Genomic DNA, 288358 nt, shown 5'->3' with positions numbered 1-288358 from the left:
TATTCCCTGGTCTAGATTCTGGGATCAGGGATTGGGTGGGTGGGCTTGGGACTCTGTCACCCCTAGCCGGCCTGAGAAACCAGGTGGCAGGATTCTCATCATGGCCGTTCTGGATGAGGTCAGAGGAGGTTGGGATATTGGATTGGAAAGAGATCCTAAGGCACGTGTAGTTAAGTTCTTGCTTCTGTCTGTGTGTTCTCAGGTCCAGGAGTCCCAGGCAACCATGGCTCCTACCACATTGGCCAGCAGCAGCTCTGATACAGTCTCTGCTGGTTGCAGCACCTCCAGAAGTCAGGACATCATTGAGCCCATGGACACAGAAACCCAGGAGGACAGGAGAGCATCTTCCGATCAGAACATTGGAGGCAAGAAGAATACAGAGGTGGATAGGAAGATGCAGGTGGATGGGAAGATGCAGGGAGACGGAACACAAACCACCCAGAGGACACAGGCAGATAGGAAGACACAGGTGGATGTTGTGACACAAGAAAGTGAGAGGTCAGAGTCAGGCAGGAATTCCCAGGAGGACGTGATGGCACGAGGAGAGGTGGGGACCCAGGCAGATGAGAGGACACAGGCAGACAGAAGGGTGCAGGAAGACAAGGGGGCATGGTCAGAGGGGAGCATTCCCACAGCCATGAAATGTTGGTCAGAGAAGGCGCCCATGACCGGTATCAGCCCACAGTCCAGGGCCCCCAAACGCCCACCTTCAGAGGATCCTAGGTCCCCTCAGATTATTGAATGCTTTGAACAGACCCCAGAAGAGTTCTCCGTCCCAGACAAACCTGATTTTATGCTCAGATCTGACGAGGCAGCAGGAACAGCCTCCGGGAACCGTGAGGAAACTGTGCCAGGTCCCCTGGTGGGGGGCCTCACGCGCAAGGCACAGCTGCCTCCTGAGGGCAGTTTGGAGCAGGTGGGAGGAGAGAGATGTCGAGGGCCAGAGCAGTCGGGTCCAGTTAAGGACAAGCCCGAGGAGGGCCTGTCCCAGGGCCCCAAGCAGGAACAGCCAGGAGAAGTGCCGCCTGTGGATCTGGGTGGCTGTCCTCCAGCGGGCCTGAGCCCCCAGGTGCCCACTCTGCCCTCTCTTCCTGGGGCTGGCCTGACTGATAACTCACAGCAGCGGCTGCCCAGCACCCCGGCTTCTCAGCACATGAGCACAGCTGCCTTCCTACCCTCTGGGGACCAGGCCTCGCTGAGTTCTGCCCCCCCACTGCACCTGGGGCCGGGCACCCCCAGCCGGAGTCACCCGCCAGGAACCAGGGCAGCAGACGCTGAGGGGGCCTGCGCCAAGGTGCCCGGTGTGGAAGGGAGGACTTCAGGCTCCCGGACTTGTGACCCTGGCCTCATAGACTCCCTGAAGAGCTACTTGCTCCTGCTGCTGAAGCTGTCCAGCTCAGAGACGAGTGGCAGGGGCCCCGGGGCCCAGGGGGAAGCTGCCGCTGGGGATCAGGCACCCTCACCCTATCTGGCCCCCACCGTGGAAGTGGCCGGTCTGAGTCCCCGGACGTCACGGCGCATCCTGGAGCATGTGGAGAACAACCATTTGGTGCAGAGCGCGCAGACCCTGCTGCTGAGCCCCTGTACCTCCCGCCGCCTCACCGGCCTCCTGGACCGCGAGGTGCAGGTTGGCCGTCAGGCCCTGGCTGCTGCCCGGTGCCCTGGCCCCAGCCCCCTCTCTATCCCTGCCATCGTGGTAGGTGAGGAGGAAGGCCCTGGGCTGACCTCAGGAGGATCCAGTGAGGGTGAGGGAGAGGTTTCCCTTGAGGGGCCTGGCCTCCTGCCGACCTCCCAGGAGAGCGGCATGGGTGGGGCGCTGGTGGGGGTGGGTGGGCAGGCAGCCCCTGGACAGGGACTGCTGTCAGCAGAGAGTGGAGCCCAGGAACCCTTCCGAGAGGAGGAGATCCCCGGGGAAGCTCTGACAGATCTCCCCGCAGCTACGCCCGAGGAACTGGCTCTGGGGGCCCGGAGGAAGAGGTTTCTCCCTAAGGTCAGAGCAGCAGGAGATGGGGAGCCAACCAAGCCCGAAGAAAGGGAGAGCCCCTCGGGTTCCCCCCGGGGGCCCCGGAAGGGTCTTGCACCTGGGCCCCCGGGGAGTCCAGGGCGGGAGAAACGCTCCCCTACTCAGGGCAGAAAGGCAGGCATGCTGGAGGTGCCGCGGGCAGAGGAGGGGCCGGCAGCAGGAACCCTGGGCTCCAGCCCGAGAGCCAGCGACCTGGAAGCAGAGCTGGCCCTGGAGGAAGGCAAGCAGGGCACTCCGGCCAAGCCAAGGAGAGCCAAAGACCTGCTAAAAGGTGAGCAACAGGTACGGCTTCACAGGAGCGGGCTGCCCGCAACAGGGCCCTGCTGGGGTAACCCTGCCTGCTAGAGGTTTAGCGTACCTCTGTAAAGGGTATTCTTACGTAATAATCCCACAGGCTTTGGAATCAGAAAGGCCACTTGGAGTTGGAAATAGTACCAACTTTGTAACATTGTGAGGGTTACATGGGATAGAATAAATCAAGTACTCAGCACAGGGCCTGGCTTCAGTAGTATCCTAGCTCTATCATCATCATCACCACCATAATCGCCTCTTTGCAGACTTGTCCCTCGAGTACAGAGTGGTATGGACAGGATTCAAACGCAGGGTCCTAGGTTTAGGAGCCTAGGCTGCAAACTGAAGTTCCTCTCTTGACTGCTGTCTGCGGCCTCAGCTGTGAGGCTCTCCCTGGCCTGGAGTGGAGGTGCCATACTATGTTCTTTCTAGCTAAGATGTGTGCTTTGAAGTCAGGGCAAAAGCCTCAGAGACACAGGTGGGACCCAAGTGAGGGCTGTGTGGAGGCTTAATCCCATTTTCTCTCAGCCTGTGCCACCAAGGACACCCTGGGAAGCAGGGGTAGGGCCAGAGAGGGCACACGATGGAGGGGAAGTGGTTTGTTCCTCTCAACTGTGCCCCTGCTTCCAGCCCCACAGGTGATCCGGAAGATTCGGGTGGAGCAGTTTCCTGATGCCTCGGGCAGCCTGAAGCTCTGGTGCCAGTTTTTCAACATTCTTGGTGACTCAGTCTTGACATGGGCCAAGGATCAGCGCCCAGTGGGCGAGGTGGGCAGGAGGTAAGCCAGCTGGGTACCACCTCCACCTGACCTGGCTCCCTAATAAATTACAGCAGCAATACTGTGGGGGGCATTGTCCCAGCACTTTGGATCTACGTCCTCATTTAATCCTCACAAGATCCCTATGAGGGAGATTCTAGTATTCCCATAGTGAAGAGGAGAACATTGGGGCTCAGAGGTATTAAGTCACTTGCCCAAAGTCACACAGCTAGTGCAGTCCTGACCTGTGTGATGCAGGCCCAGCTCTTCCCAGAGCTCTCAGAGACAGGGCTCACAGCATTCTCTGAGAGCGGGGTCTGCGAAGCCTCAGGACCGCAGGCTGGCCCTGGGCTGTGCCATGGTGATGGCCTCACGGAGAGGGTCTCCTCTCTGCAGTGCAGGGGATGAAGGGCCAGCGGCCCTGGCCATCGTGCAGGCGTCCCCCGTAGACTGTGGTATGTATCGATGCACCATCCACAATGAGCACGGCTCGGCCTCCACTGACTTCTGCCTCAGCCCCGAGGGTGAGTGTGAGCTCTGCCCCCCCTCCCTGGGGTCTCTGCCTGGCCCCCACTGGGTGGGGGGGGGGCGGCGGGGAACAGTCCTCTTTGCAGAGGTGGAGCTCTCTCTGGGCAGACCTGCCTGAGGATAGCGGCTTTCTCTTCTCTTTCTCCACACAGTGCTGTCAGGATTCATCTCCAGAGAAGAAGGTCAAGGTAGTGCCCCTCAGGGGGAGGAATGGGTGGGCCTGTGTCCCTACCCTGCTATCTGCAGGGGCTTCTTTAAAGACTTGGAATCTGTTCTAAATGCCATGTTTATCTCCACATACAGCTACCCTTTGCCTCCTAGTTTAGGATATGGTTTGTGGAGGAGGATGGGGGGGGACAGCTGTTTCAGAAGATGAGGGGGGAGGAAGTGGCTAAGGGGACGTCCTACAAGGAGTTCATTCAGCCTGTGCCCTTTGCCCATGTCAGAGCCCTTGATCAAGAGCAGGACTGGCCACCAGGGTACTTCTCACCCTGCCAGCTCCCTCCCCGGAGTTTCTCACAGTGGTCTGTGGACTCCTGCATTCGATTCACACAGGGAGCTTGCTGAAAATGCAGTTACTTGAGCCCTACTGCAGATACTCTTAATCACAATCTCTGGGGTAGGACCTAACACAATTGCATGTCAGTAGATGCCCTGGTGATTGTGATACACCCCAAAGTTTGATAAGCATTTTAAAGGCTCAAATATTAGGGGAAGAGATGTATTGCTCCTGCAAAAGACACACTAAGGATTAGGACCGTGAAGGTGGCTGGTGATGGAAAGGTTTCTAGAGCTTCATTTGCCAACTAATACATTAATTCCTTCCTTCGTTCACTTATTTACTCATTCATTCAACTAGTGCCTTTTGTTCAGTTATCAAGTCAAATTTAATCAATATTAAATATAACCTCACCTAAAAACTAAAAAAGCCTAAAAACTTAGTAATAATACTTTATTATCATCAAATATCCAATCAGAGTTTCCCAACTTTCTCATAAGTGTTGATTTATTTGAATTAGGAACCACTCAGTGCTTTTGGCTAATATAATCCCTTAAATCTATCAAATGTATAATAGTTCCTCCTCCCTCATTTGTTTTCCCCCCTTGCCATTTATTTGTTGAAGAATTTCTTACATTTTGGATTTTGTTGATTATATCACCATTTAACATGTTGCTTCATTGATGTGCTTCCTCTAAACTGGTAATTAGCTTGAGATGCTTGCTCCAATTCAGGTGCAAATTTTGGGTTGTGTGAACATTTCACAGGTGTGCTGTGTATTTCCTTTTGCATCCTATCTGGAGGCATGTGATGTCTGATTGTTTTAGTAATGTTAAGAGTGATCACTGGGTTCGTTCAGGTGTTTTCTGCTTGATCTATCCCTTTTAAACTTTAAAAAACGGTATCTGATACAACCCCTGTCATCATCTAGGGGTTTTAGCAGTCACTGATTATCACCTAAGTCCTTTATTTCATTAAGGTTTGCAACATGGAGTATTTTAATTCTGTCATTTCTTCTTTATTCATTAGCTGAAATTTTTTGGAAAAGAAGAAATGGTTATTTGGTAATCCTGATACATATAGGTCCAACAGAAAATGAAGGAAAAAATACTTTCTTTTCCTCCTTGCTCTTATTAGATTTCAGAATAATGAGTTGGTGCCCTAACATCCTCCAAAGGTCATGAATGAGGGGTTTTTTTTCCAGAGGGAAGGTTTTTTTTAACTTATAATTATGAAAGTATGGATTTTTAACACATTTGAATGTTCAATACTTTGCAGTTATTTTGCTGTTGTTGTTGTTGGTAAGATTGTCTCATTTTTTGCCAGTAGAAGCCTCTTCAGGTTGGCTCTTGTGTCTTTCTGACAAGTTGCCAATTGTTTATGATACCTTACTTGCTTTATGGTCCAGAGATGTTTCAGGTCAGTCTAGGACACTTCCTGCCCTAGACCTGGAATCAACCATTTCTTTAGGGAGTTCTGGTTCCTTTTAGTGGAAAATGGTATTTAGTGATCCCAATTTGAGCTACTGCTACTGGATTTGTCTCACAAACTTTTTGTTTCAAACATGTTGGTTGAGATGGAGTCATTTATTCATTTGATCAAAACACTGAATTCTAAAACAAAGTAATTCTGATACTCTGTATTGATTGCTGCTTCCTCAGAAAACCCTGGCCTTCCACAGACACTGGCTGAGCCCTTGCTCTGTGCACACATGAGCACTGTTGAATGATGGCGGTTTTACCAGATACAGTGTCTGCCCTCAGGAGGTCATAGTCCATAGGCCCCCCCCCCCCAGTGCACACCCAAAGAGCAGTCATGGACAGAGTGGTGGGGTGCTATGGGTCCCACAGCAGTCAGTGGGGAGCTTCTAGTTTTCCACATTTCTCCTGTTCCCCTTCAGTTGGAGAAGAGATTGAGATGACCCCCATGGTGTTTGCTAAGGGTCTGGCTGACTCTGGCTGCTGGGGGGACAAGCTCTTTGGGCGCCTGGTGAGCGAGGAGCTACGAGGGAGTGGACACGGGTGTGGCCTTCGGAAGGCCTCCCAGGCCAAGGTCATCTACGGGCTGGAACCCATCTTCGAGTCAGGCCTCACGTGCATCATCAAGGTGTCCAGCCTGCTTGTGTTTGGGCCCAGCAGTGAGACTTCTCTCCTGGGCAGAAACTATGACGTCACCATCCAGGTACTGTCCCATCCCCCTGCCCCATCCTTCCACTCTCTCATCCCTCCCCTTCCCAGCCTGGGTCCTATTGGGAAGCCCAGTATGGAGGAGGAAGCCACCTTAGTCTCAACTTTACCTCGACGAGAGCCTGAGATGTAGTCCAGGCTACATCTTTGGGGCCATAGTTTTCAAACTGTATTTTTCAGCAGAAAACTTTTTTCACTGCCCTCAAAGATATCTTTCACAGAAGCCTTATTTGGGAGTTAAAAGGGGAGTGACTGTGGGCGGGGTCGGTACCTTGCTCTCCCGAAGTGTGGCCCCTGGGGCATTGCCATCTATCACTAGGGCTCCAGGAAACACACTTTGGAAACCACTTTGAAAACAAGTCCAAAGCCTCTTGTTTTACAAATGAGAAAAATGAGGTGCAGAGTAGGGAGGAGGGTAGGAATGAACCCTACCTCCCCCAGGGCTGGAATCCTCCCTGCAGCCTCTAGCAGATGGCCTTCCCACTAAGAGCCAGGCACATAGAGAACCGGGATGCTTCCTTGCTGATCAGAGTTGGTTCCCTTCAATCCACAGGGGTGCAAGATCCAGAACATGAGTCGAGAGTACTGCAAAATCTTTGCGGCTGAAGCCCGGGCTGCACCTGGCTTTGGGGACGTGCCTGAGTAAGTGCACAGGGAGGGGGCCGTGCAGTGTGCAGACCTGTTGACTTGAGCTTCTGCAGAGAACCATGATTTCACAGCCTCCTGGGGGCCTTCTGAGTAATGGCCATGTGCAAATGGGCCCCCAGCTAACCCCATGCTCAGTTCAATGGTTCCACAAAATCTAGAAATAAAGACCTCAAGATTCACTGCCCACTTTAGAAGAGCTTCTGCTCTGGTCTTCAGTCTCCTCCCACCCACCCTAATTCCCCACTCCTTTGCCCAGTTTTTGCTGATTGCAGAGTTTGGGCACAGCAGGTTCTGGGCCTCTCTGAAGGTGATGGGGTAGGCTAAAGCTTCCAGGCAAACTGGTCAGGATTCTAATGTGGTAGGTGGGCAGGGTCAGTGTGGATTTTTGTAGGAGTCAGCTACACATGGAAATTGTTTTCATTTTGAGACTTGGAACTTCAACTCTTGAGTATTAGGGTCTAGCTGGCATTGAGCACAGTCTGGTTGAATCCTCTCAGGGGTATTCCTTTCTGTTTGGCACATACAGGTCTTAGTCCCTCACTCAAGCACAGAGGCCTCCTGGGGATATAGCAGGGTTCAGTTCTAATCCCACTGACCTCAGAGAATGGAGGAGGCCTCCATTTCCTTTCCTGAACTCAGGGTGGAACCCCCCTTCCTTGCTGTCCTTCAGGCTCAGAGCTGAGAGTTCTGTTCTTGGAAAGGCCTTCCTTTTGGATCCAAGAGTGTAGAATTGAGGTGGAGGGAGGAGCTCTCTGGGGCCATACTTCCTGCTCACCGCAGGGTGACACTGTGTTTAGGATCATCCCACTGTATCTGATCTACCGGCCTGCAAACAATATCCCATATGCTACCCTGGAGGAGGACCTGGGCAAGCCCATGGAGTCTTACTGTTCCCGGGAATGGGGCTTTGCTGCGGCTCCAGCAGCATCTAGCAGCTCTGAGGCCGTGCAGAAATGCCAGACCTTCCAGCACTGGCTGTATCTGTGGACAAATGGCAGCTTCCTTGTCACCGATTTGGCAGGTATGAGGGTGTGAGGTGTGCATGTACATGTGCAGGAGAGCATGCGGAGGGGCAGGGTCACAGTTCTCGTTTACTAGTGTGCAGCGCACTTTTGCACGTATTCTCCTTTGCTTTCACAGTAACCTTGTAAAGTGCATTGGACGGGAACCACTTTGTATGCAACGCTAATACATATCAGGGCCTCATGGAGCCTAGTCTATAACTGCAGTTGTATTTAAAGGAGTACACTCCAGGCTTCACTTAAAATTAAAAAGGAATTTACTTCAAAGACCGTTACATGGGATCTAATTCAAACCCCACAACCGCGTTTCCAAAATCTCCCTTTCCTTCTTCCCTGCAGCTCTGCTCTGAACTTTCTTACTCTCCAACTTCCTAAACTCTCTCTTCCATCCCCGCACACATAGCTTTGCAGTCTCCTCCTTCCCCGCTCCCCCCTCTGTCTTTGGTAGCTTTTTATTATGTAAACAAACTTAGTCTCTCTTGCTTCTTTTTAGTTTATTTCTATTTCTCCCATTACTCAGATTCTCCCCAACAAAGGAAGGCCAGCAAGCATGAATTCTCCTTCCTTCTTTGACCACTCCTTTCCAGGCCTACTCTCTGTAACCAGACAGGGCAGGGGAGAGGAAAAGATAAAATTCTCTCTACAGTGAGAGGACTGGAATGCTGGGAATATCACACACTATTACATTTTATCCCTGATGTAAATAAGTGAGAAAACCAAGGGCCAGAGATAGAAAACTGGCTTAAATGTGCTTTGCACTGGGGTTAAAGAATAAATATTAATAAAATAAATATTGTATATACAATTCTATATATTGAAGGGAGGGGGGCTAGTAATACATTAAACCATTATCATTCACTCTATTTGTTAACTCATAAATTTTTCTTTCCTTCCTTCCTTCCTTCCTTCCTTCCTTCCTTCCTTCCTTCCTTCTTCCAACATTACTAAATATTGGGAAGATAAAAAGGTGAATTAGGAATAGCCATTGTCCTCAAGAAGCTATGATAAGTATACCAATTTCTACAATGAGATGATAACATAATATAGTAGAAAGACTTGAGAGTCAAAGAAATTCAAGCCTAGGTCTCATCATTTTCTAGCTGGGTCTCTGTTTTACAGAGAAGAAAACAAGCTCAGACATGTTAGGTCATTTAATCTCTCTGAGCTTCCGTTTCCTTTCCCTCTCTAAGAATAATCATATCTTCCCTGCCTATCTCTCAGACTTGTTAAGAAGATTAAATGAGACTGTATTTGTGAAAGCCCTCTGCAAACCAAAATTCTGTGCAAGTGTAAGGGATCATCATTATTATAATGCAAAATGGAATGTGATAAATGCTGAAAGAGAAATGACAAAGAAATTAATATTTATTGCATAACTACTGTGTTTCAGACACTAAGTTATAGTCCTACACATACTGTGATCTTCTCAATTCCCCTTCAAGATGGGCAGCATTATCCCTACTTTTACTGTCGAGGATTAGAGAGAGTAAGTGACTGGCCAAGCACACACAGCTCCAAAGTGACAGAGCTGAAATGTAAATCCAGGTGTGCCTGGTTCTCAAGCCCACATTTGTGCCACTCTATCATCCACGGGTACTCAGGCCTGTTAGTGAGAGGTGGGTTCCTGGAGGAAGGCAACCGGACAGTGTACAAACAGGGAAGGAGAGTCACAGGCCTGACGCATGAATGCTAAGATGCTGGGGTGGCCTGGCCAGGGTGGGAAATGTCTCCTTTGTCACCACTTGCCTGGATCTGTTCTTCAAGGCTGTCTTAACCTAGGAGCCCATCTGAGCTTCTTGAAGTGCTTGCTTCCTGCCTTTATGAGTAGGTGGAAGCCAGTCTTATCCAGTGTTAACGTTTCTGCTGGCCCAGCCCAGAAATACCTTCACATTTCCACCTTCTCCCTCTTGCCCAGATGGGCTAATCTGTTATGAGGAAGGAGAAAATTTTAGCTCAAAGCCAGAGGCCAGCTCAGTTTGTGACCTAATCTCATCCAGTAGAGGCAGGATTGCACAGCTGGAAGACTTTTGGATCTAGGAGTAAGAAAGACTGAACTTTGATTCACGGTGGTCATTGCACACAGACAGTGTTCAATTATTAAATGAATGAATAAATGTGACTTTGCTGCAGTCACTTAACTTTGAGCCTATCTCCTCACCTGTGAAAATGGGAATATTATTACTACTAATAATACAAAGATACCCACACTGCCCATGAGACAGGCCAGGGTGATGCCCAATGAGAGGGTACCTGAAGATGTGCCCTGCAATCTGGCAAGTTCCCATCTAAAGCGATATCCATCTTGGAGACATGGGGGCCCTAGAACCAGTCCAGGATGCCATCAACTCCCCACTCTCTCTCTTTTCAGGGGTTAACTGGAAAATGACTGATGTGCAGATTGCTACCAAACTGCGAGGGTGAGTGCTTCTTGGGGACAGAATGCCCTCTGAGAGTCTGCTCAGGGTGTAAAATGTCAAAGTTCTTCTGGTTCTCCATCCCTGAGGTGCTAGACCTGTGACCAAAGAGTCCCACTTGCACCCGTGGCCATGTAGTAATGTCTCAGGGGCCACTGATCCCCACCTGCTGTGCCCCTGACCCCAGATCTGGACCAGTAGCTCTTGATGCCCATGCACAGGACTACCTACAGTCCTGGGCTCTCAGTGTACCTGCTCCTCTTCCTTCTCACTTGTGAAAGCTCATCAGGGTGCAGATAAGCAGGGCCCTGTGAGTAGAGTGGTGAGCTGGAGTCTGCTCTAATTTATGTTAATAAGGCAGATCATCCTCACACCGAGTGATGTCCCACCTGATGAATTCCACAGGCCAGGGTGTAATGAGACCTCAGTTTAGAACTGAGGTTTTGGATGCTGCCATCTGAGGTGACCCCAGGTGGACTCCCCAGCACCCCGAGGTAAGGTAGGGTGTACCTTGGGCACGACACCCTGGCTGTGGCCACCCCACAGTCTGTCCCCCAAGGACTCTCTCTCTGGGTGGGACTCCTACTCAGCGCTTACTATTTGGCTGCAGATACCAAGGCCTCAAGGAGAGCTGTTTCCCTGCCCTGCTGGACCAGTTTGCCTCTTCCCACCAGTGCAACACCTTCTGTGAGATGCTGGGGCTAAAACCTCTCAAGGGCCCTGAGGCTGCCCACCCCCAAGCCAAGGCCAAAGGCTCCAAGAGTCCATCTGCCGGCAGGAGGGGCCCCCAGCTGAGTCCTCAGCCCCAGAGGAAAGGCCCCCCCAGTCCCCAGGGCACCCGGAAGAGTGCCCCAAGCTCCAAGGCCACCCCTCAGGCCTCAGAGGCAGTCGCCACCCAGTTACTGGGACAGCATCCCATCCAAGATGGAGGCTCCAAGGCCCAGGGCATGCGGTAGCCCCCACAGGAGGCTGGGGGCCTCCACCCAGCAGCAGACCAACAAGGAAGCAGCTCGAACCAATGGAGACGTTCCCAGTACAGGACTAACTGGAGCAGGTGCACTGAGGAGGCACCACTCGGGGCCTCTGCCCGCAGCCTCTCCTCACTCAGCTCCTCATCAGATGCTTGGTGCATGACACCCTGCCCGGTGGCCTCTCCTGGTGCCCTCTCCTGGTGCCATCGTCACCGCGGCTCCCAGGCCCTACCTCCCAGGGCCTGGCAGCCTAGCCCTCCTTGAAGTTTACACTGGCCACTGCTGGAGGCTCCCTGAGTCCTCTGCATGAGTTCTGCAACCAACCCCTTGCCCCAGGCCCTGCCGTGAATGTTGTACTCTGGGGGCACGCAGGCCAGCACCTACCCTTTTCCCTTCACTTGGCCCTGATCCCTCCCTGTCCTCAGGGCTCCAGACTTCCTCTGCAGTGTCTGGCCTGGTGTCTCTCAGGGTGTCTTTTCCTTCAAGTAATTTTGCCTCATTCATCCCAGCTTATCTTGCAACTAAGCTGTCCCTGAGCCCGAATGGGGCTCAGGGCCCTTCCAGAGACTGTCATATCCTTGTGCAGTGATCTTTGGTGATGTGTGTTCATGCTCTTCCTTCCCCCATCACTCAGGCACTCAGTCACCTGCTTCCCATGCTCCCTTGCACCCTGTCCCCCATCCCTGGCTTTGAGCCCAATTGCAGCCTGTTGCCTGCCTTTCACTGAGTTCTGTTTGTTCCCCTGCCCGAGGGCTTCCCTAGCCTGACCCTCACCCTACCCACCATACCTAGGTGAGGAGCAGACCCTCTGGCCACTCAGCCCACCCCAGGACACTCCTCCCCTACTTCTCCCAGGCCCTCTGCCCGTGAGGTGAGAGCTGGCATGAGGGTTGCATCAGCAGCTGTGGCCAGAGGGAAGGTGTTGACTTTGTGGGACCTTGTGCTCCGTACTGAAAGGAGGTGGGGTCACAGTGAATTTCACATCCCCTCTTGACCAGGGATAGAGGGCTGGGACTCTTCTCCAGAGGGTATGCACCTGGGAGGTGTAGGAAGAATGCAATCCACCCATGTGCAGGGTGGAGGAGTGTCTCTGTGCCTGGGAATTAGGACCCCTGCCCCTAACCATTAGCTCTTGACCCTGGAACTCCAGCTCTGGGCCTCAATATAGGTTCCCAAGGAATTGCTGTGCTCGGCCCAGCACCCTGGGCCCTTCCTGAGAACCTTTCCTTGAGGCCTGGGATGGGGTGGGTCTGGAGCTAGCCTGCTCCCCTTGGAATGCAATAAAGGCAGCAACTGTGTATCTTGCTCGCCCTTATCTGGTGTGGTTGTAGGTATATGGGGTCAGGGTCCCATCTCCCCAGGCAGTTCTCTGAAGGCGTCCTACAGTCCCTGGACCCACTGGAAAAATGAATCCATGTTTTGGATCCTGAGGCATTCAGCCTCAGCCTTCCGTGGCCACAGCTAGACAGTCTGTGCTTCTTGTACTAATGGAATGATGGCTTGTGCCCCTTACGAGGGCTCTTAGGCCTTTGGAATTGCTCATTCATTTGGAAGAGGAATGCAAAGGAAGGAACCCAGGAAGGAAGAGCAGAGCTGGGGCTCTGGGGAAACGCCCAGTGTCTTTGGCTGCCTCCACTGGGACAAGACCAGCCCGGGGGACGACCAGCTCCTGCCTCTCAGCTACTCACTGACTGTTTCCTGCCTCCCAAGCTGCAGAGGCTTCTCATTCCCAGCCCCACCCCATCACCCAGGCCTTTCCTTGCCTGATCTTTACCCTCCTCCATTTGACATTTCTGACATCTCTACCTCCTCTTGTGCTCAGGTGACTCTGCCCACTTTTTCCTCTTGCTCCCAACTCTCCCAGCCTGCATATCCAGATTGCCTTGGTGAACTGAGAGCTGGAATATTGTTGATTTATTTATTCATTCATCCATTCATTCGGCAGACATACTGAGCAGACTTACTTTATGCCAGACCCTGAGCTGACCACTGTTGGGAGGCAAAGATGCATGAGGTGGTCTCAAAAGAGGCACTTTCCATTAGGTTTCTTGGGTTTTGAGCAACAGAAATGGACTTGGACCTTCATGGGAAGGGTGTTGGGGGTAGTTCACAGAACCAAAGGAATAGCTGAACAGTTGGCCTTTAGAAGGGCAGGAGCCAGGGTAGCTCCAGAGCTTGCCTCCCAGGAGCTGCTGCCGTTGGCTCCAGTGGGTCTCCCTCCACTCAAGGTTCAAATTCCTGTCCTGGAGCTCAGGGCATCGTGGACTGGGAGAGAGGTAGTTTTCCAAAGGATGGGGATTCTTACCAGAAGAATGGTGGAGGGTGGAAGGGTAGAAAGGGCTTGGCAGGCAACCACAGAAGATACCCTGACACATACACACACACACACGTTTCTTCCCATCTGATGCACTACAACTCTCTCACAACCAAAAGCAAATCGCTTTCTGCTTGAGGAGACCATTCAAGGTCATAGTCAATGACTAAGTCCAGGGATAATGACCAAGGCTACCATTTTCCAAAGTCCAGTGTCACTAATGATACTCTTCCCTCTTTTATCACAACCTCCTTTTGAAATTCTGCAACCTGTGGAAATTATATAACCCAACAAGAAGGGAAGTATGAGTAAAGGCTATGGTCCATTTCTATAACTGGTCATGAGAACTAGTATTTATGACTAGGGATTTTTTTGCCCTTTGGAGTGACCCAAATCTTCAGTTCCAAAGTCCAGTTCCTAAACAGTCCTGCCTGTGTGGCAGGCATTAGCCACTGGACATGGCAGTACCAGGAAGCACTTTAGGAAACCCCCACGTCCATCTGTACCCTGCCCCCTTTTAAGTAGCCGCAATCATATTTTCCCTTGATAGAGTTAATCATCCTAGCTACTCCTACGTGTCACTATATTTACTCGTATCCTAGATATACTCCTATCCTAGCTATGTGTGGCTCAGAGATACAAGCAACCTGAGATGGCCAGGTGCCTAGGCTTCTAATTCACTTGAATCATTACTATGAATTTTTGAAGATATGTTTTCTTGGGAACTAAAACCTCTACACCAGTCTGGTCCTAAACCTCAGATATGAGAAACGCATTGAGATGTAGTGATAACATGCCCCTCTTCACCCTGCTTCCTAGCCTGTAGGAGAAATAGCACCATGAATTGGTCGCCGGTTTGGAGCTTATGCTACATCTTGCAGGCCTTACCCAACCTTGCAAGGTATTGTTTTCAGCTGGTGCCGTAGCTGAGTTTTCAACAAACCATTTCACCATATTATCAAGCTAGCTGCTTCTAGACTGTGGGGATCCTGACAAGATGAGCAAAGGCCATAGGCATCAACCCATTACTTTGCTATAAAGTATATTCCCTGGTTGAATGCAATATGTGGGGATACCAAAATGCTGTTTACAACAGTTGATAATTCCATGGATTTTGATGGGAGAGGCATGATGGGTAAGGAAAGCAAATCCAAATCCAGAAGAAGGGCCCATAATGGTCAAGGTAAGTTCCTGCCCTGGTAAAGCCGTAGCATAAGTGTAGATTGAGGCGAGTTCAGCCGTAGGGCAGGAGGAGGCGTTATGGGAGAGTGAGTGACGCCCACACACAGCTTGCCTGTGCCTCCAGAACCCTATCCTGGAGCATTCACCTAATGCTGGTGGCCATGCCTGATTTGGGCTGGGTGGATCCGACAAGCCCTGTCCATAAGGGCCAGCATGGCCGCCTGGTAGGCTGTAGCCAAGCAGTTAGACTCCCCAGAGCCCAGCGTAAAGTCAGAGGGCTGTGTGTCAAAAGGATAATAGTTACTTGTTGGCCAGCGTATCACTTGATTCTAAACTCTGGGTTCTCCTGCCATATTTTTAAAATCAAGACTTGTCACAATCTCCATGTGGCTCCCCAGTATGCCACAGACAGATCCCTCAAGCACCACTGGCTCTGCCAGGTCATGTGGCCTGGTGGCAGAATCATTTGTGCTAAAGGCTTTTCCTGCTGGAGAGCCTTCACTTGCTCTGCGCCCTGCCCAAAGCTGGCAGTCTTCTGGGTCAATCAGTAAATGGGTTGGAGCAAGGTGCCCCAAACTGACAATTTTGCCTGGAATTGGGCCTTAGTGGTAAGGAATTCAAAATGTAGGAATTTGTCCTACGTTAATGGAGGATCTATTCTGACCTCAATAGACCCCTTGATCCCCAGGAACTTTATCAAAGGAACAGACATTTGCATTTTCACATGCTTTATCTCCCACCTCTTGACTCACATATATATGTCTTACCAAAGCATCTAGGGAAACTGTTGATCTCCAGACCCTATCAGCATGATGCCATCAGCGTGCTGGAACATTGCATTGCTGAGGTCAAGGTCCCTGTGAGGCAGTCTGTGGCACAGAGCTGGACAGCTAAGATAATATATATCATTCAGCAGGACAGCAGTGGAGTACTGCTGCCCTGCCAGCTGAAGATGAATTGCTTCTGATGTTCTTTGCTCATCAAAATCGAGGAAAAGAATGAATTCACTAGATCAAAGGGTTCATACCAAATGCCAAGAGCTGGATGAATTTGCTTTAGCAAGAAGACCATTTCTGGAACAGCACCTGCAATTGGAGTCATCATGTTTTAAAGTTTACAACAATCCAAAGACCTCCTGGTGTTTTGCACTGGCCAGGCTGAGCTGTGGTAAGAATCACTATGACTTCACTCTCAAATCTGATAGTAACACTAATTTCTACCATTCCCTCACAAATGCGGAATCACTTTTGATTTACCATTTCGGTCGGGAGGGGGAATTCTGATGGCTTGTGCTTCTCCTATCCTATTATAGTCATTCTTACCCCACTAATCAGAGCCATTGTGGGGGTTATGCGTGTTTCAGAATATATCCATTTCAACTGTACACTCAAAATAACCTTTCATTGGCTTTGAGATTCCACTGGGTCTACTATGGCGCAAAATTTAGTCTATTAAACATCTCTATGGATTGGCAGACCACATGCTCTTCTATTGTACCCAGAAATTGGACTTGGCTTGGAGCCAGTGTCCTACAAAACCCCTCTCCCCAAGTCTGAGTACTTTCCTTTCCTTTCGGTTCCCAGATAAGTGAACACAGATCCCTTTGGGGAAGGCTGCAAGGAAGGTTAACAATATGCATCTAAGTGTTAAAATAAGGTTTTTCTTCAAAGATATTTGACTTCCTCTCCATTGAAAGTCTGGAAATTAAGTGGGAGATTTTGACTCTACCTTGGCAGCTGAGACAGACCTCTTTGCCCAATCAGAAACCTTTGGTTACAGTAGTAACTAGCTGGTATCTTAGGCACTGTCTGGTCTTTTTCATTCCTGGGGCCCAATGATTAATTAACCACAGCTAGGGGTCTGGTTTCCATGCCCATGTCCATTATGATGACTCCTCTACTCTGTTCCTTCTGTCTATCTCTGCTGCTGAGATCAGGAAGTTCATTTCATAGGAGCTCTTCCAACCAGAATTCCAGGCCTAGAGAGGAAAGCGAGCAGAGCCTCGCCAATTTCTCACGGCAGGGAGTGAGACCATCTTCTGGGTCATGTCAGAGGACAGAGGGCAGATGGGCTGGATGCATGTCAGGGACCCAATAAAGCATTCTTGTTTCCTGAAATCTGTGAGTTCCTGCCTTTCTTGGAATTTTGGTCTTTTCTTATAATTTAGCATGGGTCAGTATTTAGTCCAGATTTGTATTATCCACCCCCATCTATAGCCCCCCTCCCCCTGCCCAAATGGTAAGAACTGTATCTGGCTGTATGAGCTTCTATAGAATCTCTGGTGAGTGAGAACATATCAATAAACAAAACCTGAATCAAAATTCTGTTCTGCTATCTTGGTCAAACAGCCTTAAAAAGTTTCCATAAATTTCCCCTATATTTTTTGGCAATGTATATTAGCTAGCTCATACAGTTTCTTCTGGGAGTAACTCTTTTTTTTCCTGATTTGATTCTGCCTCTCATCCCCTGGGTTATGTTGACTGTGGATTCTGGTTACTGGCAGACCAACAGTGTTGTGTGGGACAGGGTCTGGGTCTCAGTTTTGTACCTTGATGTTGTCAGTACCCCTGAGCTGATCACACTCAGGGAGCGTTTCATTCATTAAACTTACAAGGAAATGGAATTTTCACACTAAAAACCCACCTTGCTAATTTTTTATGAGACATGTAACCATCCAGAAGACTGGACACTTTACCTGACAAGGGAATTCTTCCCTTCTTCTGAAAGGAGAACTTCAAGGGAAGCCAAATTATCAGAAGGTTGTTTGAGCTGAGAACAGTCAGACAGACCTCAGTTCAAATCCACCTCTACTATCCATGTGAGCTTGGGCTTGTTGCTTAAGCCCTTGGAACCGAGATGCACGTGAGTGATTGGAGCTATGATTGGAGCTAGCTCTAGGTAGGAGTGTTAAGAAAATTCAGCTGACTAAATTTAAAGATCTAATTGGCCTTATTCATGAATTGGGCAGCATCGCATCTGGCAAGTATCAATAGAAAGGAGCTCTGAGGAGGTGTACAAAGTGGAAGGTTTTTAAAGGCAGAAAGAGGGTGGGACCATAAAGTCATAAAGGAAAGAAAGGATTATTTCAGGCAAGGTCACCTTCCCTTGGGGGAAAAGGAGAAATCTATCATGCAGATGAGATGACCTCACTGTGCTCATCAGGTAATTCCAGATTGATTGGTTAAAGGTTGCATTCCTGGGAGTGGCTGAAACTGTAGTAGAGTCTTGGTTTGCTGTCCTAGGGACAAGTGACTCCATTTTGTGCCTGTGTTCCTTTTTTTAATAGAGGCATCCCCTACTGACACCCAGAGGTCCTGGAATCCATGAGGCACTGTCCTCAGACCTCAGAACTGATGTGGTTCAGAGATGGCTCTTTCCTATTATTTCCAAAGGGCAGCGAGAGATAGCAGCTACCGTCTACTCAGCCTCAGGGGATACATCACGCATGAAGATGAAGGACCTTCATGCGTGATGTATGAAGTAAATCACTTGAACGAGAATCCCCATCTCAGGCTAAGGAATCTGCTTAAGATGCATCAGGTGTCCTACTGTGTAGACTGTGTCACTGGCAGAGAAATTTCATTAGGGCTCTTGTTTTCTAACAGGGCAAAATGTATATTCTTGGAGCAGTTGGAGTCAAATTATTCAGATTATGTGGCTGAGTGCCCATTAAATCAACCCCTGTAGAATTTGTGCTGGGTCTTACTCAGGAAGTTGCTCAGAGACACAGTATCCCTGGTTTCATGGAGTCTGACTGGAGAATACAGTTCACAGCCATTAGGTCTAAGTGTGGGCCCAGAATCCATCCTGCCTGCCAGGCTGCAGGTGAGATAGAAACATGGTGTGGACACCTCAAACGCCAGCTCAGATCTCCCAAATAAAAACGCGTGGCTCAGTGGCCTGGGGTTCTACCCCAGGCTGTTCAACTTCTCAATAGTCGCTCCATTTATGGTGCCGGGTCCTCCATCACACACCTCGGTGGAGGACAGGTCGGGGGGGAAATGGTGACCAGAATCTACCTCATGGGGTTATCATGAAGGTTATCTGAGATAGTGCAGGGAAAGCTCTTAGCCACCTCCTGGCACATGCCAACCCGTCAGCTGGTGCCATTGTCACCATCTCCGGGCCCACTCACATGCTGCTCTTCTCCTCCAAGCTGGGAGACCCTGGTGTTTCTCCCTTCCTTCAAGGTGGGGTGGTTAACAACATCTCCACCCCACCCCTGAAAACCGTCTTTCCAGCTCTCGTCCCATGGGAAACAGTCAGTACTGCCTCCTGACCCACAAGCTGGTCAGTGATTAGCCCCTGGGCTGGGTCAGGCTCTCCACGAACCCCAACAGGCATGGAAGTGAAGGGACTGGGACACAGCCTTTGGAAGAGGGAACCTTGCTCCTAAGGCACAGTGGCATGGAAAGCAGTGTCTCACAGTGAGGCATGATATAGGCTTGGCAGGCCCATGCAGGAAGGAGAGTTGGTGCCAGTCAGAGAGGCGACCGTGCCTTGCATCCTGTGGCACGATGTTACTGGTGGAATCCCACCTGGGTGGAGGGAAGCAAGCTGCACCTGGAAAGTCTCAGTGTCTAGATGTGACACTCAGAGGTGTTCATTTTTGTTCTTCCTGACCATTGTATTTAACTTGTGATGCCCATTTGTCAGCACCTCCCCTATGACACTACTGGTCTGTGGTAGATTCATTTGACCGGCTCCTCCCAGGAGGCCTACAGCCCTCCTCACGGAAACTTTTATAAAAATAGCTGGCTTTGCTCTAAGTGGATGCCACATCAGACCACTGCCCTGACAGAGGGAAAAAATGGAACAATCAAGGAACTATCTTTGCCTATATAATTAACCAGCTTATCGACTGTGACTCCGTGTCAGGCTCTGGGCCAACAAGGCAATGGAGATCCAAATTAATAGCTCCCACAGCCCCTGCCAATGGCTGGCAGGAAATACTGTGCCTCCCAGAGGAGGATATAGCCTTTGGTATAAAACCCACAAAAGCCACGGATATCATCCTTGAATCACGTCATTCACAGGATGACGTGAATTAATAAGACCTACCTTTGTGGAACATCTTAACCTGCTTCAAACTGAAAAAGGAAGCATCTCAACCTCTCATTATATAAAAAGCTAATATGAGATGGAAAGGCAGGAGGGATAGAAGGTAAAACGAAAACAGAGACAAGGGAAATACATTTCACATTGTAGCAGCCAGTTAAATATTTGGAAAGAGTGATCTCTTAGCTGTTTGGGGAAAATCCCCCTGCCTGGTGGCCATGGGCCCTCATGGGCATGGGACCAGGCGTCTTACTTTACCAGCCCTTCACTGTTGCTGAGATAGATGAACCCCCACACCCATTCTTTCATCTTGTACTGGATAATGGCCGTTTGTGCCCATCTGTTCCCAACGAATAGAAAGGGTCAAGGGGTGGACTCTAGCAGGAGACGCTGGGATAGTCACGGCAAGTAAGCTGGGGCAGGGGAGTTTGGCCTTTTGGGTGTTTGGAGTATTTCCTTCCTCTGTGAACACCTGGACTTGCTGTATAGGTGCTAGAAGAGCACTGTGCTCTCAGTCTCGTGAGGGTCCCTTCTTACGGAAAGTGTGTAAGAGTTACAAGCAGAGGGCATACACGTCTAAGATATTTCTTCAGTTTTTTTTTTTTTTAATAAATTTATTTATTTATTTATTTTTGGCTGTGTTGGGTCTTCGTTGCTGTGCGCGGGCTTTCTCTAGTTGCGGCAAGCGGGGCCTACTCTTCGTTGCGGTGCACGGGCTTCTCATTGCAGTGGCTTCTCTTGTTGCGGAGCACGGGCTCTAGAGCACAGGCTCAGTAGTTGTGGCTCGCGGGCTTAGCTGCTCCACGGCATGTGGGATCTTCCCGGACCAGGGCTCAAACCTGTATTCCCTGCATTGGCAGGCGGATTCTTAACCACTGCGCCACCAGAGAAGTCCCCTTTCTTCAGTTTTTGTATTTTGCTCTGTGTCATCAGAATTTGTACACGCTTTCTAGTTTAGCATATTTCTACTAGGACTATAGGAATCCCATCTTTCAATGCCCCAAATGAGAAAGGGACCATTGTATTGAATGTCCTTTCTGCTAACCGCCCAGGTGTAAGAGAGAGAGAAGCAGGTTTAGGAAAGAGGAATGACAAGCTCATGCTCATGGAACTTGACCAGGGAGGAGCCTCTCTTTTTAGTCACTGCTTGGACACATGAAGAGATGTGATGAAAAAGACCTTATCTATGAAGAGCCAAGAGGTGAGAGCAGGCAAAACTGTGAGAAGAAAATAAGGGGACTGTTGAACGTCCCTTCTGACTAGGTCTGCCTCTTACAGTTCTGAGTGTTTCACTCACCCCTTGTAAAAATATCCTCTTCATTATATCAGAGTTTGGCAAGGAGAAAGGACTCTCTACCACTCAGACCAAGAATTCCCCTGAAACAGGAGTGACCCCAGAGAACTGAAGCCAGAAACAGGTAAGGGGTTGCCTCTGAGGAATGGGACAGGGATGGGAGAGGTGGAACAGCCTTCTCATTATAAATCCTTCTAAGTGCTTCTGTTTTGTTTTGATTGGAAGGGGGGAAAGATACACAATACACACACACACACACACACACACACACACACACACACACACACATTGCTATATATATATAGCAATGCGCAGGCCTTTCTGTTTGTTTGTTTGCAGTTTCACATATTTATTTTTGGCAGGAAGGAAATCATTGCAAACCTCTTGACTGACAATGTTCGCCCCCTGGAAACGTGCACATTCCACATATAGTATTTTCCCAGTGTTGCTGGATTGTTTATCACATTCAAATGTCCAACAGAAAACCATGACTACCCAGACACCGGCATCTCCACCACTTGGTGGGTGGTGGTGTTAGTCTACAGAGAAACTCCCTGAAGAATGGAACAGGAACAGACACCATCAAATTTACAGTAAAATAGCAACAGAGGCAGCCACTTGATTTTGCACAGGTAAAGGCAAGCACTTCAAACCATCCACTCTTCTCGAACCCTGGCATGCCAACTGTCCATCACAGCACCTTTATTTATTTATTTATTTATTTATTTATTGGCTGTGTTGGGTCTTCGTTTCTGTGCAAGGGCTTTCTCTAGTTGTGGCAAGTGGAGGCCACTCTTCATCGCGGTGCGTGGGCCTCTCACTATCATGGCCTCTGTTGTTGCGGAGCACAGGCTCCAAACGCGCAGGCTCCAAACGCGCAGGCTCAGTAGTTATGGCTCACGGGCCTAGTTGCTCCGTGGCATGTGGGATCTTCCCAAACCAGGGCTCGAACCCACGTCCCCTGCATTAGCAGGCAGATTCTCAACCACTGCGCCACCAGGGAAGCCCATCACAGCACCTTTAAAAGCAGAGGCACAAACGTCACAAGTGTTTGACCATAGGGCTGTGTGGTTCTGGATTTCTTGACAAGGCCATCTTTAATATATAGCGTTGTAAAATGTTGCCAAGTTATAGATTTACAGATTTCCTTTTTATACAACAAGTTCAAATGCTGCAACTGTGACAAGTCTGTGTCATTAGATATATATATATTCCTTGCCTCGCCCTGCTCTGGACCCAGCACCCCAGCCCTGGCTCAGTTCCAGGCCTCACTGTACCACCCCAGTGAGATCATCTCCTCAGGAAACAGGCCACAGGGAGTCAAGTGACACGCTGAGATCACACAGCTGGATGGGGCACAGCCAGGACCCCTGAGGTCCTCCAGCTCTTGTTCTTTCCCTGGGGTCTCATCCCAACCCACCCAGCCTCCCAACCGCCCAGCCTGTGGCTCTCAGCCAAATTTTACCTGAAAAGAACACTTGGTTTCTGGGGGCCAGGATCACTGTTGACTGCCCTTCCACGAGCAGGGGAGCAACACAGGGTCTCATGGCCTGGAGGAGGAGAGCAGTGTGTCAAGACAGCCCTGCGATAGGACCTGTGACAGCGATGACACCTGCCAGCCTGATGGTGCCAGCCTCTCTGCCAAACACCTCACCTGCATTCGCTCGTTTAATCCCCATCAGTATTTATTTATGAGGTAGGTACTATTACCCACCGTTTTACAGATGAGGAAACCAGTTAACTTTCAGAGCCAGGACTGAATCTAGACCTTTGGGCTCTAAGCTCCGGGTTCATTTCAAGACACACAGCCTATTAAATCCTTGTTTGAGACATCAGGGCACATGAAGATGTCAAGGCTCTAAGGTGCAGTGTAGGGAATGTTTTGGAACAAGTTTGGCTGCTCCTGGATGTGTTGTGCCTCCTGGCTTCTCTCTGGGCACCAAGAGAAACCAAGAGAGGAGGGGGAGGAGAGAGGAGAGGACTGATGAGGAAGGGGGAAGGGGAGGGGAGAGGCAGCAGGAAAGGGGGGAAGGAGGGGAGGAAGAGGTTAGAAGTGGGCAGAGGCAGAGAAGCAGGTACAGTCCCGTCTGCCCTTCACTGGGGCTTGATGAGGCCCCCTGCCAGGGCAGCTGCAAGCCCATCCCTGTGGAGGCTGCCCATGGTGGCAGGTGTTCTGCTCAGGATAAACCAGATGATGCCACAAACGTTTAGTTTATAATCAAGGCAGCACACAAGCCTCCAACAGAGTGAGTGGGGCACAGTGTGGATCTCCACCCAAAAGAGCAAATTGCAAAAAAGCTGGTGTAGTATAAGCCTCTTTTGTAAAATGAATAACCTAAAAGAGTATTCACTTATGAAAAATGTCTGGAGAAAAATTCCACAAGCTCAGTGGTGGTCATATCTGGAAGGCTCAGATTAGAGGGATTTTTAACTTCCTGTGTTTTGTATATTTCTATAATGTTTAAATGTTTGCTGATGCATGTGTAATACTTTGGTAATCAGAATGACAAAAAAATGTTTCTAAAGAGAAGGGGTACCCCCCACCCTTCATCCATCATGGTCCCCAAACTTCCAAAACAACCAGCATGTGCTGATAACTCCGCTTCTGTGTTACCAAGAAGTGTTTATGCATCATAAAGGATTTTGTCCTGAGTGTGTATGATTAATTATTAAGGAGATGTTGTCAATCCTGTCAGATAAGTTTAATGTTTAGTTTGAGGATTGAAATGTTAAAGGTTTTGTCCATTGACTTTGCACGCTGTTGCTTAGGTGTCAGTTAAAAAGCAATGGAACCAAAGGGCAAGCTGTGATTTGGTTTTGTTTTCAAGACAACTTAGACCTGAAACACTTTTTACTATTTATGACACTACACTGCTTTCCTCATCTTCAAGCTCAGGAAAATAGGTTGCTGTTATAATTACTGATCCAGTGAGAAAACGGAGACTGTGTAAGATGCAAAATGAACGATAAAACACATGATCCAAAAAACTGAGTAGCACTGATGGCAGGTGGAAAAGGAGGCCCCAGGAGGGGATATGGGGAGAGTGAGAGTAATAAAGCTGAGCTTCCTGGAAGAGGTGGGCCTGTTTGGGAGCAGGAAAGAGTGGAGAGGAAGGCGTCATTGAGGAGGAAGGCAGATTCAGTTATGAGGCAGGAGCTCCGCAGGCCAGGCCTAGAGTGGGGCCCACTTGCCCCGTTTCCTCTTTTCCCTGAGAGAGGCTGGGGTCCCTGCCCCGGCCGTGGTCCTGGGCTCTGGAGACCGTGCTGGACAGAGCCAGGTGGGAGGCCCAGCCAACTCCAACTCTGGACTCTGCCCAGGAATTTCCACTGAGATGAGAAGACAGGCCAAAGCGAAAGCAGGTCGGATCCAGCCCGTCCCCGTGGAAACGCGCGCTTCCGTCTGTCCCCGAGAGGGACTTGTTGACCACAAATATGTGAGTAGGAAGGGGAGCCTGCCCCTCTCCGTGCAGCTGTGTGTCTGCGTTTGCGTGTGTGCATGGGTGGCTGGGCTTTCCCAGGCTCTGCCTGTGTGTGTACTTCCCTACATGGGCCTGCTCATGTGTGCCCTTGCGTGTGTGCTCCTGGGTATGTGAGCTTAGCCAGGCTGGCGCTTGGACAGGGTAGGGTGCTACCCAAGGGGAAGAAAAAGAGAGGGGACAGGAGTGAAGAGAGATGGCGTCTTCGTTAGGGCTCTTATTTACAGATGAGTTTAGGCCTATGAACTGAGCTTCAGCAAAGAAAAAAAAAAAGAAAGAAAGAAAGAAAAAGAAAAAAAAAGGACTATATTGACTCCTGTAATTGAAAAGTCCAGGGATAGGACTGGTTTCAGGTATAGTTGTATCCAGGGACTGGAATGTTGTCTTCAGGATATTGTCTCTCCATCTTTCAGAGATGGGAGAGTGTAATACAATGAAAATATCACTTAATGGCAATGGTTTTAACCTGTTGCGGTGAGTGATGAAAGCTAAGACCTGTCTTCAGAAAAATGCCTTTCAGATACATACACATGCTATACATAATTCCTTCCTTTCCTTCTCTATGAAGTGGGCAGACCTTGCCCTGTTTCTGCCTGACCTCCCAGATTTACAAGGACTTGCCTCTCACAGGTTCAGGAGTGCAGGAAGGGGGGGCCTTCCTCTGTCACTGGGGCCCCTGGCACAATGAGGGTTGAGCTCTGGGATGGGAGAGGCTATGCCAAGCCACTGCTCCCCGCTCCCTGCCTCCTCCCTTCCATCCTCTGCCCTTCGCCCAGCCCCTCCTCTGGGTCCTGCCTGGCCTCCCCTTTCAGCTTTGGGCCCTGACTTTGTCTTTCAGCTGCAAGTTCTGGCGCATGGAGGACGACACACCGAGATTAAGAGAGTCCAGCTCTCTCACATCAGCGGCCGGTGGTTTGGAGAACATGGGGGCTGAGCTGTTGGAAAGCCTGGTCTGTCCCCTCCCCCACGCTGGTTTGGCCCCTCCTGGTGGGAGGGGCCTTTGTTCATCATCTTCCTCCCACCCCCACCTCCTCCTCACCTCTTTGCTTGAACACTTAGGACACCCCCAGTGTGTTGACCCCCTCCACACAGAGCAGCCCCGTTAATCACTCATTAAACATCTGTGCACACCTATCATGTGCCAGTATAGCCTGCCCTCATCAGAAAGGTCAGGGAAGGGCTCATCCAGGAAGTAACATTTCAGCTGTGATCTAAATGATAAGGAGGAAGGGACTTCCCTGGCCATCCAGTGGTTAAGACTCTGTGCTTCCACTGAGGGGAGGGCGCGGGTTCGATCCTTGGTTGGGGAACTAGGATCCCACATGCCTCGCCGCACAGCCAAACAAAAAGAAATTTAAGGATAAGTAGGAGAACCTTCATGATGGGGGAGGATGGGGACTCTCTGGGGAGCTGGCAAGCTCATCCTTGCTCTGGAATGGCCAGGTTGAGGCCCTCCACCCAGAACTTTGGAGCCCAGAACTAGGGACCCACTTCCCTCCCAAACTCCCCTGAAGCACAAGTATCCCTCCTTCGTGCAGACCATGAGTTCCCTGAGGGCAGGATGTGTCTAGCACAGAGCCTAGCACACAGTAGGTGCTCAAATTTTGGAATTTAAGTTCCCTCTGGTTACTTCCTGTGCCCAGTACCCACCCCAGCCCACTCCCGAGGCGACTGTGGGCACACTGGTGGCAGCCTGGGTCTCTCCTCACTCCAGGCCCCCAGCTGTAGTTCTCACGTGAGGCGGGAGGCACCTCCGGTCCATCTCTGGTGGCTTTAGGAGGAAGGCCGGGACCCTGGCACAGTGACTCAAGCCCTGCAGAAGTCAGGGACAGCGGGAGCAAGGCTGGCCCGGAGCCCTCCTCAGGATGGTAGGTCGTCTCCGGGAAGGATGTGGGCTGGCCTGGGGAGGAGGCCCCTGTGGGGAGGAGGGATGGGGAGCCTGGCCTCCTGACAGGGAAGGGGCTCCCTGGACCTTTGCTGAAGAAAGGAGTAAACGTGTTTTAGCCAACAAATGAGTTCTGCTGACCTCTGCCTCAGAGGTGAGCCAGGCCAGAGGTTCCCAATCTGCTTTGAAGCAGCCAGAATGAAAATCCCATGGGGGACACCAATTTATACTGAGGGGCCTGCTCTGGTTGAAGTTGGATGGGGGCCCTGAACCAGCCTGGTCCCCTCTTTACTCCCCATCTGCCTTCTACCCCATTCGGTCTCTGGGGCACCTCAGGGAACCTTGAAGCTTAGTTTGAAAACCCCTAGACTGGGCCAGGCCCCTCCTTTCACATGGGGAGGCTGAAGTCCAGAGAGGGAGAGAGATGGACCCAGGTCACACAGGCAGCGAATCGAGCCTAGAGCTTGGCCTCCTGACACCCAGGCCTACTGGGGGGGTCCTGACTGGCCAGAGCCTGAGCTAATGAGAGCGTGTTGCCAAAAACTTGGCTTCTGTGCACCAGTGCCAAATCGAATCTCGGAGACAGAGTTTTGGGTGAAGTAGAAAAGCATAGCTTTATTGCTTTGCCAGACAAAGGGAGACACAGCCGGCTCCTGCCCTCGAAAACTGTGTGTCCCCACCCAGGAGGATTTGGTGAGGAGTTTTATAGCCATGGTTCAAGGGTGGGGTTGCTGACAAGACTAGGGTGTGTGCAGGGCCTGCACCCCTTTAATTTTGTTTCAGGTAATCTTCTTGATGAGCTTCTCTGGTTCCTTTAATCTGGCCTCAGGTGGTCTTTTCTGGAATGAAGAATGCTGACATTTCCCATGTGCTGGGTTTTAGTTCTGTGAAGAGCTCAGATATATTGTTATGTGTTTCCCTTGAAGGGGACCCAGGGCCCTGCCCCAAGGCTGCACTATTGTTTCCTGGCTGCTCCTCCCTTGTCTCTGCATCCCTTCCCTTCCCTGATTAACAACTGTTTGAATCTGCCCTTTGGGACTCAGGGAAGGTCATGGAGGCTGGAGTCTGTTGCCTACAAACAAGAAACGGGGGGACATAGGCTTCTGTGCCCAGAAGCCCCATAGGGTCCTGCTCGGTCTCAAGCATTCAGCCGGGTGGGGTTGTGGATTCCATCTGTCTGCCTTGGGACGAGATTGAGGGAAAATGCCTCACTTAGGAGGTGGCCGGTGGGGACAGAGAGAGGGGAGAGAGTTTCCTTTAAAAAGTGACTGGTGGCTGAATGAGTGTGAGTGAGCATCTCCTACGTGCTCAGCCAGGGGAACCTCAGAGGTATTCAGGTACCAGCCTTTCCTCCAGGGACAGACAAGTGACCAGACAAGAATTGGCATTTGCACCGGGTCCGGAAGGCAGTGGGACTGTGTGACGGCTGCCAGTGGACTGTTCACACTTCCTCTCTCTGGGAGGTGCTGTTGACTCAGAGGATAATGTCCCACAGGAGTAAATGCAGAGCTGGGGGCCTCCCCACTTTGCTCCTCAGACAGTTGGAAATGGGACAGGGCAGGGGAGGCAGCCATCGTGGTTTGTGCATTTCTGTATGTTGGTAAGGTTCTTCCTTATTGTCTCAGTTCATTCCTTCCCATACCCGGGAGGCAGGATTATCACTTGGGTAGTGGTGCTGCTTCAGGCTGAGACACAGCTGGTACAGACAGAGGCCAGAAGGAGTGGACGGCCTGAGCCATTCCTTAGTTTGCTCTGGGCTAGGGTTGCCCTGTAACCCTGTGGGATGTCAAGGCCAGTGCCTGGCTCGCCCCATGTTGCCATTTTACTGGGGACGTACCTGAGTGGCTTCTACCTGGAGGTGTTGAGAATCCCCACAGGGGTGGGAGTCTGGGGGCGCCACTCATAGACCCTGCCGGTCTTCTCCCCAGGAGGAGCCTGCAGCCAGCCCTGAGGGTGAGACGCTTCTGCAGAGGGCACGCACAGCTGTTTCGATGGATCTGCACAGGCCTGCTATGCACCGGTGAGCTTGGGGCCCAGCCCCACCAGGGAGACAGTCACTCCTGCTTAGCCCCATGGTTCCCACCACCCAGGTTTCAGCCACCTCCACCCCAGCTATCCATGTCTCAGGGCAGGGTCATTCACTTACCCAATAACTCAACAAAGGTTTGTTGAGCACCAACTCAGGGCCAGCTCTTGTTCCAGAAGCTGGGGAATGAGAATTGAACCAGACCAGATCTTGTGCCCAAGGTACTCTCTGATCAGTAAGGGAGAGGGGAACAAATATTTCCACATAATGCCGAGAGCCATCTGGGAACACCAAGGAAGGATGTGGGGGTGATCAGGGAGGACTTCCAGGAGGAGGTAACATTCCAGTCTCACAGATTCAACAGGAGTTAACCAGGTAAAAGGGGAAGGACAATAGGAGTGAGAAGGCAGAGGAACACATGAGCAAAGGTGAAAACCTGCAGTATGTGGGCAGACAGCTGATAAACATTCAGGTGTGGCTGGAGGGTAAAGTTCTAGACCAGGAGTGCCAGAGGATGAGGCTGGAGGGATGAGAAGGGGCCAGGTATTGGGAGGGAGTTGGAGAAACTTGGATTTTACCTCCAAGGCCAGAGAGAGCCATTGAAGGATTTAAACCGGGAAGTGTCAAGTTTGGATTCACATTGTGGAAACCCAGAAGAGGCAGGCGGGAAAGACGGGAGAAGGAGATGTTGAGGACCACATTCCATATGGGAGAAGATGAAGTGCTGGAGGATGGAAGGGGTTGGATTTGAGAAATCTTCGAGAAGCCACACCAGCCAGACTTGGGAGCTGATCACCTGTGCAGGATGAAGGAGGCCCTGGAATCCAGGATGCCTCAGGGTTCTCCTTGGACCACGGGGGTGGGTGATGCTGCCCGCCAGAGCCAGGGGACAGGAGTGGAGGAGGGGGTCTCAGCAGGGAGGGGGATGGCGAGTTGTTTCGGACAGTGTGTTGGAGGTAACCGCTGCCAGGCCCTCCAGGAGGAGAAGAGGTTTCCCAGGGGTGCTTGGAGAATGAATTGAGAGGTGGTTCACGGATGGAAACCTGGGGACCAGCCACACGGAAGGAGTTAGAGAGGAAGAGGAGTCCTGAGACAGCCTGAGAAGGCGTGCAGGTGGGGGCAGCAGCAGGACACCAGGAGCAGAGTCAGTGCAGAAGCCCAGGGAGCAAAGGGTTTCAAGAAGGAGGGGAAGATCACCAGCATCTCTGCGGTAAGCGGACCAGCGGGCCAAGGATGGAGCAGTGTCCGTGGGATTTAGGGGCAAGGAAGTCATGGTGACTTAGGGTGGACTTGCAAAAGCTGGATGGAGAACAGGAAGAGAGGCAGTGTAGACAGTAAGTCTAGACAGCTCTTGCAAGAAATTTTTTAATGAGAATTGGGCGGGAATATTAAAGGAAGGGTGTGGCAGTGTCAAGGAAGGGGGTGTGTTTGTGAAGGGAGACACTTTGACTGTGTTTATGAGCTGAGGCAGGGAGTTTGTAGAAAGAAGGGGAAGAGCGAGGAGGTGGAGATGACCGGTGGAGCAAGGTCCCCTGGGCACGGGGAAGGAGGGGTCCAGGGCCCAGGCGGAGAGGCGGGTCCTCACAGCTGGAGGCTCGATTTGGCTTGGCAGGTGGAAGATCGACAGGGGAGGTGGGTGTGGATGCAGAGGCCTTCATGGGGACTACACAGGGGAGAGGACATGGAGGCATGACAGCAGGGGCCCCAGTCTTCATGATGAAATCAAAAGCAGGATGCCCTGCTGCCATGGGGCCGGTTCATGGCCCTGGCAGCTTCCTCCTCGAGATGTCGGACACCGCGAAGTCTTCCTTTGACAGGAGCTGAGCAGGGCCGTCTTGGTTCCCCTTGTGTCCACCTTCACTCAGACTCAGATTTGTTTCTCTTGAAGAAATGATTGAATTCCTTCTAGCAGATAATGGAAATGACCTACCATATCCTATTTCCACTTTTGTCTTTGCTGTCAGGATCTCAGTCTCAATCATTAAATCCTCCCTTACTTTCTCCACGTTTGGGATTTTGATTTCCTCCAGCTCTTTGATATCTTTATTGTATCACGTCTTCTATGGCAAGGCTCTTCACGTACTTCCTGAAGTAGGTGTGGTAGAGAAATGAAGCTCATGTTCTCAGCACTTAGTCTGAGCCGTAGCAATGGCTTCCTCGCCTTAGGTGGGCTTTCTCCATGGATGCAAAGATAACACTGGAGGCTGACTGACATGGAGGCCCTCAGCGTCCCCAGTCTCAGAAGAGTGTACCTCTTGCCCATATTTCCAGCCAAGTCCCTGGAGGCCTTTGATGGGCCTAGCTCGGGTCATGTGCCCATCCCTGGGCCCAGGGGATGCTGTGGTCTCCCACCCCTGAAGTGGGTCAGACACTGCGGGACCACATGGGCTAAGAGTAGGGAGGGGTGCCCAAAAGGAACAGAAAATCCTATCACCGGAGAGGTGAATGGATCCTAGAAGGATGAAAATACTTCCTAATACATGATTCTCCCATGTCCTGCCTGGAGGACTTGTCCACACAGCGCCCCCTCTCCTGCACGATGTGCCAGTTCCTGCTGGCCACAGATAGACCCAGGTTGGAATTCCAGTCCAATTTCCTCCCTGTGTGAGTCAGTTCACTTCTCATTTCTAAATGGGGATCACCACAGTACCGACCCGTGAAATGGGTGTGAGGAGTAATTCTGGCAGTGCTATAAATAGTGCTGACCTTGGCGCCTGTCCCCCACCAGCTCCCCCTCCTCTGACTTCCCACAGCCCTATGCCTGCATCCCTGGCGCTGCCCTGCAGAGCCTCACCTGTGTGCTTCTAACTAACCCCCATACAGGTGTCCCAGCCCACAAACTTCTGTGTGAGAGAAAAGTAACTTTATTTTCCATAACTCGACTTATGGAAAATAAAGTTTCTATTTCAGTTTCATTGTTCCAAGTGAGGGATAGGAACTGAACGTCTGTCAGTTTGGAATATCCCTTCACCTCTTTCCTCAGGAGTCCCTGGGGGTGATTATCCACGATCAGTTCTCAAGTGTCTGCGAACCTGTCCACTTCCCCAACTGGTCCTGGGTTCTCTGCCGCTGCAAGTAGCCATGGAGACACCCCCATCTCCATCGTGGGCCTGTTCTGGTCTCCTTTCTCTCTGAGCCACTCATAGAGATCATTTCCTCTGCTTCGGTGCCTGCTGAGGTGTGCGGAACCTCAGAAGCCTTCTGTGACTCTGCCTGCCCATGCATTCCATGCGCATTCCTCTCCGTGACATTTTGCTGCCTCCCTGGGGCAGGACGCCTTTGCTTGCAATGCCACAAACATGCCTGGGCTTTTGCCACCTCCCCTGGCTCAGAGTCCTTTTCTCTGGGACCCACGGGTATCCTCTAACTAGTTTGGCAGCAGAGGGGGAGGGGGAGGGATTACACTTACTCAAAATGTTCCATCCCACATTTTTTATCCAATGGAAAGGTTATAAGTCCTTTCCGTTCTTCAAGGGCTCTGGCTCTTGAAATTCATAAGCCAGGGAGAGATAGTTCCCCTCTGCTATCTGCTATCATATTCCTCTCTTGAGGTATAGCACAGACTGGCCTAGCTGCTCAAATAGGGAGAAGGGCAAAGGGGGAAAAGGAAATTCCAGGAAGAAAAATGGTCACTGATGAATATTCAGAACGGGATCCTGACACACACAAGTGAATGCCTTCCTGGAGCAACTGACTTATCCATCTCTGTCCTCCTCGGAACCTAGTGTGGCTCTGGAACATAGCAGGCGCTCCGTTGATGCTCAGAGATTCATGCTGTCTTGCCTCCTCCTTAAACATCTCCCTCAGCACTTTATAGTTTGCAAAGCCCTTTTACACACATTCTGTCAATTAACTTCATAATGACCCTCTGACAATGGTGCTCATTTCCAGACGAAGAAACTAAGGCTCAGAGAGCTCTGGCTGGAGTAAGGTGGAGCTGGAGGATAGGGCTGCGGGGTCCTGCAGACGCCAGTGTCATTATGGATGACCCCGTCTCTGTTTCATCCTCCACCTACTCCCAGCATTTGCTGCCTTCCTGCTGATTGCCTGCCTCCTGGATTTCCAGAGGGCCCTGGCATTGTTTGTCCTCACCTGTGTGGACCTTGTCTTCCTGGCCCACAACCTGCTGAAGAGGCCGCTGGGGCCAAAGCTGCTGAGGTGTGTCAAGCCTCTGGGGCATCCCCGCCTGAACCTCTGGTTTAAGAAGTAAGTGAGGCCCCAGGGGAGTATGGGGGTGGGCAGGCACATTGGCAGAGGGCCTCTGAGTCAGCTGCGGGGTCACAGCCAGGGCTGGGTGGGGAGGTCCTTTGTCCTTGTCGCACCAGAGGGCTCCTGAGCCATGGGGAGCACATGTTACTTGCCTGCCTCCTGGGAGCCCTGGAGCAGGTGTTGCTGGGTGGCTTCAGAGGCATCTTTGTGCCATCTTTGTGGCATTTCGCCAGTTCCCACCTGATTCTCTGCTCCAATTAAAACAGGTGACTATGATACCTGAGGACAGGAATCAACAGTTTCCTAAATTCAGATATCGCAGCCCATTCAAGCAGGGAGGGCCCATATCAGTGCCTCCTATCAGATCACCTGGAGCATGCGTGAGACATACAGCTGCAGGGGACCACCCCTGGAGTCTGATTCAGCAGTCTGAATTGAGGTCCAGGAATCAATATTTTTTTTAACTTTTTATTTTATATTGGAGTATAGTTGATTAACAATGTTATGATAGTTTCAGGTGTACAGCAAAGTGATTCAGTTAAACATATACATGTATCTATTCTTATTGAAATTCTTTTCCCTTTAGTTAATATTTTTAGTTAGCCACCAGGGGATTCTGATGTAGCCAGCCATGTTCCTGAACACAGTTTGGGATCCCCTGGTTTTTAAACTGGGTTCCTTAGAGCTCTGGAAACCTTGGAGGTACCGTAGGGCAGGTGAGGGAGATCGGAGAGGGGAACATCAGACACCCTGCCTCCCGATCTCCATTTCAACCAGACAGCTCTATTTTATCTGTTTTATAAACAGGTTTGCAAAAAAAAGAAAGAAAAAATTTAGCTGGGAAAAAATGTTTCTATGGCTTAAAAAAGGTACTCTTTTTTTTTGTTGATGAAGAAACTGGTGCCCAAAGATAACCAATGACTAAGCCAGGCAGGTGTAGGGCATAATGGTGTTTCCCAAAGTAAGACCCCCATACCACAGCAAAATGCTTTGAGCCAGCCTATAAACAAATTCTTAGTTTTTTTTATAAATAGATTTGTTTTTACATTTGCCTTCTCTTTATTAAATAGATTTATAAAAGGATTTATTTTTACAGTCATCTTCTGTTTATGACAAATCACTGATACTGGTTTTCCATTTGAGGTATTGTTATAAAGTTTGCTTTAAAAAAATACATGCAGGTAGGGAGTTCCCTGGTGGTCTAGTGGTTAGGATTTGGTGCTTTCACCGCCATGGCCCCAGGTTCAGTCCCCAGTTGGGGAACTGAGATCCCGCAAGCCGCGTGGCATGGCCAAGGAAAAAAAGAAAAATACATGCAGATAAACTAGACTGTATAAAAACTAAAATTTTTTGATTCAGAGGACACCATCAACAAAGTGAAAAGACAACCCACAGAATGGGAGAAAATATTTGCAAATTATATACCAAAAAAAAAAAAAATCACAGCAAGATACCACTTCCCATCTACTAGGATGGCTATAACAAAAAAGATAAATGATAGCAAGAGTTGGCAAAGATGTGAAAAAATCTGAAACACTCATACACTCCTGAAAGAAATGTAAGATGATGCAGCTGCAATAGAAAACAATGTCAGTTCCTCAAAATGTTATACGTGGAGTTACCATACCCAGCATTTCCACTCCTAGGTATATACCTAAGAGAAATGAAGACATATATCCAAAAACTTATATGCAAATGTTCATAGCATCATTATTCATAATAGCCAAAGTGGAAACAACCCAAATGCCCATCAACCATTAAATGGCTGAATAAATTGTGTCTATACATATAATGGAATATTATTTGGCCATAAAAAGAAGGTAGTACTGATTAATGCTACAATAATGACAAAGCTTGAAAACATGCTAAGTAAAAGATGCCAGTCACAAAGAACCATATACTGTATGATTCCATTTATATGAAATGTCCAGAATAGGAAAATCTATAGAGACAGAGAGTAGAGTAGTGATTTTTAAAAAATATTTATTTATTTATTTGGTTGTGCCGGGTTTTAGTTGCGGAAGGTGGGCTCCTTAGTTGCGGCTCATGGGCTCCTTAGTTGTGGCATACGAACTCTTAGTTGCTCATGCATGTGGGGTCTAGTTCCCTGACCAGGGATTGAACCCGGGCCCCCTGCATTGGGAGCTTGGAGTCTTAACCACTGCACCACCAGGGAAGTGCTGATTAGTGACTGACTAGGGCTGGAGGGGGATGGGAAGATGGGGGTGGTGGGTAGAGGTGTGGGGTTTCTCTTTGGGCTGATGAAAATGTTCTAAAGTTGATTGCAGTGACGGTTGTACAACCCTGTAAATATACTAAAAACCATTGAACCATACTCTTTTTTAAAAAAATTAATTGATTTTCATTTTTGGCTGCGTTGGATCTTTGTTGCTGCACCTAGGCTTTCTCTAGTTGCAGCGAGCAGGGGCTACTCTTCATTGCGGTGTGCAGGCTTCTCATTGCGGTGGCTTCTCTTGTTGCAGAGCATGGGATCTAGGCACATGGGCTTCAGTAGTTGTGGCACGCGGGCTTCAGTAGTTGTGGCTCATGGGCTCTAGAGCGCAGGCTCAGTAGCTGTGGCACACAGGCTTAGTTGCTCCACGGCCTCTGGGATCTTCCCAGACCAGGGCTCGAACCCGTGTCCCCTGCATTGGCAGGTGGATTCTTAACCACTGCGCCACCAGGGAAGCTCTGAACCACAGTCTTTAAATGGGAAAACTGTATAGTATGCGAATTTTGTCTCAATAAACTGTTTTTAAAATACATGCATTTGATTTCGGCTTCCAAAATCAGGTCAAGATGGAGTAACAGAGACCAGCTTTATCCTCTCACTTGAAGCAACTAAAAAACCAGAACAAATAGTATATGGCTCTTAAGAAATTGGGCATCAGGCAACAAAGGACAGTGATCCTTGAGAAATAGGAAACAAATGAGATGAGCTCTATGATTGCCCCAACTTACTGCATTGAGGGGGTTTCCAGGCCACAGTGCAGGAAAGGGGCATTAAGGTGGGGCCAGTAGATTAGATTTCCTGAGTTGAAGAGACAGAGCTTGGACTTCAGGAAAGCCAAGGTGGCTAGAGTTCACAATGCAGAGTACCAGAGGAGAGAGATCTGCTCCCGGGATCTGCAGAGGGTTCTCCTCCAGTATTCAACTGAGTTCTGATCAGTGAATACGTATGAGGAAACTATGCAAGGCCTAGAAAAGAACCACTGAAAAGGATTAGAGAACAGTGCCCAGAGATCACACAGGGTCAGGAATAGTGTTTGCTCTCAATAGTCAGAGTGGAAAACCTCATGATTCACCGGATATTGTTTAGAGTACTAAGAAAGATCTTGGGTCAGTAATAGGGAAAAATTAACCATAGAATAAACCCTGCTCAGGCTCTACCTAACAAATTTTAAGAAAACTTGAAGGAGTCAAACAGAGCATCAGTTAACCATGGCACATTAAGTAGGCAAACAGACAAGTAATTGAAATCTCCAAAGGCGAAGGAGGGAAGAAAAAATACTTGAAGAAATTATATCCAAGAAATTCCAAATCTGATGAAAATTATAAACCCAAACATCCAAGAAACTCTACAAACCTACATCACAAGAAACATGAAGAAAACCACACCAAAGCACATCATAATCAGAGAAGGCATTTGACAAACAGGTGAATGTATAAGCCAACTGTGGTATATCCACACAATGGACTACTACTCAGCAATAAAAAGAAATGAATGCATGCAAAAACACGGATGAATCTCAAAATAAAATAATTACACTAAGTGAAAGAAGTCAGACAAAAAAATATGTACTGTATGATTCCATTTCTATGAAATCCTAGAAATTGCAAACTCATCTAGTGACAGAAAACAGATCATTTGCTGCCTGGGGATGAGGGAAGGAATTACAAAGGAATATGAAGAAGCTTTTGAGGGTGATGGATATAATACGCTCACTGCGATACTAGTGATGGTTTCATGGTGTATACATATGTTGAAACTATCAAATTATACACTTTCAACATGTTCTATTTATTATGTCAATCATACCTCTAATACCAGGCGGGGAAGGGTGGAGGGAAGGGATAGTTAGGGAGTTTGGGATTGACATGTACACACTGCTATATTTAAAAAGGATAACCAACAAGGGCCTACTGCATAGCACAGGGAACTCTGCTCAATGTTATGTGGCAGCCTGGATGGAAGGGGAGTCTGGGGGAGAATGGATACATGTATATGTATGGCTAAGTCGCTCTGCTGTGCACGTGAAACTATCACAACATGGTTAATCGGCTATACGCCGATATAAAATAAAAAGTTTAAAAAAATCATATCTCTAATAAAGCTATTAAAAACAACCCCTTTCCAAAAAAAATAAAACCCCAAACATGCATTTCAGTTTTTATAAAATGAGTTAACTTCAAGGAAAATAGTACAGGTGGCACAGAGACAGGGCAGAAATCGTGCCAATGGAACTGGGATGATAGGAGCTTGGGAAACACACCAGAAATAAACAGTCAACTCTGGGGTTAGCCGCTGGATTTCAGGTCATGGGTCCTCCTCTTACCGGCTGGTGACCGTGTACAGAACTAGTTAAGCGAATAGATTTGCCGCCAGAGTGCCTGAGCTAAGATCTCAGCTTTGCTACTTTCTAGATGGGCAGCTGTGGGCAAGTCATTTAACTTCCTGGGCCTCCGTTTCTTCATCTCTAAGATGAGGACAGTTACTGGAGGTCTCTCAGCACCCAGCATAGTTCCTGGCACATAATAGGTGCTCAGTGAAGCTTAGCTGTGGTTATAGTACCCAGTGAGTTGAAGACTGGGTCGGGGCTAGACCTTGAACAGCCAGTACCCAGACCTGGGCTCTTGAACATTTCAGGCTGCCTCCTGGACAAGCAAATCCCAGCCCCAGGGAGGGAGGTGTTGCTGTAAAAGTTGCATCCAGCCCTAGGTCTCAGGTGCTCAACTCTGCATTCCAGACTGACACTACTGCTTCTGGGCTTTGGGGGAGCAGAGCCCATGGTCCATGGTGCTGAGTTCTAGCCCACACAGGCCCCATCTCACCCTGGCAAGGTCAGAGGCTGGGCTGAGCTGAGCATCATTGCAGCTTCGAGAATTCCTGCCTCTTGACGGAGCCATGTCCTTGGCACCATGCTAAGCTGAGTACACACATCCTCTGATTTAGTCCTCTCGGCAACCTTGAGAAATGGGGTGTCTGTGGCTTCGTTTACCCAATGAGGAAACTAGACTCAGAGAGGCTATGTGGTCTGTCTGAGGTTACACAGCGCTCTCTCTCTCTCCCCCCACCAGCCCCGAGTACCCTTTCTCTGGGGCCCTGGGTGCTCTGGTGTGGGGGTGAGGAGATGCTGACAGGGATGACTTTCTGGCCCTCTCCTGCAGGCAGCCCTTTCTAGCCCTTGCTGCTTTCCTGGGCCTGATCCTACGGCTAGTTCTGGACACCTCTCAGCGGCCTGAGCAGCTGGTGTCCTTTGGAGGAATCTGCATGTTCGTCAGCCTCCTCTTTGCCTTCTCAAAGCATCACCGCACAGTGAGTGCTTAGCGATCAGGTCCAGAGTGGGCTGCAGCCCCTTCTCTCTCTGATATCAGGTCACCCCCCTCCACTTCACAGTGTGGTTAACACCTTCCCCCAGACTCCAGCCAAGCCTCCCAGAGATCCTGATGCACACCTGGGTGTAGGGATCACTGCTAAGGAGTCATTAAATGCTGAGAGGTAGCAGCAGCCCTTAGGAGTCCAGTTCCCTTCTGCTGGGGGTCGGGGAGAGTGCATTGAGGGAGAGAGAGTGGGGTCAGGGTGGCTGGGAGCCCTGACTATGTAGGAGCGATGGGGGAGGATCCAGACAGACAAAAGTTACATGGGAGCCGGACACTGACGCCACAACTCCAGCTCCACCTACCCCGTGATGACCCAGGACCAAATGCCATGGCACACTCCAGGCTGGTCCTTGGTTAGATCTTGCCCTACCCCTGCCTACTGCCCAGGTCCATTGCTGCCAAGTGTGGCCTATTCTGAACTCCATGGGGAATTTGACCATTGGCAACTGGCCCAGAGCTCTGGCTGGGTCCAGCCCTCATCCTACAGACTGGCCAAATCTCCCATAGCCCCTCAGCAGTGCTGTGCCCTCTGCCCTCACCCAACTGTTCCCTGTGGATCTCCCGAGGAGCTGAGCTCACCAAGACCTTTCTATCGGGTGGCAGGTATCCTGGCAGGCTGTGTCCTGGGGTCTTGGACTACAGTTTGCACTTGGACTCTTCGTCATCGGAACAGAACCAGGATTTATTGCATTTCAGTGGCTGGGCGACCGGATCCAGGTGTGTACATGGGGTGCAGTTGCCCAGGGCGTGTTGGGTTGCCAGGGAATGGAGGAGAAGCCTCTCTGCTGGAGGGAGGTGGGCTGTGAGGCCATAGGGAGGGGCTGTGACCAGGACGGTGGGTGTGTACGGGGCCCCCAGACCAGCTGGGCAGCTGGGGGCTGAGCATTGCAGCTGCTACTTCTCTCAGCCTGGTACCACTGCCCAGACAGAGCAGTCCTTTCAGAGGCTGGGTCTGATGTGGAAGAGAATCTCAAAAACAGGTGGGTTCCTTGTGGGAAGGCCCACAAGGCATGTGGCCCTCAGTGGTCATAACAAAGGGAACTTACAATAGTCAAAAGTGCTTTAAAAATTGCAAATGATTTACTTTGTATGTGTATATGTGTGTTTAAAAATAATGTTCATTTTGTTGAAGTTATACTTTTTTAATTCCATTTTTTTTATTGTGATGAGTAACACATAACACAAAATTTTACCATTTTAACCTTTTTTTTTCCATTTTAACCATTTTGAGTGTCATTAAGTTCCTTCACATCATGGGCAATTATGATTACTTTTTTCTTTATAAGTATGTTTCATATTTACTTATCTTTTATTTATTTATTATTTAGGCTGTGCAGGGTCTTAGTTGCAGCATGCAAGCATCTTTAGTTATGGCATGCAGACTTCTAGTGCAGCATGCAGACTCTTAGTTGCGGCATGCAAACTCTTAGTGCGCCATGTGGGATCTAGTTTCCCGACCAGGGATCGAACCCGGGTCCCCTGCATTGGGGAGCACGAATCTTACCCACTGGACCACCAGGGAAGTCCCATGATTTACTTTTTAAAATATAAATTATCAAGGACACAAGGTGATCCTATACTCACCCCTCTCTCGCCATCTCGAATTTCCATTTCAATTCATGTAGAGAGAATTTCCTTCGTCTACAGGGAGAAGGAGGGGTGGGGGCAGGGAGATCCCACATATCTGGGCTCTGCGCACACCTGCTGGCCACGCCAAGGGTATCTGCGTGGGTGTCATGCAGGAGAAAAGACAGTTGCTGCTCTGGGCACACCCCTCATTTTATAGATGAGAGCACTGAGGCCTGGACAACTGAAGTGACTTGGCCCTGCAGTCACAGTGCTTGTTCTGGTCCTAAATACAGGTCTCTTGTAGAAGCATAGCCAGATTGCAACAACCAAGGCCAGGAGCCCGGGGATGGCGACAGGGCGGGGCTGTGCCATCGGTGGGGAGGGCAGTGGGCAGACACAGCGGGCACCACCTTTGACAGCTTTCTCCAGGCAGCTCACTGTTTGCTTCCTCCTTTGTCTCTTCCTTATCGTTCTTGTCCTAACAACTCTCATCTCTGAGTATTTCTTTACAATTTATTTAAAACGTGTCTCTTCTGGAGGACGTGCTTGGAAGGAGCAGGCGTCCGTGAGTGTGGCTTTAATGACACACGTGGTGCCCCGGCCCCTGTAAAGCCCACGACCTGGGCGGACTAGTCCTGCAGCCTCCATGTCCCTCTCTCCCCCTGGGCTGCAGGGAAGGCCCGCGGAACAGGCAAGGCTCCTCCAGTTCACCGCAACCTGGTTCCCTGGGTCCTGTTTCCTCCTTCCTCCCTTTTGGCCTCACTCTGGGTTTTTGTTTTGCTTTCTCCTTTCAGATCTTCCTGAGCTACAGGTCCAGCTTCTTGTCTGGGGAGGCTCTGGTCAAGGATGTCTTTGCATTTCAGGTCAGCTTGACTTTTGGCCCTTAAAGCCTTTAACAGCCTCTGCCCTCCCCCTCCAGCCCAGGCGGAGGGGGAGGGCTCCTGCAGGCAGAGCCCGGCTACTGGAAGCTAATGAGGCTTAAGCCTCGGGGTCCTGAGAGGGGCCCCGGCAATGCAATCACCTGGGGGTATGTTTTCAGTATATTTTGTAAAACTTGCAAAAGTAAGATATATCTGTATTCTTTTCCAAAAAAAAAATGAATCCCCAAATCATAGAATGCTGGGAGGCTGAGGACAAGAAGAGAGGGTGAGGACATGGGGATAGCACCTGCTATAACCTTAGCCCCTGACATGCTGCAGGGACCTAGAACTGTAAAGGACAGTTTCCAGGAACCCTTACGCTCCAAAGATCCTCTCAGGGTTCTCCTCCTTCAAGGCCCCTCACAGGTTACCTCTGCCAGGAAGCCCGCCCTTATTAGTCCAGCTGCAAGTTCTAAGTCGCTCCTCTGGACTCTCCTAGACCTACAGTCCCTCCCTCCTTCCTACCCTCTTTCCTTCCCTCCTTCCAACAAAAATGTATTGTGTGCCTTCTGCAGTGCAAAATATTATAGGGGAAATTGAGATAAAGACTGAAAGACTTTATTGTGTACTGGTAGAGCCCTAACTGTAATTTAAAACAAGGCAGGCTGTGCTGAGTAGGCGATGGTGTGACTGCTTCACTGTTCCGGGGTGGAACTGTGGTTATATTTCTTCTTCCCCAACTGACCACCCAAGCACCCAAGTGCCTCCTTTAGTAAGATCTGGAGTGTAGCTCCTCTGCCTGCCTCACACCCAAATTGTCTCGGGACCCTGTGGCTGCTCCAGGCTTAAGTTCTACTTCCAAATGCCAGGTGGAGAGAGAGGGAGACGTGGGCCCCACTTACCCATTAGCTCGCCCCAGTTTCTGCCCTGTTGCCATAGCAGCACAGATGGGAGTTGGTGCTGCCCACTCCGGCACATCCTGGACCACAGTAACCATGGGGCTGCCGTGCAGGATCCCATGCGTAGGTTCCAGAGATTTCTGCTTTTCGCCATTACTCAGCCATTGTTCCCAGAGCCTCCCCACCCTGCTTGGGGGTGTTGGGGCCCAGAGGCTTCCAGCCCAAGCCATGGGTTTGGCATGGACTTCTGGGTGTCAAGCCAGTTCATGAATCCAGACACCTCCAGCCCACCCCCAACCCTGAATCATGGTGAGGTCCTCTGGGAGCTTTGGTCTCTGTTTGCGCCAGCAACTCTCTGGGAAACATCCACTCCATCCAAGGGGTTCCAATAATGTCAGCCCTAGGAGGAAAGGGGGAGGGACCAGGTTCCTGTCCTCTCGGGACAAATTTGTCCATCATGTTTTTCTGAGACCACTTCAGTGTAGGGAGAGGATCACTTCTGTGTAGGCCTCTGTCAGCCCCTCCAAAGGGTCCCTAACACCATTCTTGTAGGGCAGAGGTGGGGAGGGGCTGCTTCCTTTACATTTGCGTTTCCAAGTAGGGGCCACCAAGGTTTCAGGGAAAAGCAGTGAAGTCCTGGTCCAGGGTGACTGCTTATGTCCACCAGACAGAGAAATAGCGGCGGTGGCTTCTCGCACTTTACAAGGTGAACATACAACACTCTGTGATTCGACCTCCCCAGGCAGCCAGGTTCAAGTGTAACTGGCACAAAGGAAAGTGCCTGGGGAGTCCATTTAGGGAGACATTTTAAAAAATAAGGACAGTGAGGATGCCCCCTTAAGGAGGTGGCATTTGAATTGGAGCCTTAGGACAGGAAAAAACTGGAGGCACAGAGATAGTCAGGAAGAAGAAATGCCCGGGCAAAGGCGTGGAGGTGAGAAAGTGCTGGGCTGTCTAAGGTACAGGGCGTAGTTCAGTTCGACGGGCATGTAAGCTATTTGAAGGAAAGGATGGATTGGAGGATAAACTGCAAGTGTGGTGGGGCTGTCTCTTGAAGAGTCTTAAATGCCAGACTGAGGCACCTGGATTTGGTCCCCAGGAAATGAGGAACTATTGAAGATTTTTGAGCAGGGAGGGACTTGATTGGAACTTTGGGACAGTTGTGATTTCAATAGTAGGTAGGAAGGGTTGTAGCTAGGATGCTTGGAATAGGGGACCAGTGAGGAGGCTGCCTCACACCCAAGTGATGACACAGGGGCCACCAGACTGCCACAGTCCAGAAGACAGGTCACCATGAGGAACGAAGTGGGGGGTGTGCAGCTGAGAGACCAGCTCTATGAAGCTCGTCACTTAGCTCCACACGTTGCAGCTGTTACTTTTAGCTGTTTGAGGACAAAGCCTGGGTCTTACTCATCCTGGTGTCGGTTAACTGACCCTGAGCCCTGCAAAGCCCTGCCCAGTGCCTGGTACACTGCTTTTTGCTGAATGAATGAGATGGATAAATGATGGTTCTTCTGTGCAAGTGGGAAGTCCCTCTGCCTGCTGGGAACGTCTGGCTCTTTGAGCCCCTGGCTGTGGGTTGGGCTCCCACACAGCCAGCCTCCCCCTGGCTGGGCCACCATTCCCATGACTGTGTGGTCCTGAGCAGCTTGTCCTTTGGCCCAAAACCACGGGTGAGCTCTTCTTTCTCCAAACCTCCCCAGCAGAGGCCAGAGCTTCCCAACCCTCTAGAGCCAAAAGCTACACACAGGCTTTGCAGCAAGATCCAGGGCCCTAGACAATTTTGTCCCCCCTCTGACCTGAGATTCTGGTGGAACAGAGAAGAAAAGCTTAGGGAGAAGGAAGTCATAGTAACAGCTACTAGTTATGGAGCAAGGACTATGTGCTAGGCACTCACTTCACCTTTACAACCCTCTGGGGAAAATAATATCATTATCCCCTTTTTGCAGGTGAGGATACTGAGGCTCAGAGTGGCTGTTGCTTGTGCAAGCTCATAAAGCTAGAGAGGATTGGAATCAAGATTGGAATAAGCCCAATGCTCTTGCTTATTCACTTCTGTGCCTTGATATCAGAGCCCTTTCCTAGGTAGACAGTGGTAACGAAGGGGCCTCAGACCTTGGCTCTTTGTTTTTCCCTTGGTTTAGAAGAAAACAGTATTTCTTAGGTTCATATGGCTGAAAGGGACAGAAACCCCTTTGAAACTTGCTTTAAAGGGAGGAGAGAGGGAGGACTGTTTCTTGGCTCACAAACTGGAAGGCAAGGTAGAGCTGGTGCCAGCTGGAACCAGGGCCCCAGAGCTGCCAGGCTCATGGCCCTCAGCCTTGAATCTCTGCTCATCCCAGGGTGCTAGCTTCATTCTTTCATACCAGATCTTCTCCTGGCCCCCAGCAGCACCAGACACTCATCCTTACGTGCTTGTCACCCAGCACAGGGGAAATTCTTCTCTGCCTGCTCAAGTTAAAAAATCCCAGGGTGGGTTTTGGATTGGTCTGCCTTGGGTCATGTGACCATTCTTGGCCCAATCACTAAGGCCAGGGCAGGGGATACTGAAGTTGGAGGGACCGGAGTCTCATGTTCCCATCCAAAGCCAGGGAGTCAGTTGCTCTGATTGAGTGGAAGCCACCCTCTGAAACTCGTCATTTGAAGGATTATTGCCTAGGACAGGCAGGTACTATTAACCTCCCATTATAGAAAACAAGGCAGACAGCTCCCTATAGGACCTGGATTAGCTCTGTTTTCAGGGTGCCCTTCTGTTCTAAGTGAGCATCTGTGGTCTAGTATAGGAGCTGAGCGCACGTGGCAGATAGCATACCTGCCTGGGAGAAACAGCAATGGCATGGACCCTTTGATCTGGAGTCCCTCCCAGCTGTAACGTGGGGCCACATTTGGGAGTCTAGGCTATACTTCCTGATCGGGGTGCTTAGCTCCTGAGTTCATCAGTTGTAAACGACAGAAACACAACTCAAATTGATTTAAACCAAAAGATTAAACAGAAAACAAACAAACATAAAGATTAATTCTGATAACTGAGAAATCCAGAGGCTTCAGGTCCTGCTGGATCCAGGTATGCAACATCACCTGGGATTTGCCTTGCTTATATCCTGGTTCTATGTTCTTAGTCTTGGCTTTAGTCTTAGTCTTAGTCTTGGATAGGCTCTCTTGAGGTTGTGACAAAGAGGTACCAGGCTTACATCCAACCAACTTAGCAACGCTAGCAGAGAGAGAGAGCCTGTTTTCCACTAGCTCCAGCAGGAAATCCAAGAGTAGACTCCTTTTAGCCTGGCTTGGGATATATGCCATCCTTGAACTGTAGCCAGGGAAGATACCTCACGCTGATGGGCCAAACCTGGAGCCTCTGGGCTGAGAGTAGAGGAGGAGTGGTTTCCTAAAGGAAAGTCAAACTTTTTTACCAAAAGAAGTGAGGGAAGGGGCATCCAAACAGCTGCTGTCCACCAGAGCCACCACTCAACTTCTCTCCCAGTTCAGCAAAGAAAGTATCACCTGGCTTGCTGCTCTGTCCATCCCCTCGCCAGTGTCAGTTGTGTGTCTCTCCTCCCTTTCTAGAAGAATATGTACACACCTGCTACTTGCATCTCTCCCTGAATCACACTTCAGAACCATGGATTCATAGACCGTTGGGTTAGGAGGGAGCTCATTGATCTTTGGGCCTCCTGTTTATATTACAGATGGTCAAACCATGCCCCAGAGAGGAGCAGTGACCTGGGCATAACTGCGCAGTGAGTTAAGGTAGAGGCAGGGCTAGAACCAGGTTGTTGGCCTTCAATTAAGTGATGTTTTCTTCCTCATATTCTAAGTAGAAGTCAATGACATCAGGTCTCCCTTCCAAATACAAAAAGCAGCCCTAATAACAACAATGATAAATTTAAAACCAATTAATAGTTGCTAAAGACTTTGAGATTGGATGTTCAGTCAAGAGAATAAAAACAAGAGAGGTGAGTTTATCATTAACCAGGCTTAGCATTTCCTAGTCAGACACCAACTATTCCCTGGCCCCTGGGAGGCCCTGTCCTCTGCACAAACTCCTGGCCAGTGTATTATTAGCCAGTGGTCTCCTTAGCAAAGGCATGCTGGAATGAGGGAGGACTTAAGACAAATGCTCCATGACCACAGAACTCCCTTTCTCAACAAGATTTACTAATCACAAAGTTTCATTCACACCCTGCCCCCCTGCCTATCCCTCCCTCTCTCTCTCCCTCTCTCTCTCTCTCTCTCTCTCTCTCACACACACACACACACACACACACACACTTGCTGAGCTTGGGGCTTATCTTCAAGCTGGGGGCGGCTTTGTTAGTGCTGAGTCGAACGGAAGACTCAAGAGTTTTCTTTCCGTCCTTTCCATGAATCATGTGGCCCTAGTCCAAGGCCTTTGGCCCATGTCAGCCTGGGGAAATCTCTGAGCTCACTCACATTTTCAGAATCCAAGCTGCTTCCTGCTGGGCCACGGTCCAGCTCATTGCTCCTCCAGGAAGACGAATCTGCCTGGGACTCCTTCAGCCCTCCATCTCCTCTGGCACGGTCGACGTGGCAGCCGCCTCCTGGCTGTATGGTCTCGATTAGTCATTCCACCTTGGCTCCATCTCCCTTCTAGTAACTTTCCACCCACGCGATTGCCTCCCCCCAGACTCCCGCACCTTCCTGGGTATGGCTGACCTGGGAGCAGATGCTCACTCGTTCCTTCACTATCACTCCAGCCTCTGGAACACGCACCCACTCACGAAGCTCAACGATGCTGATGAAATGTTCTCCCCGAGGAACCCCTAGGGAGAAAGTGTTTTCATCTCCCAAGGGTTTCGGGGTGCCTGCCTGATGCAGCCTCTGCAGTCCCCAGCGGTCATCAGCGCCAAATTTGGCCAGAAAAAACACACCAAGTAAGATAAGGACTGACAGGTGCCATTGGATTTAGTCATTAAGGGGTCACTGGTAACCGTAGTGAGCGCGATTTCCAGAGGAGGGAATGGAAAGGAAGTGGAGACGGGGTGGGTGCTGAAAGGAGGGGGATGGGACGATGGAACTGGAGAGATCTTATGAGAATGTGGCATCTGCAGAGGCCTCTGAAGGAGACTTTGGCAGGCAGAGATAGATAGGCATGGGGGCAGACTGGTGAGGTCATTCTGGGTGAAGGGAATGACATGAGCAGGAAACCAGGAGGCATGCGCAGCTTATCTGGCCTTGGAGTAGGTCCCTTCCGCCCTTCTGCAATGTTGGTGGTGGAGTGGACATTGCAGCAGTGTCCTCCGAGGAATTTTCCAGCTTTGGGTTTTTTTGGTTTACCGTGGCCTGGGGCTGGTGACAGGGCTTAGGCCTTGCAGACTGGGGGTTTGGGAGCTGTTGGGACAGCCTCAGGAGGGCGTCAGCAGCCCTGGCTCAACTCCCTCCATAGAGAGGAAGCGGCAGGGCCAGGCCCTGAGTGGGTTTAGCCCTGCCTCCAGAGCCTGTTTCCAGGGAAGAAGATGGAGTCTGCTCTGAGAGTCTGGTCTAGACTCTACAGCAGTGGTTCTTAGAGTGTGGTGTCCACACCAGCAGCACCGGCAGCATCTGGAAAGGCCAAACTCTCAGGTGCGCCCCAGATCTACTGAATCTGAAACTCTGGGGGTGGGGCTCAGAATGCGCGTTTCTGACAAATTCTCAGGTGATGCTGCTGGTCCAGGGACCACCCTTTGGGAACCACTGGCTTAGAGGCGCTGTACTTTCCTTTCCCCTTGAGTAAGGGTGAGCACTGGTACTAGCAGGACGGGCCTGCTCTGAGTTTCCACAAAGTGGTGGTCAGGACTTACTCAAGGCTGCTACACCCTGGGCTGAGGCTCTCCCTGGGAGGGGATGCCTCTTCTGAAGACAAAGAAATGAGGTTCCAGGACTGGCGCTAGGGCAAACCTCCTCAGGGTCATGGCAGGTCCTTGGCAACCTGCTTAGTGGCCAAGGAGGTACTCTGTCTCTTTGCAGGTGTGTAACCTTGGGCAGGTAACCAACATCTCACAGCCTCAGTGTCCCCACCGTGAAGTGCATTTACATCGACCTCAGCTGCTTTGAGGATCCCTGAGTCACCACACGTTGCGTACCTGGCTCCTAGCAGGACTGCGTAGTGCACGAGTGGTAGGACTTAATGGCACTTTCCTCCCCCTTCCCACAGCGGTGCTGTCCAGCTGCCTGCCCTGTCTTCCGCCATCTCACATGCTACAGGGCCCGAGGGTATTTCCTGGACTGGCAGATCATATTGGCCTCAGGGCCCTTATTTAGTATTAAATGTCCCAGCTTCTCTTCCCCCAAAGATCCCCATCTCCCAGCTAGAAAATGTCTCTTGGTTGCTGCCAGGAGAAAGTCCCAATTCTGCAGTCGGGTTCCGCTGCCCCGGGCCCTCTCCTTCCTGGCCTGAGCCATCTGTGCTAACCTGCAAGGCTGCCGAGTGGTCCCTCGCGTGATAAATTGAACAGGCAGTCTAGACAGTACGTGATCCTCTCTGCATTTTTCTCCCAGGGAGAGCAGGATGCTGTCACCACCCTTGTGTTGGGGGGGTGTGTCCGGCCCCGGGCAGCCATGGGGAGTCACAGGGCAGGAAAAGCATTACTCCACCCAGTTCCCTGTCAGGTGACACTCCCATGCAGTGAAGCTGGTGACAGGGATGTCAAGTGGAGCAGATCCAGACAGAACCCGAGGCATTCATCTGGGAAGGGAAAGGGAAAACAACCTCAGCAGGGCTTGTTTCTCTTCTCCAGGGGAGCTGCCTGGGGCAGAGTCTCTGTTCTCATCAGGGACCACTCTGTAGTCCCGATTCATTTTGAACCAGAGCTTGAACTTGATTGCTCTACACTCTCCCTTCTGAACAATGAAAACAACTCTTCCTCCACCCCTCACCCCTCTCCGCAGCCCCTCTTCCTTCCAGCACAGCTAAGCTTCTCCTGTTGTCTCTACTTCCTCATGTCCCACTCCCTCCTTGGTTCGCTGATACCCGGCCTCTGTGCCCATCCCTCCTGACACTGCTCTCACCTAGGTCACCAGGGAGCCCTGAATCGCTAGGTGCCAAGCATCCATCTCAGTCCTTACTGAGTTCTCTGATGCCTCTGGCACAGCTGACGGACCATCCCTTCTAGAAAAGCTGCCCTCAATTTCCATCGCACTCCTTCCTGGAAGTCCTTCAACCACTCTGTTTCTTCTTTGTCTCCACCACGCACTCCTCCTTCTTCTCTCACCCTTCAGGGATGCTGACCCCAGGGCCCTGTCCTCAGCCACTGCTCTTCTCTTCCAGGGCAATTTCCTCAGTGAACTGCATCTGCCCTGTGGCTTCAACCTGCACTCAACCGAGCCCTGGCCCAGACCTCTCCTCGGAGCTGCTGGCCCCTCTGCCCCTCTGCCCAGTCCACAGTCCACCTGGATGTTCCACAGGCACCTCAAACCCAGCAAGTCCAAAACTGAGCTGACGAGGTTCCCCCAAAACTCTCCTGTGCCCGTGCTCACCTCCCTTGAGAAGTGTCCGCCTCTTATAGAAAATTATAGGAGCAGGTGAGAAATTAGAAATGGAGAAAGAAGAAAACAAAGTTTCCACAGTCCCAGCACACAGAAACGACTACTTTGACTATTTGGGTGTATGCCTCCCAGCCTTCCTTCTATGCTTTTTTTTTTTTTTTTTTTAAATATTTATTTATTTTTGGCTGCATTGGGTCTTCGTTGCTGCTCGCGGGCTTTCTCTAGTTGCGGGGAGCAGGGGCTACTCTTCGTTGCGGTGCACAGGCTTCTCATTGTGGTGGCTTCTCTTGTTGCGGAGCACGGGCTCTAGGGCGTGCGGGCTTCAGTAGTTGTGGCACACGGGCTTAGTTGCTCCGCGGCATGTGGGATCTTTCCTGACCAGGGCTCAAACCTGTGTCCCCTGCACTGGCAGGCGGATTCTTAACCACTGCACCACCAGGGAAGTCCCCTTCTATGCTTTTAATATTCCATTTTCCCCACTTAACATTCTAGCATAAGAATGCTCCCATGTTATTACTAATTCTGCATAACTTATTATTTTAAAGCTATTTGGAACAGATAGCACATTCCAACTGTACAAAAGGGGATTTGGTAGAAAGTAAATCTCCCTCCCACCCGTGACCCACAAGTCATCCAGTTCCTTCCCCAAGGCAGCTGCCATTCCTGGTCATTTGCATATCTGTCTAAGGATATCTGTGCCCACACAAGAGCACCTGCAATGCCACCTGCACCTTTTTTACTCATAAAGTAGCACACCATGCACCCTGTTCTACACCTTCTCTTTTTTCATTTATTTTTTAAATTTTTAAATAAATTTATCTATCTATCTATCTATTTATTTATTTGGCTGAGTTGGGTCTTCGTTGCTGCGCACGGGCTTTCTCTAGTTGCGACGAGAGGGGGCTACTCTTCGTTGCGGTGCGCGGGCTTCTCATTGCGGTGGCTTCTCTTGTTGTGGAGCGTGGGCTCTAGGTGTGCAGGTTTCAGTAGTAGTGGCGCACGGGCTTAGTTGCTCCGCAGCATGTGGGATTTTCCTGGACCAGGGCTCAAACCCGTGTCCCCTGCATCGGCAGGCGGATTCTTAACCACTGTGCCACCAGGGAAGCCCTCTTTTTTCATAACAATCTATCTTGAAAATCATCCCCAAACTGCTCATAGCGAGCTTCCTCACTTGTTTCCTGACTTTGAGCGCACCACTGCACAGCCACACCATAGGTTATCAAACTAGTCCTCCACTGGGGGACATTGAAGTTGTTGCCAGTCCTTGTTATTATAAGTCAGACTGTAACAAGGAAGTACTGGGCGGTGGAGGGGGAGGCCCTGGGGAGAAGGAAATGGACATGAGGAAGCTTTGAAGGAGAAATTGAAGAGGCTTGGAGTAAGTGAAAAGCAGTCATAAGCCTGGTAATAGGAAACAGGGTGACAGGAGGAAATGCAGGTGGCTGGTCCACAATGAGTATCATTCGGAGCTCACTGGCACCTAGTGGAAGTAGCACACTAGAAAGATGAGGGCCTCTGATTCAGGCCCGAAGCACAGGAGGGAGGTTAAGGCCAGCGTCATGGGCCAAGGATTGAGCTCAGAGTGGAGGACGGACCCTGTGCTAGGAAGGTGCTGGGCCCTGAGTCAGCTCCCAAAACCCTCACAACAACCTGAGAGGTAGTCACTTCCTCCCCATTTTACAGACAAAGAAGCAGGTGATAAAAAGTGGTGGACTCAAGTCCTGCTTCTCTACCACAGCCCAAGGGATGGCTGGGTGGATGGTTAATGTTTAGAGGGGAACAGAGAGGACAGCTGCCTCCAGAGAGGCCCCATATGTGATTTCATGCACTGAATTCAGAGCTTCTCCCTGACCCCATCGGGTCTCTGAGTGGCAAGCCCTTGGATGAACTGGCTGTCTGGGGTCTCCGAGGCCCTGCGTGGTACCCTGCCACCTATCTGCCTCTAACCCCAGGGTCTGTGCTCTTTGCTGGCAAGTTTTGCCCATCATTGTTTTCTTCAGCTGCGCCATGTCAGTCCTCTCCTACATGAGCCTCAGGCAGTGGGTGATCCTGAAGGTGAGTTCTCAAGGTCCCAGCCTGGGCCCTCCCAGAATCACAGGCTGACAGGAACCGTACTCTCCCAGAATGCCTTGCTCCCAAGCCCACACCCTCCCCACACCCCCTGCTCTGAGGGGCTGGACCTTTCGGCATCCCCTGCTCCCCAGCCTCCTCTCAGAGTCTACTACCAACCAAACATCTTTTCACAGAGTCTCTTGTCATGCTACTAAGGAGAAATGGCACCAAAATCCAGTGGGGTCTTTGGGGGAGGGAAGTTTACAGAACTGGGGCTGCACTGAGGAGAAGTGTTAGGGGAAAAAATAATTTATACCAAAAAGATCTTGAGAACAGTGGGCCACGTGGGCCAGACTTAGCTGATATAAATGTCAAATCCTGTGCTTATGTTCATAAAATCTGCTGCACAAAACCAGGATGCAGGAGACAGCACTGGACAAGAGATTCTGAGGTTTTTAGCTGATTGAGCTCAGAATAAACCAGTATCATCAGGCAGCTGCCAGAGATGCAGCCTGTGGTTATGTTAGAGTGCACAGTGCATGGCGTAAGGAGACAATTATCCCCAAATCTGGAGAATGTGTTCAACCAAGGGCTATGACAAACTGAACCATCAGTGGGTTCAGTTTGAAGGAACTGAGACCATACCTTCCATAGAATGGCTGAAGGAAGTAGGGAATGAAGGGCCGAAAAAGAGAAGGCCAGGGTGAAGAAGGTTATGGGTAGGATTCTAAACACTTATAGAAGATTAGGAAAAAGGCAGCCTGAGAGGTACCTGCAGTGGAGAGAAATTCCAGGGAAGCAGATTTCATGTTGATTAAAAGAAAGAACTTCTTAATACAGTTTCCCAAAGCCTTTCCACAAAACTCTAGTTTCACAGCAAGTTAATAAATGCTACTAGGTAAGGGATCTGATGGTCAAATTATTTATTTATTTTATTTTTGGCCATGCCATATGGCCCAACCAGGTATCAAACCCGCCCCCCTGCAGTGGAAGTGAAGAGTCTTAACCACCTGGACCACTAGGGAAGTCCCTTGGTCAAATAATTTATGAAGCTAAGCTAGACACCAGGGTAAACAAATTTAAACAAGTTTTGTGCAGGACTTCTCAGAAGCCTTTAATAAACTAGTAAGTATTGGTCATCTCCAAGGTGTGCGTGTACAGCAATTCTCAAATATATTTGACCAGGGAATCCTTTTTTCATGGGTGGTAAACCCCCATCAATGGAGGTGTGGAAGGAGAAGATGAATGGACCTTTGGGGTAATGTAGGTGAGGGAGTTCTACCTGGGTTGGGAGTTGGAAGGAAGACTTTTAAGGTACTTCCACCCCTGACTCTCTCTGTCCCTGGGGCTTGCTGATACCAATCCGCAAAGAGCACCCTGCTTCCTTCTAGATGTCCTGGCTGGTGCAGGCCACCATGGGCCCCATGGCCACGGAGACCCTGAGTGTGGCTTGAAACATCTTTGTGAGCCAGGTCAGTATTGCAGCCTCCTGCCCTCAAGGAGGGCGGGTGCCCTGGGTCCCTAGAGCTCTGATTCAGTCAGCAGAAGAGCCAATCAAACCTTCTCCCGGGGTCACCAAAGGCTGCTGCCCTAGGGATGCTCCATTTGGGGATACACTCCTTGCCTGGGTCATGCCAAGGAGGATAGTATCTCCCTGGCACCTCCTACCACCCTAGGCCTAGGCTGTCTTCATCAGCTTAGAGACTCACAAGTCCTACAGATGGAGTCCAATGTTCTCCTTTTATACATGCAGAAACTGAGGCTCGGGGCTGGGAATGCCTTGCCAAGATCCCACAACATAAACCAGGACTTAGAATTCCAAGTCTTCTTCTTCCTGGCCAGGGGTTTTCTTTCCACGACATCAGTTTGTCTTTTTTTCCCCTCCCTCTTCTGAAAATGTGTTTTCCAATATAAGTGTGATTCTGAAGGGACTATCAGTCCTGAGTCCCTTTCAGAAGGCCCGACCATCCTAGGGGTGAGACTCTGGTGACTGTTCCAGAATCCTGGCCCATCTGCCCAACATGTAAGTCACCAAAAAGACATACTTGCCAAGTATGCCATATTTCACTGGACAGTTTTTAGGAAACTTTGGAGAATATTTGCATCATTTTGCTATGATGCAAGTGTGTTTAAAACCAATTAAGACAGATGTGCTTTCAGATAAATAGTCCAAAAATCCCTTAGTTGTTCAAATGAGGCAAAAGAGAAAAAAATATTTCAGTATCAGCATTTATTTTATATAAAATGCTGCAAATGTAATCAATGGTTTTTGCTGAGAAAATACAAATCTTAGGTGAATGTGACACGATAACCGGAAAGAGCTCCAAAGACGAATTAACTTTTGGGGGGACGGGGAGCCTTCAAGGATTAGTGGCATCATTTCAAGCTCAGTGTTGGCAGGCCTGGGCCCTATTCTCTTCTCTGGCCACAGTCTGTCCCAGGGGATTGCCCCAGCCCCATGGGCCTTAAATACTTCCTCTCCCCTAAACTCCAGTCTGATATATATCCAACTGCCCCCTTGACCCTCCACTTGGATATCCTTAGATAATTTACTAGGCAAGTCCAAACAAGCAGAAACCTTGATTCCCTCCCTCAACACACCTGCACATCTCCAAGACTTTCCCTTCTCAGTAAATGGCAACGTCTTCGATGAGGTTGTTAGACAAAAATTGAGGAGTCATCCTTCCTTCCTTTGCTTCCCTTGCTCCCAGCTGCATCCAGTCCATCAGCAAGTCCTGGCAGCTCTGCCCCACATCACATCCCAGACCTGCCCTACTGCCCTTTTTCTTTTTTTTGCTATGAGCCACACTTGTCTCTCACCTGGACACCACAATCACCTCCTCTCTGTTCTCCCTGCCACCATTGCTGCCCCTGCCCATCCTTCACACACAGGCTGGAGTAGCCCTTTATTTATTTATTTATTTTTAATTATTTAATTATTTATTTTTTTTTGGCCACGTGGCATGTGGGATCTTTTTTTTTTTAAATTTATTTATTTTTGGCTGCATTGGGTCTTCATTGCTGTGTGCGACTTTCTCTAGTTGTGGTGAGCGGGGGCTACTCTTCGGTGCAGTGTGTGGGCTTCTCATTGCAGTAGCTTCTCTTGTTGCAGAGCATGGGCTCTAGGCATGTGGGCTTCAGTAGTTGTGGCACGCAGGCTCAGTAGTTGTGGCTCGTGGGTTCTAGAGCACAGGCTCAGTAGTTGTGGTGCATGGGCTTAGTTGCTCCGTGGCATGTGGGATCTTCCCGGACCAGGGATTGAACCCGTGTCCCCTGCATTGGCAGGCGGATTCTTATCCACTGCGCCACCAGAGAAGCCCAGCATGTGAGATCTTAATTCCCCAGCTAGGGATCGAACCTGCACCCCTGCATTGGAAGCGCAGAGTCTTAACCACTGGACAGACAGGGAAGTCCCCTGGAGTGGCCCTTTAAAAACCCAAGTCAGATCATGCCTCTGCCTGCTGAGGTCCACTGCTTACCCTGCCTTGTCCATCTGCCCTCCACCTCCCCCATCTCTATCCCTATTCCATAGCACAGTCTGGAACATAGTATGTACTATAATTATTTATTGAATGAATAAACAAATGGCTCCAGGCTTCCCCACGTGCCCTGAACTAAACACGCCATCGAATGCCCAGTCCTTTCTTTCTGGCAACTCCCATGGCTTCATTAAACGTCCAGGCTTGGAGTTACATCTGCTTCTGGTCCTTTGCATGAACAGAGGTAATTCTTTGAACCTCTCTGCCCTTCTGCTCTCCTGGAACATGGAGACGACGACCACTTCTTTCCTAGAAGGTTGTAAGTGATGAGTGTGAGGGGCTTAGCTGGGTGCCTGGATGTGGGAGGCACTTGACACAGGGGAGCATTATCAGGCCCAAAGGAAGGGCTGGGGGTCCTTCCACAGAGCTGGGCTGATGCTGAGGTTCAGAGAGGCTCAGCCAAGTACAGACTCTGGTCCTCACCCCACCCTGCTGTCTCTTCCCCTGGGGTCCCCAGTCCTCACCGTGACCTGCTCACTCCCAGGTGGAGGGGGTACGCCCCAAGTGCCCGTGCTAGCCTGACCAGCTCTGCTTGTTTGACATCTTTCCCGTTTGCAGACAGAGGCTCCTCTACTGATCCGGCTCTACTTGGCAGACATGACACTCTCTGAAATCCACGTTGCCATGACCAGAGGCTATGCCACCATTGCCGGCAGCCTGCTGGACACCTACATCTCCTTTGGGGTATGTAGAACCCTCCTTCTGCTTGCTGAAAACCAAGAACCTGAAACCCACCTTTGTGGGAGCCCCACACAGCTCCTGGCCAGAGCGACCTGGGGTCTTCTCTCGTGGGCTATGTCCTAAACCAGGGCTGCTGTGATGGTGGGAGAAGCTTCACCTGAGTAAGGCAGGCCAGGTGGGCTGGACAATTTGGGCTTCTCACGTGGCCAGTGGGAGCAAAGGTTTCCAGTGTTCTGCTTACTGAGGCAAAGTGCTAAGTGTTTTAATATCCCCATTTCAAGGATGAGGAAATTGAGACTCAGAGAGTAAGTGAGATGCCCAAAGCCAGGATTTGAGCCCAGACCTGTCTGACTCCAAAACTCAGACACACAGTCCCCCACCTAGGCCATCCCTGGAGCTTTGTCCTACTCTTCCTGCACCCCGTCCTCTCATCTCCTCTCCTTTACACCCTCTCTGGGCACAAGTCCTTCCTCTACTCCTAAATTATTACTTGTGCAGCTTTCTGAGCACAGTACATTTCTAAATCAAATTCCAGTGGTATGAATCGGGCCCTTAAACCAATCACAACACTAGTGCATGGCAAGCAGAGATGAATCTTCAATGTGTCGCCTACAAAGTGCCTGGTAATAATGCATTACATTTGTGTAAAACACTGTACTTGTTTGTGTTTTCACATGCAAGTCTTTCAAGATCTTACTTTTTTCCCCTTAAATATTGAAGAAATTCTTGCTTCTTACAGAAGTGAATAAAGTAAAAAAAAAACTTCATTCCCACTTCCCATGGATAGCTGCTCTTACTAGATGAGAACAGCGGTGCTCAAAGTGTCCTCAGTGGGCCAGCAGAAACAGCTTCACCTGGGAACTTGTTAGAAATACAAATTCTTGGGCCCCTCTGTAGACCTGCTGAATCAGGAATGCTGGGGATGGGGCCCAGTGTCCTGTATTGTAACAAGCCTTCCAGGTGATTCTGATACTCGCTCAATTTGGGAACCACTGACTTAAAATATGTCATTCCAGATATTTCTGTGTAAAAAGTCATTCAAGTACATATAACTGAACATACATATACTTGCTTTTTTTTTTTTTGTTTTAACTAAAGATGAGGTAATTCTATTCACACTTTTCTGCAACTTGCCTTTTTCTTATAAAATTCTGAGTGTGACATGAAATCCAAAAGTGTAAAGGAAAAAGTTGACAGAGCTAACTAATAAAAATGAAAAACCTCTGAAAGGTAAAAATATCACAATTTTAAAAAGTTTAATGATGATCAGGAAAGAAAAGTTCATAAATTATAAATAGATATTCAAGCTCACTGATAAATTAAAACAATAATAACTTATGTTTCTTCTCAAGGATATGCAAAATTTTACATGCCTCTAAACGGGAAGGCTGCGGGGTATTCATATACTCTTTTTTTTTTTTTTTTTTTTTTTTTATTCACACACACACACACACTGTATTTTATTTTTACAAGACATAAATAGACTGACACCAAGCATTGTACATGGATGACCACAACAAAAGCAACAATGATTGCAATTACCAAACATGAAACACACTCATACTATGTCATAATATTGACATTCAGTCCAGTAATCCTCCACTGTAACAGCTCCTTTACTTTGCAGTGAAAATTGATTTGTATATTCTTTGCCTCTGAGTCCTTGTGGGATTTTTTTTTTTTTTTAAATTCAGACAGAAAGTCACAAAAATTATACTCATCCTCATCAGTTCACTCAGTCCCATGTAATTAATTTTTTTTTCATCTTGATCTTTTGTTAGCACTTTTATGAGTTCATCAGTTTTTCATTAGAGTTCTGAAAATGCTTATTCATTCAGTTCAGCAGTACAGTCAGTTACCAGAAACCTGTACTTGTCAGAGTCTTTTCCATGAATTTCTTGAAGATGAAACCCTTTTATAGGAACATATTTGCAAAATCATCAGAGTACACCCAGAACTGTCTGTAAATGACAAAAGACTTAAAATGACCACGGTTAAAGATTTGATGAAAGTTCATAATAATGCAGTTGACAAGAAAATTAGTTATTTCTGAGATATACATTTTAAAGTAATAACTAGGATTATTACTTATAACATTATACCAGAACATATAAGATTTTTAGAAATTTCATGTAATGTCTGAAACATTTATATTAACATATTTCCATACATATTTCCATACAAATACAAATATAAGATTTTTAGAAATTTCATGTAATGTCTGAAACATTTATATTAACATATTTCCATACATATTTCCATACAAATACAAATATAAGATTTTTAGAAATTTCATGTAATGTCTGAACATTTATATTAACATATTTCCATACAAATAACCCAATGAAAGTTTAGTATTAGTTGTTTTGTTTGTTTTTTTATACTGCAGGTTCTTATTAGGCATCAGTTTCATACACATCAGTGTATACATGTCAATCCCAATTGCCCAATCCATCACACCACCATCCCCACCTCACCGCAGTTTTCCCCCCTTGGTGTCCATATGACCATTCTCTACATTTGTGTCTCAACTTCTGCCCTGCAAACTGGCTCATCTGTACCATTTTTCTAGGTTCCGCATACATGCATTAATATACGATATTTGTTTTTCTCTTTCTGACTTACTTCACTCTGTATGACAGTCTCTAGATCCATCCATGTCTCAACAAATGACTCAATTTCGTTCCTTTTTATGGCTGAGTAATATTCCATTGTATATATGTACCACAACTTCTTTATCCATTCATCTGTTGATGGGCATTTAGGTTGCTTCCATGACCTGGCTATTGTAAATAGTGCTGCAATGAACATTCGGGTGCATGTGTCTTTTTGAATTACGGTTTTCTCTGGGTATATGCCCAGTAGTGGGATTGCTGGGTCATATGGTAATTCTATTTTTAGTTTTTTAACGAACCTCCATACTGTTCTCCATAGTGGCTGTATCAATTTACATTCCCACCAACAGTGCAAGAGGGTTCCCTTTTCTCCACACCCTCTCCAGCATTTGTTGTTTGTAGATTTTCTGATGATGCCCATTCTAACAGGAGTGAGGTGATACCTCATTGTAGTTTTGATTTGCATTTCTCTAATAATTAGTGATGTTGAGCATCTTTTCATGTGCTTCGTGGCCATCTGTATGTCTTCTTTGGAGAAATGTCTATTTAGGTCTTCTGCCCATTTTTGGATTGGGGTGTTTGTTTCTTTGATATTGAGCTGAATGAGCTGTTTATATATTTTGGAGATTAATCCTTTGTCCGTTGATTCATTTGCAAATATTTTCTCCCATTCTGAGGGTTGTCTTTTCGTCTTGTTTATGGTTTCCTTTGCTGTGCAAAAGCTTTGAAGTTTCATTAGGTCCCATTTGTTTATTTTTGTTTTTATTTCCATTACTCTAGGAGGTGGATCAAAAAAGATCTTGCTGTGATTTATTCATATACTCTTTTTTTTTTTTTTTGGCTGCGTTGGGTCTTTGTTACTGTGCGCAGCCTTTTCTCTGGTTGTGGCGAGTGGGGGCTACTCTTCATTGCAGTGCACTGGCTCTCATTGCAGTGGCTTCTCTTGTTTCAGAGCACGGGCTCTAGGCACGCGGGCTTCAGTAGTTGCGGCCCTCGGGATCAGTAGTTGTGGCTCGTGGGCTCTAGAGCGCAGGCTCAGTAGTTGTGACGCATGGGCTTAGTTGCTCCATGGCATGTGGGATCTTCCCAGACCAGGGCTCGAACCCGTGTCCCCTGCATTGGCAGGCAGATTCTTAACCACTGCGCCACCAAGGAAGCCCCATATACTCTTTATGGGACTGTAATTTGCTCTAACCTTTTTGGAAAACACCTATCAGTCAATTTAAAAATACTCCTCTTTGATCCAGTTAGGAATATTATGATACAGAAATATTTTCACAAGTGGTCAAAAGATGCAAAATTCCAACATTATTTGTAATAGCAAAAAACCCAAGAAACATAAATGTAGAGCAGTAAGGGAATGAGCTGCGTAAGTTCATCCGTGCAATGCACGGTCACTCAGCCCCTAGGGTGAGGTGGGCCTCCGTGCGCTGGTTTGGAGAAGAGCAGCCTGCCTCTCCCAGTGCCCGGGCTCTCCTGATGCTGTGTGTGAATGGGTCGGGGGATGAAAGAATGACCAGCACTGGTCTCAGATTCCACCTGTCTTTCTCATCTCTGTCCTTGAGGATGGCCAAGGGGATGAGGTAACCTGCCCCTCAGTCCCTCCTTCCCTCAGGACACCTGGGCCACACCAGGAGGCTCAGCTCCGCATACCCACAGAGCTGTCTGGGCAGGATAGCTGCTGCCTCGTGACTTTTCAAGAAGGCCCCTTGCACTCTGAGGCTTTGTCTTCTCTGCCCGGCACCCTCCACCTAGAATTTTAGAGGTCATCTGGTTTGCACCTTTTCTCACCAAAGCCTAGGAAGGGCCCATCAGAGCTGATGCATGCCATCCCCCTCCCCCATACCTCACCACCAATTGATTTTGGAAGGAATTTGATATTTCAAAAATGAAAACTTGAAACTTTGTTCCTGAAACTTTTTTCATGGTGGCGTATTGGGAGAGGGGTTGCCCTGCTATCTTTGGGACTTAGAGCCTTTGAATGTCTTAACCTTGCTTTGGGTCCCACAAGCCAGTTAAAAAAATGGTATTCTTTCTATCACATAAGCGTCGTTGCCATTACTTAAGACTAAAGTACTGGAAGAACTCTCCCTTTTCCACAATCGCCTTACAGCTCAGCCTCCTTTCCTTCCCTGTCTCAGGCCAGAGTCCAGGCCCAGCCCCAGGCAGGCGGGCCTTCCCACTGAAGGGGCCTGGTGCCCACTTCCCTTTAGCTCTACAGAATGTGCCGAGGCCACCAGGATCAGCCAAGTGGCCGCGGGTCTCCATCCACAGCCTCTGGTACGGAAGCCCCAGGCTACCACCGTAGCTGGCCTGGTGAAAGGCACCTAGTCCACCTTCCTTCCCTCCTCCCCTCCCGCCTCTGGATCTGCCCCCAGCCTGGTCACAGAGAAGCTCTCTTCTGCCCCCGCCTGGCTCTTGGCCGCCACTACAGCAGCCCCCAGGCTTCCTCACACAGCCCTGCCTTCCCACCCTCTCCCCTCTCTGCTTTCATGCCCTCTTCCAGGCAGTTCCTCACTGTATCTTGGGCTCTGCCCTTAGCCCCTGAATTCCAAAGAGAATCCCCCCTTTCTCTCTCCTCCCTTCTCTTTGATGCTCAGCTTCTGGCTGCCTCTTCCCTGCACCCCTCCTATTGCTAAAATCTGGATATTTCTAGACCTGTGCTGTCCAGCACAGCAGCCACTAGTCACACATGGCTATTAAGCCCTTGAAATGTGGTCGGTCTGAAATGAGATCTGCTGTGACACTTAGTATGGAAAAATGAATTAATATATTTTATTGATGTTTTACATTGATTGCAGGGGTAGAAAGATAATATGTTAGGTATATTGGGTTAAATTAAATACATTAATGAAATTAATTTCATCTGTTTCTTTTTACTTTTTTTAATTGGCTGCTAGAAAACTTAAATCACAGTTGTGCTATATTTGTATCAGACAACACTGGTCTAGACTTTCTCCCTGGTCTGAGGTTCCAAGTGTCACTTGACTGAATCCTTTCACTGTGACCTCCACATACATGTCCCTTTTCAGTGTGTTTCCCAAAAGCTCTAAGGTAGGCACGAGCTCTCTCTGCTAAAACCCCAGAAGCTGGCTTCCCTACCCACCCCTTTGGTTCAGGATCATTGTGAGAAGAGATCCAGATGTGTGCCTCGGGCTGTGAACACAGGATGGGTTGAGGGGATGGCCACTGATGTTTCTCAATCAACTGCGCAAGAGTGGGAGCCCCTGGGACAGGGTCTGGGAGGCCCAAGCAGGGCCAAGTAAGAGTCAACCACATGCTTAGTTTCTACATCTGTAAAATGGGTGGAATTACTGCCCACCTCACAGCAGTCTAAGAATTAAATGCCATAATAAACAGAAAACACCTGGCAAGGGACTTCCCTGGTGGTACAGTTGTTACGACTTTGCCTTCCAATGCAGGGGGTGCGAGTTCGATCCCTGGTCCGGGAGATAGGATCCCACATGCCTCACGACCAAAAAACCAAAACATAAAACAGAAGCAATATTGTAACAAATTCAATAAAGACTTTAAAAATGGTCCACATCAAAAAAAATCTTAAAAACAAAAAACAAAAAAACACCTGACATGGTGTTGAAAAAGTGGTCGTTCTTTCTCTGACATATTAGAGTCAGAAGTCCAGCCTTCTAAAACTGGCCCATTTTATGCTTTGCAGTGTCCGGATTTATTTCCTTTCTCAGTAAAGACCTTTTTGAAAGTTCAAATGGATGGCTCCTATCCTCTATCCCTCTTCGCATAGGACACCTTTGGGTAGAGGAAGGAGGGCCTTGGGCAGGAGTGGGCCCTGTCATGCTGGGACAGAAGGCATTCCTGACCTGGTGTCTGGAGGCAGCGCTGGGGAATGTCATGGCCCTGAGGCATAACTGGCAGCAGGGAGGCCGCGTGTGGGCTGACCCAGTGCCCCCGGGAGCCCTGCCAGTGCAGGACTCAGCCCTTTCCAAGATGAGCAGGAAATGACTGCCTGGGGCATTTGAGGCAGTGGCCACGACTGGCCCATTCAAAGGGCAGTGTCCAGGAATGTGCAGGGTGTGCTCCCCACTGAGACTCGAGTTGACAAACCAGATGTAGCCTCCAAGCTGGAGGAAGGGGGAGGGTCCTGGCTGGTGGAGGGAAAAATCCCAACATTCCAGATGTGGTATTGTGCCCGCTGGAGCTGGGCGGCCGAGGAGGAGGCCAGCAAAGTCCCAAAGCTTGGCCTGGAAAGTCCAGAGAGGACACCTGCCTGAGGCTGGCTATTTCCATGAGGAGCCAGACCTGCACACCCAGTGCCTGTGATGGGGGCGCGTGGGAGGTGGGTGCTGGAGCTGGTACACATCTTAAGGGGTTCCTGCTTTCCACTGAAAGGAAACAAAGGGGCTTTAAAAGAAGAAGGAGGAGGATATTACAAGGGTTTCAGAGCCTCAGAGGGTCTCTGAGGCCTGGTTCCTCATCAGTAGTTCCTGGTACTTCCATGGGCTTCTTTGGCCCTCTGCTTTATTCACCTGAACATGTAGCTTAAACTTACCTCCCCTCCTTTTGTTCCTTTTTATTTAAAATTTTAAAACTGCAGTTGATTTATTACAAACTTTAAGAAGAAGTCTATTTTACTTTTCTGCTTATAAAAACAGTATATATCATGTGGACATTTAGAAATACACAGAAAAGCTGAAAGAAAAGAAAATCACTCTGGCCCCACTAGCCAGGGACAGACAGTTGGTTGACATTTCCGTGTATTTCTTTCTGATCTTCCTTTTATGCATAGTTGTGGAGTTTGTTTTTTCCCCTATCATTGTGGTTATGCTCTATATGCAAGTATGCGGGCATTTCTCCACATCATTGTGAAGCCTTGGTAACCATTGTTTTTGATGGCAGCTTGACAATGCATAGCCATCCCCCCATTGTCAGATGTTTGGGTTGGTTCTAATTCTCCCATTTGGTAAATAACACAGTGGTGAAGAAGTGTTCCATCTCTGTGAAGAGAACAGGGAAGCAAAGGGTTTGGGACCACAGTGAGGATGAAAATTCAGGAAGGGAGAATCCTGGGGGCTCTGGTAGCTCCATCATCTTGCTGTGAGGGCTTCTATAGCGTGGCTCCAGGAGACCGACCCAGGGTCAAAGGGTGGGTGTTGTATGTTGTAGGGGCAGATTTCCTTCGAAACAGCTCTCTGACCACAGGAGTAGAGGTGATGGGCTGCCTTGAGGTGGTGAGTTCCCTGCCACAGTAAGTGACAGGAAGGATCCTCTAGAGGGAAGACTTTCCTTTACTACGAGGTCAAATTAGGTCACATCTTGGATCCATTCCAACTCAGGTTCTGTGAGCTTTGTCTGAAACAATCACAAATCCCTCAGCCAATGATGAACCAGCCCTCAGATCAGTGGTCAAAGAAAGACAGCCTAGAAGGGAAGGAAGAACCTTGAACTTGGAGCCGAAAGACACGACGTGTCTAATTCCTTCCCTTCCTTTATTTTGGGCAAGTCATATTTAACCCTTTGGGGCCTCAGTTTCCTTGTCTGTCAAGTGGGATAACAGTACTTGCCCTGCCTAACTTCCTGAAGTCCTGGGGGAGGTGTGGGAATAGAAGGTTCTGTGCATACAGCCTGTGACCCTCTACACATAAAATGTATTACTATCATCTGTGACAGTGACAGCAGTACCAATGATGGTGATATACCAGCGGGGTAGAGTACCATGTCCCCCTGCTGCCCTGGGCCACACTTCTTGGCCTCCACATTTCCTGACATCTCTCTATAACCCTCATTCTCACTCTTGCAGATCGATGCTGCCTCCTTAATTGCTGCCTCTGTGATGGCTGCCCCTTGTGCCTTAGCCCTCTACCCAGAGGTGGAGGAGTCCAAGTTCAGGGGTGAGGAAGGAGTGAAACTGACCTACAGGTGAGCACAGCAGAAGGGTCTGCAGAGAGGGGAGTGGGGGGAGGGGCGGAGACAGGAGCAGAGGTGGGGGCAGCAGCAGGTCCTATTTTCTCTGCCCATCTCCGTCTTTCACCAAGCCCAGCCCACCTCCCCTCTCTCACTGCCCTGGTCGCAGCTTCACTTGTGAAGATACAGACTCCAGTTCTCGCATCTTATTTTCCAGTCTCTGACCATAAGGAAACATGGACTAGTCAAGGCATGGGCAAGTGACCTGGTTCTTGGGGATGTGCCTGGTGTGTGTGTGTGTGTGTGTGTGTGTGTGTGTGTGTTGAGGAGGGTCGTGAAAAGGTTCCACACCACTTTCTCTACATGCCTTGAGGTCTGATCCCCAGTGTCAATCGCATTGACATGTTGAGCGCCATCCTTGATTTCACTCACCTCCTAACATCTCTTTATCATAGTCTTAGCAATCTTTGTGTAACATTTAATTCTTAAAAAATGTTGAAAGACACGACTTTTGACAAATGTGCTTGTGGATACAACGGGCATCCCCAACCGCACAACTTCCTGAAGGTCTAGAGCAGCACTGCCCTAGAGAAATATGAGTCACATCTATAATTAAAATTTTCTAGTAGTCATCTTTTAAAAAGTAAAAAGAAGCAGGTGATTTCAATAAAATGTTTTATTTAACTAAATATATCCAAAGTATTGTCATTTTAACATGTAATCAATATAAAAATTATTAATAAGGTATTTCATATTCTTTCTTTTTTTTTGGACTCAATCTCTGAAATCTGGTGTGTATATTTGCAACACATTTCAATTCAGATCAGCCTCCTTTTCAAGTGCTCAAAAGTCACACGTGGCTAGTGGTTTCTGTCTTGGACAGCATCTGTGCTAGGAGTCTGGGTCTTATCCTAGTGCTTGGGCCAGCCCCTTTCTCTCTCTGGTCTCAGAGGGAAAACAAGGACCACTGGCTCTGAAATGCTCTGTCCAAGGTTCTTCTTTGAGCCTGTAGGGTGGGGAGCCCTGCTGTTTGTGGAGATAGGACAATAATGATGGCTCTTGATCCCATCAACAGAGATGCTCAAAACCTCTTAGAAGCAGCTAACAGTGGGGCCGCCATGTCCGTGAGGGTCGTGACCAACATCGCAGCCAACCTGATTGCTTTCCTGGCTGTGCTGGCCTTCATCAACGCTGCCCTCTCCTGGCTGGGAGACATGATGGACGTCCAAGGGATCAGCTTCCAGGTACAGTTCCGGCCACCCACACAGCCTGTGGAGGGGGTGGTCCTGGCCGGTGGGTGATGGTGGATGGACACCCACAGAGCCCAGGCCAACCCCCGTCCCAGCCACTCCTCTTGCCTCATGCCTAGGCTCATCTGCTCCTACATCCTGCGGTCAGTGGCCTTCTTGATGGGCGTGGCCTGGGAGGGCTGCCCGGTGGTGGCTGAGCTGCTGGGAATGAAGCTGTTTCTGAACAACGGGCGCCGAGGAGTGGGCCAGTTCCAGGAAGCAGTAGATCTCTGTGAGTGTCCCCGTCCCCACCCTGGGGCAGGGCGTGATGCAGCGGCTCCCCTGTGGGCCCGGCTGAGACACTCTGTGGGGCTGCTCAACCTCCCGCATCCCGTTGCCCTGGGCAACAAGTCAGCTTCAGAGGCCATTTTTCTCAAGGCCTCTTAGGAGGCTGAGGTTGAGAAAGAGCCCCGTTGGAGGTATCTGAACTCCAGCTGTAGACAGGCCACCATCCTGTGCAGCCCTGGGCCAGCCGCTGCACCTTGCCTCTTCTGTTGGAAAACAAGTGTAGAACCTGCCACGCCTATCCCGAAGGAATGGATGTGAGCATCTAATGAGCTAAGAGAGTAAAACAGGGAGACCTCACCACCACATTCATCTTCAATATATTGGATTCAGTTCAGGGGTTAGTTTCTTCTGTTAAGACTTATTTATTTATCTATCTATCTATCTATTTATTTATTTAGTTGCAGCACATGGGATCTTCGTTGCCCCGTGCGGGATCTTCGTTGCAGCATGCGGGATCTTTTTCTTTAGTTGCAGCATGTGGGATCTTTTAGTTGCGGCATGCGAATTAGCATACAAAGTCTTAGTTGAGGCATGTGGGATCTAGTTCCCCGACCAGGGATCAAACCGGGCCCCCTGCATTGGGAGTGCGGAGTCTTAGCCGCTGGACCACCAGGGAAGTCCCTGTTAAGACATTAAAAAAAAGAAAAAAACTATAAAACTTTCTAAAATGAAACTCTCTAAAAGAATAACAGCTGTATGTAACATGATTGAGAATGACAAAATTACCCATCATCTTATCATCCCCAAATTACAGCTATTATAATATATAATATAATTATAATTAACTATAATAAATAATATAATATATAATTCCATTATTTGGCTATTACACACAATGCTGAAATGAATAGCTTTTTGCACAGAACTTCTCCCTCCTCTCCGAGCATTTCCTCAGGAGCTTTCCCAGATGTGGGATGACTGAATCACATGGCACAAATCCTTGTGTGGTTGCTGCCAGTATCTTTCCCAAGGGGTTGTAACAACTGAAACCGCCCCAGCTGTGCCTGTGAGCATTGATTTTACCACACGCTGAACAGGGCTGAGTAGCCTCTTAAAAAAAAAAAAAGTTTTGTTACTTTAAGGGGCAAATAATAGTTCATTGTTTTCATGTTACTGGGTTACTAGGAACTTTTAACATAAAATTTTTTTCTTGCCTTTTAAATTATTTTTTTAATTGTAAAGGAATGTACTCTTTAGTTTAAAAAAACAAAAAGTTTGTATAGAGTAAAAAGCCCAGGTTTCCCCTCACTCCTCATTTTCAGCTCCAGTATCACTCCCTTCTCTAGAGATAGTGGGTGGTATGTGCCTTCAGGATCTTTTTAAATGAACTTCATTCCTTCAGCAGGTATTTGTTGAGACCTCTGAAGTGCCAGGCCCTCTGCTGGGTACCAGGGATAAAAAGGGGAATTCGACAGACATGGTCCCTGGTGACATGGAACTTACACCTAGTGAAAGACACGAGCAAAACGCAAGAAAGCAAAGGAATAAAAAATTTTAAAACCACAATTTGTGGTAAGTTCTATGACGGAAACAATAAGAGGAAACAGGGAGGGGGTCTTCCTTGACTGGGCTGGTCAGAAAAGGCCTCCCTGAGATGTGGTTATTAGGCCAAGACTTGCAGGGAGGAGGAGGGGCCAGGAGAAATTGGGAAGAGCATTTCAGGCAAAGAAAGAGGCACATGCAAAGGCCTTGAGGGTGAAAAGCACTTGTTTGGAGAACTGAGAGGAGAGCAGCGAGGTTAGAACAGGTGGTAATTGTAATAGAGAGTGACACAGGCTGAGGAGCAGTAGGAAGTTACTGAAGATTTGACTTTTGACATTTTAAGATTACTTGGGCAGCTTGGGAGGGTGATTGTAGGTGAGTAAGCAGAATGCAGGTACCTTAATATTTTTTCATCAATTTGTATAAACTCTGTATGTTATAAAGATATTAACCCTTTTCTGTTACATTTTCTACATATATTTTTCCTAGTCTTTTTTTCTCCCCTTCATTCTGTATTCAGGGATTTTTTAAACACAAAATTTACACCAAATCTTTGCATTTCTTCTATAATATCTAAATTTAGAAAGTTATCTCCATTCCAAAAATCTGGCAAGGGTTAAATTCCTGAAACAATATGGTGAAGTAGTTAAAATCATGCGCTTTGGAGTCAGACAAAACTGAGTTCCAATTCTGACACAGCTGCATTTTTGCTGTGTGAACTTCCTCAGCCACTTCTGTGAGCCTCAGTTTGCTGCTCTCCAAAATGAGAGTAATAATATTATTTTGTAACAATAATAATTATTCTATATTTCTTATTATTTGATGTTTAAAATATTCATATTTATCTGCTTCAGTGATTTAGAATTAATTTTTTATATGGTGTGAGGTATGGGTCTAAGCCAATCTTTTTTTACAAATTGTTCCATTTTGGCTCTTAACACTTCTAAGAAATTATACAACCGTTCAGAGCAAAAGGGAAGGAGAATTACCTTGCTTAAATACCTCCTCTGTGCCTGGTACTTCCTGTACATTAGATGATCTTTATGACAGTCTTTCCAGGCAGCTACTATTATTCCCACATTCCTGATGGAGAAACTAAAACTTAGGAGGCTATCGACTTGCTCAACCTGAAATAGGCCGTGACAAGCCTGGAACCCAAGCCGACTGGGCTCCAAATCCCTCCCTCTCCTCACTGGGCCACCATCCTGCTCTTTGGGCATGACAGCACCTCAAAGGACCTCAGCCTGAGCTCATTCTCCGTAAACAAAGGTGCGGGGCTGCAGCATGTCGGGAAGGGCTGTTTGCCCACTGCTCCTGGGTACAGAGCTTAGTAGGGCCAAAGTGAGAGGACTGGGCCAGCCTGAATCATACCCAGAAAGGCTGGTAATTAATGAGATTCAAGGGCAGATGAGAAGGGGGCTATGTTTGTGAGGTGGTGCAGCTTGAGTTGACTTAGAGGTAGGTGTGCATGGCTGGGAAAGGGCAGCACCGAGCGCTTCAAAGGTCAAAGGCACATAGGCAGTGGGTGAAATTAAGGCCAGGGTACGGGGTGGTTTGAGCAAACTCCCATCCCATCTGAGGGAAGCCCCTCCCCGCTCATCTTCTGTCTTCTCAGGTCAGAGCAGAAATACGACGTTTGCCCTCTGTGGATTTGCCAACTTCAGCTCCATTGGGATCATGCTGGGAGGCCTGAGTGAGTCCTATAGGGGCCTCTCAGCATCCTGGAGAGTCGGGGATGGACACTAGTCCTGGCCCTGAGACACTTCTTGGGGATCTGTAGGTCTCAGTTCTCCCATTAATCTAAGGCAGAGCCTGAACAAGGCGGCCATGGAGCTTCCTCCCAGCCATGGCATTTCATGATTTCTCTGCTGCTGGGGTAGCCCGGGAGGTTAGCACCTCGACCTTGTAGGCCAAGCCTGGCTCAGGGCTCTGGGGAGGGTCGAGAGGTGCAGTGGTGACCTGCCCCCTGAGGCTTTAGTTCCCGTACCCACAAGGGACGGGCAGGCCTGGTGGGGCCTAGGGAAGAAGGCTCTGCACAGCTCTCAGCTCTTTACAAAAAACATCTCCACCCCCTGCAGTTCCCTGCCTGGTGGTGTAACCATCCTGTTTTGCTGAGTCTTGCAAAAGTGAATGATGGCCCAAGTCACTCAGCTAATAAGTGGCTGAGCCTGTGTTTAATCCCAGGTCTGCCTGACTCCAAACTCACGTTCTTTTCCTACACTTGCCACTGATGGCATGTGGGGAGGTGTGGAGTGCTACCTAGGGGCCCGAGTCAGGCCAAGGAGGACTTCCAAACTCAAAAGCATCAGGAGGACAGCGTCTGTCCCTCTGGCCACCCAGAAGAGAAAGGGGTGTCAGCAGATGCAGCCAGAGGCAAGATATAGGCAGAGAGGCATGCTGAGTCCTGGCCCTGAGCACTCCCGTCCTCTTGCAGCCTCCATGGCCCCCCAGCAGAAGAGCAACTTCTCCCAGATCATGCTCCGGGTGCTCTGCACAGGGGCCTGTGTGTCTCTGGTGAATGCCTGCGTGGCAGGTGAGCGCAGGCCTGGTGGGCTCAGGACTCAGAGCCCTGATTCTCCAGCTGGCCCTGGTCCAGGGCCAGGCACTGGGGCTCTGGCCTCTCTGGAAGTCCTTGGGTGGGGTTGGAGGGTAGTGAGGGGCTGGGCCCTGCCCACCAGCTGCTTTCCCTGCACAGGGATCCTCTACATGCCCGGGGGGCTGAGGTCGACTGTGTTTCCCTCCTGAACACGACCCTCAGCAGCAGCAGTTTTGAGGTGTACCAGTGCTGCCGCCAGGCCTTCCAGAGGTGAGAACCTGGGCTGTGGGGCGAGGGACCCTGACAGTGATGGGGTGCAGGAGGCCCGATTTCCCGGCGGAGGGCTTTGGCACCAGGGCAAGGGGTAGAAATGTCATGGCTGTGGCTGATGTGACCAAGGGAGGAGGAAGTGGGGCTTGAGGACCAAACTTAGAGATGAAGTTTGGACCAGAGACATGGAGCAACTTCCCCAAAGTTGCACAGCCTTTAGTGGCCAGCAGAGCCAGGCCTAGAGCTCAGACTGCAGCCTTTGCTTCTTTTCAGCACCGACCCGGAGTTCACCCTAGAGGCCCTGGACAACTGCTGTTGATTTTATAATCACACGATCTGTGCATAGCGGGGACAGAACATCTCTGTGCCTTCTGGAGGCTCTTCTTACACAGGAAGCAGCTGTCCCTATCTCTCTCTCTCCAGGCCCACCCCCTTGGGGAAGCCGCAGGGCTTAGACCCACCTAAGTCACAAATTGGGAAGGGTGACAGGATGAGTGGGCAGAGTGAGTACATAAGTAAATGAGGGGTGCCCCACTCATCACCACCTTTCTGCTCTCCCATTTCCTACCTCCCCAAGTGTGAATTCTCAGGGTCACCTCTGCCTCTTCTCTCCTCTCTATATCCAAACAGCTCCCTGCTCTTCCCTATCCCCCCTGCCCTGGGTCTCCCCCATTCACTCTTCCTTTCTGCTCCAGGGCCCTCAGCCCTGGCATTTCAGCTGATTCCTTCCCCCTCCTCTCTGGGTGCTGGAATCTTGCTGTGGTTTAGCCCCTGCCAGGCAGCTTCTCCTGGAGACCCCCTCCTCTGTGTTCAGAGACTCCCCGCTGCCTTCCTCCATAGCACTTCCCACACTGGTGTCCTGTGGAACACTGTCCCACAAGGTATGCAGAAGTTTCCATGGTCCACTGCGTTTGGGAAACACTAAGCTAAATAAAGTTAGGGGTTTTTTGTTTGTTTGTTGTTTGTTTACTGTGGACTCATCAGTTTGATGTGGGTATAATAGGAGACATTTTCCAAATTTGGCTATAAGAATCTTTTTGATAGAAGCATCTCTTAGTTGAGGATTCCATGGAAAACAATTTGGGAAATATTGGTTAATGTTCAGACTGCTTTACGCTACATTAACTGTAACACTTGCAAATGTAACACAGCACTGTGTGTCAGTGCACTGTTCTCAGTGCTTCATACTTTGTAACTCAGTCCCTACAACAACCCTGTGAGTCAGATACTATTATTATCCCTAGTTGAGGAATCAGAGTCCCAGAGAGGTTAAGTAACTTGCCTAAAGTGGCACAGCTGGGAAGAGGAAGAGGCAGGACTTGAATCCCCGCCATCCAGTTCCACAAGCTGTGGTGTTTCATCTCTCTGCTAGGCTGCTAACGTTCAAGGAGCTCAGTTGTGTGACTTGCTCTTACCCCCTCTGCTTGCCTTTTCTCCCCAGCCCAATCCCTCTGCTCCAGTAGGTCAGGCATCTGATGTGTTTTCCCTGCCTGTGAGCCTTTGTTTCTGGAGTTCCTGTCACCCAGCACATCCTGCCCTATGCTCCTCCCACCTCTATCCTCATTTCCCCAGCAGCTTTGGCTGCGGTGAACTGCAGTGCACCTGTCCCTGAGGCCACAGGGCCCCTGTTCCCTCACCCACCTCTGTTGGATCAAGCTTCCTAGCTGGGGCCTGAGGCATAGGCAATATGGAGCCTGGTCAGCAGTTCCCCTGCTCGGTCAAGGATTTGGGCTCTACTGGGCACTGGTCTTGCTCCTTGTGACCCCCACAGGCTGGCCCTGGGTCCCTTACTCAGGGCCCGAGTCCTTGCCCTTAGCTCTGCACAGCAGAGTCTTGGTCTGACTCCCATACCCCATGGCTAGCCTCTTGCCTTGCTCCCTGCAGCCCCCCACTCAGCTCCTATCCCTGCCCCAACTCCCCTTGAGCTGTCACAGGACACCCTCCTGATGTGGACTGCACAACTGTCTCCTAGTATCGGGTGCCAGCCCCTGCCCTGCCTGTCTGTTAGGGCATGGAGCCACCTAAAGACTCACCCTGCCCTCCTTCCCTGGACCACCTGCATACTCATCACCTGGCCAGTCTCATTCCCTGGAAGACTGTAAGCCCCTTGGAGACAGGACTCAGAATGCTTCTGTTTTCTCTCATGGTACTCAGCATGATGTTGGGCCTGTGAAAGGTGTTAAATAAATGTTTATGGAATTGAATTGCAACTTCTCTCAGAGGCACCAGCCTGCATACCATGCTATATATGTACAGATTGCTTTCAGCTCAAGAGCTGTTCTGATCCAGGGGACAGGCACAGAATTAAGGTCTCCTTGGTCTCGAGCAGCAGACTCTCATCCTCTCCTGCACCCACCATGCTCCTTCTTCCTCTTTCGCACCTGCAGAAGCTGGGAGCCCCTTGAGGGTGGGACTGCAAAAATACACTGCTTAGAGAAGGCACTGATGCTAGTACCAGGTGCCTGTGCTTAAATGCATCCTAAGCAGAAGCTTCTGAGTCAGGATTGGCCCAGATGCCTCCACTCACCCCGCCCACAGCCATGACAGGCATTGCTAATCAATCACAGCACTCCTTGCACTGAATCCAGAAGGGGCTTCAGAATCCATATCAGCTCAGTGCTGGATGAGCCCACCACCAAGTAATTCTAGGTGCCTTTTCTAGGTGGCACACTATTTGCCACTCCTGTGCTAAGAAACAGACCCTAAGAACCCAAACTGCCATTGATTTTGTCTCACTGGCCTGTGAAGGTCTAAGGTTTTTGTCAAAGACTAGAAATCAAAGGGGGTTGAAGCAAAGAGGGATCCTTTCAAAGAATGAATCCTGTGTAAGTGGTTTGTCCATTCCGTGTTTATGTATTGTTTATTTATTCAATCAAGGGGTATATATTGAGTACCTACTTTATTACTTGGCTTGGGCCACCATAACAAAGTACCACAGACTGGGCAGCTTAAACAACAGAAATTTATTTTGTCACAGTTTTGGAGGCTGGAAGTCCAAGATTAGGGTGCCAGCATGGTCGGTTTCTGGTGAGGTCTCTCTTCCTGGCTTACAGATGGCCACCCTCTCACTGTGTCCTTATATGGCAAAGAGAGACAGCAGCTCTCTGGTGTTTCTTTTTATAAAGGCAATAATCCCACCCATCATGGGAGCACCACCCTCCTGACTTCTTCTAATCCTACTTACATCCCAAAGGCCCCATCTCCAAATACTGTCACATTGGGGATTAGGGCTTTAACATATGAATTTGGGGGGCACACAATTCAGTCTGTTAACACCTACTATGTGCTGGACTCTGAGCTAGGCAGGGGGACAGCAGTGAACCAGACTCTGTAATGAGCTAAAGAACTGGAAATTTCCTTCAAGAAGAGGGTCAACGGGGGAGGGAAGCCCCAACAGAGACTGGATGGAGGTGGCTCCTGGCAAGGATTGCTTGAGAGGAGGGAAGGGGAAAATGACTCCAGCAGGGCTTGTGGGGCACCCGTATGTGGCCTGGTCAATGGATTTTTTGAGGCTCTTAGTAGATTAGAAAGTGAAAATAATGCCAGAATAGGATTATACAAATTGCCATTTAAGCTGTCATATATATTAACACAGAATACACTGTAGTATCAGGTTATCCACTAGATAATGAAAAGATGTTTTTTTTCAACTAAAGCCCAGTTCAATAATTTAAAAAGCCATTTTTATTCATATTTGAATATTTTTATTTCATATTTGAAAGCACCAAATCCTAGTCACTAGACCACCAGGGATATATCAAATATTTGAATGTGACTGCGCGTTTTTACATAAATTAGTTTTCTTGAAATACGTAGATTCTGCGTTCTTCTATATTTAGTGTAATAACAATCAACATAAAAGATACATTCATCATTTTTAAAAATTTAATTTTATTGAAGTGTAGTTGATTTACAATGTTGTGTTAGTTTCTGGTGTACAGCATAGTGATTCAGCTCTACCTATATATATAATAGTTTGCATTTGCTAATCCCAAACTCCCAATCCATCCCTCCCCTACTCCTCCTCTCCCTTGTTCTCTATGTCTGTGAGTCTGTTTCTGTTTCATAGATAAGTTCATTTGTGTCATATTTTAGATTCCACATATAGGTGATATCATGGTATTTGTGACTTACTTTTTTGTTTTACTCTTTCTGACTTCACTTACTATGATAATCTCTAGGTCCATCCATGTTGCTGCAAATGGCATTATTTCTTTATATTTTATGGCTGAATAGTATTCCATTGTATATATATGCCACTTCTTCTTTATCCATTCATCTGTTGATGGACATTTAGGTTGTTTCCATGTCTGGCTATTGTAAATAGTGCTGCAGTGAACATAGGGGTACATGTATCTTTTCGAATTATAGTTTTGTCTGGGTTTATGCCCAGGAGTAGAATTGCAGGATCATATGGTGGCTCTATTTATAGTTTTTTGAGGAACCTCCATACTGTTCTCCATAGTGGTTCCACCAATTTACATCCCCACCAACAGTGTAAGAAGGTTCCCTTTTCTCCACACCCTCTCCAGAATTTGCTGTTTGTAGACTTTTTTAAAAAAATATATTTATTTATTTATTTATTTATTTTTAGACAAGTCTCTACCTTTATTGGCCAGCAGGCTACTTGAGGGGGATGAAGCAGGAGGAGTGGGTGGCCCCAATGCCGGGCCGGCCGTGCTTCACAGGCTTGTAGGTGATGGAGAACTCGCCTAGGTAGTGGCCAATCATCTCAGGCTTGATTTCCACCTGGTTGAAAGTCTTGCCATTGTAGACGCCCACCATGCCGCCCACCATCTCGGGCAGGATGATCATGTCGCGCAGATGCGTCTTCATCACTTCGGGCTTCTCCAGGGGCGGCGCCTCCTTCTTGGCCTTGCGCAGCCGCTTCAGCAGCGAGTGCTGCTTCCCCCGGAGGCCGCGGTTGAGCCGCCGCCGCTGCCGCGCGCTGTACAGCTGCATCAGCTGCTCACAGGACATGTCCAGCAGCTGGTTGAGGTCCAAGCCACGGTAGGTGAACTTGCGGAAGGTCCGCTTCTTCTTCTGCTCCACTTCCGCCATCTTGTCGGCTCTTCAGAACTATTTTATTTTTATTTTTGGCTGTCGGGTCTTCGCTGCTGCACGCGGGCTTTCTCTAGTTGCGGCGAGCGGGGGCTACTCTTTGTTGCGGTGCGCGGGATTCTCATTGCGGTGGCTTCTCTTGTTGCGGAGCACAGGCTCTAGGTGTACGGGCTTCAGTAGTTGTGGCACGTGGGCTCAGTAGTTGTGGCTCGCAGGCTCTAGAGCACAGTCTCAGTAGTTGTGGCGCACGGGATTAGTTGCTCTGCGGCATGTGGGATCTTCGCGGACCAGGGCTCGAACCCGTGTCGCCTGCATTGGCAGGTGGATTCTTAACCACTGCACCACCAGGGAAGCCTGTTCGTAGACCTTTTTTTTTAAAAATTAATTTTATTTATTTATTTTTGGCTGTGTTGGGTCTTCGTTTCTGTGCGAGGGCTTTCTCTAGTTGCGGAAGCGGGGGCCACTCTTCATCGCGGTGCGCGGGCCTCTCACTATCGCGGCCTCTCTTGTTGCGGAGCACAGGCTCCAGACGCGCAGGCTCAGTAGTTGTGGCTCACGGGCCCAGTTGCTCCGCGGCATGTGGGATCCTCCCAGACCAGGGCTCGAACCCGTGTCCCCTGCATTAGCAGGCAGATTCTCAACCACTGCGCCACCAGGGAAGCCCCCGTAGACTTTTTAATGATGGCCATTCTGACCGGTGTGTGGTGGTACTTAATTGTAGTTTTGATTTGCATTTCTCTAATAATTAGTGATGCTGAGCATCTTTTCATGTGCCTATCGGCCATCTGTATTTATCATTTTAAATTAAGCCCTGGCGGGATGGCCTGGTCATGGCCTCCTTTCAGTCACATGACTATATGAATGACCTCATTTGGAGAGATTAGTAAAAGTCTACATTGGAAGCCCTTTCTGGATTGGAGACTCCTGTCCCCCTCCTGCTGCCCTCTGCTGCCCCCTGCATGTGTCTGACCACGAGCAAAAGGAACTGAAAGGGCTTCACTCATGGAAAGGGCTGGATGCCCAGAGCATGGTGAGAGCAGGGCTGGCTCTTTCCCAGGCAGGGCTGGCTGTGGCTGCCCATGGAGCTGACCACAGACAGGCTCAGAGCAGCCAGAGATGCTGCCCCTGGGGGCACCGCAGAGGGGCTGTCCTGCCAGGGGGATGGGGGGAGGTAAGAACAGTATGCCCTGTAGGGAAGGTCACTGTCATGAGCTCAGTGGGATGAGGCCCAGACAGGAGCCCATTGGTGGGTCCGGGCTTCACTCTGATGTCTGGGAGTGAGGGGTGCATGCAGAGTGGGTGTGGAGAAGGGAGCAGCCTGGAACACCAGAGCCTGTGTTAGGCCACACCCAGTGGGGTCCACTCTGCTGAAGACCATTTCCCCCCCAATTCGTCCTGGACCAATACTTGTATAAAGGACAATACAAGTGAATTACTGGGATAATAATAATAATAATAAAGGCATCTTTATTGTTACATTCAACACACATAAGATAACTCTGTCAAATTGCTATGCAGTTTCTGAATGTCACTTTCAATATCTATACTTACATTATTATAGATCTAGAAGCAGATGTGGACCACACCAGTCCATGCTGTGAATAGCTCTGTCCTATAGCATTTTCTGTTACTGAAAACTCTTCAGAGAATTGTTTCCTCAGATGATTTGTCCTGCATTTCAGATTCTCTAAGGGGAATTGGGAAAAGGCCATGGAACTCTGGTTGGAATCCATGAAACCTGCCTTTCATATGAGAGAATGCATGCAAAATTGCAAGGACAATAGCAGAATTCCAAATAATTTATGCAAATGCTCCCCACTCAAGGAGTGAAGCATAACTCCCCATCTCGTAAGTGTGTGCTATGCTTAGTAACTTTCTTCCAAAGAGTACAGTATGGAAATGGGGGAACAAGAAAGGAACTTTGCCGTAGAGAAGTCTGGTAAACACTTCCTTAGCCAGGTGGTCATGGTTAACCTCATCAGTGGTAAGTCCAGTTGATAACACATACCCTTGATATGTTGTGTTGAGAAGGGCACTTCACCTCTGTGGTCCTCCTCCCCGAAGCCCATAACCCCACTCTAACCATGAGAAAAACATCAGGCAAACAAATTGAGACACAGTCTACAAAATATTGATCCTCAATAATCCTCAAAACTGGCAGGGTCATTAGAAGCAAGGAAGGTTTGAGAAACTGTCACAACCCCAAGAAGCCTAAGGAGACATGATGACTAAATGTGTATTGTAGGGCTTCCCTGGTGGCGCAGTGGTTAAGAATCCGCCTGCCGATGCAGGGGACACGGGTTCAAGCCCTGGTCCAGGAAGATCCCACATGCCGCGAAGCAATTAAGCCCATGCGCCACAACTACTGAGCCTGCACTCTAGAGCCCACGAGCCACAATTACTGAAGCCTGCGCACCTAGAGCCCGTGCTCCGCAACAAGAGAAGCCACCGCAATGAGAAGCCCGCGCACCCCAATGAAGAGTAGCCCCCGCTTGCCACAACTAGGGAAAGCCCGCACGCAGCAACGAAGACCCCCCCCAACGCAGCCAAAAATAAATAAAATAAAATTTAAAAAAATGTGTATTGTAGTGGGTTGAATTTTGTCCCCCCAAAAGCTATGTCCATAGAGAATGGACTTGAGGACACGGGGAGGGGGAAGGGTAAGCTGGGACGAAGTGAGAGAGTGGCATGTACTTATATATACTACCAAATGTAAAATAGATAGCTAGTGGGAAGCAGCCGCATAGCACAGGGAGATCAGCTCAGTGCTTTGTGACCACCTAGAGACGTGGGATAGGGAGGGTGGGAAGGAGATGCAAGAGGGAGGAGATATGGGGATATATGTATATGTACAGTTGATTCACTTTGTTATAAAGCAGAAACTAACACACCATTGTAAAGCAATTATACTCCAATAAAGATGTTAAAAAAAAAAAAGCTATGTCCAAGTGCCAGCCCCCAGTACCTGTGAATGTAACCTTATTTGGCAATAGGATTTTACAGATGTAATTAGGTTAAGGATCTCAAGATGAGATTATCCTGGATTTAGTGTGAGCCCTAAATTCAATGACTGGGTGTCTTTATAAGAGAAAGGAGAGGGAAATTTGAGGCACACAGGCACAGAGATGCACAAAGAAGGCCATATAAAGATGGAGGCAGAGATCAGCATTATCAGCTCCAAGATATAGCCCACCCCACGGTGACAAGCGAAGGAGCACCTGGGGCCACCAGAAGCTGGAAGAGGCAGGAAGCTTCTCCCTTGGAGCCCTTAGAGGGAGTGTGGCCTACACACTTAGGACTTCTGGCCTCCAGAACTCCAGAGAGAATACATTTCTGTTGTTTTAAGCCACCAAATTTGTGGTAATTTGTTCCAGAAGCCTTAAGAAATGAATACAGGTATCTTGGATGTGATCCTGGAATGGAAAAATGACATTAGGGAAAAACTAATGAAATCCAAATACAGTATGGAGTGTAGTTAAAAACATATTAATAGAGGTCCATTAGTTGTGACAATATACCATAGTAACTGGGTGAGGGATCTGTAGGAACTCTGTATTATTTATGCAGCCCTTCTGTAAATCTAAAACTATTCTAAAATTTACAAGTATATTTTAAAAACTGCATGGGGAAAAAACCCTGCCTTGACACAGGTGCTGTGTAACTTGTAAGTCAGCCTGTGGGTAGCTCTGTCCTAGACAATGCCCGTCCCGGTAGGCAACCCACCAAGTCTGTGAGTTGATCAATGAGCCATATTTACTCCCTTTCCACCGATTCTTCCCACGGCGCTGATCTTATCTCTCCCGACCCCTCACTTTATTTCAATCATGTGCCTTCAGCTGAATATGAATTAGTCCTGGCCTCTTTACAACCCCATGAAGCACATCATCTGCTTGAAATTACTTTTGACTCAGAATTAGTGAGCCCTGAGTTTGGACAGGACCCTATATATCATTTTGAGGGTGTCTGCCCCTCCCAACTTTTCTGAGAATTTTTATACCCACTGCATGGATGATCTCTGTCATCATGCTTTTTTTTTTTTAAATTTTATTATTTATTTATTTATTTATTTTTTGGCTGCACTGGGTCTTTGTTGCTGCACGCGGGCTTTCTCTAGTTGCGGTGAGCGGGGGCTAACTCTTCGTTGCGGTGCGCGGGCTTCTCACTGTGGTGGCTTCTCTTGTTGTGGAGCACGGGCTGTAGGCGCCCAGGCTTCAGTAGTTGTGGTACGTGGGCTCAGTAGTTGTGGCTCACGGGCTCTAGAGTGCAGGCTCAGTAGTTGTGGCGCACAGGCTTAGTTGCTCCGTGGCATGTGGGATCTTCCCGGACCAGGGCTCGAACCCGTGTCCCCTGCATTGGCAGGCAGATTCTTAACCACTGCGCCACCAGGGAAGCCCTGTCATCATGCTTTTATGTTTGAATCACAAGACTCCACCCCCATGACCATCGTTGATTGAACAAGTACTGAATACCTGACTCAGGAGAAGCAAAGCTACAGTCTTGCCAGTGGTCTTTCAGATTCTTGGGGAAGAGTTCAAACTGAAAAAAAAAAGAAAAAGAAAAAGAAAAAGAAACAGAGCTGAAAGCTGAGTCACCACAGTGGGCCTGGCTTGGAGCTGATCTCATTCCCACCCTTCCTACAGCCTAGTTGCTCAACTTTTCCTCTGATTCAATGAGAGCTGAATTCTTTCCAGAATCCCCTCTAACCTGAGCTAATGTGAGAAGGTTCTTATTACTCTGCAATCAATAGGATGCTGCCTAGGAGAGCCACATTGTCAAACTCCCCATTCTGCTTGGAATCAAGTGGTCATCATCATTTACTTGAATACCATCCAAACAAGAATCTCATTACCTCTCTGTGCAACCCGTTTCATATTGGACAGCTCCACTTCTTAGAAGGTTCTTTTTGATTTTGCATCAAAAAGGGTTTGCTTTTGATCCCATTCTGGGATACTCAGAACAAGTCCAATCTCGTGTGTGTGTCTTTTTTGTTTGTTTTTTTTTTTACCAAAGTAATACTTGCTCATTGGTTTTATTTATTTATTTATTTTTATAAATTTATTTATTTATTTGTTTTTATTTTTGGCTGTGTTGGATCTTCATTGCTGTGTGCGGGCTTTCTCCAGTTGCGGCGAGTAGGGGCTACTCTTCATTGTGGTGCGTGGACCTCTCATTGTCGTGGCTTCTCTTGTTGCAGAGCACGGTCTCTAGGCACACGGGCTTCAGTAGTTGTGGCACGTGGGCTCAGTAGTTGTGGCTCGTGGGCTCTAGAGCTCAGGCTCAGTAGTTGTGGTGCATGGGCTTAGTTGCTCCACGGCATGTGGGATCTTCCCGGACCAGGGCTCGAACCCGTGTCCCCTGCATTGGCAGGTGGATTCTTAACCACTGTGCCACCAGGGAAGCCCACTCATTGGTTTTAAAAAGTCAAACTTTGGGACTTCCCTGTCAGTCCAGTGGTTAAGACTCCGTGCTTCCACTGCAGGGGGCGTGGGTTCGATCCTTGGCCAGGAAATTAAGATCCCGAATGCCATGTGGCGTGGCCAAAAACCAAACAAACAAAAACAAAACAATAATAAAATAAAATAGCATTTAAAAAATAGTCAAATTTTATAGAAACCTTGTGGAAATGTTGTACTCCCTCTTCCACAAGACAGCCCCTTCAACTGTTAGAAGATGGCAACCATCCAGTCTTCCTTTCTGTGATCTGGGAACCCTGAGTTCTTTTAGTTGTTACTCACATAGCATATAATAGTTTCAAAAATTGCCCCAGATCTGATCCGTAGTTGTTCTGTACTCATATACAGACAGTTCATGAGTCATGAGCAAATCCAAGGTTGAAGCCAGAACACAGGGTGGTAAATATGATCTCATGGGTGTAACCAAGATGGTGTGTTAGGACTAAAGACTGGATATAGCCTTGGGGAGGTATTTAAAAGAGGCAGATCTATTAGGAAGGAAGAGTGTTTTAAGAAGTTACATGCCTGCTTTAGAAATTCTCAAAGCTGAGGGCTTGCGTGTTGAGAGTGAAACACCAGGAGGAGTTGTCATGGATGCAGAGAATGGAAGAAAGTCCTGGCCTAGATCACAAAGGGGACCAGAGATAGGATAAGAATGGTGTGGATGAGACCTCATCTACTGGGACATCTATTAGGACTCCTACTTACCCACCATCAAGGGTACAACAAGTTCCTAACTTGCCTGGGAAGTGATTTCCATTCCAGACGTGGAGGGGAATTGCTGCTTTGGACCAAGTTCTGACAAAGACGTGGAATGGTGAAGTGCGAGTAACCGTGCCAACAGGGACTTTGTGAGTGGAAGTGAAGGAGACGCTGACATAGCCAGGCACTTATTCCACACTTGAAAGTACAGGCATTCAAGAAGAAGACTCTGAGTGGAAAGTCAGAATGGAACTCTAGTTCTGCTCTAGTAAAATATCCCAATGAGGAAGGGAAGGCAGAGATGACAGAAGAAATCAGCACGGTTATAAGTGAATATCAGGAACCTGGCTTACAAGAATTGAATTTCAATATAACAGGCACCAAAATCTGACTGAAGGACACATGACCCAGCGTAGGAAAGATAGTTGGTTGTCCTCCAATAGTCTGTCTCCCCTTTTTCCCTTTAGTTATAACTACATATCTAACTGAGCCAGTGGCCTACCTTAAAGACTACGTTTCTCAGTCTTCCTTGCAGCTAGGTGTGGCCATGTGACTAAGGTCTAATCAATGGAGTGTGAGAAGTCAAGCAGGCAGCTTCCAGATCATGCCCTTTGAGAAGGGGCCAGCAAAATTTTTCTTAAAGGGCCAGACAGTAAATATTTTGGCCCATATTATATCTTTTGCAACTACTCAACTCTGCCCTTGTAGTTTGAAAGCAGTCATTAGACAATATTAAACAAATGAGAGTGGCTATGTTCCAATAAAACTGGGTTTTCAGAAACATGGCCGACGTGCCGTCTGTAGTTTGCCGACCACTGCCTTAGATGCAGGGACTCCTCCTCCATGTCCCTGGTACATTTCATAATTTTGCTCCATGCCAGTTGGAGCACAGATGGGAAGGTGAGCCCACTTAGGCAATGGAGACAAAGGCAACACTCTAGGGACAGGGCACTCACAAGTTAGAAGGAGCTTGAGCCCCAGAGGTCTTTGTAGAGCAATGCTGCCGTGACAATGCAGACTTTATGTGAGTGAAGAAGAATGTCTATCTATCTTGTACCTATTATTTGGGATCTCTGTCACACACACACCCTGCCAGTGGACAAGAAGAGCAAGACAGGCAGGTAGAAAGAGCAGGTTTGCTGCTCTGTGGGGTTCTTGATGAACAAATGGGAAACAACGAATGAGAACCAGCCATGAACCCTGGCTGGTTCTCTGGCGGTGTGGGGCGGGTGCAGTCCACTGGAGCCTGAAAAGTGACCACTCCCTCCAATAAAGTCCAAGTCTGAAATATAACACTCACTGGCCACCAAGGCTTAGAGAAAAGAAGAAAGAGAGAGTCCTGATACACATGTGAGAGGAAATGGAGAGAGAGCCATGTGGCCAAACTGTAAAGTTTTCCAATTCAGCTTCATGACAGGAGAGCATGAGAGGGAGAGAGAGAGAGGGAGAGGGAGAGAGAGAGAGGGAGAGAGAGAAGAAAGAAAGAAAGAAAGAAAGAAAGAAAGAAAGAAAGAAAGAAAGAAAGAAAGAAAGAAAGAAAGAAAGGAAGGAAGGAAGAAGGGAGGGAGGGAAGGAGGAAGGAAGGAAGGAAGAAAGAAAGAAAGAGAAAGAGAGAAAGGAAAGAAAGAAAGGAAAGAAAGAAGGAAGGAAGGAGGGAGGGAAGGAAGGAAGAGAGAAAGAAAGACGGGAAGAAAGGAAGAAAGAAAGAAGGAAGGAAGAAAGAAAGAAAGAAAGGAAAGAAAGGAAGGAAGGAAGGAGGGAGGGAAGGAAGAGAGAAAGAAAGAAGGGAAGAAAGGAAGAAAGAAAGAAGGAAGGAAGGAAAGAAGGAAGGAAGGATGGAAGGAAGAGAGAAAGAAAGGAAAGAAAGAAAGGAAGGAAGAAAGAAAGAAAGAAAGGAAAGAAAGGAAGGAAAGAAGGAAGGAAGGAGGGAGGGAGGGAAGGAAGGAAGAGAGAAAGAAAGAAAGAAAGAAAGAAAGGGTCGTGGTAGGGTCATACCAACTCTGCGCCTCAGGCTTTGGGAAGCAGGCAGTGGAAAAGAGGCCAATCAGCTGTACAGAACCTGTGAATGTACAGTGACCTAGCCCACTAGTAAACGTGGCCTGATCCATAAGGTAGACTCAAACCAAATAGACCTGCGTTCCCTCCTCTTGGAGAACAGCAGGATGGAGCTAGAAGAAGGGCATTCCTCCCCACTCCTCAACCAGCTCCCTTCCTGCCCGCCAAGTGTTACAAATTGTGTATAGAGCTTAAAAGAACAAGGAAGAGGTAAACTCACAAGGACTGTTTGGAAGAGATTTCAAATTCTCATACAAGTTTATGCTGCCATCTGACTTCTCTCCAGTCACCTTCCATGTCTTTTCAAGATGGGGCTCATTTTTCTTTTTTCTTTTTTTTTTCTTGGCCACACCTCGTGGCTTGCGGGCATCTTAGTTCCACAACGAGGGATTAAACCCGGCCTGGCAGTGAAAGCACTGAGTCCTAACCACTGGACCAGCAGGGAATTCCCAAAATGGGACTCATTTTTCATCTGTAAGTAAGATAGGTAATAACTGACAGATCCCGACTGGCACCCAGAATGCTACAGCTCTCCCAGAGGTCAGTACACACTTTGCATCCAGTGACTGCATGTGCTTAAACCAATGTGAGTGAGTCTGATGAGGCTTGGGAAGCTACCACATGGGCTGCTTCTGTCATTCAGCTCCAACTGACAAAGGACATGTGTTTTCCCAAGCAAAAATTTTGTTTTTCTTTCCAAGAAAAAAAGATAAGTCATTTAGAGTTGGGATGGGAAACTCACTTTGTAAACTAAAGATTGCTTTTATCTCCTGAAAGTTAGTTTCTCAATAAGATTCTTTTCTACTTTTAGAGGCATCACTTATTTATATTTTAACCGGAACTGTTTTTTTCAAAGCCAACTCCTCAATTAGAGGAGAAATAAACCGTATCAAAGCACACAGCTTTCAAGGGATCTTTTCTTCCCAGTGCCCTGAGGGCAAATATCTCTAATCTCCTCTAATCTCCGTTGTTGGGGCCTGGGGCAAGCTGGGTTTTGCAATGTCAGCTGCTCTGAGCCAGAGTGTGGCCAAATGCCGGAGCCAGGGACCAGGGTCATGCTGGTGAGAACAGAACCCATAGGTGAGAAAATCTGGTGGCTGGTATGGGAAAGGAGGTGGCCCTCCAACTGAAAAGTTTCATCATTCAGTGAATCAATTTCATCTATCTAAGCTGGAATGAATTGCAGGAAGCTCAAGTCAGCAGCTCTCAACACACTGGTAGGTTTTATCACTTGGGAGGTGTGTCACAGTCATCGATTTGTTTCCCTATAGCAGCGAAAGTACTGGAGTTTATGGACAATTTAACTTTTTAATAAAAAATATATAAATCAGAGTGGTATTTTACGCAGAATTCTTTTGGTTGTAAATGACAGAAAACAAATCAAATAGTTTAGGAGAAAAGGAAATGATGGGCTGTCTAACCAGGAAGTTGCAGGGGGACAGCTCCAGACAGCGGGACTCAGGGGTGGATCCAGGACTCTCTCTGTACCTCTCAGTCCCTGCTTTTCTTTGTATTTGTTTCTTCCTGTGTCCACGGTGACCTCCTGCTGTTGAACTGGCTTCCTCCATAAGGCTGGGATCCTGGCCATCAGAAAATCATGGATTCACATGGGAGCTCACTTCCCTGACAGCTAGTTGGTAAAAAAAGGGCAAATCTTCAAGAGTGTGATTGATCCTCTGGGGTCATATGCCCTCCTCCAGAGCAATCACTAAGGCCTGGAAGGTGGGGGTGTGATGATTGGTCCAGTCTGGCTCTTTTGTCCACTCCCCGCTCTATCACTGTGACCCAGGAGGCAGAAGATGGCAGCTCTTGTTGGACAGCATGCTTGGAGACAAGGGGTTGGACAATTCCCTCAAAGAATGGGGGTGTTGTCCCCTGAGGAAAGGCAGCTATTTTTTCCATATATCTGTAAAGATTGCAATGGTAGCACATCTTTAAAAAGTTTTGAGGTAATAGAAATAATGGAAATTTAGCTTTTGAAATAACCTAGAGAAAAGGGACTAACATTTTCTGAATGCTTATTGTGGCATAAGTTATTTGCATATGCCACCCTGTGTCATCCTCGAAAACAAAAACAAAAACGAACACAACCTATGAAGGAGATATTACTCCCCTCATTTGGCCAGCGAGGGAACTGAGGTGTAGAGGAGTGAGGTGGCTTGCTCCAGGACACGCAGCTCAGTGGCTGAGCCAGTTTTTGAACTCAGTTCTGTTTGACTTTAATCCCAGACTCTTAACTATCATAATGCTTTGGCTTCCTCGTTAATCTACCCAATGAACAGATATATGTGTAAAATACTTTAAATTATTCTTGTTCTGATTAGTAGTATTGGACTTCTGTGGCCGTTTACAGAGATGGCTGCAAATTCCCTTTCGGAGGCCACTCTATGTCTCCTCTCCTTTCATCTGGGCAGGCTTGTGACCACTTTGACCAATAGAGTCTGGGGGAAACAATGCTGTGGGACTTTGGAGGCTGGGTGTCTCAGTCAGCTTGGGCTGCTATAACAAAATACCACAGACTGGATGGCTTAAGCAACATTTATTTCTCACAGTTCTGGAGGCTGGGAAGTTCAAGATCAAGATGCTGGCAGATTTGGCGTATGGTGAGAGCCCTCTTGCTTGTTTACAGATGGCCACATTCTGGCAGTGTCCTCCCTTGGCTGAGGCGGGGGGCGTGCTCTGGTCGCTCATTTGTCTTCTTATAAGGTCACTAAACCCATCATGGGATTCTACTCTCATGACCTCATCTAAACCTAATTACCTCCCAAAGGCCCCACATCTAAATACCATCACACTGGGGATCAGGATTTCAACAAACGAACTTCAAAGGGACACAAACGTTCAGTCCATAGCACTGGGTCATAAAAGGACAGGCAGCTTTGGCCTTGTTCACTGGGATATTCACTCCTAGCACCCTGATCTACCAGGTAAGAGGTTTCACTACTCTGAGACTACCATGCTTTGAGGAAGCCCAAGCCACAAAGAGGGGTCACATGGGGGCACTAAGCCAGCCATCCCAGCTGAGCCCAGCCTTCAAGTCATCCAGCCGAAATGCTAGATATGAGTGAAGGAGCCTCCAGGTGGTTCCAGCCCCCAGCCATTTGCATCTTCCCAGCTGAGGCCTCAGACATCATGGACTAGAGAGACAAGCCAACCCTGTGGAACCCCATCCAAATTCCTGACTCACTGAATCCTAGAGCATAACAGACAGTGGTTGTTTGGTGTGACTAGGTTTGGGAGGGTTTATTATACAGCAGTGGATAGCTGGAGCAGCTCCAGAGTAGGAATCAAAGATGTTTGGTCACAGAGTGTTTGAATTAAGAGGAAGATGAAATTGAGGACTAGTTTGTAACAACCAAGTAACAAAGTAGTGGTTCTTCCCAACAGGGAAACTGTTGCAAAAATCCTGGGCTCCAGGGCTGCAATCTCCCTTCCTCCACCAGGTGGAGTGGGTGCATCTGCTGCTCCCGCCCGGCCGGTGCCCAAGGCACGGTGAGACAACAGGTCGGTGCTGCCAGACTGTGATGACCCCACCCCAGCCTGGATCCCTGGCTCCAAGGCTGCAGAGAGCAGAGCCTCAGGAGGGCCTGGGTGAAGCCACTGCTGGGAGCCACCTCCTTTTTTTGAGGAAGTCAGTGCCTCTAAAGGAGCGCAGGACCTGAAAACAAAATTCTCCTGGCAGGATCTACCATCCCACTACAGGAGGGTTCAATCTCCCCATAATGGGAGCCCCTTCAAATTGCTCAGTTTCCCCTCCCATCAATCGGATTTCATAAAGGGGCATCATCCCCGGACGTCCTGATTCAAGGCTGGGATCCATGGAGAATTCCCGATTTACTCCCTCCTTCCCTCACGTCCTTTTTTCATTCCATCCAAACCAGAATACTCCATATACATGATTTAAAATGCCAAACAGTACCATAAGGTTTATAACAACAACAACAGAAAAAAAATTCCAGCAATTCCCTACCCCACTTTCCCCATCCCTGAATCCCTCCTTCAGACTCTCAGTTGCTTCTTCTGGTATTTACCTACATATTTCTAAATAATGTACTCATATTGCTTTTTTTTTTTTTTTTGAAATATTGATTTTAGATGCTGTATTTTTACTCCCCGTTATGGAAGATGACTCATTGACTATTTTATACCACTCATGCCCTACTTCTCCTTCTTTCATCCTCCCAATATGGTAATATAACAATTTTTGGTAAATACCATATTCCATTAATGCTTATTTACCTCATTATGGCTATATGTCTTGTTCATTCATGAACCACTATAATTACATTTCCTTCCTTGCACATCTTTTTATCCTTCTGGAGATATCACTATAATTCTCCTAATCTGATATTGTAAGATGCACCATTATTTATGTACCACCAAGAAACTAAACTGTGACACTCCATTGTTTGCAGGATGCATCTCAGTATCAGAAATGTTATAATGTGTACATTTTCAAGTTCATATAATACAATGTTTGCCTCCTCTTTGTTGCTGAGTTTTCTTTGCAGTTATCATTAATTCTTCCTAAATTTTTAAAGAATACTTTTTTTTTTTTAAGCCAAAGACCTTGAGACCTAGTTTCTGTAGGGTCAAACACATCAGACACTATATCTGATTCACTTTTTTAAAAAAATTTATTTATTTATTTTGTTTTTGGCTGCGTTGGGTCTTCGTTGCTGCGCGCGGGCTTTCTCTGGCTGCCGCGAGCGGGAGCTGCTCTTCGTTGAGGTGCGCGGGCTTCTCATTGTGGTGGCTTCTCTTGTTGTGAAGCACGGGCTCTAGGCTCGTGGGCTTCAGTAGTTGCGGCATGCAGGCTCAGTAGTTGTGGCTCGTGGGCTCTAGAGCACAGGCTCAGTAGTTGCGGCGCATGGGCTTAGTTGCTCCGCGGCACGTGGGATCTTCCCGGACCAGGGCTCGAGGCCATGTCCCCTGCATTGGCAGGTGGATTCTTAACCACTGTGCCACCAGGGAGGTCCCTGATTCACTTTTTTCCTGGACATATTCCTTTTGGAGCCTTCCATCCACTGACTCCGGCCTGCTGTACAGCTGTCACCTGGGACTTTCCTACACCTCCCTCCGGTGTGGATCAACTATTTTCTTGTCTTTCTCATTTTGGTGGAGAATGCATACACAGGAGATAACATTTTCTGAGGCATTGCATACCTGAAAATGTCTCTCTTCTATCATTATGCTAGGTTACTAGTTTGGCAGGGAATGGAATTTAAGTTTGGAAATAATTTTCTCTTACAGTTTTGAAGACTTTATCCAACTGTATTCTGGCTCCCAGTGTTGAGGCTGAGAAAGCTGATGCCATTCATTCCGATTTTTGATCATCTGTATATGAATGGCTTTTTCCTTCCTGGAAGCTTTTAGAATCATTTCTTTATCCTTGGTGTTCTAATGTCATAATGAATCTTTTTCTATTCATTGTGCTGGGAATTAGGTGGGCCTTTTTTTTTTTTTTAATTTTATGTATTTATTTATTTATTTATGGCTGTGTTCGGTCTTCGTTTCTGTGCGAGGGCTTTCTCTAGTTGCGGCAAGTGGGGGGCCACTCTTTATCGCGGTGCGCGGGCCTCTCACTATCGCGGCCTCTCTTGTTGCGCAGCACAGGCTCCAGACGCGCAGACTCAGTAATTGTGGCTCACGGGCCCAGTTGCTCCGCGGCATGTGGGATCCTCCCAGACCAGGGCTCGAACCCGTGTCCCCTGCATTGGCAGGCAGACTCTCAACCACTGCGCCACCAGGGAAGCCCAAGGTGGGCCTTTTTTTAATTGATGTATAGTTGATGTATAATATTATATAAGTTACATGTGTACAATATAGTGATTCACAATTTTTAAAGGTTGTACTCCATTTATAATTATTATAAAATATTGGCTATATTCCCTGTATTGTACAATATATCCTTGTAGCTTATTTTATACCTAAGAATTTATACCTCTAATTCCCCTACCCCTATATTGCCCTTCCCCCCTTCCCTCTCTCCACTGGTAACCACTAGTTTGTTCTCTATATCTGTGTCTGCTTTTTTGTTATATTCACTAGTTTGTTGTATTTTTTAGGTTCCACGTATAAGTGATATCATACAATATTTGTCTTTGTCTGACTTATTTCACTTAGCATCATGCCCTCCAACTCCATCCATTGTGCTGCAAATGGCAAAATGTCATTCTTGTTTACGGCTGACTAGTATTCCACTGTGTGTGTGTCACACACAGTGGAATACTAGGTCTCACATCTTCCTTATCCATTCATCTATTGATATGGGTACTTCCATACCTTGGCAATTGTAAATAATGCTGCGATGAACATTGGGGGTATGTGTATCTTTTCAAGGTGGGCCTTTCAATCTGCAAATTTGTGTCATTGAGCTCTGGGAAGTTTTGTTTTGTTTTAAAATTTATTTATTTATTCTTGGCTGCATTGGGTCTTTGTTGCTGCGGGTTTTCTCTAGTTGAGGTGAGTGGGGGCTACTCTTCATTGCAGTGCGTGGGCTTCTCATTGCGGTGGCTTCTCTCATCGCCAAGCGCGGGCTCTAGGCACACGGGCTTCAGTAGTTGTGGCTCACGGACTCTAGAGCACGGGCTCAGTAGTTGCGGCACACAGGCTTGGTTGCTCCGTGGCATGTGGGCTCTTCCCGGACCAGGGATCGAACCCGTGTCCCTTGCATTGGCAGGCGGTTTCTTAACCACTGCACCACCGGGGAAGTCCTCTGGGAAGTTTTTTTATTATTCCCTGATAATTTTCTTTCACTTCCTCTATTCTTTTTTTCCGGAACTATTATTTGACTGTTGGACCCTCTGGATTTATCGTCTACTTTTCTTACCTTTCTTCCGTGGTCTCTTTGTTTGTGATTTTGTTTGCTTTCTGGAAATTGTCCTTAAACTTATCTTCCAGCTTCTCTCTCAACTTTTTTCCTGCTGCCATGATTTTAATTTTCAAATGTTTCTTCCTTATGATTAGATTTTCTTTGTTTTTAACATCTTGTTTCTGTTTCATGGGTGTAATACCATTCCCTATGTCTCTGAAGATATTAATCATTCTAAGGCATTTTTCTCTGTCCATCTGTGTTGTCTCTGGGCCCTCCATTCCTTTTTGTTTTGTTTTTTAATTTATTTTTATTTATTTATTTATTTATTTATTATTTATTATTTATGTATTTATTTTTGGCTGTGTTGGGTCTTCGTTGCTGCACTTGGGCTTTCTCTAGTTGCGGCGAGCTGGGGCTGTTCTTCATTGCGGTATGCAGGCTTCTCATTGTGGTGGCTTCTCTTGTTGTGGAGCACAGGCTCTAGGTGTATGGGCTTCAGTAGTTGTGGCACGTGGGCTCAGTAGTTGTGGCTCGCAGGCTCTAGAGCGTAGGCTCAGTAGTTGTGGCGCACGGGCTGAGCTGCTCCGCGGCATGTGGGGTCTTCCCGGACCAGGGCTCGAACCTGTGTCCCCTGCATTGGCAGGCGTATTCTTAATCACTGCACCACCAGGGAAGCCCTTGTTTTGTCTATTTTTACTTCTGTCTTCCATATTAGATGTTTTCTTCAGATATCTGGTGATCCTTTGTTTTTCATTCATACTTATTTTTCTTTCTTTTGTTTTTGTTTTTGTTTTTTTGGCTGCTCCACTTGGCTTGTGGGATCTTAGTTCCCTGACCAGGGATCGAACCCATGCCCCCTGCAGTGGAAGTGCAGAGTCCTAACAATTGGACCGCCAGAGAATTCCCTTTCATTCATACTTAACAATGAGACCCTGAAGAGTTGTTTGGATACTGGGGGCTGTGAGGAATAAAGCTTATCAATTGGTGGGGCTCACTGTGGGGTAATTGGGCCAGGATCAGACATCTCACTGGGGGAACTTCGAAATGTCCTTACTTATAGATCCCTTTCCTGGGGTCATTGTGTTTCTCTAGAGAAGAATGTTCCAGGGTCCTGCCTGAGGTGTATCCATCGGGCAGAGAGAATTCTGGAAATGGAGTGGCACAAAGAGGGAGGAGGTGGTGCTCACCATTTAGCTTATAAACTCTCACTTAATCCCTCTTGTAAAATACAGAACCTCGGGACTTCCCTGGCGGTCCAGTGGTTAAGACTTCACCTTCCAATGCAGGGGGTGCAGGTTCAATCCCTGGTCAGGGAGCTAGGATCCCACATGCCCCGTGGCTAAAAAAACAGAACATAAAACAGAAGCAATATTGTAACAAATTCAATAAAGACTTTAAAAATGGTCCACATCAAAAAAAAAAAATCTATTAAAAAAAATTACAGAGCTTCATCTCTTCCACTATACCTGTTTCCCTGATTCATCCTCTCCTCAGAATAAAACTCCAGTTTCCTGTGTGTGCGTTGGGGGCTGGGGCAGTCACGGGGCTGCACGGGGTGGGCTAGTGGCCTGGGGCTCTCGCTTCCAACGTGGCCCCTGTCTTCGGCCCCACCTCCACTCCCACCTTCTGCGGGAACAGGTGCCTCTGATTCCTCCTTGGCCCGCCTTCTCATCTCTGCCACCTTCTCCTTCTGCTTCTCATCTTCCAAAACTTTAACATCTCTTCCCTCTGTTGTTGCTGCTCTCGTTCTCTTTGTCCTTACCATTTCATCAATATCGTATTTCTCTCCTGTATTTTTAGTGGGGTTTTGAGAGAAAACAGCTGAATGCATGTGCTCAATCCACCACGTTTAGCTAGCAGACCGGAGTCTACTCTGCAGGGGCAGAAGAGCAGAGCGAAGTGAGAGTGTGGGCTCCAGAGCCAGGCACACCTATGGTTGAGTTCTGGCTTCACTTCTTCACATCCCTGTGTGACCTTGGGCAAGATAATGAACCTCTCTGAGCCTCAGATTTCTCATCAGTAAAATGTGACTAAAATCACCTCTTCACTCACAGAGGTGTTGTGAGCACTAACTCTGATAAGGCAGGATTTTCACCCAGCCCTGTTTGAGTGCAAGGCCATGCTCTGAGCCATCAAACCAGACTGCTTCCCTAGAGAATGAGTCAGAGACGGGCTTCTCTTCCAGCCTGGGCCCCACGATGAAGAAGACACATGGAACAGAGCAACCCCCAAGCTGACTTATGTTGTGAGTGAGAGAGAAATCTTTTTTTTTTTTAATTGTGAATAGTCTATTTAAGAAAAAAGTCTTTAACAAATTGAAATGACAAAATTAATCTATTACAACTCCAAATTGCATGTTTAATTTGTAAGAGAGTTCATAGCAATGCCAAATCCCATATAAACATTGTGTTCACACTATGTATTTGTTATGGTAACAACTATTGGGTTAAAAATGTATTCAGGGACTTCCCTGGTGGTCCATTGGGTAAGACTCTGCGCTCCCAATGCAGGGGGCCCAGGTTCGATCCATGGTCAGGGAACTAGATGCCTCATGCCACAGCTGAAAAAAAAGATCCCGCACGTTGCAACTAAGACCCGGTGCAGCCTAAATAAATAAATAACATAAAATATTAAATTAAATATTAAATTAAAAAAATAAAATAAAAATGTATTCAGTTAACATTTTTGACTTAGTGGGTGACACAAAGCAGAGTCAATAATCATCAAGCTACCTTAATCTTTATCCTCTGACAGATTAGGTATACTTCCACATTCAGATGGATGTTTGTTTTTTTTAATTCAAGTTGCAAAGTTACATTTACATACGTTTTGTGATTGCAGTCCATTAGGAGTCATTTAATTTCATAACAGTTGATTTTTCTCACATCGAAAATGAAAAAAACTGCATTATTTCATTGCAAGGTTGGAAGCATAGTGGGCTAAACATTATATGGTTGTAAACCACTAAGATTCTGAGTTTGCCTGTTACTGCAGCATAACGTAATGAAAGCTGACTAATACAGCAGCAGCCTAAGGGGGTCCGAGTACCCCAGGATGATGTTGGGTGAGGGAAGCTCCAACCAGGGAAAGTCACCAGGTAAGACTGGCAGATGACAGAGCCAGGAAGTGTGTGAGATTGACAACAGCAGTACCTGTGACAATAAGGAACATGCCCTTCCTCACGCAGAAGAGGCCAGATGATTTGTTGAGATATTAACTTTGTATTCCTCCCTCCCCTGGCTCTTTCAAGCAGGGAGCCAGTCCCTTGGTATTTCCTTGCTTTGGATATTTTTGGTGGTCAGAGCACAGAAGCTTCTGGAAGTCGATGGCTCTCTTTTGTAATAACCTTGGCTCTATGGAGATTCTGTGACACATCCTAGAAGAGGAAGAAAGGGTGGGCTTTTAAGAGCTAAAAGGAGGGAGAGAGAGAGATTTCTACCCAAGTCGGGAAAGGGGCAGAGTGTGATTAGGGCAGGGAAGGGTAGGGAGAGTTCCCACGCCCTGATTCTAGGCAGTGTGCAGGAGGTGACAAGGCCTTGGAGGGAAAGGCTGCCAGGTACACTCAGGGAGGGTACCTTAGACGCAGAGTGCACACCTCTTCCCTGCAATTCCCACACCCCGAGGGGCACCCCAGATCAGCTGAGTCCCCACGCCTGAGGGGGTACAAGGGCTGGGATAGGGGACGGTCCTGCAGCCACTGGTATGACCAGAGGGGTCACCCCAAGGCTTTGGTACTGTCTAAGACCCCGGCACCTTGACAAAACATTGGAGTTGGGGGAGGGAAGCTCAATGATACGCCTGAGATTGAATTTCTTACCAGCTCGGTGGGATAGTGACTTAGAGTCAGCTTTAAATTGAATTAGAAAAAATAAAGAAGCATGCCAGACCGCTGCAGCTTTGCAATCCCTCAGGCAGTCCCTAACCCCACCGCTTGCTCCCATGCCCGCCAGCAAGCAAGTGGCTACCAGACGGGAAGCTCCTTGCAACCCTTCCCCCCAGGAGTGGAGGCCGACCAATTGCATGTCCCTGGGCAGGGGTCCCCCAAATCCTCCATCCTGAGGTCCTGCTAGAATGGGCTGTTAGAACATTTCCTGACCAGAGGGAGGTGGGGAAGCAGGGCCCAGGTCTGGGAGCAGGGGAGAAGCTAAACCACCCAATGGTGGGCATGGGGCACAGGGTGGGACATCTGTCACCCCACAGTGTGGCAGTGGGCAGGGCTGGCTCATCTTCAACTCTGGCCTGACCAAGCAGGATACCTTCCTAGGGGTCCAGCTACACTCTTGTCTTCTACTATCAGCCACTGCCCACGAGGCCAGTTCATGATGGGATTGACCCAGGACAAGCCCTGGATGACAGCTGAGAGTACAAGGGCAACTGGGTGGTTAAGAGGCACATGGCCCAGGTGGTCCTTTCAGGCAGTGCCAGCTTCTCATCATGGCTCATGAGGACGGTTGTGATCCAGCCCCTGATGACCGCCCTCATTTCATCTCTAGCCACTTCCCAGCACAGCCCCTCCCTTCTCCTAGTGCCAGCCTCCCTGAGCTGCTTCCAGTCCCTTGAAGGGACCACATTCTCTCCTGCCTTGTGGCTTTTCTACATGCTGCCTCATGTACTTACTTGAACACTCCCTTCTCCCACTTAGCTCATTCTACTCATCCCTTAGGACCCAACTCCTACTCATCCCTCAGGACTCAAGCCCTACTTATCCCTCAGGACCAAATTTGGTCTTCTGTTCTAGGAGACCCTCTGAACCCCCAAATCTGGATTGGGGATCTGTTCTAGGCATCCCACAGCACTGATTTTCTATCTTGGTCCTCGTCATACCTGTTATACAGGATTGTTACGCTGTCTGTTCCATAGGCTCTTCTGTAATCTCTTGGATGCAGGAACTGTGTCTATTTCATTTATCGTGGTACCTTTAGTACCTGATGTCTGATAAGGAGGATGGAAAGGGAAAGGGAAGGAAGAGAAAGAGAAGGGAGCGGAGGGGAGGAAAGGGAAGGCTGTTTTTGCCGTTCTTGCCTTGCCCACGAACCTTGAGACTTCCTTGCCTTTGAAGCTCTTCAATAAGGAAGCCTAGCATCCGGCCTGGATGGCAGTTTAGTTGAGGTGGTTAAGGAGGCTGCGACTCCAGCAATCCAGTCTCCGGTCTGGATTTAGGACAGGCTGGGGTGACGATACCCAGGGCAGCTGGAAGCCACATTGCTGGAGGGAAATTTTAACTGCAGCCAAGCAGAAAAATAAAAGTCAGAGCCAAGGGAAAAGCCTGCATCTGTGTGAGGTGCAGCAGCAGGACGTGCTCAGAGGGCGGGTTGGGATGAAGGAGGGGAACCAGCAGGGACTGCTTGTTGATCCCAATATCTGTTTCCCTCTCTTTTCTTATATTAAGTGTTTAACTGACTATATGGCCACCCAGAATAAAATCGCCATTTCCTGGCCTCCCTTGCAGCTAAACAGGGCCACATGATTAAGTTTTGGCCAATGATATAGAAGAAACATGTTGTATGACTTCCACAAAGTGTCCTTAAGGGAGGGTCCATGCCCTTCGTCCAGGGTGACCCACTTGTCCTGGTTTGCCTGAGACTCTCCTGGTTTTAGCACGGAAAGTGCCACGTCCTGGGCCATCTCTCTGTCCTGGGCAAACCAGGGGAGTCAGTCACCTCCTTCTGGCCAGCATGTGAATGTGAGAGAAACCAGCCTGGAACGATGAGGTGCAGCCACGTGCTGGGGATCGAGAAGGCTGGGCTGCTAGACCGGTGCCTGCACAGTGAGTTCAGGCCACTCAGATGGTCCTGAGTCTGGATCACCTGAGCCTGCAACTCTGATTACTCTCTTTGGGCTTTGTTTACCAGTGAGAAAAATAAACGTCTATGCTGTATAAGCTTCTGTTATTTAGGCTTTTCTGGCACATGAAGCTGCACCTAATCCTAATGGTAGAGAAACAGGACTAAAGCCGTGACAGATGCTGGTCTGTTACACTGCCAGTTGTGCAGGGGGTGGGGGCTTGGGGGGCAGTCCTGAAAGTGCTCCCTGTTCTCCGCAGAGCTGCCTCGGGGGCTGCCCCTGGGAGTGGGGGGCTGCCCCTGGGAGTAGGGGACTGATGAGAGGTGAAGTTTCTACTCCCATCTCGCCAAAGGCTTCAGTGCTTCCTGCTCTTATTTCCTTTGACAAAATTGTTCCCTTCCTAAAAAGCAATTTGAAAGCCACTGGTTCTCAAATGAATGGTGACAGCCTGACCCACTGTCCTGCTCTGACCCTACCGCTCCCGGCTGTTTAGCTACTTCTCACCCACTTACATAGGAGTTGTACAAAACTCATTCAGACGCAGGCATAATAACAAACATAGAGACCAAAAAAGAAAAAGGAAGTTAAATCCTAGAAAAAGTTGCATAAGCCTAAACCCCCAGGAGAGACTGGCACCAGACGGTGTCACTGGCAGCAGCCCTGTATGGGACTTGCTGTTGCAGGGACCTCCCCGAGGGCCACTTTGGGTTGGAATCTACTCCCGGGGGTGCTGCATCATGCCTCAGGTGGCCTTGTTTCTAACAAAGCATCGCTGTTCCTGCACATACTGCCTTCAGGTGCACCTGTGCAACCCAGGAACTGTCTGGGTTTGTGGATAAGGCTGAGGGTGAGTTGTCAGCTCGGGGATGCACAAGGCAGGGGTAAGTGCAGACATGGATTTAGTGAACCTGGGAGTAAAGATTTCCCACTGGCCCCACCAGAAAGTTAGGCAGTTTGGGAGGCACTAGCAGAGCCCTATACTGGAGGAATAACTGGGGTCCAAGACACCCAGGGCAAGTGGCCTAGAACAGGGTGTCCCTACAGTTAAGCAGGAGATGGGGCAGCTCTCCCAGCCTGACCCCTAAAGGGAGGGCTTTGTCTTATCCTATCTCAGCCACCTCCTGGTTGTGCCGTTTCCTGCTCTGCAGCATGAGGAAAATAATAATGCCTACTGCATGCATGTGGTGAGGGTGAGGGTGATGTGCAAAAACTCAGTCCAAGGCCTAGCTTGGTGTGGCTAAGCCGGTGGCTCTGGCCCGGTTCTCTCACAAGGTTGTGGTCAAACAGTTGGTCGTTGCTGCAGACCGTTGAAGGCCTGATCGGGGCCGGAGGATCCACTTCTAAGATGGCTCACCCACGAGGCTGTTGGTAAGAGGCCTCAGTTCCTCTCTACATGGGCCTCTCCTACAGCTGCCTGAGTGTCTTCACCCCACGGCAGCTGGCTTCCTCCACAGGAAGTGATCCAAGGGACAGAATGAGGTGGAAACCACAGTGACTTTTACCATGTAGCCAGCCTTGAAGTCACATGCCGTCATTTCTGCAGTGTCCTACAGGCTACACAGCCCAGCGCTATGTTTTTTTTTTTTAGTATCTTTTTTCTTTTTTTTTGGCCACACCGCGCAGCATGTGGGATCTTAGTTCCCCAACCAGAGATGGAACCCGCGCCCCCTGCAGTGGAAGCACAGAGTCTTAACCTCCAGACCACCAGGGAAGTCCTCCCAGCGCTATTTAACATGGCAGGGGCTACACAAGGGTGCGAGTACCAGGAGGTGGGGCTCGTCAGGCTATGTTGGGGGCTGGGACCATGTGACCGCACAACTGCTGAACCAGTCCTAGAGCACCTGTTGCCTGACTTCTTATGTGACATAAGAAGTCCTATTGTTATTGTGCTGCTTACAGCCCAAAGCATCCTGATAGCCCTTCCCCAAAAGTCCTTTTTTTTTTTTTGCTTGAAACAGCCAGAGTTAGATTCTGTGACTTACAAACTAAAGTCCTTCACTGACCCCAGAGAGTAAGTCTAGACCATCAGCCCTGTTTAGGGAAGAGGGAAAGGTGGGCTCCTGGGCTGCAGGCACCCTCTGTGACTGTCACTCCAAACCTCACAAATCTGACCTGGTTGTCCAGGGTCTAAGAATAAAAACTGTGAGGAGAGAGAAAACGTGGCTTTTACATGCCTAAATAGTCATAGTTAGGTAAAAGTACTAAAGAAAAATCCTTGCTGCAATGATACGACTTTGGTTCTGCCCGATTCTCCAGCTAGCTCTGTGGCTGAGTCTCTGTGGAGGGATGGAATCCTTCTCCTTCTTTCTGTGCTGGCTGAGATTCCCTGCTTAACTTTGGGATGGGGCTGATTCCAGCAGAGATTCCCAGGTTCTGTCCCTTGGGTGGCCAGCAACCAGGAGGGTCTCACAAGTTGCCACCGTGGGCGAGGAGAACACTAAATTTACACAAGTCTGGTCTCCTACCAAAGGGAGGCCAGAAATCAGGATTCTCCGAGCTCTCTGTAGCCTTCATGTGGGCACTGGCAAGCTTTCACATTTCAGAAGGAAGAGGAGCCCTTTTGAGCTCACCCTCTCTGATCTTCTGGATCAGCTGCAGCTGGAAGCACAGTAGTTGGGTGGCCCATGGACGCTGGCAGCACCATCACTGCCAAGCTTACTAATTATATGCTGGGAAAGAGTCCTGCCCCCACCCAGACTTCTGTATTCTGCTGGGTCCCAAGGGCACCCATGCAGAGGGGCAGGCTGCAGGGTGGGAAATTATATAGGGTCATCTTTCTTTCTTTTTTAATAAATTTATTTATGTATGTATTTATTTATTTATTTTTGGCTGCGCTGGGTCTTCGTTGCTGTGCGCGGGCTTTCTCTAGTCGCAGCAAGTGGGGGCAACTCTTTGTTGGGGTGCGCGGGCTTCTCACTGCGGTGGCTTCTCTTGTTGAGGAGCACGGGCTCTAGGCATGCAGGCTTCAGTAGTTGTGGCGCAGGGGCTTAGTTGCTCCGCGGCATGTGGGATCTTCCCGGACCAGGGCTCGAACCCGTGTCCCCTGCATTGGCAGTCGGATTCTTAACCACTGCGCCACCAGCGAAGTCCTCTAGGGTCATCTTTATCCAACCCCATACTCCCCTTCAACTCAGAGAAGTTGTGAGTGACACAATGAAGCATTTCTTAGAAACAAGAACTGATGTCCATCACTGTGTGAAGGGCTCGCGCAAAGGGGTAAAGGGGTATGGTGGGAGAGAATGCAGCAGCTTGGGGTCCTGGCTCCACCACACGCATGGTGTGGCCTTGGACAAGTCCCCTCCTGCCAAGCCTGCTTCCTTCTTTGAAAAGAGAAGCTGAATCACAAAATGTTGGACCTAAAAACGACAGGGAAATTCATCTGGTGGCCTCGTATGTCACGTAGAAGGCTTTGGGCTGCAGATAACAGAAGGCCCAGCTAAAAATAGCTTACACAACAAAACTGTTTTACACCACCTAACAAGGAGTTCAGATGTTGGGCGGTTATGGGATTACACTCAGGACAGCGAGGACACAGGTTCTGTCCATCTTTCCACTCTGCCACCCTCAGGTGTTGGCAGCTCTCCCTCACGGTGGTCAGGTTGCTGCAACAGCGCCAGGCATCCCTTTCTTGCGCAGCCATTCTGTAGGCAGAAAGCAGTCAGATGTCTCTCTTGTGTCTCTATTTTCAGAGTGAGGAAAACCTTCCCAGAAACCCCTCTCCGCACCATCCCCCAGAGACCCCCTACATCCCGTTGACCAAGGGTGTGTTGCGTGCTCATGACTAAACCAATCCCTGACTCGGGGAAAGGAGTGACTGCAATTGGCTGGAACCAATCAAGCATCACCCCATGGGCTGGGAAGGGCCTGGGAAGCAGGTGAGAGGAGAACGGCTTCCCAGGCCCTTCACGGTGTGTTGGGGAGGAAACACACCATGTCTACCATGGCTCAGCTCCTCCTTTCATAGGTGGGGACTGGAGGGGGAGGGGGACTTTCTCAAGTCAAGTCACACAGGAGTTGGTGGCAGTCAGGGGTGAATGCAGTTCTGACTCTTGGGCAGGCTATTTCATCACAACCTGTTGGTTCTGGCCTAGGTGATCTCGAGTCTGGAACTAAAAATCTGATTCTCCGAAAACTTTTCTCTCTAGAGTCACCTTAAGTCCATGGCCAGCCTGGGACATAATTCTCCAGAGTTAACTCAAGCCCTTGAAGCTGGGCTCAGTAGGAGGCAGAGAGGCTTCCCTGCCTTAATGAGAAGTTGCTATGGCACGGTAGTTAAAAGCTCTGAAGGCAGGCAGAGCAAGATCCGACCCCATCCCTGCCATCCCTGCCATCCCTGCCTTATCCGCTATTTGTTGAGCCCAGCGGACTACCCCGGCAGCAGCTGGCAGTAACACCTTCTGCCAGTGAGACTGTTCGTAACAGTCACCCCATCAATGATTACATCAATCCATGGCCAGCCAGGAAAATACAAACCACTCGAGATATCTCAGGCAAAGCAGTGTTGATGAGAGGAATTGGCTAAAAGGTGTTGGAAGAGCTGGAGACACAGAAGCATGACAAGGGTGTTTCCAAAGGGATCAGGAAGCTGCCAGGCCCCAGGAGGACACACACCTTGCTGCTGAGCTGCTAGAGGTGCCGCCCCTATGCTCACCGCCGGCTCCTGTTGCCACCAGCCCAGCTGCAGCCACTGCCATGATGCTGCCAGAGCCAGACCGGCCTTTCCCGTCCTCCTGCATTCTAACCTCTTCCGAGCCTCCATGGGCTGAAGCCAACTAGAAACCAGGTGGTCAGAGGAGTGGGATTGAAAAGAAGGGACGGAGGTCCCGTTAGATCATATGTGGGACAGAAACATGTAAGATGAAGATCAACAGCATAGATCTCAGAGTCAGAGAGGCCTGGGTTGGTGTCCTTATTCTGTGTTCTGGAGCACGTCACCTCCCCTGTGTAAGTTTTAGTTTCCTCATCTATAAAATAGGAATGCTAATACTCATCTCAGAGTTCCTGTGAAGGCTCAAAAGAAACTGATCATAAGGAGCTTCAGACCAGTGGCCAACAGCTTAGAAGGGGCTAGCTCCTGAACCTACCCTGCTCCTTCCTCTCACTTCAGGGTCTTTGCACTCTGTGCTTTCTCTTACCTCTGCCTGGAATGTTCCTTCCTATATATTTTTTAATGTTATCACTTTGTAGCCCAGATAGGACATTGTTAGTTGCAAGAGACCAAAATTTAGACCCAAAGAGGCTTAATCAGAAGCAGAAGTTGTTAAAGCGGAAAAGTTCCAGCATAGTTCTGACTTCAGGTATGGCTTGATCAGGGGTTCAACCAATAACATCAACCCTCATTAACTCTGGATTGGATCATGTGCCTATCTCAAAATCAATTTCTGTGGCTGGGGATGTGGTACATACTAAACATTCCACCCAAATAATTTGAGTTGATACTAGGGGTGACTGTGGTTTCCCAGAGGAAAATTAGGTAGCTATAAGGATGAATTGGTGCTGGGCAGGAAAAACAGCTATCCATTCATATCTCAGCTCAGGGAAAACATCCTGGTGCTCACTCTCCTCTGTTCAAGGTTAAATCATTTCCTACTGTGATACACAATCAGAGCCCCTTGTACGTCACAGCATTCATCAGCTTATAATTATACTCTGATGGAGTTGAATGATGCCTGCCTTCCACCCCAGATTATGAGCTCCATTAATAGGCAGGGGCTATTTGGCCATCACTGTAACCTCAGTATCCAGCCCAGTGCCTACACAGGCTAGACGCTCAACAGAGTCTGTACATGAAGGGATGAATCTGGGACCCCGGTTATTATGAGGCCCAGCCTGTTACTGTGACTTTTTCCAGCTGCACTGCTTCTTAGGCTGGAGTCTTCCCCCTCCAAAGTCTTCCATCCCCTGCAAGCAGGCTTGGGCACACTTATACAGGACACCCCTCCCGAGAGAAGAGAATGACAGTTTCCCCATGGGATGTGGGAGGCCTGAGACCCAGAACTCAGGGCGGGTGATTCAGGCCCTCAGAAGCAACTTGATGAATCAGGAGAGAGGCCAGAGGAAAAAGGAGGGTTACTTTGGATTAAGAGCTTTAAGAGGAGTGATTCATGATCATTGCGGCTGACATTTAAAAAAGCCCCAAATACTTTTGGTAAACAGTGTGCTGCTTTGCATTTTGCCTCCCATTTATCCTGGGAATGATCAGCCCTCAGTTGCTCTGGGGTGTATCATATTTCTCTTTCTGCTTCTCAAGCATCAGTGATGTTTGGCTCCTCAGTTTCCCGTATGTAACTTACTATCGCCAAAACTTATTTTCATGGAAGTGCTTGCACAGTAGAGACAGGTTGGGCTTTGGCGTCAGTTAGGGCACAGTGTGCAGCCTGGTTCTGCCGTCTGCTCTGTGTGTGACCTAGGACAAGTTACTTAACCTCCCCGAGCCTCCACGTTCTCTCCAACAGAATATTGATGACAACATCAACCTCACAGGGCTTTGGGGATATTTAGATGGGGATGCTTCTTTGTAGTGCAAATTCCAGGTTTAACCAAAGCTGTGGCAGGTGGATGGAAGGGGTGGGAAGGAGCATGTGTGTCAGGCGAGGGAGGAGAACCGGGGAAGCCGCAGGGCTCTGGGGTCTCCCTGCTCTATGCAGGGGTGGGCGTGAGACTGAGTCCCCAGTAGAAAGTCTGTGAACTGACGCTGGAAGGGCTCTTTGCCCAGATATAAACTCTGCAAGACACAGGGCACAAACAGCATGCCTTCAGGGCCTAGGAGACAAAGTGAGACATTGTGCGCATGAGTGTGTGTGCGCACACGCGTGTGTATGTAAGGTGACCAATCGGCCTGGTTTGCCTGGGACTGAGGGTTTCCCAGGGTGCAGGCCTTTCAGTGTTAAAACCTGGAGAGGAGAGTCTTGGGCAAACTGAGACACGGTTGGTGACCCTGTAAGTGTGTCTTTTCTCCGACCTGTGCCTGGAGCCCAGAGGAGCTTCAGCACCCTGAGGACTCCAGGGCCTCAGCTTTCACAGCATCAGGAGTCAGTGCCAGGGCCCAGCTGGTAACATGGTGTGGGGTGCCAGCAAAAGAGAGAATGGGGGGTGATCTCACTACCTCACCTCAGACCCCCCCTCAGACACTCCCAGAAGTAACTGGCTGAAACGCTGCAGGAGGCTGGAGGCCTGCATTAGTAGAGGGGGAAAGAGCCAGCAAAATGTGGGTTATTACCACCATGGTGACCAAGGTGAGGTCTGGGGAAACATGGGTTCCATATAAGGGCCAACCCAGAACCTGGCACTTAGTGTGATTTTTGTCATTATATTTTCTGATGGGCCATTGATAGTCTAGAGTACTACTTTTTTACTTTTAATCTGGTCACTTTAGAGAAATCTTTCATGTTAATGACTCTTGAATTGATTTCTGAGTATCCTGGATATAAAGCTATATTACTTGCCGTTAATGATCAATTTTATCTCCAGTTCCAATATCTCTGCTCTAATTTCTAAGCCACATCTCATTGCACTTCTCAGACCATCTAGACAACATTGGATAGTAGCAGCGATGGTTGTTGCCTTTCGTTTTATTTCTGAATCCATTAATTATGCTCTAGTCAAGTGCTTCTTGGTCTTGGGGCACTCTTTAGAGTAGACCCGCTGAGTCCCAGCCCTGGGGAGTGTTCTAGTGCTTCACTATTAAATATCTTGAAAGCTCTTAGCTGGAAATAAATATGCTTCATTGTAGTAAAGAAGCATCTTCTGTTTTTAAGAGCCTTTGTAAAGGGTGGGTATTGGGTTATTAAAGACTTGCATCAGCCCTCGTTTTAAAAACCCTCAGTGTCTTCATCTGTAAAATGGGGGCAGGGGTAGGGGAGTGGGAGGAGCAATAGTAAGCACTTATGGGGCTGTTATGAGGAATACGTGAGCTCACACACGTGAAGTGCTTGTCAGAGAGCCTAACACAGTCAGGCTTGCCGGTGTCATCGCTGTCACGGGTCTCACCTCAGGGCTGTCTGGACACACTGCTCTCCTCCTCCGGGCCAAGAGACCCTGTGTTGCTCCCCTGCTCCTGCCCTGAAGGAGGGGCAGTCAACAGTGATCCTGGCCCCCAGAAACCAAGTGCTCTTTTCAGGTGGAATTTGGCTGAGAGCCACAGGCTGGGCAGTTGGGAGGCTGGGTGGGTTGGGATGAGCCCCCAGGGAAAGAACAAGAGCTGGAGGACTTCATGGGTCCTGGCTGTGCCCCATCCAGCTGTGTGACCTTGGTGTGTCACTTGACCCCCTGTGACCTGCTTCTTGAGAAGGCCGTTCCTGGGGAAACCTGAGGCCGGTCCCACCTACCGGGGAGGTGGAGTGAGGCCAGGGACTGAACCAGGGCTGGGGCGCTGGGTCCAGGGTAGAGGGAGGCATGGACTGTTGTTATTAAATAACAACATGACCTGCAGGGCAGACCCTGTGAATTTCCCCCAAGATACCAAATTCCTCCCCTGCACTGCCCCATACTTCTCTCCCCTGCACACACCTGGACAGTGCACTTCTCAGAGGAGGTAGGCAGAACCGGCCACAGAATTTGTGGGGTCCAGTGCGACATGAAAATATGCGGCTCCTTGTTCAACACTTATTAAGAATTTTAAGATGGTCACAGCTGAGCATTAAACTGAGATTGGGACCCTTGTAAGCTTGGGGCCCTGTGATGGGGGCCTGGGATTAGGGACATTCCAAATTAGGCACTTGGGCCAAGGAACTTCCTGTGCTGTGGAAACCAACGGTGTTGCTGTGGGGCTGTGGAGGTAGAGACTGGGGCTCCCAAAGGCCATGGTTTCAGCATCACAGCAAACTGCATCTGGAGAGCTGAGGTGTCAGGACTGTGAGACGGGTCCTAGTGGCATCTGGGTCCCTGTATTCTTCCCTTCCTGTATTCTTGGGAAATGAAGCAATTAGTACCTACCCTGGCTGAACTAGTGGAGTTGGGCTCTGACCTTTACAACCAAATACAGCAATGTTAGGAACTTGGGACTTTCTGCAGTAGGTGGGAGAGGATATGACCCCCCTGGTCTGGTGGGAAAGTGTGGATGGAGCCAGGGAGCTGGCACTGGGGGCAGAGCTCCTTGTTGGGAGTGGAGGAGTCTGAGACGGCAGCAGCTAATAAGGTCATTTTGAGGAAGGGGGTCCACATTAGGCTGTCAATCCTGAGCTCCAGGAGAACCACGAGTACCAAGGTCTGGAGCCAAATAGAGGAGAGAAATGCAGGTGTACGTCTGAATTCTGGAGTGAGGGGACAGCATCTGGGGGCTTCTCTCTACTGTTCTCACCTATAGGAAGTGCTGCTCGCTCCTTACAGTTCTGGCCTAGGGGTGGACCATCCAGTCCCTCCCTTATCTGAGAAAGGCTGCAACATGCAAACACTTTACTAAAGGCTTGGGAGTACAGACAGAAATAAAGATAAGGAGGCCAGGGGCCTGGAGAGGATGATCAACAGAGGCCTTGCGTCTGGGGGTGGCTGGATCTCCCTTATCCAGGAGCAGAGGGCAGGTCCAAAGAGTTCCCCCTTCTCAATCCCTCAGCGCAGCCAGGCTCTATGTTTTCATTTCCCCTCATCCCTTCTGGAGCTGGGGTGGGGTGAGGGGTACATACCTTTTCACCAAGCAATTCAACTTTGAGGAGTCCACCTTACAGAAAAAGATACATTCAAGGATGTTCACGGCAGCCCTGTTTGTGATATCCTAATAGCCGTGTGTGTGTGTGTGTGTGTGTGTCTGTGTGTCTGTGTGTAATGTTTAACATAGAAACAGGTCTGGCAGCATATGGTCCAAACTGTTAACAGTAGTTACCTCTACGGAAGGAAGGGAGTGGGGAAGGAAGGGAGTGGGGAAGGAAGGGAGTGGGGAAGGAAGAGAGACTTTCCTTTGCCTCTGCACACTTTATATACTTCTGCTAAGTCTGATTTTTTTTTTTTACTATTTTTCTAGCACATATTAATGTGTAAATTATAAAATGTGTAATTTTAAAACAATTTAAAAATTACATTGTACAAACCTAGGGGCAGGACAGGAATAAAGACGCAGATGTAGAGAATGGACTTGAGGACACGGGGAGTGGGAAGGGTAAGCTGGGACAAAGTGAGAGAATAGAATTGACATATATACACTACCAAATGTAAAATAGATAGCTAGTGGGAAGCAGCTGCATCGCATGGGGAGATCAGCTCGGTGTTTTGTGATCACTTAGAGGGGTGGGATAGGGAGGGTGGGAGGGAGACACAAGAGAGAGGGGATATGGGGATATATGTATATGTACAGCTGATTCACTTTGTTATACAGCAGAAACTAACACAACATTGTAAAGCAATTATACTCCAACAAAGACATTAAAAAAATTACATTGTACAAAATTTTGAAAGCTAGAGAAATGAACCTGGTGAAGTCTGATGCCACAGATTTGTAGGGGTATTGAACCTCGGGGTCATTTCATTTCCTCCAGCAGTTTCTGGCAGTCTGGCGGGAGGCCTGGAGGAAAGTGGTGTTGAAAGGACCCAGGAGGAGGTGGCGAGCTGAGACGCAGGCGCTCAGTAATTATTCTAGGCATCTGATGTCAGCCCATTTAATCCCTGAGAGGTAGATATCCTTAATCCTGGATTTACAGTAGAGGAAAGCAGCTTGGAGAGAGGATGTATGGCAGGGTTGGGATTCACACCTCAGGGTGCAGGATCTCTCCCACTTGTGGCTGCTTCAAGTCCAGTTCAATGGGGAAGGCAAGGAGAGGAGTAGAAAACTGAGTGCCAATAGCAGTCTTTGAACGCTGACTCCTAGGTGGAGGAGGAAATAAAGCCAGGAGGGAGCACTGGTTGTAAAAAGGATCAGCTTAGGTGTAAGAGGTGTGGAAACGCAGTCGGTTTGGGTTTTAGATAGAATAAAGCTGTGTGGGACCCTGCACCTTCATGTCTCTCATGAACTGGTGGAGCGGCCATGAGGACTGAGGAGTCTCCTGGGAATGGCCTGTGCTAGTGGGTGGGTGGGGGCCCAGGCTGGCCTCTGTCCCTAGGGTGACTTCTTTCCCGGCCCCACTGACCTCATGCCTGAGACCTCAGAGTAAGAACTGGTCGAGGGGACTTCCCTGGCGGTCCAGTGGTTGAGACTTCGCCTTCCAGTGCAGGGCTATGGGGGTGGGGTGGGGTGCCGGTTGGATCCCTGGTTGGGGAGCTGGGATCCCACTTGCCTCCCGCCAAGGAGCCAAAGCACAAAACAGAAGCAATATTGTAACAAATTCAATAAAGACTTTAAAAATGGTCCACATTAAAAAAAAAAAATCTTAAAGAAAACCCCAAATTGAAGTTGACCTTCCACTGCAATTCTGAGCCTGGTGAGCGTCAAGCAACTCTGCTTGGGGGAATGGATTCGGGGTGGTGGGGGAGTACGTTCTCCTGTGTGCCATGGAACTTCCAGGTACCCCCCTGGCTGGGGTGCCTCTCCTGCAGCAGGAGTGGGATTGTTCGTGAGCTCCCTGCATACCCCACAGGGTGGGATTCTTCATAGGGGCTCAGGAGTCCTGGGTGAGCCAGTGGGTGGCACATGCCAGTGAGGTTTGGGTTAGTTCTGTCATTGTGACCGCTTTTGCATCCCCTGTTACTGAGGTCTGGGGAAACTGGGTAGAGAAGTGTTCAGGGACCTCAAGGTGCAGATTATGGCCAGGGAAGGAGGGGTGGGGTGGAACTGATGTTAGGCAGTTGAAGCTGAGATGGGGGGTGGCGGGGAGAGACTGTGACTTCCTGGAGTGTCCCAGGCTGAGTTCCAGAGTATGGATGAAAGTGAGTGGGCGGTTGTTCCTTGTGACCCCAGAAGTGGGTGGACGACTCCTACCGTTCCTGTCTGCTCCTGCTTTGTTCTTAGCCTTAGCTTTCTAAGTCTAGGGTCTCCAAGTTGCAGAGCTGGAAATCAGTTAACGCTGCTGTCCAGCAGTTCTCTGGCAACAGAGAGGGCAAGAGTCCAGCTCAGGACAGCAAAGGGCAGCGCAGGAGGCCAGCGAGGCGGGGCTGGGGATAAGGGTCCCCAGAGCAGGGCTCAAGGATTTCCAGGGTGATCCCAGGACACCGAGGTCCTGCCTGGGAAGGGGAGCCAAGAGGGCAGCCTGAAGCCCCTGGAGGAGGCAAGGTCAGTGCCAGGAGTCATCAAGGCCGGGCTTCTCAGTGAGGCGGGGAGGGGAGGACAGAGGGCCTGAGATAGACTTTCAAGCACTCTGACGGTTCAAAGCGCTTTCTTCACCAATTACTCTTTATTTAGAAGAGTGCAGATTCTGCCTGGAAAAATTACGTTCGAAAACCAGCAAAACAGAGGCAGGAAACACTACAATTGATGGTAAAAATCTTTTTCTGTGTCTTTCAAGACATGTTCTTTGAGCCGCTGGTACTTTTATAAGGCAGGGAGGCACACAAAAGATTATTGTTAAATGTGCTTAAACTTGATAATGTAAGTCACGTGCCAGTGGTTTGGGCCCACTCGGCTAGTAAAGAGGGCCAATAGCACAAAACTGCCCTCGGGTTACCCGGCCTTTCAGCTCTGCCGCCCTTGGGAAACTGCCCGGTGCGCACCTCCGTCCCGGAATATCCCGGCTCGAGGGGCGCCAGGGCTGTGGATCTTAGGCTCGTCTTGAAGCCCGAGCCGCCGCAGGGAACCCGCCGCCTGAGCCCGTGCGGCAGTCTCAGCGACGCAGCAGGGACTCCAGTCCGGAGCACGCGTCCGGGTCTTTACAGTAGCCGGGCCGCAGGCGGGAGCCGCAGCACCTCAGAGTCGTTCCAGGGCCGCGCTAGGAAAGGTGTAGACGGCGGGAGAGGAAAGGGACCCGTCGCGCCGGGGTCTCGGCTGACCGGTAGCGCAGGGAGGGCGGGAGAAAGGGCGGGTCCGAGGTGGGCTGCTCCGGGGTACTTGATGGACCCCCCGGAGTGCCACCCTCTAGCTGATCGTGGGAGGAGACCCAGGCACAGAGAGGCTAAGTGATTCGCTCAAGGTCACACAGCGAGCTGCTGGCGATATGTGTGGGGTGTAGTTCTGCCAACGCGTCTCGCGTCATCACAGGCCTCGCCCGGCACGGCGGACGCCTGGTTCTGCTCCCGCAAGCAAGGAGCCTTTGGGGTCTTGGGCGCCCCGTCCTTTGGTCAATAGGAGAGTAGGACGGCGTCCCCAGCTTGCCCCTAAATGTAGCTTCTTAGCATCCCAGCATCACAGCCTCCCAGTCGCCTGTGTAGGCGGGCATGGTGCTCCAGGTCTTGGCGCGAGAGGGAACGCACAAGGACTGCGGCCCCCGACAATGACGCCCGGACCCCACCTACCTGCCTGGGGCCACCCGAAACAGCGGTCCTTCCACCGGCCTCTTTAATGGCTCAGAGATAGTGACCGTTATCTCTAGTTATCTATTAGTCATGCAGCTGCTAGGTTACGGAGCCGGGATTCGAACCCATTGGCCTGGGTTTTGGTGGCCGCAGGCCCGAGGTCAGAACCCACAGGCCCGGGGTGGCTGTGTGTGGCCTTGGGCAAGTCTTTCTCCCCAAGCCGGGCAGCGCGCCCCTCCCGTCGTGTCCGCGCATGCTCAGTGGTGGGAGGGGCCGGGAGGAGGCGGCGGGCGCCCCAGCTGCTTTGCATTGACGCCACCACCCGCTGGAGGTCACCGCTGGGGGCTGGGCGCGGCGTGCTGCCGGGAAGACCCGGCTCGGGAAACGGAGCCGGAGCCGCTCCGCCCGCAGCTCTCGGGTGAGCGCCGCCGCTTCAGCGCTTCTCGACGGCACGGCTTCAGATCCGACTGGAGCCGAGGTCTGTCCTTCCCTACCCGGGCGGACGCGGCCTCGCCGCCCCGACCGGCTTCCTCCGGCCCCTACCCCTCAACGGCGAGAGATCTAGGCTAGCTTTCTCTGCCACCAGCCCTCGGACCAGGAGCATTTATTCGCGGGGTGGCAGGCGGAGCGGCGTGGCTGCCCGAGCCTTGAGAGTCGGCGGCTGCAGCGCCGCGGAGCGGGAACGGGGCCGTGAGCGGGCGCAGCAGGGAGCTCACCTCCCTCGGGGGTCGCGCCGCTCCACGGCGCGGACTCGCCTGCTCTCGGGTCGAGAGAGCTCAAATCTCCTCCCCCGAAATTCCCCGGAAGCGCGGCGCGGCCGAGGCGAGCGCGGCGATGTGAGGGAGGCGGCCAGCGGCTCCCGCTTCAGGAAGGGCATGTTCGGAGGGGCGGCCGCGGTGCGCTGCCCGCCCCACCGCCCGCTCCCCACCGCTGCAGCCGCTGCGCCCGCACCGCGATAAAAAGGGGCGGCCGCACTTCCTGGCGCGAGACCCGCGCTCGCCGCCGCCCGCCAGCCCGCCCGCCCAGGCGTCCGCGAGGCGCCGGGCTGGCCGTTTACTGACCGTTTCGCGGCTGCCCGCCAGCGTGTCGGCGACGCCGCCGCCAACATGGGTTGTGCCCCGAGCATCCACGCTTCCGAGAGCCGGGCGGTGTACCACGGCGGCAACGAGGCCGAGGACGCGCCGGGCCCCACGGCGCCGCCGTTGCAGCCCGGCGTGCCGCGCCTCCCACCCGGCCAGACGACGGCCGCCTCGGCCCGGTCCTGCGGCTCCAGCCTCGTGGAGTCCGAGCCAAACGGCGGCAGCGACAGCGGCAACGGCAATACGGTAGGGGGTGTCGGGCGGGCGGGGCCTCCAAGGCTGCGGTCCGCGGTGAAATTCGGGCCCCGCGGCGCGGCGGCTTTCCCTCAGGGACGGGTGGGGCTCCCTCCCGGCTCGCGGTGCCCTGTCGCCCGGCTTTGGATGACTTTGACGGACGCCACCGGACCGTCTTGCCAGGGCAGCGACCGGAGGCGTACCAACCGTGGTCCTGGGGACCGTGCTTGGTAGAGTTGTGCTTAGGACGCTTTCCGAGCCGCGGGCGTCGGTTCCTGGGACACATCCGACCCGACGTGTCGAGCAGGAGGGACCGCTGTGAACTTGACCCAGGCGCTTGAATCCATTACCTACCAAACAGCGGGTACAGAGGAACCCCCCCAGGATACTCTGGCGGGACCCTGAACGTTAAATCAGTGTGAACTTTGTTCTTTTGGTTCTCGTGGTGTAAAGGGAAGGTCGGCTAGCACTGTGAAGCCGGGGTACTGGACCCTACCACCGTGTTGCGTTTTCCCTGTGTCAGCTTTGCACAAGCATGCAGTTGCAGTTTTCCATTTTCTTTGGGACTATTAAAATGTAATCTGGAACATCAGCTTTGCTTCACTGCACATGTATTTGAGGTTCACGTTTATTAGCATGCATGTTGTACTTGAAGCATATGTAATTAGAAAATAGTATCAGAAACGCGATTTTTGAAGCATTCAGCAGAACAAAGTTAATTTTTTATTAAGCAGCCTTACTGGGACAGTTTGTGACTGTGTTTTTAAATTGCGTGTCTTCTCCAGCGCCTATTGCCTTGGCTGTGTTTTGTCAGAGTTTCTGGGCTTAGTCTTTGTTAAGGTTTTCTAAAGGGAAGGTATTTTTCCTTTTTAAAAAAAGGAAAAAAGTGTTCATGAGGACAGACTGCAGCAGCTTTCGGGTTCTCTGACTTGAAATTTTAGAGCTGGAATTCACGCGTTTGTTTATGTGTTACTAAACTAGGGGAAAATATTCCTGTATGTATGGCTGCAGATTGTTGAGGATCATCCCTCTCGTTGCTGCTTAAAAGAGTCATTTGCGAAACTGTCTTGATTTTCTTGCTTATTGAGTACTGCTAGACCTCCCAAATTAGAGGGATAGAAATTGGTTCACTTTCTGTCTTAAATTTCTAGCAGTCATCATGCCTTTTCTATAAAAGTGAAAAGTCTTTTTCAGCGTTGCATAACATAGATGAAGTGATTTCTCCCTGTCTTGCGCTATCTGAAAATTCAAATTCATTCTGATGATCAGATTTGGATTCCTTCTCTTACAGAGTCTTTGTAGAAACCTGTGATAGTTTTAAACTATTAACCTAAGCTGCTCTTAATGTCACTGTAATGCTTGTACGTTAAGCTACCTAATTGGCTTTAAAAAAAAAAAAAAAAAAAGACGTCACAGGTGAAGTTGAATATGGAAGCTATAACAGCTTTCAAGTTTTTGACCCAAATCTGATATTGGTTATCTTGCATTAAGTAATATTAAACTTTTAGTCACTAACGTAGCTTTTTAAGAAAGAGGCCCTTGTGCCTTATTGGCCTTTTTGGGGCAGTTGTCCTGAATTCACCCAGGTGTCTTGTAAGCATTTCCAGTGTAGCAGCTTGCTCTTCTGCCATCCACATTGCCTAGAGGTCCCCTGAGTTTCTAAGAGTCTCAAGTATTCTGCCCATTGTCAGACCATTGTCTTGAGTTGGGGTCCAGAAAAATACATTCATCATTACAGTGCTTAATCCACTGGCATGCATATGGTAGGTGCTAAATAAATGTTTGTTGAGTTTTATTTTTGTTGTTAACTGAATGATGAAAGTTTTTCAGTCACTGGAATTGGATTCCATAAAACCTCCAATGTAGGCTTTAAGGTTAGGTTTTTCAGGAGGAGGAGTCAAATTATAAATAACCCCACAACCATAGAAATAATAGTCCCATGCTTGTTATTCATGAACTATATATGTTGATACCACATCTCAGTTACAGATATTTGTAATTAGGCATATCAGGTAATAGGCAGAGGTAAATATCAGCATTTTTTTAGTTCAGTATTTTTTCTTTAAGGAAATGAATCTTTTGAAATTAAGATATTCAGTATACTCTGGAAATTTAAAAACCCATGTTTAGAGAAGATAAGCTTTCAGCAATTTAGCAAAGTAAAATTATTATATAATGAATTTGAATTCCTTTATATTAACATATCAAGATCCAATTTTAGTTCATTAAAAATATTTTTTCTTAAAAATATAGTAAGTCAGCTTATTGTTGAGTGAATTCCAGTCAGAAATTCATTGGGGAAGTTTTTGTATTTCTATAGCATATAGTAAACACCAGTTCATCAGAATGCTTGGGAGATTGATAATCAATTGCATTTTCGGATTAATCATCTCCTACACCTGTAGCGTATCCCACATGTGTTCCATGAAGCAATTTGTGGACTGTTAATAAGTATTAAATGAATAAAGTGTCTATGGTCAAATTAGTTTGGGAAATACTGGCTCAGACTAAGTTTGGCAGATTTTTTCATACAGGATTTGTCAGAAAGCTTAATTTCCTAAAATACACTCTGAATCTCCAAGTGGTGTTTAGAGTGTGCAACATTTCCCAAACGTGTTTGATTATGGAGCCCATTTGTTGAGGTATATCTTAGACAGGCCACATGTTAAGACACGATTCCTAACATGAGATACCGATATTCAAAGTACAAGAAATATACTTAACAGTAAAACTCAGTAAACATAATCTGCTTCTTAATGATTCCAAAGGTACTTTAGGATCTTGTAATACATTAGGCTGGGTCATCTTTATGAACTTATTTAAGTATTACCAAAAATACTCTGGCTGTTTATCCATTTCAGGAGTTATAGTCTATGTGGTTACGGATAATGAATGCTGTGTTCAGTTTGAACACTTACAGTTTTGTTTTGTATCAGGGTGCACTTTAGCTGTAACATTTAACATTTTCTTGTCGGTCTTTAGATTTACTCCGTTTTCCCTTTCCTTAGCTAGGACTTTCAGTTGCCCTTGAAAGACTTGTGTGAGTAGACCCTACGCTCACCCTCCCTCCGTTTTTGCAAACACCCAGTGCACTGCTAAAGATGGATGCCCTCCCCATCGTGTGTCACTGATCAGCTCTGTGAGGGGCAGTCACGTCTGTTTTGTTCCCTGCTGTGTCCCCCCACACAGTAGGCCTTCCACAGACATTGGTTGAATTGGAGAATTGTGTGGACTAGGCTGTAGAAGTGGAAAATCCGGCCAGCCCATATAAAGGAGAAATAGAAACCAGTTTTAACTAGAGTGGAGGCTGTAGAATTTAGATTTGGTTTTTGGAAGTCTCTGGTAATGCTCCTGAGCATTTGTGCTCAGGGAATAATATATTTCCACCCTGGTGAGTCTAGTAGATTTCCCTGTAGAGATTTAAGGATTAGTGCAGCTGGGTGGGCAGAACACAACAGGTGACAGATGATGGCGTGGCCACACGCTAACCTCTAACCAGGGGTTACTGCCTTCAGCTCTCAGACCGATTCTCCATTTGTCTATCTCTAGTATTTGCTTGTGTCATTTCCCCCCCCCACCTAGTTTTCCCTTATTTTTCACCACCTTCCCCTTTTTCCTAGTCTTCCTCCCTCCTTTTCCCTGCCAGCCCACCATCCTCCACAAAACTGGTGAAATTACCCACGCTAGTCCACCAAAGTTTAGTGGTTTCTTGGTGTTTCCAGCTATGGAATAAAATTTGTTGCCTGCTTTTAACATACAGCGTGGATTAATCAAATTTTTATATTTTCCTAAAAGAAAATGAATTTTTCTTTGTGTGTGACCTGAGTGACCCCCCACCCCTGCAACTAGGGGTCACCGGCCCTTGGTAGATTATCTGGAGTTACTGAAAGTTTCCCTGTGAAAGTGTGGTTGAGAAAATGAGACCCAACTTTCTTTTTTTTCTTTTTTTTTAAAATTAGCACCTTTAATTATTTTTTATTTATTTATTTTTTTGGCTGTGTTGGGTCTTCGTTTCTGTGCAAGGGCTTCCTCTAGTTGTGGCGAGCTGGGGCCACTCTTCATTGCAGTGTGCAGGCCTCACTATCGTGGCCTCTCTTGTTGCGGAGCACAGGCTCCAGACACGCAGCCTCAGTAGTTGTGGCTCACGGGCCTACTTGCTCAGCGGCATGTGGGATCTTCCCAGACCAGGGCTCGAACCCGTGTCCCCTGCATTAGCAGGCAGATTCTCAACCACTGCGCCACCAGGGAAGCCCCGAGACCCAACTTTCTGTTCCTGAAATAGTGACTATAATTTTATCTTGAGCTCATGGGCTGTGAGTTCTGTCATCATTGTGTTCTTATGCCTTTTGGTGTATAGAATCTCATTATCTTGCCAGGCCTAGCTATAAAGATAACTGCTTTTAAATTTTTTCTTGAATGCCTATTATATACATAAAATGCTTTGTATTATATATGGTTTTTAGTGCTTAATATCATTACCACCATAACTTTAAGTTTGGTTCTTAAGAGTGACGTTATGAATGTCACAGCTCTATCAGCTGAGACCTGCCCTGGGCTGGCCTTGGCCCTGTCCTTGCTGAAGTGAGTGTTGGGATGGGGCCTGTGGTCCCTTCTGGCACAAATGTTCCCTGTGAAGTGGCTTATGACACTGGTTTTCCCTTGGACGGCTTGCCTGTTTGGATTGGGTTCTTCAGTAGGGGAAGGTTTGTGATGTGAGGCCACAGGGTGAGGCAGACATCTCAGAATAACCTAAAATGCCTTAATGGGCAGAGTATTTTTAAAAATTAACATAAAAAGAAATCAAAGAACAGAGGGAGAAGTTGCTTAGGACATGAGTAAGCCCTTGATCGTATCCAAAGACAGTGAGTGGCTTCAGCCTGGTTTCTCAACACAGTGGGATGGTAGGCGGCATTGGACTCTGAAGTTCTTAGACAGCAGACTGTTCATACGAGTAATATCCCCCTTTCCTTGATGCCTCCTACGTGGTAGGGACTGTGCTGGATGCCTTTCAGATGTTCTCTCATTTCAACCCTGTGAGGTGGCTAGTGTCATTTCCCTTTTGCAGATAGGCGCCAGAGGTTAGAAACTCACCCAAGGCCATACAGTTAGGCTGGGATTCAAAGCCATTGTTCCTGGTGCTTATCTCCTGGCTTGGTGCTCTGAGAACCACCTGTCTCTATTACATCTCCCATTCTGTGGCCTTCTGCTAGGCGACAGACATCGCAGGTCCACCTGGGTTTTAAGCAGGCATCCTGAATCTGTGTTATTAAGATTTTGTTGAGTCTTGACTTACTGGGGCAGTTGGTTCCAGCCCTACCTTAGGTTCCCATGTTTGTGGAAGTCACAGCCATATTCAGCCCTGTCCCAGTTAATTCCTCAAGTCAGGCATTTTGTGAGGCCCTCTGATCTGTCCTCTTCACTCTCTAAAATGAGTTGGCAGGCATCCCTCAGGGGTACTTTTTCCTCTCCCTCGTGCTCAGGCTGCAGGTAGCCTTCCTTAGCCAGGACCTCCGTAGGAGCCAGCCTGGAGTGCAGCCCCTCGCCCCCTTCTTCTGCCCACAGTTCTGCACATACATATCCTCCCAGACTTAGGCCCAGCTGAAATCTTTCTTGAGGCCCTGGTTATACTTGCACTCTTTCCTCTGCTCTTGGGACTTTCTCCTATAGCCCTTGTGGGCTTGGTTTTATCTTTTGAGCCTCCGGCTGGATTCTAGGCCACTTGAGGGCAAGGACTGTGTCCTACTTTCATTACAGTTCCCCAAGTGTTTGGCACACTAAGTAAATGTTTGGATAAATACACCAGTCTCTAAGGCTGAAAGGGCTTTTATTCATATTCCGTGGGTCTATCTCACCTGTTTAAATTTAACCAAAATTATTGGGGTGTGTTGTTATATGTTTTAACAAAAAGCCAAAATACCCTGAAGCCAGTGATTAATCTGTGGAGTGATTAGTAAAGCTTTTGCCTCTCATTTTGGCCGTGTCAGGGTTGAGCAGTGTTCCTGGATCTCGTCCTTCTGTTCTACTTTTGTTCTGCTCTGGTAAGAAGAGTGGTGGAATATCTTGTCAGAGAGCTGTTTTGACAAGTTTTGTGTTGCAGTTTCTTAGCTACAGGCCTCATATGCAGTTTGCCCATCTATATAGACAGGAAGGATATCACAGATTTCCCCAGACTTTGGGCATGGCCTCAAAGAACTCAGCGAGGGGGGCTTGCCAGTTCTTTTATTCTGTGTGGGTTGGAAACACACCTTCGATCTGTTGAGTTCACACTCATTTACTGTCTGCGTGCCTCTCCCTTTCATGTCCTGCTAGTGTAGTACAACAGCTGCTTCAGCCTTGTCACTCTGCTGATGGGACAAGCAAAGGGCTGGTGGCACATCATCAGCAGTTTCTACGTGGTCTTCAAATGTTTGCGGTTGCCGGCAGGTCCCTAGTGAGGTGTATTTGAAAGAACGGAGGTGGAGGTGCCAGAGGTGTTTGTTTTTAAGTCCAGCACTGTGAGGTACCGGCTGTGTAATATTTGGCAAGTTCTGATCCTAAGTTTTCTCAAGCATAAAATGAGACTAGAATACCTGGGTTTTGGTGAGGATCACTTAAAATAATCTGTGTTGAAAGTGTTTTGTAAACTCCAAAGCACCAGTACCTGTAAGGCTTGATCTTTTTCTTTCAATTACCTTTTTCAAAGGCAAACTTTGCTCAAATATACCTGCTTTTTTTTTTTTGATAATTTTTTTGAAGATTTATTTTTTTGATGTGGACCATTTTTAAAGTCTTTATTGAATTTATTGCAACATCGCTTCTGTTTTATGTTTTGGTTTTTTGACTGTGAGGCATGTGGGATCTTAGCTCCCTGACCAGGGATCGAACCCACACCCCTTGCTTTGGAAGGCAAAGTCTTAACCACTGGACCACCAGGGAAGTCCCTATCTGCTTATTTTTTTAAAGCACATCTCTTCCTTTTTAAAATATATTTTTGTCTTTTCCCTAATATTTTATTGTGAAAATTTTCAAACATACAGCAAAGTTGAAAGAATTACCACGTGTATACCTACCACCTAGATTCTGCTGTTAACACTTTCCTTTATTTGCTTTACCACTTCTCTCTATCCCTTTATCCACCCAGAAATCCATTTTATTTTTGGAATCATTTCCAAGTAAGTTCCACACATCAGTATGCGTGACTCCTGAACACTTCAGTATGCATATCACCTAGAATTAAAATATTTGTTTCCTTTTTTTTTTTTTTTAACAAATGTGTACGCTTGTGTAATGCAAATCTCTGTCAGGATACAGAATAGTTCTCTGTGTTCCTCTTCCATTCCTAACCCCACCCACTAACAACCACAGTTTTTTTTTCCATTGTAAATTATTTTTGCCTGTTCTAGGTTTCATATAAATAGAATCTTAAAGAATGTATTCTTTTGTGTAAGGCTTTTTTCATTCAGCGTAGTATTTTTGAGATTCATCTATGTTGCTCTTTTTTCTTGCTGAGTAGTATTCTGTTGTGTGACTAGATCACAATTCACTTATTCATTTTCTTGTTGAGGGATGGTAGGGCCACTTTTAATTTTTGGCTATTAAAAATACAGCTGCTATGAATATTCTAGTATAAATTATAACGTGGGCATATGCTTTCATTTTTCTTGGGTAACTACCAAGAAGTAGAATTGCTGGGTCATAGGATAGCTGTTATATTTAGCATTTTAAGAAACAGCTTGACCTTTCTCCAGGGTTATACAATTCCACACTCCTGCTAACAGTATATAATAAAAATTCCATTGGTCCACGTCCTTGCCACCGTTTGGTGTTATCAGTTTTTTAAAATTAGCCATTCTGGTGGGTGTGTAGTGGTATCTCCTTGTGGTTTTGATTTGCATTTCCTTGATGGCTAATAATTTTGAGTATGTTTTCATGTGCTAATTGATTGTTTATATAACTTTTTGAAGTTTTTATTTTAACACTTATTTATTTATTTATTTTTGGCTGTGTTTTGGGTCTTTGTTTCTGTGCGAGGGCTTTCTCCAGTTGCGGCGAGCTGGGGCCACTCTTCATCGGGGTGCGCGGGCCTCTCACTGTCGCGGCCTCTCGTTGTGGAGCACGGGCTCCAGACGCGCAGGCTCAGTAGTTGTGGCTCATGGGCCCAGTTGCTCCGCGGCATGTGGGATCTTCCCAGACCAGGGCTCGAACCCTTGTCCCCTGCATTGGCAGGCAGATTCTCAACCACTGTGCCACCAGGGAAGCCCCTAACACTTTTTTATTAAAAGGAAATATAAATATTTTCATGATCTCTGGGTAGGGAAGGACTTATTAAACAAGTTACACAAAGCATTTACCATAAAGGAAAGGGTTAATAAATTCAACTAAGTTAAAATAAAGAACTTCTCATCAAAAGAGTGAAAAGGAAGGAAACCATAAACTGGAAGAAGATATTTGCAACACATAACACCAATGAAGGATTGGTATCCAGAATAAATATAGAACTCTTACAGTAGATAAGAAAAGGACAGCCCAGTTGAAAAATACGCAAAGACTTAGGGAGCTTATCAAAGAGGAAACCAAATGGCTAATACATGTGTGAAAAGATGTCAGCCTCACTGCGGAAATGCAAATTAAAACCACAATGAAATAACATTTTACACCCACCAAATGGGCAAATGCTTAAAAGCCTGACAGTATTTTTGAGGAATTCTTCAACGCTGTAAGTAAAAGCATAAATCGGTTGCAAAACCGATTGGAAAACCATTGTCATTACCAAGTAGTGTTAAACATGTGACCCTATGACCTAGCAATTTCAATCCTAGAGACACATATGTGTATTGAAACATGCATAAGAATGTTCATAGGAGCATTGCTTTTAATAGCAAACTTTTTGATAAAACCCAAATATCCCTCAGCAACATAATGGATGAATAAGTTGTGATATTCAAAGGAATGCTTTTCAGCTTTGAAAATGAATGGCTTATAGGTACAGATATGAACATAGATCAATCTCAAAAACAATGTTGAAGGAAAGAACTTACAGAAGAATTTATAAAGTATAATTCTTTTTATTTAAAGTTTAATAGCTAAACAGTATGTTACATAGGAATATATGTGATATACATATAGATATTAAAACTATAAAGAAAACTAAAGAAATAATTACAATAAAATTCAGTTAGGCAGAGAAAGTTTATTTTACAGACTAAAATGATTAGCAGGTTAATTTGAGTGCCTAGTACAGAAGATACAGGAGCCAAGCAGGAGGCCCTGCCCTCAGGGCAGAAATAGTCCTCTCTGGAAGTGTGGGGCAGGCCTGTGACCTGGAAGTGAGGATGACGCCTGAGGGATGGAGTGGTTGTTCAGAGAACAGGCAGGAGCTTGGTCTGGATTGATCAGAAGGTGCAGAGGGAGGAAGGGAGGGAGGGGTTTGGCCTGGGCTAAGAAGACTGGGAGAACCTGGATGGGTAGAGAATGAGGGTGTGTATGGGGTGGGGGGTTGCTGGCTTGTTCCACAAACAGTGAGGAGGTTGACCAGGGATAGGAGGGAAGGCTTGAAAACCAGGTTAAGGAGTTTGAAGTCCATCCTGTAAACTTGAGAGAACTTTCATTTTCAGCATTGTAGTTACAGGATGAATGTATTTTATGAAGATTAAGTTTTAGGAGGAAAGTGCACTGGGTGGGGTAAGGAAAAGTTAGAGGCGGGGCATCACCCAGGGCGCTATTGTGGTGGTTCAGGCACAAAGTATGACCAGGTGTAACTAGGTAGTGCAGTGGTTTGGGAAAGGAAGGAAGGAAGAGCTGGCAGGCTAGGGAATGGATTGGATTTGGGGAGTGAGGGATGAGGGGAGTGGAGGGTGACTCAGAGGTTGGGGTTTACCGGCTTAGAAGGACTGTGATAACATGCTCAATTTCTACAGTGCTGTATAGTTGACTGGGCGCTATTTTCTTTTTTTTTTAACTGAAGTATAGTTGATTTACAATGTTGTGTTGATTTACAATGCTGTGTTTTCTGGTATACAGCAAACTGATTTTATATATATATATATATATATATATATATATATATATATACACACATATATATATTCTTTTTCATATCCTTTTCCATTGTAGTTTATTACAAGATAGTGAATATAGTTCCCTGTGATATACAGTAGGACCTAGTTGTTGATCTATTTTATATGTAGTAGTTTGTATTTGCTAATCCCAAACTCCTAATATATCCCTCCCCCCTTCCCCTTTGGTAACAGTAAGTTTGTTTTCTATGTCTGTGAGTCTCAGAATTGTTTCTCTCCACGGAAATCTTTAGTAAAAGGTGAAAGATTTATTTGATCTGAAGAGAAATCAGAGTATACTGAGTGCAATTTTTATACATCATCTCATTTGATGTTCACCAAACTCCTGTGAGGTAGGAAGGAGGGATTTTATTTTCCCTGTTGAAGACCTAAAAGGAGCAGAAATTTAAAGAGATCAAATGACTTGCCCAAGTTTGTGGTGACTGCTTACAGAAACAGGTTCACTGTAATAGCATAGGGTAGAAGTCAGAGGAAAGAGAGGTTAGGGAATTTTTAAAAGCCTTTCTTTTATCTTGGTTCTGGATTTATTTTATAAAAGTAAACTTTTATTACTTTTTCTCATTACAAAAGTAATGTTCATTTTAGAAAACTTGAAAAAGAAAAGGACCTTAAATTGCATAATCATTTAAATTGCACAATCAGGAGATAGCTACTCATAAAATGGTATTATGTTTCCTTCCATCCTTGTAGATAACTTTAAATAACTGTAATTAAAAACTATTTTTTTAAATGGTTTTATTCTTTTAGTTCTAGGAAACATTTAATTGTTATTTCTTCAAATGTTGTCCCCCCTTCCATTTCCTCCCTTCCCTTCTGCAGATTCCTCCAAATGATCGGATTTAGGCACATCTTTGATCTGTCCTCTATATCTCTTCAGTTTTCTTTTACTTCCCATCTCTGTGCTATAGTCTGGGAGGGTTCTTTAGCTCACTCTCCTAGCTCATTGATTCATTCCTCAGGGTCTACTCAGCTATCTAGCCCTTTGAGTTTTTGTTTTTGTTTTTGTTTTTTTTAATTTTATTTTTGGCTGCACTGAGCCTTTGTTGCTGCGTGCGGGCTTTTCTGTAGTTGAGGCGAGCAGTGGCTTCTCTTGTTGCGGAGCACAGGTTCTAGAGCGCAGGCTCAGTAGTTGTGGCACACGGGCTTAGTTGCTCCGCCGCATGTGGGATCTTCCCGGACTAGCACTCGAACCCGTGTCCCCTGCATTGGCAGGCGGGTTCTTAACCACTGAGCCACCCTTCGAGTTTTTAAATTGGACAGTTTCTATGTTCAAGACTTATGGTGTGTTCTTTTTATAACTGCTTATTCATGGGTTTTTTTTGTTTTGTTACAGCATACTCGTTATCTTTTTGAGTATATTAATTATATACACTTTAAAGTCCTATTCTGATTGCTGTTTATTTAAAACATTTTTTTGAGATATAAATGCAGTTAGCACAGTATACAAAATCTTAAAGAGTATGGCTTGATAAAATTTTACCCACATATGCTGCATGTAACGACCACCCAAATCAAGAGAGAATATTTCCAGCACTTCAGAAGACTGCCTGTGGCTGTTGACTAATTTTTTTTAGTATTTCTAACATGTTATTATGAGAAATCTCAAATATATAGCATTCTTGAAGGAATTTTGCAGTGAACCCTTGTGCACCCCAAACTCCTGTATTTTATGGTAGCGTTTTACTGTACTTGCTTTATCATATATGGTCAGCCCTCTGTATCCATGGGTTCTACATCTGAGGATTCAACCAATGGGGGTGTGTGTGGGGGAATCCAGAAAGTTGCAAAAAGCAAAGCTTGACTTTGCCTTGTAATAACGATTTACGTAGCATTTACATTGTATTTACAGCAATTTACATAACATTTACATTGTATTAGGTATTATGAGTAATCTAGAGATGATTCACAGTATACATATACGAGAGGATGTGCTTAGGTTATGTGTAAATTCTATGCCTTTCATATAAGGGACTTGAGCATCCATGGATTTGATATCTGAGGGAATCTTGGAACCAATGCCCTGCAGAAACCAAGGGACAACTGTGTATCTGTCTGTCATCTCCATCTCCTTTTTCTTTGATGCATTTTAAAGTAGTTGCAGACATCAGTCCACTTCTCCTAAAAGATTGCAGCATGCATATCATTAATTAGAGTCCAGTATTTAGATTTTTCTTTTGAGGTAAAATTTACATGCAGTGAAACACACAGATATTTATTGTGCATTTGCTGAGTTTTGACAGATGCATACATATATCTGTGTAATCCAAACCTCTGTCAAGGTTATAATATTATCTTTCCAGAAAGTTCACTCATGTTCCTTCCCAGGCTGTCTCTCCCTGCCATCCCTGCAACCACCTTCTAATTTTTTTTCCCACCATAGATTAGCTTTGTCTGTTCTAGAACTTCATATAAGTGGAATTATGTAGCATGTGCTCTTTTATGTAACACTTCTTTCACTCAGCATTACGTTTTTGAGATTAATCTATGTTTCATGTATGAGTAGTTCGTAGTATTGTGACTATTAACTTTTAAAAGCTCATGATCCGCATTGTTAAATTGCCCTCTAGAAAGATGTGATCAAGTTTTAGTATCACAGGAGCATATGAGAGTGCTTGTTATGCTTTCAACAATCTGATTGTGGGAGAGTGATATTTTATTAGTATTTTAATTATAATTTATTTCATTTATTGTAACTTTTTCTTTTCCACGTGTGTTTTGGACACTTGAACTTCCTCTTCAGTGAATTCATGTCTGTTGCCTATTTTCTCTGTTTGGGTTTTAGAGTTTAAAAAAATTTTATTTATGAGAGCTTTTTGATGTGTTTGGGAATTAAGTTTTGATTTCTTGTGCTTATTGCAAATCTTTTTCTCTTTATTGGATGTATTACTTTAAAAATAATAGGCAATTTAAAAAAATTGTAGACATTTTATATTTTTATGAAATCAAATCTAGCACTCTTCCTTTTATGTTTTTTTCCCATCTGCTTTATACAACATCCTCTTTTATTACAGTATACAAAGTGTAGAAAATTAGCAAATGCTTTCACAACCTAGAGATCATTTATTATAACATGTTAGTACATATCCTTCCAGATTCTTTCTCTCTCCCTCTCCTCCCTCCCTCCCTTTCTCTCTCCCCCCTTTCTGTCTCCCTGTCTTTCTGTCTCTCCCTGTCTCCCCCCCGCATCTATCTCTCTATGTATACAATTGCATTTTTTCACTGAAATTACATTATATTGTACACACTGGGTTTTTAAAAATTGTGAAGTTTACATAACATAAAATGTACCATTCTAATCATTTTTAAGTGTTCGGTTCAGTGGCATTAAGCACATTCACATCGTTCTGCAACCACCACCACCATCCATCTCCAGAACCTTTTCATCTTCCAAAGCTAAAACTTCATACCCATTAAACTCCTTATTCCCTCCTCCCCCAGTCCCTGGCAACCACCATTCCCTTTTGACTACTCTAGGTACCTCATATAAGTAGAATCATGTAGTACTTGTACTTTTGCCACTGCCTGATTTCACTTAATATAATGTCTTCAAGTTTCATCCATGTTGTAACATATATCAGAGTTCCATTCCTTTTTAAGGCTGAATAATATTCCATTGTATGCATATACCACATTTTGTTTATCCATTCATCCATTGATGGACACTTTGATTGCTTCCACCTCTTGGTTGTTGTGAACAATACTGCATATGAACCTAGGTGTGCATATCTTAGAATTCCTGCTTTCAGTTCTTTTGGGGATATATACACCCAGGAGTGGACTTGATGGATCATATGGTAATTCTATTTTTAATTTTTTGAGGAACCACCATAAATACATACTGTTTTGCAATGGGCTTTTTACAGCCAATAATCTGTACATTTCCATTTCTGATAATTTGTTTTATCTTATCTAATACACATATCATACCATACCAATATCTACTATGATCCCAGAAACGTCTCCTGCATTGCATCTACTTGTTGTGACCCTTACCTTGCTTTTTTTGAATTTTTAAATTAAATTAAATTAATTTTTTTATACAGCAGGTTCTTATTAGTTATCTTATACATATTAGTGTATATATGTCAATCCCAATCTCCCAATTCATCCCACCACCACCACACCCCCCTGCTACTTTCCCCCTTACCTTGCTTTTAACCTAGCCCCTGCCCCCCTTTTTAAATCACACTGACGTGTTAAAGAGACCTGACCACTTACTTTGTCCCAACTTCTGGATTCATCTTACTGCTTGCTTCCTGTGGTGTCATTTAGCTTTCCCTCTATCTGCTATATTTCCTGTAAACTAGAAGTTGTATCCAAAATGGATTAAAATTAAATGTTTTGGGTTAGACTATATCATTGGTGATTCACGAATCACATCAGAAGATACATGATATCTGATTGACCCACCATTATAGATGCTCAGGTTGACCACTGGGTTAAGATGATGAGAATCTGATTCCTCCACTAGAACCATTAGGTTCTCCTCATATGACCAGAAAGTGACCTTGTGGCCCTTGGCACTATACAAATGTTTAATTCACCATAAGCTGTTCACCCAAGGCCCGCCCTTCCATTTAATTCACCATAAACTGTTCACCCAAGGCCCGCCCTTCCATTTAATTCAACATAAGCTGTTCACCCAAGGCCCTTCCTTCCTTCCTTCTTTCCTTCCTTCCTTCCTTCCTTCCTTCTTCCCTCCCTCCCTCCCTCCCACCCTCCCACCCTCCCTTCCTCCCTTCCTCCCTCCCTCCCTCCCTCCTTCCCACCAATTGATAATCCTTATCTACAATAACAATTCTCATTACGGTTACTGAATGATGTTTCCTAATTTGTTCACTTTTCTCCATGCAGTAGTTTGTGTTCTTCTGTAAAGCAGAAGTTTCCTTTATCAGTTGGGCCTAGAGCTTTTAGATTACTATAAAATATAGTTCCTATTGGAAAGGCAGTGTAAGTGCTTAATTTTTCCCTTTAATTAATAGTTTTAATAGTAAGGAGTTGCTGCCTCAAATGGTAATGAATGTGTTGGGTTTTTTTAATATCGCTTTTTAAAAAATGTAATTATGGACATACGGATTTTCATTGGTTAGATGTGTTTGGATCTGTTATAGTCTTTCTTTTTTTTTTTCTTTTTTAAAGACTGGAATTGTAACACCTTTGGCCAGTGGGGACTCCTTCAAACTGACTCCTATATCCTTTTAACATGATTCTTTTTTTTTTTCAAAGTACTGAGCACAGTCTCTTTTTTTTTTTTTTTTTAATTTTATTTATTTATTTATTTATGGCTGTGTTGGGTCCTAGTTTCTGTGCGAGGGCTTCCTCTAGCTGCGGCAAGTGGGGGCCACTCTTCATCGCGGTGCGCGGGCCTCTCACCATCGTGGCCTCTCTTGTTGCGGAGCACAGGCTCCAGACGCGCAGGCTCAGCAATTGTGGCTCACGGGCCTAGTCGCTCCGAGGCATGTGGGATCTTCCCAGACCAGGGCTTGAACCTGTGTCCCCTGTATCGGCAGGCAGATTCTCAACCACTGCGCCACCAGGGAAGCCCTAACATGATTCTTTTAATCTTTAAAAAAAAAAAAACCAGTTGTCCCTGGCTCAACTTGTACCTTTCTTGTCCCAGACCAGCAATAAGCCTTTTACTCTAAGGCATCCTGGTTCTCTTAGTGGGAAATGGTGTTGGAAAGTACGACCTCCGTGCTAGGAGTGCTCATTATTCCGAGAATAACATTGTTTGGGAGCCATTTTGTTGGATAGAACTAGAAAATATGTACATTAAAAAACCCCAAACTATGGGACTTCCCTGGTGGTGCAGAATCTGCCTGCCAAGGCAGGGGACACGGGTTCGAGCCCTGGTCCAGGAAGATCCCACATGCTGTAGAGCAACTAAGCCCATGCGCCACAACTACTGAGCCTGCGCTCTAGAGCCGCGAGGCACAACTACTGAAGCCCGTGCGCCTAGAGCCCGTGCTCCGCAACAGGAGAAGCCACCGCAATGAGAAGCCCGTGCACCGCAACTAGAAAAAGCCTGCGCGCAGCAACGGAGACCCAACGCATGCATGCATGCATAAATAAATAAATCCCAAACTATGCAATTCATATATATTTTCAACTTAGATTTAATAATTCAGTTTTTTATCTTAATTTGTTTGATTTTACAATTGTATCGTTTTTCTCTTAGTGACAATTTTTATTTTTTCTTCCTTTATTTTAAGCTTAAGGCCTTATCCATCCAGATATATAATACAGTATTCATTCATATGTTTTTGAATTTTTCATTTTGTTTATTTAATTCCAACATTTAGTTTTTAAAATTTGACATTTATTTTAGTTATATAATGTGAGATAACTCTCCAAAATAGCTAGTTATTATTCCAGCATCTTTTATGTGAATAATTATTTTTATTCCCAATTAATTTATACTTTCACCTTTATCATATCTTTGCATTGTCTTTTTTTTTTTTTTGGCTGTGCTACATGGCATGCGGGATCTTTAGTTGCCCGACCAAGGATTGAACCCATGCCCTCTGCAGTGAAAGTACAGAGTCTTAACCACCGGACCACCAGGGAAGTCCCTGCATTGTCTGTTTTTGGTTATCTATGCTTGCTTGTACTGTTACTGCACTGATTTCATTTTTTATAGCTTTATATGTTTTAATAGTGTCTGATAAGGTTAATCCTTCTCCTCATTATGCCCCATTAAAAAAAATTTCCTTAACCCATTCTTGTCTATTCTTCCATGTTAATTTTAGAATAATTTTGTTCTACCCTCAAATTATGGGGAGATTTTGCTTGTATTGGAGTTAAATCTGCTGTAATTTGGGGAGAATTGATAGCTTTATAGGATTCTTCTGTCTGTAAATATGAATTTATTGTTTATCTTATTTTATGTATTTTCATATGGGTCTCATTTCTTTTTAGGATCATTCTGTTGTAGCCAGAATCTTTTCTGCATTAAATCTTTTAACTAATTATTTCAATTAGATAAAATATATTGATGTTGCTGAATTTAATAAACATCATTATAGTTTCTCAGTTGATTGTCTTTTTTTATTATAGTGAAATAGATAAATTTTAAGTGTAGAGTGTCTTGGATTTGAGATAAATGTTTACATTATTAGCTGACTGATGGTTTTGGGTTTTTCTTTCTAAAAGTATCAGTAATACTTCCTAATCTTTGTTTTCTTATTGGATTGCTTTGGAGTTTCAAAACATTGTTAAATAATAATGGTGTTAGTGTGCATCTTTGTTTCATCCTGATTTTAATGGTAATGTGTCCAGTTCTTCACCCTTAGGTGTGATATTGGCCTTTGGTTTTAAGACAATATGCATGCATAAGAAATTTTAAATTAAAAAAATTGTTTTTGCCATAATGTATTTTTTAAAATTGAAGTATAGTTGATTTATAATGTTTCAGGTGCACAGCAGAGTGATTCAGTTATATATATATTCTTTTCCAGATTCTTTTCCATTATAGGTTATTAAAAGATATTGAATATAGTTCCCTGTGCTATACAGTGGGTCCTTATTGTTTATAATTTTATATATAGTGGTGTGTATCTGTTAAATCAAGATTTTAAAATGTAAATTTTAAATGGATACTTTGTATAGTATTATATCCTGACTTTTAAATTTAATAATAAATTGCAGCTATAGTCGATCCTTGGTATCCACAGGAGATTGGTTCCAGGACCCCCAGTGGATGCCAAAATCTGTGGATGCTCCAGTCCCTTATATAAAATGGTATAGTACAGTGGGCCCTCCGTATATGAGGGTTCTGCATCTGCGGATACAGAGAGCCAACTGTATTTTCCCATGTCTTTAAAATTTCTTCAAAACATAATTTATATGGCAGTACTAATGTTGCCATGTACATCTTCTTACTTAAGTCTTTATGCATATCTGTGATCATTTTCTTAGGATTTATTTTTAGAAGGAGAATCTATTATTTTTAAGTCTTGATTGAAAAACAGTTCTGTTACAGCAAGTTTTAAAACATTTTGGGCAGTCTATAATGAAAAAGCAGTATGTTTTATTTAAAATTTTTATTTATGAACTTGGCCAGATAAGTTACATATTGAAATCTTCCATTTTCTTAGAATTTTATTACTTAATGAGACTTTTAACTTTACCATACCCAAGCTCCTCATTTTATGGAGGAGGAAAAGGCAAAGTATTCTCTTGTCTAGCGGTTTTATTGTATCAGAAGCAATAAAGAAATTGAACACTTGAAATTTCTGGTATAATTTGGGTATCAGAATTTGGATATCATTAGTGAAGTTGCTTGATTATTGCAAAATGGTTCTTTTTTCATTTTAAAGTCATATACAGATACCTATTTTTTTCTTCTAGGTTTATAACCCATACATTTGGAGTTGGAGTTATGCAGTATTTATGTAGTCATTCACTACATATTTGACTGGCTTCCTTTACTGCCCTAACATTTTTATTTTTTATTTTTTAAAAATAAATAAATAAATGAATTTATTTATTTATTTATTTATTTATGGCTGGTGTTGGGTCTTCGTTGCTGCCTGCGGGCTTTCTCTAGTTGCGATGAGCGGGGGCTACTCTTCTTTGCGGTGTGCGGACTCCTCATTGCGGTGGCTTCTCTTGTAGCGGAGCACAGGCTCTAGGCGCACGGGCTTCAGTAGTTGTGGCACACAGGCTCAGTAGTTGTGGCGCACGGGCTTAGTTGCTCCGCGGCATGTGGGATCTTCCTGGACCAGGGCTCAAGCCCATGTCCCCTGCATTGGCAGGCAGATTCTTAACCACTGCGCCACCAGGGAAGCCCCCTTAACATTTTTAGATAAAAGCAGAAAGTGTTGTTCCTTTTGCCTCCCGAAGCATTTATACCATATCTTTTTGTTATCCTAGTGTTAAGGGTCCTAACACTAGGGTCCTGAAAAGCCAAAATTCCAAGTGAGGTGAGCTGCAATAAAGCCTTGCCTGGGATGAAGGCAGGCATGAGGTCGGCCTGGCACTGCGGTCCAGCAGTATTATCAAAAGCTCAGAACACCATTATGGGGGTAACTGATAGTCGACGGTATGAGCCAGCATATACTTGTTTTTAATACTGACAAAAATCAGTCAGTACTTCTATTAGACACTCATCTCTACAGTGAGATTAGTTTTCAGAGACTGAGTTAGAAAGTGTTTTTTAGAGGCCTTCTAGTCTCACTTCTCCCCCATTGTAGGAATTCACGCATCAACTTTTTTTTTTTTTTAATTTTTATTTATTTATTTATTTATGGCTGCATTGGGTCCTCGTTTCTATGCGAGGGCCCTCTCCTGCTGCGGGAAGCGGGGGCCACTCTTCATTGTGGTGCGTGGGCCTCTCACTATCGCGGCCTCTCTTGTTGTGGAGCACAGGCTCCAGATGCGCAGGCTCAGTAGTTGTGGCTCACGGGCCTAGTTGCTCTGCGGCATGTGGGATCTTCCCAGACCAGGGCTCGAACCCATGTGCCCTGCATTGGCAGGCAGATTCTCAACCACTGCGCCACCAGGGAAGCCCTCACGCATCAACTTTGCATCTACACAGAGAACTCTGGTTTGGTAAGTTTGCGTGATAGTCACTAATTCTTTATTAGACAACAAAGTATTGGATCACAGCAAAATCTTCCTTCATTCATTCAAGCCACATTTATTTAGAGCTTACTGTGCACTAGGAACTGCACTAGGCATTTGCAGGTAATGTGAGATGAGTGATGTAGCCTCCCCTTTTAGATGATACACTTGTTAGGGAATAGGCTTGCCTCTATTTGTATGTGTCTTCCTGACCCCTGATTCTCCAGTGCTTGGTCAGAAATCTGAGTATACCATTGCTGTGATACAAAGAGGGCAGGAGAATTAGCATCAGACTTGGATTTGAATTCTTTGGTACTTAGCTGTGAGCTGGGGCAAGTCATGGAACTCGTCTGTGAGCCACAGTTCCTTGTATATAAAATGAGCGTATGGGGACTTCCCTGGTGGCGCAGTGGTTAAGAATCTGCCTGCCAATGCAGGGGACACTGGTTCGAGCCCTAGACCAGGAAGATCCCACATGCCGCGGAGCAACTAAGCCCGTGCGCCACAACTACTGAAGCCTGCGTGCCTAGAGCCTGTACTCCACAGCAAGAGAAGCCACCACAGTGAGAAGCCCGCGCACCACAACAAAGAGCAGACCCCACTTGCTGCAACTAGAGAAAGACCGCACACAGCAACGAAGACCCAACGCAGCCAAAAAAAAAAAAATTAGTGTATGAGAGAAGGTGTGAGAAGATACCTGTCACGCACCATAAACATGACAGATTTTTCTGGTTTCTCTTTGCTTATTGATCAGAACTGTGTTTTCTCACCAGTAGGTCAGGAGAGAAGGAAGCTCTGTTAAATCCTTTCAGTGCTGCTGAATATACTGATAATGGAAAAATAAACAGGGGTGCAGTGGTTTTCTGGCCTGTAAACCAAAAAACAGTTTTCAGTGCCAAAAGCTATGTTTGTCTTGAGAGGCCAAGAATATTTCTGCAACGTAGGACAGCTTCAGATCCCACATGAATCTCTCTGGTAATCACACAGTTTTGGTTTGGGTTCGCTTGTTTACAAGGCTAGCTTTGCTACAATGTAAAGTTTGCTTACTGTGCTCAGTTTTCTGCTGGAGTAAAATAACGTAGGTTGGCTGGAGAGGGTCTCTGGTCAGGGCTAGTAGGAATTGAACTTGTTCTTCCAGTGGGCAGTCTCTGGCCAGTCAGAGCAGCGTGCCTGTCCCATTGCCAGGCTCTAGAAAGCCCTGCGAGCATGACACCTTCTCTGGGCCCTGGCTCTTCCCCACCAGGTTGCTTTGGAGTCAGTGGTTTCTAATTGGTGGCATAAGGGCTTTGCCCCGCTCCCAGTATTCTCAGCCTTCTCTACTACTCTAGAGCCAGGTTGCTAAAATGATCTACCTTCTTATTTCTCCGTCATGAGGAAAATTTCTGGAATTTCTACCCTACCTAAGCTATTCTTCTGAAAAACATGTCTTCAGACCTTATTTCTCTGGTTCTCAGATAAGCTGATCCCACATGCAGACGTCTGGGAGATCTGCTACCCTGCAAGCAGAGGTTCAGAGGAGGCAGGGTGATCAGATACAGACCTGATTATGCCATTCCCTGCTTCAAACCCTCTGTGGCTTCCCACTGCCAGATTCAGACCCCTTTCCATGACCTCAAAGCCCAGCCTGATGTGCCTTCTGCCCCCTTCTCTAGCTTTATCCCATGCCTTTACAGACTGAATGCTTCAAATACTTACTTACACTTCCAGGCACTTAAAGACCTCTGGACTTTTGACTGTGCAGTTTCCACGAAAGTGCTCTGCTGAGACTTTCTGCCCAACTTAATCAGCAGAAATAGCAAAAGAACTTTGGCGAAGGTAGAGCTCTGTGAAGGAAGTAGGTGATTGCTGTAGAAAGTATCTTGTGTCTGGAAAAAATGCCCTCAAATTTTTGTGTTTGTGAAATTCTATTACTTAAAAAAAAAAAAGAAAGACAAGCCTAAGATGGGACGAAGGGTTCAAACTGTCAAGGTCATGCATGCTCAGAAGATGGAGAGGTCCCTATAGGCTGCTCTGGGACAGCATTTACCCTCCTGCCTGTTTCACTGTGGCCCTGGGGGCCCAGGGAGTTGAAGGAGGTCGGAGAGAACGGATGTCCTAGGGAGCAGAGGAGCGTGCTGGTGGCTGATACAGCGTATCCTCGCTCACCTCCTGGAGGGGTCTGAGACTGCCGAACTGGCCTTTCCTTGGTGGGCCCCTGAAGAAGTTGTCCCTTCGTTACAAATGAAAGAGCATCTGGATTTGATGGTGCACTGCTGAGGGTCAGGTTGTGTGGGACAAACATGCTTTTTTCTCTGGTCAACACCTATTTTCACCTGGCTGGTTCCACCTTGACTTACTGAAAACACGGGACACTAACCTGAAAATCAACTAAGATTGATCAAATGTAACAATAAAACCATCATGTATTGAATGTTTACTACATACCAGGTACTGTTCTAAGTACCTTATGTGTATTAACTAATTTAATCTCTAAGAAAACCCAGTGGGCTTGGTGTCACCCTAAAGGTTCACCTTTAAGAGTAAGAAAACTGAGGCAAGTGGGAGGTTTAACAATTTCCCCAAGGTTTCCTGGCTAGAAACTGGCAGCACTTGGATTCAATCCTGGTGCACTGATTTCTGAGTCCATACTCGACATTGATACTTCTGTACTTTCATTTTACTTTTGGAGATTTGTGAGATATTATGAATTTTTTTGTTTATCTGTTTTTTTGTTTTTTTTTTTTTAAATTTATTTATTTATTTATTTATGGCTGTGTTGGGTCTTCGTTTCTGTGCGAGGGCTTTCTCCAGTTGCGGCAAGCGGGGGCCACTCTTCATCGCGATGCACGGGCCTCTCACTATCGCGGCCTCTCCCGTTGCGGAGCACAGGCTCCAGACGCGCAGGCTCAGCAATTGTGGCTCACGGGCCCAGTTGCTCCGCGGCATGTGGGATCTTCCCAGACCAGGGCTCGAACCCGTGTCCCCTGCATTGGCAGGCAGATTCTCAACCACTGCGCCACCAGGGAAGCCCTGTTTATCTGTTTTTTGAGGCAATTTTCCTGATTCTATTGGTCAGGATTCTTTTGATTGCAAGTTACATCAACCTAATCTAAACAAGCTGAGGCCCAAAGTGAAATTTGTGGGCCACCATAGCCTGGCTTACATAACCAAACCATGGGAAGGACAGGGGTATGCCAGCCTCTGGGCCACATGAAACCAGGACTCTTCTCCCTTTCATGTGGTGTCATCTTCGTTTTCTTGGGCTGCTTCTTTCTGCTCAGCAAGAAACAGTGCCCACCAGTAGCTCCTGGCCTCATATTTCACAGCTTCATTAATGGGGAGGGACTGAGCCTCTTCCTTTGATTCCGATTTGAGAATCCCCGGGAAGAACTAGGACAGCCTGACTTGGAACACCTGCCTGCCCAGCGGCCAATGGTGGCTTCTATGATGAGCAACAGCTTTCACAGAAGTAGGTAGTTGGATGGGGAGCAGCTCTCAGAGGAAGGGAGGGTGCTGGTCAGACAGATGGTCGCTGCCCCTGCACTGGGGTTCAGCCCAAGCCCACAAATGCTTTTCAGCTTGAGAATTAATACTGCTTTTTATGTGTAATGAGAGTTATTATTCCTAATTCTGACTCTGAGGCAGTTTGCATTCTCAGTTACCAGAGAAACTTTCCAGTAATTCTGTTTGCTAAGAGAAGAATGGATAACTTGTGGGAGATAACTTGTGGGAAAATTTCCACAAGTTTTGACATAGAAAGGGCTTTCCAGTTGATCCGCTTCCTTACTTGTGCATTCTGCCTAAAAGATACTTAATGATGCTGTATTGCTCATTACTTCTCTTTTTATCCTGTGGTTTCATAACTATTACTTATTTTCTATTCTGTTTTTGCATTCCAGTGGCAAGATCACTGCATTCTGTGTTTTTGTGTTTGTTTCGTTGGTTAACTGTATCTTGGGCAAGTCATCCAACCTTGTGGACCTTAATTCCTTCACCTGTTAGGATAGGCTGACTGTTGTAACAAACCCCCAAATATACAAAAGTCTCAACTTGAAAGAAGTTGCTCAGTTACGTGAAGTTTAAAATAAGTGTTCCTGATCAGTGGAGGACTCTTCTCTAAGTGGCGATTCAGGGACCAAGGCTCCCTTCCATCTTGTGGCTCTGCCATCTTCAACACGTGGCTCCCCAAGATCATTGTGCATGTCTGCACGGACAGCTTGCAGAGGGGGAAAGAGCATGAAGGACTGTGGGTGAGAGGTTTTTAGGGACCAGATCTGGAAATAGTCCATGTCTGTTCCATTGGCCACTTGGCCACACCTGACTGCCCTGGAGGCTGGGAAATGTGATCCATCTGTATCTGTTTGTGCCCAGGAAGGAGAGGAACTGGCTTTGAACAGCCAGCCAGTCTCTACCACACCTCTTTGGTAACTTTTGTAATTCTTCTCCTTTTCCCCTCTCCTATGCATAGCAGTTGTGAAGTTTGGGTGGGATTGAGCCCACCCCCAGCTCCAGGGTGGTCCCTAATGTCCTTATTGCCACAGTTATTTGTTCAGTAATAGATGCATAACCCAGGCCTAAGTCAGACAGGACATGAAGTCCTCTGGTCCCAGTCACTAGTTCAGAGGCAGGCATGTGATATAAACTGTCTCAATTGGACTGGAGTGGTTGAGGGATAGATGTCCCCACCCCCACCCCACCCCCCAGTGAGGACAACGCCAGCTCCTGGGCAAGAAAAAGCTCGGAGAATTGCAGAGTCCCAGAGCCAGAGTCCCTACCGAACCTCTCTTGAGGCTCAAAAGATCTCACTCTGCACTTCGTGTTTGCATGAGTCAATAAATCCACTTTATCACACAATAATTTGAGGTTAATTTTCCTTACTTGCAGCCAGAAGCATCCTGACTGATAGAACTTAAGAAAGGGAAGGGGAGCAGGGAGAGAGAAAGGATAGAGTCTGGATGTCTAAGTTCTGCTTTGGCTCGTTGCTACCACGTCTGTCATGTTTCTCCAAATACTTGAACACTCAAGCAGGGTCCGAATGGATGTTATCCTAGTTTGACTTCTGAGTTCCCTGGAATTACAGCTGAGATAACTATTTTTTAACATTCTTCTTTTTTCTACCTTTAAACAATAATTTCTCTCTGGATTGAATGACAGTTTCATTGAAGGATAAATTCGGACATTTTATTTGCCTTCTACTGAAGTGAACAGAGCATAGTTCATATGCTTTCTTTTCCCATGTTTTATTTCAGCAACTTCTCTAAAGTTTGCCTTTTCATCAAGAAAATATATGGAATAAATGTACACATTGCAGAAGACATTTGGTTTATATAGCTGGGTATTATCTCTGTATTATATAGGCCTTCTTTATTTCTTGAGTTGAAATGTTCCAAGCCCTTTTGAAATTTGAACAGTTTATCAAATTTGTTGATTTTATAGCACCTCCATCTTGAAAAAGAATGCCACATGGTGTTCCTGAAAGAACATTTTGAGAAAATTATATGATATTCAATAAGGCAGTTGAAAATAACCTGTTAAGTATTTAGGAATTGTTGTTCAAGAAACTAATTTGCAGAGCCAGAAGCCATTAGCTCAGTGCACAGACACCTCATACTGCTGTGGTGACAAACGTGAACCTGAAGGTCCAACCTGACTCATTCAGAGTATGGAGAACAGCAGAGGGCTGACGACCTCTTCATTAGAACTGCCCTCCTTTGCTTATTCAAAAAAGATTTGAGGTACAGAATACTTACTGTAGGATTAAAAAGCAAACAGATAAAGAGAATTGGGGCCAAGGGAACACAGGAGTAGACTAATCAGTTGAGTCAGGTGTCAGGTCGGATGTGGCAATGCATGCCACAGAGACTTGCATGGTTGCCAGGGGGTTGGGTCACACATTTGGCTCTGAGCTTCTACAGCCTCAACAGATAGGAAAGCAGTCCCAGAGTTCCTGAGATTTAACAGAAGCTAGTGACTCAGGAGAAGTGTAGTTTCTGAGCCTAGGCCTGAAGAACTCACTCTCCCTTTTTAAGGGGCAAGGCTCTCAACAATGTTCCCATAATAAATATGGTGGTGAGTGTCCCTCAGTGCAAGCTGAGGGCGTGATACTTGTGGACTCCAGGTCAGGCCAGAGCAAGTGGACCCAGGCACCCTGCTAATTGGATTCAGGAATTAAAATTTAGTCTGTCTGGGAGAATGTGACATTATCAATTTTTAATCTTGGCCAATTTTATTTACATTTATTTGATTAGAAGTGAAGATCAGTCTTTTTCCAAATGTTTATCAACAATTTGTAATTTTTCTTTTGTGTATTGTCTGTTACTTTGGCGATTTTCTATTGGAGAACAAGAGGGTTTTTTTTTTCAATTTGTATGTAGTTTTTTTAAAAGTTAAGAATGTTATTAGTCCATTTGCCACTTACGGTTAATAACTTTTTTTTTTCCTAGTTTGCCTTTTAAATTTGCTTATGGCAAATGTTTCTAGGATTGCTTACTGAAATGGGATAAGCAGTTGTGCTGGGAGTGGGAGGATGGGGTTAGGGAAGCTGGCCTGAGAAGGGGGAACATTTGGAAAAGCCTCTCTAAGGAGGGGAGAAGGTGTGGTCGGGGGCGTGGAGAAAGCGCCCTGGGCAGCACGTGGCACCCAGCTACCTTTGGACGTCATGCATTTACATTCCATTCTGCAAGGTCCTGTTAGTCTTCAGCAGGGCTCTGCCACTCTTGTGTATGTGGGCACGAGCTGGACAGTTGGGCTGATCTGGAATTGGAGTTTTGCGTTTCTCAGAATGTCCACTGGCTATTGACAAGGCACAAAAGAGAGCAAGAGTAAGGGCTGTGAGTTTGGGTTTGACAGAAGGAGCTGACCCAAGAAGAGGTCTGGGAGTTTAGGATAACAGGTGAGCTAAGGCCTGATAGTCTCAGTGAAAGGCACACAAGCCTCGTGCTCAGCACAGCGCCTGCTGTATAGAACTGCTCAGTACCACTAAGTCTCCCAGCAGCGTGCGCTGGCGGTGAGCAGTGAGGATGACAGAAGAGGCCAGCCACAGAGGCACAAAGACGGGTAAACAAATCCTGCTGTCCGAGGGCACAGGGTGGCACTGGAAGGGGGGCCCGAGGAGCTTCCAGTATGCTGGTAGTGTTGCTTCTCCATCTGGGTGCTGGTTATACAGGGGTGTTCAGTTTGTGAAAATTCATCTGTTTGTACACTTATGATATATGTACTTTTCTCTGTGTTCAATAAAATGTAAAGAAATGAAAGAGAGAGCGAGTGCGCACTTTGGTGCCAGACCACCTGTTTTCAAATCCCAGCTCTTTATAGCCACTTTATAGCTGTGGGACCTTGGGAAAATTATTGAACCTCTCTGTGCCTCAGATTTCAAATCATGTAAAGTGAGGATAATAATAGCACTTATACCCTAGGCGTGCTGTGAGGATTAAATGACTCAATACATGTCAAGTGCTCTGAATAGTGCCTAGCAAATAGTAAACACTCCCTATTATTAGTTATTTTGGTTAATAATGGTTATTGCAATTATAAAGCAAAGAGGTATGAGAGAGAACTGATGAACTGGGAAGTTGTGGTCAGAGAAAGCTAGTGGACATTCTGTCAGATGATGTCCTGAGTATGGCCATGCAGCGGTGCCTGAGTGGGGTTGGGTGGACCGGACCAGGGGTCGGTCAGAATTAAACGGAAGCAACTGTCATGTGGTGGCATCGCCACGTGAACCTTGACCTTGCCTAGGACTTGAGGTGGAGAAGACTGATCTCGAGTCCCAAGGCCCTTAGTGAGTGTGAGTAGCCTGTGGCCTCGCGGGGTGATGTGAGTCTCAGAGGGTCGGAGCTGGGGTGGCTGTCTGGGAGTACAGTGGGGGGGTCAGGAGCAGCCTCCCTCTGACAGAGTGGTCTGGAGGAGGGCAGCTGTGGGCTTCGCGGAGTTGTATTCCAGGGCTTTCCCAGCAGTCTCTCTGTTGCGTAGTTAGTGGCACAGAGAGGTGTCAGCAGCCAGGTGAGCTTTGCTGTGTTGGGACAGTGAAATATAGGTTAATTACATGTGCTCCAGTGTATTTTCCGAATTCCGTTCTCAGTCTGCTGATGCCTGTGATGGTCTGCCTGGCTCCCTGTCACTGCCTTTCTCCTTGGACCTTAGCTAGATTTGTTTTGCCCCACCAGACAGACCCATCCTCCTCACCGTGTAACTGCCTCCTCCCCCCCGGCAATTTAGTTGGAGGAAATTAAAGTCATCCTAGTTCCACGCTCTGGGACAGTCTCATTTCTAGTAACCGGCCCTTGTTGCTGCGGACACACTGCCATCTTTAATTCCACTGCCGGGTATGGGTCTTGCTCTTATATTCTATCCTAGTTCTCTGCCAGTGCCCTGGCTCCCCCACAGCTGAGGCCTCCTTTGCATTTGGCCATCCCCCTTTTTTGACTGTAGGCCCCAAGGATGACGTCCTACCACCTGACTGAAACTCCCCACCCTCACTTGACTGTCTGCCCGAATCCATGGTCGGGGAACTAGATGCCGGATGCATGCCTCAGCTAAAAAAAAGATCCCGCATGTTGCAACTAAGACCTGGCGCAGCCTAAATAAATAAATAACATAAAATATTAAATTAAAAAAATAAAATAAAAATGTATTCAGTTAGCATTTTTGACTTAGTGGGTGACACAAAGCAGAGTCAATAATCATCAAGCTACCTTAATCTTTATCCTCTGACAGATTAGGTATACTTCCACATTCAGATGGATGTTTGTTTTTTATAACTCAAGTTGCAAATTTACATTTACATACGTTTTGTGATTGCAGTCCATTAGGAGTCATTTAATTTCATAACAGAGTTGATTTTTCTCACATCGAAGATGAAAAAAACTGCATTATTTCATTGCAAGGTTGGAAGCATAGTAAGCTAAACATTATATGGTTGTAAACCACTAAGATTCTGAGTTTGCCTGTTACTGCAGCATGACGTAATGAAAGCTGACTAATACAGCAGCAGCCTAAGGGGGTCCGAGTACCCCAGGATGATGTTGGGTGAGGGAAGCTCCAACCAGGGAAAGTCACCAGGTAAGACTGGCAGATGACAGAGCCAGGAAGTGTGTGAGATTGACAACAGCAGTACCTGTGACAATAAGGGACATGCCCTTCCTCACGCAGAAGAGGCCAGATGATTTGTTGAGATATTAACTTTGTATTCCTCCCTCCCCTGGCTCTTTCAAGCAGGGAGCCAGTCCCTTGGTATTTCCTTGCTTTGGGTATTTTTGGTGGTCAGAGCACAGAAGCTTCTGGAAGTCGATGGCTCTCTTTTGTAATAACCTTGGCTCTATGGAGATTCTGTGACACATCCTAGAAGAGGAAGAAAGGGTGGGCTTTTAAGAGCTAAAAGGAGGGAGAGAGAGAGATTTCTACCCAAGTCGGGAAAGGGGCAGAGTGTGATTAGGGCAGGGAAGGGTAGGGAGAGTTCCCACGCCCTGATTCTAGGCAGTGTGCAGGAGGTGACAAGGCCTTGGAGGGAAAGGCTGCCAGGTACACTCAGGGAGGGTACCTTAGACGCAGAGTGCACACCTCTTCCCTGCAATTCCCACACCCCGAGGGGCACCCCAGATCAGCTGAGTCCCCACGCCTGAGGGGGTACAAGGGCTGGGATAGGGGACGGTCCTGCAGCCACTGGTATGACCAGAGGGGTCACCCCAAGGCTTTGGTACTGTCTAAGACCCCGGCACCTTGACAAAACATTGGAGTTGGGGGAGGGAAGCTCAATGATACGCCTGAGATTGAATTTCTTACCAGCTCGGTGGGATAGTGACTTAGAGTCAGCTTTAAATTGAATTAGAAAAAATAAAGAAGCATGCCAGACCGCTGCAGCTTTGCAATCCCTCAGGCAGTCCCTAACCCCACCGCTTGCTCCCATGCCCGCCAGCAAGCAAGTGGCTACCAGACGGGAAGCTCCTTGCAACCCTTCCCCCCAGGAGTGGAGGCCGACCAATTGCATGTCCCTGGGCAGGGGTCCCCCAAATCCTCCATCCTGAGGTCCTGCTAGAATGGGCTGTCAGAACATTTCCTGACCAGAGGGAGGTGGGGAAGCAGGGCCCAGGTCTGGGAGCAGGGGAGAAGCTAAACCACCCAATGGTGGGCATGGGGCACAGGGTGGGACATCTGTCACCCCACAGTGTGGCAGTGGGCAGGGCTGGCTCATCTTCAACTCTGGCCTGACCAAGCAGGATACCTTCCTAGGGGTCCAGCTACACTCTTGTCTTCTACTATCAGCCACTGCCCACGAGGCCAGTTCATGATGGGATTGACCCAGGACAAGCCCTGGATGACAGCTGAGAGTACAAGGGCAACTGGGTGGTTAAGAGGCACATGGCCCAGGTGGTCCTTTCAGGCAAAGTGCCAGCTTCTCATCATGGCTCATGAGGATGGTTGTGATCCAGCCCCTGATGACCGCCCTCATTTCATCTCTAGCCACTTCCCAGCACAGCCCCTCCCTTCTCCTAGTGCCAGCCTCCCTGAGCTGCTTCCAGTCCCTTGAAGGGACCACATTCTCTCCTGCCTTGTGGCTTTTCTACCGGCTGCCTCATGTACTTACTTGAACACTCCCTTCTCCCACTTAGCTCATTCTACTCATCCCTTAGGACCCAACTCCTACTCATCCCTCAGGACTCAAGCCCTACTTATCCCTCAGGACCAAATTTGGTCTTCTGTTCTAGGAGACCCTCTGAACCCCCAAATCTGGATTGGGGATCTGTTCTAGGCATCCCATAGCACTGATTTTCTATCTTGGTCCTCGTCATACCTGTTATACAGGATTGTTACGCTGTCTGTTCCATAGGCTCTTCTGTAATCTCTTGGATGCAGGAACTGTGTCTGTTTCATTTATCGTGGTACCTTTAGTACCTGATGTCTGATAAGGAGGATGGAAAGGGAAAGGGAAGGAAGAGAAAGAGAAGGGAGCGGAGGGGAGGAAAGGGAAGGCTGTTTTTGCCGTTCTTGCCTTGCCCACGAACCTTGAGACTTCCTTGCCTTTGAAGCTCTTCAATAAGGAAGCCTAGCATCCGGCCTGGATGGCAGTTTAGTTGAGGTGGTTAAGGAGGGTGCGACTCCAGCAATCCAGTCTCCGGTCTGGATTTAGGACAGGCTGGGGTGACGATACCCAGGGCAGCTGGAAGCCACATTGCTGGAGGGAAATTTTAACTGCAGCCAAGCAGAAAAATAAAAGTCAGAGCCAAGGGAAAAGCCTGCATCTGTGTGAGGTGCAGCAGCAGGACGTGCTCAGAGGGCGGGTTGGGATGAAGGAGGGGAACCAGCAGGGACTGCTTGTTGATCCCAATATCTGTTTCCCTCTCTTTTCTTATATTAAGTGTTTAACTGACTATATGGCCACCCAGAATAAAATCGCCATTTCCTGGCCTCCCTTGCAGCTAAACGGGGCCACATGATTAAGTTTTGGCCAATGATATAGAAGAAACATGTTGTATGACTTCCACAAAGTGTCCTTAAGGGAGGGTCCATGCCCTTCGTCCGGGGTGACCCACTTGTCCTGGTTTGCCTGAGACTCTCCTGGTTTTAGCACGGAAAGTGCCACGTCCTGGGCCATCTCTCTGTCCTGGGCAAACCAGGGGAGTCAGTCACCTCCTTCTGGCCAACATGTGAATGTGAGAGAAACCAGCCTGGAACGATGAGGTGCAGCCACGTGCTGGGGATCGAGAAGGCTGGGCTGCTAGACCGGTGCCTGCACAGTGAGTTCAGGCCACTCAGATGGTCCTGAGTCTGGATCACCTGAGCCTGCATCTCTGATTACTCTCTTTGGGCTTTGTTTACCAGTGAGAAAAATAAACGTCTATGCTGTATAAGCTTCTGTTATTTAGGCTTTTCTGGCACATGAAGCTGCACCTAATCCTAATGGTAGAGAAACAGGACTAAAGCCGTGACAGATGCTGGTCTGTTACACTGCCAGTTGTGCAGGGGGTGGGGGCTTGGGGGGCAGTCCTGAAAGTGCTCCCTGTTCTCCGCAGAGCTGCCTCGGGGGCTGCCCCTGGGAGTGGGGGGCTGCCCCTGGGAGTAGGGGACTGATGAGAGGTGAAGTTTCTACTCCCATCTCGCCAAAGGCTTCAGTGCTTCCTGCTCTTATTTCCTTTGACAAAATTGTTCCCTTCCTAAAAAGCAATTTGAAAGCCACTGGTTCTCAAATGAATGGTGACAGCCTGACCCACTGTCCTGCTCTCACCCTACCGCTCCCCGCTGTTTAGCTACTTCTCACCCACTTACATAGGAGTTGTACAAAACTCATTCAGACGCAGGCATAATAACAAACACAGAGACCAAAAAAGAAAAAGGAAGTTAAATCCTAGAAAAAGTTGCATAAGCCTAAACCCCCAGGAGAGACTGGCACCAGACTGTGTCGCTGGCAGCAGCCCTGTATGGGACTTGCTGTTGCAGGGACCTCCCCGAGGGCCACTTTGGGTTGGAATCTACTCCCGGGGGTGCTGCATCATGCCTCAGGTGGCCTTGTTTCTAACAAAGCATCGCTGTTCCTGCACATACTGCCTTCAGGTGCACCTGTGCAACCCAGGAACTGTCTGGGTTTGTGGATAAGGCTGAGGGTGAGTTGTCAGCTCGGGGATGCACAAGGCAGGGGTAAGTGCAGACATGGATTTAGCGAACCTGGGAGTAAAGATTTCCCACTGGCCCCACCAGAAAGTTAGGCAGTTTGGGAGGCACTAGCAGAGCCCTATACTGGAGGAATAACTGGGGTCCAAGACACCCAGGGCAAGTGGCCTAGAACAGGGTGTCCCTGAAGTGCTACAATTAAGCAGGAGATGGGGCAGCTCTCCCAGCCTGACCCCTAAAGGGAGGGCTTTGTCTTATCCTATCTCAGCCACCTCCTGGTTGTGCCGTTTCCTGCTCTGCAGCATGAGGAAAATAATAATGCCTACTGCATGCATGTGGTGAGGGTGATGTGCAAAAACTCAGTCCAAGGCCTAGCTTGGTGTGGCTAAGCCGGTGGCTCTGGCCCGGTTCTCTCACAAGGTTGTGGTCAAACAGTTGGTCGTTGCTGCAGACCGTTGAAGGCCTGATCGGGGCCGGAGGATCCACTTCTAAGATGGCTCACCCACGAGGCTGTTGGTAAGAGGCCTCAGTTCCTCTCTACATGGGCCTCTCCTACAGCTGCCTGAGTGTCTTCACCCCACGGCAGCTGGCTTCCTCCACAGGAAGTGATCCAAGGGACAGAATGAGGTGGAAACCACAGTGACTTTTACCATGTAGCCAGCCTTGAAGTCACATGCCGTCATTTCTGCAGTGTCCTACAGGCTACACAGCTCAGCGCTATGTTTTTTTTTTTTTAGTATCTTTTTTCTTTTTTTTTGGCCACACCGCGCAGCATGTGGGATCTTAGTTCCCCAACCAGAGATGGAACCCGCGCCCCCTGCAGTGGAAGCACAGAGTCTTAACCTCCAGACCACCAGGGAAGTCCTCCCAGCGCTATTTAACATGGCAGGGGCTACACAAGGGTGCGAGTACCAGGAGGTGGGGCTCATCAGGCTATGTTGGGGGCTGGGACCACGTGACCGCACAACCGCTGAACCAGTCCTAGAGCACCTGTTGCCTGACTTCTTGTTATGTGACATAAGAAGTCCTATTGTTATTGTGCTGCTTACAGCCCAAAGCATCCTGATAGCCCTTCCCCAAAAGTCCTTTTATTTTTTTTGCTTGAAACAGCCAGAGTTGGATTCTGTGACTTACAAACTAAAGTCCTTCACTGACCCCAGAGAGTAAGTCTAGACCATCAGCCCTGTTTAGGGAAGAGGGAAAGGTGGGCTCCTGGGCTGCAGGCACCCTCTGTGACTGTCACTCCAAACCTCACAAATCTGACCTGGTTGTCCAGGGTCTAAGAATAAGCACTGTGAGGGGAGAGAAAACCTGGCTTTTACATGCCTAAATAGTCATAGTTAGGTAAAAGTACTAAAGAAAAATCCTTGCTGCAATGATACGACTTTGGTTCTGCCCGATTCTCCAGCTAGCTCTGTGGCTGAGTCTCTGTGGAGGGATGGAATCCTTCTCCTTCTTTCTGTGCTGGCTGAGATTCCCTGCTTAACTTTGGGATGGGGCTGATTCCAGCAGAGATTCCCAGGTTCTGTCCCTTGGGTGGCCAGCAACCAGGAGGGTCTCACAAGTTGCCACCGTGGGCGAGGAGAACACTAAATTTACACAAGTCTGGTCTCCTACCAAAGGGAGGCCAGAAATCAGGATTCTCTGAGCTCTCTGTAGCCTTCATGTGGGCACTGGCAAGCTTTCACATTTCAGAAGGAAGAGGAGCCCTTTTGAGCTCACCCTCTCTGATCTTCTGGATCAGCTGCAGCTGGAAGCACAGTAGTTGGGTGGCCCATGGACGCTGGCAGCACCATCACTGCCAAGCTTACTAATTATGTGCTGGGAAAGAGTCCTGCCCCCACCCAGACTTCTGTATTCTGCTGGGTCCCAAGGGCACCCATGCAGAGGGGCAGGCTGCAGGGTGGGAAATTATATAGGGTCATCTTTCTTTTTTAATAAATTTATTTATGTATGTATTTATTTATTTATTTTTGGCTGCGCTGGGTCTTCGTTGCTGCGCGCGGGCTTTCTCTAGTTGCAGCGAGTGGGGGCAACTCTTTGTTGCGGTGCGCGGGCTTCTCATTGCGGTGGCTTCTCTTGTTGAGGAGCACGGGCTCTAGGCATGCAGGCTTCAGTAGTTGTGGCGCAGGGGCTTAGTTGCTCCGCGGCATGTGGAATCTTCCCGGACCAGGGCTCGAACCCGTGTCCCCTGCATTGGCAGTCGGATTCTTAACCACTGCGCCACCAGCGAAGTCCTCTAGGGTCATCTTTATCCAACCCCATACTCCCCTTCAACTCAGAGAAGTTGTGAGTGACACAATGAAGCATTTCTTAGAAACAAGAACTGATGTCCATCACTGTGTGAAGGGCTCGCGCAAAGGGGTAAAGGGGTATGGTAGGAGAGAATGCAGCAGCTTGGGGTCCTGGCTCCACCACACGCATGGTGTGGCCTTGGACAAGTCCCCTCCTGCCAAGCCTGCTTCCTTCTTTGAAAAGAGAAGCTGAATCACAAAATGTTGGATGTAAAAACGACAGGGAAATTCATCTGGTGGCCTCGTATGTCACGTAGAAGGCTTTGGGCTGCAGATAACAGAAGGCCCAGCTAAAAATAGCTTACACAACAAAACTGTTTTACACCACCTAACAAGGAGTTCAGATGTTGGGCGGTTATGGGATTACACTCAGGACAGCGAGGACACAGGTTCTGTCCATCTTTCCACTCTGCCACCCTCAGGTGTTGGCAGCTCTCCCTCACGGTGGTCAGGTTGCTGAAACAGCGCCAGGCATCCCTTTCTTGCGCAGCCATTCTGTAGGCAGAAAGCAGTCAGATGTCTCTCTTGTGTCTCTATTTTCAGAGTGAGGAAAACCTTCCCAGAAACCCCTCTCCGCACCATCCCCCAGAGACCCCCTACATCCCGTTGACCAGGGGTGTGTTGCGTGCTCATGACTAAACCAATCCCTGACTCGGGGAAAGGAGTGACTGCAATTGGCTGGAACCAATCAAGCATCACCCCATGGGCTGGGAAGGGCCTGGGAAGCAGGTGAGAGGAGAACGGCTTCCCAGGCCCTTCACGGTGTGTTGGGGGGGAAACACACCATGTCTGCCATGGCTCAGGTCCTCCTTTCATAGGTGGGGACTGGAGGGGGAGGGGGACTTTCTCAAGTCAAGTCACACAGGAGTTGGTGGCAGTCAGGGGTGAATGCAGTTCTGACTCTTGGGCAGGCTATTTCATCACAACCTGTTGGTTCTGGCCTAGGTGATCTCGAGTCTGGAACTAAAAATCTGATTCTCTGAAAACTTTTCTCTCTAGAGTCACCTTAAGTCCATGGCCAGCCTGGGACATAATTCTCCAGAGTTAACTCAAGCCCTTGAAGCTGGGCTCAGTAGGAGGCAGAGAGGCTTCCCTGCCTTAATGAGAAGTTGCTATGGCACGGTAGTTAAAAGCTCTGAAGGCAGGCAGAGCAAGATCCGACCCCATCCCTGCCATCCCTGCCATCCCTGCCTTATCCGCTATTTGTTGAGCCCAGCGGACTACCCCGGCAGCAGCTGGCAGTAACACCTTCTGCCAGTGAGACTGTTCGTAACAGTCACCCCATCAATGATTACATCAATCCATGGCCAGCCAGGAAAATACAAACCACTCGAGATATCTCAGGCAAAGCAGTGTTGATGAGAGGAATTGGCTAAAAGGTGTTGGAAGAGCTGGAGACACAGAAGCATGACAAGGGTGTTTCCAAAGGGATCAGGAAGCTGCCAGGCCCCAGGAGGACACACACCTTGCTGCTGAGCTGCTAGAGGTGCCGCCCCTGTGCTCACCTCCGGCTCCTGTTGCCACCAACCCAGCTGCAGCCACTGCCATGATGCTGCCAGAGCCAGACCGGCCTTTCCCGTCCTCCTGCATTCTAACCTCTTCCCAGCCTCCATGGGCTGAAGCCAACTAGAAACCAGGTGGTCAGAGGAGTGGGATTGAAAAGAAGGGACAGAGGTCCCGTTAGATCATATGTGGGACAGAAACATGTAAGATGAAGATCAACAGCATAGATCTCAGAGTCAGAGAGGCCTGGGTTGGTGTCCTTATTCTGTGTTCTGGAGCAGGTCACCTCCCCTGTGTGAGTTTTAGTTTCCTCATCTATAAAATAAGAATGCTAATACTCATCTCAGAGTTCTTGTGAAGGCTCAAAAGAAACTGATCATAAGGAGCTTCAGACCAGTGGCCAACAGCTTAGAAGGGGCTAGCTCCTGAACCTACCCTGCTCCTTCCTCTCACTTCAGGGTCTTTGTACTCTGTGCTTTCTCTTACCTCTGCCTGGAATGTTCCTTCCTATATATTTTTTAATGTTATTACTTTGTAGCCCAGATAGGACATTGTTAGTTGCAAGAGACCAAAATTTAGACCCAAAGAGGCTTAATCAAAAGCAGAAGTTGTTAAAGCGGAAAAGTTCCAGCATAGTTCTGACTTCAGGTATGGCTTGATCAGGGGTTCAACCAATAACATCAACCCTCATTAACTCTGGATTGGATCATGTGCCTATCTCGAAATCAATTTCTGTGGCTGGGGATGTGGTACATACTAAACATTCCACCCAAATAATTTGAGTTGATACTAGGGGTGACTGTGGTTTCCCAGAGGAAAATTAGGTAGCTATAAGGATGAATGGGTGCTGGGCAGGAAAAACAGCTATCCATTCATATCTCAGCTCAGGGAAAACATCCTGGTGCTCACTCTCCTCTGTTCAAGGTTAAATCATTTCCTACTGTGATACACAATCAGAGCTCCTTGTACGTCACAGCATTCATCAGCTTATAATTATACTCTGATGGAGTTGAATGATGCCTGCCTTCCACCCCAGATTATGAGCTCCATTAATAGGCAGGGGCTATTTGGCCATCACTGTAACCTCAGTATCCAGCCCAGTGCCTACACAGGCTAGACGCTCAACAGAGTCTGTACATGAAGGGATGAATCTGGGACCCCGGTTATTATGAGGCCCAGCCTGTTACTGTGACTTTTTCCAGCTGCACTGCTTCTTAGGCTGGAGTCTTTCCCCTCCAAAGTCTTCTATCCCCTGCAAGCAGGCTTGGGCACACTTATACAGGACACCCCTCCCGAGAGAAGAGAATGACAGTTTCCCCATGGGATGTGGGAGGCCTGAGACCCAGAACTCAGGGCGGGTGATTCAGGCCCTCAGAAGCAACTTGATGAATCAGGAGAGAGGCCAGAGGAAAAAGGAGGGTTACTTTGGATTAAGAGCTTTAAGAGGAGTGATTCATGATCATTGCGGCTGACATTTAAAAAGCCCCAAATACTTTTGGTAAACAGTGTGCTGCTTTGCATTTTACCTCCCATTTATCCTGGGAATGAGCAGCCCTCATTTGCTCTGGGGTGTATCGTATTTCTCTTTCTGCTTCTCAAGCATCAGTGATGTTTGGCTCCTCAGTTTCCCGTATGTAACTTACTATCGCCAAAACTTATTTTCATGGACGTGCTTGCACAGTAGAGACAGGTTGGGCTTTGGCGTCAGTTAGGGCACAGTGTGCAGCCTGGTTCTGCCGTCTGCTCTGTGTGTGACCTAGGACAAGTTACTTAACCTCCCCGAGCCTCCACGTTCTCTCCAATAGAGTATTGATGACAACATCAACCTCACAGGGCTTTGGGGATATTTAGACGGGGATGCTTCTTTGTAGTGCAAATTCCAGGTTTAACCAAAGCTGTGGCAGGTGGATGGAAGGGGTGGGAAGGAGCATGTGTGTCAGGTGAGGGAGGAGAACCGGGGAAGCCGCAGGGCTCTGGGGTCTCCCTGCTCTATGCAGGGGTGGGCGTGAGACTGAGTCCCCAGTAGAAAGTCTGTGAACTGACGCTGGAAGGGCTCTTTGCCCAGATATAAACTCTGCAAGACACAGGGCACAAACAGCATGCCTTCAGGGCCTAGGAGACAAAGTGAGACATTGTGCGCATGAGTGTGTGTGCGCACACGCGTGTGTATGTAAGGTGACCAATCGGCCTGGTTTGCCTGGGACTGAGGGTTTCCCAGGGTGCAGGCCTTTCAGTGTTAAAACCTGGAGAGGAGAGTCTTGGGCAAACTGAGACACGGTTGGTGACCCTGTAAGTGTGTCTTTTCTCCGACTTGTGCCTGGAGCCCAGAGGAGCTTCAGCACCCTGAGGACTCCAGGGCCTCAGCTTTCACAGCATCAGGAGTCAGTGCCAGGGCCCAGCTGGTAACATGGTGTGGGGTGCCAGCAAAAGAGAGAATGGGGGGTGATCTCACTACCTCACCTCAGACCCCCCTCAGACACTCCCAGAAGTAACTGGCTGAAACGCTGCAGGAGACTGGAGGCCTGCATTAGTAGAGGGGGAAAGAGCCAGCAAAATGTGGGTTATTACCACCATGGTGACCAAGGTGAGGTCTGGGGAAACATGGGTTCCATATAAGGGCCAACCCAGAACCTGGCACTTAGTGTGATTTTTGTCATTATATTTTCTGATGGGCCATTGATAGTCTAGAGTACTACTTTTTTACTTTTAATCTGGTCACTTTAGAGAAATCTTTCATGTTAATGACTCTTGATTTCTGAGTATCCTGGATATAAAGCTATATTACTTGCCGTTAATGATCAATTTTATCTCCAGTTCCAATATCTCTGCTCTAATTTCTAAGCCACATCTCATTGCACTTCTCAGACCATCTAGACAACATTGGATAGTAGCAGCGATGGCTGTTGCCTTTCGTTTTATTTCTGAATCCATTAATTATGCTCTAGTCAAGTGCTTCTTGGTCTTGGGGCACTCTTTAGAGTAGACCCGCTGAGTCCCAGCCCTGGGGAGTGTTCTAGTGCTTCACTATTAAATATCTTGAAAGCTCTTAGCTGGAAATAAATATGCTTCATTGTAGTAAAGAAGCATCTTCTGTTTTTAAGAGCCTTTGTAAAGGGTGGGTATTGGGTTATTAAAGACTTGCATCAGCCCTCGTTTTAAAAACCCTCAGTGTCTTCATCTGTAAAATGGGGGCAGGGGTAGGGGAGTGGGAGGAGCAATAGTAAGCACTTATGGGGCTGTTATGAGGAATACGTGAGCTCACACACGTGAAGTGCTTGTCAGAGAGCCTAACACAGTCAGGCTTGCCGGTGTCATCGCTGTCACGGGTCTCACCTCAGGGCTGTCTGGACACACTGCTCTCCTCCTCCGGGCCAAGAGACCCTGTGTTGCTCCCCTGCTCCTGCCCTGAAGGAGGGGCAGTCAACAGTGATCCTGGCCCCCAGAAACCAAGTGCTCTTTTCAGGTGGAATTTGGCTGAGAGCCACAGGCTGGGCAGTTGGGAGGCTGGGTGGGTTGGGATGAGCCCCCAGGGAAAGAACAAGAGCTGGAGGACTTCATGGGTCCTGGCTGTGCCCCATCCAGCTGTGTGACCTTGGTGTGTCACTTGACCCCCTGTGACCTGCTTCTTGAGAAGGCCGTTCCTGGGGAAACCTGAGGCCGGTCCCACCTACCGGGGAGGTGGAGTGAGGCCAGGGACTGAACCAGGGCTGGGGCGCTGGGTCCAGGGTAGAGGGAGGCATGGACTGTTGTTATTAAATAACAACATGACCTGCAGGGCAGACCCTGTGAATTTCCCCCAAGATACCAAATTCCTCCCCTGCACTGCCCCATACTTCTCTCCCCTGCACACACCTGGACAGTGCACTTCTCAGAGGAGGTAGGCAGAACCGGCCACAGAATTTGTGGGGTCCAGTGCGACATGAAAATATGGGGCTCCTTGTTCAACACTTATTAAGAATTTTAAGATGGTCACAGCTGAGCATTAAACTGAGATTGGGACCCTTGTAAGCTTGGGGCCCTGTGATGGGGGCCTGGGATTAGGGACATTCCAAATTAGGAACTTGGGCCAAGGAACTTCCTGTGCTGTGGAAACCAACGGTGTTGCTGTGGGGCTGTGGAGGTAGAGACTGGGGCTCCCAAAGGCCATGGTTTCAGCATCACAGCAAACTGCATCTGGAGAGCTGAGGTGTCAGGACTGTGAGACGGGTCCTAGTGGCATCTGGGTCCCTGTATTCTTCCCTTCCTGTATTCTTGGGAAATGAAGCAATAAGTACCTACCCTGGCTGAACTAGTGGAGTTGGGCTCTGACCTGTACAACCAAATACAGCAATGTTAGGAACTTGGGACTTTCTGCAGTAGGTGGGAGAGGATATGACCCCCTGGTCTGGTGGGAAAGTGTGGATGGAGCCAGGGAGCTGGCGCTGGGGGCAGAGCTCCTTGTTGGGAGTGGAGGAGTCTGAGACGGCAGCAGCTAATAAGGTCATTTTGAGGAAGGGGGTCCACATTAGGTTGTCAATCCTGAGCTCCAGGAGAACCACGAGTACCAAGGTCTGGAGCCAAATAGAGGAGAGAAATGCAGGTGTACGTCTGAATTCTGGAGTGAGGGGACAGCATCTGGGGGCTTCTCTCTACTGTTCTCACCTATAGGAAGTGCTGCTCGCTCCTTACAGTTCTGGCCTAGGGGCGGATCATCCAGTCCCTCCCTTATCTGAGAAAGGCTGCAACATGCAAACACTTTACTAAAGGCTTGGGAGTACAGACAGAAATAAAGATAAGGAGGCCAGGGGCCTGGAGAGGATGATCAACAGAGGCCTTGCGTCTGGGGGTGGCTGGATCCCCCTTATCCAGGAGCAGAGGGCAGGTCCAAAGAGTTCCCCCTTCTCAATCCCTCAGCGCAGCCAGGCTCTATGTTTTCATTTCCCCTCATCCCTTCTGGAGCTGGGGTGGGGTGAGGGGTACATACCTTTTCACCAAGCAATTCAACTTTGAGGAGTCCACCTTACAGAAAAAGATACATTCAAGGATGTTCACGGCAGCCCTGTTTGTGATATCCTAATAGCCGTGTGTGTGTGTGTGTGTGTCTGTGTGTGTCTGTGTGTGTCTGTGTGTCTGTGTGTAATGTTTAACATAGAAACAGGTCTGGCAGCATATGGTCCAAACTGTTAACAGTAGTTACCTCTACGGAAGGAAGGGAGTGGGGAAGGAAGGGAGTGGGAAAGGAAGAGAGACTTTCCTTTGCCTCTGCACACTTTATATATTTCTGCTCAGTCTGATTTTTTTTTTTTTACTATTTTTCTAGCACGTATTAATGTGTAAATTATAAAATGTGTAATTTTAAAACAATTTAAAAATTACATTGTTCAAACCTAGGGGCAGGACAGGAATAAAGACGCAGATATAGAGAATGGACTTGAGGACATAGGGAGGGGGAAGGGTGAGTTGGGACGAAGTGAGAGAATAGAATTGACATATATACACTACCAAATGTAAAATAGATAGCTAGTGGGAAGCAGCTGCATCGCATGGGGAGATCAGCTCGGTGTTTTGTGATCACTTAGAGGGGTGGGATAGGGAGGGTGGGAGGGAGTCGCAAGAGGTAGGGGATATGGGGATATATGTATATGTACAGCTGATTCACTTTGTTATACAGCAGAAACTAACACAACATTGTAAAGCAATTATACTCCAATAAAGACATTAAAAAAACTACATTGTACAAAATTTTGAAAGCTAGAGAAATGAACCTGGTGAAGTCTGATGCCACAGATTTGTAGGGGTATTGAACCTCAGGGTCATTTCATTTCCTCCAGCAGTTTCTGGCAGTCTGGCGGGAGGCCTGGAGGAAGGTGGTGTTGAAAGGACCCAGGAGGAGGTGGCGAGCTGAGACGCAGGCGCTCAGTAATTATTCTAGGCATCTGATGTCAGTTAGCCCATTTAATCCCTGAGAGGTAGGTATCCTTAATCCTAGATTTACAGTAGAGGAAAGCAGCTTGGAGAGAGGATGTATGGCAGGGTTGGGATTCACACCTCAGGGTGCAGGATCTCTCCCACTTGTGGCTGCTTCAAGTCCAGTTCAATGGGGAAGGCAAGGAGAGGAGTAGAAAACTGAGTGCCAATAGCAGTCTTTGAACGCTGACTCCTAGGTGGAGGAGGAAATAAAGCCAGGAGGGAGCACTGGTTGTAAAAAGGATCAGCTTAGGTGTAAGAGGTGTGGAAACGCAGTCGGTTTGGGTTTTAGATAGAATAAAGCTGTGTGGGACCCTGCACTTTCATGTCTCTCATGAACTGGTGAAGCGGCCATGAGGACTGAGAAGTCTCCTGGGAATGGCCTGTGCTAGTGGGTGGGTGGGGGCCCAGGCTGGCCTCTGTCCCTAGGGTGACTTCTTTCCCGGCCCCACTGACCTCATGCCTGAGACCTCAGAATAAGAACTGGGTGAGGGGACTTCCCTGGCGGTCCAGTGGTTGAGACTTCGCCTTCCAGTGCAGGGCTATGGGGGTGGGGTGGGGTGCCGGTTGGATCCCTGGTTGGGGAGCTGGGATCCCACTTGCCTCTGGCCAAGGAGCCAAAGCACAAAACAGAAGCAATATTGTAACAAATACAATAAAGACTTTTAAAATGGTCCACATTAAAAAAAAAAATCTTAAAGAAAACCCCAAATTGAAGTTGACCTTCCACTGCAATTCTGAGCCTGGTGGGCGTCAAGCAACTCTGCTTGGGGGAATGGATTCGGGGTGGTGGGGGAGTACGTTCTCCTGCGTGCCATGGAACTTCCAGGTACCCCCCTGGCTGGGGTGCCTCTCCTGCAGCAGGAGGAGTGGGATTGTTCGTGAGCTCCTTGCATACCCCACAGGGTGGGATTCTTCATAGGGGCTCAGGAGTCCTGGGTGAGCCAGTGGGTGGCACATGCCAGTGAGGTTTGGGTTAGTTCTGTCATTGTGACCCCTTTTGCATCCCCTGTTACTGAGGTCTGGGGAAACTGGGTAGAGAAGTGTTCAGGGACCTCAAGGTGCAGATTATGGCCAGGGAAGGAGGGGTGGGGTGGAACTGATGTTAGGCAGTTGAAGCTGAGATGGGGGGTGGCGGGGAGAGACTGTGACTTCCTGGAGTGTCCCAGGCTGAGTTCCAGAGTATGGATGAAAGTGAGTGGGCGGTTGTTCCTTGTGACCCCAGAAGTGGGTGGACGACTCCTACCGTTCCTGTCTGCTCCTGCTTTGTTCTTAGCCTTAGCTTTCTAAGTCTAGGGTCTCCAAGTTGCAGAGCTGGAAATCAGTTAACGCTGCTGTCCAACAGTTCTCTGGCAACAGAGAGGGCAAGAGTCCAGCTCAGGACAGCAAAGGGCAGCGCAGGAGGCCAGCGAGGCGGGGCTGGGGATAAGGGTCCCCACCCCGAATTAGAGCAGGGCTCAAGGATTTCCAGGGTGATCCCAGGACACCGACGTCCTGCCTGGGAAGGGGAGCCAAGAGGGCAGCCTGAAGCCCCTGGAGGAGGCAAGGTCAGTGCCAGGAGTCATCAAGGCCGGGCTTCTCAGTGAGGCGGGGAGGGGAGGACAGAGGGCCTGAGATAGACTTTCAAGCACTCTGAGGCGTTTTCAGAGCGTTTTCTTCACCAATTACTCTTTATTTAGAAGAGTGCAGATTCTGCCTGGAAAAATTACGTTCGAAAACCAGCAAAACAGAGGCAGGAAACACTACAATTGATGGTAAAAATCTTTTTCTGTGTCTTTCAAGACATGTTCTTTGAGCCGCTGGTACTTTTATAAGGCAGGGAGGCACACATAAGATTATTGTTAAATGTGCTTAAACTTGATAATGTAAGTCACGTGCCGGTGGTTTGGGCCCACTCGGCTAGTAAAGAGGGCCAATAGCACAAAACTGCCCTCGGGTTACGTGGCCTTTCAGCTCTGCCGCCCTCGGGAAACTGCCCGGTGTGCACCTCCGTCCCGGAATATCCCGGCTCGAGGGGCGCCAGGGCTGTGGATCTTAGGCTCGTCTTGAAGCCCGAGCCGCCGCAGGGAACCCGCCGCCTGAGCCCGTGCGGCAGTCTCAGCGCCGCAGCAGGGACTCCAGCCCTGAGCATGCGTCCGGGTCTTTACAGTTCCCGGGCCGGAGGCGGGAGCCGCGGCACCTCAGAGTCGTTCCAGGGCCGCGCTAGGAAAGGTGTAGACGGCGGGAGAGGAAAGGGATCTGTCGGCGCCGGGGTCTCGGGGTCTCGGCTGACCGGGAGCCGCAGGGAGGGCGGGAGAAAGGGCGGGTCGGAGATGGGCTGCTCCGGGGTACTTGATGGACCCCCCGGAGTGCCACCCTCTAGCTGATCGTGGGAGGAGACCCAGGCACAGAGAGGCTAAGTGATTCGCTCAAGGTCACACAGCGAGCTGCTGGCGATATGTGTGGGGTGTAGTTCTGCCAACGCGTCTCGCGTCATCACAGGCCTCGCCCGGCACGGCGGACGCCTGGTTCTGCTCCCGCAAGCAAGGAGCCTTTGGGGTCTTGGGCGCCCCGTCCTTTGGTCAATAGGAGAGTAGGACGGCGTCCCCAGCTTGCCACTAAATGTAGCTTCTTAGCATCCCAGCATCACAGCCTCCCAGTCGCCTGTGTAGGCGGGCATGGTGCTCCAGGTCTTGGCGCGAGAGGGAACGCACAAGGACTGCGGCCCCCGACAATGACGCCCGGACCCCACCTGCCTGGAACCACCGGAAACAGAGGTCCTTCCACCGGCCTCTTTAATGGCTCAGAGATAGTGACCGTTATCTCTAATTATCTATTAGTCATGCAGCTGCTAGGTTACGGAGCCGGGATTCGAACCCATTGGTCTGGGTTTTGGTGGTCGCAGGCCCGAGGTCAGAGCCCACCGGCCCCGGGGTGGCTGTGTGTGGCCTTGGGCAAGTCTTTCTCTCCCAGCTGGGCAGCGCGCCCCTCACATTGTGGCCGCGCATGCTCAGTGGTGGGAGGGGCCGGGAGGAGGCGGCGGGCGCCCCAGCTGCTTTGCATTGACGCCACCACCCGCTGGAGGTCACCGCTGGGGGCTGGGCGCGGCGTGCTGCCGGGAAGACCCGGCTCGGGAAACGGAGCCGGAGCCGGAGCCGCTCCGCCCGCAGCTCTCGGGTGAGCGCCGCCGCTTCAGCGCTTCTCGACGGCACGGCTTCAGATCCGACTGGAGCCGAGGTCTGTCCTTCCCTACCCGGGCGGACGCGGCCTCGCCGCCCCGACCGGCTTCCTCCGGCCCCTACCCCTCAACGGCGAGAGATCTAGGCTAGCTTTCTCTGCCACCAGCCCTCGGACCAGGAGCATTTATTCGCAGGGCGGCAGGCGGAGCGGCGTTGGTGCCGGAGCCTCGAGAGTCGGTGGCTGTAGCGCCGCGGAGCGGGAACGGGGCCGTGAGGGGCGCAGCAGGGAGCTCACCTCCCTCGGGGGTCGCGCCGCCCCACTGCGAGGGCAGCGTCGCTCGCGCGGCGCGGACTCGCCTGCTTTCGGGTCGGGAGAGCTCTAATCTCCTCCCCCAAATTCCCCGGAAGCGCGGCGCGGCCGAGGCGAGCACGGCGATGTGAGGGAAGCGGCCAGCGGCTCCCGCGTCATGAAGGGCATGTTCGGAGGGGCGGCCGCGGTGTGCTGCCCGCCCCACCGCCCCCTCCCCAACGCCGCAGCCGCTGCGCCCGCACCGCGATAAAAGGGGCGGCCGCACTTCCTGGCGCGAGACCAGCGCTTGCCGCCGCCCGCCAACCCGCCCGCCCAGGCGGCGATGACAGGGCGGTCGCGGCGGCCGCGAGGCGCCGGGCTGGCCGTTTACTGACCGTTTCGCGGCTGCCCGCCAGCGTGTTGGCGCCGCCGCCGCCAGCATGGGCTGTGCCCAGAGCATCCACGCTTCCGAGAGCCGGGAGGTGTACCACGGCGGCAACGAGGCCGAGGACGCGCCGGGCCCCACGGCGCCGCCGTTGCAGCCCGGCGGGCCGCGCCTCCCACCTGGTCACACGACGGCCGCCTCGGTCCGGTCCTGCGGCTCCAGCCTCGTGGAGTCCGAGCCAAGCGGCGGCAGCGGCAACGGCAACACGGTAAGGGGTGCCGGGCGGGCGGGGGCTCCGAGGCTTCGGCCCGCGGTGAAACTCGGGCCCCGCGGCGCGGCAGCTTCTCCGCAGGGACTGGCGGGGCTCCCTCCCGAGCCGCGGTGCCCTGTCTCCCGGCTTTGGATGACTTTGACGGACGCCAGCGGACCGTCTTGCCAGGGTAGCGACCCGAGGCGCACCAACCGTGGTCCTGGGGACTCTGCTTAGTAGAGTTGTGCTTAGGACGCTTTCCGAGCCGTGGCGTCGGTTCCTGGGACATATCCGACCCGACGTGTCGAGCAGGAGGGACCGCTGTGAACTTGACCCAGGCGCTTGAATCCATTACCTACCAAACAGCGGGTACAGAGGAACCCCCCCCGCCAGGATACTCTGGCGGGACCCTGAACGTTAAATCAGTGTGAACTTTGTTCTTTTGGTTCTCGTGGTGGAAAGGGAAGGTCGGCTAGCACTGTGAAGCTGGGGTACTGGACCCTACCACCGTGTTGCGTTTTCCCTGTGTCAGCTTTGCACAAGCATGCAGTTGCAGTTTTCCATTTTCTTTGGGACTATTAAAATGTAATCTGGAACATCAGCTTTGCTTCACTGCACATGTATTTGAGGTTCACGTTTATTAGCATGCATGTTGTACTTGAAGCATATGTAATTAGAAAATAGTATCAGAAACGCGATTTTTGAAGCATTCAGCAGGACAAAGTTAATTTTTTATTAAGCAGTCTTACTGGGACAGTTTGTGAAGTAAACCTTTCTTCATCCTCCCCTGGAAAATTACCCCAAGCAACTAGGAGGGGGAAGAAAAACCCAGAAATGAAAACTCTGTCTTTGAAGAAATTAGGAGATGTCTGAAACCCCAAACCAGAAAATAAGTGGAAAGGGTTTTTGAAAGATTGGACCAGGAGTATGAGAGGAGGTAGACAGAAGACACTTGCAGCTGCAGACCTTAGGAAAAGAAAACTCAAGTAGCAAATAGTACTTTCCAAGGTGAGGGATGCACCCTGGGGTTCAAAACCAAAATGTTTGGTTTGAAATGGTGGAAATGAGGCTGGTGTCAGAAGCTTCACCGGATCCAGTTTGATACCAAGATGCAGAGGAGCATGGAACTGAAGGAGGACTTAACGCAAGTAACGTTTGTGGGGAGCAAGCTGAGCTGTTGCGACAGGAAGGAGAGGACTCTGCACTGTGAACAGCCCTCACAGCTGCCTGTCTCTTTGGCTGGAGAGAGAGACTCTGAGAAGCTCAGGAATACCCTCCCCCACTCTGTGTGTCCACGTATACTATCCCGCCAGAAAAAGAAAGAACACTCCCGTTCCCCTGAACATGGCTCTGGCTCTTCTCCCAAGTGAGTCTTCTTCAAATAACTAGTCTAGAATAAACCGCCTTCAAAAATGAGTAATCAAAAATGGACCAGTTCAGGATCTAGTCAAACATAATTACTTAAAAGAAGATGAAGAAACATGAAAAAACAAAAAGATGATGATGACCAACACTCACTAGAAAAATACTGGCACAGAACAAGTGAAAATTATGATGAAATATTTCACAAATTAAAGAAAAAAGTCAGTTTACCGCTGTGAAGAGCTGGAGCACAAATCAGAAATACAGGAGCTCAGGGAAGAAATGGCACGTAGTAGGCAAAAAAACCTAAGTTCAAGAAAGCAAGTGAAGGGAAAAATAAAACCCATCAAAGAAATGAAGGCAAGTTAAAAGTTAACCAAGACAGTGTATAGAAAACAGAAAAGGAGTAAGTGAGCGAAGTGAAAACAAATAGTTTTGACATATGAATGAAAAGTACAAAAATTCCCTGAAGAAGGAAACAAATAATAGGCAAAATAAAAATTTAAAGGTTTCCAGAAAGGAGAACTTGAATCTACAGTTTGGAAGGACGCACTGTATACCCAGGAAAAATTAACATAGAACCGTCAGCCTTGCAGTATATCCCAGTAAAATTATTGGACTTCAAATGTAAAGAATTATTTGGACAGCCAGGCCAAAAGATCAACTAATTTATAAAAGGGGAAATTTTGTCTGTTCCTTATCATCGATCAACATGGGAGAAGACTGACAAAATCCTTAAGAAGAGTAAGATTGACCCAAGGATTTTATATTCATTGAAATTGTATTTTTTAAAAAAACAAGTTTTTAAATATAAGAACTTGAGAAAGAATATCCCCATGAACTCTTCTTGAGGAATCTAGTGAAAGACAAACTTCAGTCTACCAAGCGGTAACTGGAAAAACTCCAGCAAAAGAACTGTTACAAGCATTGAGTCTGTTTACCTGTAGGTTAAAACAAATTTGGAGATGAGTGCAATGGAACAGAATGTGACGGTTATATGACCTGACAATATGAAATTATCTAACTAACCAAATTTGAGAGGAGAAGAGGAAAGAAGATGGTGGTAAATTTAGAATATTCTTTTCTCATCTTTAATAGGTAGGGTTCAAAGGGTATCGTTTAAAGCTAACAGACAAACTACTGGAGGTGTAGGTATATTTAAGAGTATAAAGTTAAACAGGATGTAGTATGATGGACTAAAATAGGACAGTGAAGGGATGGTGCAAGAGAAGAAAATATCTTAATTTTATCATTTCTCATGGGGGATTAAATAGATACTGTCTAAGAAAATAAAGGCTTTCAGGTATTAATAAAAGTAACCACTAGATTAAAAAATAAACCATCTTAAATATCAAAATATACACACAAAGGAAAATGAACAGTCTCTACAAAGGATAACAAAAGTAATTGATAGAACTAAGGCCACTATCTGTCATATCAGTAAATATAAATGGAAATTGGAGGTCATCAGCTTGGTCATCAGGAAGTCGAATCACATACTCCACTAATAAGGTTCCCTAACAGAAGAGGCACTGTGGGAGGGACACAGCAGGACACTCCAGAGAAACCACAAAAATGCTCCCTCCGTAAGAGAAAAAGCTTTAAAAATCCATCAGGCTCCTAGAGTGAGAAATTGTCTAATAGAACCAGTCATGTGAGACCTTCTCTCTGGTCCTTTCTTATGCTCCCTGCTTCAGAAACAGCAGCTGGCAGGTAGGGGAGGAAGTGAGGAGGAGAGAAGCAGCACCTGCTTCCCCAAAGGTGTGCTACCCCGCAACTGGCCCTGCTGGTGGAGAGAGAATCTTCAGATGAAAACTGAAGTGCTGTTAAGCTACTGGACTGATCGTTTTCTTTTTAAAGTACCTAAACTCTTTTTGAAAGTTAATGCAGTTAATGCATAACTCATAAGTGTACAACTCGATGAATTCTTGTACATGTAACCAGCATTCAGATAAAGAAGTAGAATATTCCAGGAACCTATAAGGCTTCCTGATACTCTCTTTCAGTTACCTACTAGGCTACCCCCACCCCCGCCAAAATATACTGTAGATTAGTTTTGCCTGATTTGAACTTTATGTAAATGAAGTAAACTGATCACTTTTAATTACTAAATTGAGGCTCTATTTGTGACTTAATGAGTGTACTGGGTTGAAGTGTCCTCTCAAAATTAATGTCCACTGGAACCTCAGAATGTGACTTATTTGGAAATAGTCTTTGCAGATGTAATTAGTTAAGACAGGATCATACTGGATTAGGCTGGGCCCTAAATCCAGTGACTGTTGTCCTTATAAGAAGTTCATGCCATGGCAGAGGCAGAGATGGGAGTGATGCAGCTACAAGCCAAGGAAAGCCAAGCATTCCCGGCAACCACCAGAAGCTGGGAGACAGGCGTGAAATAGCTTCTCCCTCAGATCCTACAGAAGGAAGCAACCCTGCCTACACCTTGATTTTGGACTTCTGGCCTCCTGAACTGTGAGAGAATAACTTTCTATTGTTTTAAACCACCTAGTTTGTGGTAATTTGTTACAGCAGCCCTAGGAAACTAATAAAATGCAACTCTAGGACTTAGTATTAAGAAAGAGAGTGCAGAAAATTTATGAGACTTGTCCTCGTTTTAGGAGTGGAGGGAGCACTACTTCCATTAAACAGGTTTAAAGCCGGAAAATGACTTAAAGACACTTTTGTTTACCCTGCAAGAGCCTTGCATATTCAACGTACCAATTATAGAAGCAAACTATTGGCTCACTGGAATATCAGACTCTCAAATGTTCACCTTCCAGAAGGGCAGTGGAGATAAGACTTCCCTCAGATTTATTTCATGCATTGCATTCACTACCAAGCTCTTTATTCTGAGTCCCATGTTCCCAAGCACATTCACCTCTGGAAGTGGGTTCTGTGAGAAGTTCTTCAGGGATTCCTAATGGGGCCCTGTCCTCAGACCCACCACAGGTCACAAGTCCCCAAGTTCACATGCCCTCTCTGCCGTGTAGTACATAAAGCTAATCCAAGTTAAAAGGTCATAAAAACAAAACCATGTATTCAAACTTTTTGTTCTCTCCTGTTAAAAGTCTTTCTTCAGACCACCTATGGTTTGGTGGGTTAAGCCAGCCCCATGGACCTGCCCCACAGTGTCATTCTCTTGGAAAGTCTTCAGTGTGCTAGGAATCTGTATGTTTCCTCAAGTCCTCAGCTATCTGTTTACTGAAAACTATTTAGGAAAAATTAACATATAATAGGTGAAACTAGCTACTTACAGAAGTCGTCTGCCCTAATTTCAGTTTCTGAGGGTAATTCATGAATATAGTTTCATGTTTTAGATTTATTCCTTATCACTGCCATGTATGTTTGATACCTTATCTAATACTTTTTCTAATAACTCTTTTTTAAATAATTAATTAATTAAATTTTTGGCTGCTTTGGGTCTTTGTTGCTGCACGTGGGCTTTCCTCTAGTTGCAGCGAGCGGGGGCTACTCTTCCTTGCGGTGCGCAGGCTTCTCATTGCGGTGGCCTCTCTTGTTGCAGAGCATAGGCTCTAGGTGTGTGGGCTTCAGTAGTTGTGGCTCACGGGCTCTAGAACGCAGGCTCAATAGTTGTGGCACACGGGCTTAGTTGCTCCGCAGCATGTGGGTTCTTCCCGGACCAGGTCTTGAACCCGTGACCCCTGCATTGGCAGGCAGATTCTTAACCACTGTCCCACCAGGGAAGCCCTCTAATAACTTTTTACTGGGAAAATTTTAAATCAGCATGATAAAATTCAAGTTTCATTTAGCTTGATACGTAAAGATTTTGAGTATATATAGATATACATTCAAAATTTATTATTAATCTCCAAAATAGTTTTGCTGTTATTTGTTATTGGTCTTACAAATTTTTCTACAAAATCATGTGGTCATATCCTAACATTTTTATATGAGAATTGTGCCTTTGATTGAACTAGAGAAGGCTTACTTCCAGTTTTTTGTATATCATGCTTTCTTTTGAGATTCAATTACGTGTGCTCAAAACCAGTGCTGTTTTTCACTTGTTATATGTTATAATTTAATGGCAAACAATTTTTCAAAAGGAGGTCAGGCACTTTCTATGATATCTAAACAAAATGTTGACAATAGCAGTTGACCTGGGGAGCCAAAATACCCAGAGTAGCAACAAGACAAGAATCTAATCAAGCAGAACTTCTCTTGAGTATTTGGCTAATTGAGAGGACACTGAACTGTAACAAAATTAAAGATTGGATCATTTCTTTGGAGACCTTTGAGAGAGAGGTAGAATAGCCATTCAGCTGGAAAGATCTCACAGTGAAATTGGAAAGAGAACAGAATGGTATAATATAAGCCTATCAGGAAACCTAGTCAATCTTGATTTTACTCTAACAACTGGGATTTATTCTTCTCTTTTTTTCCTTAGGTATTTCCTTTAGGAACATTTATTATGAAAACATGGGGAAATGTTGGGGATTATAGTTATTTAGTAATTGAATTCAGAATTCAGTAATTCATTCAGCAGTTACTGAGCACTGTACTTTCTTAGGTTCCAGTTTTATGAAAGTGAATAGAACTCAGAAGCCAGTCTGGTAGGGGAGACAAGTGCATATAATCCCACTGTGATGAAGATAAACCCAGGATGCCTTGGAAACACATAGGTGTGGCAGCTCATCCAGATAAGGGTTGGGGCCAGAGGCATAGGTAGAGTTTCTCCATGATTGGGTTTAGAAAGATGAGGAGGAATTAAGAGGAGAAGAGGAAGAAAGCAGGAGTGTGCCACACTGAATGAGTGACATGGCCACGGCAAGCGACATGGGCTTTCAAGGAGTTCTAAGTGGTTGGGGCAGCTGAAGCTTAGGCTTCAAGCACTACAGGAGCCTTGAATGCCATATCAGAGAGTCCAGGCTTTATGTAGGGCAATGTGGAGCCCCTGAAGGATTTTACATGTACTATATTTATGGGTCATATATTTCACTCCTTTTGAAACGTAACATTCTGATGTTTTTCTGCTTTGGATTAACATGCATTCCTCACCCCCTCCCAACACCAACAGTATACAGTTCATCTGTTAAATTCAGTTAGTGATGACAGAAGGAAGATAGAACTGACTTTTTTGTCTTGCTGTTTACACCGTTAGTACAAGAGACTGTTTAAGTGTAATGTGAAATGAGCAGAAAGATATTTTGAAATGTTTTGTGTTAGTTCTTTATGTATTTTTGTACATCCTGTAAAAATAGTCATTCCCTATATGTTTTCAGGCACTTGTGAAACTTTAGGGGTATGAATTCCTTTTTAGGACTTGTGTGGATGTATTCTCATTATTAATTATTACTGAAGTGAAGAGGAAATGATATCAGCAGATGTGTGGAGCTTTTATTCGCACTGAATACACTATTCATTTAGACAAAAGGATCATTTCTCAATTCAAATCGGAATATTCTAATTTAAGGCCTAAATCAGTTGTGTCATAATCTCTATGGAAACAAAGCTTTCTACTGTGTAGTAATTGCATAAATAACTCATTTCCCCTGGTAGATACACAAATTGTAGATGCATATGCTTCTTTTTCCATTCTGTCAAGAACTCTCTTAAAATAGAAGAGACTTTAGCCAATGATATTTGTTTATATGTTTTATATATAACTTTAAACTTTATATAAAGTTTAAAATAACTTCAAATTTCCTGCTTACATGCATTTTTCTAAAATTGTTAAGACTTAAAAATTGTTGATGAGCTCACTTTCCTTTCCTGGTTGAAATTCTGATGCAGAGGATTGAATTATCCTTCTTAGTTCTTAGCATATTAACATCATCTGCCTGTGCAAGGCTCTCTCCAGTTGGGTTGTCTAGTTTTGTCTCACTGATCTTCAGGCATTCATTATATATTATGGGTATGAGTCCTTTGTCGGTTATATGTTTTGCAAATACATTCTCCCATTCTGTGACTTACCTTTTTAGTGCCTGACTAGGGTCTTTTGATGAACAAAATTCTTAATTTATTAAGAATTAATTAATTAATTCTTAATTCTAATTTATCAATCTTTTCCTTTATGGTTATTGCTTTTTGTGTTTAAAAATCCTTGCCTACTTCCCAAGGTTCCTCTTTTTTTTTGTTGTTTGGTTTATTTATATCTGGTTCTCCACTCCCTCCGTGCCCACCATTCTAATGTGTTTAATGTATGTCATTTTGTTTTTATGGGTTCTTATAAAGTATGTACTGTTACGTGCTTATGTATTTTAATTTATGTAAATGGTATTGTATTACAGATCCCATTCTGTTTTCTTACTTTTTTCACTTAGCATATGCTTTTAAGATCTACCATATTGGAATTCCCTGGCTGTCCAGTGGTTAGGACTCTGAGCTTCCACTGTAGGGGGCATGGGTTCAATCCCTGGCTGGGGAGTTAAGATCCTGCATGCCACATGGCGTGGCCAAAAAAGAAAAAAAAAAGAAAAGAAAAGATCTACTATATTACTGTCCCCCAGTTACCCAGTTAGACATACCCATATTGCTTGTAACTCCCTGCCACTATGCATAACCCTGGACAGGCATCTTTGCGCATGTCCCCTTAAAGATCTATGTGAATAGACCCAAAATTCTCACTTCTGGGACATAGGGTATGCATAGGCAGTTTTGGCTTAACCTTAGTAATTGCTTCCTGAACATTCACATACGCTAAGTGAAAATTTCAACTAGGAGTCATTTCTTACTGTTTTGAATGGGAAAAATTACAATTCATTATAAGTCAACTCAAAACCCTGAACTTATTTCCTAAAGCATAACTGTAACTTACTAAACCACTGTACATAAATAACAGTCTAGCATATTAGAATGTAAAATGCTTAAAATAATACTTTCTAATCACCAATAGTTATTAACAAGTGGTTGCTTTGAATGCACTAATAAGGTCAATTTGCCTGCCCCCCCTCCCCATAACCTGTCAAAGAAAGCAGAGAGCGGTCTCAGGGAGGATGGTGCTGGGATGCCCTCTCTGCACCAGTTTCAGAGATGACATTCCCTTTGACACGCCCTGCTTTCCAACACGCTTATGCAGTTATGACTACTATGATCTAACAAGTATATTTGGATTGTAAATTGAGACTTCCTGCACATAATTTTGTTCAAAATGTATTAGACTTCTGGTTTCCAGTTCTGTACATAAGGAGCTTGGAAGTCAACACTCTGTTATAACAAAAATTAAAGCTGAACAGACTGAAAAATAAACAACTGTTCTTAAATCCATAATAGAGGGGAAATCACAGGGTAAACTGTTGCCCCCGAGACTGGATAGCTAGGCAAATACAGGGAGTCACTGCTTACCAGAGACTCATGCGGAGAAACCTCCACACCAAACAGTGCCAGGTAGGAAAACCTGAACTGTGACTGGTGAATTGCTGGCAGCTCAGTGCAGGTAACTCAGAGTTAAAATCTCCAGGGGAACCGTGGCATGGCGGCCCCCACAACATTGTGAGATTTACCTGCAGGAGCTTGACCAGATTCCCACAGTAAATAGCAGAAAAAAATGTTATCTACAAGAAATCCACTTTAAATATAAAAGCACATATACATTAAAAGTAAAGTGGATAGAGAAAGATGTACCATGCTAACACTAATCAAAAGCAAGCAGACTAGCTACATTAATTTCAGATAGGGCAGACATCAAAGTAAGGAAAGTTATCAGGGATAAAGAAGGGTACTACATATGACAAAGAGGTCAACTCTCCAAGAAGTCATAACAATTCTTGATGTATATGCACCCAACAACAGAGCATCAAACTGCATCAGCCAAAAACCAATAGAACTGCAAGGAGAGATAGTGGATTCTTCTATCACAGTAGGAAACTTCAGCACCCCTCTTTCAGAAATGGACAAATCCAGCAGGCAAAAAACTATGGAACGACATAGTTGAACTCGACATCTATTGACATAAAATTGACATCTATTGACTACTTTATCCAGCAACAGCAGAATGTACATTTTTCTTAAGCTCATATGGAACCCTCACTAAGACCACATTCTGGGCCACAACACCTTAACAAATTTAAAAGAATAGAAATCATACAATGTCTGTCCTCAGACCGCAATGGAATTAAACTAGAAGTCAATAGCATAAAGGTAACTGGAAAATCCCAAAATATGTGGAGATTAAATAGTACACTTCTAAATAACACATGGGTCAAACAAGGAACCTCAAGAGAAATTTTAAACTATTTTGAACTAAATGAAAATGATAATCTATCAAGATTTGTGGGGTGCAGCAAAAGCAGTGCTTAGAGAAAAATTTGTGGCATTGAATACATATATTGGAAAAGAAGACAGATCTAAAATCAGTAATCTAAGTTTTCACTTTAGAAAGCTTAGGGAAAAGGAAGAGCAAATTAAATCCAAAGTAAGCAGAAGAAAAGAAATAATAAGAATTCGAGCAGAAATCAATGAAATTGAAAACAGGAAATCAGTAGAGAAAATCCTTGAAACCAAAAGCTGGTTCTTTGAAAAGATCAATAAAATCTATAAGCCTCTATAGAAGGCTAACTAAAAAAGAGAGAAGACACAAATGACTAATATCAGAAATGAAGGAGTAGACTTCACTGCAGAGCCCACAGAAACTGAAAGGTTAGTAAAAGAATACCATGAACAGCTCTATGCCCACACATTTGATTACATAGATGAAATGGACAAATTCCTTCAAAGACACTATCTGCCAAAACTCACGTGAGAAGAAATAGATCTGAATAGACCTATATCTATTGAAGAAATTGAGTCAGTAGTTAATAACCTTCCACAGCAGAAAGCACCAGTCCCGTATGGTTTCATTGGTGAATTCTACCAAACATTTTTTTAAAATTTGTATTTTCTATTGGAGTATAGTTGATTAACGATGTTGTGTTAGTTTCAGGTGTACAACAGAGTGATTCAGTTATACATATACATGTATCCTTTTTCAAATTCTTTTCCAGTTTAGGTTATTACAGTATATTGAGCACAGTTCCCTGTGCTATACCATAGGTCGTTTTTGGTTATCTATTTTAAATATAGCAGTGTGTACATGTCAATCCCAAACTCCCAGTCTATCCCTCCTCTCCACCCTTCCCTCCTGGTAACCATAAGTTCGTTCTCTAAGTCTGTGAGTCTCTGTGTTTTGTAAATAAGCTCATTTGTATCATTTTGTTAATAGATTCTGCACATAAGCAATATCATATGACATTTGTCTTTGTCTGACTTACTTCACTTAGTATGATAATTTCCAGGTCCATCCATGTTGCTGCAAATGGCGTTATTTCATTCTTTTATTTATTATTTATTTGGTTGCACTGGGTCTTAGTTGCGGCTGGCGGGCTCCTTAGTTGCGGCTCATGGGCTCTTTAGTTGCAGCTCACCAGCTACTTAGTTGCAGCACGTGGGCTCCTCAGTTGTGGCAGGTGAGCTCCTTAGTTGTGGCACGCGGGCTCCTTAGTTGTGACATGCGAACTCTTAGATGTGTCATGCATGTGGGATCTAGTTCCCTCACCAGGGAGGATCGAACCTGGGCCCCCTGCATTGGGAGCATGGAGTCTTATACACTGTGCCACCAGGGGAGTCCCATTATTTCATTCTTTCCAATGGCCGAGTAATATTCCATTGTATATATGTACCACATCTTCTTTTTTTTTTAATTAATTAATTTATTTTTGGCTGCATTGGGTCTTTGTTGCTGCGTGTGGGCTTCTCATTGCAATGGCTTCTCTTGTTTTGGAGCACGGGCTCAAGGCGCTCGGGCTTCAGTAGTTGTGGCGCACAGGCTCAGTAGTTGTGGCTCACAGGCTCTAGAGCGCAGGCTCCATAGTTGTGGCACATGGGCTTAGTTGCTCCGCGGCATGTGGGATCTTCCCGGACCAGGGCTCAAACCTGTGTCCCCTGCATTGGCAGGCAGATTCTTAACCACTGCACCACCAGGGAAGTCCATGTACCACATCTTCTTATCCATTCATCTGTCGATGGACATTTAGGTTGCTTCCAAGTCTTGGCTATTGTAGACAGAGCTGCAGTGAACATTGGGGTGCACGTATCCTTTCAAACCATGGTTTCCTCCGGATATATGCCTAGGAGTGGGATTGCAGGATCATATGGTAGCTCTATTTTTAGTTTTTTAAGGTACCTCCATACTGTTCTCCATAGTGGGTATACCAGTTTACATTCCCACCAACAGTGTAGGAGAGTTCCCTTTTCTCCACACCCTCGCCAGCATTTATTGTTTGTAGATTTTTTGATGAGGGCCATTCTGACTGGTGTGAGGTGCTCTCTCATTGTAGTTTTGATTTGCATTTCTCTAATAGTTAGCGATGTTGAGCATCTTTTCTTGTGCCTCTTGGCCATCTGTTATGTCTTCTTTAGAGAAATGTCTATTCAGGTCTTCTGCCCATTTTTTGATTGGGTTGTTTGTTTTTTTGATATTAAACAGCATGAGCTGTTTGTAAATTTTGGAGACTAATCCCTTGTCAGTTGCATCGTTTGCAAATATTTTCTCCCATTCTGTGGATTGTCTTTTCATTTTGTTTATGGTTTCCTTAGCTGTGCAAAAACCTTTGAGTTTAATTAGGTCCCATTTGTTTATTTTGTTTTTATTTCCATTACTCTAGGAGACGGATTGAAAAAGATATTGCTGCGATTTTTGTCAAAGAGTGTTCTGCCTATGTTTTCCTCTAAGAGTTTTATAGTATCCAGTCTTAAATTTAGGTCTTTAATCCATTTTGAGTTTACTTTTGTGTATGGTGTTAAAGAATGTTTTAATTTCATTTATTTTTAAGTGTAGCTGTCCAGTTTTCCCAGCACCATTTATTGAAGAGACTGTCTTTTCTCCATTGTATAGTCTTGCCTCCTTTGTTATAGATTAATTGACCGTAAGTGTGTGTGGGTTTATTTCTGGGCTTTCTATCCTGTTCCACTGATCTGTATTTCTGTTTTTGTGCCAGTACCATACCGTTTTGATGACTGTAGCTTTGTAGTATAGTCTGAAGTCCAGGCGCCTGATTCCTCCAACTCTGTTGTCCTTTCTGAAGATTGCTTTGGCTATTCGGGATCTTTTGTGTCTCCATACAAATTTTAAGATTTTTTTGTTCTAGTTCTGTGAAAAATGCCATTGGTAATTTGATAGGGATTACATTGAATCTGTAGATTGCCTTGGGTGGTATAGTCATTTTGACAATATTGATTCTTCCAAAGAAGGACACGACATAATGATCAAGGGATCAATTCAAGAAGAAGATACAACAATTATAAATATATATGCACCCAACATAGGAGCACCTCACTATATAAGGCAAATATTAACAGTCATAAAAGGAGAAATCAACAGTAACACAATAATAGTGGGGGACTTTAACACCCTACTTTCATCAATGGACAGATCATCCAGACAGAAAATCAATAAGTAAACACAGGCCTTAAATTACACATTAGACCAGATGGACTTAATTGATATTTATAGAGTATTGCATCCAAAAGCAGCAGAATGCACATTTTTCTCCAGTGCACATGGAACATTCTCCAGGATTGATCGCATGTTGGGCCACAAAGCGAGCCTCAGGAAACTTAAGAAAATTGAAATCATATCAACCATCTTTTCTGACCACAGCACTTTGAGATTAGAAATCAACTACAAGAAAAAAGCTGTAAAAACCACAAACACATGGAGGCTAAACAGTATGCTAGTAAACAACCAATGGATCACTGAAGAAATCAAAGAGGAAATCAAAAAATACCTAGAGACAAATGAAAACATAAGCACGATGATCCAAAGACCTATGGGACGCAGCAAAAGCAGTACTAGCAGGGAAGTTTATAGCAATACTTACAATCTTATCTCAGGAAACAAGAAAAATCACAAATAAACAAACTAACCTTACACCTAAAGCAACTAGAGAGAGAAGAAGAAACAAAACCCAAAGTTAGTAGAAGGAAAGATATCATAAAGATCAGAGCAGAAATAAATGAAATAGAAACGAAGAAAACAATAGAAAAGATTAATGAAACTAAAAGCTGGTTCTTTGTAAAGATAAAATTGATACACCTTTAGCCAGACTCATCAAGAAAAAAAGGGAGAGGGCTCAAAGCAATAAAATAAGAAATGAAAAAGGAGAAGTTACAGTGGACACCACAGAAATACAAAGGATCATTAGAGACTACTACAAGCAGCTATATACCAATAAAACGGACAACCTGGAAGAAATGGACAAATTCTTAGAAAGGTACAACCTTCCAAGACTGAACCAGGAAGAAATAGAAAATATGAACTGACCAATCACAAGTACTGAAATTGAAACTGATTAAAAAACTCCCAACAAGGGAATTCCCTGGCGGTCCAGTGGTTAAGACTGCGCTTTCACTGCCGAGGGCCCGGATTCAGTCCCTGGTCGGGGAACTAAGATCCCGCAAGCTGTTCAGCAGCACAGCCAAAGAAAAACAAAAACCAAAACCTCCCAACAAACAAAAGTCCAGGACCAAATGGCTTCACAGAAGAATTCTATCAACATTTAGAGAAGAGTTAACACCTCTCCTTCTGAAACTATTCCAAAAAATTGCAGAGGAAGGAATACTCCCAAACTCATCTGTGAGGCCACCATCACCCTGATACCAAAAACAGACAAAGATACCACAAAAAAGAAAATTATAGGCCAATATCACTGATGAACATAGACGCAGAAATCCTCAACAAAATACTAGCAGTCTGAATCCAACAGTACTTTGAAAGGATCATATACCATGATCAAGTGGGATTTATCCCAGGGATGCAAAGATTCTTCAGTATTCGCAAATCAGTCAGTGTGATACACCACATCAACAAACTGAAGAATAAAAACCATATGATCATTTCTACCAAACATTTAAGGAAGAAATTATACCAGTTCTCTCCAATCTCTTTCAGAAGATAGAAGGAGAGGGAATACTTTCTAACTCATTCTATGAAGCCAGCATTTCCCTCATGCCAAAACCAGACAAAGACATTACAAGAAAAGAAAACTGTAGACCAACATCTCTCCTGAACATAGATGCAAAATTTTTCAACAAAATATTAGCAAATCAAATAAAAAAGGTATAAACAGACCCAGGTAAACAAGACTGGTTCTACATCAGAAAATTAATTAATCCACACATCAACTGACTAAAAAAGAAAAATCACATGATCATATCAGTAGATAGAGAAAACATTTGACAGAATCCAAAACCCATGCATGATAAAAGTTGCCCAGCAAACTAGGAGTAGAGGGGAACTCCCTCAACTTGATAAAGAATATCTGCAAAAAACCTACAGCTCATATCATACTTAATGGCGAGAAACTTGAAGCTTTCCTATTAAGATCAGGTACAGGGTAATGATGTCCCCTCTCACCACTTCTTTTTAACATCATACTGAAAGTCCTTGCTAATGCAAAAAGTCAAGAAAAGGATATAAAAGGTATACAGCTTGGGAAGGAAGACATAAAACTGTCATTGTTCACAGATGACATGATTGTCTGTAGAAAATCCAAAACAGCAGACAGAAGAACTCCGGAAACTAGTAAGTGATTATAACAAGGTTGCAGGATACACGACTAATATACAGAAGTCAATTGCTTTCCTATATACTAACAATGAGCAAGCAGAATTTGAAAATAAAAACACAATACCATTTACATTAGCACCCCAAAAAACAAATAAAAAACTTAGGTATAAATCTAACAAAATATGTGCAAAATATCTATATGAGGAAAACTAAAAATTTCTGAACAAAATCAAAGATGAACCAAGTAAATGGAGACATATTCCATGTTTGTGGGTAGGGAGGCTCAATACTGTCAAGATGTCAGTTCTTCCCAACTTGATCTATAGATTCAGTGCAATTCCAGTCAAAATCTCAGCAAGTTACTTTATGGATATTGACAAACTGATTAAAGCATTTATATGGAGAGGCAAAAGACCCAGAATAGCTATACAATATTAAAGAACAAAGTTGGAAGCCCAGAAATAGACACACATAAATATAACCAACTGATCTTTGACAAAGGAGCAAAGGCAATACAATGGAACAAAGATAGTCACTTCAACAAATGGTGCTGGAACAACTGGACAGCCATATCCAGAATAATGAATTTAGATACAGATGTCACACCCTTCACAAAAATTAACTCAAGGTGGATCATAGGCCTAAAAGTAAAATGTAAAACTATGAAACTCCTAGAAGATAACATAGAAGAAGACCTAGATGACCTTGGTTATAGTGATGCTTTTTTAGATACAACACCAAAGATGTAATCCATGAAAGAAATAATTGATAAGCTGGACTTCATTAAAATTAAAAACTTCTGCTCTGTGAAAGACAATATCAAAAGAATTAGAAGACAAACCACAGACTGGGAAAAATATTTGCAAAAGATGTGTCTGATAAGGGACTGGTGTCCAAAATATATAAAGAACTCTTAAAAACGCAACAATTAGAAAATGAACAATCTGATTAAAAAATGGGCCAAAGACCTTAACAGCCACCTCCAAAGAAGATATACAGATGGCAAATAAGCATATGAAAAGATGCCCAACATCATGTGTCGTCAGGGAAATGCAGATTAAAACAACAGTAAGATACTACTCTACACCTATTTAAATGGCCAAAATCTGGAACACTGACAACACCAAATGCTGACAAGGATGTGGAGCAACGGGGTTGGAGGGTGCAAACAGTGCTAGGGGGAATGTAAAATGGCATAGCCACTTTGGAAGACAGATTGGCAGTTTCTTACAAAACTAAACATACTCTTATCATACGATCTAGCAATTGCTCTCCTTGGTATTTACCCAAAGGAGTTGAAAACATATCTATACAAACACCTGCACAAGGATGTTTATAGCAGCTTTATTCATAAGTGTCAAAACTTAGAAGCAACCAAGATGTCCTCAAGTAGGTGAATGGATAAATTTTGGTACATCCAGACAGTGGAATATTATTCAGTACTAAAAGGAAATGAGCTATCAAGCCACAAAAAAGACATGGAGGAACCTTAAATCCATATTACTAAGTGAAAGAAGCCAATATGAAAAGGCTACATACTTGTATGATTCCAACTATATGGTAGTCTAGAAAAGGCAAAAAACTATGGAGACAATAAGAAGATAAATGGTTGCCAGTGGTAGGGGGTGGGGAGAGATGAACAGGTAGAGTACAGAGGATTTTTAGGGCAGTGAAAATACTCTATAGGATATTATAATGATGTATACACATCACTGTATATTTGTCCAAACCCATAGAATGTACAACACCAAGAGTGAACCCTAAGGTAAAGTATGGATTTGGGGTGATTATGATGTGTCAGTGTAGGTTCATCCTTGGTTAAAAAATGTATTGTTCTGGTGAGTGATGTTAATAATGGCAGAGGCTGTGCCTATGTTGGGGCAGGGGTTATAATGGAAATCTTTGTACCTCCCTCTTAATTTTGTTGTAAACCTAAAACTACTCTGAAAAAAGTCTTAAAAATATATTTAGTTTGGAGGATGTAGACATACATCTTAAAAATATAAATACCAGACAACTTCCGGTCAAGATTTTACCTTAGGACTTCCCTGGTGGCGCAGTGGTTAAGAATCCACCTGCCAATGCAGGGGACACGGGTTCGAGCCCTGGTCTGGGAAGATCCCACATGCCGCAGAGCAACTAAGCCCGTGCGCCACAGCTACTGAGCCTGCGCTCTAGAGCCTGCGAGCCACAACTGCTGAGCCCACGCGCTGCAACTACTGAAGTCTGCGCGCTCTAGGGCCTGCGTGCCACAACTTTCAGTTTGGAAACCCACTTTCTGTCAAAACCTACGTTTTTAGCTTCCATACCTAGTAAGGATTTCTTCATTGCTCTAGAACCAAACCAGGGGCATCGTGAATGCTTATGCATCCCCTTTCACTAGTGATAATGGCTACTCACTATGGAGCACTTAACTGTATGCCAGGCACCATGCAGAGAGCTGCATATCTGTTACTCATTTCATCTTCACAGTCACTAATTTCCAGGTGAGATTTAGCAAAGTGAAGAAACTTGCCTAAAGTTACAGTTTTTTAGGGGAGAGGGGTCAGAGTTCAAACCCCTATGTGTCCCACCTCAGGGATACTGGTGAAGGGAAGTTTGGATGATTCTGGATAATTCACTGTGTTGCGTGGGTTGTCATTCTCAGTGTAATCCCCTTCAGACAGCATTGAGGTCCATTAAGCTAACCCAGTAAAATCTAGGCTGGGGCTTGCAGTCGGGTTGGTGGGAGTAGTCAGGTAGGCGGGCAAGCAGCTGTGGAGCCTCAGCCTGCTGTCTGAGTGTGCAGGGTGTGAGATAAACATGACTGATGAATGTAAATACACCTGAAATAGACTTGTCCCAGAGAGAGGCAGGATGCTAATTTATTAATTTATAAGTTAGGAATATTCCTTTTGATATCTAGATCATCCATGCCTGCTGGATTCAGTTCTTCTCTGGGAGGGAACTGAATCAATAGCACTGAGTTCTCAACCTCTGGCTTCCCTCTCCTGGGCTGCCTGTACACCCTCCTCATTCTGACAGGAAGATCCAAGTGGTCAGTCGACTTTCTCTTTTTGGGGGGAGTGGGGAAGAAGTAGATTCTGGTCTTGCCTCCATGATGTTATAGCTAGATTTCTGCAGTTGGATTTGAGGATTCTTAAATTTCACTGACACAGTGAAAGAGAGGCTCATGGGTTGGGTTAATCCTTCAGTTGGCTATCCTCAGTTTTTCTGGGTTGATTCTGTTTTCACCTTCAGAGGCAGTCTTCTTGCAGGGTTTCTAGAAAACCTTTATTTGTCCCCTGTATCAACTACATTAATATAATATTTAAGAAGTGGGTCCTATTTTGTACAGTATTTCAAGGTACTGTGATGTTAATGGTTCTTATTAGAGATTACCTAAGTGCTCTGAAAGAAATAGCTCTTTGGAAAAATATAGTTTTAAAAATGCCTCTGTGTGTGTAAAATTATAGTTGCATAGCAAAAACTTCTCGGAAAACCTTTTCTGTAGATATTTAGAATTTATTGGGCATTTGCTCACTGTCAGGAATTGTGATAAGCTCTTTAAATAGTTCATTTAATCCAGACACCATTTTTTGCCCAGCACTAATGGGTTTGGGAAAAAAGGACCTGAACAGTTTCACCCTAGCATGTGACTTGATTTGGGCATCCAATTGAGGTAACATATAAAAGGCTTCTTGTAAATATGTGCTGTTTAAATTGACCGAAGGGCATATTAAGACCAGATAAGGGGAGAAAAAAGAGACTGGGACATTGAGGATGGATAATGGAGTATTTTGCTTGCTCTGGGAGAAGGACCAGGGGAAGTGGCTAGGAAGGAGCTTTGCCTCAGGGTAGATCTTGGTGCCATCTTGTGGGTGGATCTGGAAAGGACCAAGCAGATCCACATCAGCTTCTACTAGGATGCCCTGCAGAACCCCAAATTTCCACACAACACTGACATAAAACTTCAAGTCAGATATCAGAACTCTGGTCTGGGAATCGGTGGATTTGGTTGTGTTCTGTCCATCAGCAAGTCCTGATCACTCCACCTCCAAAACACACCCCAGATTCATCTACTCGTCTCCATGGCAACTGCTAGACCAGGCTACCATCCTCTCTCACTTGGACTACTACAGAAGCTTCCTTACTGTCTCTTTGCCTCTACTCTCACTCTCTCACTGACAGTTTTCCACAGGCAGCCAAAAGGATCATTCATTTATGTTATTATTATTATTATTATTATTGGCTGCACTGCACGGTATGCAGGATCTTAGTTCCCCGACCAGGGGTCAAACCCGGACCCCCTGCGTTGGGAGCGCGGAGTCTTAACCACTGCACTGCCAGGGAAGTCCCCAAAGGGATCTTTTAAAAAAATAAAAATCAGATCATATCATTCCCTTGTATAAAACTTTCTAGTGGCTCTTCATGAAATTTAGAATAAAACCGAGTTTTCTTGTTCTGGCTTAGAAAGCTCTGCAACTTACAGCTCCTGCCTAGCCGTGAGCTCATCTCGGCACTCTTCCCCCTCGTTTTCTCAAATGTCCACCCTGTTCCCACCTTAGGTTCTGTGCTCTGCCCGGTGCTCCCTCCTCCACTCCTGGCGTGGCTGACTCCTTGTCATTCAGATCTCGCCTTCCACAGTGCCGCCTCAGTGCCACCTCAGAGAGGCCTTCTTGACTCTGATTCAGAACAGCAACCCAGTTACTCTCTGTCAAATCCCTCCCTGCTGTGTAGCAATATTATCTGTCTTGTTCTCTGTTGAATGCCCAGTGCCTAGGAAACCATCTGACACATAGTGAGTGTTCAACAAAGATTTGTCAAATGGATGGATGCTGCTTTCCAGGTTCTTGGTCTTAATTCAGCTAGATACAGGTTAGGGTCAGGTAACTTTAGGCCTTTCCCAGTGAAGCATGAAAAGACCACAGGGGGCTTCCCTGGTGTCGCAGTGGTTAAGAATCCGCCTGCCAATGCAGGGGACACAGGTTCACGCCCTGGTCCGGGAAGATCCCACATGCCGCGGAGCAACTAACTCCGTGTGCCACAACTACTGAGCCTATGCTCTAGAGCCCGCGAGCCACAACTACTGAAGCCCACGCGCCTAGAGCTCGTGCTCCGCAACAAGAGAAGCCCCCGGAATGAGAAGCCCGCGCACCACAACGAAGAGTAGCCCCCGCTTGCCGCAACTAGAGAAAGCCTGTGCACAGCAACAAAGACCCAACGCAGCCAAAAATAAATAAATCTATTATTTTTTTAAAAAAAGAAAAGACCACAGGAATTAAGTTCCTATGAATTGGGCCCAGTTCCCACCATTGCCACTTACCAGCGCTTTAATCATACGGCTCTGAGCTTCAGTTTGGTCATCAATAAAATGGAGTTAATGAGCTTCCCTTACTCATAGGGTAAGGACTAAATTGGATTTAAATATGATTGGAAGCAAAGTATTTAGCACATACTAGACACCTTCCTTCTATATTAAATCTGCACCATGTTGTCATAATTTACGTTTTCCCCTCCTCCTACTCAGGACAGGGTAGGCATTTGGTCTTTGCACTCCCAGTACCTACCTCTGTGCTTGGCTTATAACATATAAGTAGGTGGTCCACGAATGTCTGAGTTAATTTTGACTCTCCCCACCTAAGAACTGGTATCTCCTGACTCTTGTCCAGGCTGTGCCCCTTTGATCAATTTACCACTCTTTGCCCAGAGAGACAGAGACAAGATGGCCACTGGCTGTACAGGGAAAGCCTGGAGGGACAGTATGGCTCAAGACAAAATCTGATTTATGTCTTTGCTATAGTTCCTAGGTTTGTAAACAATTAATATAAATTGATCCCAACATAACTTTCTGTTTCTAATAAAGGGATGTAGGAAAAAGATAGATCACATGATTCTTTTGTGGTTCCTAGTGCTTAGGCTTTTCCTAAGATTGCTTCCTTCCTTTGTGTTCCTTTACAATATAAAATATATATGAAAATACTCTGAAAATTAGAAGTGCTGTATTATATACATGTGTATATGTATAAGCTGGTATGAGTATGATTTTTAGATAAATGATTGGTTCAAAAAGATTAGCTCATTGTAAAGCAGTTATACTCCAATAAAGATGTTAAAAAATAAATATATTACATTTTCAAAAGACTTAATAAAATAAAAATTTAAATACAGAGATAGAAAAAAGATTAGCTGTTGAGTAAACATTCATTCAGAAGTATTTTTTCAATGTCTGCCATGTGCTGCTAGGCACTGTTTTGGGTATTGGAAATATAGCAATAAATAAAGCAGATAATCCCTGTCTTTGTAGAATTTACATTCTCATGGGAGAGACACTCCTTTAATAAGAACATAATAAAATATGTAGGTAGTGGGGCAAATGGTAACTAAATCTGCAGAAAAAAAAAAAAGCAGGCAAGGGATAGGGAGGGTCAGAGGAGTAGAATATTTAGACAGGTTGGAATTATATCTCTCTTTCCTCTCCTACCCCCACTGGTGATCAAGATTCGTAACATAGTAACTTTGCCCTGCAGTTAGGTCAGTTAGGCAAACAAAAGAAAACTGATAGGTGGTTCATCAAGGTGTCTAATAATAATGTATTTCAGATTTCTATCAGCCATGTTAACAAAAAATTACTTTAAAATAATAAAATACAGACATCATCATCTGATATCCCAATTTAACAGTCTTTTTTTTTTTTTTTTATAAATTTATTTATTTGTTTTTATTTATTTATGGCTGTGTTGGGTCTTCGTTTCTGTGCGAGGACTTTCTCCAGTTGTGGCAAGCGGGGGCCACTCTTCATCACGGTGCGCGGGCCTCTCACTATCGCGGCCTCTCTTGTTGCGGGGCACAGGCTCCAGACGCGCAGGCTCAGTAATTGCGGCTCACGGGCGCAGTTGCTCCGCGGCATGTGGGATCTTCCCAGATCAGGGCACGAACCCGTGTCCCCTGCATTGGCAAGCAGATTCTCAACCACTGCGCCACCAGGGAAGCCCTAACAGTCTTTTTTTAACAATAAATCTTAATAAATATATAAATATTTAAAAACCCAAAAGACTAAATTCAACAACTTGTATAATTACTGATATCAGTTCATGAATATATTATTGTTCCTGTATTACCTAAAAATATCAGTTGCTTTTGAAGCTGAAAGCTATTATTAAAACTGATTTGAAAATGACTATTCCCTTCTAAATATTAATGTGAAAAATAATTATTAAGAGGGCTATGGCCTGAAGCATTAGGTCAGTTTGATTCTGATTTTCATACACAAAGGATGAATGCACGAATTCTGGTAGTTCCGATCCCCCTATCCAGAGCAGTTGGGAAGTTGTTTACTCTCTGAGGGCCCACTGCTGACGTCTGCTCACTGAGTAATGTCATCAGATTTCCTGGTGATGGTTATTTGGGGGGGGGGCAGTGGTAAGTAGTTGTCCGGCTCTGCTGGGACACCGCTTGACAGAGGTCCTGAGAGCCGGATATACCCCGTAGACAGGATGTAAGGTTAAAATGCAATCTAGTTAAGTAAATAAAGAAAGTATTCAATGGTAAAATAGAATTGCTGAAACATTAATGTTTTAAAATGATACTGCTAAAATTATACTGAGGTAGAATCCATGCTCTTTAAAAAAATTAATCTATAGCTTCTTTTATTTCTTAGAATTAATGCGGTGGTGAGTTATTTTTACAAGTTGAGATCATAAAGTTACGCTGTCCTTTGTTTGTAAAAGTTATTTCACCCACTTTGGGTGTAGACCATGTACTCAGTATTGTTTTCCTAGGAAGAATGAGACTTTTGCCCTTAGCTGTCCATTCTTTTTATTTATTTATTTATTTATTTAACATCTTCATCGGAGTATAATTGCTTTACATTGTTGTGTTAGTTGCTGCTGTATAACAAGGTGAATCAGCTATACGTATACACATATCCCCATATCCCCTCCCTCTTGCGTCTCCCTCCCACCCTCCCTATCCCACCCCTCTAGGTGGTCACAAAGCATGAGCTGATCTCCCTGTGCTATGCGGCTGCTTCCCACTAGCTATCTGTTTTACATTTGGTAGGGTATATATGTCAGTGCCACTCTCTCACTTCGTCCCAGCTTACCCTTCCCCCTCCCTGTTTCCTCAAGTCCATTCTCTACGTCTATGACTTTATTCCTGTCCCGCCCCTAGGTTCTTCAGAACCACTTTTTCTTTTTTAGATTGCATATATATGTGTTAGCATATAGCTGTCCATTCTTTTATCTTGTCCCTCAGCTTGTAACCAACACTATATAGTATGTGTTTTTTAAAATCAAGCTAGTCGTTAACATTTTAAAGTTTCTTTTATTAATTATTGTAGCCTTTAGCTTATTTTTCTCCTCCTGGTTTCTTAAGTTTGTACTGTTGACTTTCTCAAATTTAGTGATTTGAAAGCTTAGTATATTAATTCTTGTTTCATGACAGAGATCTAAGACTGAATTTTGCTTCTGAGTAAAATTTACTAGTATCTTGTAGGTTTTATTACATGATATTCTCATTTTTATTATTTTCCAAGCAATCTGTAGGCATAGTTTGCATTTCCCTCTCTGATCCATCAGTTACATGAGTTTAAAAATTTCCAAGGAGGGGGTATTTCTTAACTTACGTTTTTAATTTTGGTTTGATTGCCTTATGGTTGGAAGTAAAAACTGTACAAGGAATATGTTTTAAAGTTTTCTTTGTGACCTAGTATATGTTTTTACGATATTCATAAATATTTTCTTTCTCTCCTTTCAGACTTTATCTTTTGTCTCCTTGATCCTTCATAGCAAATTTCATGAGTATCTTCTGTGAGAGGCTGCGGCCGCCGTTTCACACAGAGGACCCAAATGCTGTCCAACAACCGCTTCATCCTGGGCAGTGGCACAGCCCTCCTGTTGATGGGTTTTCTGGGTTTTTTTATGCAACTCCACCCTGCCTCAACACTGTAGAAAATCAGCAAAATGATTTCCCTTCTTTTTCTTTTTCCTGAGTAGTTCCACTGTCTTCTCCAAGCAGTAAGCCTGTATCATTTCTTCTTCTTTCATTCATTCATTTCTTTAAACTCTGTTCATAAAAACCAACAAAAAGTCATTGTTCAGATTGGTCTCTCTCGATGCCTCTTGCCTTCCGTCTCACTGCCCTGTGGGAGTATGATTATGTAGAGCACATCTCTCTCTTTTAAGACTCTCTTTGACCTCCTGGATCATATTCCGTCAGAAATTCTGGCTTTGGCATCCAGCTGTGCCTCTCGATGAGGCCGGCCTCTGACTGCCCAGCTCTGGAGGATAGACGGTGCTGTGGGATGTCTGTGCTCACCCTGCCACCCTACTGCAAAGCCCTCCTCCTCAGTCTCAGGTCTAGAGTAGTAGCGACCCTCATTCTTACACCTTCTGAGAGATGAAGTTACTACAAAGCAAATCAGAAACTGAGCCGGTGTCCCATAATTAATAGACATCAGCTTCTTGCAGTTAAAAATATACATGGACTTCCTCCATCACTAAGCAGGTTTTGTTGCATGTGTTTACTGTAGGAGAGATCACTGCTTGAGGGGAGAGATGGGAGGTGGCAGGCAGTTAAGAAGTATCTTGTGGGAAGATTTATAGATCTAGTTCTGCTGCTGCTGTGTTTTAGGTATGAAATCACACCGTCACACCCAGAGGCCTGGAATAGGGTAGGGATCCCCTCAACACATATATACAGTGTTTCTGGAAAAATTGCAAAATATGTCTCTTCCTCCAGGTAGCAACCCAAGGCCAGGGTTCATGGCTTGGGACTGGATTTTAGCTCTCCATTCTCCCTCCCTTGTGCTCCTTTGTGCAGTGCACAGACTTCCCAAACCTTCCAGTGGCCCTGGGTTTGCAGCACAGTTTATAGAACTAAACAGACTGGTCAGTGGAATCCCAGCTGCCACTTGCTGCTGTGTAGCCTTAAACAAAGTACTTGGAACCTCAGCTTTCCAATGTAAACTCTCAGCATGTTGCAAAGGTTCAGTGAGATAACGTATGTTCAGCCCTTAGCACAGTGCCCAGTTTATGCTGAGCCCTCCATTGGCGCTATGATTCTATTACTTGTTGGGGTTTGGTTATGACACTGTATATTTATCTTTGTGTGTTAGTGTGAAGTTCTCAAATAGATAAGCTTCTTTTTTTTTGGCCGCGCCGTGAGGCTCGTGGGATCTTATTTCCCCTAACAGGGATCAAACCCGGGCCCCCCAGCAGTGAGAGTACAGAGTCCTGACCACTGGACCACCAGGGAATTTCCCAATGAGCATTTATTGATAAGCACTGTACTTGTCTGTAAAATGAAAGTGTTAACCGTTTCTCAACAAGGAGTCTTTGAGGTCCCATGGTTCTGATAGCTGGATTTCATTTTTTTGGTGCCATTTTAGATGTAAGATTTCATTGTCCATCAGGGGAAAGATGGCAGTAGACATGGAAGGAACCAGTGTTCGTTCGGTGTCTAATCTTTGGGGGTTCTTTATATTGTAATCTCACGTGATCTCTGTAACACATGAGGAATTGAGGCCTAAGGTTGGGTAATTCACTTAGAGTCACACACAGCTAGGAAAAGAAAAGCTGGGATCAGACTCATTTTATGTGTCCTTCCCTGCTCTCCACCTTTCCTGGGGTTTATAAGGAGATAACTGAGATCCCTCTGTCTAATAAGTATTTACGTAATTTTTCTCTAGAGTAGAAATTTCATTTTCATCTGTGGCACTGATGAGAGAGAGAAAAATTTAAGCAAGCTTATCTTTTTTTTTTTCTTTTCATTTTTAAGCAGATCTTTTTCTTGCAGGTAGCAGTAGCTGATATACAATTTGGCCCCATGAGATTTCATCCAGATCAGCTCCAGGTAATAATATACCATGCTGTAATTTTCACCTTGATTTTCTTTAAAGACGGGGAGGGAGAGGGTCTAAAATTATACATTGAAAATAATCTTCTGTTTTAGATAAAATATTGGATCAATGTTGAATTCCCTGAACTTGATAGCAGTACTACAGTTATATCAGGGAATGTACTTTTCTTAGAAATACACGTTGAGGTATTTAGAGATGAAATGTCTGCAACCTACTTTAAAAGGTTCAGCAATAAAATAATATGTGTAATTGTGTGTGTGTGTGTATGTATGTGGAGAGAGAGAGAAAGCAAAGGTGGCAAAATGTTAACAATTGATGAAACTAGAAGAAGGGTGTTCTAGCATTTATTGTCATTCATGACTTTTTGTAGGTTTGAAATTTTCCAATATAGAGAGTAAAATCATGGTCTACTCCATGTTACTGAATCAGCTGTAGCAGAGAGAAAATATCTATAAATTTTCTAATCCAAAATATTAAACAAAATAACAATTGAAATTTAGCTCCAACGTTACTTGATGCTTCCTGTACACAAACGCATGCTCACTGTTACATTTTTTAAAATGTGAAAAGGACTGGCAGAAATGTGCTCTCAGGACCTCCCTGGCGGTCCAGTGGTTAAGACTCCACGCTCCCAATGCAGGGGGCCTGGGTTTGATCCCTGGTCAGGGAACTAAGATCCCACATGCTGCGCAGCACAGAAGAAATGTGCTCTCTTAACTCTTTGCACTTGTGGTATTTGTGCACCTGGGTAAGCTTAGAGGGACTGAGTCTTGGGGAATGGGGTTTCTGTCTCTTTCCCTTAGGCTGTCCCGCCTTGACTGTACCACGTACCACAGTTGCCCCCCCTCCCCACCCGTTAGTCAGTCTGAGTGTGAAGGGATGGAGCAGTGCACTCCTGCCCCAGGTGTGGCTTGGGGGCCTGGCAGCGCAGGGGAAAGGCAGCAGACGCAGGCCTCGCCCAATCCAGGCCAGGTGCGAGGGCAGCCAGCTGTCTCTTGCACCTGGTGCTATTCCTGTGTCACTAAATAGGCAGTTTTTGAATTGTAACGTTTTGGTCTACTTTAAGTCTCCTCTCTTATAATCAAAGTAATTTTTTTTTTAACTTGGAGGAATTACGTAAAGTCTTGAGTCAGAATATTTAAATGTATTATTTAAAGTATTAAGTATTCTAGGAGTTTGATTGAAATATTGGTGTTTGCCATCTAAGGACTTACCTAGTTAACGTACTGCTAACTAAAACAAATATTTGTGTTTTTTAATTGATTCGGTTTTAAGATAAAATACTTAATCAAATCTTTGTTGAGTTTTTCCAGTGGGCTTATTAGCAAAAGAAATAAGCATATGATCCATGCACTGACTTCCAGACTAAGAACAGATAGAATAGCACTCATTTCAGGGAGCTGAGTGATAACGTCCCAGAGTTACATGTAGGAAAAGGATTTACTCAACAGATCGTTATGCTCACATCTGTGTACTTGCCTTGAAAACACTTGGGAGTTTTCTGTGGCTTGTTAAGAAATGACAATTCTAACGACACCTTTTTTTTTTTTTCTTTTAAAAGTGTTCATGCTTTTTTGATTCAGGTACTTTTAGTGTTTCCCAAAGAAGATAAGCAGTGTAATGGATTCTGTAGGGCATGTGAAAAAGCAGGGTTTAAGTGTACAGTTATCAAGGAGGCTCAGACGGCCCTTGCCTGTTTCCTGGACAAACATCATGATGTCATCATCATTGACCACAGAAATCCCCAACAGCTGGACGGGGAGGTGCTGTGCAGGTAAGCCTGAGACTCAGGCCTCAAGAGTCCTGCTGGCATTTGTGACAGTAAATGCAGCCCCAAATACATTAGGTTAAATTCAGTGTCTTTTAGGGTGCCTTCCATGCAAGTAAAATAAGCAAGACGTTAGAATATTATTATTTCTAGGAGAGATCTCTATCTCTTTTGTTTTGTTTTGCTTTGCTTAAAACAGAAAATCTGAATGTGAACCGTTAAGGGATAAGATGAAATCCTGTATGTAATTAACCACAACTGTCAACCTGTATAGTACTGCAACAAGAGTTATTATAGTTTTTTAGATGTTTTTAAAGTTATAAAAAATTTGAAAATTGTCTTCTAATGTTAGGTGAATATGCCTTGTTTCTCATACTTGCAGAATATCAATATCATGAGAGAATTTGGGTAGCAGACATAAATCTAAGAAAAGTACTTTCTAAAGAAAGTCATTTGCTGCTGATGGAAGCAAGGCAAAAGTGAAATATCAATTTTATTTAAAAGAAAACTTTTATTTTGGGGAAGACAAATCATAATTTTAATATGATGTAAAATTTTATAATATATTAATTTTAAGGACATTTAAATGTTGACTTTTAGGAGATAGAAAAGATTGAAAACCAAACATAACAGGGGTTAAAAACTGAGCTGACAGGAAAATGACATCCAGAAGGTTGACCAGAAGGTTGTTTACAGGTACATGGTGATTTCCATGTACTTGAGAGTTCACCTTTCAGGTAGTCAGATGAGAGGTGGCTTTTACCCAGGTGTGATCCACCTCCAGTAAAGCTTCCCTCTGGCCTTGCTCTGTGTTGCCTGCCATGCTGCCTGTGTTCCTTTCCTATTTCTGTCTGGTTGATGGCAGTTAGCCATTGTCACTGTAGCCCAGATTTGTTTGACGTGTTATCTGATAGCACACCCATGAGGGATGTGGAGATGTGGAGAGAGCTCTGACCCTGGGTCCTATGCTCAGCTCTTCCCTTGCCCAGCTGCCTTTGGGTAACTCTCTGTCTTCTCTGAGGATGTGTTTTCTCAGCTGTAAATTTGGAACACTTGGTTTCCAAGATCCTTTCTCTCTCTAGCATTTGATGGATAGCACTCAGAGGAAGGGAAGAAAATATCTTAGTTACGTGGTGCTTTTAGTCTTGGTAGACTGCTGCTAGGCAGGAGAAATATCTAAGGAGAGCCAAAGAGCCCAAACAGAAAAGGTGAAGGGGGGTGAGGTGCTGAGGACAACTTGGCTTCCTTCACAGTCTTGTCCAGGTCCAAACCTGGCCACAGGTATGTGCTGGACAATGACATTCATACTCATAAAGATGGCTCTGCTAGACCGTCCTGTGTTATAAAAGAAAAACTAAGTTGTGGTAGTTATGGTCTACTTTTTTTTATTGTGATAAAATACACATAACATACAATTATGCTCCACTTTTTGAAGGAGAAGAAAGTACTGTTGTTACACATTTTGGGAATATTCTAAACAAATAGGGTAACTCATTCAGCAAATGTATAAATTTACAACTTATACAGTTTTAAAACAGAGAATGTGACCTGGGTTGCTTAACGTGTGGTTTTAGAGAGGCTTAGACTGTCATAAGTGCATGTCTTCTACCAAGTCCCCACCACCCTCCATCCAGCCTCTGATGGGGGTTAGGGTTTCCCAAGGGAGAGATCTGAGTTTCAGAAGTTCTCCTCCATGTTGAGTCCAGCTCTGTCCATATTTGGCCCCAGGTTTCCAACATTTGAGGACAAGAGTGGTCTTTTCTGGTTGGAGCACATCCTCACTGCTGTCAGCGGCTCCTCACAGAGTGTGGTTTCATATTCCAGCCCCATCAAGGAGGCCTCCTCTGAGTACCTTCTTCCAATCAAGATCTCTCGTAGGCGTGGTTCCCGAACCGAAAAGCTCACGGGTTTGGGTAGATGAGCGTAGAGTAAGCAGAGCCGTCACCCCTCACCGCCCCCCCCCCCGTGTTAGCCAGAGAGCAGACCTCTACAAAGGCACCCCCAGTCACGCTCCTTTCCTGACGGCTGCATCACAGCCCTGGCCAAGAATCTGAAGTCTTTCTCGCTAGCTGTGTTCTACCACATCACTTTTGTCTTGTTGGCTGAGGATTTGGAGGACAAGGGGCGGGGGGAGTCCTTGTGCCATTTGTAATGAGTTTTCTAGAGGCAAGAGTGGGCCCTGATTTACTTTCCTAGTCAGTTTCATCTCAGTTCTGGCCCTTACCTGGTTTATCTCCCTTAAGATCATCCCTTTTAAGGGTGCCTGCCCACTATGGACTGTTCCTTCAAGGAATCTTTCCAGGCTGTCCCTCCTGAACCTGCTCGCCCTCTCTCTCCACTTACACTGCTCCCTAAGAGACCTTAGCCCTGGCAGAGCCCCGTCTGTCCCTTCTTCTTCCTTTTGGGATACCTGATCAACACCCCCTGTGAAGGGTTTTTCATCAGTTGCTGATTTGTCTAAATGATTAGCATTCAGCTGTATCTCTCTATTGGGGACACGTGGGACTCCTTACACTCCTTATCAGATACCTTCCTAAAGGTTAGATAGTCTGTGTCTGCGATATTTTCAAACTCAGCAGTTGAGGGAACCCTACTTGGCAGGTATTCTTGGTTCAGGACACGGTGCTTGTTACCAGAGCTACATAGGTGAATAAGACATGGTTCTTGCCTCTGAGGAACAAATGCTTTTGTTGGCGGGGGCAAGCGAGCGATTTCAGCACAGCTCATAGATGCCCACAGAGGAGGTATGCTGTGGGTGCCTGTGTCTAGGAGGGCTTCACAAGGGGGTGTTTGAGTTGAGTCCCAGAGGATAAGCGGGAGTTCTGAAAGGAAGGACTGTGGAGAAAACATTCCGGGTGGAGGAAGCAGCATGTGTAGGACCGGGCAGGGTGTCCAGGGTCAGGCGGCTGCTGCATCCAGCAGGTACGGGCCCTGGCTCAGGGTGAGACTGGAGCAGCAGATGAGCCTGATCTGGAGGGCCTTGTGTGCTGAGCCAAAGGCTTTGGAGTCTGCCCTGTAGGCAGTTGAGACCCTGGCGTAGTCTACGTATTCTACGCAGGGGAGTGTCCGGAGTGCACTGCCAGAGCACTGTGGCTGCCGCCTGGAGAGTGGAGAAGGAGATGGAAGGAGCGGAGGCCCGTCAGCCAGCTGTGAGGCTGAGGTCAGGGCCTCCTCGCAACTTCCTGTAGAGACAAAAACTGACGACAGCAATGAACGAACCAAAGATAAGATGACAGATATGTCAGAAGTTGGGAGACAGAAAAGGACGGGGATTCTCACTGTATCTCTTGTGCTATGGGGACCAATAAAGAAGCCTGTTCCTGGAATGTCCTCTGCATAGTTCAGCCTCTGAAGCTGAAATTCCAAAGGCCCTGCAGGAAGGAAGTGGGAAGAGGCTTTGCTTTACTCCCACTGTGTCCTGCTGAGCCTGGGATGCTGGAGTTGCACTGACCAGAGCTGAGCACCATCACTTCTGTGATTTACTTTCTACATCCACTAGGAAACCCAAGACAGGGAGCAGAGGGAGATGGACAAAGACGTGGTTTTTCCTACCATGTTGTAAGAAGGGGCAGAGGCATAAGGAGCCTGGGAACATTCCTTCACATATTGCAGTTTCAAAACAGCAAACTGCATCAGTTCTCAGGTTTAGCCAGAGAATGGCAGAGAGCAGGCCAGGAGTCCCCTCTGTGCAGCAGAGCCATGCTTGCCTGCTGGCAGCGCTCTCTGAGCACGAACTTGCACCTGTTGACCTGATCTGCAGGTCCAGACCTCAGAGGAGGACGGCTGCTAACCCCAAGGGTCCAGCAAAGGGGTGCACGGGAGACTCCTCTGACCATCTCTGCTGCAGACACTCTGCCTGGGTTGATGTTGCTCCTGTTCAAGGATAAAGAAGGGGACCTGTAAAAAGCTGCCAAATTATGGAGGGGGAAAGACAGCCTGAAGACAAAGAAAATTGTTTTCCATAAGAAACTGAAGAACCTTTTAGAAGACATATGCTTAGTGTACTCAGAAAAAATGAAGAGCTAGTCCTCTGTGCAGCAGGAGCAGGGCTCTGTAATGAAAGGGAAGATTTTTATAAAGGGAGATGGAGGAAGTAAAGCACTGCGTAGAAACCCAACATACGTTAACAGAATTAAGTCTGTGTTGATGTGAAAGGATGCTCAACGTCACTAATCATTAGAGAAATGCAAATCAAAACTACAATGAGGTATCACCTCACACCAGTCAGAATGGCCATCATCAAAAAATCTACAAACAATAAATGCTGGAGAGGGTGTGGAGAAAAGGGAACCCTCTTGCACTGTTGGTGGGAATGTAGATTGATACAGCCACTATGGAAAACAGTATGGAGGTTCCTTAAAAAACTAGAAATAGAACTACTGTACGACCCAGCCGTCCCACTACTGGGCATATACCCTGAGAAAACCATAATTCAAAAAGAGTCATGTACCACAGTGTTCATTGCAGCACAATTTACAATCGCCAGGACATGGAAGCAACCTAAGTGTCCATCGACAGATGAATGGATAAAGAAGATGTGGCACGTATATACAATGGAATATTACTCAGCCATAAAAAGAAATGAAATCGAATTATTTGTAGTGAGGTGGATGGACCTAGAGTCTGTCATACAGAGTGAAGTAAGTCAGAAAGAGAAAAACAAATACCGTATGCTATCACATACTTATGGAATCTAAAAAAAAAAAAAAAATTGGTTCTGATGAACCTAGGGGCAGGACAGGAATAAAGACGCAGATGTAGAGAATGGACTTGACACGGGGAGGGGGAAGGGTAAGCTGGGACGAAGTGAGAGAGTGGCATGGACATATATACACTACCAAATGTAAAATAGACAGCTAGTGGGAAGCAGCCACATAGCACAGGGAGATCAGCTCGGTGGTTTGTGACCACCTAGAAGGGTGGAATAGGGAGGGTGGGAGGGAGACGCAAGATGGAGGAGATATGGGGATATATGTATATGTATAGCTGATTCACTTTTTTATAAAGCAGAAACACAACATTGTAAAGCAATTATACTCCAATAAAGATGTTTAAAAAGAAAACAAAGTCTGTTGAATGCAGAAGCAAGATCGAACTCAGAGTGCTGGGTGCTTTCATAACAGTCTCTGGATTTACCTTGGTCTGAACATCCTTTTACCATCGTAAATTCCATTCTTTTCAATGTGAAACTCATTCCACGTGGCAGAGGGAACAGTGGCATAGTACAAGTAATGGAGTTGTGGTTTTGTAAAATTTAGGTCATTGAAGGGCTTTGCTATGTTCATACAGTAAGCCTCCAGCATGTGTCCTTTTTTCCAGTTTTGTATCAAGACCATCATCAGAATTACTTGTAGTTTCCCAGTGTATCTAGAGACTGGTAGTTGCCCCCCAATATCCATTACTACTCTTTTCTTAATAGCAGAACATCTAGTGTTTAGGTGGGAATACAACCACCTAGAAAATATACTGCATTCCCTAGCTTTTCTTGCAGCTGGCCAATGGAAGTGTCATGTGCATCTTCTGAAAAGTGTCCTTGAAGGGAATATGCATGCCCTTCTTCCTGCTGTCTGGAATGTGGATGTTATGGCTAGAGCTCAGCATCTGTCTTGGACCATGAGGAAGAAACCACGTACAGACAATAATAGAGAAACATAAGACAGGAGGAGCCCGGTTCCTGATGCTGCGGAGTGCCATTGCAGCTTGGACTGCTCACCTCTGCACATCTTGCATGTGGGAGACAAGTCTTGTTTAAGCCACTTTCTCTGGAGTTTTCTGTTGTGCATAACCAAATCAAATGCAAATGTTTCACCAGGTAGCATGGTTCTGAGAGCTTCCCAGTATGCTTGTGCAGCCTTTCAGAATCTCATGCTGTAGACTCACACCCCATCTTTTTTTAAGATTTTTTTTTATGTGGACCATTTTTTTTTAAGTCTTTATTGAATTTGTTACAATATTGCTTCTGTTTTATGTTTTGATTTTTTTGCCCAGGAGGCATGTGGGATCTTAGCTCCCTGGCGAGGGATCGAACCCACACCCCCTGCATTGGAAGGCAAAGTCTTAGCCACTGGACCGCCAGGGAAGTCCCTCACGTCCCATCTTTTTTTCTGACTTCTTGAAATCTTCCTTCCGAATGCCCGGGTGTATATTTTGATGACGCCATTTCATTTCTTTCTTAGTTTTCATGAATTCTAAAGTAAAGGATGTTATTTTGCAACCCGGGTTCCTGACATTCCTATTTCCTAGCCAGTTCTTCCTTCTTATGGACCAGAGAAGGTTAAGAATACACCTCTGCCTTTTCATACCATGTTAGACCTCCTTTGCAGGGACCGGCTTGTCTCCAGGAAGCATGGTCTTTCCTTCTACTTTGTCCTTAGCCCAGTGCCCCTCATCTCTGTATCCAAATCTACTTACTGGGATCATCTACGTGGTTGCGTACTTGCTATTATACCACTCAGATCTCTGTTTTTCTTGTAAAAAGATGAGAGCTGGTTTGAAATGGCTGGCTGCATACTTAAATTGCCTTTTCTCCTTCTAAATCTTTGTGATATGATAGAAGTATAAATGTAAGAACAACTACAGTGTCCTAAGAAGTCATGGAAATACCATTTGTGAGTCCATGTCTTTCATTCCCTGTTTAAGATTAGTGCTAGGGTGAGTATTAGCCAACAGGTTTGAGAAGTGACCTGGCCTTGTCTGTTGTGTGAGGGTCTGCCATGCCAGTCACCCTCCCGAGCTGAAACAGCCCTTCCCATGGCTCCTTCTCCAGGAAGGTGAGCTTGGCTATTCTCTAGGCAGGGAGACCATGTTTGGACCAGGGCCTGGCACCTGGTCAGCAAGCCCTTCAGCGACCTGTCGAGAGGGCTCTTCCGGTAGAGCCATGTAGCCAGTGCCCTTTAGGTTGGCTCCCACTGGAGACGGTAGGCAAATAGAAGCTGGAGGAGTACAGTGGACCCTGGGAGAAGCAGAAGTGTTGACACAGAGAGAGAGAGTGTTATGAGCTACGTGGTCCATGAGAGAGACTGGCTGGTCCCTAGGGCTGCTTTTCCATCCCTGAGCAACTTCCCAACCCAAGAGCTAGTCTGCATCTATCGTTGGACTTCAGCCTTTCTCAACCTGAGCTCCATGAGAAAATTAAGCCTCAGCGCCCTGAGGCAGGGATAGGCAAAGGGGAACACAGTCAGGCCCATTCATTTATGTATTGTCTGTGGCTGCTCTCGTGCTACAGTGGCAGAATTGAGTAGTTGTGACAGAGTCTGTATGGCCCAAAAAGCCTAAAATATTTACTATCTGGCCCTTTACAGAAAAATTTTGCCAAAACTGAGGCATCCATTGTATATGATGAATTGACTTTTCTCTTATGCATCTGGAATGGTTATGTTATGAACCATCCTTGGGAGAATTGAGAAACAGTCACTCAAATGAGTTTCTGTGTTCAGTGATTCAGAAGTGACACAAGTGATTCTTGAACCAGCAGAACTGAAGTAAGGCAGTAAGTCTGGGCTACTCCCTGTCCCATCCCGGACACATTGTCCAGGGGCCAGCGCACTTCTGACTTGGCTGGGGCAGTCTGGATCCAGTCCTCTCCATCTCCTCCGTCTGAAGTCACCCTCCCGTGTGGGTCCTCTTCCTTCCAGGCCAGGGGCCGAGTTCCTCCCTCTTCCTGTGGCCTGGCTCTTCTTCTCCGAATAGGCCTGCTTTCTTCCCCAGGGTAGGATGGGTCAAAGCCATTGCATATCTCCAGTGGAGCAACTTCTTTTCCTGCTACTCCTCTCTGTCACATTTATCTCTGCCCTCTCTCATCTTTTGGCTGGATTTTCATTCCCTGTGACTTCCTGGGAAGCTGCTTCTCCGGAAGGTTAAATTCAGTCCCTGCGGGCAGACTTATACTCCTTGGGTAATTTCAGTGGAGCAGTGTCTTCTACTTTTCTCAACCAGTCTTCCATTCTTAATTTTTCCTGTCAGGTGTTGATTCTCCTCTTTCTGACTGATAAGAATATCTTGCATTTCCAAGTTTTGAATATTTATTGTTACTGTTTTTGCCTGCATTGTACTTGGGAACCCTTCTTTGCACTGCTTAGAGTACAGTGGAGAGCTGACCCTTGGGCTTCTTCACCCCCACTGGAATTGTCGCCATCAGCTAGTGGTAATATACATAAACTTGCATTTTCCCTTGGTAGGAAGAGAGAGTAACCCCTTTCATGTAAGCCCCAGGTAGGGAAAATTTTCCACCTCAAACAGCTTAGGTTAACAAAGAGCAGAGCAAGTAGAAGGCACATCATTTGCATTAGCTGTTATCTTCACACTCCATAATTGTTAGGGTTACCATAGGCCACTGGTTAGGAGTTTGTCCTCCAAAGAGGGAAAGATCAAGTAGCTACGAAGGTGACTCCAGCGTATGAAGGGATCTTTTGCTCTCCCTTCTCCCTCTCCCCCAACTTTAATTGTTCTACCAAAATTGTTTAGGTATATTTAGTTTTTAAAGAATTGCTTTAAATTTATTTTAAAACTGTTTTTTAAAGGTCTATCAGATCATCAGAACTCTCAGAAAACACAGTTATTGTTGGTGTAGTACGCAGGTAAGATATTTCCTTCTTTCTTTCTTTTTTGATGTTGAAATTCAGGTGTCAGTGTAATGTTTGCTTTTACCAGAGGCCCAAATAACAGCTTGTGGGCCATGACAGGCCTCACCCTTTTTAGTTGGGCCTTTTTTTTCTTTACTCTTTCTTATTTTCTTTCACTTTGGCAGTTAAATTCATGGCTGGAGTTTGTACTCTCATACTAGGTTTTGTGATTTTGGACTGCCTTTCTCTTTAGAAATAGGCAAACCACGAGAGAATTCCATTCCTAAAGTATGAATGTTTTCCAGGCGTATTTCCTAGGGACTTCAAACTCCAAATATCTGTGAAGATTTGAATTATACATAGTTGGGGGAAATCTTATATTTCATTTTAAAATTGGAGGTAAGGAAAGAACAGAAATAATTTAGTTTAAATTAAAATTTTTACGTATCAAATAGATATACAGTCACTCCTGTATCCTGGCTGTTAGTATAATCTCTGTATTTCAAGCATTAATATATACTGCCAAAAAGCCAAGTGTGAAACTAAAACAGAAAACTGTTTTCAACTTTATACGTTTGATTTGTATGTTAATCTAATTCATCTAAAAGTACTCATTATATGACAATTATAATATTATGTAAATTAGTGAGTAGTTAAAGATGTGAGATGTAATTGATAAAAACTGTCTCTAACCATTTACTATGTTCTTTTGAAGGGCGGTTAGAGAAGAGTCATCTGTAATGTCCCTCATTGAGGCTGGCTTTACAAGGGTATGTACCCACTTTTTTGTTATACAAGTATAATTCAGCATAAGAAGTTATTTTATCTCAGTTTAGAGCCCAGCAATAGTTTTGAATTAATTTGAAGAAAAAAAAATTTTCCTTATGCTGTGTTATAGTTTGGTTTAACTTTATAACCTGGTAATCTAATAATCCACAACACTTTGCTTTCTTAGTCTCTCAAAACTATGCCTGCTAAAGTCATCTAAACATATTAAAATCTCCTTTAATGGCTTACTCATTGAAAATTATACCATAGGATGTGTTGTTATAACGCTTACATGTATACATGCAACTTTATAGCCAGTTCAAGGATTCTGGAAGTAAGACCTCCCCAACATGGCTCCCTTTCTTTCCACCACTGGCTCCAGTCTGTTGGTTTCTCTTAAGCCAAAAAGCTTCTGAAGGCTTTGGTCAGCTGGTTGCCGGTGAGCCTTGGAAATCATGATGGAGAGAGCTTATATAAGGCTGATTGTTGGGCAGATTTGTAGCCCAAATTAATATTATCAATGAGGTAGTCCAGAAACCTCAAGCCTTGAACTTAGTTTAAAGTGATTCTGGGGATTCCCTGGAGGCACAGTGGTTAAGAATCCGCCTGCCAATGCAGGGGACACGGGTTCGATCCCTGGTCCGGGAAGATCTCACACGCCGCGGAGCAACTAAGCCCGTGCGCCACAACTACTGAGCCTGCGCTCTAGAGCCTGTGAGCCACAACTACTGAGCCCGCGCTCCACAACTACTGAAGCCCGTGCGCCTAGAGCCCGTGCTCCACAGCAAGAGAAGCCACCGCAGTGAGAAGCCTGTGCACCGCAATGAAGAGTAGCCCCGCTTGCTGCAACTAGAGAAAAACCCGCACGCAGCAATGAAGACCCAACGCAGCCAAAAATAAAATAAAATAAATAAATGTATTAAAAAAAAAAAATAAGGTGATTCTGGATGGTAGCACTCCCAGGTATTCGGAAGAAGCAAATTACAAATCCTCCCAGAGAAAGACACCTTCTTCTTTGGCCTCAGAGAATCTCTGCAAATAATTATTCAGGGGCAGCAGGCAGCACTCAGCGTTAACCAGTCCACCAGGAGACAAGGCGTTGCAAGTGAGAACTAGCAGGGGGAGAAAGACAGCAGGAACAGACCCCCACAGTCCTCAGAAATTAGAATGATCAGATATGAATTGTAAAACAATTATGCCTATTATATGTAAAGAAATAAAGACAAGACAAGCTTGGAAATATCTGCAAGGAATAAGAAAGTATAAAAAGTGATAGCACATTTTAAGTAGCATGTAATTGAATTTTGAGAAGTGTACATATAATAACTGAAAATTTGAAAACTTAGTAGGTCAGAAGAAATTATCCAGCATGTAGCACAAAGATAAAAAAATAGAAAATAAGTTAGAGAGGTTTAGAAATGTGGAGGTTAGAATGTGCGGTTTAGCATACATATAACTGGAGTTCCAGAAGGACAGGAGAGAGAATGGGACAGTGTATTTGAAGAGAATTCTCCAGAAATGATGGAAGACTTTAGTCCACAGATTCCAAAATTCCAAAGTAGAGTAAATAAAAAGAGGACACATCATAGTGAAAAAACAAACAAAGAGAAGATCTTAAAATCAGCCAGAGGAAAAAGATTACCTACAAAAGAATAGCAGACTAACAGCTAGCTTCTCAGCAGCAATAAACGGAAGATAGAAAACAGTGGAATAATATTTTCAGTGTGATAAAAGAAAATAACTGCCAACCTAGCCTAAATACTTTCAAAAATGAAGGTGTAATAAAGACTTTCAGAAATATGAAAATTGAGGCAGTTTGTAAGTAGCAGATTCTCACAAGGAAATTCGTAAGGAGGTACTTCAAACAGAAGCAAGGTAAATCCCAAGTGGGAGGGCTGAAAGGCAAGAAGGAATGAGGAACAAGAAAATGTGAATGTGGGGTAATTATAAACACATATTTACTGTATAAAACAGTAATAATGTCTCATCTGATTAGAGATTATGGTGAGAAAAGGACTGTAACCCGAGAGTCACACACCCAGCTAAGTTATTGTTCGTGCCCTTTAGGGCAAAAGAGATATTTCTTTTGGGGGAATATACATAAAGTTCAGAGATGTATTTCCCCAGTAGCCCTGTCTGAGGAAAATAACTGAGTAAGGACTTCAACCATAGAACAAATGAACTGGAACAGAAACTCTAAGATGAGGGAGAGAGCAGTAGAGAGAAGTGATGGGAGGTGAGCCTGCCCTGTGCACGTGCTCCCCTGCTCCTCCCTCCTTCTCGAGCCCTCCTCCTTTCTGTGTCTGCGTGTGTACATACACAGGTATGGGTATGTGTGTGCAATGTAGAATATATATGTTTATATATAATTATCATTATGTAACATCCAATAATAGCTCAGTATTTAAATTCTAGACTATCTGAACAAACCCTAGGTGTCTTCAAGGTTTGGAGGGAGGAAGTGGAGGTAAAAGGATTCTCGTGACCTCACCTAGCGGACAGGGAATGGGGGTGGGCAGTGAAAGTATTGAAGTTTTCTTCTTTATGGGAAATGTGCTGGTGGGAGATACTTTGTTCTGGAGGTAATTGGTTTCTTGTTTTCAAATAATAGTAAAGAAATCTATGTCTGCTTTTGAGATCGGTGAAAAGGAAAGTAACCATTAATAGAGAAGTTTAAGTAAACTTCCAAATTAATAAAATATGGAATTTGCGGGAATTCCCTGGAGGTCCAGTGGTTAGGACTCCGCGCTTTCACTGCCGAGGGCCCGAGTTCAATCCCTGGTCAGGGAACCAAGATCCCGCAAGCTGCGCAGCGCGGCCAAAAAACAAAAAAAAAATATGGAATTTATAGCAACTTGATCAAACTGGCAGATCCAAGGAAGGGGAAACAACAGTGTGAAAGCAATCATAAACACAAAGTAAGATAAGAGTAAAATCAAGTGCATGGGAATGGGCTGAATTCTCCCATTAAAGGATAAGCCATTAGATTGGGTTACAAAATTACAGTTATATGATGTTTATAAGACAGTGATAAAAGGAGCTTAATAATAAAGAAACAAAGAGGTAGCAAGTAAATGCAGACAAAAGGAACACAGGAATTCCAATATTAGCATCAGATAAGGTGGAACTTAAGACCTTGTTTTATACACACATAATTTTATATAAAAATTTTAGATTATTATTATTGCATAGTTTTTTGGTTCTCCCTTTTTGACACTCCCACAACATTCACACATATCAGTGCCTGTCCCCATTCCCTGACCTCCAGTAATCCATGTGAGCTAGTATGAGAAAAACCACATCAGCCAGCGTGAAGGTGAGCATTCTTTTAAGAATCCGAGGTTGGAAGTTGTGGATCACCTATTCCCAGGAATCGTTAGGTCATCCCTCCTTAAACTGCTTAGGGAAGCATTCACGAGAGGCAAAAACCTTTCCCAGATAACTTTGAAGATCTTTTTTTTTTTTTTTTATTTTTACAAGACTTAAATAGACTGACACCAAGCATTGTACATGGATGACCACAACAAAAGCAACAATGATTGCAATTACCAAACATGAAACACACTCATACTATGTCATAATATTGACATTCAGTCCAGTAATCCTCCACTGTAACAGCTCCTTTACTTTGCAGTGAAAATTGATTTGTATATTCTTTGCCTCTGAGTCCTTGTGGGATTTTTTTTTTTTTTAAATTCAGACAGAAAGTCACAAAAATTATACTCATCCTCATCAGTTCACTCAGTCCCATGTAATTAATTTTTTTTCATCTTGATCTTTTGTTAGCACTTTTATGAGTTCATCAGTTTTTCATTAGAGTTCTGAAAATGCTTATTCATTCAGTTCAGCAGTACAGTCAGTTACCAGAAACCTGTACTTGTCAGAGTCTTTTCCATGAATTTCTTGAAGATGAAACCCTTTTATAGGAACATATTTGCAAAATCATCAGAGTACACCCAGAACTGTCTGTAAATGACAAAAGACTTAAAAATGACCACGGTTAAAGATTTGATGAAAGTTCATAATAATGCAGTTGACAAGAAAATTAGTTATTTCTGAGATATACATTTTAAAGTAATAACTAGGATTATTACTTATAACATTATACCAGAACATATAAGATTTTTAGAAATTTCATGTAATGTCTGAAACATTTATATTAACATATTTCCATACATATTTCCATACAAATACAAATATAAGATTTTTAGAAATTTCATGTAATGTCTGAAACATTTATATTAACATATTTCCATACATATTTCCATACAAATACAAATATAAGATTTTTAGAAATTTCATGTAATGTCTGAAACATTTATATTAACATATTTCCATACAAATAACCCAATGAAAGTTTAGTATTAGTTGTTTTGTTTGTTTTTTTATACTGCAGGTTCTTATTAGGCATCAGTTTCATACACATCAGTGTATACATGTCAATTGAAGATCTTTATATTATTACTCTTAAGCTGCAGAACTGGCTATTCTTAACAAGGACCTTCAATGCTTCCACTTTGCAGTGAAACTAGTGAAACCTGGGGGATAGATTATTCATCTTGCCTTGGGTTGTTTGCTTACCTACGGCCACCAGCAGTCATTAAGCTTTTCATTTGTACGAGGTCATAGATGCAGTGTTGGAAATTGTGTGTTTGAAATTCTGCACAAGGAAGTCCATCAGCACAGCTTCGCAGACTGGGAAGCATGTCCTGGTAGAAAGTCTAGTTAACCATGGACCTTGTATTTTCCTAGTATAATTGAGTTATCATTAAACTAATTTGAAAATTCAAAAGTAACCGACATACACACTTTGCCTGCCCTCTCACCCGTACAACTTAATCAAGGTGTCCCCCCGAAGCCTTTGCTGGGAACCATGGTTAAGTGCATGTCTCTGCGAAAACACTCCCATGCAAAAAACACAAAGGGTTTAAAGTAGTCATTTTAGAGGTCTGTGACTTAGGAAGTATGGAGATAGCAGCAGCCTCACCACTTTATAAGTGACGAATCCAAGTAGGTGACCAGTCCTCAGAGACTACACGTGCTAACTCTTCTCATGCAGAGTCCTGTACCCTCAGGTAACAAAAGGGTAGTGAGGTGACAGAGGGCACGGAGACAGAGCAGAGCATCCAGACCTGGAGGGAAGGTGATTCTCCAGAGTCTCATGGCTGGGAGGCAGTGGGGCCCATGCTTGAACCCAGCCCTGGACCTGAAAGCCATCACCACAGTGAGGACTCTGGGATTCAGGGGGCAGTCAACTATTCTGTGGATTGGCCATAGTTCAGGAGTTCAGGATGGATGGATGGAGACCTGCTTGCCTCCTCAGTTGGACTTGGCAGCTGAGCTTTTGCTGACTAAATTCTCGAAGGTTAGGGTTTGGTATCTCTCAACACTGGTTGTGCGTTAGAACCCCCTGAAAGGCTTCCCTGGAGACCCTGTTTCAGTTGGTGTGGGGAGGAGCCTGCACGTTGGTATTATTTTTTAAGATTGCAGGGAATTCTAATATGCAGCCAAGGGTTGAGAACCACTGGGTGGGGCCCAGCAAGGTGGGTGTGATATGCTCTGGAGAAAGCAAGGCTGAGTTGGCTCAGGAGTCTGCAGGACTTGTGGCCCCGGCCCCTCTTGTGGGATGGGTTGGGGAGGGGAGACCAGCTGATGTTCAAGCAGAGGGAATAGCAGCCTGATTCCTGAAGATCCCTGGACCTGCTGCCCTTCTCCACCCTCCATGCCCTGTGGAATCCTTGGGACATGAATGAAAGTTGGCGAAGGGCAGGAGAGACAGGATATTTAGATACACAGAACAAAGCAGAGGTAGTGAGGGGGAGGGGCAGATAGCAGGAGCAAGATGCTGTACTTTTAGTCACACATGCTTGTTTTTTAGCCATGATGTCCACCTTTGGGGTAAAAAAGTTTGGATATGTACATTCACACCCAGTGAAAACTCTGGTTGCATGCATGGGAGGCCATGACACATAATACACATGGCTCCGTGTCCCAAGATTTCGCCTGCAGAGCAGGTGAAGCCAGGCAAGCGCGTGGACAGCTGGAGACACCTGTCCATCTCAAGTCCCCCACCCCTTGTCTACTGGAGTGGCACAAGCACTATACCCGGAAATCTCTCCTCCCTATTCCTGCCTGGTCCGCAGTGGGTGCCTCTGCAGATGGGCAGTGTTCCTGGATGTGCCTGAGGGGTCACAGCTGACTGAGGAGTGAGCGGCAGGGCCAGCACTCTCCTCCCCTCTCAGCAGCGGGGAGCTGGTAGGCATGTCACCTCTCTCAGACTTCTGTGGGTAAGAAGGGCTGTGTTTGGCCTGCAGGCCCGGGAACCATCATGCCCATGGCCAGCAGGCCTTGCCTTCCCTCCCAGGGGGACGGCAGTCACTGTGCTTTATGTTTGTGCAACAGTTTACAGTTAGAGTGCTTTCTCATGGTCATCTGTGGTGGAGCAGGGTGTCTTGTTTTGCAGGTGAGGAAGCAGGCTCAGGAAGGTTAAGGGCCTCATTGAGAATCATATAGCTTTTAAGGCATGAACTTGGGGCTGGATTTTTAGGTTTCTTGACACAAAGACAAGACCCTGAGCACTGTTCAAACAGGGATATCTGCCTTCACTGGCAGTAGAAGGAGCTCCACAAGGGGCCCCGTGCCCTAGATTGGTCCGGCTTTGGCTTGTCGATAGTGGCCTGCAGATGCCCTGCCTCTTAGCCTCAGCTTCCTCCTCGGTCAGATAGAGTATTATCCACGTATTGAGCAGGTGAAAGCAAGAGCTGTTCACAGAAATAGGGGTGAGTAAATGTTCACAAATATTTTTTTACATCTGAATGTAACTATGTGACAGAACGTAGCGACTTGTAAGATGTCTTCATGAAATACATAATTTGGTGGTGCTCAGGCTTCCCATTCCCATGTAAATTTGCTTTGTTGAGATGTTTCCATTATGTAAAGGTTATTATACAAAACAGTTACTGTCCACAGCAATGAGAGAGACTGGGCAAAGCCATGGCTCTGCCAGTACCTCTGCCGTGGAGGGTAATCCTTTGTCAGCTTAGTTGAGCTGCTGTTTGAAGTTACTGTAGGAGAATGTTGCCTGAGTGCGAGTTACCTCTGTGAAACTCAGCTGCAAAGAGATGTGCAAGCATATTTTTGCTTACCGTGAGCTTGTACAGCTCGAAAGAGGACAACATATTGCTCTTGAATAAGTGAATAGACTCTGAAAGTTAATATAGATAGGACTTTAGTTAATAAATTTCCTCCTTCTGTATATTCTAGGCTCTGCTAGTGACATGTAGATATCAAAAATCCTCTTACTTCAAGGCAGTGAAAGAAAAGCGTTCTTAAGTGCTCTTTTTTTTCCTTGAACTTTTTTTTTAGTGGAATTAAATATTGTGTTAGTTTCAGGTGTACAGCAAAGTGATTCAGTCGTATATATATACAAATGTACATATGTATATATATATACATATTTATACTTTTTCAGATTCTTTTCCATTAAAGGTTATTACAAGATATTGAATATAGTTTCCTGTGATATACAGTAGGACCTTGTTGTTTACCTATTTTACATACAGTAGTGTATATCTGTTAATCCCAAACTCCTAATTTATCCCTCTCCCCATCCTTTCCCCTTTGGTAACCATAAGTGTGTTTTCTATGTCTGTCAGTCTATTTCTGTTTTGTAAATAAGTTCATTTGTATTTTTTTTTCGGATTCCCACATATAGATGATATCATATGATACTTGCCTTTCTCTGTCTGACTTACTTCACTTGGTATGATAATCTCTAGGTCCATTCATGTTGTTGCAGATGGCATTATTTCATTCTTTTTTATGGCTGAGTAATATTCCATTGTACATACTATACATATATATATACACACACACACACACACACACCACATCTTCTTTATGCATTCCTCTGTCGATGGACTCTTAGGAGGTTGCTTCCATGTCTTGGCTATTGTAAATAGTACTGCTATGAACGTTGGGGTGCATGTATCTTTTTGAATTATAGTTTTCTTTGGATATATGCCCAGGAATGGAGGCCTATTTTTTTCTAATTCCGTTTTTTTACTACTTTATTGAGATACTGTTCATATACCATGTAATTCAGCTATTTATTTATTTATTTTAAACTTGATGTAATATTTTTATAAAAATGTAAAATAATTATAGTGCAATTTTCCATTTCCTCATTTTACTTGACAGTGTGTCTCGTACATCATTCCATATAAGTGCATGTAATAGCTGCATGCTGTTCCATTAAATGGTTATACTATAGTATACTATAGTTTTTTAAATTAATTTATTTAAAAAATTATTTTATTTTTTTCTCTTTCCAGCAAATACCTTGCCCTTTCTGCCTTTCTTTCCCTTCCTTCCTTCCTCCCTTCCTCCCTCCCTGCCCCCCTTCCTTCCTCCTTCCTTCTTTCTGCCTTTTTTTCTCTTTATTGAGGTATAGTTGATCGATTCAGCCACTTAAAGTGTGCAACTCAGTGGTTTCTTAATATATTCTCAGATATGTGCAAGTACTATTTTTTAAAAGCTAATTTGGTACCCATAAGTTTTCATCTCTCATTTCCTGTTCATCATGAAAGCTAAATTATTTTTTAGATTTCAGGTACCAAGTTGAGAAGCCTGTTGGAAAGAATTATTTTTTATATATGTATTTAATCATTTAAAGGTACACATTTGTTTATCCACAAAATCCCCTTTCTGTTTGTAGAGGTATGTAGAAAACCCCAGCGCCATGGCCTGTTACAACGAACTGCTCCAGATGGAGTTTGGATTGGTGCGCCCACAGCTGAAACTCAGGTAATTCTGCTGCTTCTGGTAAGCTGACCATACCACACAGGGCATTGTTGCAAGTGCGGACTTCGGGTGTGGGCGGCTACATTTTGGCTGTAACTGACCTCCTGCTAAAATGGGATGGGGTGGTGGGAAGGCTTCTCTCCTCACAAAATGCTTTCGGAGTCTGCCTGGATGTCTAATAGGTGGTCATGTTAGTGATTGGAGACTCAGCATTTAAAGATGGGGCTCCAGTGGGGACTTCCCTGGTGGTCCAGTGGTTAAAACTTGACGCTGTCACTGCCGGGGCCCTGGGTTTGATCCCTGGTCGGGGAGGATAACACAAGCCACACAGCGTGGCCAAAAAAAGAAAAAAAAAGATGGGGCACCAAAATAATAGCAAATGAAAAAGCAGGGTGCAAAAGTATATATACTGAATTATCTGTTTTGTTTTTTAATTAAAAAATTACTTTTAATATACACATACACCCAACCCATTAACATTATTATCTCTGGTAAGTGACATGTTTTCTTCTCTACAATAAGCATTTTGTAATTTGCTCTTGCTAAACCGTTATTTTTTTTAACTGATGAGTGGAAACCTAGTTCTTTGTAGAGTGAGAAAAGCAGAAAAATTAGTAAAATTATGTGAGGTTGACAGAAGTGAAAAATATGTCAGTAGTTCTTTATCATCCTAGGTCTCTTCCTTGGGTGGTCTACTATTCTTTAACATTTCCTTTACCAGGATCAAAGAGAGAATGAAATCATTCTGTTTGTATGTGCCCAAGGCAGAGATAAGGGGATTAGAATTTGGGGTATTAACGTTGGTAGGGACCAGCACAGGGTATCACATGCAGAGAAGAAAATACTTCATAGACAAAATGAAATGAAGTGTGAGGTAGCAAAGAAGTGCTGCTGAGCAGAGATGTTTCAGGGCTAGTGAGGTCTACAAAAGAGCTCCTTTTTATTGCCAAACTTTTCAGGGAAACTTGAGATGGATGGTTGGCCTTGGGCCTGCCTCCTTCTCATTCCTGGGTCTTCCGCAGCCTGGCTGCAGCACTCCCACAATGAGCTGGGCTACTGCCCTCTCTGAGAGGAGAGCAGAATTGTGGAGCAGGAGGTGATGTTAGAGCTTATTTCATCAAATCACGAATCACGATGCAAAAACCGAGACCCAGGGAGGTTAACTGACTTACATCCAAGATCTTGCACGCAGCACGTGGCAAAGGTAGTCCTGTAGGTTGTAACCTCCATTTTCAAAACTGCACTCATTGTCTCTCCTCATGCTCTACTTTGTTCTCTGTGTGCCAGCTGACAACCAAAGGGAGATGTCCACTATAAAGGGAGATATGAATATATTGATATGAAGGGAAGGGGGAAATGTAGGGCTAGAGAATTGGGAGCAATAGAGAAAGACTTGTTCTGAGAGATATTAAAATGCACTAAAAAGCTATAACAAGCACCTTTGTGTTACTGCTAGATCAGTAAACTAGAATGTAAAGTCTAGAAATAGACGTGCGTGTATTTAAGAATTAAGAACATAAGTATATGTGTTCAACATGGCAATTTAAATCCACACAGGAAAGGGTGGACTTTTCAATGAATAGAACTGTGACAACTTATTAACTGGAAAGAAAATTAAGTTATATCCCAATCTCACACCCAGTCCCAAAATAAATTTCAGTGTGCATAATGTTAAAAAGTGTGGCCACATAAGTACTAAAAATGTAAGTGAACATATGTATTTGGATAATGAAGTCTTTTTAAACTCAGCATGGTGTGAAAGCCAGATTTTATAAAGGAAGAGAATCAGATTAGACAACATAAAAATGTTAAGCTTGTCTCAGTAAGTATACCTTAAATAATGTTAAAAATTTAGACAAATAACAAACTGGGAAAAATACATTCTTAACATACAGGACAGATAGGTTAATATCCTGAATACGTAAAGAGCTTTGATGAATCAGTTTAAAAATGGAAACACCCAGTAGAAAAAATTTAAAAGGACATGTTGTGAACCAGCAGTTTTATAGGAGATATTAATGGCCAATAAACATGAAAAAATGTTCAGCTTCACTAGTAACCAAAGAAATGAAAATGATATACCATTTTATATTTACCAGATCTGCAAAAATTAAAAAAGAGTGATAAAACCCAGTAGGGCTTCTCACAGATCCGTCTCCTCCAAGCTTGTTATATCAGAGGTGGGAACTTACTTCTCATTGTTTTTTGGTTCTTGTTTTTTAAATAACAGCTTTATTGAGGTAATTCACTTGATTTTTATATGCCAAGAAAGAAGAGCTAATTTTTATTGGCTAAAGCTGCTTTGTCTTATTTAGCTAAACAGTTTAGTAATACCAGGAATACAGTAAAAGCATTATAATTATTGGTTTTATAAATGTAATCTCTGCACTTTATGAACAAGTAGACAGTTGCTTTCTCTTTTTCATCTTCTAAGGCATATACAAGAAAAAAACTGAAAGCATTCCCCAGTCATGGGGAATTTGTTTGACTAAATTATGGTATAATTTTACAATAGAATATTATATAGTTATTAAAAGTGATGATAAGGAACTAATTATTGATATGGAAAGATATTAATGTATATGGTTCAGTGGTACAAGCAGATGATTAAACTGTAGAGTATGATCCTGTTTTTATAAGTATACGTATTACATGTATATTTACACAAGAAATTGCCTAGAACACCAGTTGATATGCGTAGGTGTTGGGATTTCAGATGATTTAATCTCATTTATTTTTAAACAGATTTATCAAGATAAAATTGACATTCTATACAATTCACCTATTTAAAGTACACAATTCAATGGCTTTCAATGTATTCACAGAGTTGTGCAACCATTGCCACAATTTTAGAACATTTTCATTACCCCCAGCCCTAGATAACCACTAATCTAATTTCTCTGTGTATATAGATTTGCCTCTTCTGGACATTTCATATAAATAGAATCATACAATATGTGGTCCTTTTAAATTAGCATAATGTTTTTCAAGGTTCATCCATATTTTGGCATGCATCAGGGCTTTATTTCTTTTTATATCTGCATAGTATTCCATTGTATGGATATACCACATTTTATTCATCCATTCATCAGTGGATGGACTTTAGGGTTGTTTCCACCTGTGGGCTGTAAGTTTTTGTGTGGATGTATGTTTTCATTTCTGTAGGGTATCTACCTAGGAGTAAAATTGCTGGGCCATATGGTAACTCTATGTTTAACAGCCTGAGGAACTGCCAGACTGTTTTCCAAAGCAGCTAGCTGCACCATTTTACACTCCCACCAGCAGTGTATGAGGGTTCCTCACCAACACTTGTTTTTATCTCTATTTTTGATTGTAGATATTCTAGTGGGTATGATGTAGTATCTCATTTATTATTATTTTCTAATTTTTAAAAAATAAACCTTTGTTACCTGTGCAATTTAAAAATGTTTTCAAACAGTGAGGGCAAGGGAGAATGCTCACAATATAAGGCTAAATGGAAGCAGGGAACAAAGCTCATGATCCCAATGATCCCAGTTTTGTGCAAAGAATTTGTTGAAAGTGATAGCTACAGATGATGGGCTGCCTCCCTTCTACCAGGCTTCGTGTGGGGTTCTTGACTCCCATTTTCTCATTGAGTCCTCACAAGGACCCTTCAGATGGTGAGAAGGTAGAGACCCAGGGAGTGAGTCATGTCCCACAGCCAGCAAAGGGCTGTGATCTGACCCTGGGGTGTGTTCCACCTGGTCCACTTGTCCTTAGAATGAAGGAAAGGCACCAAATTGTGCATAGTCATGATCCCGAGTACTGAGGTTGCAGGAGGCGTTTATTTCTTCCTTATGCTTTTTAATATTTCCCCCTACTTTTTCTTGAGTTAGCATTAGTTACCTTTATAATCAAAGAACACATTTAAATAAGTTAATGTAATATTCCAAGATTGTATTACATTTTATAATATTTACATTAAGCAGTCCTTTTTCTTTTCTACCCATAAAGGGCTTGTAACTCAATGTTCACTGCATTAGAGAAAAGTCAAGAAGCAATTGAAATTACAAGTGAAGACCACATTGTACAGGTTTGTTGTTTTGGAAGTTTGTCCTTCTGAATTTCTGGTTTGTTTGCATTTTTAAGATTGAACCCCTTCAGTATGGTGTTGTTTTTTTTTTTTCTCTCTTTGAAGTTCAAGGGACCAGTTTTTCCTTAGAGGATTATCCGAACAAAATCTATAAAATATATAATTTAAAATAAGTCCCCTATAGGTAAGAAAAGGTTCCAATAATTGCTTAATGTGCTAGAAAATATTCTTTAGAAATATGGCATTAGCATTTATTATTTCTCACTTTTTTGCATGTTTATTTACTTAGCAAGGAGGGACTTTTATCCAGAGGATTGTTTCTGCGGTGGAGTTGGGTAGAGAGAGACTGTTGCAGCAAGGAGAGGCTCTGCCCATAAGGGCTGCACACTCTCACCTTTCTTACTGTTTTTGAAGATAGTTTACACCTATAGAAATTTACTAGAAGCTACTCAAAATTTCAAAAATAAACTAGCAATTACTTCACAAATTATCCATTATTAGAAAAGTGGCTTCATATAAGTGACTGAAGATACCATGGCTTTCAGATAACAGCAAACAGGTAACATGTATTTTCATATAACAGCAAAAGAGGGAGTTGTGCCCGAGGAATGTTCCTTTTGTCTGAGAATGAGCCCCACTTTGATTTTAGTTCTGAGCACTCCAGTTCTTCACTTTAATCTAACTAGTGACTTTCTTGGTAAAGAGTTGATGATGTTAGCATTCAGGATGGTGCCCTGACAGGCGACATTGGCCAGTGGTTGAGGGCACAGGCTTGGTATCAGTCAGGCCTGGCTTCCAGTCAGCCTCGGCCCCTTCCTAGCTGGGCATCTTTGGGCAGGTGACTTAATCTGTCTGAATTTGCTGTCTCATCTGTACAAATGGGAATAATATTAACGCTAACAACGACTTACCTTTTGTAAGGATGTTCTGAGGATTAAATGAGTTACTGTGTGTGAAGTGCTTACTACAGTGCCTAGCAAGGAAAACAAACCTTAAACAGTATGATTATTGTTTTATCATCGTCATTATTTGTTCCTATTAGCACATGCACAGCTTTCCCATACATTTTCTTCTAGTCTTACAGTCCTATTTGAAATTTAACCATAAAGCCTTGCATTTGTAAACACTTCCTAGTTCATAGCCTGCTTTCCAAACTCATTATTCATTTGCATCATATGAGAGAGGTGAAATAAGTGTTTCATTCCCATTGAACAGATGTGCAGACTGAGACTTGGAGGGGTTAAGTGACTTGTGGGAGTAGACCCTGGGTTTTCAGGCTCCCAGTCTGGTGCTTTCTTCCACTGTATCATAATCTCAACAGCCCTTTTGTAGCAGCCCTGGGTCTGTCTCCATGCAGCTTCTTTCCTCTGCTGGTGTTTAAGTGGAGTGGGCCCGCTGCCCTCCCTGCAGCCTCAGGAGAACAAGGCAGCAAGCCCAGCTCGGTGTCATTGGAGCAGAGGCTTCTCCAGACTCCAAGGTTTTTCTGGGGTTGTGCTCTTGTGGCTTTAGAACCGTCGTAGTGAGCGCCAGGCTCCTGGGCTTTCTGGGGGAAAAATATGATGGTTTAGGTTGAACATCTTTGATTGTCCTCTTTCCAAAATTTCTTTTAATTCACATGATGTTTTTTCCTTTGTCTCCCCCCAGTATGCAAATCCAGCATTTGAAACAACAATGGGCTATGAGTCAGGTGAATTAATAGGGAAGGATTTAGCAGAAGTGCCTGTAAATGAAAAAAAGGCTGATTTGCTCGATACTATAAATTCATGCATCAGGATAGGCAAGGTAAGTAAGAGGTCACTACCCTTGTTACTCTCACATAACAAAGAGGGAAGGAAGGAGACCTAGCGCTCACTGAGCACTGCTAGAGCCAGGTGATCTCTGTCTCACTCTTCCCAGAAGCCTGGGGAAGTGTAGGTAGTGTTATCTCTGTTATGCCCATTTTGCAGATGAGGAAATTGAGGCCAAGAAAGTATATAAACCCTGACCAGCCAATAAGAGTAACTTTGACACTTAAAATCATTGTTGTCATTTTTGTAATAAGTAAGTAAGTTGATCTTTCTAATAATTGATCTTCTAAGTGGTAGCTGTTGGCAAATGGTCCGGGTAAAGGATTGCCAGTGAGTTAACACATTTTCAGAACACATCGGAGCCCATCAGTTCTCTGAGCCTCGTTCATTCATTCAGCATTTTTTGAATGCCAGGTGTGCTAGGTTCTGGTATAGAAAGAAGGGCAAAACAAAAATCCCTTAGAGAACTCATTCCAGGGTGCAAAACATACAGATAAAAGTAGTCATTGCATTGTGATGTGAGAAGTTACAGCACCCTGGTGCTGAAGGGGTAGGCAAAGCAAGGCAGGCTCAGTCTGAAAGGTTATTTCTCTCTCTGAACTGTGGCTTCTGACAGCACCTCACTGTTACTAGGTTTTAAAATATGATAAGAAGGAAAAGGCTACTGCTTTCCATAGTCATTCTTAGGCTTTTCTGCTGGGTTCTTTTTAACTTTTAGAAGTTGGGACTATGAATCTGATTATTCAGAACATTTGAAAAATTGGTGACCTGCTCTCCTGCCGGCTATCTGGAGGCCCTGTGGAAGTGATGCCCTTTCCCTGTGGCATTTGGCCCGTGCCTATCCCTTAGCACACAAGGGCAGTCTGCCAGAGGAGGCAGAAGGGCTATGCAAAGCTTATACCCCCACTTGGCTTGGGCACCTCGAAGACACCGTGAGTGGGCTGGTGTCCTTTGCTTTCCTGCGGCTCTGAGCACACGAGATGGCTTTGCAGTGAGAACAGGGAAAGAACAGGCCAGCGGTGGGGCCCGGTAATGCACTCGGGAATCACAAAAATGGGCACTGCTTGAATCCTATTTTGCCTTCAGCTTTTCTGTCGAGGATGATGATTTTCTTACTAGACAGAGTGGCAGGTCCTCTGGATAGAGAAACGAAGGCTGAGATGAATGAAGAGACAGACCCTTAGGTGTTCAGGCCCACCAGTGTTCCCTGCCTGGGCCGAGAGGGGCGTCCTCGGAAGGCAGCTCCAGAGCAGCAGCCATTCCAGACCCCCGCAGCCTTTGAGGGGCTTTACCATGGCCTCCCCAGTCCTGGCAGCTTGTTCCAGTGCTGCCACTGGGTCAGCCAGCAGTTCTGTTGTGAGGTTCAGCAGGGTGTGAAACAGAGATGGTGGCTCTCATGCTCCTTGATCTGGCAGCTGCCCTTGCAGTGAGCAGAGCAAGTTGAGATGGGGGTGGGGGCACCCAGTGGATTAGCTGTAGGCCCTGGGATTCACCCAGATCCCTGTGAGCAGCGTCTTGCCTCCTGAGGTATGCCGTTGGGCACCAGGTGTAAAGGGCCTCAACAGCAGGACACCTGTTCTCTAAAATCTGTATTTGCTATGAGCAGAGAATACGAAAGGTTATCGTATTGTCAACCTCTATACTGCTTTATTTCAAAAAGAAACCAGGTGGGGATATATGTATATGTATAGCTGATTCACTTTGTTATACAGCAGAAACTAACACACCATTGTAAAGCAATTATACTCCAATAAAGATGTTTAAAAAAAAAAAGAAAAGGAACCAGGGCATTTGTTTTGCATGATTGCAAGTTCTTGGAGAGAGTGCAAAAGCTGCTGTTTGTCCTTTGTTGGTACCCTGCTGGTTCACGGGCAACACTGCAGCAGGACAGACCACTTAGCTGGGCAGTTTTTTGAGGAGAAAGATATATGGCCTTTCTAATCAAGTCTCCCTCGGGAGAAGAAGGGCTTGTTGAGAATCAGCCAGCCCTTGGCAAACAATGGTACCATGGTCAGTGGAGAGAGTTCAGACATGTGCTGGGAACCAAGATGGAGCCTTTGGAAGTGGTCAGATGACCGGGAGGGGCTTTGGAATGTCAGATTCTAGGTGTCCAACCAGTTGGATATTCTTGGGGGCAGAGGAGAAATTCTGATGATGTTCAAACAGAGAATACTGCGAACACCACTCTCTGTAAACCTCCTGTGCCTGCTGTTCTCAGCCAGTGGTTCCCCTTTCAGGTAAAACTGATACTATTAGGCACCTTGATTTTCAGTCCCACACTCCTGCTTCCTTCCTCCCTTTATGTATCCTCTTGGCTCTCTCCTCCTATTTCTTCTTCCCCAGGTCTTCTCTGTCAGGGCCCTAGAACCCCTGGCCTCCTATCTTCTCAGATACCTGAGCCTTATATTGGCTCTTCTCTTTTAGAAATTTTGCAGTTTTTCCCCTCAGAAACTGTCTTGCAGGTGCTGAAGGAATGTTGGCTGCTCGGCTGGCTGCCTCTGATAATGATGTACAGTCGCAGAGCCCTTTAGCTCTTCGCACCTTTTACCTTCCCCAGCTCCTGGGAAGCCAGGAGCTTTCCTCCCTCGCCGCCTCCCCTCTTCTCCCACTTTTCCCCCATCTCTTTCCTCCCAGGTTTACCAGGGCTCTTTGTCCCCTGCTGGTTCCTCAGAAAGCTCCCTTTGTTGTTGAGCATCTTTCCTGCTCTGCATAGATGTCTCCCCTCTTCCCAGTTTTAGCCCCAGTGTCTTTTCCAAGGTCTGTTTCAACATCCTGCTGTCATTTTGGTATCACCTTGTATAACGGTGATTTTCTCTCATCCCCCATTAACAAAAAACCCGATCCCTCTCCACCTCTGCTGTCTGCTGCTCGTTGACCGTCCACACAGTTGACTGGACTTTGATTCCTGGAATGGTTTTGGTTTCTCCCTACCCTTTAGTCCCCTCCATCAAATCCATCACCAAGGCTTGATGTCTGTTAAAGCCCTGCCTTTGAGGGTCCACTGCCCGGGCCTGACCGTGTTCGGGGCCCTCTTCCCACACCCTGAGACTGCGGTGGCTGAATGCAGTTAGGCCTCCCTGTCCCAGGACCCTCCACTTCTGGCCAGTCCACCCTACGCTACTGGAGATTTGCTCACCAGATCACCACTTTGATCATGTCACTCCCTCTGTGTAGAGCTCAAGTCCCTTATCCTGGGCGCCAGGATTCAGTGATAGGACTTTGGCCTCACTTTTCCATTCAGTAAACAAAAGCCCCAAGTGTTCTTTGACTGTTTACCACCTGCCAGCACAGTGCTAGCCCCTGGGGTAGGACAGCTGGATGATGATGATTTAATTCTTAAGGCAGTGGGCACCCACCAAGAAGGAACTGTCTCAGTAGTCAGCGAAGTCCAGCTCGGTGCTGAGCTTATCCCGGAGTAGAAGGGAGGTGCACGCCTTAGTGTAGTTCTGAGAGGAGCTCAGCCTGAGAGAGACAGACACCTGTGCGAAACCAAACAGGCCATTTACTGGACATTTGCCGTGTGTCAGGACGGCAAGAGTTTATGTGTGTTACCAGATTTAATCTTCATAACAGCATTCTAGGTAGGACTTTACTATTTTCAGGAACTGAAACTTCGATTTTTGATGTATTTTTGATAAGAAATATGCGCTGCGTTAAGTGAATATTTTTTGTTTCCATTGTTGACTGGAAAACTTACAGGCAACTCTGTTATCTAAGCAAAGTCATTGCCTAAGTTGTCCTCCATTAGCCGGACTGTCCAGCTCTGGCTGACATGGCTTCTTACACCTTGACTTGGGATCTGGCAGCCACCCACTCTGTTCAGAAAGGATTGGAGGAGAAAATCCTGAATATGTGTTTTGAAGTGCTGATTGATTGACTGAGTCGGTCTCCCATATTTTCCCTCTCTTTTTATATAACAGCTCTGTTGAGAGATAATTCACATGCCATACACTCCATCCATTTAAAGTATACAGTTCAGTGGTGGTTGGTATGTTCACAGAGTTTTACAAATATCACCTCAGTCAGCTTCCCGTATTTCTCTTGATAGTGAGCTTCAGAAGTAACTCTTAGACCTGTCTGCTGAAGCCTTCTCTGGTGGCTGCATGGGGCTGTGGATGTGGAGGACAGGCTCCAGATTCCTGCCCAGGGATCCCTGTCTAGTCCTTGCCCAATTCGGGCACAGGCCACTCTCCCCTCAGAACTGTAGTGAGGAAGGCCCGCACCTGCCTTCTGCTCCAGGGCAAGTAAGCACCTAGCTGGGCTCTTGGGCTGTTTTTTAATTTAGTCCTTTCTTGGCGCCCGTTGTTTTCAGAAGGACGTCAGGAAGCCTCAGTAACCATCCTTTGCTTCTGTCAGTGTCCTGGTTTCTCTCGGATCCACTTTCCCAGAGGAGTCTGAAGATGAGATTTTACCATTAGCGTTTGTATGCAGGTCACCACGCCCCAAGCATAGATTTCAGAATTGACTTTGTGTAAGAGTAGGGACAGGAGACTTGAGCTAGGCTGCCATGGTGTTCCCCTTCCCACCTGGGTCAGCTTTAGCTCCTGTGGGACTCCGGAAGGTCTGGAAGGGCATGAAACACCCTAGGAGTTCAAGGTCCTACAGTGGGTTTTAGGGATTTTTCTAGCTTAAGGACCTTGGTGACTCTTGGAGAAATTCAGAACGTTTTAGGTGGTCACAAAACCCAGCTCCGTCCCACGCTTCTCTCCACCACCCTCAGAGTAGGGGAGCCACCTGTAGCCCCTGTTTGCTCACTGTGGTCATAGCCTGGGCATACCTGCTCTCCCATCGCAGTTCCATTCTGAAATGGCAGCTCTGGCTTTTAAGGTCTCACTTGGTTATTCTGCCTGAGCCCAGTCCTGGCTGTTACCTCATTATTCCCACCCTACCTGCAGAGGGTACACAACACAGAGGGTGGCCCCTTCTCTGCCCCAGTCTGAGACTCTCCCCCTCCCAAATGCAGGGTCAGAGGCCACACTTCCCCCCTCCGCCGCGGCAGGTAGGAGTTGTGAGAGGAGGAACCTGGACACGAAAGGGTGCTCCTCATTCGTGGGCCCAGGGCCTCTCTTGCTAGCAGAAAGCCACTGAAAACATATGACCATTTAGACTGTGGTGACCTGGCTTTTGTTGTCAGTCTAGGAGGAGATGGACTTGGGAGGTTGAGAAAGAATTGTCAGATTACCCAAAATTGCCTTTGGGGTTGGGATGATTTTATTATCCTAATAGCTTTAGTGGCCATGGTAAAGGAGTGGAAACCTGAGGTGGAAAATGCTCTTGGGTTTATGTTTTGAACACAATGTATAATGATGCCTACATTCCATTTATAGGAATGGCAAGGAATTTGCTCTGCCAAAGAGAAAAACGGAGATAATGTACAACAAAATGTGAAGATACTACCTGTCATTGGACAGGGAGGGTAAGTGGAAAAAACAAGTACTTCAATCAACATACCATGTTCGGCTTATTGCAAAATTTGCTTTGAATACTTAAGTAAGTTGAGAACTGCATGCAGAAATTTATAAGAAAGACTTGTAACAAGGTCAGGTACCATCAAAGAATGGCCTTCCAGGGTGGCTTCCTCATGGTCACAGCCTGACCCTCCAGCTGGTGACCCAGAGCCGCCAGACTCCGACCGTCTTACGCTGTGTGAGCACATAAAAGACTGAAGTATTTAAACCTGAATGCCACTTTACTGAGCTGTGTGCTAAGAACACTCACTGGTGGACTCCCTATGTTTAGAAGATTTTTATCTAATTTGATAGCCTATGTGTTATTTCTGCACAGAACTATCAAATTAGATAAAAGTATTTTAAATACTCTCATTTATGGAAACACATATGAAACAGATGTGACCACAGATTGGAAGGCAGTGTGTATCAGGAGCCTAAAAATGTCATATGGTTTGTCTCAGAATCTATCTTAAATAATACGAACAGTGGAAAATTATGAATGTGAATTGTAGAATACCCAACGATAAAATACGCAACCATTAGAAATGATGATCACAGAAAATTAAATTATAGGGGAAAATGTTTTTGATAAATGCAAAAGTCGAAATGTAAAATCATACCTAGTGTATGCTCTCAGTCATGAAAATGAAAGAAGGACAAAAAGACCAGGAGGAGGTGTAGCGATGATGGTTGTAACAACTGCCGCTGTCCGTGAGCCCTTCCCTCCCTGGGCAGGCTCTCAGTGCCTGGTAGATGTCACTTCATTTCATCCTGGCCACAGCCCCGTGATGTCGGCACTGTGACCATCTCTGTTTGACAGATGAGGAACCTGAGACTTAGAGAGGTGAGGCTTGGCCCAGAGTCCGGCCACCAGCCGCCAGCGCTCAGCGGAGCCGGGCTGCAGGCCTCTGTGTTGACCGCGTGGCTCACGTGCTTGGTCACCAGGCTCTGCTGCCAGCTGGCGATTGCCTCAGGGAGACGGCTCTGTGTGGGCTCTCTGTTCTGATTCTTTGCCTTTTTATGGCCTTTCCAAATTTGGGGGAGATAACTGTAGGGATTGGATTATCAAGGGGAAAAGCTGAAAAATCGAAGGAACAAAAAATAAGTGAGGAGAGTCAGCATCTTCTGAGATAAGCCCCGGTTGCTTTATTCTAGACTCGCACATTCGGCCCCAGTGTGGCCTGTGGCTGTTTCCATGAATGTCTGTGAGCAGACTGTTTGTTGAAACTTGAAGAAGAGCATCATTATAAAGGGTTGTGAAAATGAAAACATGTTAAGGAATTAAAGGCTTTGGGTTGGTTCACATGTAGTACATTTTTAAAACCTAGGTATTTTTTATTGTGTGTTGTGATGACTCAGAAGGATTTTGTTGTTTTTACTGAAGAGTCAACTTCTCTTCTACAGAGACACCAGAGAATGCTTGTAGACTCTTGTTTGTTTATTGGTGGCCTTGGCCACACACAATAGAACTGCTCTCCTCCAAGCATTGTATGTATTGTGAAAGAGAGATGCTCCTTTCATAATGAAAAATTAGCTAGATATCCACCAGAATAGAGAGCCAGGAGAGAAATAATACATTGTTTTCTACTTGCAGAAAAATTAGACACTATGTGTCCATTGTCAGAGCGTGCAATGGCAACAATAAGGTATGTAAGGAGAGCCCTTGGGACCCCAGGGACCCAGCAAGATTTCCCTTACTGTATAACCAGGCACTCAGAACTAATGGCTTCTAAAATTCATTTTTAGGCTACGAAAATAGCTGAATGTGTTCAGTCTGACACTCATACAGGTATGGTGCCCCATATTCATTCTTAGGGTTCACTGAGCTTTTGAAAAAATAAAAACAGGCCCTGCCTCTGACGAGCTTGTCTGTTGCGTAGGTGGGACTGTATTTTCCTAGCACCATGGCAGCATTTCTCTCCCTGACTCCCAGGCTGGTTTATGAGTCAAAGGACCCGAGCACAGGTGGGCGATCTGACAGGTGTCCTGGGGTGGGTCTCAGCCTGTGGGGAGAGAACTGGTCACCTCCAATGCATGAACTTATGTGAAGATGTGTTGAGTGGAGTGTGGTTTGTTGGCATGATCTGTGCTCAAAGAGGCAACTGTGTTGGTATCAGACTACAGTGCTTTAGCAGGGATGCTTTCACCACCAGCCTACGGGGAGGTAGGTGGACCCCATCAGACCCGCCTCACGTCGTATCTGTCTCGTGAGGACTTGATGTGCTTTGGACACCATCCGCTCACCGCATGTCTATGTGACTGCAAGTGTTTTTCCCTGGCCCGGAATCACCTGTTTCCTTCCAGCATATGTCATGGCTTCAGCAAGCCTCTTTCCTACTCTGGCCCTTACCTGTGATGGTGCAGGTCCTCTCCGGCTCCATGCCAGAGGCTCTCCATCCAGCCTGTGTGGATGCTTTACAGCACTCTGCCATGCCCAGGCAGTGCTCTGGTTGCCCAGCTAGTCTGTAAGAGCCTCCAAGGAGAAGACTTTGTCTTCCATCCCTTCAGCTGTTGATGATGTGCTTTCAGCAGTACCGGAACAGTTCACTCATTCATTCTAGGAATGTTTCCCACATGTTTTTCTGAGTGTTTATTGTGTACAAGGCACTGCGCTGAGTGCTTAACTTACGGTGTACTTAGTTGAAGCCTTGCAATAACCCAGAGGGGTAGACGCTTAATAGATGAAGTTCCCTTTTTACAGATAAGGAAACTGAAAGGCTACATAATTTGCCCAGGGATATCCATCTAGGAAGTGGTAGAGTTGGCACTCAAATCCAGATGGCCAACTCCAGAAGCTCTGAGGCACATGCTGGAACAGTTCTTGTGGGCGCCCCAAGAGTAATCAGGCTTTAACCTGAAAAGAGAGACATATTGACACCAAGGGACACATAGCAAGTGATAAGAAGTGATCATTAGTGGGTGAGAAAGGCAGAGGAAGAGGGGGAAGTTCCAGACAGGGAGAGGTGGATTTGAGTAAGAAGATGGGTGTGGGAGGAAAAGCATTCCAGAAATACAGTTACTGAACAGGGAAAGTACAGAGTGTGTTCTAGAAAGAGCAAGAGCAGGGTTAAAATTCTGACTGGTATAAAAAAGGTCAGTGTGGAAAGGAGTTGGGATCGTGAAGGATCCTTAGATGCTAGGTGGGAAATTAGGATTTTCATCGGTAGGCAGTGGGAGTTTGAGGATTTTTGAGCAAGGGAATAGTATAATGACACCTGAGCTCTAAGAAGCTTTTAGAGCCGGTATGTAACAGATTACATGGAAGGAGGGACCAGAGACGAGAATACCAGCATTGCCATCGTGTAGAGGAGAGAAAACAGGCCAGGGCATAATTCATCCAAAACAGTGCACGGGCACCACGTGCCAGGCCAAGTGACTGTCTCTGCTTGGCAAAGCCTGCTTTCTGTGCTTCTTAGTAGGGGGATGGGTAGCACAGGGGAGGAGGAGGGGTTCCGGAAGGGCCTTGGCAGCAACGTGCCAGGTTCCGGGTTGGGTGGTGCGGAGCAGGGCTTCAGCGTATTTTACAGGTGTTCTCGTGTGCTGCCAGGGCGGGGGCTGGGCAGACCTGAAAGGAGTGTTACTCTGGGCCTGGAGAAAGTGAGCTTTCTCGGGCGCAGGAGGAGGGAGCTCCCCCCCCCCCCACCATGTGCGAGGCCGCAGGGAGCCTGCGGTTGGGCAGCGGCTGGAGGCTTGGCAGTGTGGAGTCCGTGAGACCCCGAGGCGGGGGTAGGGGGCGTCCCGGTGCAGAGCAGGCCCTCCTCAAAGGCTTGGACAGTTGAGAGTGTCCGAGATAGTTCTCTGAAAGTCTGTTCCCAGCAGAGTGACTTAGGGGCAAGTCATGCAAGAAACCTAGTTCTTAGCTTCCTTGCACCCGAAACGGAGCTCCTCCCGGGGGACCACGGCGTTGGTGTTGGGATGGAGGCTGCCCGTTCGCGGGGCTGCAGGATGGTTCTTGCTCCTCACGGCTTCTCCAGGGTCTCCTGGATTTGCCCAGCAGGCCAAGGAAACCCTGCTAACCTTCCTCTCCTAAAAAGATGGGCAGTGCGGAAGGATCGCATTTTCTGGAACAGGAAGCTGAGCGCAGACACGTGAAGTCACGGGCGGTGCTGAGCCCGAGCCCAGCTCGGCAGCCGAGGCCTGTTGAGCGTTCCCTCCTGCGGCGCGCGGCTGCCTCAGGTCTCGGGTCAGTCGTGGGTGTGGAGCCCTCTCGAGGCAGGAAGGCCTGTGCTTGGGCTCCTTCAGGCTGCGGGCTGGTTGAGAGGTCAAGGTCACCCTGCTGCGAGCCCCTCGGCCCTCCCTGCAGGAGCCCCAGCCCGGCAGGTGGAGGCGCTTTAAGAACCAGCTGCAGAGCTCTGCAGGGACTCAGAGGAAGAGCAGCGGGCTGAACACGGCTGTCGGGAGCAGGAAGGTCGGGTGTTGCCATAGGGGAGTCACTTAAATGCTGAGTAGAAGTTCAAGCCTGCTTTGCCTCCCTCCACTCCTGCCACAGCCCTGGCCTTGGGACACGTTGCTCCTTGCTTCCCTCCAGCCAGCTCTGCCCCGCCTGCGCAGGCAGCGTCCTCCTCCAGGAAGTGCCTTCCTCCTCTGCCGGCCTCCAGCTGCAAAACATGGCTCATCTCCTCCCTGCCCCCCTCCCAGAGGAGACCTGCCCCTTCCTCCTGGGGCTCCTTTTGCTCTCCAGCATCATGACCGTCACTCTTAGTTCACCCGCGTTTGTTCCCCTCCGGACTACCCCCTTTGAGGGCATGGACCCTACCATATTCATCTTCACACCCCTAGCACCTGGCTTAGAGCCTGACACGTGGTAGGTGCCCAGTAAATGTTTGTTGAGTGGCAAAAAGGGAGAATTCTGAACGACGGAACAACAGGAAGTTCACGGCGCAGTCTTCTCAGCCAGCTCTGTGGACACTGTGTCCACGAAGCTCAGAGGAAGGAGAGGCGCTGGGGCCTGTGTGTGGTTGAGAGGAGGTGCAGTTGGAAGGGGTGAGCATTTGGAGGGGGCGCTGGGTCATAGGTCGGAGGCAGAGGGAGCAGATGTCAAGGCTGTTCCTCAGACGGGGAAGCAGCTGTGCCGGCACAGGCCACGCGTGGTCGGGACAGCGAGAGGTGAAAGGCAGGCTGTTGCAGGCAGACTGTTCCTGTCCTTGACTGCCAGCAGGTTCCTCTTTACCTCTGAGGTGCTGAAGGGTTTTGAGCAAGGGAACCCTGGACTCAGAGTGGTTGTATTAGTGGTACTTTGATTTGTGCACAGGCATATGCAGGTGGTTGGAGAAGCAGACGTGTGTCTGTTGAGCATCCATTACGTGCTGGCAGTGCCAGGCACCTAGGAAAGGGAGAGGAAGGTTATTTCTGCCCTCGTGTCATTCACAGCTGGTGAGGAAGTCAGTCAAGTCAGTAAAGCAGGCGGTTACCAGCAATGTTGGGGGTGAGGCATTAGGGGAGGATTTCCCAGAGGTGATGATACCTGAACCGCATCTTACCTTCATCTTCAAAGAGGATCAAGAGTTAACCAGGTGAAGGAGGCGTCGGAGGGGTGCGTTCCTAGGTGGGGGTAAGCAGTTTGCACCAAGGCAGAGAGGTTTGGGGGGTGATCTAGCACATCATAAATAGTTCGTGATGGCTGGAGAGAGGAAGTCCAGATACCACAAGACTCTGGGTGCCACACTGGGGAATTTAAGTCTGATCCTAAAAACAGTGATGAACCATTAAAATGTTTTAATTGGGAGAGTGATCTGATCACATTTTTGTTTCAGAAGGATCACTTGGCTGCCTGTGGAGAATAGGTCGAAGGGGGCAAGGTTGGGGCTGGTAGGACCAATGAGGGAGGCTGTCATTATAATCCAGAGGAGGATGACAGGTGTCTGAGCCAGGACAGGGACAGAACAAGGGTAGATTAAAGAGGTATTTAGGAGGTCGAATCCATAGATTTATCTGACCACTTGAGGGCAAGGAACGAGGAGGAGTCACGGATGACTTGTCTCCAACTTAAGCAAAAAGGTAGATGCTGTTCAGCAACCTGGGATTTAGGAGAAAATACTGAGTTCATTTGGATAGTGAGCTCGTTTGAAGTTCCTGAGGGTGTCCAGATGGAGGTGACGAGTGGCCAGTTAAGATGTAAGTCTGGAGCTCAGGAGAAAGGCCTGGGATTAAGACAGCAACACAGGAATTAGGAAAAGCTGTAGAAAAGAATGAGGTCTCTTGAGGAGATTGCATTGTCTGAGAGTAAGGGCTAAGAGGACTGAACCTTTGGGAACACCAGGGGTGCTGAGGAAGAGAGAATGAATCATGATGGAAACTAGGAAGGAACATTAAGAGATGCAAGGAAAGCCAGCGTTGGACTTATGCAAACCAGGAGTCTCCAGGAAGCATGATCAGTTGTGTCTAGTACCACAAGTCAGGTAAGAACTGAATCGTGTCCTTCAGATATAGCAACGGGGAGGTCATCAGTGACCTTGACAAGGTCACTGCCAGTGCCCACATGGAAGAGAAGGTAGCAGATAGCAAGTGGAGAAGGTTCTGGATTGTGGGGAGGAGTACCAAGGGCCTGCCTTTGGATCCTGTTTGTGAGCAGGAATCCAGATGAGGAAGCCGGGAGAAGGCAGAGAAGACAGAAGAAGCTGCAGGTGCGGAGAGCTGAGCTCAAGCGCCAGCTGTGTGCTCGCTCGTCTGCACAGCGGCTCCCAGTTTCCTCGTCTGTGAAATGGGGACAGGTTGGAGAGGCTTGCCACCACATGTGACACCCGGCAGATGCACAGAGGAGGGCACGAGAAGGAAGGTCAACTTTGCCTTGTCATTGATTGGCGTGGGGTGAGGGAGAGAGGAGTCAAAGACAAGCCCTGTTTGGGCCTCGAAATGCAGTGGTGCCATCCACGGGAAGAGGGGGCAGAGAAGTACACCCCAGACTAGTGCTCCTGTACTACCCTCCCAAAGAGAGGCACCTTCTTCCCGGGGACATTTTAGAGCTTGTATTGTAGAAAAATATACAAAAAAGATTTTTTTTTTTTCCTTTGGGGCAAGGGTGGATGGAGATCAAAATTTTCCCACCACTTTATTCAATTACATAGAAATATAATAGGTGAAATTCTCTTGAGTTCATTTCTGCTAGTTTTTGCATCATGGGACTCTGTGATTACATAATCTGGAAACTGAAAAGCACTCCTTTATGACTGTACCAGATGGGACATTTTGAGAAAGTCAGCCTCCCTTAAAACGTAATGGTTCATAGTCTTCATCTCTGTGCACTCTGTTGATTTTTGTGGCATCCTAAATGGTATTCTAACGCTTAAATTTTGTTTCTTAAAACTTTTATATTGGTGAGTTTCCTAATATGTTGTTAAAATCCCTTTGCAGAGGTAATTTATAATTTAATTGTTTCCACAGATAATCAGTCAGGCAAACATAACGACAGGAGAAAAAGCTCACTAGATGTCAGAACTGCTGCCTCTCGAACAAGCAAAGGTAGGTGACAAAGACAAGAGGAGAAAGCATGGTCCTGTGAGTGTTGAACCCATGGAGACGTGTGATACTCCCTCCCCAGTCTTATCTCTGGGTCACTGCCCGCCTCCAGCTCAGGAGAGGGAAGGGGACTTTCTAGCAGTCTGTGTCCATTTCTCCCTCACCCCCAACTCCTTTGCCAGTGGGTTCCATTCTGACCCTCTTGATGGAGTCAGGGAATAAAGAAAAAAAAAAAAGATACATTTTACTATCTGTTCTCTAGCCGATTTTCTTTTTTTAAGAAAAATTTATTTATTTATTTATTTTTGGCTGAGTTGGGTCTTCGTTGCTCTGCATGGGCTTTTCTCTGGTTGCAGCGAGCGGGGGCTACTCTTCGTTGCGGTGCGCGGGCTTCTCATTGCACAGTGGCTTCTCTTGTTGTGGAGCACGGGCTCTAGGCACACCGGGCCTTCAGTAGTTGTGGCACGTGGGCTGTAGAGCGCAGGCTCAGTAGTTGTGGTGCATGGGCTTAGTTGCTCCGCGGCATGTGGGATCTTCCCAGACCAGGGATTGAACCCATGTCCCCTGCATTGGCAGGCAGATTCTTAACCACTGCGCCACCAGGGAAGTCCTCTAGTTGATTTTTTAAACTGTAACAGCAGACGTCAGTTTATCTGTTGTAATTGTATGAGTAATGCATTTGGAAGTTCTCAACGATATATTCCATTGTGGGTTGCAATTTGCCATGGAAGCTTACCTTTTGGTGGGGAAGTAAGCTGCATTTGCAGATGTGAAAGACTTTTCATAAGTAAATATTATTTAAGTTCTAAATGGAATATAATTTTTTAATGGTTATGTAGGTATGTGGCCTGAATGATCTAGGAGTTTTAAAAATGCAATGAAAATTATCTATAGATAGTGCGGAGGCAAATATTACTGCTAGCTATGTACTTTCTTTGACTCAGAGATGAATTGGGAAGCAGAGGGAGCTGATTGTCACTAGATAAACAGCGAAAACTTTGCAGATGTTACAGTGGAGATCCAGTGCCTCACTTCTCTCATGGGTTTGTCGTGAGGACCGGAAGATACGCCGTGTGTCCCTTGCACTGGAAAGACGAAACGGATCCCACCCCTGCTGCAAGGGCAGGGAGCAAAGTGGTGTTACAGGGAAGAGTGTGGACTTTGGCCTCAGCATTTCTTTGATTCAGGTCCCAGCTTCATCTACTTTCTGTGCAACCTTGGGGGTAGACCTTTGTGCTTCCATTTCCTCCTCATCATATGGGGATCATTATGCTGTCCACAGAGGACCACGTAAGGATGAAATGAGTGAGCGTGGTGCCTGGCCAGGGTCATGGCAGCAGCCGTCACCATCCTCACTGTGGCCCTCATGGTCACGGCCCTCGGGCACAGCAGAGCAGAGGCGAAGTCACTCGTGCCCCGAACTGTCTTTACCGCCACACTCTGACTTCTGTTCATCCTTCGGATTACTTTGTCCATTTCTGTATTTTTGAGAGTTAAACATTTTTCTTTTAATGTTTGTGGATTTTAACCACTGTTCTTTTTAATTGACTTATAATTTACATATAATACAATTCATATTAAGTGTTGAGTTCAATAGGTTTTGACAGTTCTGTACATTGAACTGTATATACTGTAACCACCCAGCCCAAAATAGATACAGAAAATACACACGTGCAGGCCTGCACTTGCACACATGTTTCACCACACAGAGGCATCCACTGATTTCTTGCACCGTAAGTTAATTTGGCCTCTTCTTGTGCTTCATAGAAATGGAGTCGTATAGTATGCACTCTCTGTGTGTCTGGCATCTTTCACTCATTTTAGTGTTCTTGAGATTCATCCTTGTTGCTAGGTGCTTCTTTTTTATAGCTTGGTAGTACTCCATTGTATGACTGTGCCACAATTTGCTTATCCATTCTCTTATTAATGGCCCTTTGTGTTCATCTTTCCACTTTGGGGCTGTTCAGAGTAAGGCCGCTGTGAATATTTTTATGCAAGTATTTTTTGTGTGTGGACATGTGTGTTCATCTCCTACCTAGGAGTGGAATTGTTGGGCCTTTGTGCAGCTGCAAACAATTCTCCAGTGTGGGTTGTACCATGTACCATCACTAATCTATGAGAGTTCCAGTTGCTCTGCATCCTCCCACACTTGGTTATACCAGTGTTCTAAACTCTAGCTATTCTACTGGATGTGGTTTTAACTTTAATTTTTCTGATGACTAATGAGGTTGAGCACCCCATTCATATGCTTACTGGCCATTGGATATCCTCTTTTGTGACGTGATGTTCAAATATTTTGCCCATTTTTATCATTGGGTTGTTTATCTTTTTCTTGTTGGTTTGTAGGAATTCTTTTTATATTCTAGATATGGATATAAGTATTCCAAATATACTGTTCTTAGTCTGTGGATTGCTTTTTCACTCTCTTAATGGTCTTTTAATGAACCCAGGTTCTTAATGAATCTTAAAGTTCATTTTATCAGTGTTTTCTATTATAGCTAGTGCTTTTTTGTGTCCTGTTTAAGAAATCTTTCTCTATCCCAAGGTCATGAAGAATATTCCCCCATGTTTTCTTCTAGAAGCTGTATTGTTTTATCTTTCACTTTGGGTCTGTGATCCATTTCAAATTAATTTTTACATCTAGTGAAGGTAGAGATCAAAGATTAATATCCCCCCCTACTGGGAAACCCAGCTGGCCCATCACCATATTGAAAAACCATCTTTCGCAGTAGTATCATTATGGTAAACCAGTTGACTATAAATATATGGCCTGTTTCTGGACTCTGTTTCATTGTTCTATTAGTCCTTGCTTGCACCGATAGCACGATCGATTACTACAGTCATATGGTAAGTATTGATATCTGGTAGTGTAAAGTTCTTCAAGATTATCTTGGCTATTCTAGGTCCTTTGCATTTCCATATAACATTTAGAATCAGCTTGTTAGTTTACACACAGCTTCTTGGGAGTTTATTTGGGAGTGTCTTAAATCTATAGATCAATTTGGGGAAAATTGAAATCTCGGTAACACTGAGTCTTTCAAACCATGAACATGCACTTTGTCTTTATTTAGTTTGTCTTTTATTTTTTCTCAGCAATGTTTTGCATTTTTAGTGTATAAATCTTACATATCTTTCCATTAGATTTATTCCTAAATATTGATTTTTATGATGCCGTTATAATGATGTTTTTTATTTCAGTTTCCAATTGTTTGTTGCTAGTATATAGAAATATAATTGACTTTTTGTGTATTAACCTTGTACCCAGTAACCTTGATAAACTTGCTTATTGATTGTAAGAATAGCGTTTGTAGATTCTTTCAGACTTACTGCATACACAGTCATGACAATCTTTATACCTTTTATTTCTTTTTCTTACTTTATTGCATTCACACTATTGTTTGGTCTTTATAAGTATATGTCACTTCCATTATATTTTTAAATGAGAACAAGTCTTTTTATGACATAGTGATAGAATAGTGGTTTTTATTTTTGGTTTAATGACCTTGTTGGGTAAAATGGAAAGATGGCAACCATGTGCTGATCACCAAAATTAGATTTAAGGAGTTTTGTTGGTCTCTGAAATTTAGAGCATTTGAGAGCCCCTGAGTTGGTTAATCTTGGTTGTTTCTCCTTGGGCCCCAGTTTGGTAAAATAAGGCTGACGCATCAGGCTGTGGAACAGTCTGTGGTCCTTTAAGACCTTTGGTAAACAGCATTTGGCCTGACAGTGGGGCTTTCAGGGAGAGACACAGAACACTATGTGAATATTTTTTCCTGCCAGTTCACTGCCCAGGCTTCTCCCCACCCCAAAGGAACTGGATCTTGACAGGAGCAACAAAAAATTAACAAACTTTAGAGTCTAAGATTTGCTGCCCGCCTCACTTAAGATATTTACCTAATCCACCTAGATTAAGCATAACAGTGGAAAGCACCAAAGGATGCCTTGAAAAATTGAACCAGAAATTCATGTATTTCAGTTAATTGAGTTGTATTTATTGCTCCCGCCATATATGAAACAAGGAGCCTCTGTGGCATTGTCTTTCAGAAAATTTTCACTCCTGGAGAGCAGCAAGCTGAATAATTATAAAGCCTTATTGTTAGAAACACAAAAAGAGGCTAACTCTTTGGCCTTGACTTGCTAGATTGTTTCCTCTGTTTTCTCTCTGGCCTGTGACCTCAGTCTGTGGGCGCACGTGCATCCTAGTGCCTAGAACTGAAGGAAGCAGAGTTGGTGATGCCAGAATCCCAGGCTTGTTAGGATGGGAAGGAAGCTCAGCGACCAGGTAGTTCTGGTCCTACCCTTTCATTGTGCAGCTGAGCACGCTGGGTGGGGCCTGGGGCAGGAAGGGAGACAGATACCCAAGGCTGTGCACACCCTGATTTCTGTATCACGTGATCTCTCCACAGTTTCCAGCCAGAGACGACGCTCCTCCATGGCCCGGATACATTCCATGAAGATCGAGGCGCCCATCACCAAGGTGAAACAGTTCGTGGTCGGTCTCCATTGAGCATGGAAGTCCCTTGTTCTCCTGGTTGATTGTTTTCAGCAAGAAGAATCACCAAGGGATCCACAACAATAATGATGCTCTCCTAGTTGTATGGAGCTGCCTCGTCTGAAGAGAGAGGATGTGTGACATGAGCATTTTAACTAGCCTTAAGTTAGCGTTGAGCCCTACTGCCAGCCTGACTCTCTGGATTGCTTTCCCATTGTCTTTAAGATTATGAAACTCAGGTCTTTTTCTTTCCGTATTATAGGCAATCAATATCATCAGTGCTGCCCAGGAAAGCAGTCCCATGCCTGTGACAGAAGCCTTAGATCGTGTGCTGGAAATTCTAAGAACCACTGAATTATATTCACCACAATTTGATGCTAAGGATGATGATCCTCATGCCATTGACCTTGTTGGGGGCTTAATGTCTGTAAGTATATTTGACCAGGCTTCTGGCTAGATCCTGCTGTTCTCATTTGTTTTCTCAGAGGTTATTTGTTTATGTGCTGGCCTACACAGCGCTCTTTGTGTGTGTGGCTCAGTCAAGGCCTAAACCCTCCATTGCTGCCCTCTGGCCGAGCCATCACCCACCTGCTGCCTACTGCCCAGGGGGACCTCAGCTTGAAGCAGAGAAGGGAGGAGCACATCCTAGACAGCTAGCTAGTTTTAAGATTTTGAAAACTGGGGCAGAAAAGAAAAATTTATGAAATATTCCATACCATATTACAAAACAGAATGACTATATATGTCTAAAGAGGCACCAGGGGGACTTCCCTGGTGGTCCAGAGGTTAGCACTCCGTGCTTCCATTGCAGAGGGCACAGGTTCGATCCCTGGTCCAGGAAATAAGATTCCCACAAGCCACACAGCGTGCCCCCCACCCAACCCAAAAAAAACAAACAAAAAAGAGGCACCAGTGAATGGGGCGTGGTTTCCCTCTAGAGCATCCTATACAGATTCGGTGACTTCATGGGAAAGAAGGCCTTGGAACCATTTCATTAGAAGGAGGCTTTATACCATGGGCTCTTGAGGGGTCTAGATGCCTCCTCCACCCCATCTAGTATAGAGGCCTTACAGGGGAAGAACAACTTTGTGGAAAACAGATCATTCCATTGCCATCTGTCACCTTTTTTGTCTTGGTGACAAAATTCAGAAGTAAAAATTCACGCCCCCTCCTAATTCCTGCTTTCTAAAGTCACTTGATTTCATAAAAATAAGGTTTTAAGCAATAATCAGATGGGTAGAGGGTTCCCAGCGATGATGATGTCTAGTTGTGGTCTTGTCTGTTTGAAACAGAGGCTCCTCCAGCCTGTAGGTGAGGGGGTGGGGAGAAAGGATGAGGGGCAGGGTGGGATAGTGCCCGGGGCTGAGGAGAGGGGCCGCTCAGGGGCTTGGGGTGGAGCAAGGGTGCTTAGAGAGCAGGGAAGAATCTAGTTTTCCTGAGGAAGGCTGGTGTCCACGAGCGTGAGGAGGGTGGCAGGAAATGGGGGGAAAGGGTTGAGGGCAGAGGGGCGTCATCTGGTCCTGAGCGCCAGCAGGACACTGGGCTCTGGGGCGTCTCCTGAGCTCGCCGCCCTGATGATGCCCCTACCCCCGGCTTGAGCAGGTCCTTCCAGCGTCAGGCTGTGTGCTCCTGGGTGAGTGACCGAGCTCGGGGCTGGCCGCAGAGGTGATCACAGGGGAGCCTCGGCATGCATTGATGGAGAGGGCTGCCCACAGTGTCCTCTGGGACCCGCTGTCCTGGGGTTTTCAAGGAGTAAAGAATAGTTGTGACTTCCCTTTCTCTTGTTTCCTTGATTTTTATCAGGATGTTTTTCGAAGACCAGCCAGGAATGAGTATGTTCTTTCAACAAAAAGTAAGTTTCTCCTTTTTAATTTTTTGGACCACTATTACTATTATAGCCACGCTTAAGTGATGAAAATAAATTTTTCAGATAAAAGTTTTAAGATAATTCTTTTTATCAGTAAGAAGTTTTTTGGTATATCATCAAAAATGAGAAACAAAGCAACCGTCCCCTGAAGCAGAACTGTTCTCCCTAAGGAACAGTTAATGCTGTAAAGCCTATTAATTTTGTTCTCCAAATCACATCACTTTGCAGACCTTCAACAGGTTTCCAGCAGTGTAATCACCCCCACCTCCCTTCACGACATCCCATCACAGATAACTCAGGCCCTGGAAAATGAGGAATCCTGGGACTTTGATATTTTTGAACTGGAGGCTGCCACTCATAAAAGGTGAGTCCATGTGGAGCTCGGCAGACAGAGAGCTTGATTCCAAGGGCCGGTGTGGAGAAACCCACCCAAGGAGTATGGTTTCTGCACAGAGCCAGTCCCTGGTCAGGGAGGAGGCTCAGGAAAGCGCAGCAGGGCGGCAGGTGCGCTGGATCACCAGGGCCTAGGCCTCAACGAGGGGATCAGTGCGAAGCCGAGGGGAGGCTGCCTGCTTGTGACTGCTGCAGAGAGAGCAAGCACTGAATGGAGCAAGTGAGGTAACCTCTCCAAATAGCAGAGGTTCCTTTTTCTGTAAAATATGGTTATTAATTTCTCCTGCAGGTGGTGATATGTTGAGATAGCAGCAAAGAGCCCCACTCAGAGCCTAGAACTAAAAATTAGAAATACACAGACATACACATTGATAAGAGCTGTCCCCAGATCTTGGTTGCTGTGTTGGTGACAGGCATGGGGACACCCCAAACTCCAGTCATCCTGATCTGAATGTGGTCACTGAGAGTAGGGTGGGATTGGGATTTTACCTTCAATTTTGTGCCTTGCTGGAGGAGAACGGTCAACCAAAGGCGTGTGGTTGGCTTGGCACACAGGAAAGGGTGTCCAGGCCTGATGCCAGCCAGCGTTAACCTTCAGGAGGGTGAGGTCCGGACCCTGGCAGACAGAAGGCCATTGCAGGAGAGGTGTGCTCTGCTGGCCATGGGATAACTCGTCAGGTCTCATCCCAGTCTGGGTGATGGTCCCCAAGCCAGCCCCTACCCTTGGCTCACGCTCACAGTGAGTCAACCTTCTAAAACATTCTGCGTCCAGGTACCCCACACAGCCAAGAACTGTGGAAAAGAATATTCCCATTGCAAACAGAGCTTTGGGTACCTGGTTTACATACTGGTACGTTGTATTTGTGTGAACTGGGACAAGGCAGGTCTGTTCAAGTCCTGTGAGCCCGACCACCTCTGGATACTGCCTCAGCAGAGCCAAGTTTCTTGATCTCCCAAGCAAAGGCCAGATGCTGGATGAAGGTGACTTCTCGAGGAAGGGCCTGATTTGGTGGCCAGTTCGTCACCTTCTCTGGGGAGACCTCCTCATACTGTAACACCCACCTCCAGATTGTCGAGACCATCACATGACATGTGACAGCATCTGGCTCATAGGCTGTCATCAGGAACTGCTGTTTTCTCCCACACAGGACATCTGGCCAATGACATAGGTCCAGCAAGTCCAAAGGAGAGGATAGAGTTTAAGGTGGAACAGGTTTAGCCTGGCAGCATGTTGATTTGAAGACTCCACTGGTGTCAGCTGGCGTCTGCATCAGGAAGGGCAGGGTAAACAAACCTCGCCCCAGCTAGTGGGGAGCACCAGGTGAATGCTCCCAGAATTGGAGCTGGGCTCCACCCAAGGTTGGCATTGGCTACCAGGAGAGAGGGCAACAGAGCGCCACCCGCGTGCTACCCATGTGCCACCTGCACAAGCTCCAGTTTGCTGGCCTGCACACTCTCTGAAGTCTGGCTCGGGTTTGCTTGTTGGATCTGAATAGATCCAACACTTTGCCTGTTTCTTTGCTTTGTTTTAACACTGTGGATGTTTTTCTCTATAGGCCTTTGATTTATCTTGGTCTCAAAATATTTGCTCGCTTTGGAGTCTGTGAAGTCTTAAAATGCTCTGAGACAACGCTGAGATCGTGGATGCAAATTATCGAAGCCAATTATCATGCTTCTAACCCCTACCACAATTCTACACATTCTGCCGATGTGCTTCACGCCACTGCCTATTTTCTCTGCAAAGAGAGGATAAAGGTGAGCTGTGTTTGTGCTCCGCGCTTAACAGGCAGGAGCAGTGGGGCGGGCTGCTGTGCAGTGTGACTGCTCAGGAGGGCCCTGCACGGGTGCAGCCTGGCCCGGGAAGGGGGTGGCCACAGGAGAAGTCAGGCAGGAGGCCACGCTGTGGCTCTGGGGAGTTGATAATGAATTCATGACATGACCCCAGCTATTCCGTGGAAGAATAAGGCTGTTTTTCTGAGGGGTCTTACCCTGACCCCGCAGGCAAAGTTGGATATGGCCCCTTTAGGGCCCCCGCCTCCCTCAGAGTCAGCGGGGTTTGAGACCAAGTTCATCATCTTTGCCCAGCACTGCTCCCACCCAGGGTCACCTGCCTGGCCCAGAGTCCCATCATCCAAGCAGATACCCACGTCAGAAGCCTGGGGTCATCTTCAGTTCTCTCGTCCAGCCCCCAGCACCTGGTAGGTCATCTGACCTTGCTGACTACAGCCCCTAAGTGTTCTCAGAATCATCTTCTCCTCACAACGCCCCTGCCGCTGTCCCGGTGAGGGCCCCGTCATTTGTCGTCTAGATAGTGCCAAACAAGAACTCCTGGCTACCCGGCCTCCTAGGGAACTCGCTCTGACCATATGGCTCCCAGGAGCAGCCTCCCATCTCCCACAGGATTTAAGCTTTAAACCCCACAGATGGTGTGCACCGCTCGCGACACACAGGCCATGTTTGGGCTGTGCTGAACCACTTTAGTTTCCAATGCTCCTGCCCTTGACGTGCTGTTCCCTTTGCTGGCGCCGGCTTCCCTCACATCTCCCCCTGCCCTTCAGGAATCCATACCAGCCTTCATTCCTCTAGGAAGCCCTCCCTGGACTACCCTCCGCCCCCAACTCTGACTGGGGCACCCTCCTCTGTATCCCCACAGCCTCCTGGGCACCCTCCTGATTGTACTGTCCACTCCATTTGGACAGCAGGCTCCTTTAGTAGCCCAGTGCCCGTCCTGCTCCATCACGTCAGCGCAGGGGAGGAAGGCCACTGGCGCCTACTGGTGGCCATTCAGAACTGGCCCAGGGTCTGCCTGGGGGCCATCTAGCAGCTTTAGGTCCAGCTTTGAGGCCATCGGGGGATGGGAGTAGGTCACAGTAAGGAGAGCGTCACAGGAGAAAGGTTCCATTCAAGGAATGTTACTCACTGCCCACTCCCAAACCAAGCTTCCTTACGTGCTTGGTTGAAAAGCCTTTTCACGTTGTAAATTATTTCATTGGGGAAATTTTCGAAGCAGCAACTAGACCTGCACTGATTTGCCAAAGTATTTGTGTTATTTCCTTCAGCATCCATCATAAAATGGCACAGAGGGTCCAGGGAGCTCTAGTGCGTGGCCATTTCACTTTCAGAAGTATTGTGTACTTGAGAGCAGATGAATCAAACTGCTGGTTTTGTACCTAAGAAAACAGGGCCTCGTGAGGAATGAGACCACGAGGCGTCACTGCCTGATGTCCTGGCATCTGAGGAAGGCCACGTGGTGGCCAGGACCAGCCCTGGCAGTCAGCAGAGTGAGGGCCAGTGCATCCCGGTCCCACTTCCTCATCTGTACCTGGCACTAGTTAGCTGTAGGGAGGAGAGCAGCGTGCGGGGGTGATTCCAGCACGTGGACATGTTGAGTCACTCCTCACCCTGAAATGCTGTCTTCTCAGAGCTGGGTCTCTCATTTGCGCTTTCTCTTTCCCTCTAGTTTGGTTTTTTGGGTTTTGTTGTTGTTGTTGTTGTTTTAATAAAGGTCATGACTAAGACTGTAGGCAGAATAAGAGTCCAGAGAGAGGGCTGTTTTTATAAAGCATGAAGACAAATGGCAGAGGAGAGATGTCTGTGTCAGTATGGTTCAGCATATAAAGAATACCTAACTTTTGCTGTAATTTATTGATTTTGAACTCCTCTATAGATAACATACAAATATATATTCAGAAAGCTAACTTATTGATTTTTAATAGCATTTACTGATACAATTCACATCATAAAATTCACCCATTTAAAGATAAAACTGTTGAATTTCAATTTAGATAAATTTTACAAGACTGATTTATTAGATATACACCTTCTTTTCAAGTGTTTGTAGAATATTTCCAAAAATGATCTTATACTAGGACACAATTACTGTCTTGATAAACTTCAAAATTTCATAGTCTGTATTTTCTAACCACAACAAAAACTAGAATTTAATAACTAAAAGTTAAATAAAAAATGTCAGTCACTACACATGAGAAAATATTTCAAACAATTTAGAGATAAATAAGGAAATAAAGCCAAAAATAACAGTTTAGAAAACAACAAAATGAGAAACCTATGTATCAAAACCTGTAAAATGGGAAGAGCAAAGTGATAATCCAGAATGATTCTTTGAAACAACCAAGAGAATTAAGTTCTAGCCAAACTAATCAAAAACACAGTAAACACAGAAATACACACATTTGAAATGGAGATTAATAGAAGAAAGTACCATACACTTCTGTACTTAAAGTTTTAAATCAAATTAATGCTGGAAGTAGAAAACCAAAAGAGAGGTCAGTACCATGGGAGTTGTTTTTAAACTGCCAACTAATTTCTTCAAAACCTGGCTCCTGACTCAGATGGACAGGTGAGTTCTTTAGCCCTTTAAGGAGTTTTTCCATGTTACATAAACCATTTCAAAGTCTTGAAAAAGATGGAAAACGTCCAGATGATTTTACAAACTCACAAAACCCTGAAATCAACCTGACAAAGATAGCACCAGAAGGGGGGTGCTAATCCCCAGTTAATGTAAGTGATGCATAACTTAAAAAATTATTTCTCTCTTTTATTCAGTAATACTAGTTTATGTTGGTCTAAGTCAATATCTCAGACTAAGGGCATTTTTTTGTGATGGGTCTAGAGACAGACTTTCTGAGGAGGTGACTCCTATCTGTTGAGGACACCCTGTGTCTTGTAAGTCCTTAACTTGTGTGAGACTGAGAATCAGATAATGTTTCCTAATAAACATGCAAAGATGAAACTGTTTCTGAGTGGAGATAGGAAAACTGGGTTTGCTCAACATTATGCTTTTCTCAGAAATCCGAAATATCCTTACCTTAAAGTAACAGGGCAGAAATAAAACTACCCAGAAGGCTACCTTGCTTTCAATGCCATGCCCCAATTTTTAAATGATCTCTTGTTTTCAGCAAACTTTAGATCCACTTGATGAGGTCACTACCCTCATTGCAGCCACTGTCCATGACCTGGACCACCCCGGGAGAACCAACTCCTTCCTGTGCAATGCTGGGAGCGAGCTGGCCATTCTGTATAACGACACTGCTGTGCTCGAGAGACACCACGCGGCCTTGGCCTTCCAGCTGACCACTGGTGATGATAAATGCAACATCTTTAAAAACATGGAGAGGTAAGAACAACGAGTTGGGAAGTATGTTTCCTCTCTCTTTTTTTTAAAAACAATTTTATTAAGATATAATTCATGTACTCCACAGTTCACCCGTTTAAAGTGTACAGTGGTTTTTCGTATATTCAGAGTTGTGTGACCATCACTACAATCGAAATTTAGAACATTTCCATCACCCCGCAAAAGAACCTTGAGCTCATTAGCAGTCTCTCCCCATTCCCCCCTCAACTCCCACAGCTCTAGGTCTACTTTCCCTCTCCATAGATTTGCCAGTTCTGCACATTTCATATAAATGGAAGCATCCCCAATATGTGTCTTTTGTGTCTGGTTTCTTTCACTTAGCACGATGTTTTCAAGGTTCAGTTCCTTTGTGTCTTGACATTCCAAGACGACAAAGTATAAGGCTGACACCTCGAGAGACCCAGAGAAGCTGTCACCTTACATCTCTGCCTGGAGGACTCCACTCTGCCCAGCAGACGTCTCGTCATTGTCTCTGTTCACACGTCACTTCTTTGCGGAAGCCTTCCCTGACCCCTCACATTAATTATTCAGTCCCAAGTTCCTTCGTTTGCCTGATTCTGGTTTGACTCTTAAGCGCTGTAAGATCACAGTGTCCTATGTCTTCTCTTCCTTACTGTGCCCTCAGTGTCTAGTGTGGGGCCTGATAACTGTTAGGTGGAAGAAGTGATCTGTCATGAGGAACACTTACCAATTTGGATTTTTAAGGAAGACTTTTAAACTTTTAGGGGATTTTTTAAAAAACTCCCTTTTGCCATGTTTTAGAATTTCATATGTGGACTTAAAGTTGGTTTTATTCATAGTTGCCTGTATATACATCAGTTATCTCTGGAAAAATTCACAAGACCCTGATAACTTTGGTTGTCTCCAGGGAAGAGAACAGGGTAGCTGGGGCTGAATGGAGATTGCAGTTTATACTCTTTGTACCTTTTGAATTTTTAATTATATCATTTCCATCGTCAAAAAATAAAAATTTTAAAGTAATTAAATAAAAACAAGGGCTGGAGGAAGAGGTATCAAGTATGCCCTGTGATTCTCTCAGCTTTCAGAAGGTCTGCCCTCTACGTTTCTGGGCACTAAAATTATTGGGTCTCAAGGTTCCTCTGTGTAGGGTACATTCTTCATAACCCAGACCTCCGTCTTCATTCAGAGAGCTGGCTTTGGTCACCCCTCCTGCATTCCATCATTTTTTATCTTAAGAACTATGTGCTTTTTACTTCAGAACGACAACACCATGAGCATTGTGTCTATAGTCTTACCCATAAGCTTCTGATTTTAACTTCTGTTTAGGTTCCCCTTGCTAACAGCAATCTAGGCAGTAAAACCTTTAACTTCCACATTCTTTTAAAGTATGCCCTGCCACTGACTTCCAGTGCATTAGAATCTTAGCCACAGTGGACATGTGTCCTAGATAATAGCTTGTTTTCAGGAGCATCTGTCTGGTCTGGGTCCGTAATCGGCAGCAGCCTCTCTCATTTGTTGTCTGAAACAGGAATGACTACCGGACGCTGCGCCAGAGTATTATCGACATGGTCTTAGCCACAGAAATGACAAAGCACTTTGAGCACGTCAACAAATTTGTCAACAGCATCAACAAGCCCTTGGCAGCATTAGAGGAAGATGGGGTAAGCGAGCTGATTGCAAAGGGAGCCTGTGTTTGGGGCCCTTATTCCTATGTGTTGTGGGGAAGCATGGGCCTAGGATATCACGAGTGTTAACATTACCCCCATTGGGCTCACTGAATTTAATTTCCATTGGTTAAAAAGTTAAAGTACAAAAACTTGGCAGGAAAATAAAATAGGATATACAAAAATAGATATGAAAACTCTGAAGGGAGGGTCAGGTTTTAGATAAACTACCTTTAGATGGGTGGCCCATTCCTGCGCCCTTTCTCAACAATTGCCCCCTTCCCCTCTTCTTGAGCATTTTGGGGTCAGTTGGAGCCCATGAGGTCTCTCACCAGCCACGCCCTGCTGTGCATATTCTGTGGTAGCAGCAGCTGTCCTCTGTTGGTCTGTGTCAGGGGAGGGTGGGGTTGGGAAGGATTCTGTATTTGGACCACAAGGGTGACATTATCGTTGCTCCTCATTTTTGGATTTGAGGCATGGAGTCCAGAACAACTTGCTGGCAAGGAGAACATTAAACCTTTCCCCAGGCAGGAGACCACAGCTGAGGAAGAGGACCAATCTGAGTTCTCATCCTAGTTCTCCTTCACCATTTCCTTGTCTGTAGAATGGGCATAATAGATCTCGAGGCATAGGACTGATGGGCATGGCACAAGGTAGGCACTTAATAAATGGTATCTGTTATACTAGATTCATGGTGAGAGCAGCACCTAGAGAACATGCTCTTCTCATGAACCCTCCTCCTTTGAGGCCCACGTGCCTGCCCTACCACCTACACCATGTGCACTGAACATCTCGGCACCAGCTCACAGCCTTTTCCACATTCCTCCTCCCCAGCGCCTGTCACCACACACAGGGATGACTTATCCTCAGGCTAGGATGACAGCTCCTTGAATTCTAACTCTACTTCTGCAACTCATTTGTTAGGCCATGGCTTTTGACTATCCCTGGCTTTCTAGCCTATTACCCTTCACACTTGTTCCTGTTTCACCTGATTTGAAACCTGTTGAGAACTCTGCTCCCTTCACCCTTCCCTGTTCTCCAGTTTGTCAGTCTGCCTTTGACTTCACTCCCTTTCCAAGGACTTGCAGAGCAGAGGCACCCACACCAGCCTCTTTTATTGACTCATGCCCTGCCATCCTGGAGAGGGCCGGTTATTGCCTGGGCTACTGTTCCTGGCTGACCCCATTCCCACAGAAAGAAGTCTTTCTACATACCTCGTAGACTTGGTTTCCTCCATCTATTCTGGGAAGTTGCCAGACTTAGCTGAGTCTTCCATTCCACTTGACAGTCACGTTTCTCATCTCTGTTGTCGGTACTTGGAGTTACTTCTGAGAGACTGGATATGAGTAACCAGTGGGTCAGAGCAGGGACAAAGTATCATGAAAGAAAATAGTTTCCAGCTGGCAGTACTGTAGTCACACACCTGAAGAGAGAAGGGTCAGCACAAACCTGGTTGGCAGTGGGAAACAAGGAGAACTACTGAGGACACTCCCACTGTCCACTCTGGCACTCTCCAGGAGACTAGGCAGCCTAGGCTGAGGATGCCTCCTACCCATCTTGATGGTAGATCTGTCCCCACTGAGACAGGATCATCAGGCCTTCTTAGACTACTGTGACTGCTCACAGAAATCACATGACTGACTCCTTTGGAAAGTTGCCTGATGGGCACAGAATCAGAATGAGGAGATGCTTGCTCATGTCTTTTACCATGTTCTTTGCCCCAGTACTCCCTCTTCCAATCTGAATTTGCTTCAGGGGGCCAGTAAGCAGAGAGTCCCTCACACCATGGATTGAGATTCCATATCCAGAGGGGCTCCTTGTGAATCAGATAGCATGTGGTACTGTGAATAGACAGAATCCAGGACTAAAGGTAGAACTTAGGTTCTTATCCTGGCTCAGCTGGGTAGCTTTGGATAAGTTTCTTCACCTCTCAGAGTCCCAGTGTTCTCATCTGTAAGATGTAATAGTAAATAATACTGATTTTCATGCCTACCACAGGACTTTTTTGTGAGCGCAGACCAAAAGAGAATGACTAAGTCCTCTGTACACCATAAAATGTTAGGGCAGTGTTTAGGAAGTATCACTATATCTGACACAGTCTTGGTACACGGACAGCTAGTTCCCAAGATCATACCTCTCACAAAGCTAGGTGATTGGAGATTGGCGTGTGAGAAGCAGAGCCCCTGGTAGACTACAAGATGCTTTGTTATGAGGGCGGAGAAATCTTTTATTTTTCAGTTCACTCTGTTTTTTAGTGAATATAATAAAAGATAAAGCCAGTCTTTGAGTGCTTACCAAGGGAGCATGATAGAACAGAAAGAAAAGGTAACTGTGAGAAACAGAGTGAGAGGAAGAGCCAAAAAGAAGAGGAAAGGCAGATATGCCAACCTCCAGCGCTACCCTCTACTTCTGTGTCCTGCTGGAATCTTACTAGGCCTTGGTTTTCCCGTCTGTAGAGTAAGGGGCCAAGCTCAATCCACAGAGTATCCTCAGCACTGTTTTGTGAGATCCTAACTTGTAGATCCTGGGCAGTGCCTTATTGTGGTTACAGTGGGACCACAGGAGTAAAACAGCTTGGTACCTGGGGACCCATTTTGATTGCTTTGAATTCCACTTATGTTTTAGGAAACTGATAAAAATCAAGAAGCCATAATCACTATGCCCAGAACTCCAGACAACCGCTGTTTGATCAAACGAATGCTGATTAAGTGTGCTGATGTGTCCAATCCCTGCCGACCCCTGGAGCAGTGCATTGAGTGGGCCGCACGTATCTCAGAAGAATATTTTTCTCAGGTAAGAAAGATGCAGCTTCTTAATTCCTTAAGTACAAGAGAGAGAAACACCATAAGGACCATAAGAAGTAATGGACTTAAAACTAGGAAGTAGAGTTCTAAATGAAAGTCTGTCCTTGAAGAACATAGCCTGTATTACAGGCTTACTGGTTATAATTCTATTAGTGTTCCCTTGTCTGAAAATGTATTTTATTTTGCGTTCATTCTTGCCAGATATTTTCACTGGATATTTGACATTTTCTCCTAATAGTACTTTAAAGATGTTAATAACACTGTTGTCTGCCCATCATAGTTTCTCTGGGTAGGAAAAATTTCTTATGAGGCAGAAAAAAAATTAGAAAATATAGTGGCTAAAATTTTTCCAAATTTAGTGAAAGATACATACATACAGATTTAAGAAACCCAGCAAATCCTAACCCATGCCCAGGCACGTCATAGTTAAGCAGCTACAAGCCAAAGATACAGAAAAAATTTTGAAACCACCCAGAGAAAAATGATAGATTACTTATAAAGAGAACAGTGATTCTCATCTTTTATAAATTCATGTCAGAAACTATGAAGGCCAGAAGACACTGTGGAACAACATCTTTAAAATGCTGTTAGGAGAAAACTGTCACCCTAGAATTCTGTATCCAGCGAAAATATCCTTCAAGAATGAAGGCAAAAGAAACACATTGTCAGACAAGGAAAAGATAACAGAATTCATCACCAGTAAACCTGCAATATAAGAAATGCTAAAGGAAGTTCTTAAGGCTGAAAGGAAATGATACTGGATATAAACTTGGATCTTTCTTTAGGAAGGAATGAAAAGCACCAAAAATGGTAACTAGCAAAACCACAATGAAATATCACCTCATATCTGTTAGAATGGCTATTATTATCAAAAAGATAAGAAATAACAAGTGTTGTCAAGGATATGGAGAAAAGAGAGCCCTTGTGCATTGTTGATGGGAATGTAAATTGGTGCAGCTGGTATGGAGGTTCCTCAAAAAATTAAAAATAGAACTACCCTATAATCTAGCAATTCTACTTCTGGGTATTTATCCAAAGAAAACAAAAACACTGACCCCAAAAGCTGTACACACCCCCATGTTCATTGCAGCATTATTTACAATAGCCAAGTTGGAAACAACCTAAACATCTACTGATGGGTCAGTGGGTAAGAAGATGTGGGTGTATGTGTGTTGGGTGTGTGTGTGTGTGTGTGTGTGTGTATATACACACACACATGCATGCAATATTATTTAGCTGTTAAAAAAGAATGAACTCTTGCCATTTTTGACAACATGGATGGACCTTAAGGGGTTTATGCTAAGCGAAAAAGACAAATACCATATGATCTTACTTATATGTGGAATCTTACAGAGAACAGATTGGTGGTTGCCAGATGAGTGAGTTGGGGTGCAAAATTGGTGAAGGGAGTCAAAAGGTACCAACTCCTAGTTATAAAGTAAATAAGTCATGGGGTTATAATGTACAACATGGCAACTGTAGTTAATACAGTACTGCATATTTGAAGGTTGCTAAGAGAGTAGATGTTAAAAGTTATTACCAGAAAAAAATTCTGTAACTATATATGGTGACAGATGTTAACTAGGTTTATTGTGGTGATCATTTTGCAATATATGCAAATATTGAATCATTATGTCATACACCTGAAACTAACATAGTGTTGTATGTCAATTATAACTAAATAAAAATAAAAAGACAAAACACTTTAAAAAATGGTAAACAGCTGGGTAACTATAAAAGATTTTTTCCTCCTTTTAATTTCTCTAAATACATAGAACTATTTTAAGCATAAATTATAACATTGCATTGTAGAAGATAAAATAATTGAAATCATACAGAATATGTTCTCCAGCCACAGTGGAATTAAATCAGAAATCAGTAACAGTAAGGTATCTAGGTAAACACTGAATATTTGGAAATTGACAACACATTCCTAAATAACCCATAGGTCAGATAAAGGAAATTAGAAAATATATAGAATCAAATGTTAATGAAAGTATATTAAAATTGTGGGATGCAACTAAAAGTGATTAGAGGGACATTTATAAGTAGAGAAAAAGCCCTAAAGTTAATGACTTAGATTTCTCTTTAAGAAACTAGAAAAAGAAGACAAAGTAAACCCAAAGTAAGTAAGAAAGAAATAATAAATATAAGAGCAAAAAATGAGGAAATAGAAAACAGACAGTAGAAAAAAATTATAGGAGACAAGATGGTGGAGTAGAAGGACTTGAGTGCATCTTCTCTTATGAAAACACAAAAATCACAACTGACTGCTTAACAACCATCAACAAAGAAAGACTGGAACCTACCAAAAAAGATATTCTACATCCAAAGACAAAGAAAAAGCCACAATGAGATGGTAGGAGGGGCACTTTCACAATATAATCAAATCCCATACCCACCAGGTGGGCGACCCACAAACTGGAAAATATATATCGTAGAGGCTCTCCAACAGGAGTGAGAGTTCTAAACCCCACATCAGGCTCCCCAGCCTAGGGGTCTGGCATCAGGAGGAGGAGCCCCTAGAACATTTGACTTTGAAGGCCAGTGGGGCTTGAGTGCAGGAGCTCCACAGGACTGGGGGAAACAGACTCCACTCTCAGAGGGCACACACAAGGTTTCACATCCACTGGAACCCAGGGCAAAGCAGTGACTCCATATGAGCTTGGGCCAGACCTACCTGTGGGTCTTGGAGGGTCTCCTGAGGAGATGGGGGTCAGCTGTGGCCTACTGCCAGGGCAAGGACACTGGCAGCAGAGGCCCCTACGAGATATTCCTTGGTGTGAGCGCTCCTGGAGGTCGCCATTTTGGCACTGAGATCTGGCCCCACCCAACAGCCTGCAGGATCCAGTGCTGGGATGCCTCAGGCCAAACTACCAACAGGGTGGGAACACAGCCCCAGCCATCAACAGACAGGCTGCCTAAAGTGGTCCTGAGCTCACATCCACCTCTAGACACACCCCTTGACATGGCCCTGCCCATCAGAGGGACAAGATCCAGCTCCACCCACAAGTGGGCAGACACCAGTCGCTCCCATGAAGAAACCTGCACAAGCCCCTAGACCAACCTCACCCACCAGGGGGCAGACACCAGAAGCAAGAAGAACTACAGCCCTGCAGCCCAAGGAACGGAGCCCACAAACACAGAAAGTTAGACAAAATGAGATGGCAGAGAAATATGTTCCAGACAACGGAACAAGATAAAACCCTGGAAGAACAACTAAGTGAAGTGGAGATAGGCAATCTGCCTGAAAAAGAATTCAGAATAACAATAGTAAAGATGATCCAAGATCATGGAAAAAGAATGGAGGCACAGACTGAGAAGATACAAGAAATGTTTAACAAAGAGCTAGAAGATATAAAGAACAAACAGAGATGAACAATACAATAACTGAAATGAAAAATACAGTAGAAGGAATCAACAGCAGAATAAATGAGGTAGTAGAACAAATAAGGGAGCTGGAAAACAGGTTGGTGGAAATCACTGCTGCGGAACAGAAAAGAGAAGAAACAATGAAAAGAAATGAAGACAATCTCAGAGACCTCTGGGACAACCTTAAATGCACCAAAATTCACATTATAGGGGTCCCAGAAGGAGAAGAGAGAGAAAGGGCCTGAGAAAATATTTGGAGAGATAATAACCGAAAACTTCCGTAACACAGGAAAGGAAACACTCACTCAAGTCCAGGAAGCGCACAGAGTCCCATACAGGATAAACCCAAGGAGGAACACACTGAGACACATATTAATAAAATTGACAAAAATTAAAGAAAGAGAAAAGCAACAAATAGCATACAAGGGAATCCCCAATTTTTCAGCAGAAATTCTGCAGGCCAGAAGAGAGGGGCAAGATATATTTAAAGTGATGAAAGGGAAAAACCTACAACCAAGAATACTCTACCCAGCAATGCTCTCATTCGGATTTGATGGAGAAATCAAAAGCTTTACAGACAAGCAAAAGCTAAGAGAATTCAGTACCACCAAACCAGCTTTACAACAAATGCTAAAGGAACTTCTCTATGTGGAAAAGAAAAAGTCACAACTAGAAACAAGAAAATTACAAATGGGAGAGCTCACCAATAAAGGCAAACATACAGTAAAGGTAGGGAATCATCCACACACAAATATGATATCAAAACCAGCAAAGAGGCTTTGAGGAGAGTACAAACACAGGATATTGGAAATCCATTTGAAATCAAGAGACCAGCAACTTAAAACAATCTTGTATATATATAGACGGCTATGTCAAAACATCATGGTAACCGCAAACCAAAAAACTACAATAGATAAACAAAAAAGAAAAAGCAATCCAAACACAATACTAAAGATGGCCATCAAATCACAAGAGAACAAAAGAGGTAGGGAAGAAAAAAGACCTACGAAAACAAATCTAAAACAGTTAACATACATATCAATAATTACCTTAAATGTAAATGGATTAAATGCTCCAACCAAAAGACATAGACTGGCTGAATGGTTACAGAAACAAGACCCCTGTATATGCTATCTACAAGAGACCCACTTCAGATCTAGGGACACATACAGACTGAAAGTGAGGAGATGGAAAAAGGTATTCTATGCAAATGGAAATCAAAAGAAAGCTGGAGTAGCAATACTCATATCAGACAAAATAGGCTTTAAAGACTGTTATAAGAGACAAAGAAGGACACTACAAAATGCTCAAGGGATCAATCCAAGAAGAAGATATAATACTTGTAAATATATATATGCACCCAACATAGGAGCACTTCAATATATAAGGCAAATTGCTAACAGCCATAAAAGGAGAAATCGACAGTAACACAATAATAGTGAGGGACTTTAACACCCCACTTACATCACTGGACAGATTATCCAGACAGAAAATCAGTAAGGAAACACAGGCCTTAAATGACATATTAGAGCAGATGGACTTAATCGATATTTATAGAGCATTCCATCCAAAAGCAGCAGAATACCCATTCTTCTCAAGTGCACATGGAAATTCTCCAGGATAGATCACATGCTGGGCTATAGAGCAAGCCTCAGTAAATTTAAGAAAACTGAAATCATATCAAGCATCTTTTCCAACCACAAGGCTATAAGATTAGAAATCAACTACAAGAAATAAAAACTAAAAAACACAAACACGTGGAGGCCAAACAATATGTTACTAAACAACCAATGGATCACTGATGAGATCAAAGAGGAAATCAAAAAATACCTAGAGACAAATGAAAACGAAAGCATGACAATCCAAAACCTATGGGACATAGCTAAAGAAGTTCTAAGAGGGAATTTTATAGCTATACAATCTTACCTCAGGAAACAAGAAAAAAATCTCAAGTAAACAACCTGACCTTACACCTAAAGCAACTAGAGAAAGAAGAACAAACAAAACCCAAAGTTAGTAGAGGGAAAGAAATCACAAAGATCAGAGCAGAAATAAATGAAATAGAAACGAAGAAAACAGAAAAAAATAAATGACACTAAAAGCTGGTTCTGTGAAAAGATAAACAAAATTGATAAACCTTTTTCTTGATAAAACTCATCAAGAAAAAAAGGGAGAGGGCTCAAATTGATAAAATTAGAAATGAAAAAGGAGAAGTTACAACTGACGACACAGAAATACAAAGGATCATAAGAGACTACTACAGGCAATCATATGCCAATAAACCGGACAACCTAAAAGAAATGGACAAATTCTTAGAAAGGTACAACCTTCCAAGACTGAACCAGGAAGAAATAGAAAATATGAACAGAGCAATCACAAGTACTGAAATTGAAACTGTGATTAAAAAACTCCCAACAAACAAAAGTCCAGGACCAGATGGCTTCACAGGCGAATTCTATCAAACATTTAGATGAGAGTTAACACCTATCCTTCTGAAACTATTCCAAAACATTGCAGAGGAAGGAACACTCCCAAACTCATTCTGTGAGGCCACCATTACCCTGATACCGAAACCAGACAAAGATACCACAAAAAAAGGAAATTACAGACCAATATCACTGATGAACATACATGCAAAAATCCTCAACAAAATACTAGCAAACCGAATCCAACAATACATTAAAAGGATGATACACTATGATCAAGTGGGTTTTATCCTGGGGATGCAAGGATTCTTCAGTATCTGCAAATCAATCAGTGTGATACACCACATTAACAAGTTGAGGAATAAAAACCATGTGATCATTTCAACAGATGGCAGTAAAAGCTTCTGAGAAAATTCAACACCCATTTATGATAAATAAGTCTCCAGAAAGTGGGCAAAGAGGGAACCTACTGCAACATAATAAAGGCCATGTATGACAAACCCACAGCTAACACCATACTGAATGGTGAAAAGCTGAAAGCATTTCCTCTCAGATCAGGAACAAGACAACGATGTGCACTCTTGCCACTTTTATTCAAGGTAGTTTTGGAAGTCCTAGCCACAGCAATCAGAGAAGAAAAAGAAATGAAAAGAATCCAAATTGGAAAAGAAGAAGTAAAACTGTCACTGTTTGCAAATGACATGTTACTATACATAGAAAATCCTGAAGATGCTACCAGTAAACTACTAGGGCTCATCAATGAATTCAGTAAAATTGCAGGATACAAAATTAACACACAGAAATCTCTTGCATTCCTATACACTAACAACAAAAGATCAGAAAGAGAAATTAAGGAAACAATCCCATTCACCATTGCAACAGAAAGAATAAAATACCTAGGAATAAACCTACCTAAGGGGGGGGTAAAAGACCTGTATGTACTCCGAAAACTATAAGACACTGATGAAAGAAATCAAAGATGACACAAACAGATGGATAGATATACCATGTTCTTGGATTGGAAGAATCAATATTGTCAAAATGACTGTACTGCCCAAGGCAATCTATAGATTCACTGTAATCTGTATCAAATTACCAGTGGCATTTTTCACAGAACTAGAACAAAAAATTTTGAAATCTGTATGGAAACACAAAAGACCCTGAATAGACAAAGCAATCCTGAGAAGGAAAAAGGGAGCTGGAGGAATCAGGCTCCCTGACATCAGACTATATTACAAACCTACAGTCATCAAAGCATTATGGTACTGGCACAGAAACAGAAATATAGATCAGTGGAACAGGATAGAAAGCCCAGAAATAAACCCACGCACCTATGGTCCTTAATCTACAACAAAGGAGGCAAGAATATACAGTGAAGAAAAGACAGTCTCTTCAATAAGTGGTGCTGTGAAAACTGGACTGCTACACGTAAAAGAATGAAATTAAAACATTCTTTAACCCCATACACAAAAATAAACTCAAAATTGATTAAAGACCTAAATGTAAGACCAGATACTATAAAACTCTTAGAGGAAAACATAGGCAGAACACTCTTTGACATAAATTGCAGCAATATCTTTTTCGATCCACCTCCTAGAGTAATGAAAATAAAAACAAAAATAAGCAAATGGGATCTAATTAAACTTAAAAGCTTTTGCACAGCAAAGGAATCCATAAACAAAACAAAAAGACAACCCACAGAATCAGAGAAAATTTTTGCAAACAAAGCAACTGACAAGGGATTAATCTCCAAAATATACAAACAGCTCATGCAGCTCTATATCAAATAAAACAAACAACCCAATCAAAAAATAGGCAGAGGGGGCTTCCCTGGTGGCGCAGTGGTTGAGAGTCTGCCTGCCAATGCAGGGGACATGGGTTCGAGCCCTGGTCTGGGAAGATCCCACGTGCCGCGGAGCAACTGGGCCCGTGAGCCACAATTACTGAGCCTGCGCGTCTGGAGCCTGTGCTCCGCAACGAGAGAGGCCACGATAATGAGAGGCCCGCGCACCGCGATGAAGAGTGGCCCCCACTTGCCACAACTAGAGAAAGCCCTCGCACAGAAACGAAGACCCAACACAGCCATAAATAAATAAATAAATAAATAAATAAATAAATAAATAAATAAATAAATAAATAACTGAAAAGTTGGCTCTAAAATTAAAAAAAAAAAAAATAGGCAGAAGATCTAAATAGACATTTCTCCAAAGAAGACATACAGATGGCCAAAAAGGACATGAAAAGATGCTCATCATCACTAGTTGTTAGAGAAATGCAAATCAGAACTACCATGCGGTACTACCTCGCACCAGTCAGAATGGCCACCATCAAAAAGTCTACAAACATGGGCTTCCCTGGTGGCGCAGTTGTTAGGAATCTGCCTGCCAGTGCAGGGGACACGGGTTCGAGCCCTGGTCCAGGAATATCCCACATACCACGGAGCAACTTAGCCCATGCGCCACAGCTACTGAGCCTGCGCTCTAGAGCCCGTGAGCCACAACTACTGAAGCCCGTGCACCTAGAGCCCATGCTCTGCAACAAGAGAAGCCACTGCAATAAGAAGCCCACATGCAGCAATGAAGACCCAACTCAGCCAAAAATAAATAAAATAAATTTATATTAAAATAAAGAAGTCTACAAACAATAAATGCTGGAGAGGGTGTGGAGAAAAGGGAACCCTCCTGCACTGTTGGTGGGAATGTAAATTGTTACAACCATCATGGAGAACAGTATGGAGGTTCCTTAAAAAGCTAAAGCTAGAACTACCACATGATCCCGAAATCCCACTCCTGGGCATATATCTGAAGAAAACCATAATCCGAAAGGATACGTGCACCCTAGTGTTCCTTGCAGCACTATTTACAATAGCCAAGACATGGAAGCAATCTAAATGTCCATCAACAGAGGAATGGATAAAGAAATGGATAAAGAAAATGTGGCACATATATACAGTGGAATATTACTCAGCAATTAAAAAAAAGAATGAAATAATGCCATTTGCAGTAACATGGATGGACCTAGAGGTTATCATACGAAGTGAAGTAACTCAGACAGAGAAAGACAAATCTCATATGATATCACTTCTATGTGGAATCTTAAAAAAATGATAAAAATGAACTTATTTACAAAACAGAAACAGACTCACAGACTTCAAAAACAAACCTATGGTTACCAAAGGGGAAACATGGTGGAGAGGGATAAATTAGAAGTTTGGGATTAACAGATACACACTACTATATATAAAATAGATAATCAACAAGGACCTGTATATAACACAGGGAACTCTACTCAATATTCTATAATAACCTATGTGGGAAAAGAATCTGAAAAAGAATGGACATATGTATATGTATAACTGAATCACTTTGCTATATACCTGAAACTAACACAACATTGTAAATCAACTATATTCCAATATAAAATAAAAATTAATAATTTAAAAAATAAAAAATTACAAAGCCAAAAGTTGATTCTTTGACAGAATTAACAAAATTGGTGAATACCTAGCTGGAATAATCAAGAGGAAAGAGGGAATGCAAATTACCAGTATCAGGAATGAAAGTATTGTCATTTGACAATGACAAGAAATAACAAATTCTTGTCAAATTGACAAGAATAAATTTGACAAATGAAATGGATGAATTCCCTGAAAATTATAATTTACCAAAACACACAGGATTAAGCAATAACCTTAGAAGCCCTGCAGTAAAGAAATTCTTTGTCAAAATGTTTTATTTAAAGATTTTTTTCACAAAGAAAACTCTAAATGGTTTCATTGAAGAAGTCTATCAAACACTTAAGAAATAATGCTAGTCTTACAATATATGAGAAAATAGAGGTGAGAACACTTTTCAACTCATTTTATGAAGCCATTATTATCCTGATATGTAATCTGACAAAGACAGTACCAGGCAGTTCATAATCCTCATGAACATAGATGCAGAGGTACTTAATTGAACAGTATATAAAGAGTGTTAATATATCACTAAATAGAGTTATCCCCCAAAATGCAAGGTTGGTTTAATATCAGAAAAATCAATTATTATAATTCACCATACTAATTAAAGGAGAAAAACCATGATTATTTCAGTAGATGGAGAAAAAGCATTTGACAAAATTCAGCATCCATTCATCGTAAAATATTTTAGCAAACAAGGAAGAGAACTTATTTTTAAAAGGGTATCTACAAAAACTTATAGCTATCATCGTATTTAATGGTGAAATGTTAAGTACATTTTTCTTAAGATTGGAAACAAGGGAAGGGTACCCATTCTATTCTATTCCATCAGTGTATTTGTTATCTTTATGCCAATACCACACTGACTTGATCATTGTTAACTTCTGAAGCCAAATAGTATAAACTGTTCAACTTTTTCAAATTTGCTTTGTTTATACAAGGTCCTTCACCTTTCCATATAAACTTTAGAAGGAAATATTAAATACATTTTCTTTAAGATTGGAAACAAGGCAAGGGTACCCATTCGGACTCCTTTTATCCAACATTTTATTGGCAGTCCTAGCCATTGCAACAAGGCAAGGGAAATAAAGATGTCCAAAGAACAGAAAGTAAGACATAAATTTGTTCTATTTGCAGATGACATGATTCTTTTTAATGCTGAAAACTCTAAGGAGTGTACAAAACAATTACTAGCATTAATAAGTGGAAATTATTTAGCAAGGTTATAGGACACAAGCTCGTTATACAAAGTCAGTTGTATTATTTGGTGTACTAGATGCAGACAATGGGAAAATGAAACTAAAAACCCAATCCCATTTACAATAGCAATAAAAAACAAAAATTACTTAGAATAAATTTAACAAAAGAAGGCCAGTTCTTTACACTGAAAACCACAAAACATTGCTGAGAAAGAACACTTCAATAAATGGAGAGGCGTACCATGTCCACAGATTGGAAGGCTCAATGTTGTTAAAATACAGTTCTTTCCAAATCAATGTATAGATTCAGTGCAGTCCCAATCAGAATCCCAGCAGTTTTTTTGGTAAAAATTGACAAACTGATTCTAAAATTTATATGGAAAGCTGAAGGACCTTGAATAAACAACACAAACTTGAAAAAGTTGGACGATTTATACTATTTGACTTCAGAACTTACAATAACCAAGCTGGTGTGATACTGGCATAAAGATAACAAATACATTGATGGGACACAATAGAAATCCCAGAAATAGGCCACATTTATACAATCAGTGGGGAAAGGAAAATTTTTTTCAGCAAGTGGTGTTGGAATATTTGGATATCTCTATCCAACAAAAAATGAACCACAACTCCTACCTCATTCCGTGGAGAAATATCAGTTCACAATGGATCATAGACCTAAATACAAAAGTGTTAGAGAAAACATAGGAGAATATACGCAATTAATTGGAATGGGATAGATGTTTCTTAGGTACAGAAAACAGCAACCATAAAAAGAAAATTTGGTGAGAACCAAAATTCAGAAATTATTCTCATCTAAACACAGCTAAGAAAATGAACAGGGAAGGCACACTGGAAGAAAATATACACAAATCATATCTGACAAAGGACTGTATTCAGGATATATAAAGAACTCAATAATAAGCCAAACCACCTAATTAAAAATACCAATTTTTAAAAACGATTATTTATTTATTTATTTTTAATGAATTTATTTATTTATGGCTGTGTTGGGTCTTTGTTGCTGCACGTGGGCTTTCTCTAGTTGTGGCGAGTGGGGGCTACTCTTCACTGTGGTACACGGGCTTCTCATTGCAGTGGCTTCTTGTTGCAGATCACGGGCTCTAGGCACGCAGCCTTCAGTTAGTTGTGGCACGTGGGCTCAGTAGTTGTGGCTTATGGGCCCTAGAGCACAGGCTCAGTAGTTGTGGCACACGGGCTTAGTTGCTCCACAGCATGTGGGATCTTCCCAGACCAGGGCTCGAACCCATGTCTCCTGCATTGGCAGGTGGATTCTTAACCACTGTGCCACCAAGGAAGTCCAAAAATACCAAATATTTTAACAGACACTTCACAAAAGATATATGAAAATGTGCTGAACATCATTAGTAATCAGGGAAATGCAAATTAAAACAACAATGAAATACCACTACACATCCACTAGGATGGCTAAAAATTAAAAAGACTGACAACAAAATGTTTGTGACGATCTGGAGCAACAAATTTATTCATCAGTGTAAAATGTGTAAAATGCTTATCACACAGTGATGATTTGTAAAATCATCGTCACCTTGGGAAGCAGTTTATCAAAGGTTTTGTTTGTTTTACTGTGGTAAAACAAAATTACCATTTTAGATGATTATGGTTTTTTCTTCCATTCTTTTAATGTAGTGTATTACATCAATTGATTTCAGATGCTGAATCATCCTTATATTGCAGGACTAAAATCCCACTTGGTCATGGTGTATGATCCTTTAATATGCTACTGAATTCTGTTTGCTAGTATTTTGTTGAGGGTTTTTGCATCAGTATTCATAAGGGATAACAGTCTGTAGTTTTGTGTCTTTGTTAGGCTTTGGTATCTGAGCAATGCTGGCCTCATTGATTGAGTTAGGAAGTATTCTCTTCAAATTTTTGGAAGTGTTTGAGAAGGATTGGTGTTAATTGTATTGAAGAGCTTGGTAGAATTCACAGGTGAAGCCATCTGGTCCTGAGCTTTTCTTTGTTGGGAGGTTTTTTATTACTAACTGAATATCCTTACTAGCTATAGGTCTATTCAGATTCTCTCTTTCTTCATAATTGAGCCTTAGTAGGTTGTGTGGGTAGGAATTTGTACATTTCATCTAGGTTATCCAGTTTGTTGGCATACAGTTGCTCATGGTACTTCCTTATAATCCTTTTATTTTTGTAAAATCAATAGTAATGTCCCTACTTCCATTTCCGATTTCAATAATTGGAGTCTTTCTTTTTTCTTAGTCAATCTAGCTAAAGTTTTTTCAATTTTGTTGATCTTTTCAAGGAACCAACTTTTGGTTTTGTTGATTTTCTCTATTTTTCTATTCTCCATTTTTCTTATCTCTGCTGTAGTCTATTAGTTCCTTCCTTTTGCTAGCTTTGGGTTTAGTTTGTTCTTTTTCTAGTTCCTTAAGATCTAAAGTTAGGTTGTTGATTTAAGAGCTTTCTTCTTTTTTAACATAGGCATTTACAGCTATAAATTTCCCTCTTAGCACTGCTTTTACTGCATTCCATACCTTTCCATATGTTGTGTTTTCATTTTTATTTGTCTCTAGGTATCTTAAAATTTCCCTTGTGATTTCTTCTTTGACCCTTTGGTTGAGAGTGTATTGTTTAATTTCCACTTTCAGTTTACTTTCTGTTGTTGATTTCCAGTTTCATTACACTGTTATTGGAAAAGGTACTTTGTATGATTTTGATCTTTTAAAATTCATTGACTTGTTTTATGGCCTAACATATATGTCTATTGGGTCCAATTGGTTAACAGTGTTGTTCAAGTCCTTAATTCCTTATTGATCTGGCTGTTCTGTCCATTATTCAAAGTGTGTTATTGAAGTCTCCAACTATTATTGTAGAAGTGTCTGTTTCTCCCTTCAATTCTGTCAATGTTTTCTTCATACATTTTGGAACTCCAGTTGTTTGGTGCATATGTGCTTATAACTGTTAAATCTTCTTGGTGAATTGACCCATTTATTAATAATGTCCTTTGTCTCTTGGAACCATTTTTGACTTAAAGTCTTTTTTGTCTGATATTAACAAAGCCACCTCAGCTTTCTTTTGGTTATCTGCATGGAATATCTTTTTCCATCCTTTCACTTTCAACCTATGTCCTGGTATCTAATGTGAGTTTTTGTAGACAAAATATAGTTGGGTCATGTGTTTTTATCCATTCTGCCAGCTGTGCCTTTTGATTGGGGAGTTTAATACATTTACATTTAAAATAATTACAGACAGAGAAGGACATACTTTTGCCACTTTGTCTTAGGCATGTCTTATAGCTTTTTTGTCCCTCATTTTTTCCATTACCGCCTTTGTGTTTGATTTTTTTGTAGCACCATGTTTGATCCACTTCTCATTTCCTTTGCAGATATTCTATGGGTTACTTTTTGTATGGTTACCATAGAAATTACATTATAACATCCTGAAGTTCTAGCAGTTTAAGTTGATACCAACCTATATTTCAGTTGTATACACAAACTCCTATACAGCTCTGTTTCTCCACCCCACTTTCTTTTTTTTTTTTTTAATAAATTTATTTTTTGGCTGCATTGAATTTTCGTCGCTGGGCATGGGCTTTCTCTAGTTGCGGTGAGCGGGAGCTACTCTTCATTGTGGTGCTTGGTCTTCTCATTGCGGTGGCTTCTCGTTGCAGAGCATGGGCTCTAGGTGCGTGGCCTTCAGTAGTTGTGGCACACGGGTTCAGTAGTTGTGGCTCAAGGGCTCTAGAGTGCAGGCTCAGTAGTTGTGGTGCACAGGCTTAGTTGCTCCGTGGCATGTGGGATCTTCCCAGACCAAGGGCTCAAACCTATGCCCCCTGCATTGGCAGGTGGATTCTTAACTACTGCGCCACCAAGGAAGTGTCCCCCACTTTGTTCTTGATGTCACAAATAATGTGTTTATATATTGTGTGCCTATTAACACAGATTTGTAATTTTTATGCACTTGTCTTTTAAATCCTGTAGAAAACAAAAAGTGGAATTTCAAGCCAAAATTGCAATAATACTCTTTTTCATATGTGCTTATGTATTTACCTTTACTGGAGATCTTTATATCTTTATATGACTTTAAGTTGCCATCTAGCTTCCTTTCATTTCAACCTGAAAAGACTCCCTTTATCATTTCTTGTAGGCTAGATCTAGTGGTAATGAATTTTCTCTGCTTTTGTTTATCTGGGAATGTCTTCATTTCTTCCTCATTTTTGAAGGACCGTTCTGCCAGATATAGAATTCTGGGTTGACAGGTTTTTTTCTTTTAGCCCCTTATGTAATTATCCCAGTGCCTACTGGCCTCCAAGGTTTCTGCTGAGAAATCAGCTGATCATCTTATTGAGACTGTCTTCTCATGTGTATGTGATGAGTCATTTTCCTCTTGCTGCTTTCAAGATTCTCACTTTGTCTTGGCTTTTGACAGTTTGGTTATAATGTGTTTCAATATGGTTGTTTTGGGGTTTATCCTACTTGGAGTTGTTTACCTTCTTGGATTTGTAGATTTGTGTTTTTCTTCAAATTATGGCAGTTACGGGCTATTATTTCTTCCTCTTTTTTTTGAATTTTTTTTTTTTATAAAGCAGGTTCTTATCAGTTATCTATTTTATACGTATTGGTGTATATATGGTCAATCCCAATCTCCCAGTTCATCCCACCACCACCATCCACGCCCCCGCTTTCCCCCCTTGGTATCCATATGTTTGTTCTCTACATCTGTGTCTCTATTTCTGCCTTGCAAACTGGTTCATCTGTACCATTTTTCTAGATTCCACATATATGCGTTAACATATGATATTTGTTTTTCTCTTTCTGACTTACTTCACTCTGTATGACAGTCTCTAGGTCCATCCACGTCTCTGCAAATGACCCAATTTCGTTCCTTTTTATGGCTGAGTAATATTCCATTGTATATATGTACCACATCTTCTTTATTCATTCGTCTGTCAATGGGCATTTAGGTTGCTTCCATGACCTGGCTATTGTAAATAGTGCTGCAGTGAACATTGGGGTGCATGTGTCTTTTTGAATTATGGTTTTCTCTGGGTATATGCCCAGTGGGCTATTATTTCTTCAAATAATCTGCTCCTTTTTTTTTTTTTCTCTTTTCTCTTTCCTGCACTCTGATAATGCATGTATTTGTCTGTTTGAGGTTGTCCTGTAAATTACTTAGGGTATTGTCACTTTTATTTATTTTTCTTTCTCCTCTTCAGACTTGATAATTTCAAATGTCCTATCTTCAAATTTATTGATTCTTTCTTCTGCCTGCTCAGATCTGCTGTTGAACCCCTCTAGTGAATTTTTCAATTCACTTTTTGTGTTTTTCAGCTCCAGAATTGTTATTCAGCTCTTCTTTATAATTTCTGTCTCTTTATTGATACTCTCATTTTGTTCATATATCATTTTCCTGATTTCCTTTAGCATTTAATCCATGTTTTCTTTTAGCACTAGTGCATATTTAAGATAGTTGTTTTAAAGTCTTTAATAAATCATTGTGGGTACCTCTTTAGGGATGGTTTCTGCCAATTTATTTTCTTCTTTTGAATGGGTTATGTTTTTCTGTTTCTTTGGCCTTGTGATTTTTTTTGTTGTTGAAAATTGGACATTTGAAAAAACAGCCACCTCTCCCAGTCTTTGCACTTTGGCTCTGTGCCAGGAAAGTCTTTTGCTCATTATCTGGGCATGTTCTGAGTCTTGGGATTAGCCCAACATGAAAGCTTACGGTCTCTTCAGGTCTTTTCTGAGCATGTCTTGCCCGAGACATTTCCCCTCTATATACAGCTGCTTTTGAATGTCTTAATTTCCCCGAGAGGCTTTTCCTTGGGGCCTTAAATGGTGCATTTGTTTGTCTCCACCTGTAATCTCTTACCCCAGGCATCTGTGTGTCTGTCATCTCCATGCAGCTTTCCCAGGCAGTAACCATTGCTTTTCCACCTGAGAGCTGGATTAGGTGAAATAGAGGCTAGTCCTTTAGACAAACTCCAGACAGGTTAGAATGTTGCAAATAAGGTCAGCTCTACACTCCTTCCAGTTCGATTTAAACAGTTGAGAGCTGGGCTGCTGTCTCATCTGGACCAAGACTGTGCTAGGGAGGAGTCGGGCAAGGGTGAGTAAAAATACCATGACACTTCCTACCATTTTGAAAACGACTTTTTCTTGATTGGAGATTCACTTGGTTACTGTAGAATCTTTGACTGTCTCCCAGGCATGGAGATCTCATTGGTGGCCTAGAAGTGGGTCATGGGCACGGAGGACCTCATTGGCAAACAGTGGTCTTCAAAAGAGAATAAGGGCCTGAGAAGCTCCATGTACCTGTTACATTGGGCCAAAGAGAAGAAGTACAAGCATGAGCATTTTCATTGACCTTCAACAAGTCAGCTGCTTCCATGTGGAGGGGAGGGCAGGCCTAGAGTGCAGCACCAACAGAAAAGCCTCTGAAGCCATGAACTGCTGAGCTCAGTGAGCCTCTGCTATGGCTTTCCCAAGAGAGCTGGTTCATTATCCAGCACGACCAGGGGGCAGTGCCAGGAGAGCACCCACCCTGTGGTACTGCTCTCTGAGCCAGACAGGCCAGTGGGCTGTGAACCTGAGGCTATTCCTGCACCCTCCGCCCCTTCCCATACACACCAGGGCAGAGACTCACGCAGAGCTAACCCTGCAGTTTTCTGTGACGGCACTGGGGAACGGGGCTGCCAGCCTGTGGCCTGACAGCAGAGGCTTCACCAGCCAGCAGAGGCCAAGACTTGTCAATGTTCCCTACTTAGTCTCTTCCCAGAGCACCCTCACCCTACCTTCCACACCTCCTGGAGTGTGCTCCTGGCCGGACAACTGCTGTAGATAGCCTCTGCCCTGCCTCTCAGGGCTCCCTGGCCTGTACAATCCTAGTCAAGCGTGTGCGACTTGGCTCCCTGGCCTGGAGCAGCAGGGGCTCTTACTGCTGGCTCCTGCCCTGACCCATAGTCTAGCACCATCCACCTGAACACAGGGAGCACAGGCCTCTTTCTTAGCCCTGTCCCCAGCACCCTCAACACCCACCTAGCATAAGTACATCTCTGCAGCATGGTGCTAGGTACAGTCCCTCCTAGGAAAACCCCCAAAGGTTACCTGCTGCCCTCAAGTGGAGATTCCACGTTGAGAGCTGCAGTGAGTCATTGTCACTTCCAGGGAAAGTCACCTGCCGTTAGCTGTGGGGCCTAGTTCTTCCAGTGGCTCGGGCCTCGGATCCATCCACCTTTGTGCAGGGCAAGGTGACTTCTAACCAGTCCCTGCGGCCCTGCTGGTGATTGCCAGGCCTCGGCAAAGACAGCAGAATAGAAGTGGAACGGAACAGGGGAGGCAGCTCCTGGCCAGTTGTCAAGAACAACAAAGGGGACTGGCCCAGTTTGCCCTGTGGGAACAGTTACAGGGGTAAGAGTTGGAGGGACAGGCCCTCAGCCCCAAGAGTAGGTTTTCTTTTGGTCTTGCTGAACACCTGAATTCTTGTCCCAGTGTTGGCCACTCAAGAAATGTCCTCCACTCTCCCACAGCCCCAGATGGCCCACAGAGCTCAGCCACCAGAGCTTCTGGCAGATGGCCGAGCACACCACATACCTCCTGTCCTCAGCCCTTGCTCCCACTGACCGGCCCTCCACAGGCCACGACTGGTCAAAAAGTTATCTCATCCCAGGATCGCCACCCCTTCTGTCATCTTCTCACTATGCCTGGCCCAACAGGGCAGCCTGCCCGGACCATCAGGAACAATGATCCAGGTGCCTCTGAGGACAGCTGTGCCTTCCAGAGCCAGAGGATGGCTCCAGCCCTTCTCGCCAGGGCCGCCCCGGCCTTGCTTGGTCTTACACTCAGTCCCCCTCATCCTGCCCCTCGCGTGACCGTCTGCTTAACTCTCAGCCCTGGTTGCCTGCTCCAGCAGGGACCTCTCGGTGATTCTAATCGCACCCTCAAACACTCTGAGTTCCCACCTCGTTCCAGGAAGACCCGCTGCTTCATCGTCACCCTCCAGGCATCCCCTCATCCTTTTCTCCAGGACCCTTTGATGAAAGCAACCTTATGAATAAAAAGAACAAGAAACTCCTTTATATCTTTCAAGATATACTTGCCAGGATCTTAATTATATTTTCAGTTTTTTACAAATCTTTCTGGAATCCTGAAGATGTTCTGGAAGCGTTTATCAAAGTACATAAAAACTCTTCATCCCAGAGCTCTTTTTTACCTCAAGCATGTTCAGAACTTTTTCAAATAAAGTAATTTGGCCCAAGATGAGAAGCAGCCACTTGTCCCTTCTCTGTGAAGGGGGCTGTTTCTCACTCACCATTGCCGCCCTGGATCAGGCCCTTGAAACGCCTGCCGGCTGGGAGGATGGCTGAGCTGACTTAGTGTGCTCATGCACTGCAGGTACTGTTTGCAATCTTACCTCAGGAGCTTCAGCAAGAGGTTTCCAGGTGTTGAAAATGTGGGTTGGGTTGGGGTGTCCTTGGTGCCCCTGGCATAGAGCAGTCCCCGTCGGGGACAACATGGCAGATCCGGGTTGTTGGCTGGTGCTGTGATCGGCTTCTCCCCACGAGCACTCTGGGCTGCCAGGAGAGGCTTTTGGCAGAGGGGTTGCTCCTGATGGGGAGTGGAGCCAGATACTGGAGTCTCGTAATTCTGGCATTTTCTGCTTTGCAGACTGATGAAGAGAAGCGACAGGACTTGCCTGTGGTGATGCCAGTTTTTGACAGAAATACCTGCAGCATCCCCAAATCCCAAATCTCTTTCATTGACTACTTCATCACAGACATGTTTGCTGCTTGGGACGGTAAGAACACTTTGAGCGTATTTCCCTCAGTAATGGGGAACTGCATGTTAAGTAGTGCATAGTGTAGTTTTTGACTGTAGAATATGTTTGGGGGCTCAGACTTTGAAGAAGGGCTGAGGAGAAGCAGTGAGCTGACACCGAGGGCCATGAGGGCGGGGTGCTCTCTGCACTCTTCCTCCTCAACTGCCCCTGGCCCCAGGGGCTAGACGTTGTTGTGCCAGGTTCATAGATGAGAGGAGTGAACTTGGGGCTGCACAGCCGGTGGTGGAGAGCCCAGGATTTAGAAACGCTTATGTTGACTCCAAACCCCACATCGTTCTGTGGGAGCCCTTTTGCCATCTGCTCTCCAGCTTCTCCCACCTCACTTGGTAGCCGACCCGAGAGCAGGCTGGTCTCTGACGGGTACACGTCCCTCTTCTTTAACCTTAAGGGCATGCAGAGGAGCCTGTCACGTAAAGGACTCTCAGGGAAGGGGCCCCACTAATACTCCCTGTCCAGATCCATGGGCAGGAGACGAACCCCCATCTCAGGGTGCTGGGAGGTGGGGGAAGGACTCAGATGGTGGAAAGAGCTGCAGCTTTGGGGCCAGACTGCAGGCTCCGCAGCTCCCTGAGTCCAGATTCATGGCCTCTCCTGGCCCCATTTTCTTCGTATGTAAAATGACTTGCTCCCCACTCAGGCCCTAGGGGATGTGCTGCAGGTGGAAGATGACGGTATAAAGGGCCGGGGGTGGGGGTGCGGCAGGGAGCAGGGAGACACACCCAGGAGAGCCAGTCAGGGCCTGGCTCCTGGCACCCTGGGCCCAAAGGTGCTGATCAAATGGTGAGTGTGCAGATGAGTCCCCCTTCTGCTTCATCTACCAGTTGTCAGCTCACCAGGTGGTTACAGAGGAGCTGCTGGCACTGAGCACAGGACTTGGCTTTAGTTCATTCCGGCCGCTGGGTTTGCTGTGTCTGCTGAGCACTGTGCAGTTGTCTACTCCTATCTGTCCCTCTTCCGTAAAATGCTCTCTCCTTAGAAAGCCTCAAAGTCTAAGTTTACTGAGGCTGTGAAAGGGTATATCACAGTGCCGTCTTTTCTCTCCAGCCTTTGTAGACCTGCCTGAGTTAATGCAGCATCTTGACAACAATTTTAAATACTGGAAGGGACTGGACGAAATGAAGCTGCGGAGCCTCCGCCCACCTCCTGAATAGTGGGCGACACTGCCCGGGGCCCTGACACTGTGTCCCTCCAGTCACTTGGGATTCCTGAGGGCAGTCAGAGTTCCTTGGTCCTTTCGTCCCCCGGTCTGCAGAGCCTGTAAGAGCACACAGGGACGTCGGCAACCTTCTGTAGCCACCATCTGATGCCATTGCCATAAAGTGAGACTTAGTCCACTCAAGGTACCTGGGCCTGCTGCGGGGGCTCTTCGGAAAGTCACGTGAGAACGACGGTTTGCATTCACGTCCGTTAAAACATGAGCTCGGTGGGGCTTCCCTGGTGGCGCAGTGGTTGAGAATCTGCCTGCCAATGCAGGGGACACGGGTTCGAGCCCTGGTCTGGGAGGATCCCACATGCCGCGGAGCAACTAGGCCCGTGAGCCATAACTACTGAGCCTGCGCGTCTGGAGCCTGTGCTCCGCAACAAGAGAGGCCGCGACAGTGAGAGGCCCGCGCACCACGATGACGAGTGGCCCCCGCTTGCCGCAACTGGAGAAAGCCCTCGCACAGAAACGAAGACCTAACACAGCCAAAAATAAATAAATAAATAAATAAATTTAAAATGTCCCCATTCCTCTACCTTTAAAAAAAAAAAAAAGAAATGAGCTCTGAGCTCGTGACTGCCCCCGCAAAGGATGGTGATGGATTTCCTGCCAGTGACAGAGTGTCTTGTTGCAGTTTCTCTCAGTTACGTTCAGCACTTAAGAACAGCTAATGGCAATCGGATCTTTTTTCACATCATAGAAGGTGCAATGACTTCTCTTTTAAAATTGAACAGAAAATGCAGACAAAGAAATTTTGAAGTTGATTATTAATATCAATTATTAAAATGTTTTATTTATTTTATTAGAAGTTCAATATTTTCTGTGAATTTAAAAATACTTCAAAGCCAAAGCCACCTTTAAATGCCATGACCAAATTTACATGATTCATATTCATTAAATATGTATTACTTCATGTACAGACATTTTCATAATGCAAATTTAAAATATAAAATGACACATTTTTACTGCACTATAGAAATATTTGTGTATGTTAAACTTTTCTGATTGATGCTAATTGGGAAAAGCTGTTTTGTGGGTGGGTCTGATTCTAGAAGCACTCAACGAGAAGGGCTCCTGTACAGCAACCAGAGCTCAGAAACTGCTCTAGTTGTCTGACGGGCTCTGCAGGTGACTCCCCAAAGTGAAAGAAACTAGGACTTCACACTTCTTTTTTCCTAAAATTTTATAATTGAATTTCCAAAAGTCTGCCTTATTTTATACAGTGTTTCTATGAAATATTCTCCATAAAAACAGAGAAAATGCAGTATTTAGTGAATTGACATTTTATAACCAATCTGTTTTCATCTGCATTTTGCTTCCTGAAATTTATAAAGGTTCTGTATCTTCACATTTTTAACAAAAGTAGTACCATAAAAAATGACACATGATGACATGTCAAAGCGCTTGCCGTTTCCTTTTAAACTTGTATGTTTTTTTGTTCTAGATAGATAAAAATGAAATTAAACTATTTGTTTTTAAGACAACATGTGCCACCTCTTCTTTGAAGTTTTATACTACTTAAAATACTTTTTTTTTCTCCCTGTAAATAAAGAAGATACCTTTATTTTACAGAAAAGATGAATGGTTAAATGACTTTTTCAGGGTCACAAAGGGCCAGGTGAATATGTTGACAAATTCTCAGATATACCTTAATTAATTCACCAGTTGGTACCCATTCAGAGAGATCATGCACCCTGGAGGGCTCTCAGGGATGGGTCCTGGGTACCTGATGCCCATTCAGAGATGTCAGGGCACTCTGGAGGTCTGACAAGGCCAGCCCCTCCGGGGTCTCTTTGTCTAAAGAAACAAAGGCCCCTTTTTCCTGTGTGGAGACATGTGACCTAAGTTGATAACTGTGGACTGATGTGGGAAGAAAGCCCTCTCTGCTCCTCTAGGTGCCAGGAAAGAAAAGGAAATGATCCCACAAGGAACTCAACCACCATGAGGTAGAGACAGAAAAATCAGGAGACTTTAAGATAAGTATCTTAACATGTTTGAAGAGGTACAAGAAGCAATAGAAACCATAAGGTAAACCAAAGTAGTTTTGAAAAAAAAAAAAAAAGATGTGAAAAAGAACCAAAGAGACATTCTAGGTATGAAGGATACAGTCATCAAAACAAATGGAGGGACTTCCCTGGTGGTCCAGTGGCTAAGACTCCACTCTCCCAATGCAGGGTGCCCGGGTTCCATCCCTGATCAGGGAGCTAGATCCCCCATGCATACCGCAACTAAGAGCCACATGCCACAACTAAAAGATCCCTCATGCCACACCTAAGACCAGCACAGCCAAATAAATAAATAAATGTGTTGTGTTTTTTTTTTTAAAAAAGGAAAACTTCTGTACAGGTTTAACAGAAAACCAGACATAACTAAAGAGAGAATTAGTAAATTGCAAGACTTAAGGAAATGATTCAGCATGCAGCACAGAGATTAAAAATGGAAAATGTGAAAGCAAAGTTAGTTAAAATATGGAGGATAGAATGAAATGCTTCAAAATGTGTTGAAATCAGGTGATCTAGAGGGGAGAAGAAATGGGGAGAAAGCACTATCCAGAGAAAGCCTGAGAGTCTATATATTTACAGGGCACATCAAATCCCAAGTAGGAGGAATAAACAACACAGTGAAAGAAACCGCAGAGCACTGAGCTCCAAGAGTAAAAGCTGTGAGAGAAGACAGATGACTTACAAAGGAACTAGTGTTAGACTGCCATCAGACTTCTTCTCATGTGCAACAACCAAAACACAAAGGAGTGATACACTTCAGAAAAAACTGCTGGAAGATAATACTTCTTTAACATGAGTTCAGAAAGAAGAGGTAGCGTACAGAAAGCAGTGGTAAACAGACATTGGAAAACATCCAGACAAAACTAAGCAGGTATATACTGAGTGGGGGAAAAAATAACAGCAAGAACCGGGTCACATTCTGAGGTTCCAGGGTATCTGAATTTTGGGGGACACTATCCAGCCCATTACAGATGGTGATATCCATCTTGTGCACACACTCTTGTTCTTAGCTGCTTGCTCTGATGAAGCAAGCTGCTGTGTTGCGAGCTGCCCCATGGAGAGGCCTAATACACGGCAAGGAAGCGAGGGCAGCCTCCAGCTCACAGCCACCATGCAACTGAGTCATGTGCCGGCAACCACAGGAGTGTGTTAGAAGCAGATTCTGCCACAGCCAGGTCTTCAGATGAGGCCACAGCTCCAGCAGACACATTGATCACAATCTTATGAGAGACCCTGAGCCAGAGGACCCAACTCAGCCACACCTGGGTTCCTACCCACAGAAACTGTTGAGAGGGTAAACGCTGTTTTATGCCAGTAAACTTTACGGTAATTTGCTACAGGGTAACAACTAATACACATACGATACACAGCAGTTAAAAAGAATGAAGCAGAGCTACAGATGTCAACTGGGAAAGGCTTAATAATAATATTGAATGAAAAGGCTGAGTTGCATTATGACAGCATTTGCGTCCATTTTTTGAATACCCAAAACAATACACTATTGTTCATGGAAAAATTAATAGTAGGAGCATTAAAATGTTCAGGAAGTTTACAAATACTGTGAACTGGCTTGTGCGACACTAAGCTCCTGGTGTACACACACATTAGAAAACCAAGAGATTGCCCTCCACACTCCCTTGCACCAGGTTTCTGTATCTAATTTAGGTTCCCCTGTCAGATGCAAGGCTCTGATTTAGAAATGCGTCAACAACGGAGAGCACACGTAGAGGCATCGGTTTTGAACTTTCTCCACCAGCAGCTCTGACTGCAGTAGAAGCAGTGAGCCTCTGGGGCTGCAGCAGCTGCCTGGGCGTCCCAGCCCTCAAGTGTGGTTTAGGGAGACCTTCCAGGAAACTCAGTCACGAGTCTGTTTCTTCAGCCCTTCAACTGATAAATCCCTTCCACTTCAACTAGCCAGAGGGGGTTCTCCGGTCTCAAAGGCCCTTGACCATGACCAGGAGGACACACTCCAATTTAACAAAGGCAGTTACCTCAGGGGCAGGGGAGGCACTGGTATTGGGGAGACGTTCAAAGGGAACTATCTGTACCTTTTGGTTTCAAAGGCAAAAAATCTAAAGCAGACACAGCAAAATATTAACAGTAATTCTGGCGATGGGTATATCAGTTTTTAAAAAGTATATCACTATACTTTTCTAAATGTTGAAATATTTCATAGTTTTTTTTTTTTTTTAATGTGGAGATCATGCCTGGTGACAAGATGGCTAGGAGAATATTTTGTCTTTGACAAAGTCTAAGTAGTATATAAAACAGGGAAACCATATGAAAAAACAATAATGAACTCAATTATAAAATAAAAATATCCTAGATACCAACCACAATAAAAGAAACAGGGAAATGTTTGTAATTCATTTTACAAAAAGCTTCCACAATACTGATTTTTGGAAACTTTTAACATAAAGAAATAAATAGTGGGAAGAAATAGGAAAATGATATGAACAGAAAGTTCATAGAAAAAAGTATAAAAGATTCTTAACGTTTATGCTAAATCTAATAGTAATTGAAATGCAAATTAGAACCAATTTGAGATATTTCTCACTTTTAAGATTAGTAAGGAACAAAGAGCTTGATAACAGTGTGTTGAGAAAGATGTGTGGACAAAGGCACGCTCATACTCGGCAGGTGAGTGTAAATTAGTACAACTTCCACGGAGGACAACGTTGCCAAATCTATCCAAATCACAAATATATGTGCGTTGTGGCCTAGCAACTCTACTTCCAGAAATCAATTTCCAGAAATATCTTCCAAAGATATACTCACACGTGGGAAATGATACGTATACAGAATTACTTATGACAGCCGTGCTTGTAATAGTAAAAGATTGGAAACAGCTTAAATGTCTATCATTTAAGAAGAGTAATTACGTAAATAAATGATGGTATGTCCCTACAGTAGAATCCTATGCTTTTTTAGGTATGAAAAAGAATGAGAAGGGGACTTCCCTGGTGGTCCAGTGGTTAAGAATCTGCCTTCCAATGCAGGGGAGGCGGGTTCGATCCCTGGTCAGGGAACTAAGATCCCACATGCCGTGGGGCAACCAAGCCCACATGACACAGCTACTGAGCTCGCGCACTTCAACTAGAGAGCCCGCATGCCACAAACTACAGAGCCCACATGCCCTGAAGCCTGTGTGCCACAATTAGAGAAAACCCACAAGCACAACTAGAGAGAAACAGTTGTGCCACAACAAAAGATCCTGCATGCCTCAACGAAGATCCTGCGTGCCGCAACTAAGACCTGACGCAGCCAAAAATAAATAAAATAAATAAATAATCTTAAAAGAAAAGAATGAGAAGGCTCTTCGTGTGCTGATATGAAGAGATTGCCAACATACGTGGAAAAAGAGCATAACACGGGATATACATATATGCTAGCATTTGTTTAAATGCTAAATAAGCTTAAAATCTCTGGATGTGCACACAAGAAACAAGTGACATGGATTGCCTGTGGTGACTAGCGGTCATAGCCTAGGGGAAGACTCTTCATTCTATGTCCATATGTGAATTCTGAACAGTGCTCCTGAGGAATACAAAAGGTTTGAATAAATGAAAAGGCAAACCCTATTTTCACGATGAGTTAATTTTGTAAAAACGTCAATTTCTCCCTAAATTATTCTATGCATTCAGAATGATTCCCAATTGAAAAAAAAATCTTTTTTTTTTTTAATTATTAGCACCTTTAATTATTATTTATTTATTTATTTATTTATTTTGGCTGTGTTGGGTCTTCGTCTCTGTGCGAGGGCTTCCTCTAGTTGCGGCAAGCGGGGGCCACTCTTCATCGCGGTGCGCGGGCCTCTCACTATCGCGGCCTCTCTTGTTGCGGAGCACAGGCTCCAGACGCGCAGGCTCAGTAGTTGTGGCTCACGGGCCTAGTTGCTCCGCGGCATGTGGGATCTTCCCAGACCAGGGCTCGAACCCATGTCCCCTGCACTGGCAGGCAGATTCTCAACCACTGCGCCACCAGGGAAGCCCGAAAAAAAATCTTTTTTATCTAGCTGTCATTCTAATGTTCATCTATTGTGTGAAGGAAAGGAAAATTCTGAAAATGAAGAGTAAAGAGAGAGGACTAGCCCAAGACATGCAAACATATCATAAAGCTGCCATGATTAAACCACTGAGACACTGACCCCTGCAAATGAGTAAATGGAACTGAATAGAGCCAGAAATATATCCAAACACACCCAGGAGTTTAGTAGAATATTAAAGGTGCTGCTTCACATCACTGGAGGAAAGATGGATTTATTCAATAAATGGTGTTGGGATGACTACGTAGCTATCTGAGAAATTGGTTAATGTACCAATGCTTTAGAAGTGAAAATTAAACATAGAAGTATTAGAAAAAACCATGAAGAAAATATCTTTATCATCTCACAGTGGAAAAGGCATGATATAAAATCCAGAGTTTAATTCACTTTGTTATACAGCAGAAACTAACACAACATTGTAAAGCAATTATCCTCCAATAAAGACGTTAAAAAAAAAAATCCAGAGTTTATTTCAAAACAAAACAACAAAACCCTGCTAATTTCACCCAAGTTTAAGAGAAAAGACAGTCTGCCCCTGGGCCAGTGCCAGCAGAAGGCAGAGAGGGATGGTGAAGTTGGCACATGGCACTAAAGCGACCATAGGGACCACGCAGAAATCTCATCGGTGTGCATTACAGCTGTTTATAAGTTTGGAAACAACCAAAATGCCCAGCAATAGGTGACTATTAAGAAGAAAAGTTTGGTATGATTCCAAACTGGAGTTCTTTGCAGCCACTAAAAATAATAATTTAGAAAATTATTCAGTGAAATGGGGCAAACTCAAGGCGGTGTTATTAAGTGAAAACTCGTTGAAGAATATGGAATGACCCATTTTGTAGGAAGAGGGGAAGATACACGTGATTAGAAAAAAAAAAAGACTAGAAGGAAATGCACCAGCATGTTTGCAGGGGTTGTTACCTCTGGAGACTGGGGTTACTGGGGCTTCATTGCCTGCCTTGTGCTTTTCCGGGTTTCCCCAAACTTAATACATGTGATTATTTCTACAGTTAGAAGGCCCTAAGGTTTGAAATCTGAATGACTGAGAAGGTGGTGTGAGTCACGTAACTAGGACTCGAGAGGGGAGATGGCCAGTCCGGACTTGGACGTAACCACTCTGATGGCCTGTGGACACCCAAGGAGGGAGCCAGCTGGAGGTGAGGCCTGGGCTCTGTAGTGAAACCTGTGTCGTGTTTAGCTCTGTGGACATGACACAAGCCTTGAAGTAGTCAAGGGCAAGGTGGGGAGGGGACAGCTGAAGGGCACAGCTGTAAACCCTGCTGTCAGGGTCCACAGGGCAGCCACAGATGAGGCCTGAACCCCCAGGGCCTCCCAAGGCTGGAGAGGAGCAGAGCAATGACAGTGTTGCAGATTTTTCACCTCCTGTCTGAGCAAACCTCACAGAGGACTCTGGCCTCCCGGCTGGAAAGGACAGTGACGAGTGGGAGCTGCTAGCATGTCCTTGAGGGCAGAGAGAGGCCACGCAGTAAAGCAAAAGTTACCGACCTGGGAGGAAAAGGTTTGTGTGCCCACCTTGTTTGAGCTGAACCTTTCCAAAAAGGAGAGAAAAAGGTCAAAGAAAAGTAAGAAGTAGTTTTGCTCCCCCATGTCCTTCAAAGAAATAATTTGATGTGGAAGAACTGGCTTCTGAGTCACAAGGAAACCTTTTCCCCAAGGATTGGGATCAGAAACAATGGGGAAAGGAATTATTAAAACCATCAGTTCACAACAAGCTCAGGAAGAAGCTGAATAAACTTTGAACAATTTGTCTCATCCTGCTCTAAAAAGAGGAAATTTCGGAAAGTTAAGAACCATCACGTGTGTACAGTTACACTCCCTTTCACTCCACTGATACGGTCTCGAATCACGAGAGAAAGAAGAATGTCTTCACTCCTTCCCGAAGGCCTATGCGCAAGAAAACAAAGCCCTCAGCCCCTCACCTCTCACAGTGGGGGCAGTGCACCGGCAGTGTGGGCACCCCCAGGAGCTGGCTGGACATGCAGCCCTCTGGGCCCACAGACCTGCTGCCCAGAACCTGCATTTCAGCAGTCTGCCTCCCTCGGGCCCGAGCACACTGGTTTTGAAAAGCGTGGTTTAACAGATGCTCTCTGTGCAAAATGAAAAACACCCTGCAACGCGGTGTTTTCACAAGCCACCCTTCCCACTTCCTCTCACCCCCACTTCACCAGCGCCTCAAACCCCAGCTGAAAGGCCCCATTCTTGTCCCATGGAATAGATCCTATTTAATCTAGAAAAGGAGGAAACACACTCGGCCATCAGGAAGCAATAGCATTAACTTAGGGGCCAAAAACAACACTGCAGACGGAGAACAATGCAAGAGGCAGCGTGGGGAGGATCAAGGCAGCTTAGCTGGGCGGTTTTGGTCACTAAGACAGAAAGGAGGCCCGAGTGCAAATTACACGTGGAGGGTGGACTGGGCAGTGTTTCTATAAAAATATAAATAATGGTTTAAGAATTTATCTGAGGATTTTCAGATATTAAAAATAAGTTTCCTTCCAGACAGAGAGATTGGCCTCACATGAGGCATTGGTTTCTCACTCTATTGTTCAGCTCAAATTATCCCCAAGTACCTAGCAATTTGGCCACAAACCTGGTTTAAGGCCACGGCCTGCAGGTGGGGTGGAACTCTCAAAAAGAAAATGATTTCAGAAGGAAAAAGGTGATTTACGTTTGAAATGATTTTATAAGAAGACTCAAGTTTCCCTTAAGATTAACTTTTAAAAATTGAAAATTAAAAATAATATTTTTTAGTATGCTCCATTCCAAAAATGTATAGTTTCCAGAATTTCACACAAGATTAAAAATGAAGATTAAAACAAGCTAATGGGAGGATAAAACATGCTACAGTGTTTCATAATTGCTACAAGTAGCAGCAAATTTAGCTTGGAGTTCCTAGCAGCCAAAGTAACAACAGAACAAGATCAGTTCAAAATTGATAACAACACAATAAGCAGGAAACTCTGGAAGTCTTTTCCTAGAGATTTGAGAAAATGTCTCCTATGGGATACTCTGCAAGGCAGTTCTGGTACTTTTGACTAAATGCTGTACTTGTACTATGACATCAAGACCTTAGAACAGGGGACTTCCCTGGTGGTCCAGTGGGTAAGACTCCCTGCTCCCACTGCAAGGGGCCCAGGTTTGATCTCTGGTCGGGGAACTAGATCCTGCATGCATGCCTCAACTAAGAGTTCACATGCCGCAACTAAGAAGCCTGAATGCCACAACTAAGACCTGGCACAGCCAATCAATCAATCAATCAATCAATAATATATATATATATATATATATATATACACACACACACACACACACACACACGCATTTTTTAAAAAGACCTTAGAACAAAGCTCCAAGTTCACATTTAATGTTGACACTCACTGCCTGCAGGAAGGCCACCATCTCTGCTTCACAGACACTGGGGTTACCTCTCCCACCAGATGATTACCCTCTATCTACCGTTGACTGCTCCAGCAATGGACAGGTGACCCTATTCTGCCCAATACGCCACAAAGAGAAGTCTACAAGGATGATTCTGAATCAAGTTCTCACTCCCACCAGAGAGCTACAGGAAAAGACCGTCTCCTCTCTCTCTCTAGGTGGGTTGGATCTGGATGTGACACCTGGGACTGCTGCAGCCATACTGCAGTTCAAGGATGAAGCTACCTCCAACAGTGACAGTGCTGAAGGATGGAAGAAACCTGGGTCAGTGTTTATCAACCAGTCCCGGAACCCTCAAAACTCTAGACTTCCTGTTCAGTGAGATAATTGCCTGTCCTTATGGTTTCCACTAGATTCATTCAGGGTTTTCATTTCAATGGAAACACAATGTAAAACCCCAGTTTTTAGAGGGCAAATACAAAATTAGAAATGGGAATTTTCTACACACAAGAGAAATCCTGCATAAATAAGACTATTCATCCCAGCATTATCTGAAAGAGCAGAAGACTGGATATAATCTTAAAGTACATCATTAAGTGAGTGGAGACAGATATCCATCATAAGTTATTAGTCAAATGCATGCACAGTGGAATCTCAAAGAGCCATAAAAAAGGAATGGGATAATCTCCAAAATATACAAAGCAGCTCATGCAGCTCAATATCAAAAAAACAAACAATCCAATCCAAAACTGGGCCGAAGACCTAAATAGACATTTCTCCAAAGAAGATATACAGATTGCCAACAAACACGTGAAAGGATGCTCAACATCACTAATCATTATAGAAATGCAAATCAAAACTACAATGAGGTATCACCTCACACCAGTCAGAATGGCCATCATCAAAAAATCTACAAACAGGGGCTTCCCTGGTGGCGCAGTGGTTGAGAGTCTGCCTGCCAATGCAGGGGACACAGGTTCGAGCCCTGGTCTGGGAAGATCCCACATGCCGTGGAGCAACTAGGCCCGTGAGCCACAATTGCTGAGCCTGCGCATCTGGAGCCTGTGCTCCGCAACAAGAGAGGCCGCGATAGTGAGAGGCCCGCGCACCGCGATGACAAGTGGCCCCTGCTTGCCGCAACTGGAGAAAAGCCCTCGCACAGAAACGAAGACCCAACACAGCCATAAATAAATAAATAAATACAAACCAAAAAAAAAATCTACAAACAATAAATGCTGGAGAGGGTGTGGAGAAAAGGGAATCCTTTTGCACTGTTGGTGGGAATGTAAATTGATATAGCCACTATGGAGAATAGTATGGAGGTTCCTTAAAGAACTAAAAATAGAACTACCATATGACCCAGCCATCCCACTACTGGGCATATACCCTGAGAAAACCATAATTCAAAAAGAGTCATGTACCACAATGTTCACTGCAGCACTATTTACAATAGCCAGGACATGGAAGCAACCCAAGTTTCCATCAACAGATGAATGGATAAAGAAGATGTGGCACATATATACAATGGGATATTACTCAGTCATAAAAAGAAACGAAATTGAGTTATTTGTAGTGAGGTGGATGGACCTAGAGTCTGTCATACAGAGGGAAGTAAGTCAGAATGAGAAAAACAAATACCGTATGCTAACACATACATATGGAATCTAAAAAAAAAAAAAACAGGTTCTGAAGAACTTCGGGGCAGGAAAGGAATAAAGATGCAGACGTAGAGAATGGACTTGAGGACACAGGGAGGGGGAAGGGTAGGCTGGGACAAAGTGAGAGGGTGGCATGGACATATACACACTACCAAATGTAAAATAGATAGCTAGTGGGAAGCAGCCACATAGCACAGGGAGATCAGCTCGGTGCTTAGTGACCACCTAGAGGAGTGGGATAGGGAGGGTGGGAGGGAGACGCAAGAGGCAGGAGATATGGGGATATATGTATACGTATAGCTGATTCACTTTTTTATAAAGCAGAAACTAACACTGTAAAGCAATTATACTCCAATAAAGCTGTTTAAAAAAAAAAAAAGGAATGGGAAAGAAACCAGTATTCACTAAGTGAAAAAAGTGTAGGGCACTGTGTATAGTGTGCTCTAATATGTATTTAAGGGACTTCCCTGGTGGTCCAGTGGGTAAGACTCCACGCTTCCAATGCAGGCGGCCCAGGTTTGATCCCTGGTGGGGGAACTAGATCCTGCATGCATGCCACAACTAAAGTTCCCGCATGCTGCAACTAAGACTTGGTGCAGCAAAAATAAATAATTAATTAATTTAAAAATAAAAAAATAAAAAGAAATATGGGGACTTCCCTGGTGGCGCAGTGGTTAAGAATCCACCTGCCAGGGCTTCCCTGGTGGCACAGTGGTTGAGAATCTGCCTGCCAATGCAGGGGACACGGGTTCGAGCCCTGGTCTGGGAAGATCCCACATGCCGCGGAGCAACTAGGCCCGTGAGCCACAACTACTGAGCCTGCGCGTGTGGAGCCGGTGCTCCGCAACAAGAGAGTCTGCGATAGTGAGAGGCCCACGCACCGTGATGAAGAGTGGCCCCCGCTTGCCACAACTAGAGAAAGCCCTCACACAGAAACGAAGACCCAACACAGCCAAAAATAAATAAATTAATTAATTAATTAAAAAAAAAAGAATCCGCCTGCCAATGCAGGGGACATGGGTTCGAGCCCTGGTCCAGGAAGATCCCACATGCCGCAGAACAACTAAGCCCGTGCACCACAACTACTGAGCCTGCGTGCCACAACTACTGAAGCCCACGTGCCTAGAGCCCATGCTCCGCAACAAGAGAAGCCACTGCAACGAGAAGCCCGCGCACCATAACAAAGAGTAGCCCCTGCTCACTGCAACTAGAGAAAGGCCGCGTGCAACAACAAAGACCCAAGGCAGCCAAAAATAAATAAATAAATTTATTTTTTTTAATGTATTTAAAAAGAGAGAAATATATGTATTTTTTTGCAAATGGTATTAGTAATCCATTGCTACATAATAAATTACTCAAACACTTAGCAACTTAAAAGAACAAACATTCATTATCTCAGTTTCTGTGGGTCAGGAATTTGGGAGTGGCTTAATAGGTGTCTCTCATGGGGTTATAGTCAAGATGTTGGCTGGTGAGTGATACCAGTGAAAATGGAGTAAGGATCTTCAAAAATTATAACCTCCATAAAGGCAATAAGAAAACTGACAAAAACTGTCAGAACAAATTTTTCAGAACTCTGGAAGTTAACCAAACGATTGCAGCAATCTGAGGAGTTTTAATCAAGAAAAGTATCTAAATCTCAATAACAACAGTGAGCTTTGTGGCAATTTAACTTGTCCTATTTTCATCCCCCTCTCTCCAGCTCCATGACAGCCTTGAAAATCAACAGTCACAAGTGAAAAATAGCAGCCTGGCAGACAACAGGAGAGGTGAATCAGGGTTGGAGCTACTTAAAAGCTTCATTCCCGTAGACTTGTCATTATATGACCTGTCTGGTGGCTCCCTGGAAGACTCTACTTGCAAGGCCGTCTTTATTGATTAGACTTGGAGCTTGTCCAATGTGAAAATCTTTTCCCTGGAGGTGTTGGTGAAAACATTTCAATGCAATAGTTTGATTCTATGGCTGCTGTAGGCAGTGGATAACAATTGGGGCAAACAACAGGCTACCCAAGAAGCTTAAAAGTAAAATCTAGGGAAGGAGATGTCCATAAAGGCTGTGAAAATCTGACATACTCCTCAGAATCTATAAGGTTAAGGTATATGTAGGATTGTGTGCATGCTCAGAAAAGAACTGATAATGCTGTCACCTCTAGCTGACGTTGAGGCTCCTTACAAGGAGAAAGTGAAGTCTAAGGCAGAGTTGTCAGGTGTCTGGCCGAGCGTTGAAGGCATGCCACAACAAGTATACAGAACCCCTTGGCAATGACTGGGTGATTTATTGGTTCCATACATTAAAGGAAATCTCTGACCAATCATTAGCTGGCCACTAATCTAACTGAGCAGACTTCAGTGGCCACACACAGAAAAGAATACAGACCTTACAAAAATAGTTCAGAAAAGTCATTAAACAAACAACCCCAGCAACTACAAAAACCTTTGAGGATGAGGGAAGAACCTGATTTCCAGAGTTCCCACATTATATCAATTTAAATGTCCAGTTTTCAACAAAATGTTACAAGACATGCAAAGAAACAAAAAAGTGTGATCCATATGGGGCAGGGGAAGCTATCAACAGAAACAGTTCCTGAGGAAAACCAAAGACTGACTTTATTTATTTATTTATTTTTTGGCCACACCGCATGGCTTGCAGGGATCTTGGTTCCCTGACCAGGGATTGAACCCAGGCCTTCGGCAGTGAAAGCATGGAGTCCTAACCACTGGAGTTCCAGGGAATTCCCCAGACCAAAGACTTTAAATCAGCTATTTAAAATATGTTCAAAGAACTAAAGGAAATACTATCTGAAAAACTACAGGAAAGTATTTTAAAAATGTATTACCAAAGAGAATATCAATGAAGAGATAGAAATTATAAATAAAGAACCATATAGAAATTCTAGAGTTGAAAAGTATAATGACTGAAATGAGAAATTCACTAGAGGTGTTCAACAGCAGATTTCAGCAGGTGGAAGAAGGAATCAGTGATCTTGAAGATAGGTAAATGGGGCTTACCAGTCTTGAGGAATAGAAAGGAGAAAAAAAATAAAGAAAACTGAACAAAGCCTCAGAGACCTCTGGGACAGCATCAAGTGTACCAACATATGCATAATGAGAATACTAGAAGGAGAAAAGAAAGACCAGAAAGAATATTTAAAGGAATAATGGCAGAAAATTTCCCAAATTTGATGAAAAACATTTGCCTACAGACCCAAGAAGCTCAATGAACTCCAAGTAGGATAAACTCAAAGAGAGCCATACCAAGACACATTGTAATCAAACTGTTGAAAGCTGGAGACAAGGAGAGAACCTTAAAGGCCACCAGAGAGAAATGGCACATATCATGTGCAAGACATCCTCAATAAGATTAGCAGCTGATTTCTCATCATAAACTATGGAAGCCAGAAGGCAGTGACATGACATGGCAGTGAGATGTGGATGGGCATCCAATATATAAAGATTTAATGTGGATGATAATAACAACACAAAGGAAGGGAGAAATAGAGCTATATAGGAGCAAAATTTTGTATATTATTGAAATAAAATTAATCTTAACTATTGAATAGATTATTATGAATTAAGATATCCAGAACAACCACTAAGAAAATAACTCAAAAGATATTATATAATAAAAGAAATGACAAGGTATTAAAATGGTGCACTAGAGAATATCTATTTAACACAAAGAAGGCAGTCATGGAGAAATAGAGGAATAAAAAAGACATAAGACATACAGGAAACAAATAGCCAAAAGGAAGGCATAAATTCCACCTTATCAGAAAGTACACTCAATATAAATGGATTAAACACTACAACTAAGGTGGAGATTGTCATAAGGGATTTTTAAAAAACAATCAAACCTTACGCTATCTACAAGAGACACACTTTAGATTCAGACACAAATAGGTTGAAACTAAAAGGAGAGAAGACAATACACCATTCAGACAGTAACTGAAAGAGAACTGAAGTGGCTATACTAATATCAGACAAAGTACACTTTAAAACAAAAATTGTTACTAGGGACAAAGAAGGACATTTTATCATGATAAAAGGGACAATCTCTCAAGAAGATATAACAATTATAAACATATGTACCTATAACAGAACACCAAAATACATAAGCAAAAACTGACAGAACTGAAGGGAGAATTAGACAATTTAACAATAATTGTTGGAGTCTTCTACTCCACTTTCAATTATGGATAAAATGAGTAAACAGAAGATCAACAAGGAAACAGACGATTTGAACAACACTATAAGGCAACCACTTAGAATGCATCTATAGAACACTGCATCCAACAACAGAAGTATACACATTCCTCTCTATTATACATGGAACATTCTTCAGGATATGCCATATGATAGGCCATGATGTAAGTCTCAATAAGTTTAAAAAAACTGAACTCATACAAAGTATTTTCTCTGACCAAAATGGAATGAAACTAGAAATCAATAACAGGAAAATCTGGAAATTCACAAATATGTGGAAATTAACACAATACTAAATCACCAATAGATCAATGAATAAGTCACAAGAGAAATTAGAAAATACTTTGACATGAATGAAAATGAAAACACAAGAGGCTAAAATTTATGGAATGGAGTGAAAGTAGTGCTTACAGAAAAATTTACAGCTGTAAATCACACAATAAAAAAGAAGACAACTCAAATCAATAGCTTCTTAATACGTTAGTGTTTGGGTTGGCCAAAAAGTTTGTTCGGATGTTACGGGAAAACCCCGATGAACATTTTGGCCAACCCAATAAAAGAAGTGCAAACTAACCAAAGCAAACATTAGGAAAGAAATAATAAAGATTATAGCAGAAGTAAATGCAATAAAAATAGGAAAACTATAGAGAAAAATCAACAAGACCAGAAGTTGATTCTTTGAAAGAAGAACAAATTGAAAAACTTTGGGCTAGACTGACAAATAAAAAAGAGAAAAGACTTAAACTGTTAAAATCATGAATGAAAGATGGGGGGGGCACATTGCTACCAACCTTACAGAAATAAGAAGTTTTATAAGAGAATACTATGAATAACTATATAACAACACATTAGATAACCAGGTGAAATGTACAAATTCCTAGAAAGACACAAATTAATGAAACTGACTCAGTAAGAAATAGAAAAGTTGACTAGACCTACAATAAGCAGAGATAGAATGAGTGATCAAAAAGTTTCCCACAAAGAAAAACTCAGGACCAGATGGCTTCACTCCTGAATTCTACCAAACTTCTAAAAAGAATTAACACCAATCCCTCTCAAATTCTTCCTAGAAACAGAAGAGGAAGGAATACTTCCAAACTCATTTTGTGAGGTATTACCCTGATACCAAAACCAGACAAAGATATCACGAGAACTATAAACCAATATCATTTATGAATATAAATGTAAAAATCCTCTATAAAAAACCAGCAAACTGAATGCAGCAACATACAAAAAAGTGATATTTATCTCAGTAATGCAAGATTGGTCCAATGCAGGAAAATCATTGTAAAACATTTTATTGATAGAATAAAGAATAACTACATGATTGTCTCAATAAGCACAGAAAAAGCATTTGACAAAATTCTACTCTCTCTTATGATAAAAACACTAATAAACTAGGAATAGAAGGGAACTTCCTCAACCTGATAAAGGACATCACAAAAAACCCACAGCTGACATCATGCTTAATGGTGAAATACTGGAAACTTTCTCCCTAAGATCAAAGATATCTGCTCTCACTCCTATTCAACACTGTTCTGAGGCAATGTACTGGAGGTACTCACTAGGACAAATAGGCAAAAAAAGAAAAAAGAAAGAAATAAAAGGCCTACAGATTGGAAAGGAAAAATTATGTCTATTTGCAGATAATATAATCTTGGATACAGAAAATCCTAAGGAATACACACACACAAAAACCCATTAGAGGGCTTCCCTGGTGGCGCAGTGATTGAGAATCCGCCTGCCGATGCAGGGGACGCGGGTTTGAGCCCTGGTCTGCGAGGATCCCACGTGCCGCGGAGCAACTGGGCCCGTGAGCCACAACTACTGAGCCTGCGCGTCTGGAGCTTGTGCTCCGCAACAAGAGAGGCCGCGATAGTGAGAGGCCCGCGCACCGCGATGAAGAGTGGCCCCCACTTGCCGCAACTAGAGAAAGCCCTCGCACAGAAACGAAGACCCAACGCAGCCAAAAATAAATAAATTTAAAAAAAAAAGATAGTTAAAATAAAAACCCATTAGAGCTAGTGTTGGGGCTCAGAGCAGGCCACCCCAAGATATGTCACATGACATATTGATTATTTTGAATTAAAATTACTTAAGAAACAGCTAGTGGAAAAAATGATATAAAAAATACTCTGACCTCCCTATTTCCCCCTGAAAGAGGGGAAAAAAATCTCCCATGTGTAAGTATCCTCCCTATACCAGGAAGATAGAAAGCATCCTTATCATCAGAGCCAGAGAATTCAAGGCTAAGAAAGCTGTATAAACAAATTTTGCTACTTCTTTACTACTCTGCAACCCCAAGCACAAGACCCTTTGTTAAATTTTCACAAATAATTGTTTCTTTGCTTAAAAATGATACATAAACAGCCTGCTTTGGTCACTTTGAGGGTCCCATTTCTATGAGACCTCCACGTGTACAAATTAATTTTTTTTTCCTCCTGTTAATCTGTTTTGTGTCAATTTAATTATATACCAGCCTGAAGAACTCAAGATGGGTAGGGGGGAAATGTTCTTCTCCCCAACAGTAGCAAGGTTGCAGGATACAATTTCAATAATATGAAAATCAAGTGTAGGGACTTCCCTGGTGGTCCACTGCCTAAGACTCTGTGCTCCCAATGCAGGGGGCCCAGGTTCGATCCCTGGTCAGGGAACTAGATCTCACATGCGGCAACTAAGAGTTCGCATGCTGCAACTAAAAGATCCTGCATGCTGCAAATAAGACCTAGTGCAGCCAAAAAAAAAAAAAAAAAAAAGAAAAAAAGTCAAGTCTATTACTATAGAATCAAAAAATGAAGTTAAGGAACTATATTCAATATCTTGTAATAAACTATAATGGGAAAGAATCGAAAAAAAGAATATATATACACACACATATATATGTATAACCGAATCACTTTGCTGTATGCCTCAAACTACCACACTATTGTAAATCAACTATACTTCAATTTTAAAAAATGAAATTAAGAAAATTCCATTTATAATAGCATCAAAAAGAATAAAATTACTTAGGAATAAGGAAGTACATGGCTTGTATACTGAAAACTACAAAACATCACTGAAATAAATAAGTTGAAAAATATCCCATGTTCATGCATTGGAAGACTTAATACTGTTAGGCAGACAGTAGTCCCTGTTAAGGGTTGAACTGTGTCCTCCCCAAAACGATACGTTCACATCTTAACCCTAGTGCCTCAGAATGTAACCTTATTTGTAATAGGGTCATTTGTAAATGTAATTAGTTAAGATGAGGTCATACTGGAATGGTGTGTGCCCCTAAATCAATATGGTTGGTGTCCTTATAAAAAGATGCTAGGAAGAGACAAGAAAGGATTCACCTATAGGTTTCAGAGGAAGCATGGCCCTGAAGACACCCTGATTTCAGACTTCTAACCTCCAGAACTATGAGACAATACATTTCTATTGTTTTAAGCCACCCAGTTTGTGGTTTTTACTATGGCAGCCCTAGGAAACTAATAAAGTCCACAAATTGATTTATGGATTCAATGCAATCCCTTTTAAAGGCCCAACTGCTTTTTTTTTTTTTTTTTTGCAGTAATTGACAAGCTGATCCTAAAAATTCATATGGAAATACTGAAGACCTGAAAAGCCAAAACAATCTTGAAAAAGAACAACAAAGTTGGAATACACACACTTCCTAATTTTAAAACTTTCTATAAAGCTACAGTAATCAAGACTGTGTAATACTGGCATAAGGATAGGCATAAGTTAATGGAATAGAATTTAGAGTCCAGAAATAAACCCTTACATTTATGATTAACTGATTTCCTACAAGGGTGCCAAGACCTTTTAATGGGGAAAAGAACAGTCTTCAACAAATGGGGCTGGGATAACTGTATATCTACATGCAAAAGAATGAAATTGGACCCACTACCTCACACAACATACAAAAATTAACACAAAACAGGTCAAGAACCTAAACATGTGAGCTAAAACTACAAAACTTTTAGATGAAAACATAGGCGTAAATCATAGTGACCTTGGATTAGGCAATGATTTCTTAGATATGATACTTAAAGCATAAGCAACCAAAGAAAAAAACAGATAAATTGGATTTCATCAAAACTTAGAACTCTGTGCTTCAAAGGACACTATCAGAAATGTGAAAAAACAATTGATAGAATGAAAGTATTTGCAAATCATGTATCTGAGAAGGTCCTAGAAATCAGAATATATAAAGAATTCTTACAACTCAACAATAAAAGATAAATAATCCAGTTTTTAAATGAGCAAAGGATTTGAATAGACATTTCTTCAAAGAATATATACAAATGGTTAATAAGCACATGAGCAGATGCTCAACATCCTTAACCACCAAAGAAATGCAAAACAAAACTACAATACGATACCACTTCACACATATTAGTATGGCGTCATCAAAAAAGGCAGTTAATAACAAGTTTTGGTGAGAATGTGGAGGAACTGGAATCCCCATACATTGCTGGTTGGAATGTAAAATGGCGCAGCTACTTTGGAAAACGGTTTTGCAATTTTTCAAAAAGTTAAACATCAAGTTACCATGTGACCCCAACAATTGCACTCCTAGGTAATATACTCAAGTGAAATGAAAACATATGTTCACACAAAAAATTTTATACATTTCATAGCATTATTCACAATAACTAAAAAATTGAAACAACCCAAATGTTCATAAACTGATGAATATAGAAACAAAATGTGGTACTATCCACACACTGGAATATTATCCAGCCATACAAAGGAATGAAGTACAACATGGATGAACCTTGAAAACATTATGCTAAGTGAAGGAAGCCAGACACGAAAGGCCATATATTATACAATTCCATTTATATGAAACTTCCAGGCAAATCCATAGAAATTAAGAGTAGATTAGTGGTTGCCATGGGCTGGGGGTGGGGAAATGGGGAGTGAATTGGTATGAGGCTTCCTTTGGAGGTACTCAACATGTTCTGAAGTTATACAGCAGTGAGAGTTGCACAATTTTGTGAATATACTAAAAACCACTATATTTATACTTCAAAAGGGAAAATTATATGGTATGTGAATTATATCTCAATTTTTAAAAATAAGATGTTGGGACTTCCCTGGCAGTCCAGTGGTTGGGACCCCGTGCTTCCACTGCTGGGGGCACGGGTTTGATCCCTGGTTGGGAAACTAAGATCTTACAAGCTGCACGGCGTGGCCAAAAAAATAAAATAAAATAAAAACCCAGGAACTCTTTAAAAAGAAAAAAAAAAAAAAAAAAAAAGATGTTATCCAGGCTGCAGTCATCTGAAAGCTTCACTGGGGCTGGAGGGTCTGTCTACTTCCAAGATGAGTTTCTTACACTGCTGTTACCGGGAGGCCTCAGTTCCTCAGTGTCTTTGCAACATGGCAGCTGGCTTGCCACAGAGCAACTGATCCAAGAAAGAGCAAGGAGGAGGTCACAAAATATATTGATGACTTAGTCTTGGATGTTACACACTATCACTTCTGTCATGTTCTATTAGTTATAAGGGAGTCACTAAGTCCAGCCCATAACCAAGAGGAGGGATGAAACCTACACCTCTTGAAGGGAGGGGGCTTTAATAATGTGTGGACACACTTTAAAACCCATCACATATACATGTAACATATCTAGGACACAAAAGAAACTGACAACAGGGCTCCATGTGCAAAGGGGGAACTAGAAGCCTGGAGGACATGAGTTGGATGGAGATTGCTCACTGTAAACTCATTTTTATCTTTTGAATTGTGAACCACGTGATGTGCTGCCTGTTCAAATAATTAAAAACAATCTTAAAAGTTTTTAAAAATTCATTTTCTTTTAAGGAAAATAACTTGCTTTGCTAGCTTAATTTGTTAGGTTGAAGTCCTAAATCAAATTGCACTTTTATAAATAAAAATATATTTTTATATATTTATATTCAACTATCCACACATACATACACATTTTCTCATTCCCTAGCTCCTAATAGCCAAGGTTTAACAAAAGAAAAAACTGGAGGGCTTTCCTGGTGGCGCAGTGGTTAAGAATCTGACTGCCAATGCAGGGGACACGGGTTCGAGCCCTGGTCTGGGAAGATCCCACATGCCACGGAGCAACTAAGCCCGTGAGCCACAACTATAGAGCCTGCGCGTCTGGAGCCTGTGCTCCGCAACGGGAGAGGCCGCGACAGTGAGGCCCGCGCACCGCAATGAAGAGTGGCCCCCGCTCGCTGCAACTGGAGAAAGCCCTCGCACAGAAACTAAGACCCAACACAGCCAAAAATAAATATAAATAAACAAATTTATTTAAAAAAACAAACAAACAACAACAAAACTGGAATCCTTCTTTGGGTTCTAAAATTGGATAACCTAGATGAAACGGACAAATTCCTAGAAACACACAAATTACCTAAATTGACTGAAGAAACGGAAAATCTCACTAGACCTATAACAAGTAAAAACATTGAATCAGTAATCAAAAATTTCCCAACAAAGAAAAGTCTAGGACCACATGGATTCACTGGTAAATTCTACCAAAAATCTAAAGAACAATTAACACCAGTCCTTCTCAAACTCTTCAAAGAAATAAACTAGGAGAACACTTCCCATCTCGTTCTATGGGGTCAGCATTTCCCTAATACCAAAGCCATATTAAGACCATCACAAAAAAGAAAATTACAAATCAATCCGTTATGAATATCAACGCAAAGATCCTCAACAAAATACTAGCAAACCAAATTGAGCACATTAAAAGGATTATATACCATGACAAAGCGGAATTTATAATAGAAATGCAAGGGTTCAACATAAGAGAAAAATGAATGTAATATATCACAGTAGTAGAAGGAAAGAAAAAAAATACTGTCATCTCAATTGATACAGAAAAGGCGTTTACAAAAGCCAACACTCTTTCATTATAAAAACTCTCAGAAAAACTAGGAATAGAGGGAAGATTCCTCAACATGATAAAGGGCATTTATGAAAAAAACCACAGCTAACATTATGCTCCATGATGAGAGATTGAAAGCTTTTTACTTGTAATTTCATGAATGAGACAAGAATGCCTGCTTTCACCACTGCTATTTAACACTGTACTAGAAATTCTAGCAGAGCAATTAAACAAGAAAAGAAATAAAAGGCATCCAAATTGGGAATGAAGAAGTAAAACTATCTGTATCTGTAGGTGACATGATCCTACACATGGAAAATCCCAAGGAATGTACAAGAAGGTTACTAGAGTGAATCAACAAATTCAGCAAAATTGCAAAAATCAGTTGTTTCTATATACCAGTGATGAATAATTAGAAAAGAAAACTGAGAAATCAATTCCATTTACAATAATATCTGTGTGTGGGTTTTCCACACCAAGCAATTCGCCAGTTCTCTGTAGACACCAACTGGGTGCCCTACAACTTATTTCACTTCTGACACTCACTACCCAGAGTTAGCACAGACCCCACAGATTAAAATCTCAATCCCCCTACTTCAGATGCTAGTCACAAGTTTCGAGTCCCCAGGTTACCCATACTTCTGTCTGATTTGGCTACAAATTGGGGGTTCCCATGACCCCATCTCAGGTTCAGTAATTTGCTATAACAGCTCACAGAACTCGGAGAAAAACTTTACTATTACTGGTTTATTATAAAGGATACAAATGAACAGCCAGGCCAAGAGGTACATAGGGTGAGGTCTGGAAGGATCCTCAGCACAGGATCTTCTGTCCCCAAGGAGTTTGGGATGTGCCACCCTCCCAGCACACATTCACCAACCTGGAGGTTCAAATATGTAGACATGATGGATTAAATCATTGGCTATTGGTGATTAACTCAATTTCCAGCCCCCTCCCCTCCACAGGTCAGGGGGTGGGGCTAAAAAGTTCCAAGCCTCTATTCACATGGTTGGTTCCTCTAGCAACTAGCCCCCATCCTGAAGCGATCTATAGCCCACCAAGAGTCACCTCATTAGCATAAACTCAGGTATGGTTGAAAGGGGCTTATTATGAATAACGCTCAGGAAATTCCAAGGGTTTTAGAAGATTTTGTGCCAAGAACTGGGGAGAAAGACCAAATATATATTTATTATACCACTATAGTGCAATCTAAAAGAATAAAATGCCTGGGAATAAATTTAAGCAAGGAGTGAAAGGCTTGTTCCCTGAAAATTACAAAATATTCCTCTAAGAAATTAAAGAAGATCTAAATAAGTGGAAAGACATCCCATGCTCATGGACTGGAAGACTTAATACTGCCGAGATGTCAATACTACCCAAAGCCATCTACAAAATTCAGAGCAACTCCTATTAAAATTCCAGTGGGCGTTTTTTGCAGAAATGGAAAAGCTGATTCTCAAATTCAGTGCATGGAGTCCATGTAATAGGCTGAACTGTATTCCCCAAAATTCATATGCAGAAGTCTTAACCTCCAGTACCTCAGAATATGACTATATTTGCAGACAGGGCCTTTAAAGAGGTAATTATGTTACAATGAGTCCGTTAGGGTGGGCCCTAGTCTAATCTGACCGGTGTCCTTATTAGATGAGGAAATTTGGACACACAGAGACCAGGGCTATGCATGCATAGAGAAGAGCATGTGAGGACATAGCAAGAAGACAGCTAGCTCCAAGGCAAGAAGAGAGGCCTCGGGAGAAAGCAAACCTGCTTACATCTTGATCTTGGACTTCTAGCCTCCAGAACTGTAAGAAAATAAATCTCTGTTTAAGTCTGTGGTATTTTGTTATGGCAGCACTAGCAAACTTACACAGCCCAGGTAGACAAAAAAAAAAAAAAAATCTTAAAAAAGAACAAAGTGGGAGGACTCACACTTCGTAGCTCACTACAAAGCTACAGTAATCAAAATGCTGTGGACTGACAGAAGGACAGACTTATAGACCAATGGAAAAGAATTGAGAGTTCAGAAACAAACCCATACATTTATGGCTAACTGATTTTTGACAAGGGTCTCAAGTCCAATCAATGGGAAAGGAATAGTCTCCTTAACAGATGATGCTGGGACAACAGGATTTCCATATGCAAGAGAATGAAGTTGGACCCCTACCTCATACCATATACAAAAATTAACACAAAATGTATCAAAGGATTAAATATAAGGGCTAAAACCATAAAATTCTTGAAAGAAAACATAGGAGTAATTCTTCATGCCTGTGGATTTGGCAAAGGATTCTTAGATATGACACCAAAAGCATAAGCAATAAAAGAAAAAATAACACATTGAACTCTGTCAAAAGTTAAAACTTTTGTGCATCAAAGGACATTATCAACAGAGAGAAAAGACAACCCACAGAATGAGGGAAAATATTTGCAAATCATATCTGATAAAGAATTAATATCCAGAATATACAAAGAACTCCTACAACTCAGTAACACCCAATTTAAAAACTGACAAAGAACTTGAACAGACATTTCTTCATAGAAGATATACATATGGCCAATAAACACCTAAAAAGATGCTCAACATCACTAATCATTATAGAAATGCAAATCAAAACTACAATGAGATACCACTTCACACTCACGAGGATGGCTATTATCAAAAAAAAACAAAATCAAAACCAAAAAAACCCCAGAAAGTAACAAGTTTTGGCAAGGATGTGGAGAAATTGGAACTCTTGTACACTGCTGGTAGGAATGTAAAATAGTGCAGTTGCTGTGGAAAATAGTATGGCATTTCCTCAAAAAATTAAACATAGATTTACTACATGAACTAGCAATTCCAGTTCTTGGTATATACTCAAAATAACTGAAAGCAGGGATTTAAACAGATATTTGTACACCCATGTTCATAGCAGCAGCATGCACAACAACCAAAAAGCAGAAGCAACCAAAATGTCCACCAAAATATGAATGGATAAACAAAATGTGATATGGGGAATAGGGAGTTATTGTTTACCGAGTACACGGTTTTTGTTGGGGATGAGGAAAAAGTTTTAGACATAGTGATGATGGTTACCATAACACTGTAAACATATTATTGCCTCTAATTGTACAATTATGAAGGGTTAAAATAACAAGTATTATGTTATATGTTAAAAAAAACTTTACCACAGTTAAATACAACTACCAAAATTCATGGAACTGATGATGGTTAACTCTATGAGAGTGAGTAAAATTCACTGCTAACAGTACTGGTTCAATAATTGGCAGATTTAGATATTTTCTACAGAATACGTATTAATGAGTAACATAATGAATAGCACAGGTTTTAAATCCTTTACATTTCTGCAAGCTTTGAAGTCTGTCAAATAAGCCCTTTCTGCTCTGCACGTATTTCTACCAAAATCAGCTGTAACATTAGCTCAGCCAATTCCCACTTCAGGTTATACTGAATCAGTGATTTCTCATCTTTAAAAATATTCTCACCTGTAGTTGTTCTATGCAGATTATTCTAGAGGCTAATTCTTTAGACTCTTCAAAGTTGGCATTGACTCTTGCATAAACAGCTAAGCAGTATTGGTAACATTTTTTGACTCATCAAGAACCAAGGAAAACCATTCAAAATCATTTGCCTTGTTTTGAATTGACTACTGATATTGCTCCCAATGTTCTCAACTCTTTAAGCAACCATTCTCACCCCTTTAAGCAACCATTCTCACCCAAAGGCTAATAGTTTTAAATAAGTTTACTTACTCTGCACACGTTTCTTCCAGAGAAATTAACTCACCATTGGTAAACAGCTTCCCTTGCCTACCTAATGAATGGGCTACTCATACCTTAAAAACATAATATTTAAAGCCCAGTTTTCTCTTTTTCTTTTTCTTTCTTTTTTTTTTTTTGATGACACAATTGCATATGTATTGTTTAAAATGAAAGCAGGCGAGTTCACAAATTACTTCTGGACACTGAAAAATGAACTCTGGTTGCTTTTCTTCTGGGCAGCACCTAAACTCTGGCTGCTTTTCTTCTGGGCAGCACCTAAACTCTGGCTGCTTTTCTTCTGGGCAGCACCTAAACTCTGGCTTTGCAATATTTCAGGTACATTACAGTCTTCTGAGAGAGGCCCAGTACTTCAGAATTCCTGGGGTGGCCAGAATGCCTCTGGCTTCTTCCGCATCCCGCAAAGGGCTCTCTCCGTACTCCTCCTTCAGCCACTGGCGGAACTGATGGACCTGGTGCTCCTCAAACTCCTGGAGCTGCCTCTGGAAGCCCAGGTTGGGGTTTGCACAGGACCTCCCCGCACGCACAGTGCGCAGGGCATCTTCCCAGCCGAAGTCGGTGACCGTCATGATGTATGCAACCACCAGAGTCACGCTCCTGGAGACGCCAGCCAGGCAGTGAACAAGGCAGCCCTCACCTCGCAGACCGCACTCGTGGATGAATTTAATACTTTCTTTGAAATGTCTTGTCAGGTTTTGATATGGTGAATCCGCTGCTGGAATGCACAGGTATTTAACCCCCTCCAATGTTGGCCTGGCACTGTCGTGCACAGATAGAATGTGTGTCACCTTGTTCTTGCTCAATTGCTCTGCATCTCTGGCATCTTTGAAGTTGCCGATATACAGGCCAGGCAGGATCTTGTTCATCCCATTCCCCATGGCGGCCGCGCGGTCTAGCGCCCGGGGCGCGGCGGCAGGCGCACTGAGGGCATGTTGGAGCGGGCGGGGGAGCAGCGGGCGGGCGGGCAGGGGGCACTGCGCGCCCTCAGCGTAAACAGCAACACGGACCGGCGGCGCCCAGGCCTCTCTGTCCACTGCTCTCCTGGTCCCCCGCGCCCCCCGGGCTCCCCGACCGCCGGGCCGCGGCACAGGCGCCCCTGCAGGAAGGGGCTCGCGGCGCCCGCCCCCTCCTGGAGTGAGCCCGGCGCCTGCCACGCCAGCCCCTGGGACTTGTGGACACGGTTCCTAGGGGCCCGGCCGGGGCGCAGGGATTATGTCTTCCGGGGGCCGGGGCGCAGGGACATGACTCCTGGGAGCGGGTCCCTCCAGGATTATGGCTCCTCGGGGACCCGGGCACAGGGCGCACGCGCACCCCCGCCCCGGGCCGCCGTCTCCCTGCGCGTTCCGAGACTGGGCGGGGGGGTTCTCTTTTTTTTTAACGTTAAGTATGCACTAATAATTTTTTAAAAATTAAATGTCACGATATGGTGATAGGTATGGCCCTCAAAACACTATTGAGTTATAAATGTATAACTGCAATCTACTGCAAAGTGGTAACACTGCCGCGTACTGTCTCTGTGGCAACTATTTAATTCAGCCAGTGTATCAGGAAAACAGCCATCTACAATTTGTAAACGAATGTGGCTGCATCCCAATGAAACTCTGTATGTAGACACTGATTTGAATTGTATAGTTTCCACAGGCCACAGTATTCTCCTCTTGTTGTTGCTATTGTTTTAAAGCATTTAGAAAAGTGAGAACCATTCTTACTTCATGGCTTACCCAGAAACAGGCAGCTGCGCATAGTTTGCTGACCCCTGCAGTTGAAAAAGAGAAAATGAGCTTTACTCACATTCCTCACAATTGAATCCGGTGGTTTGTTTTTTTCCATTATCTAATGAGGAAAAGCAGCAACCTCAAGTAAAGTAAAAAGAAAGTTACACCTCCAACTGCTAGTTCTTTGAAACTAGGGATAAAATAAACATCTGACAAGTTTAATTTAGAAAAGAAAACAAGCGTAACATTTAAAATGACACATAATAACATGGAATTTTCCTAATTATGAGAGAAAAACTATAATTAATTATATACTAATAAAATTAAAAATATTAACAACATAGGCAATACAGAGAATATGAATTTACAGATAGAGGGGAAAATTTGTGCTTCAACTGTTAAGAGCAACAACCTGGGTTCTGATTTGGATTCTACAGAGAGGCTCTGCACCTTTCACTGCCTTAGAGCTATTTTACAACTCTGTAAGTTGTAGATACCTGATAATACAAATAATTCTTATCTATAGACAAATGCAAATAAATAAATTCTGTTGGGTAGAGGTTCAGCTGACTTCCCTCCTGTGGAAGTCAGTCTTGTGTCCATTTATAAATTCATTTCAACGTTCTTTTACTCCAAATTTGTCCTTGACTTCTCCTTTGAACTGACTGTAACATCTCAGTTCTGAGTTTTTAAAAATGCTTAACATGTGTTCATTTTATATCCATCTGTATGAGAGCCATTTCACTTTGTTGAAAATTATACTTTAACACAACTAAGGGCAATATAGAAAAAAAGAAGATAATTACCTCCAAAACTTTCCTGGGGCACTTTCAAATCTTGAAGAAGCAGAGTCTGTGACACAGAAGGCAGAAGAATCTCTTGTCTATTTTATGCGAAGAGCATTAGCTGACCCCAAACATGGGAGACTGCACCGAGGGCCAGCCAGAGCTAGACGCTAAGCTGGCAACTTCCAAACCCAGCTGGGATTGGAACTGCCAGCAAGTACGTGTTAAAACACCCACGCAGGCCCCACCCACCTCCTGAAGCACAAATCACGGCCCAAATCAGGGGCAGGGCCTGGCCACCTGCTTTTAACAAGCTCCACAGGAAGTTCTAATGAGCACAGGTCTTATTTTACAGATGAAAGAACTAAGGCCTAGAGAAGCTCCTCGACACTGATGGGAGGATAAAACAGCTTCTTCATGTGGCCCAAGTCGGCTTCCTCCTCCTCCCCCGACCCTTCCCATCCCTCATCTAAGTTATCTAGAGCACAGGGCCTTAGAGGTAGAGGAGCCAGGCAGATGTAGAATAGCAATGACACTGCCTCCTAGTGGGCGAGTGTGGCAAACGTCACAGCAAAGGGCCTTGTTGCTGGTTTGGCATTTTGTTAATTTTCTTACCCATTGGTAATTTTAACCCAGCTCTAATTTCTCCCCCCATACAGAAAGCCCACCCCTTTCCTCATCATTGATACCAAAAACCAAGAGGAAAGGCTTCTTTATACGGAGCTGTATTTAGAAGGCAAGAGTATTTGCCGAGAATGCCCGACTCCACACCAAAAAATGGAAAGAAAAAGTTTTAAGAGAAAGCTTTTCCTTACTGTACAATACTAATAAATATAAAGGTAATAATGGAGTTAAAATATTAATAGATGCTATAACTAGTGAGTGAAAAGTTGAAGAACAGGATATTTAGCCTAGAAATACCTCTTTACAACTTACAGTGGAGAAACTTGACAGATGCCCCTTAATCCAAGTGCTCAAAGTAAACATCACTAAAACTCAGCAAGTATTCTGTGCCTCCCAATATGATCCATCAAGTACACAGTATCGCTTCTGTGGGACACATCTTCCTTGACTTATGATGGGGTTATGTTGCAATAAACCCATCGTAAATTGAAAATACCCTAAGTCAAAAATACATTTAATATACAACCTACTGAACATCATAGCTTAGCTGAGGCTATTTTTAATGTGCTAACACATTAGCCTACAGTTAAGCAAAGTCATCTAACACAAAGCCCATTTTATAATAAAGTATTGGGTATCTCACATATTGAACACTGTACTGAAAGTGAAACAATGTTTGTATGGGTACAGAATAGTTACGTGCATTGGGTGTTTACCTTTGAGATCACATAGCTGACTAGGGGCTGTGGCTCACTGCCACCGCCCAGAATCATGAGCCCTACCACGTATTACTAGCCTGGGAAAAGATCAAAATTCCGTATTTGAAGTAACATCCACTGAATACGTATCACTTTCACACCATCCTAAAATCAAAAAATCTTAAATCGAACCATTTTAAGTCAGGGACCATCTGTATTCCTACAGAAAAAAGCTCAATTAAATCTAATTGTGAGCCAACATCAAACCCAAATTGAAGGACATTCTACAAAATCAGCCAATACTTTTCAAAGACAGACATGGAAAGAAAGCTGAAGGACATGAGAACTAGATGTAGTAATTCTGGGATGTATTCTGAACCAGGAAAGAAAACTATGGAAGATATTATTGGGAAAACTGGCAAAATTTTATAATGGACTATGGATTAGGTAACAGTATCATATCAATGTTAGATTTCCCGATTATGATTATTGATCTGCGGTTATGCTTGTTCTTAGCAAACTGACAATAAAATATTTGGAACAAAAGGGCCCATCTCTAACTTGATCCTAATGGATCAGAAAAAAAAAGTGTGTATAGAGACAGAATATAAAGCAATTGGGGCAAAATGTGAGCTGAGGTCGGGTAAGAGTATTTAAAGTTCTTTGTGCTATATATTCTTGCAATTTTTCAAGTTTGAAATTGTATCAAAATTGTTACAATTTTTGTATTGCTACAATACACATTTTTAGGATGTTTGCTGCACATATCTGCCTGACAGAACCAGATGTGCAAGGATCAATGGAGAGCCAGACTGACCTAGGTCCTGCCACTACCTTGCAGAGATCTTGACATGCACACATACACAAAGAGGCCCAGCTCAGCCCAGGACAGTCAAGCAGAGGAGCCTGTGCTGCAAGCTGTCCTCCCACTGCTCAGCAGGGACCAGCCCAACCCAGCACTCTCCACAACACAGAGTTGGACCCACAGCCTCAGCAGCTCCCCAAGCTCAGATCCACCCACCCGGGATCCACCCAGTGGGATCCACCTAGTGAGCTCGGCCTCCCTTGAACTGACA

General features: G+C 45.3%; 5 protein-coding genes and 1 pseudogene across 11 annotated transcripts in view; 3 read left to right on the top strand and 3 right to left on the bottom strand.

Annotated features, from left to right (window-relative positions):
- ALPK3 (alpha kinase 3) overlaps positions 1-16311 on the top strand; it is a 51304-nt gene extending 34993 nt beyond the window's left edge. For both annotated transcript variants that reach the window (XM_036842766.1, XM_036842765.1), the window contains 9 exons: positions 203-2294; positions 2945-3092; positions 3468-3595; positions 3752-3787; positions 5999-6279; positions 6838-6926; positions 7730-7953; positions 10323-10371; positions 10979-16311. In XM_036842766.1, coding sequence (XP_036698661.1) covers positions 203-2294; positions 2945-3092; positions 3468-3595; positions 3752-3787; positions 5999-6279; positions 6838-6926; positions 7730-7953; positions 10323-10371; positions 10979-11324 — 3393 coding nt within the window. In that variant the 3' untranslated portion in view covers positions 11325-16311. The remainder of the gene's footprint in view (positions 1-202; positions 2295-2944; positions 3093-3467; positions 3596-3751; positions 3788-5998; positions 6280-6837; positions 6927-7729; positions 7954-10322; positions 10372-10978) is intronic.
- A 6359-nt stretch (positions 16312-22670) lies between these two features.
- Positions 22671-68159, top strand: SLC28A1 (solute carrier family 28 member 1). Its single transcript, XM_036841100.1, is given in 18 exon segments — positions 22671-22883; positions 24506-24621; positions 25502-25613; positions 26441-26458; positions 26461-26531; positions 28477-28568; positions 32597-32780; positions 38172-38319; positions 38988-39101; positions 40748-40816; position 41099; positions 51170-51249; positions 52638-52718; positions 55344-55469; positions 63855-63973; positions 65034-65207; positions 65328-65479; positions 68068-68159. Coding segments are annotated over 16 exon segments (1581 nt in total). The 5' UTR covers positions 22671-22883; positions 24506-24621; positions 25502-25517; the 3' UTR covers positions 68124-68159.
- A 6253-nt stretch (positions 68160-74412) lies between these two features.
- Positions 74413-74896, bottom strand: LOC118890712 (40S ribosomal protein S15-like). Its single transcript, XM_036843872.1, has one exon. The coding sequence runs from the start codon at positions 74882-74884 to the stop codon at positions 74447-74449; it is 438 nt and encodes a 145-aa protein (XP_036699767.1). The 5' UTR covers positions 74885-74896; the 3' UTR covers positions 74413-74446.
- A 35076-nt stretch (positions 74897-109972) lies between these two features.
- On the top strand, positions 109973-259000 carry PDE8A (phosphodiesterase 8A). 6 transcript variants are annotated; one of them, XM_036844489.1, is made up of 22 exons: positions 109973-110328; positions 181982-182038; positions 183629-183819; positions 192333-192389; positions 193090-193144; positions 201859-201947; positions 205920-205998; positions 207643-207780; positions 213113-213201; positions 214830-214881; positions 214982-215024; positions 220616-220693; positions 225097-225167; positions 225445-225609; positions 226986-227034; positions 227278-227413; positions 228999-229197; positions 232362-232579; positions 234087-234219; positions 236848-237015; positions 256144-256273; positions 257360-259000. In XM_036844489.1, the coding sequence occupies exons 1-22, from the start codon at positions 110110-110112 to the stop codon at positions 257464-257466; spliced, it is 2523 nt and encodes an 840-aa protein (XP_036700384.1). In that variant the 5' UTR covers positions 109973-110109; the 3' UTR covers positions 257467-259000. The 6 variants fall into 6 exon arrangements, with proteins under 6 accessions (XP_036700384.1, XP_036700387.1, XP_036700390.1 ...); XM_036844495.1 differs by lacking the exon at positions 109973-110328 and adding an exon at positions 153784-153807 and having other exon boundaries at positions 257360-257862; XM_036844490.1 differs by lacking the exon at positions 109973-110328 and adding an exon at positions 155384-156360 and having other exon boundaries at positions 257360-257862.
- On the bottom strand, positions 120559-120648 carry LOC118891584 (annotated as a pseudogene).
- A 24573-nt stretch (positions 259001-283573) lies between the features above and the next one.
- On the bottom strand, positions 283574-284443 carry LOC118890987 (dual specificity protein phosphatase 22). The gene is made up of 2 exons (XM_036844501.1): positions 283752-284443; positions 283574-283685 (listed from the first exon to the last, which is right to left on the bottom strand). Exon 1 carries the CDS (start codon positions 284336-284338, stop codon positions 283784-283786), a length of 555 nt encoding a protein of 184 aa, XP_036700396.1. The 5' UTR covers positions 284339-284443; the 3' UTR covers positions 283574-283685; positions 283752-283783.
- Positions 284444-288358: the final 3915 nt, after the last annotated feature.

Source organism: Balaenoptera musculus, chromosome 2 (assembly GCF_009873245.2).
Source record: "Balaenoptera musculus isolate JJ_BM4_2016_0621 chromosome 2, mBalMus1.pri.v3, whole genome shotgun sequence".
Classification (NCBI taxonomy): domain Eukaryota; kingdom Metazoa; phylum Chordata; class Mammalia; order Artiodactyla; family Balaenopteridae; genus Balaenoptera; species Balaenoptera musculus.
Note: the sequence above shows the minus strand (reverse complement) of the source record. Positions and strands in the feature narration are given on the sequence as shown.

Coding starts and splice junctions, on each gene's coding strand:
- PDE8A (XM_036844489.1), top strand. CDS start 110,110: ATGGGTTGTGCCCCGAGCATCCACGCTTCCGAGAGCCGGGCGGTGTAC. Junction 214,882..214,981: donor CGTGCAATGGCAACAATAAG/GTATGTAAGGAG, acceptor ATTCATTTTTAG/GCTACGAAAATAGCTGAATG. Junction 215,025..220,615: donor TCAGTCTGACACTCATACAG/GTATGGTGCCCC, acceptor TTGTTTCCACAG/ATAATCAGTCAGGCAAACAT.
- LOC118890987 (XM_036844501.1), bottom strand. CDS start 284,338: ATGGGGAATGGGATGAACAAGATCCTGCCTGGCCTGTATATCGGCAAC.
- LOC118890712 (XM_036843872.1), bottom strand. CDS start 74,884: ATGGCGGAAGTGGAGCAGAAGAAGAAGCGGACCTTCCGCAAGTTCACC.